The 288,358-nt window shown below is 38.1% G+C and overlaps 2 protein-coding genes across 20 annotated transcripts; both read right to left on the bottom strand.

Annotated features, from left to right (window-relative positions):
• Window positions 1-46,308: 46,308 nt before the first annotated feature.
• On the bottom strand, window positions 46,309-63,460 carry aebp2 (AE binding protein 2). Its single transcript, XM_051690798.1, has 8 exons — window positions 62,873-63,460; window positions 58,157-58,367; window positions 56,704-56,811; window positions 55,481-55,667; window positions 53,601-53,725; window positions 53,314-53,381; window positions 48,192-48,305; window positions 46,309-47,395 (listed from the first exon to the last, which is right to left on the bottom strand). Exons 1-8 carry the CDS (start codon window positions 63,310-63,312, stop codon window positions 47,383-47,385), a joined length of 1,266 nt encoding a protein of 421 aa, XP_051546758.1. The 5' UTR covers window positions 63,313-63,460; the 3' UTR covers window positions 46,309-47,382.
• Window positions 63,461-68,357: 4,897 nt separating this feature from the next.
• LOC127436504 (pleckstrin homology domain-containing family A member 5-like) lies at window positions 68,358-274,649 on the bottom strand. Of its 19 annotated transcripts, none has more exons than XM_051690708.1 (31): window positions 274,519-274,649; window positions 274,338-274,414; window positions 273,663-273,720; window positions 141,271-141,354; window positions 124,354-124,389; window positions 117,485-117,605; window positions 115,468-115,572; window positions 113,101-113,173; window positions 108,489-108,589; window positions 105,589-105,704; window positions 101,705-102,634; window positions 95,510-95,960; window positions 94,804-94,878; window positions 92,354-92,473; window positions 91,170-91,223; window positions 90,025-90,105; window positions 84,684-84,749; window positions 83,670-83,750; window positions 83,421-83,570; window positions 83,232-83,333; window positions 80,640-80,748; window positions 80,174-80,217; window positions 79,821-79,991; window positions 78,888-79,011; window positions 78,680-78,795; window positions 76,181-76,384; window positions 73,814-73,972; window positions 72,305-72,450; window positions 72,069-72,205; window positions 70,570-70,687; window positions 68,358-69,444 (listed from the first exon to the last, which is right to left on the bottom strand). In XM_051690708.1, the coding sequence occupies exons 1-30, from the start codon at window positions 274,608-274,610 to the stop codon at window positions 70,584-70,586; spliced, it is 4,287 nt and encodes a 1,428-aa protein (XP_051546668.1). In that variant the 5' UTR covers window positions 274,611-274,649; the 3' UTR covers window positions 68,358-69,444; window positions 70,570-70,583. The 19 variants fall into 19 exon arrangements, with proteins under 19 accessions (XP_051546668.1, XP_051546669.1, XP_051546671.1 ...); XM_051690709.1 differs by having other exon boundaries at window positions 84,684-84,746; XM_051690711.1 differs by lacking the exon at window positions 70,570-70,687.
• Window positions 274,650-288,358: the final 13,709 nt, after the last annotated feature.

Genomic DNA, 288,358 nt, shown 5'->3' with positions numbered 1-288,358 from the left:
GATGTTTACAACAAGGTCATAAAATATCAAAAACAGGAACAACCTTAGAGCCTGTAACTTTCAGAAACCCTAAATCTTCATGCCAGCCGGATGGATATGAAGAGGGTATGGCACATTTGTGAGGCCACATGGCTGAGCAGAAGATAAAGTCCTTCCTCAGCAGCTCTCATCAGGTCACTACCTCCCCAGGGCTCTGTTCCAGTGCCAGACACACAATGAACAGTAAACGGCTTCATTTGACACTCATGTGTATTGAAAGGGAGCATGTTCACGGCGACCCGACTATAAGGTTGATGTTATCGTTAGTGACAGGCCTGTTCCAAAATGAACCCCCCAACATTGAATTTTCCTCACTGTTCTCCAAACAAAACCTGTTTCCCTGTGGTACCAACATTAAAAGTTGGCACTCTCTCACACAAAAAAGTACCATGGTATTACCTTGTTTTTTGGACATGATACCATGGTAATGCAATAGCATTCTTTGAAAAAAATGTTTGCGTATCATGTAAGTATCATAGTATTTGAAAGTGGTAATGATTCAGTACCACGGTATACATCAAAGTACACTGGTATTACCATTGATACCATAACTGCATCATGGTACTGTCACAAGACTCTCTGCATTGGACTCTCTGTTTGGTTGAATCAAACTAAAATACTGGATGTATGGGTCACATTTCAACCCCCCCCCCCCCCCCAAAAAAATGTACATTTAAATCTTTAAAAAATACTATAAAAAATATATAAAAAATATATATATATATATACACACACACACACACACACACACACACATTTAATATAATTTTTTTTAAATTATTTTGTACCATTTATTATTTTGTTATTTAATGTATTATATAAAAATAATACAAATATTTATTTTCTTAATGCTATTTTTTTTTATTTTATTTTTTTTATTTTTTTTAGCTATTTTGATTTTGGGGTCAATTACGACCCGAACATGTTCTTAATGCTTTCATGAGATTCACCTATTTATATCTCTCTCTGTCCCTCTCTGCTACTTTTTACCCATTACTCTGTGTACGTTTTCATTAATTCTCATCGGGAGAGGAATAAGTGACAGAGAAAGAGACAAACAGAGAGAGAGAGAGAGAGAGAGAGAGAGAGAGAGAGAGAGAGAGAGAGACTAGCTTTGCACACACACAGCTACTAGCTCACAGCTACTAGCTTTGCGCGCACACACACATACACACACACACACACACACACACACACACACACACAGTAGCTCCTCACACCATTAGAGAGTGACGCAGGCAAGAAGCTGAATTAGCCAGGACTGATTGTGCTAAATGTAGTAAACACACAGTTCAAACAGGGTTATTCTCTGTGCTGCTGCCAGACGGCCTGATGAAGTGTACTATTGTGTCCTTGGGGAGCACACTAACTGTAATATTACGCCATGTGCAGATGTAAATCAAACGCAGCCCGAACAGGAAGTGTGTGTGGGGGGAAGGGTCTCAGTAATCTTGAGACTAACAAAATCTCCACCTGAGGACCACATAAACTCTCAAAAAGGTATTAGGATATGACACAAGCTGAATTTGATCTCATGTCACCTACTTGAGCACCATGTCTTTATATTCTTTATGCAAATATATATATATATATATATATATATATATATATATTTTCATTCTCTCTTGATTTTGGGGTGGATTATGACCCGAACATGGCCTTCATGTTTTCATTCACATATGTGTCTGAGCATGTAGGGAGGTTTTGAAAAGTCTGGGAACTTATTAAATAAAACATTAGCTTGGATCGTGAATAACAATCATGTAACATAACATTCACCCAGAAGTCCTACCTGTTTTGCTTAAAGATAGACATTGGTAAATAGGAACTAGCCAGAGTGTCATTGCCGCTTACGCATTTCCGATGCAACTGTTTGGCAATATATACAGGTGCATCTCAATAAATTAGAATGTCGTGGAAAAGTTCATTTATTTCAGTAATTCAACTCAAATTGTGAAACTCGTGTATTAAATAAATTCAGTGCACACAGACTGAAGTAGTTTAAGTCTTTGGTTCTTTTAATTGTGATGATTTTGGCTCACATTTAACAAAAACCCACCAATTCACTATCTCAAAAAATTAGAATACATCATAAGACCAATAAAAAAAAACATTTTTAGTGAATTGTTGGCCTTCTGGAAAGTATGTTCATTTACTGTATATGTACTCAATACTTGGTAGGGGCTCCTTTTGCTTTAATTACTGCCTCAATTTGGCGTGGCATGGAGGTGATCAGTTTGTGGCACTGCTGAGGTGGTATGGAAGCCCAGATTTCTTTGACAGTGGCCTTCAGCTCATCTGCATTTTTTGGTCTCTTGTTTCTCATTTTCCTCTTGACAATACCCCATAGATTCTCTATGGGGTTCAGGTCTGGTGAGTTTACTGGCCAGTCAAGCACACCAACACCATGGTCATTTAACCAACTTTTGGTGCTTTTGGCAGTGTGGGCAGGTGCCAAATCCTGCTGGAAAATGAAATCAGCATCTTTATAAAGCTGGTCAGCAGAAGGAAGCATGAAGTGCTCCAAAATTTCTTGGTAAACAGGTGCAGTGACTTTGGTTTTCAAAAATCACAATGGACCAACACCAGCAGATGACATTGCACCCCAAATCATCACAGACTGTGGAAACTTAACACTGGACTTCAAGCAACTTGGGCTATGAGCTTCTCCACCCTTCCTCCAGACTCTAGGACCTTGGTTTCCAAATGAAATACAAAACTTGCTCTCATCTGAAAAGAGGACTTTGGACCACTGGGCAACAGTCCAGTTCTTCTTCTCCTTAGCCCAGGTAAGACGCCTTTGACATTGTCTGTGGTTCAGGAGTGGCTTAACAAGAGGAATACGACAACTGTAGCCAAATTCCTTGACATGTCTGTGTGTGGTGGCTCTTGATGCCTTGACCCCAGCCTCAGTCCATTCCTTGTGAAGTTCACCCAAATTCTTGAATCGATTTTGCTTGACAATCATAAGGCTGCGGTTCTCTCGGTTGGTTGTGCATCTTTTTCTTCCACACTTTTTCCTTCCACTCAACTTTCTGTTAACATGCTTGGATACAGCACTCTGTGAACAGCCAGCTTCTTTGGCAATGAATGTTTGTGGCTTACCCTCCTTGTGAAGGGTGTCAATGATTGTCTTCTGGACAACTATCAGATCAGCAGTCTTCCCCATGATTGTGTAGCCTAGTGAACCAAACTGAGAGACCATTTTGAAGGCTCAGGAAACCTTTGCAGGTGTTTTGAGTTGATTAGCTGATTGGCATGTCACCATATTCTAATTTTTTGAGATAGTGAATTGGTGGGTTTTTGTTAAATGTGAGCTAAAATCATCACAATTAAAAGAACCAAAGACTTAAACTACTTCAGTCTGTGTGCATTGAATTTATTTAATACACGAGTTTCACAATTTGAGTTGAATTACTGAAATAAATGAACTTTTCCACGACATTCTAATTTATTGAGATGCACCTGTATATATATATGTATATGAAGATATTATTGACTTTTGTATGACAAATTGCTTTTTATGTTCCTCATTTGTAAGTCGCTTTGGATAAAAGCATCTGCTAAATGACTAAATGTAAATGTTTATTTGTAAAAAAACTTAATACAGGAAAACCAAAACTAAGCTAAAAAAAACTAAATAATCATAATCATTCTGCCAAAGTTATTGCAAGGGAACTCACGAGGGAATGCAAAACTTTTTGTGAGAGAACACAAACTATTGCAAGGGAACGCAAAACTTATGAGGTACCAGCAAACACAAAGATTAAAAAATGCAAGGGTTCTAAACCTTCATTCCAGCCTTCGTTCTCAGGCTCATTAAAGGCACCATAATTCAGCTTTGAGAAGGTAATCCGGAGCACTAGTCTTGTGGGAGATCCGCTCTTTCAGCATCGCGAGTACAGCTGGTTTTGCGCACTCACTTCAGTCGTCTGGCCTTGTGATCTGACACATTGGGGAGTTGGACTTCACAGCTCTGTGAAAAAGCCGCGGGCACAATGAGTGTCTAAGAGGACCTGAGTGCTATTTGCACATCTATGCCCTCAAATGAAAAATACAAAAAACCACAACATCAGAGAAGGGCAAAGTAAACAGTCACTGTGTTTGCGGTGTTCATGTTTTCCACCCAAAGGAAGCTACGATGAAGACCATAATTGCCTAAAATGTATAATTCACCCAAAAATTAAACTTATGTCTTTATTAAAGGGTTCGTTCATCCAAAAATGAAAATTCCCTCATCATTTACTCACACTCATGTGATCCCAAATGTGTAATACTTTCTTTCTTCTGCAGAACACAAATTAAGATTTTTAGAAGAATATTTCAGCTATTTTGGGTGCAAGTAAATGGGTGCCAAAATTCTGAAGCTCCATAATCCACATAAAGGCAACATAAAAGTACTCCAGATGACTCTGGTGGTTAAATCTATATCTTCTGAAGGGATATGATAGGTGTGGGTGAGAAACAGATAAATATTTAAGCCTTTCTTCCTTCACTTTCTCCTTCTGTTTTTGGTGATACGCATTCTTTGTGCATATCGCCCTCTACTGGGCAGGGAGGAGAATGTACGATAAAAAATGACTTAAATATTGAAGTTTCTCAGCCACACCTATAATATTGTGTCTGAACACATGGATTAAACCACTGGAGTCATATGGATTACTTTTATGCTCCCTTTATGTGGATTTTTAAGCTTCAAATTTTGGCACCATTCACTTGCATTGTATGGACCTACAGAGCTGAAATATTCTCCTAAAAAACTTCGTTTGTGATCATATACACATTTCCATCTTTTGTGATCACATACACAAGTCATACACATCTGGGATGCCAGGAGGGTGAGTAAATCATGAGAGAATTTTCATTTTTGGGTGAACTATCCCTTTAACTTACCCTCATGTCCTTCCAAACCCTTGTGACTTTCTTTGTTCCAAGGAACATAAAATACATTTTGAATAATTATCATGCAGCTCTTTTTATTCAATGACAATTCATAGTGACTATGTCTGTTAAGCTCCAAAAAGAACAAAAACATACCATAAGTGGTCCACACAACTTGTGTGATATATTTCAAGTCTTCTAAAGACGTCCGATTTCTTTGTGTGAGGAACAGATCAAAGTTTAAGACGTTATTTATTGAAAATCATCATCTCCACCAAAGCTCAGATGCAGACTATTGGGAATATTCTGAATGGGAAATTACATTTAAGAGCTGCAACGGATTGGACGTTTTTTCAGTTCAGTCCATTTTAATTTATTTAAATCAGTTAATTAATTAAAGACAAAGATCCATCTAAAACTTTCCTTTTTTGCGCCAAAGAGTAAATACCAGCAAACGGGGTTAGAACAACTTGAGGGTTAGTAAATAATGACCCTTTATTTTCGCTAAACTATTCCTTAGGCCATTCATATTGTTGTTGCTGTGGTTTTGTAAAAAAAAAAAAAAAAAAACTAGGGTAACCCCTTAATGAGGGTCCATATGCAAAGTCTTTGTTCTAGAAGAAGAGTAATTTTAAGAGCAGTACTCCCATTTTTACTCCCAATTTTAAGACTCATACTCCCATAGTGTTTGGCTTTGAAGTCCATGAATCTAATCTGTTTCCAGTTTCATTAACAATGTAATGTTCAAAGAAAACTCTGGTTCCCTCGGGCTCCGAGAATCAATTCAAACTTGATGCAAAGTTTATGACAGGGACAAAGGTCTCAGAGACGCGGTTCATTTGTGCTCTTTTGAGCGGCTTTAAGAGATGATTTTGTGAAACATTAGCAAGGTCACCCTCATCTCTATGAAATTACATGATTCACTAGGAATTACATAACCTTAAGTGACATCAAACGCCTCCGGAGAAATCTTGGCCTCAGCTTTTTAGAGTTTCATGGTGCCGTCCTTCACCTGAGTGATACCCAACAATCGGTCTTGTCACGAGGTCGCCTTCGAGAACAGTCCGTCCGCGGTGCTTCAGAAGTGCTGTGTCGGTATGGCATTGTGTTGAGCAATCATTCCTTTCACGGAACTGCACTCAGTACAGTCATTATCATAATCTCTGTGGTAATGTTCAATCACAAACAGTGGCAGTGTCATTGGCCTATCCCACACTGCAAACTGCAAACCCTCCGTGTGCTTTATTGCACGATTCAGGCGGTACACTCCATTGAATATTACATGAGATTAAATCTGTATATAATTTATGGTGCTGGCTAAATATAAATGCTGCATGCACGTGCAAATGAGAGACATGGGACACGCCGAGAGCTGCTGGGCAGGCTGTTAGAGTTTAACTAGTACCCCTAATCTGGATTAGAGGGAAACTGAGGGGGCGGGTAAGATTAATGACACAGACACATTTTCTAGAACTTTTCCTCTTCCATTAAACAATGACTGATAGATAATCTTACTGATTGATAATCTATTAATTAAAAGATGGCCGATAATGCCTCAAAATACCTTTTTTAATTACTCAAAGTTACCATTTAAAATAAGCAATTTGTATATCTTTAGGATCTTATGTGTAGTGCCTCTAACAAGTAAAAAATAAATACAAAATTTTTTGTCATTATTTAATTACCCTCATGTTGTTCCAAACCCACATACATTTTCCCAGAGGAACACATAAGGAAAACAGTAGCTGGGTAATTTTCACGAAACCTGCCAAATAAATAAATAAATAAATAAATAAATAAAACTTCCTTGTCCTATTTTATTAAAAAATCTAAAGAAATAATATTTTGCATATAGAAAATGAAGCCTATTTTTAGGGCAATTAGGACTTTTACATTGCAATATTATTTTCATTGCAGTTGTGCACATTTTACCCCCAAATCTCATTATTGCAGTGCAAAATAAAATAAAATGTTAATTTTTAATTTTTTTTTACTGTTACAGTAATGAGAATCATAATTTTAAAATGAAAAAATAATAATAATAATAATTTAATAGTCCTAAATATAGGCTTCATTTTCTCTACACAAAAATCAAATAAAAAATTGTATATATATATATATATATATATATATATATATATATATATATATATATATACAATTATTTATTTTTTATTTTTTGTGTGGAAAGAAAATGAAGCCTATATTTAGGACTATATATATATATATAAGAGTAAATATGACCAGGACATTTTCTTGACAGGTTTCATGAGAATAGTCTTCAAAACTTCACCTTTTGTGTGTTCTATGGAAAAAAGTAAAAAAAAAAAGGAGGGTGAATCAGTTTTCATTCATGGGTAAACTATCCCTTTAAAAGCTCTGTGCTGGAATGTGCTTTTGTATATATTTCACTTTCAAATAAATATATGCATCTATCTATCACAAGTAATTCTACGCTTGTAGCTTCACTGGCCAAGCATGAAAGCAATACCAGCGCTACCTGAAACAGCTCACAGGAAGCATAAATTCATGGAGTAATATTTAATGAGCGGGAGAAGTGCTCATATTTGCCTCAGAATAGAAACACAATCTCTCATTCAGTCAGAGAGGAAGTCTAAAAGAGATAGGGGCCATCAGTGGCACACAATACAATGCCTGAATGAATATCATACTACCATTCAACTCGTACTATTTTTGCAGTATGTATACTGTGCATAGTACACATATTTTCTGTAAGAATAACTGGTTGACCTACTACATTTTGCTAAAATGTTTGGGATACAACAGAGCACACTGTAGCATGAAATACTCTATCCTACAATGCAATGCATGCGACTTGACCGTCCATTTCTAGAGTGGCGAACGAACCTGACATTAAATCTCTTTTTCTAATCACTATTTCATCAGATAACCAAAGTTCAAACATTTTGACACAACATTGGATTTAAAATGCTAAAAGAAAAAAAAAAAGAGAAAAGAAAAAGAATTGACAGTTACAGCAATAAATTACATTCGTACAATGTTAATAAATGCACACTCTGGCACTGATTTAAACATGCAATAAAATGAGGTTATGTGACAACATATATATATATATATATATATAAAAAGAAATTGACGCTGGCAACGTTTTTGCTAAATAATATTACATGGTTCATTACATGTCTAGTGGCAGGTCCGAGGAGAAATGTCCACTGTGTGATGCTAAAAGCAAGTAAAATTTTCCCAAACAGATGAGGTTTTTAAGGTCAATGCTCTCCCGAGTTACAAAAAAAAAAAAACGACCTCCCTAAACTAAATCTTAAACCGTTTAACCGATAGTGTCATAAAAAGCAAACGTGAAATGAAAAACCCAACTGCTGAAGCAACCACGTCATTTTGTGGTGCTTCTATGACACTTTCGGGTCATGTGTCGACTCATGCTCTTCAGGACTCGTATCCCGTTCCTTTTCATCACAAGGGTAACGCTCTATCAGCATGCAATTTGATTACACTTGAACAAGCTTGTAAATGTAGTTGGTTAGGTAATGCAAATGGTAACATGTCTCACATTATAAGTCACGCTCTATAGTAAACATGTTTTTTAGAAGCATTGTATGAGGAACGGAGCGAAAAGTAAGTGTTAGTTAGTGATTTTTGTGAAAGTGATAAAACTCGTTGTAGCACCTCTAGTGTTCATTTCACCAGGAAGCTGATGCAATATGTACAACAAGCCACGTAAAAATCATTTTACAAAAATGAAGGCATAGTAACATCATTCTGTGAGATCAGGTTACTTACACAATACATATTGCATAGAATGCAATGTAATACAGTCATGCAACAACATGTGGCAACTACATTTATTGTTACATACTGCACACTTTCACATACTATTTTTTAATGTGCAAACACAGCACTAATCTGCTGGTAAGACCAAACCAAAATGTCAGCAAACATTTAATTACCTCTGTTTGGAGACAATAAGTGCATATTTATAGAATAAAACTGCCATCAAAAATATGCATAAGGCCATTTCACTGGCATTCAAAGTTCTGTCACCTTTACGCAAGATAAAGTGATGTTGTGAAACATGCTGAAAGTTTAATATGCCCGGAGAGCTTCATCACAGTTACCTGCATCAGTCAAATCTAAACGCAGCCACACGGAGGTCCACGTGTTGAAATGACATGGGAGGGATGACCTTAGCACACATTTGCAGGATTAAGGGATATTTAGAATAATTTACTGCCTTTGTCAGTTTCCTGCCTAGAGGTGAAATCATCAGTTATCAGTGTAGATCTGTGATGGGTGCCGAGCTTTATTCCAACCAATCATTTCATCATCTCTCTCTCCATTTCCTGCACTGCTGACTCAACGATTTTGACCCAGCAATTTTCTCTCTCGCTTCTGGAAGTGGAGCCTGTATTTTTACAGTGTAATTCTCTCAGTCATTATTTCAAATGGGCTAGAGGTAAAGACAGGGGAGGGACAGAGAGAGAGAGAGAGAGAGAGAGAGAGAGAGAGAGAGAGAGAAGTTATAGCTGGAAAGAAAACCTTGTGAGCAAAAAATTCACAGCATACTAGCATACTACTAGTACTCATATTACAAACAGTACTTCTTGCATTGTAGGTGGTGGTGTCACTCCTTGAACTCATTGGGTCGCTTCAGAAAGGCATACTACCACACTACTCATACTATTATTTTTGCAGTAATGTGCACAATATGCAAAGTTTCTGTATGCACAAAATGCCCGGATGATGCACAGTGCTACATTTGCTGAAAAAATCTGTATGAAAGCAGAGCACACTGCGTGGAATACTGTATCATACTGTAATACACTCAACTTGGGGGCCTGGGTAGCTCAGTGGTAAAGATGCTAGCTACCACCCCTGGAGTTCGCTAGTTCGCTAGTTCGCTAGTTCGGATCCCAGGGCGTACTGAGTGACTCCAGCCAGGTCTCCTTTGCAACCAAATTGGCCCGGTTGCTAGGAAGGGTAGAGTCACCTGGGGTAACCTCCTCGTGGTCGCTATTATGTGGTTTGTTCTCGGTGGGGCACGTGGTGAGTTGAGCGTGGTTGCCGCGGTGGATGGCGTGAAGCCTCCACACACGCTATGTCTCCGTGGCAACGCACTCAACAAGCCAACAAGCCAACAAGTGATAAGATGCACGGATTGACAGTCTCAGACGTGGAGGCAACTGGGATTCGTCCCCTGCCACCTGGACTGAGGCTAATCACTACACGACCCATGAGGACTTAAAAGCACACTGGGAATTGGGCATTCCAAATTGGGAGAAAAATCAATAAAAAAAAATAAAATAAAATAAAAAAACAATGATCAAAATGTGTGTAAAAAGACATATGCATAGCTGTGATAACAATTCTGATTGGATGAGCCACATTCAAAGTCATGTGACAATATGTGAAACCTACAATTATTGTTGTATACAGCACATTTTCACTTACAATTTAAAAAAATAGTATTCATTGCAGCAGTATTTTATTACTATATAAATATATTACTATTTTGCAGCATATTTGCAAACATTATCAACAACAATTTTTAAAGGTGAAGCATGTACTTTGTTCAATTTTAAAATACTTTCTGCCATTCCAGTTTAATATGCAAAGACCAGTGTTGGGAAAGTGACTAAAATTGTAATCCACTACAATAACTAAACTAGTACTCAGATTACTGACTTGATTGATCACTTAACTGAAAAGAAGTGGCTTTACTAATTACTTTTAAGTTGCTTTCTACAACACTTTTCACAAAATTTTGTTTTTGTTATAATATGTATTTTCTCCTTGTTCATTGTTGCATGCAGTCCACTTCGCACAATGTTTCTTCAATAAAATAACTTATTAGGGGGCGTACGCCCTTCAGCTGTTTCAGAAACGTAAACAGACATTCATAATTCATGTTTTAAATGTAATTTACATAATATTATTTTAGAAATACATGTAACCCAAGTAATGTTCTTAAAAGTACGCTAATTAACTTAATTGAAAGTAATTGTAGTCTGATTACAATAATTTAAAATGTTATGTGTTATCCTACTTTCGCACTAAATAAGTAATAAGATTACAATAACTAATTACTTTGTCATTTGATTACACCCAACACTGGCAAAGACGACTTTGCGCTCCATACAGCTGTTTTTTAGCATCTAGCGCAGGAGTGCCACGCTCTTTTGATGCCATGTCAGGTCAAAAAAAAGAACGTCAACTTTTACAAGTGCGTCTTGACACGTGCGTTCTGTTTATACATTGCACAGCATCTAGATTTTTTTAGCGCAAAAATGTTTTCATGTGAATGGCCCCTTACGTCACAGAAATATGCACTTCACCTTTAAAATTTGATCATTGTTCAAATCCCTAACTTTGGACCTACTTTATGTTAGGCATCTTTAACTACTGTGTACATAAGCATTTGATACAGTATAATTCTTATGTACATACATGTTGTTGCATTGTACTTACATTTAAAGTACCAGCATTTAATAACATCTATATTTACATTATTAACCTCACCCCTAACCTAACCCTAAACCCTAACACTACTCAACCTCAACCTCAGTAGCAGCAGATGTGAATCTTGTGAGAATTTTGCAGAACAACATGTAGTTACACAACAAATACATTGTTTTGTATGTATTTTTATGTTAATACATAGTAGATAAAGACACGTAATATAAAGTGGTACCCTAACTTTAAGAATGAGCAATAGCAATAGTGTTACTTGCCTTAGCAAACGTCACTAAATAAAATCTACTGCTACTTTCTAACAGACGCTCTAAGAAGTTGTGCGTAGTTTGCAGCATGTGCGGGAAAAACTAAAAGCCCTAAAGCTTCAATTCATAGAAACAGGTTTAATGTGGACAAACTGTTCGTAGAATGTTCCGTCTCACCCGTGTGGTCATCTTAAAACCGGCAGGTGTTCTGCTTTCAACTGGGTAACAAAAAACCCTCAACAGACCGCCAACACAAAAGTGCCTTTGTGAATAAGGGTTTTTTCTGTATTAAAGGACGCAGTTCAGCCTGTAAGCGTGTGTGTGTGTGTGTGTGCGGTTTGGGTAATTTTACTCTATCTGCCAATCCAGCAAACCTTTCTCCAAGTGCAACAGGGGGAAGAACACGTATACATCAAATAAAAATCAAATATTTGTAGTAAGAAATGAGTAACTGTGAAAATAGGAAGGCCAAGTACGGGGTAGAATGAGTGTAGGACAATACGACAGCGGCCAAGCCAGACGGGTAACAGAGAAGTCTGCAGTCTCATGAGTTCAACACTCATCTTTGGATTCGTGCCTTAGAGAGACTTTGGAAGTTATGAGAAAGTTCACAAGATTCGATTGCTTTCTCTTGCACACACAAACCCACACTTGATTTGGCAAGATCGTCCAAATTTCAGAGTGCTGCCATGAAAACATGAGGTGCCTGGCTCACAAAATCAAATTTGTAAAACACTATGGAGTCCAAGAATGGACACCACTCTACCCAGACACCTGGAGGAATAAAGCACAACCTAAATTAAGGCAATTAAGACTCAAACTCTCCCTCCTTCTTTTATAAGTGAGAATGCCTTAGCCCAATGCAAATCATTCATGGATTATTCAGTGGAAACGAAGTAATAAACATTGCACACAGGAGCGCTTTTAATGTACAAGCTGGTGGTAATGAAACCCAACACTCAATTTGGGTTATGACCCAAAATTCAAAAATACAAAGGGCTGGAACAATGTCCAATGCCCAAAAAATGCCCATCATTACAGGTTTTGCGGTAGTTCTGAGGTGAAACACACTGTGTGGTGTTAAAAGCGAGTTACATTTTCCCAAAAAGATGAGGTTTTTAAGGTTAATGCTCTATTAAGTTTTAAATCAACTAATTCAACCTCCCTACCCTTAAACCTAAACCTAACCAATAGTGTCATTAAACCGAAGCAATCACATTATTTTTGGGTGCTTCTATATCACTTTTGGCTCACTCGTTGACTCGCATGCTCTTTAGGACTTGTATCCCGATACTTTGGATCGCAAGTGCAATGCTCAATCAGTTGAGCTACCGTGCAATCTGATCACATTTGAACAAGCTTGAAATTGTAGTTGGTCATGTAATGCTAACTGTAAAATGTGTGTCATGTGCTATAATAAAAGTGTTCAGATGTCATAAGATAGCATTGTGTGAGAAATCAGAATCAGAATCAGCTTTATTGCCAAGTATGCTTACACATACAAGGAATTTGTCTTGGTGACAGAAGCTTCCAGTGTACAACAATACAAAAACAGCAGCAAGACATAGATAATAATAAAATATAAATAAATAGTTATACCCATACGTACATACACACACAGACACACACATACATACATACACATACACATATGTAGTGCAATCTAATACAAATCTGTTATCTGTTATGTACAGTGCAAATGTTTTTTTGTTTTTTTTTTCAGAGGAATGAAATGGCAGAAAAGGTTGGATAAATGTAAAAAAAGACTAAACTGTGTGTTGCACAAAGTTATTGCTCAATGGGGCAATTTAACAGTTCATGAGATGGATAGCCTGAGGGAAAAAACGGTTCCTGTGCCTGACGGTTCTGGTGCTCAGAGCTCTGAAGCGTCGGCCAGAAGGCAACCGTTCAAAAAGGTAGTGGGCAGAGAGAGTAAGTGTTTATGAGCTGATAATCCGCCGTTTTGCTCATTTTATTTGTGTGAGAGTAAATAAGTCATTGTTATTGTAGTGCCTCCAGTGTTCATTTCACCAGGAATCTGACGCAATATGAACAACGAGCCATGTAAAATCCTTTCGCAAAAATGTAGGTATAGCAACGTGATTCTATGAGGCCAGGTTGGTGAAAACCTTAAAAAAATTATTTTTAATGCAGTAATTTAATCATTCATAATCTAATAAACTTTAATAATCTCCTGCCATGACTCATTATAATTTTCTAAAGTATATGGGTAAATCTCAACCTGGTCTCATAGAGTGAATGTTACTCTAAATACATTTTTGCAAACTGACTCGTACGTGCCACTTTCAATGTTTTGCTGCAGTTTCCTGGTGAAATGAACACTAGAGGCACTACAACAACTGTGTGGTTTAATCATTGTCACACAAATCATGAGTGCAAAAACTGATTTTTTAGTCTATTACTCACCCCCCGATATGTTATGATATCAAAACACTTTTACTTTAACGCATGATTTAAAAAACATAGCATTTTACCACTTGTATTAAAGAACCACCAACATATATACACTTATTCCTATGCCATTAGCTTACTTTGTAGCTCACCTGATATAGAGCGTTGGACTTTGAGCTCAGCGATCATGGTTGAAGTCCAGCCAAAGATGCACGGAAGTATGCAGGTGAAAAAAACGCCAACCCATGCCTGAAACATTATTCGCATGTAATGTTGTAGTTTTACAAGGAATTTCTGGCAAACAGCCGGTAGTTTTATTTGTATTATTATTATTGTAAATTTAATAGTCTTTTTTTTTTTTTTTTTTTTATGCATGCATGACATCCAGATGAGGCACCCTCATTGTCGTCACTTGCTCTTTCCTGTCGACATTAATAATGCAAATAATTCACTGGTTGATGTTAAGGAGGGTGTGCATGGCCATAGATGGGAGTCGAGTGCATTGCTGTGCTGTCCGTAATGAGAGGCATATTTGGCGGTCAGTTTCCTGTGTGGTGAGAGAGCTATATACACAGCATGGCCCGGCCCCTGTGAGAGATGAAGGGGCGAATATATTAAAGACGTTTGATGGGAGTGATAGAACAGCCACTTGCAATTTGTCAATATTACCGCTGGATTCTTCACCAACTTGGCCTGCGTGAACCCGCTGCCCTGCACTGCTCAGCTTGCAAAACATTACATGTTAGGATTTTATTAGAGCAAGGTTATTCAGTACAAAACAATATTTTTAGCTGTGTTTTTATTAAAGTTACCAGCTAGCAGTAGTATTATTAGGTTGCTTGTGCATTGTATAACGTTTCCAGATTTTATCAGAATGCACACACCTTTACACTGCCTTCTAACTAGACAGGTCAACAAATTTTGGGAAATACATCACAGTGATTAAGACTTTGGTACATCTGTCCAGCCGGTATGAATCAATAATATCTTATGCATATTCAACAAAAGACAATACATAGGCTGCATTTACAGTACAATATTACCAAAATTATTAAGATATACATTTGTACTTTTACTATTTCCATTGTTTTCAATGAGCGCGTTTACATGCACCGATTACGCTTAATAAGCCGGCAACGCGTGTGGTCATGTAAACGCAATAAACCGCCATAAATGGCGTATGAATTAACCGGTCAACACGGGTAGATTTTTGCCATTACGCCGATTTCATGTGGCATGTAAACACCTTAACCGGCATTCTCACCAGCTCATCCAATGTGCGCAAGTGTTGAGCGCATGCTTCTTCACGGATTGATGTAAAAGCAGAGAATAACGCGACTATTTCAAATGTCATGTATACGCAGATTTATTGCTTTGTCAGATTTTTTAAATAAGCTGATTTTACAGAGTAATCAGCATATTGGTGTGCATATAAATGTGCTCATTGTTGATTCTCATTACCACAACACAGTAATTTTTATGTATTGCAGTACAAAAAAAAATTCTGTTGTAAATTTATTTTTAACATTAAAATCCGGAATAAACAAAGGCAGTACCAAAGAAGTACTACTATTATGTAAATACTTATTTTAATACAATTTAAATAATATATCACTTTTTCACATTGCGGAAATGAGAATATCATAATGCACATGTTTTTTCGCATCATACTAACGAGGATCGGGGTATAAAATGTGCAGAACTCTCAGGAAAATTATATCACAATGAAAAACAATCTTAATGGCTTAATTCTATGTGCAAAATATTATTTCTTATTTGTTCCCCTTATTTTTGAGTAAAATAGGACAAGGTGGGAATCTTTGTTTGTGGGAATCACCCATATTAACATTAGATCAGTTAATGAAAGATGCGGTTATGGACTGTGAAATATATACTGTAGGAACCAATACACCAATCCAAAATGGCTGAAAGCTTGTACACATGAAAACGTAGTATTTTTACAGGGAGCTTTTTGGCAGTAGCAGTAAAAACGGTGACACAAACAGTATGCATGCAGCCATTTTTACACACAGTCTTATTGTATGTGTAATTACAACACACTCGGACACACACAATATTGGCATGAGGCCTCAGGTATTACAACAGCTCTTTAAAGAGACAGCATTATTGTGTGTCGTACTCTGTCTGTGATATTTAACTCAGACGGGGGGTTTCTGCTCAGTGGTCTTCAAATGCATCACGAAGTTCAGCATGTTTGAAGAGCATAATAAAAATAAAGCAAAAGAAATTCTGTGTAATGACTGTGAGTTTCTGATGTGGCCTCTCCAAACTGGCTGCCAAACTACAAGAGGATGATGCATTTCATAATGCGGGGCCCATCTCTGGGGACCGTCTGCTCTCAGGGGACAAAAAAGCTCACGTACATCTATTCCCGCTCTGCTATATTTGAACCCAATCCGTGTCACGCCAACATTGAGATCACACACACGCGGATACACATATACACACTCGCTGCAGAGGGCACTGGCCTGTTGTCCATCACATGGCCCTGAGACAAACACAATCTGAGGTTGTGATATCATAGCAGGCCTCTGTTAGGTCACATGTCACTGATCCGCCACATGCGCTCTAATCACAGAAACATCATGGGAAAACGACCAACAGCTGTGGTGCTTGCAGAACAGTCTCCAAAGAGACTTCAATGCTTCAAATGACTATTAGTGGTGATTGCAAAGGCAACTGTAACTATTGCTTTTATTTATCATTTCTGTTTTTTAGAATCTCTAACCCTCAGTATTCAATATCTGCATGCAAAATCGACCCACACCATTTGAGCTACAGACATGAACAATACCTCATATCATGCAGAAGGTTTAGGAGAGATGTGCCACCACTTTTCAAAGTGATCAGACTAACAATTTTCACCTGGTAAACGATAAAATGGGCAGTACAATTCCATAAACTTACATTGGAGGAAGCCAAACAATATCTAGAGCATATCACAATATCACAGATCGAGACTTGCTGGTGCGCCCTGTTCATTTAGGCCTGTAAGCAACCACTTACTAACCACCCATCTTGACAAACCGTTTTGGAGATTTCAGTCTTTTCCCATTCAAATAGAGAGGAGCTGTACTTTTATGCCGCTGGCATCCATAGAAAATAGCTGCCTGGGAGCGTTTCAAAGATGACCGCCGTGTGGACTGACTTGCCTTGAAAAGGACTTTGCTTTTACACGGACAAGAACCACATTCTTTTCTTAGAAAATGTAAATAGTCTGGTCTTTGTTTGGACCTAAATGTGTTAAATATAGGCTTAATAACACAACTTGACTATATATCTAAACATTACTACATAACTGCACATTTACATGTATGATATCATTGCATGTTTGGCAGCTTCAGTAATCAGTATAATCCAGTGCAAATACCAGTTATGTCATAAGGTCAAAGGGAACCCTTGGGGACTGAAAGGGCAACAGTGCCAATGGATTTGGTGTTCTCTCAAAACTGATTGGAGGAATTTACCCGTGGGGTTTGATGCTATACTGCTGACCAGCTGTATGAAAGAGCTTGTGGTTGGTGGGATGGCTGGGTGGAACGGAGACAAAAGCAATGGAAAAATAGAGAATAAACCGTTAATGGTTTGAGTTAGTACACGTGTATGAGTCATTTGTTCTGTTATGGTAATTTGTCACATTTTGTGTGACATATGCTATTGGTTTGATCAAAAATGAGTTATTTTGCAGTTTGTGATTGGTTAGTGTTTTTAATGATTTCTGAATCAAGAGAAATAGATTGTTATAAATGTAATGGGGGAATCTTAATAAAACCTGTCAAGAACAAACCAGTCCAAAATAAAAAAAAAAAAATAAATAAAAAAAAAATATATATATATATATATATATATATATATATATATATATATATATATATATATATTTTGTTTAACCCTTGTGTTGTGTTTGTTTGTGCTAACAGATTTTGTGTTCCCCGTCAAAAATGACCAGCCCACTAAGATTATTTATAAATTTCTCATATCGCATACAGTATATTACCGCAAGATATTGCATTAGATCTTTTTATATATACACTATATTGCCAAAAGTATTCGCTCACCCATCCAAATAATTGAATTCAGGTGTTCCAATCACTTCCATGGCCACAGGTGTATAAAATGAAGCACCTAGGCATGCAGACTGCTTCTACAAACATTTGTGAAAGAATGGGCCGCTCTCAGGAGCTCAGTGAATTCCAGCGTGGTACTGTGATAGGATGCCACCTGTGCAACAAGTCCAGTCGTGAAATTTCCTCGCTACTAAATATTCCACAGTCAACTGATAGTGGTATTATAACAAAGTGGAAGCGATTGGGAACTCAGCCACGAAGTGGTAGGCCACGTAAAATGACAGAGCGGGGTCAGCGGATGCTGAGGCGCATAGTGTGCAGAGGTCGCCAACTTTCTGCAGAGTCAATCGCTACAGACCTCCAAAGTTCACGTGGCCTTCAGATTAGCTCAAGAACAGTGCGTAGAGAGCTTCATGGAATGGGTTTCCATGGCCGAGCAGCTGCATCCAAGCCATACATCACCAAGTGCAATGCAAAGCGTTGGATGCAGTGGTGTAAAGCACGCCGCCACTGGACTCTAGAGCAGTGGAGACGCGTTCTCTGGAGTGACGAATCACGCTTTTCCATCTGGCAATCTGATGGACGAGTCTGGGTTTGGTGGTTGCCAGGAGAAAGGTACTTGTCTGACTGCATTGTGCCAACTGTGAAGTTTGGTGGAGGGGGGATTATGGTGTGGGGTTGTTTTTCAGGAGCTGGGCTTGGCCCTTTAGTTCCAGTGAAAGGAACTCTGAATCCTTCGGCATACCAAGAGATTTTGGACAATTCCATGTTCCCAACTTTGTGGGAACAGTTTGGGGATGGCCCCTTCCTGTTCCAACATGACTGCGCACCAGTGCACAAAGCAAGGTCCATAAAGACATGGATGAGCGAGTTTGGTGTGGAAGAACTTGACTGGCCTGCACAGAGTCCTGACCTCAACCCGATAGAGCACCTTTGGGATGAATTAGAGCAAAGACTGCGAGCCAGGCCTTCTCGTCCAACATCAGTGTCTGACCTCACAAATGCGCTTCTGGAAGAATGGTCAAAAATTCCCATAAACACACTCCTAAGCCTTCCCAGAAGAGTTGAAGCTGTTATAGCTGCAAAGGGTGGGCCGGCGTCATATTAAACCCTATGGATTAAGAATGGGATGTCAATTAAGTTCATATGCGTCTAAAGGCAGATGAGCGAATACTTTTGGCAATATAGTATATATATATATTTTTTTTTTTTACTTTTTTTAAAAATATATATTTTTATTGACAGAAGTATTCAGTGAACTGAGCATATACTGGGCCAGTGGGGGGCACTCCCTGCAGCAAAAAATAAAAAATAAAAATACAATTATTACGTAATAAATGAATAACCACTTGCTTGATCTGAACAAAATAGGTGTCGTTTTAAAGTCTAGAATCTGGACTTTACGATGCATATAGCTGATCCTACCAATTCTAAAATAATGCTTTTTAATTTGCTGACAAAGTATAACTGTTTCGTTCACATCATTTTCAAATTTGTTATCACAACAATTATATTCAGAATTGGTAAAACCATAAACCATGAGGTGGCCAAGCCCGTTGCTGACCACCAGGAGGCGGCCAAGCCTTGCCCTCTGCCCAGCGGCTGCCACGGACCTTGACAGATCCAGACAGACCCCAATTCAGCCAGGCCAGTCAATCCGGTTTCCTGCGGTCGCCACCCAAGTGGACCCCTGCCCAGCGGCCACCACCCAGACTGACCCCTCACCAGCAGCAGCCACCTAGTCAGTCCAGCGGCCATTGGCCTACCTAGCCCTTGTCCAGTGGCCGCCCCCCAGACTGACCATTTGTCCAGCGGCTGCCGCACAGCCTGACCCCTCTCCAGCGGCCGCCGCCCTGTCAGTCCAATTCCCTGCAGCCACCACCCAAAATGTCCAGTACCCTGCGGACGCCGGACTGGTCCCGAGCCCGTGGCCATCGTACAAACTGATTCCACACTAGCGGTCACTGCTTGGTCTGACCCCACACCAGTGGCCACCGTCCGGTCTGTCCAGTCGCCAGCAGCCGCCATCCAAACTGCCCCATGTCCTGCGGCCATCATCCATTCTGACCCTACGCCCTGCCACAGACTTAGCCTCTGCCCAGCGGCCGCCATAGACCTCACCCTCTGCCCAGCAGCCACCACAGACCTTACCCTCTGCCCAGCGGCCGCCACGGACCTCACCTTCTGCCCAGTGGCCGCCAACGACTAGTCTGCCCAGTCCCCCTCTAGCCGCCAACGCCCAGTCTGTCCATCCCTCTGGGGCTCCTGCCCGGTCTATCCAGCCCTTTGGGGCCTCTGACCTGTCCTTTGCCGCTTGGACCTTGCCCTGGTCTTCGGGTCCTCAGCCCGCACCGCCCTGGACTTTTACTCCATCCTGGTCTCTGAGCTCTCCATCTGCTCTGCCCTACTCTCCTGGTCCACCATGGTCTAAAGTTCCTCCACCAGTTCCACCTTGGTCTCCTGGGTCATACTAGTCTCCAGTCTCACCCTGGCCTTTCAGTTCATCCTGCTCTCTGGGTTGTCCTCCAGGCTTGTCCTGTTCCCCTGGTCTGCCCAGTTTCACTGGTCCTCCTGTATTCCCATCTAGGCCATCCCCCTGTTCTCCCCCACCCACCCTCCCTGGTCTGTCATCTGCCTCTCAGCCTGGCCTGTTCCATTCCCCTGGGCCATGTGCTCCCCTGACCCTGCCTATTTGTTTTCCCTTGCCATGCCTCCTCTTTTAGTCCTCATTATGTTGATTGTCTTTACATGTTCCTCATGTGCCTTCCCTCTATATATTGTGCCTTCTTCCCTCTTGTGTTTGTCAGATTGGTTTGTTTGTTCATGTCATGTTCCTGTTCCCGGTCAATTCTTGTTGATATCTTTATTCAGGTTTATGTATTGTCTGTTTTCTCTCCCTGTGAGAGTTTTGTGTTGCTTGTTTGTTTTCATTTGTTTAATAAAACATTATTTCACTCATTCCTGCATTTGGGTCCTCATTCCTGAAATATCCATAACAGAATGCAATGAGCGAATTTGTTTCATTCAGAGGCCAAACTGCAGTGAATATTAGTGTATGAAATTCCCACTGACACACATAAATATACACACATCCACATATTGCGGATATTTCCAATGGCCGGTCATTTTTGACTGGGAACACAAGTGTAACAAAGTCAAATAAAACCAATAAAATATATATTTTTTTCATTTTAAAAATTTATTTTTGTGTTTTCAGATACCATATACTGTCAAGTAATTTTCTTCCAATTGGATTAAGTAAAAATAAAATAAAAAGAAAGTCGTCCGGGTCAAAATGACAAGAACATAAAATAAGGGTGAAAGAACCTTAAGCCTATCTTTAGGAACATTATTTATTTCTTTATTTTTAGTTTATTTCTTTATTTCTTTATTTTTTGTAGTTTGCGGGTGTTAAGGTCACAAATTATAATGGCCCTCTTTGGTCCTTTAAAGTAATAAAGGTGTTGAATGCAATGATTTTCTGAATAAAGGCTTTAAATGCAAAAAAAAAAAAAAAAAAAAAGGCCCAAAATTTGATAATTTTTTGGTTTTAAAAGATGTGTTTTTTTTTTTTTTTAAGTTCACACTGTACAAGACAATTACTGTGTCTTCATTGCTTGCAATTTGCCTGTTTCATTCATCTTTTCTTTCTTTTTAGTGCTGTCTCATAGAAAAGACAAATGTAATTTGAATTTCTTTTCATCACTGATGTATCTGTAAAATGACATGACTACATCAGCTGGCTAGTAATAAGAAAATAGGCAAAATTTTTTACTGCCCTTAAGTTGTCCCTCGTGTTTTTTTCCCCTCACAGTAGAATCTTAACACAATCTTTTTTTTCAAAATCCTAAAGCTGCTATTTTCCATACAAAAACATTTCATATTGACCATAAGGTCCAAAGAGGAAAAAAAAAAAGAAAGAAAATTATATATATATAATTTTTAAAATACCATAAAAGTAGTTCATACAACACAAAGCTGTTCCATGGCCCCAGAAAGCTTGGAATATAGAGCACAATTCTACTGTTATGATGTCTTTATACTGAACCTTTAATAACGCTTATGGTATTTGTCCTTTTTGAAGCTTGACCGCTCCTGCTCACTATAAACTGTTATTCTGTGGAATAGAGCTGCTTAATGATATCTATTTTTATGTTTCAAGAAAAAGTAACAGCATATGGGTTTTGAACAACATAAGGGCGAGTAAATGAGTGAGTAAAAGTACATTTTCCATTTTTAAGTGAACCACTCCTTTAAATGGTGGCTCATTTTTTAGCAAAGACCTGAAAAGGACATACTCAAAATAAAATGGTCTCCTAAAGATGACTTAGGAGATGCTGTTCAAAATTCAGAATTAATTAAAGGCATTAAGAAATTATTTAGAAAATCTTTTGCATTAAAAATATTTGACACTTTCCTATCCACAACCTAAAAACTCAAGGCACAATCCAGGTCTTACCATGTTCTAGTTCTAATCTGATGGTGATAACGCTCTAGTTTTTGTGTTACAGATCATTTTTTTAAGGCAATGTCAAGTGAATTTTCTAAAAAGCCACTTCAAAAGCTTGCCAGATAACCACATTTATTCAATTCCTTTACCATATTCACACATTCTCTCTGTCTTAATCGTGATACGCTGAGAACTACTTTGTTAATGTTTTCACGTTCAAAATTATGAATGACACTGTACATACTGTACGTGACATATTTTCAATTCAAAACAGCAAATTTCACCAAATGGTGAATAGTTTGCACCCTTGTAAATTACTTTTGGTCGGTACAACATTTCTGTCATAAAGTAGTGGTCAAATATAGCATGTTAAGTTAGATACTTACATCTAACATGACGCTAACACTCTTTACCTGGGCTGCGTTTCCTATCTGACTCCATTATGTTCCCACTTAGCTTCTTAAACTTGAATCCCACCTTCATCCATTTGATTGGCTGTCTTAAATGACACTGACAAGTAGTGTTAGACTATAAAGCACGCTAAAAATTAAACTTGTTGAAACCATTATACTATTCCTGCAACAACAATGGACTGCAGCAGAACAGCAACAAGAATATCAATATTGGGGGGGACAATCTGGCCATATCTGATTATTTGGGGTGGGGGGAATATTGTGGTTATGGCCCTGGATGAACACCTTTTAGTCTTTGTAGCCATGCAGTGCTTCAGGGAAGGAGATATGCCAGGAACAGACATTTAAAACTGTGCCGCTCACACATGTTTTCCATTAACAGGAAAACTCAACACCTTCTAGTGTCAAAGTTCAATCTATGACCCCGTCCTGGTGCGGTTTAGGCTGAATGAAAGCAGTGAACCCCAGGAGAGTCAGTGATGTACAGGACAGCATGGTGGGGGCCCTCACGGCACAATGAGCCAATTGTATTATGGTTAAATTTGCCATCTACAGTTTAGCAGTTTATGCACTACATACAGTAGTAGTGACATCTAAGTGCCATTTATATAGTATACAGTGTGTTTACACAGACTATTAAATGTCCCACAGAGTCAGCATAAATGTATTTACACAAAATCACCAGAACTCCTTGATAACACCCCTCAATAAGAAAGTTTGTGCATGACATCTCAACTTGTGGGACAAGATTTGTGGTACACCACCAAGGATTGTGCTTTCACAGTGACATGTATTTGAATGTATTTATCTGACGAGAGCATTAATATAATCAATCTGTTGTCACCGTGGATCCTGACCAGCGTTCCACCAGAATTCAAACACTTCACACATTCCTCGGATTGCAGCAGTAATGTTTCTCAGACCAAAGAACTATGGAATAACTGCCTTGATAACTGTGGCCAATCGGCACCTAAGCCCCCACAGTTACAGCATTAATAAATCAATAAAAAGCCTTTAGAAGCCTCTTTCTGAGGACACATAAAACACAGCACTGATTTCAGGGAGTCTGGATAAATGAAGGACTTTGATGAGCACTTGCTGTGCTCCTGAAGCACACTGAGTATGAATTACATCCACTCATTTTCTCCAACTTCATCGATGACTAATTACATTTTTTTTTTTTTTGTTTTGGTTTCTTGCATCAATTTGAAGTTGCAAATCACAAAAACAACAACTTTGATCCAAATGACCTCAGCACTAAGTTATGTGTATCAAAAAATGTAAAAGTAGTGCTTGCTCATGCATCCCAAACTGCCCTCTTCTGCACTATTCTACGTCATTTTGTCATATACGCAGTGCGAGTAGTATTTGAACACTGAAATGCAACAAAAAGAAGTGTACTACGAGTATCCAGATGATGCACTTCTTCAACCGTTAAAACAGAGGGTGAAATGTTGGACACTTCATGCACTTAGCGCTCGCTACTTGCCTTACATAGCGGAAGGGGTGGAGTTACCTGGCCATGATGTTGGCCTGACAAAACAATTGTAATTAATGGAGAATGTAGCAACAAGCAAAACTTCTCTGAAGACAGCACCTTACAAATGTAAGTTAAATGCTTTACCGTCACCCCACGCTGTGTGAATATGGATGTTGTTTAAGATAGAAGTGTTGAACTGAAGTTGGCTAACGCGCTAAAGCTAGGGTAACCATACGTCCTCTTTTTCCCAGACATGTCCTCTTTTTCAGACCTTAAAAAAGCGTCCGGCCGGGATTTCTAAATTTGTGAAAATGTCCGGGATTCGGCTTTAGTTGCCTTATGATGTGCATCTGGTCTAATACTTCATTGTGTGTGCACGCATATTTGCATTGCTTTAACCCCTCTTTGTAAGTCCCGCCTTCTCGCACACCAATTGGTCAATTATAAGAGGCTTGCAGCAACTATTGGCCAAATTCCTGCCTGTTAATCTCTCCACGAACACGCGAAGCGCTGTTCTGTTCGGCATCAAACAGTTGCTTGACAGTAGCAGCAAATGACAGCTGAGTGGAAACAATGCCCAAACAAAAGTGCAAATTTACAGAAGACTTGCACAAAAAATTCCCATGCATTCATCCAGGTCGAGATCCGTGGGAAGCTGAATGTATGACATGTAAAGCTGGCACTTATGTATCAGTTGCTAATAAAGGTACAAGTGATTTAGAAGCACACATTAGCTCTGCAAAGCATAAAGGGTCAGCAAAAGGTGAAAGTTCATCAGGTAAATTAACGGTCTACTTTTTGTGACCAGGTAAAATTGTTATCACATTGCTTCATTTTCCATGGCCATTCAAAATAATAGTAATAGTAAATGAAGGTACACGCATGGCATCAATATTTTACTGTAGTACATGGACATTCAAAAGAATGTTGGAAATTTTTATTTATTTATATACATTTATGTTATGCTAATAGAGTGTCTTTTTCACTGTATTAAAGTTTGCATTCATAGTAACACTGTTTTGAACTCTATTATTCCACCCCACCCCAACCACCACCCCCCCCGGTGAAAAAAAAAAAGGTGTCCTTTTTTTGGGAAAACCAGAATATGGTCACCCTAGCTAAAGCTATCACATGCATTCGAAACGTCACTTCCATTAGTTGTTAAACGGCGAATGCTTCAATGCAGTAAAAACAACAAAAATATTAAGTGTTCCATTTGGGACAATGCTACACTTTCAAACACATGGCTGAGTGCCTTGGCTAAATATGCTAAATTATTCCCTACAGTACGTGTATATATACTAGCAAATGGCAGAATACAAATACTGTACATTTTCATATTGGTACATCCACAAACCGAGCTATATGCTCGGGAAGCAGTGTGGCTTTTGATGCAGAGAGAGTCCTTTATTTTTATTAGAAAAATAATTTTAAGACAGAGGGTTTGATAATGCAATATCATGGCTGTTCTTTGCTTTAGTTTAGGCACATACCTCTAAAGACAGCCAGCTTTTCTGAGAACTCTAAAATGTGTAGGACGCTAAGAACAAGACATTTCCATCATCCAACCTAAGATAGATCGACTCATTGTTTCCACCTCTCCACACATGAATCCCATCCACGGCACTTGAAATATGCACAACCCAATATTCTCATTTGACCAAGACTATTTGCTTGGCGTTACAGGGTTCACAGGGCACTCAAAAAGCTTTGAATTTCAACTCAAATCCTTTCAAAACCTGTTTCTTGTTTGGACTAAATGGAACTAAGCCACATTCTCCATGTGCTTTGGAACAGGTTAACATTACTGTTTAATATTTTTGTCAGTTCTCGCCGTAGCCAAAAGTTCTGCAGTTTTCTGCAGTTGACTTGTAGCTTGTGCTCAAATATATACGAAGTCATAATGGATTAGATAAAATGCCAAAACATCAGACCGTTTATCGGAATAGTTTAAAAATACAAAAAAGGAGGAGCCACCTTAAAGTAGCAGAGCTTTACAGGGGTCATGACATGAGGAATCAAATTTTCCTTGATCTTTTGACATATAAGAGGTCATTTTACTATAAAAACATACTCTAAGTTTCAGAACTGAAAACATCCTCAATAGAAAAAGAGCATTTATATAAAACCAACCTCTAGAAACGGCTTGTTTGGAATTTCTGGAACTTGTGATGTCATAAGGACGAAAATACATCTGCATATGACTGCCTCTTCAGCAAGACATCAACGCCTATTTTTCGTCATTGCTCTCTTAGCCCAGCCCACTGGTGCTCAATCAGTCACAGGTGAAGTGGAGAAAGGGCCTGTCATGGGAGATACATCTACACTTTTAAGGGGACTTATACAGGACACTTTCATGTGCTTATCTGGATTTAAATGTTTTACTACATAAACATGCACTAGACGAACAGCTTTGATCGTTATCATGCATCTCGCTCTGCTTTTAAAACACGCAATGTCAAGTTATAACTCTAAAATAGAGACCTCCATTCTGTTTCATTCAACTGCACTGTTTCTTGCAGTTGTGCTGTTTTGAAGGTGTGCAGTACCGTTTTTGCATCCATCTGTGCTATTTATAATTGTTAGTCTTTTGTAAACATGCACTAGATGGATGTCTTTGATCGTTTCGATGCATTTCTGGCAATGTGCACCACATTTTAAGAGCGGTACAAGCGCAACTTTTTAAAACGCAGCTCATTCTGCTGATGCCACTGACTGAGAGAAACACATGCCATTCAGTGTGTAAACAAACATGGAAGATGTCAGATGTGAAGACCAGCATCTCTGCTTTGGCCAGTTGAAGCATCCGTGAACATCACCATGGATTGTATTACATTTGTGTATTACATTTCAGCGTGGATTGTATGTTTTCGCCTCAGATCAGCATGGATTCCTTGTGAACCATTCAATACACGATTCAAGCTTTGTAAAGGAACTGTTATTGAATGAGCATTATTAAAGATGGGGCAGTTAAAAACTACATTGGACCCGACGCAAAACTGTAAACAGTTTCATCCACAAATATTTAAATGTCATGACTGTTTTATAGTTAAGGTGCCACTGTGCTTAATGTATTTGGATGCAATGTATTGGGTGTACGCTGTGTGTAAACCCTGAAATTCTGTTTTATAATGTTGTGGAGCATGTTGCTCATTTTCTTATGATTGAGTTTCAACTATGGCTGTTTTGGAGGGGCTGCATGATGTTAGCCAATCATAACAGTGGGCATTTACACTGAAGTCTTAAAGGGCCAGAGAGCTTAAAACCAAACATTTCTGACAGAGGGCCAGAGACAGGGTGGAAAATTATTATATATTACTAAATTATGACTGTTTTGGTGCAAAACAAACAAATAAAAAAAAAAAAAACTTTGCTAACATTATAAGTGGACCTCAGGGAAAATAATAAAATTATTTAAAAAAAGGAGTATGTCATGACCCTTTAAGGTGACAAGTTATTACAGAACATTCATAATGCTGAGACAACATTTAGACATAATTCCTGAGATATTGTAGAGGTTAATGTAAACATGACCCCGGGATCATTGCATACCCTGTGAAATCCCAACACAGATGGCTTCTAACATACGGGAATGTTGTGAAGGAGATAAAACGCAGGGTTTAACATTTATAGCTTAACACCAGAAGGCTGACTGACACTTCTAAACAGCGATAAAAGTGAGATGCTTGTATCAACATAAAATAATTCTTTTAGGCTTGTTTCGGTGCCAAGTTAGAATTACTATTTATATCTAGTTACATTTAAATCTGTCCTAACTAACACAAATATATACACTATGGCGTTAGGGCCAAGTCTCTTATATTGGACGTAGTAGGGGAGAGTTTGGATTGTGTTCGCATAAAGGGTCTGAAAACATTTTGTCGAGACATGGAAAACAAACTGACAGGAACAGAAATGGATACAAAATTCTCTCACATTCAGTTATTTGACTCATTGCCCGATACGAAGTCCAGCGTTTTTACTCAGAGGAAAACTCTGTTTCACGTTTGTCTGTCCCGCTAGTGATTTTGCGAGAAGAGCAATGTAAACAGTGTGTCTGAAAACATGTCTTGCTGCATCCCAAGAGAAGCTGTGAAGCTATTTTAAATGTGTCGGAGGGTGATAAAAATCACTTACCAACCTAATCAGCAAAGTTATTTCCAATATTACAACTTTGTTGCCATGACGACAACAACACTGGTAAACCCTGTAAGGGATTTTTTCCACACTAAAATCATGTTAACAGATGTTATTTTTTGCATATTTTGGCTATACTTTTGAAACAGTGAGTATTTTGACATTTATGGATTGGCTCCATTCACTTCTATTGTAAGCGCCTTACTGTAACCGTGATTGATTTTTTTTATTTTTTTATTTGACGTTTTTACAAGGGGACAAGGGACAACTCCAAATGATTTTCTCTGGAAATCAACATTATGCTACAAATGCTGTCGACTGAGTTTAACTTGTATTGAACCCAGAACATTCCTTAAAAAAAAAAAAGGAAAAACAAATGACTAAAATCTAATAAGAATTATTATTGAGAAGTATTTGAATTAATAACTATATAACATGTAATTAAAATGTCAAGACACATTACGTTATGGGAAATTGTGGTGAAACGTGCTTAATTGTCATTCAAATCGTATAGATAGCACATAGGTTTTTTTTTCTTTATGCAAAATACTATTTCTTTCTTTTTTTTTTTTCTTTTTTTGGGGGGGTGAAATGTGCTTTTGTGAGGTCCACTCTTTCAGTGAGTACGTGGGCTGTTTTATATAAGCAGGCACACATGGAAATTAGCTGATTAAAAGAAAAGTGATTTGCTGAACAACTGTTCATGTATTAGCTTTTGTTGTGTAGCTGGCATGTTTTGTGAACATGCTTAATCGGGTACGACAACAGCAGCACAAATATTAATGAGTCACCACACCACTGCAGCGTGAATTAATCTGCCAAGTATACTGCATTCAGAACACGAGCATTTGTCAAGAGCGCATTTGCAGCATTTGTTCTGGATGAGTAGCTGCTAGCGTAAGGCAGACCTCTACCCCCTGACCCCAAACACTGTAACATGACAGTGTGCATTAGTGACACAATGAAACATGCCATCTGACCATGACAGCTATGATGATTCACTTGGGCTTTTAAAAGTTTGTCTTTTTTGCCCTCTTTGACAGGTCAGATGTAATTAAGCTGTAAATAGCTCAGAGTAGAAAATACATTGTCTTCCTCTCTGGGATGAAAACGCCCTCTGAAGAAGCATGCTTTAGACAGATGTTCAGCATGAATGAATGAATGTTACATTTATACAGCACTTTTCTGACACTACACTCAAAGCACTTTACACAGTGAACAGGGGACTCTCCTCAACCACCACCAGTGTGCAGCATCCACCTGGATGATGCGACAGCAGCCATGGTGCACCAGTACGCTCAACACACCAGCTCTTGGTGGAGAGGATAGGGTAGAGTTATAGAGCCAATTAATGGATGGGGATTATTAGGGAGGCCATGATTGAGAAGGGCCAATGGGGGGAATTTGGCCAGGACACCAGGGTTACACCCCTACTCTTTTCAAGAAGTGTCCTTTTTGGGATTTTTAATGACCACAGAGAGCCAGGAACTCAGTTTGAAGTCTCATCTGAAGGACGGTGCCTTTTTACAGTATAGTGTGTCCATCACTATACTGGGGCATTAGGACCCACACAGACCACAGGGTGAGCACCCCCTGCTGGCCTCCCTAATAACACTTCCAGCAGCAACCTTAGTTTTCCCCAGGAGGTTTCCCATCCAGGTACTGACCAGGCTCAACCCTGCTTAGCTTCAGTGGGCAACCCGTCTTGAGCTACAGGGTGATATGGCTGTATGAGTGCATGAGTGAAGGCCGGTTACTGAAAATTTTGTCATTATTTACTCATCTTCATGTTGTACCAAACCCCAATGACTTTCTTTCTTCTGTAGAACACAAAAGGAAAATTCACTTTCATTGTATGAAAAAGTAATAGCGACGGAGGGGGTCATTCTCTCTTTGTGTTCTACATAAGGAAAAAATCATACATGTTTGGAATTGCATGCAGGGGCGAGTTTACAATTTCTGAGGCCCCAAGCAACCGACCAACCCGGGGCCCAATTTAGAAAATGTTTGCTTAAAAAAATGACAAAAAATTCTGTTGTAGAATCTGTTCATTCTATCTTCTGTTGTAGCCAAATACATTCAAAATGTTTAATAAAATACAAACCTAGTTAAAGATGATTAGTGCAAGTTTTCCAGTTTTTCCACAATACAGTGACAAAAAAAAAGCAATGTTTACCTACACATATGTTTACAAAACAATTTTTTTATGAACAGGGTGTGCAAAACCTACTACTTCACTTGAGGAAATGGCCTCCCGTCATCACCCGAGCCTCGAGGAACCGAGTCGGAGTTAAAGGACAGATGAACACACATTCGTCTGCGTCCTCATATGATTCAAGTAAGAGGTTTACATCTGGGCAGAGACAGAATATTATAGTGTGTTATTCTTGTGTATCAAGGTTATTGCTTGTACAGTTTACGGACCGCCGAGTCCACTCATTGCTGCTAATAATACTCAAGGTATTACTGTAATGTACTGTTATCACGAATGAGATCTGCTGTGTTGTAGTCCAACCACATTGGACTGTTGTGTATTTCCGCCATCGCGGGTGAGACCGGCACACTGAGTTTATCCATTAAAGGACCAAAGACCGCGGGACGGTTTACGAGCCGTCCACCGCGTCTCTGAGTGATAAACTAACAGCTGCTTTCTCTCCCACGATTGAGAAACCGGCTTTGGTGCCGTCACTTAATTCTCTCTCTCTCTCTCGTACTAACCACACACACACACACACGACACCTCACAAACACTCTCGCACACACTTTTGGCTAGTAGATTACTTCGTGATAAAGACCCTAAGTTATCGTTCAAGCCATTAACCGGCTTCTCTCCGCCCACATTCGCAGCCATATTCTCTGGCCGGAAATCTCACAAGACGTACTCTCCACGAGAGTCACGTCCGCCATTCTGTGCAAGTCACACCTCACACACACACACACACACACACACACACACACCTTCCTCTCATGTGTTATAGGATTATTTTGATTTCCATATCTAATCATATCACTGTTTAGTTTGTAGTTGTAAGTCGGAAGTTTATTGATTGCATTGTATTGATTATTAATTGATATTACTGCATAAATAAACTTTGTTATACTTCAAAGAAGTGTTTTGGTTTGTTTTGCATACACCTGTGTCACATGCTGACGGGATGTCAGTGCTCAGATTCAAACCTTCATTGTTTCCTTTTGAATGTCGATTTTCTTAAGAGAACAATCTAATATTGAGACTGTTATACTGTCTGGTTATTAGTCCCTGATTCCAGGGTGGTGCCCTGGCGATATTAATCCTTATTAATATTCTATTGATTTCGATAATTGATAATTATCTTTGATGATTGTTGAATTTGAAGGATCAATAAGCTAGTGTTAATTCTAATCAATGTTCCATTGATTTTAATAATTAATGATTATCTTTGATAATAATTAATATTCTATTGAATTTGATGGTTATCTTTGATTGTTGATTTGAAGGATTAAAAGAGCTAACATTGATTCAAATCAATGTTCTATTGATTTTAATAATTGACAATTATCTTTGATAATTATTAATTATTGCTAATAACCAAACCCGCTCCTGAGCGTAGCGCACTACATTTACTGGTGCCGCGTATGAGACTTTAATGAGTTAGATTCTATTATTTAATTTAAATATTAATTCATAACTAAAGAAATAATTATTAATTATTTCTGATAGTAACACTTATCTAAACAACCAGTAGAACCTACATTCACCATGTTGCACAAGGCCGTATTTTATGTAAGCATCATAGGCAACATTCATAACAGTAACAGTAAACATACAAGGTACGGCATCCCCTCAGCACATTAGAGCAGAAGAAAAAAAAACATTGCCGTTTATCAAGCGCTGAAACTTTGCTTGGTGCAGAACAATCTGGAATAATGTTTAACATTGTAACAGTCACCTCTTTGCAACCTGAAATTGTTCAGAACGTTAAATATTAATATATATTGACACCTGCGCTAAAAACAATCTAGACGCATACGTCCAGCGCATGTTTACATAGGAAAACAATGGAAAAACAGAGCAGACGCACGCAAAACATGTTTCTCATTTGTTCGCGCCTATCTGTGAGTGAGAGCACATGGGCGAAACAAGTTCGGAAGGCCTGTATATTTTTTCATAAATTACATACCGAACTCCTGCTTGAAAAACTGACCCGAACCCGGCAGACCTATAACGTGAACCACTCTGAGAGCGCTGACAACAGCGTATTCGTGCATGTACCCAGAACAACATGTTAGCCCTCAAGCGTTTTTTGTGGAGCCTTCCTACCGGGTGTGGTGGTTAAAACTGCTACTGATTGGGGGGCCTGGGTAGCTCAGCTGAGTGACTCCAGTCAGGCTTCCTAAGCAACCAATTAGCCCGGTTGCTAGGGTGGGTAGTCACGTTGGGTTAACCTCCTCGTGGTCGCTATAATGTGGTTCTCGCTCTTGGTGGGGTACGTGGTGAGTTGTGAGTGGATGCCACGGAGAATAGCGCGAAGCCTCCACACGCGCTAGGTCTCCGCGATAACGCGCTCAACAAACCACGTGATAAGATGCACGGATTGACGGTCTCAGACGCGGAGGCAACTGAGATTCATCCTCCCCCACCCGGATTGAGGCACTTAGAGTCACTACGCCACCACGAGGACTTAGAGCGCATTGGGAATTGGGCATGCCAAATAAAAAAAATAAAAATAAAAAACATTAAAAATGCTACTGATTGCATGAGGGTAAGTAAATGTCAAAATTTTTATTTTTGGGTGAAATCTTTAAGATCTCTCTAATAATATCAAGTCTCTACTTGTGTCTCAAATTATGTACTATGCACTGTGTACTTTCAATATACACTATGTACTTGGCCATTTAGTGCTTGCATTTTTGAATGATATTATTTTTTTACTACAGTGTAAAGAAGCATTCACCATTTTTCAGTCAAGGGAAACTGAAATCCCATCTCTCGTTTGGAATTGCCACTAGCTTTTGCATGCTAGCTAATCTGAGTTCAGTTTCAATAAGAATGCCCAAAAACAACTGCAATGCCTTAAATGCTGCCTACTTAGTTAGCTCACTAGGTTTTGGAATGTTCGTAGCCAGTATGTTTTAAAAGTCCAAATCAGATTTCACAGCATATATAAAATCATTCAAGTCTTCTATTTTGACAGCAAAGACAAAAATCATACATCTTACCGCATGCCAATAACAACTAAGATCCAGATTTGTGTCAGTTTGGCAAGCGTAGCCTTCCCACAAGCCATTGATGTAATTGCAGGTCTCATTATCAGCACATCTCAGCTTCTCAGAGGTTTGGGGCTTGGTGCAGTTAGTTTGCGCTAATGGATGTGAAAAATCTGCTCTTTCTGAGGGACCATGTGAGAAACATTTAGCCACATGACGTGAGAAGCTGCAATTCTCAGCCAACTCTGGTTCACTATCAATCTGTAGTCACTTCCAAGTGTGAATTATTACACAATAGGCTTTAATTCATAACAGCACTCCAGCAACAAAAATGAGTGGGAATATACAGAAAGAAAATCTAGGGCCACACAGAGAGCTGTATTGTGTGGAACGTGTTGGTCTCCACCAGCAATGTCCACTGCTCGCTGAAGCCTGAATCTTCTGAGGTTTTTTCTGACCTAAATTTCAAACGTGCAAAACATTCCCTCGCTGCTGGATGCGGTTTGTGTTGCAGACAGATTTGTAAGTAGCAATTATAAAGCACCGCAAGAAAAATAGTTATGGAGAAGTGTCAGTCAAACGCATGTTTTCTGACCAAAGAGAACAAATTGCATGAGCCATATCTCTAATATGAACTATGAGGAGAGAAAAAATACAATCTTGCAAGCCTAATATGTAAAGACAACTATAGGTAAGTTCTTAGAAGGTTGATTTACCCAACAATCCTATCAAGATATTGGTATAGAGGTCGATCGATACTGGATGACGTTGATGATCGATAACTAAGGTGGTGGAAAATGCTAAGGCTTATAACTGATAAATCGGCCGATAGTTTTTAAAATCGATTTACTGAATGTACAAATTTAAATAATTAGTATTAACAATTGTGCATTCCTTAAACAGTGCCGGTGATGGAGCCTCTGTTGCAATGTTCTATATGCAAGTATTCACGAAATAAAGCTTTTTATAGCCTCTATTTTCATTACGTAATTCTTTACAAATATTTTTTTATTATTATTATATTACAGTGCGAATTTGGGAGACAGCATGTGCTGACATTTCCATATAGTCAAATTTTTTCTTTGCTTGTGCACGCTTGAACATTTGATTATTGAATAAAAATAACAAAATATACATTGAATTTATTACTCTGTTTCTTTGAGCATTACGGCTAGCCCAACACAGCAACATTGGGTCAATGTGAGGCATAAGTTTAGGTTCGTGATTTAGGTCTGTGATTACATTTTTTTTTTTTTTATTCATATATTAAACAAAGAACAGCAAAACATACACAAACAGAATCAATACTTAACCCTCACTAATTTACTCTTTGTTTAAATGATCATAGTTTTAAACATGTAATAATGTGAATGTTTTCAAATGGATTTTCATAGTTTAATCTTGAAAGTCTGGCTCAAGGCCATAAAATCTATGGTTTGTGCATAGGAGGAGTGCATAATGCATATCTTCTAGTGTGTTTTATTAGTTTCGTTTGCAACAGAAATCATTTTAGAGTTTTCTTTAAAACTTGATTATCCTTGACTGCAAGAACTTGGCATAGTAATTAAAAATTCGCAATAAATCTCCTCAATCTTTGGTGAGTTGCCATACACTCTAAATAAACACTTAATGTGAATCTGCAACTCAATCTTTACAGCTCAATGATCTGAGCACAAACTCTGAGTACAGAGCCGCATGTGGGATTTGTGGGAAAAGCGTGATGTCATCACGGCCGTAGCGGTCCTCCAGAGAGTCAGCCTCTCTTGTTCTAATTAGGGGAAGATGGCTATAATTTACCCGGTCCAAAAATGAGGCTGCCACAGGGTGTTTCAGCAGCCTACAACTGCTGTACAATGACGCACATGCCCCCCTTTGCAAATCTCAAAATGGTGCTCGGCTATCACGCTGCATGTCAACTTTAAAAGACAAAGAACCGCTGTCAACATCCCATTCTTGGCCAATACAATACGCTGTTGTTAAAAAAATGACAATTCTGTTCTTTACTCACCATAATGTCATTCAAATCCCATATAACTTTCTGTCTTCCATTAAACACAAAAAGAAGAAACTTTACAGAAGGTGCTGGCCGCTCTTTTCCATGCAACAATTACGAATGGAGACTGAGGCTTTCAATCTTTAAAAAGGTTGCAAAAGCACCATAAAAAATGGTCCATACAACTTGTGCTCGTTATTCCAAGTCTTATGAAGCCATATTAATAGCGTTGTGTGTGGAACAGTCAAAAATGTCAGTTGTTATTCTCTGATAATCTTCTGCTCCAGTGAGCTGTCAACTCGAGAACCGTTGTGATCTGTGAATGAGTTATTCACGTTTTGTGAACTGGATAAAATCAGACTTAAAGAAAGATTTGCAATTCTTTAATCATACATTGCTTTTTCTCTCACGAATGCATGAATCAGAACTAGGATGAATGTCAAGATTTTCAGGTAATAATGACTCATTTTGGTCTGTTCCTCACACAAAGCTTGCATATGACTTCAGAATACTTAGCAAATGATTCACATGAACCACATTTTATGATAATATGCTCTTTTATGGAATGAGCAATCAGTATATTTATTGAATATATTTCCACGTGGCTTTGTTTTTGTTCCATATACAGAGATGGAAGAGCAAAAGCTTTCATGTTTATTTACACTTGAACTTGAAAAATGTTCAGCAGCTCACAGTGAAACAGAGCAAAACAAGCCATGTTTGTGTTTCATAAAAGTCTTGGACAGGCTCGTGGACAGGCAGGCACAGGAACAGGTTTTTTCCCCCTCAGATTGTCCATCTCATGAACAGTTAAAACTGCCCCATTGAGCAATAATTATGTGCAATTCACAGCTTAGTATATATTTATCCAACACATCCTACCTCTTCTGCCATTACATTCCCTTTCACTATCTGTATATAACAGATTTGTATTTGTACATATGTATATACACCGATCAGCCACAACATTTAAACCACCTGCCTAATATTGTGTAGGTCCCCCTCGTGCCGCCAAAACAGCGCCAACACACATCTCAGAATATCTTTCTGAGATGATATTCTTCTCACCACAATTGTACAGAGTGGTTATCTGAGTTACCGTAGACTTTGTCAGTTCAAACCAGTCTGGCCATTCTCTGTTGACCTCTCTCATCAACAAGACATTTCTGTCCACAGAACTGCCGCTCACTGGATGTTTTTTGTTTTTGGCACTATTCAGAGTAAATTCTAGAGACTGTTGTGTGTGAAAATCCCAGGAGATCAGCAGTTACAGAAATACTCAAACCAGCCCATCTGGCACCATCAGTCAACCATGTGTTTATCTAATCAGCCAATCGTGTGGCAGCAGTGCAGTGCATAAAATCATGCAGATATGGGTCAGGAGCTTCAGTTAATGTTCACATCAACCATCAGAAAGGAGAAAAAATTTGATCTCAATGATTTGGACTGTGGCATGATTGTTGGTAACTCAGATAACCGCTCTGTACAATTGTGGTGAGAAGAATAAAATCTCAGAATGCTATTATGAGATGCAGGTTGGTGCTGTTTTGGCGACACGAGGGGGACCTACACAATATTAGGCAGGTGGTTTTATTGTTGTGGCTGATTGGTGTATATATATTTGTTTTGTCTTGTGTATTTCTATATATACTTATATTTTCTATTCGCTTTTTATTTTTATTTTATTTTTTTATTATCTCTGTTGTTGTATTGTTTGTACACTGGAAGCTTCTGTCACCAAGACAAATTCCTTGTACGTGTAAGCATACTTGGCAATAAAGCTGATTCTGATTCTGATCTGATTCAGACAGTGAAACCAAACAACGATGACACTCACACAAAGATTAGAAACGCATCCAAAACAATAAGTCACTGCAGCATTGAATGATCAGATTCAATCCACTTGATAAGATGCAGGGCTGTATCTCCATCTGACGAGCAGAGAGAGCTTCATAAATCGTGGCGATGACGTGATCAGGGACAGAGGGAGGGAAAACACAAGCAAATCCCAGGCTGCATTTACACTGTCACACAATAAAACAAACAGTCTTGGTGCCGTGTGTCTGGCAAAGAAACCAAGCTATACTCAGCCACTAAAAATAGAAGTGGACTAGAGCGATGTCCATGTATTGGTCAAGCAGTCTGACTGGCCTCATCTGTTTAAACTCCTTGTGGATGTTACATTCTTGAAAATGGAATTCTGATGTTTTAATCTGTACAAACAGTTAAGAATAATAAAAACATAAATTTCACCCATCAAAGAGCCTTTTCAAGGCCAGAAACATACTGTGCACATATTCCACACTTCACTAGACTTCTACGTAAAAGCTTGTACAATGTATGGAAGTGTGTGGTGCCGTTGTGCAGACTTGTATATACACTCACCGGCCACTTTATTACATTTATTTACATTTACATTCATTCATTTGGCAGACGCTTTTATTCAAAGCGACTTACAAAAGAGGAATCCATTATACGCGAATCATCTTAAGGAGACAGTGGTACGAAAAGTGCCGTATTACAAGTTATTTTCATTTTATTTTTGTGACTGGTTAAGTGCTCATGGAATAGATGTGTTTTTAGCTGTTTTTTGAAGACAGAAAGTGAGTCAGCTTCACGGATGGTGTTGGAAAGGTAATTCCACCAACATGGTACGATGAAGCCGAAAGTTCGGGAAAGTGTTTTAATGCCTCTTTGTGTTGGTACAACAAGGCGACGTTCCTTAGCTGACTGCAGGCTTCTAGTGGATGCGTAGCAGAAATGATTTTAGGTGTGCTGGAGCAGACCCAGTGACTATTCTGTATGCCAGCATCAGAGCCTTGAATTTGATACGTGCATCAACTGGCAGCCAGTGAAGAGAGACAAGGAGTGATGTAACATGCGCTCTCTTTGGTCGATTAAAGACCAGACGTGCTGCTGCATTCTGGATCATTTCAAGGGGTCTAATTACACATGCAGGGAGGCCTGCAATGAAAGCGTTACAGTAATCCAGTCTAGTTATGACAAGTGACAAGGAGCTTCAGTTAATGTTCACATCAACCATCAGAATGGGGAAAAAATGTGAGCTCAGTGATTTGGACTGTGGCATGATTGTTGGTGCCAGATGGGCTGGTTTGAGTATTTCTGTAACTGCTGATCTCCTGGGATTTTCACACAACAGTCTATGCAAAGAGCGCAACAGTGTCCACCCACTTTTTCAGTCATCTGGGTTCCGGAAGTATTTTTCACATTATTTTTTTGCATAGGCATTTCATAATATTCTCCATAAAAGAGTTGTAATCCATAAATCAAAGCAACCAGCTCCAGGGGAAGTCACAACATCACAAACTTTATTTCGAGGCAAAACATTTTTTTTTTTTTTTTTTAAATCAGACAAAAAACAAAGGTACAAGACTGTGTACTAACCATCTTTTATTAGGGCATGAACTACAATCCTATGAAGACTTGCAAATGATGTAATTAAATACAAAACTATGAGAATATATAAAACTATTGATTTTAGGTTGTTGATTATAAGTATACAAACAATATATGTTACATCTATTGCAAAATATTCTGATACAGATGTACAAATACAGTATAAGTAGTAGTTTAAGCGAACCAGGAGACCGACTCGGTCATTGGAGTGGGCGTCTCTCCGAGGCACGTTTCGCTGGCTTTGTTGACCGCGGTTCTCTGATTGGTGAAGCTTTCTCTGCTGGACCATGGGTAATGTAGTTGTTCACCAGTAACTCTGCTATCAAACATGATTTTTAAACAATAAAGTTGAAATAGCACAGACTGATGCTTCAATGGAAGCATATACCATGATGAACAACCTCGGAGCTCATGGTAGATCTGCCTTCAAAGGTTTATAAGTTATTGTTGAAAATCAATTAGTTTATGGAAAAAATGAATGGGATATTTACTTCTGGAACCAGACTGTTGCACCCACTTATTCAGCCCTCTGGGTTCCGGAAGTATTTTTCCCTTTCATTTTTTTCCATAGGCTTTTCATAAAATCCTCCATAAAAGAGTTCCAAGCCATAAACCAAACCAACCAGCTCTGATATGAATCACAACATCACAAACTGTTTTGAGGCAAAAAAGTATTTGAAAATCGGACAAAAAGACAAACAGCCCATTTCTTAATGAATCAGTTGTTGAATCAATGATTCAATGACTCATCACACATTACACATATTTGTCGCCAACTGCTGGTGTAAAAGAAGAAATCTACATTGTTGGTTACCGCACGCATCAGTGAACGATTCAAAAGACTCGAATCAGTGGAATGAATCAAACTTCTGTTATCCCTGTGATTCTTGTTACTTACTGCTTTAGAAGGTAGCTGCCCTTGAAGACAGTGAAAGCAAGGCAGCTCACTAGGTTCTCAAACTATGGTAAATAAATAAAGCCTGTGGTACTACAAGAGGCTTGTATTGCGGTCTTTCTCTCTCTGTGTCCATTAGATATTGGATATGATACTTCTCTTTTCATCCCTCCCTGTGGTTTAAATAAGACCCACATAAACCCATCAGTGATGCGAAACTTGTGGGCGGGTCGTTGGGGGAGCGCGTCTGTGGGAATGGATGTAAATAGACCCAAAACTACACTGCAGAATCAGGAGTTTGAGTGAAATATACTCTTGGTTTTGGTACAAACAGATTTAGGTCACATACTTACCTTCTCTTCAAAGGCCTGGAGAGAGAGCATTACCACGATAATGGCAAAATGCAGCGAAAACAGATGAGCCAGACACTTCAAAACCGGCAAGATGTTGCATCTGAAACTATGAATACACCAATTAGCCACAACATTAAAACCACCTGCCTAATATCGTTTAGGTCCCCCTCGTGCTACCAGAACAGCTCTGACTCATCGAGGCATGGACTCCACAAGACCTCTGAAGGTGTCCTGTGGTATCTGGCACCAGCAGATCCTTTAAGCTTTGTAAGTTGCAAGGTGGGGCCTCCACTGATCGGACTTTTTGGTCCAGGACATCCCATAGATGCTTAATTGGATTGAGATCTGGGGAATTTGGAGGCCAAGTCAACACCTTCAACTCTTTATCATGTTCCTCAAACCATTCCTGAACAATTTTTGCAGTGTGGCATGGCACATTATCTTGATAGAGGCCACTGCTATCAGGGAATACAGTTGCCATGAAGGGGTGTACATGGTCTGCAACAATCTTTAGGTAGGAGGTACGTATCAAAGTAACATGAATGCCAGGACCATGGTTACCCAGCAGAACATTGCCCAGAGCATCACACTGCCTCCGCTAGCCAATCTTCTTCCAATAGTGCATCCTGCTGCCATCTCTTCCCCAGGTAAACGACTCACACGCACCCTGCCGTCCACCTGATCTAAAAGAAAATGTGAATCATCAGACCAGGCCACCTTCTTCCATTGCTCCATGGTCCAGTTCTGATGCTCACGTGCCCATTGTAGGCGCTTTCGGAGGTGGACAGGGGTCAGCATTGGCACTCTGACCGGTCTGCAGCTACGCAGCCCCATACGCAGTAAGCTGCGATGCAAGTCAAGTTATTGTTATTTGTCTAGCGCTTTTCACAACACACATCGTTTCAAAGCAGCTTTACAGAAAATCATGCTTTAAGAGAAAATTAAATTGTAATATCTATAAAGTCTTACAGCCATCATTGTGTAATTGTAAATTGTGTATAAAAATAAATAATTAAATAGTTAAATCATAATTGTATTTAGAACTCCAGTGAGCAAGCCGAAGGCGACCATGGCAAGGAACACAAAACTCCATAAGATGCACTGTGTGTTCTGAACCTACCTAAACCATGAGATCACATTTTTTCCCCATTCTGATGGTTGATGTGAACATTACCTGAAGCTCCTGACCCATATCTGCCTGATTTTATGCACTGCTGCCACGTGATTGGCTGATTAGATAATCACATGGATGATTGTTGGTGCCAGACGGGCTGGTTTGAGTATTTCTGTAACTGCTGATCTCCTGGGATTTTCACACACAACAGTCTCTAGAATTTACTCCGAATAGTGCCAAAAACAAAAAACATCCAGTGAGCGGCAGTTCTGTGGATGGAAATGTCTTGTTGATGAGAGAGGTCAACAGAGAATGGCCAGACTGGTTCGAAATGACAGAGTCTACGGTAACTCAGATAACCACTCTGTACAATTGTGGTGAGAAGAATATCATCTCAGAAAGATATTCTGAGATGTAGTGTTGGCGCTGTTTTGGTGGCACGAGGGGGACCTACACAATATTAGGCAAGCAGTTTTAATGTTGTAGCTGATCGGTGTATATAGTACACCTTACTGTAACCATAATATTTGCTTACAAAAAAAATTTAATCATTCAGGACAATTTTAAATAATTTTCTATAGTTATTGTCGTTATGCTACAAATGCTATGAACAGAGCTTAATTTGTATTGATCCAAAACATTTGTTTAACTCCAATATTCCCAGTGTTCATATTAAAACCATTTGTAATGCAGAGAGGCAACCATTCCAGGAGAGTTTTTGAATTGTATGAGACTGCTTTAGTTCTTGATGTAACTTCCTGAGACCCCCACGTGACTGCTGTGTCCATTTTACATTTCCCTTTTTGATTTGTAACTAGTAAGAATAAATAAACAAAACAAAACAAACATTTTCATCAAATAGTTTATTATGTGTTCAGTAGTATTTGTTATTCATGTTTTTGGGATATTATAGACATTACAGCTGATTTTCTATAAAGCTGAATAAATAATTCAGATTCAAAGTAATGGGCAGCATCATCCAATCATTGCCAACCATGTTAAAATAAAATTTTGCATAACTTAACCTCCAGTGAGCTGTCCGTCTGCACTGGTCTCAGAACAGTTCTAAATACACCTTATTTTCATCCTAACTCCATATAAAGCCTCTGAAATGAATATATTGAATATATTTATTCTCAATGTGAAAATGCAATAAATGTATAGGAATGCATTTACTAATGTTAATGAATAGAACCGTACTGTACAGTGATAACAACATAAAATCTAACCAAATTTATATTAAAATGAAGCGAAATGCCCCTCATATGTGTTGTAGTTGATTCAAAATAACAAACACCTTATTCACACTAGCGCCATCTTTGATTTTTAATAGGAACGACAACAAGGCTGTGCAGGATAGACTAACAGTCACTTCAATGCGCTGTACTGCAGTTTAAAAAGTTTTTGGATCATTTTGCGGCCTAACATTGAAAAATATCTGTCTAAGAACATTATGTACTCAAAGAACTACAGACAACATCTAGGAGCTTTATACAGTTTGTGCCATTGAAGAGACTGTACAGTCCCTCACAGCCTCATTGTCATTACCATTAAGAATCAAAGATGGCGCTAGCGTGAATAAGGTCTATATGGTCAAATTTTCCACATATGTGGACTTCAAACGAAACTAGAGATGCTACTCTTTACAACCAAACAGATTTCAATCAAAAAACTTAAGAGGTTTCTTACCAGAGGCACTTTTTTTGGTGCTGCGCCCGTAGAAGCGCTTCAAGGAAATTGACGTCATGCTGTTGTGTCACATGACGCGGTGCGCCATTAGTTTAACGCTTAAATGACAGTGTGGAGTCTTGTGTACAGTATTCAGCCGGTTTTAATGTATTTAAATTATGCTTTGCGTATAGTGAAGCCAAAACACAATGTCCACACATGTGGACGCGGGGTCGCACGAGGGTAAGACTGAAGTTCTTCATTTCGGCAGTGCTATACAACACCAACTGGAAGTTTCCTTTACAGCATTTGCATTTTCTCCCATCTGGACTATTCAGTCTGAGGGGTTCAAGAGAGATTCCCACAAAACTCAAATTTAAAACCATAACCATCATCACCATAACATGAAAGCAAAAGGTTTGGTTTACTCTTGTTTTTTTGGTTTTGTCCTCCCCAGTCAATTGCAATAAAACATGACACCAAAATTGGTAAAAGTGGCGTATACAATTTGAAATATGAAAATAACTTAAATTTTTTTTCCTCCCCTTTTCTCCCCAATTTGGAATTCCCAATGCACTCTAAGTCCTCGTGGTGGCGTAGTGACTCGCCTCAATCTGGGTGGTGGAGGACGAATCTCAGTTGCCTCTGCGTCTGAGACCGTCAATCCACGCATCTTATCACGTGGCTTGTTGAGCCGCGGAGACCTAGCGCGTGTGGAGGCTTCACGCTATTCTCCACGGCATCCACGCACAACTTACCACGTGCCCCACCGAGAGCGAACCACGTTATAGCGACCACGAGGTGGTTAAACCAACGTGACTCTACCCACCCTAGCAACCGGGCCAATTGGTTGCTTTGGGAGCCTGACTGGAGTCACTCAGCAAGCTCTGGATTTGAACTTGCAACTCCAGGTGTGGTAGTCAGCGTCTTTACTTGCCGAGCTACCCAGGCCCAAAAGTAATTTAAAGTAATTTATAGTTACACTGTCACTAAAATACCAGGGAAATTAGATCTGATTATATAGTTTCTTTAGGACAAACAGCTCCATTGTACCGTTCCAGAAGACAGCAGCTGTTGTGTGTTAATTGTAATTAGGACTTGCTTGTTACTCATTGGTACGTTTGGCTATAAAAACTCATTTGGGAAGTAAAACACTGACCCAAATGTACACTACAAATTTGATCCATATTCAGTTTGATACTTTGACGGTACATTAGTAGCTATGATACATACATGTACACCATAATGTTATGCAGTATAAGTGTACTAGACTATGTATGTAGGACATTATAGCTCTTGAAATATAGGCTCTACTTGAAAATTAATTCCAATGACATTCATAAATTTGGCATGTAGTTTCTGTACAATTAGGCTAAATGTACACACTCAAGTGTGAAGCAGTCAGGTGTCCATGACAGAGTCCTAAAACAGCGGCCGTACTCAGAGGGCATGTGTGCTTGACAGTGCATCTGACGGTAAGTGCCTGGCAGACGGCCCCCATGCCATGCACCTCCAAGCCAACACTTGCAAGTCTGCCCCCATAAAATGACTCCCAGATGCCCCTGGCCTCCTCATTCCTAATAAACAAGAGTCCTGTGTGAGAAACAGGCTGTTTATAAAGCGCACCAGTGACTGCCCACTTTTTCAGTAGCCTTGTATCCAGAAGTATTTTTAAACATTCATTTTATCTACGGAAATAAAAAAAATAAACAACAGCATTATAAACTATAATTTGAAGCAAAAAAAAAAAAAAAGATATATATATATATACATACAAATCATTTCTAATATAATTATATGAAACTCACATGGTCTAGACATAGCTAAAGTTACAAGACTGTATACTAAAGGGAATGAATTACTCATTCCATAAAACACTGTGACTAAGGTAACTGAATTAAAAACAAGGGTACTGACTTAGTCAATGTTTATGAATATAAAAGACTATATTTAAAGTTAATTGGAAAATATTCTAACATATACAAATATTTAATTAGTTTGCGAATGTAGGGAGACTTCATTCGGTGTTATTCACAATTAGGGTTGCCAACTTTATGCCACGCAAATTTGGGCCCCTTGAGCAACACAGGACTTTTCGCTGCCCAACTGGGGGAGGGGTTCGCCTTGAGTGTTTTGCCGATTAAAGGAATATTCTGGATTCAATAGAAGTTAAGCTCAATCAGCAGCATTTATGGTATAATGTTGATTACTACATAAAATTATTATGATGCGTCCCTCTTTCATAAAAATCTAGATTACAGTGAGGCACTTACAATGGAAGTGAATGGGGCCAATTTTTGAAGGGTTTAAAGGCAGCATTGTGAAGCTTATAATTTTATAAAAGCACTTATATTAATTCAGTTACACTTGTAGCTTTTAGTGAAGAATACCATCATTTATAGGAATAGTTCACCCAAAAATGAAAATTCTCTCATCATTTACTCATCCTCAAGCCATCCCAGATGTGTGTGACTCTCTTTCTTCTGCAGAACACAAACACACATTTTTATAAGAACATTTCAGCTTTGTAGGTCCATACAATGCAAATGAATGGGTGCAAACATTTTGAAGCTCCAAAAAACATCAGTCAGCATAAAAGTAATCCAAAAGACTCAAGTGGTTAAATCCATGTGTTCAGAAGCAATATGACAGGTGTGGGTGAGAAACAGATCAATATTTAAGTCCCTTTTTACTCTAAATCCCCACTTTAACTGTCACTTTCAGATGTAAAAGTGAAAGTGGAGATTTAAAAAAAAAAAAAAGACTTACATTTTGACCTGTTTCTCACCCACACCTATTATATCACTTTTGAAGACATGGATTTAACCACTGGAGTCATATGGATTACTTCTTAGTTTCCTTTATGTGATTTTTGGAGCTACAAAGGTCTGATCACCATTCACTTGCATTGTATGAACCTACAGAGCTGAGATATTCTTCTAAAAATCTTCATTTGTGTCATAAACATCTGGGATGGCATGAGGGTGAGTAAATGATGAGAGGATTTTCATTTTTGGGTGAATGATTCCTTTAACAAGCTCATAGCTCATGGTAGGTCTGCCCTGAAAGGTTTATGTTATCATTAAAAATCTATTTTAACATTAGAGAAGGGATTTTTACTTCAGGATCCCGACTGTTGCACTCAATACAGGCTGGAACCAGTGTCAGCGGCAAACCTGCTAGCAACAAGCTAAATCTACAGCCTCAGCGCTCTGACTCAAACAAAACAACAACATTATTCAGAATTTTTATCTTTACTGCAAAGACAGAAGTATGATCTATGGGGAACAGGGTTTTATTACATGTTCTAAGAAGCACCATCAGTATTGATCTAATATGTTTCCTATGTGCATTAGCCTACATGCTAGTGTTAGCTTTAGCACCATCACATTGAGATGTCTATATACTCCTTGGCTTGTGTATAGCTCAAACAGAGATCACGCAGAAATGGCGCACACAGTGGGGTGATAATGTTGGATCCTCATCATCAGTGGGCCGAGCAGCAGTTACAAGAGTGTGTGTGTGATCGGGGGAAAATCACTCCATTTTTTTCTGTCATCCTAAATAAAAAAAAGAAAAACACGCAAAAAACAAACCAAGAAACGTCTATGGAAGCCTTTACATCATCCGAAACTATTCAGCTATCACATTCTGTACAATTACCTTTTTTTTTTTTTTTTGTGAGCTTGTGGAAGTTTACATCCATCTACAGTACAATAAAATTTTGCAGTACAAAAATATATTACAAATCTCCTGGAATATTTACATGGGCACTTTCTTGACAAAGAAATATGATAATCAGAACTTCTAAGAGCTTGTCAGATGCAGGGTGGGAAATTACATTTCAACCGTGGTAGACAAGACATTTGCAAAGTCTTCCTTGATAGTTAAAAGTCCAACATCAGCAGAGTTCACAATGTTGTGCCTTTTTTCCCTCTTCAAGGGATAACGACACATTAAAAATTCACTGCATGCTTTAGCAGACTTTGAGCATTAAAAAGAAGAAGAAAAAAAAAAGAAAGGGGGGAAAAGAAAAGGGAAAAAGAAGTCTTTCTCCTGTCTCAAAAGATCTGCCGCATCCACTTCGGTTTGGGTACGTCAGCAGGCGCTGACAGAAGCCGCCCTCCCCACCCCGTCTTCTAGAAAAACATCCTAAAAACAAGCAAAGCCCGCTTTAGTACGGCATACACACATACACAAACACACGACTCCAGAAACGTCATTTCCAATTGCATTTTTGTACCAAACTGATGCATAAACACTGAGGACACGTTCTTCAGAGCAAAAAAAATGAAGGATGAAAATGAAGGGCATCTGTCTGCACCCCCGTTTTGTTTTTTTTTTAACGTGGTGCATTGTGGGTTGTGTGGGGGAGCTCCATGCTGTCATTAACATGCATGAATACATGCGCTTTCGCCCACGAGAATGTTGTCTTGACCACATGCTCAGAATGCATCACATTCCACACCATTGGATGGTCATATCACAAGCCTGGGTAAATAAACTCCTACATGAGTGAAATAAACAAAAAATATGTAAAACGATAGATTAATAGCTGCTATAACACGGAACGGCATCCTGGAAAAGTCATTTAAGCCTGTGGGAGAAGGTCAAAGGTGAGTTTAGAATATCGGTGACACATGCGGATGATATCGTCAGCTTTTGTTTAATTAACGTCGTCTGTTGGATCAAAGGTTATTGATTTCCCAACCACAGCTTCTCCAAGTTCTCCCAGCATGTCATTTGTTTAGGTTTGGAAAGGTCAGTGTTATTTGCTACGACACTGGCGCCATCTGATGGAGAACATCAGAATTTTTAGGAAACCATTAATCCCGTTGAAAACACAAGCTCTTGGCGATCTCAAAGTCAGATGTAGTGGACAGGTCTTTTGTTCTTAACTTTATTGGTAAAATTTACAGCGAGTTGATAATGTGGATCGGGGCATCACCTGTAGATGTTCGGGTCCAGTAGTACCGCTGTGTCCTGAGGAAGCTGGGAAAGATGGACCACTTTGGTCTTCATCTGAGGACGGTCGCTCTCGCTGACCCAAGCATCTGGAAGTCTGTGGAGATCAGAGATAAAAAGATTACATAAAAAGTTTACATGTTTTTTTTTTTTTTGTTTGTTTGTTTTTCACCTTGAATGACATACTAATGAAATAATGAAAGTATTAATAATTAAAAAAAAAAAAAAAAAAATCATATATATATATATATATCATTTTGGTCACATTTTAGCTTTTTAAAAAAGGTACAAATTCCATGTATTCCATCAATAAATATGATGTCTTGAAATGATATATGTTTATTGTTGACATGCATACATTGTACTATTTACAAGTATTTGCATTGACTTGTAGAACCTGTGCTAAAACTACATTTTTTTAAAAATAGCAGCAGTTCATCGAAAGTCTCAAGTGTTTTAGTTGTGCACAAATTAATGAGTGTGTAGTCTTAACTGCATCCGTGCAATGTGTGATTAGAATTTAATGTTTCTTTTTTTTGTTATTTTTTTATCAACAACAGACTGTAAAGAACAGAACGTATATTAAAAACAGATATTTTTCAAAGACAACAAATTACACCCAACGCATCAAACCAAACTTTTGAAAGGATCTCGCTGCTGAACTTCTTCACCACAACACTACTCAATCACTGGCAGTTCTAAGAAATGGAAGTGGTAGGGCTGTCACGATTATGAAACTTGGCTGACGATTAATTGTCAAAGAAATAATTGCAATTATGCAGATTAATTGTCTCTTTTTGGGTTTTCACGATTAACTGTCATATAAATTGTCATCTTTCTTAAGGTACGTATTTGCTTCATATACCTTAAGAAGTCATTTTGACATATTTAACTTCAAATATATAAATCAAATCATAGAAGAAGCTAATATGATTTCCTTTTAAGGCTTTAAAAACTTATGAATGACATGAAATATCAATATCAAAATATTTTAAAACACTTTTAAATCAACTTTAGTTTTGGTCAATTTGACATTTACGCTGTTGTTTTTAGAACTCGTAATATATATTATAAAAAATATTAAATCTATATTTTTATTAAATTATATTATGCAATAGTAAAATATTTCTGTCCTAATTTCTTCACTTTCACACATTATTTTACTGCTCTTTGATTAAACCCCCAAGCCCTTATTTCTCATGAAGCAAAACCTTTGAGATTGTTTCATCAGTTTATCACAGCACAACAGAAACATTTGCCATTCCATGATCGTTAAATTAAAGTGCAACCGGATCGCTTGGCGTTTACTATTAAAGTTTATATTTGTTTGTTTGTTTTTCCGCGGGAGTTTGGCACGAGCCTCTACTGATGGTGCGCGCATCAGAGCGCTTGAGAAGCATTTCATGTCCAGTCAGGAGCTGCTCTGGCTGGCGTCCACGGTGTGACGTGCCTTTGATGACATTTATATATTTGCTTAAAATTCCCTTATTTGGGCATGAACATGTGATTGGAATTTGAAGTGCACAATAATCGCAATCAGATGATTATTTAATAACCGCGGCAGACCTGGCCAGTGGCAAATCACAGACATTTTTAATTGCATATCGTGTATTTAGGTCGCATATGAGACCGATTTGCTTGCATTGAAGAGGGTTGTGCAAAGAGTATAAGATCGATCTTGGGATTTTAAGATTCAATATTGTGGTCATTCAAATAAAGATCGCCGAGTCCTAATGCATACTGTATATACTGCACAGTATTCCATTCCAAACAAAGCCTGCCCATATCCTCTCCCATCTCCTCCAACACACATTCCACAACCAGTTGATTATAAGTGTGTTGATTTTTCTTTTTTTCCTGACGTTATTCCTTGGAGAAGTCTTCTCAAGGGAACACAGCTTCTTCAATGTTATCACTGAGCTCACACAGATGCCTGACCGGAGCGTCACACGCACACAGTCCCGTGCAAAGGTTTGCATGCCAGTACAGGTATGCAAGTGTATTCATTATCACAACACGGACCATTTTACCTGGCTACAGAGAACACTTACACGAAAAACTGCAGTACTAATGTAAATTCTAAAGATTCAACTACGATAAGCAGCAGGGCTCATTTACCACATTCGACCATGTAAGCAATTTTCAATGTTAATGTCAATTTATCGTCAGTTTAAATTGCACATCAAGATGAAAAAGAACACATTTAAATCCAACACTGTACCAAACAGTGCCACTTTCACAATTCACAGCACTTAATCCAAAGAGCGCACGTAAAATTACAGTGTGAATCCAAAGTGCAATCTGAGGCCACATCCACACGAATACATTTTAGTTTGAAAACACATTCATTTTGCTACATTTTGATCTTCCATTCACACATCTTTGCGTTGAAGTGTGCACAGGGAACATGGAGATATTCGAAAACGATGACGTATTTTTTGTCAGGTCAATAATATCAAGATGAAAGCCCATGTTGTAGCAGTGTTGTTGTACCTGCTATCTGCTGCTTTCTATATGTTGATTTGTACAACTTTCATATTGCATTCCTTCGAAGGCGATGGGAAGTTTACTCGGAAGGAAAATTGCGTTTCAGACCGTGCATGGAAATGACGAAGTGCCACTCGCACTTTTTCACGTGCAGTAAGGGGATTTAAGCGTTTTCAGACACTTCAGTGTGGACAAGCAACTTTTAGAAAATGTTTGAAAACAGCACTGTGGATGAAGAGCACTTCGAAAACAAAAATGCATTTTTCAAAATTTTCCGGATTAATGTGGACATAGCCTGAGAACACGTTCAAAGGTCTTCTTGTCTTTTCTTTGGAAATGTTGAAAGAGAGAGTATTTGGGAAATGCTTAGTGTTGGACAAGCATCAAGGCAACATTTCAGGCAGTTAGTCCATGAGAGATTAAGTGAAAAATAAAATGGGCGGACAAACCACGTATGCTCAGAATAGCATGCAAAATACTATTTTTGAAAGCCAGTAGTTTTCTGTATGCATTGAATATTATATGATTACCTACTACATATAATACTGAAAAAGACTATTAAACTACAGCACACTGTGTGGAATGCTGTACACCAAAATGCAATACGTCCGATTTGAACTTCTATTTACAATCCCACCAATTGATATCAAATGTGAATTTTTTTTTATCCCCTTTTCTCCCAATTTGGAATGCCCCATTCCCACTACTTAGTAGGTCCCTGTGGTGGTGCGGTTACTCACCTCAATCCGGGTTGCGGAGGACAAGTCTCAGTTGCCTCCGCTTCTGAGACCGTCAATCCGCGCATCTTATCACGTGGCTCGCTGTGCATGACATCGCAGAGACTCGCAGCATGTGGAGACTCATGCTACTCTCCGCGATCCACACACAACTCACCACACGCCCCATTGAGAGCGAGAACTACTAATTGTGACCACGAGGAGGTTACCCCATGTGACTCTACCCTCCCTAGCAACCGGGCCAATTTGGTTGCTTAGGAGACCTGGCTGGAGTCACTCAGCACACCCTGGATTCGAACTCGCGACTCCAGGGGTGGTAGACAGCGTCAATACTCACTGAGCTACCCAGGCCCCCTCTCAACTGTGATTTTTAACATCTTATTCTTAAATCATTATTTGAGTAGACTGCCAAAAGTTAAGCCACATTTACACAAAACTGGCTTAAAAAGACAACATAACCAGATATTAATAACGAGATGATAACTGGCCATCGCTCGGCAAATTAAACTTGCAACATGAAGTTATGTGACAACAATGTAGTTTACTACCGTTTGAAATGTTAAACATTATATACTCAATACAGTTTGACAATCTTATTAGAAAAAAATGTAGTCAGTCAGCAGTTGGGGTGTAATGATTCACTCCACGATTCTTTAGGGTGTTTTCACACTTGTTTCGTTTCAGGGGTCTGAACGCGGTTTGCTGGATTTTTGACCCATATGCGAACACACCAAACGATCTCAGACCCTTTTAAAGTGAACCGAGCCGAGACCATCTCGGGAGGTGGTCTGAGTACGTTCACTTGCAGCCTTTAGTTCGGTTCGCTAATAACGTGCATTGTGAACAATAAAGCACTCTGGGCTCACTTGATTTTCCCATTTGCGTAATGCCAAACATGTTTGGCCCTGACAGGTTCCCGTACGCAGGAAATAACAATGAGCAAGGGAGAAACGCAACGAGCCCCTTGCTTTGTTTCTATGGAGATGACAGCATGAGAAGCATATTAAAACTACTTTAAACTGCTCACGAAACAAACTCAAAGGTCTTTTAGTGTTCTGTGCAAATGAAGATTTGAGGGTTTAACTTAAACGGAGACCTTCAAAAGCCGCATTAAAGTTAAGAAATTGTTTTCCATTAATGGAAGTAACCCGAGGCTGTAATAGATTAAACATTAACTGTGAGTAATCTTATTGTTTGTCATTAATAAGACTAATCTACCATGACTGAATGTTGAATTTTGCCTTTAAATTTACAATGCATTCAGTTCTGTTGCATTGCTTTTCTCTTTTAGAGTATAAAAACATATGTAATAATACAGAATTACATAATATTGATGTCAAAGTTCAATAAAAGACATTTTATTGAACATAAACAGCCGTTCTTTTAAAAACATTAAGCATGTTGATATGATATAATATGTAGAGCTATTTGTACTCTTAACATTAAATATAGCCCTAATCATAATAAATACTATATATTTTTAAGTGGGATCAGTCCCACAAATGACACAGTGTGTGAATGCAAAAAGGACCGAGACCCCGTAACTGGTCAAGTGGACCAAAAAGAGATCTGAAATCAGAGTGTTTCGAAAACGCTCTACATTAGCTCATACTTTGGTAATCTTTGAATCTGAAAAATCGACATGCTAGAGAGAGGAATGCTAAATGTCTCAGCTGAGATTAATAAAATCGATAAGCTGCAGCTCAGTCTAGTGTGTTTGGCCGTTAACAGAACTGTGAATCGGTGAAGTATGTCAGGTCATGCGCGGGTGTTTCGAAGCTTCAACGACTAAGCTCACCCTCAGGTTGCCTCGGACTCATATAAACGACTGACATTATGCGCAGGGCTCTGAGGTGAGCAGAGTCCCGTTCATTTACTCACATGTCCTCTGGCATCCAATGAAGCAGCACCTTCACCTTCCCAGAATCCTCCTTCCGCCTGGCGATCACCTGCAACAAGAAATAATTGAGAACTCCTGTTTGAGGACCACCTTAAAACTTTCAAACAGTAGCGACGACACATTCGCATACTGCAGATAAAGTACGAGTAGCATGAGTAGTATGCCACTTCAAGCATTGCCTTAGTCGTTTTTGATGTACACAAAGAAGCTCTTTCCATCATGTGTGCACTGCCCTCTGCTGTGAGGGAGGTGCATTGCAGGTACTCACCGTACTGTGAAAGACCACACTGTGACCTTTGCCCTGACTCTCAATATGGGTTGCTAGATTGAGGCAGATGGCGCGATGGCGGATCGCATCCATCGTTTGAGCGTCGAAAAAATCATGAGGCCGTGCTGGGAGAGGAAACAAATGGGAGTTTTAAAATGAGACTTTGTTTTCACATTTCATTATTTCGCAGTCTGAGAGTGCTGTTTGTTAGAATTTCATCTTATATATGAGAAATATATTATTGTTGTTGTTATGAGACATAATAAGAAGAATACACAAGAATTCATATTATAAGTAATATAATGTAGTAACTGACCAGGTTCCAAAAAACAATAGTGTGAAAGGAAAGTAGACTGAAAATATATTAGCATACAGAAGATTAAGGTAGAAATGTCTTTATTGATATTTTGTAATTATTTAATGCCATTTTGATCATTTACTACTACAGTGTATTAGGCCTATTACTACTACTACATTTTAATTTGTATAAATATTCATCACAAGATAAATCATGGTGCTGCAACACCCTCATCATTTTCTTGACAGGGCATTTGCCCTAACATCACATAATAATTTCCTCAGATTGATCACAATTAATCGCATATCAACATTTGTTAAGAAAGGCCCCCAAGGGGGCCTGGGTAGCTCAGTGAGTATTGACGTTGACTACCACCCCTGGAGTCGCGAGTTTGAATCCCAGGGCGTGCTGAGTGACTCCAGCCAGGTCTCCTAAGCAACCAAATTGGCCCAGTTGCTAAGGAGGGTAGAGTCACATGTGGTTAACCTCCTCGTGGTCGCTATAATGTGGTTCTTGCTCTCGGTGGGCTGCATGGTGAGTTGTGCGTGGATGCCGCGGAGAATAGCGTGAAGCCTCCACACGTGCTACGTCTCCGTGGTAACACACTCAACAAGCCACGTGATAAGATGCACGGACTGACGGTCTCAGACTCGGAGGCAACTGAGATTCATCCTCCACCACCCGGACTGAGGCAAGTCACTACACCACCACGAGGACTGGGGAGAAAAAAAAAAAAAAGAAAAAAAAAAGAAGGTCCCCGAATAAAGATATTTATAATTTAAATAAATATAAATGTAATATTAAATAAACACAAGTTCTATGTAAAGCCCAAGCTAAGGCTGCCCCCTGTTGACTGTGGATCGCAAAAATCAAGGCTTTTTACAGAACATAGGGGGGCATATTTAATTGCGTTATATTTTTAAATGCCTTACTTTTCATATAATTAATAGCACTTAATTAACACGTTAAATCGATAGCCCTAATCATTTTATTAACATATTAATTGTAATGGTTTAAGAATAGGCCAATGGTAATATTATGCCTAACCCTAATCCATATCCAATGACAACTAATCTAAACAGCCTGTTAGAGGAACACGTCCCATTATAGTTTCCCTGAATCTCAGAAATGTGCTGAATCCAGTGTCTGTAACAAAGACAGCCAGTGTTTAATTACAAATTGAGCAACTAGATGCACTTTACATACTAGATAGACTTTACAGGGGAAACATTAATATCTCACATTTTGGTTGATCATATCAGTTTCTTCAGCTCTCTTTTATCTGTGCAGACTGTATGCGTCACCAGCGCATAAAGAACGAACATTTATGCGACCCTGACAACGCATCCTGAAGACATCAGGCACATTGTGCACGTTCTTTGTTGCAACGCTTCCTCCAGGCGGACACTTGCTGCACACGTGAGAATGGTTTTAAGATTTGTCGTCGCACATTTCTTCGTTTTAAAATCGCAAATGCAACCAAAACTGTCACATTGTACAGCCCTGTTGAGATTGATTCTTTTAAAGGGGACTCTGACCAGGGACCAGTCTGAAGAAGCATCCTGATTGCATTGATACGTACGCAATGACCGCCTTCGTTTGCACTTGAGTTTCCTCCGTTTGTTGATGCCCGCTTTGGACGGTGACTCTTCCTTCACCTTGCTTTGGCTGGATAGTTTAGAGGAATTCTGCGAGCTGAAGTGGGTTGGCACATGGCGCGCTAGCCCCCCCTGGGAGGCGAAGGTGGCATTGCAACCGCCCACCACACACTGAACAGAAATAGACAGACTGGTCAGAGTAATTACAGTAAATAAAAACAGCTCATATTAACTCTTTGCAACGTGACAAAGTTCCCTCGATAGCGTGAAATGTATGCACAATTTTACTTATATGAACTGCATGAAATTGTAAGTGAATCACACGAAACCTGTCAAGAACAGGTTCGGGGCATATTTCAAACCAAAATAAAAAAAGAAATAAGCAATTATGTATATATATATTGCATAATGAAAATTAAGCCAATGTTAGGACCATTATGATTTATGACATTATTTTACTAGTACGTGTACATCATACTAGTATTGGTTGTGTTGCTTTTTTTTTTCCCCTTTTTCTCCCAATTTGGAATGCCCAATTCCCAATGCGCTCTAAGTCCTCGTGGTGGCGTAGTGATTCGCCTCAGTCCGGATGGCGGAGGACGAATCCCAGTTGCCTCCGCATCTGAGACAGTCAACCCGTGCATCTTATCACGTGGCCTGTTGAGCGCGTTGCCACGGAGACATAGCGCATGTGGAGGCTTCACGCCATCCACCGCGGCAACCACGCTCAATTCACCATGCGCCCCACCGAGAACAAACCACATTATAGCGACCACGAGGAGGTTACCCCATGTGACTCTACCCTCCCTAGCAACCGGGCCAATTTGGTTGCTTAGGAGACCTGGCTGGAGTCACTCAGCACGCCCTGAGATTTGAACTAGCGAACTCCAGGGGTGGTAGCCAGCGTATTTTACCACTGAGCTACCCAGGCCCCCGGTTGTGTTGCTTTTGAGAGTTTAGGGGGGGCAATGTGCTTAACTGACATGAAAATAATATCATAATGCAAAGAATAAACAAAAAAACCTTGAAGGGTCCTAAAATATGCTTCATTTTCTTTACATAAAATATTTCATGTTTTTTTTTCCTTTTTGATTTTTTTTGGTAAAATGTGACCTGGACATGTTTTCATGAGATTCACAGAGTAAAACACAATTAGTCCTTGTCCAAAACACATTTAAGGGCATCCCCCCTCCACCCTCCCTCCAACCTTGAATGGTTTGTCTCCGCTGTGAGACAGCATATGTCTCTGTAGCCAGCTCTGACTGGTGGACGGGGTGTTATAAACCTTACATCCTTTCCAGAGACACACAAACACCTGCAGGGAGAAAATACGCAAACAGTATGTAAGAAATGAACACTATACAGTGGACACAAAAACTTTTTTCGGACACTTCAATTCAAACTTAAAAATGTCTGAATGTCTTTGCATTTAATAAAATATCAAACCATCTACGCTCAAATACTGCCAGAGCGTTTCTCAGAAATAACTAATTATTTCCCTTAAAGGGATAGTTCACCCAAAAATGAAAATTCTCTCATCATTTACTCTCATGATATCCCAGGTGTGTACGACTTTCTTTCTTCACCAGAACACATTTGAAGAAAAACAGAAAAATACCTTATCTCAGTTGGTCCTTAAAATGCAAGTGAATGGAGATTTCTCTTTTGAAGCTCCAAAAATCACAGATAGTCAGCATAAACATCATCCATACAACTCCAGCGTTTAAATGAATGTCTTCTAAAGCGACACGATCACTTTTGGTGCGAAAAAGATCAATATTTAAGTACTTTTTAACTATAATCCAACACTTCAGGAGAGGGTGGAGTCCAAGCGGTCTCTCGTGTGACATATTCGCGTTGCCATGATACCGACGTAATCTAACGTTCTCCACTTGGTTGAGACATCCAGGATGAGCAAACAAATGCACGATTGTGAGTAAAGAAAAAGATAAACACAGATCTAAACCAAAATCAAACAAGCTACTGTGCAGTGTTCCTCCATCTCACTTGTAAACAGCACTGCTCTTCCAGCTGTGACGCACGTGCGTCAGTTCTCGCATGTTTTAAATGCCAATGCGATTACATCACATGCGCGTACCGCTGCAGAAAGGAAGCATGATTTAGAGTTAAAAAAGTACTTAAATACTGATCTCTGAAGAAGATGTCTGTGATTTTTGGAGCTTCAAAAGAGAAATCTCCATTCACTTGCATTATAAGGACCTACTGAGCTGAGACATTTTTCTATTTTTCTTCAAACATGTTCTGGTGAAGAAATAAAGTCATACACACCTGGGATATCATGAGGGTGAGTTTTCATTTTTGGGTGAACTATCCCTTTAATGGCTTTTAATCAACTGTTGTGGCAGTGATTTTTAGTGCACGGATCAAATCAGTTCCCCTCAAGTTCACACATTTCCATTAACGTTTGGCAATCAGAAAACGTCAGAATTTTGAACAGTATATCTATTATTTTAGCATTTAAAACCAAACAAACCAATAGTTGTGAAAGGATCTGCTTGACATGTGTGCTTGTGCTAGATTTCTTTAAAATACCGTAAATGCCACTTGCTTTAATATTCTGTTTTTCAATGCAATGACATTCAGACATTAAGAGTCCCAATCCTTTTTGGGTTACTGTACATGCAAACACACACACTGACCCCTCCGCGCTGGCCGTCCACATGCACTCCGCGGATGTGTTCAGCCAGGTCTGGGCTGGTGTTGAAGAGCATGTGGCACTGGTCCCAGCAGCAGGGGTAAGATGAGCCCTTAGCAGAGGACGAAGACGCCCCGCCAAGCCCATTCATCATAGCTGGAGTAGAACGGCCACTGGACGCGATGCTCTCCATATCCATCAGAGTACTACTGATACTGAGACACACACACACAAACATGATTATTTTAAAGAGGTCTAGTCCAAACATGTATCAGAATTTAACTTTTCCATTGTGGAGCAACGGAAAAGTTTAGGGACACTTTTACCTTTGTAAAGGATTTTGTTTTATTTACAGAAAAATATACAGTGCGTCATCCTGTGTCAAATACTTAATTAACATGAATTCTTCATATTAAATAAATAATATTAAAACCTTGTTTATGTTAAATATTATTATAATATTAATGACAATTTTTAAAATTATTTTTTTCTCTTACCCATAAAATTAAATCAACATTAACTTATAATGTATGTGTGATTTATTATGTAACTAGGTGCAGAATAGAACAATAAAAACTATATTAGATTATAAAAAATAAAAATATAACCCTTTCAGTGGGATTTTTTCTCCGAGAACCCCTTATTATCGGACCCTGGTTTGCAGCTAAATACAGTTTAAACATTTTCGATTAATCTTTGCTTAATAAAGAGGTATAGAGATAAAAATGTGTATATTCTGGAAGAATTTGTTATAGGTTTTTCTATTTGGGTATTTGATTGGCTCGCATGATAAAGGTGTTACATTTTCTGTGTTATGATTTTTATTTACTGTAATTATGATGATTTTTAATGAATTCTACAGAGATCTTTTACATTACATGCCATTATTGTTACAAATTTTCTACTGATACTATATTATTTGTGTGTGCAGCACCATGGAGTCAAGATAATAAAGTATATTTCCATTTAAATTTTCCACCAAAATGATTGTTTTTAGTTTAGGAGTGAGCCACAAACTTCTCATCTTACAAACAATTTCAAAACTTGTAACGCAACAGCCACATTAACAATAATGAGTGCCAAACAGTGGCTGATAGTGAGCTTATGAGAGGACAGAGGCACAACTAATGCAGTAAATCACAGTGAACTCAACTCAACATGAGTAGCTCCTAAGAGGAGACTAGGGGGAGACACACACACACACACAAACACACACACACACACACACACACACACACATACACACATACACACATACACAGGCTCTTTTCAGGCTTGACCGCCCACAACTGACGCTAAATCCCAGGATGTGCCAGAGCACAGGATGCTGGGTAATCACAAACTACTACAGCCAGACCGACTACAGGTGAAGTGTTTAAAGTGTTCACAGCTGGAACACCTGCATAAGTAGGTCAAAGCTACCCTCTTATTGTCTTGACAAAATCAAACTAAATTTTGTACAACATTTGAGTGCCGGCAGCCCCAGTCCTCATTCAGTTACATTGTATGGCAGTGTAACGGTGTAAACAACTCCTTTAGGGTTACACAGAAGAAAGTCATACAAGTTTAGAATGACATGAGTGACAAGTTAATGACAATTTAACAAAACATCCACAGGACTTGTATGACGAACAACATCCTGTCATTCACTACTTGTGATTCTGAAGGCATAAAACATTTCAAAATAAGATTTCTTCAACCTGAGCTTCTCTACTGTCTTATCTCTGCCAGTTGTTGTCTGGCCTGGTCCACACTGTGCCAGATGTCCCACAAAGAAGTTACATTCAAACCCTCCATCTGCCTGAACAGCAGGGCTCAGGGACTCTGCTCCCATTTTAAGAGCTTGTCTCCCATCCAAAGCTCCACACAGCAGTCTGGCATAGAACAAGAATTCCCATCCACTGTGAAGTACACGTGCACGCTCACAAACTCACAAAAACACACACACACACTTTCTCTGGCATAGAAGAATCCCTTCTTCCAACCCTGGGCTGACCTGATACATTGTGTCCATTGTAAATTTGTTCCACTGTGCCTGCAAATACTCCACAGAGTTTCCTCATTTGCCGGGAATCAGGCTGTCTACTGTACACACTCAACACACAGTGAAAAACGAGGAATCAATTTTCTAAGTCTAGTGCCTATAGACTAAAATACAAGAGCCATGCCCACTCTATGATGAAGGGAAAGCAAATGCTTTGACACAAGAGAAAAGCGCAATTATGACCGTGTCATAAAACCAGTTACCCTGGTGATGTGGAACGATGGCAAAAAGGTTTCATGGGTCTGAGTGCACTGGATGATGTAAAAACTATTCCAAGCAGGGTATTTGATTCGTAAGGAAGTCAGGCAAATAAACAGGCAAACATGAATGGAGGCAACAAGGACCAATGACTGCTGTGGTTTTTGTGCAGTGTGGACAGTGAATTTGCTTTGTTACAATATATATATTATATAAACAATGTATATAATCCAAAATAACATAATCCAAAAAATTCAGCTGATACCACAATCGCTTGTGGATATGCTGCAGTCTGAGCTAATGAATTAATGTTACAATGTCTCAAAGCGCTTCTTGTTGCTGTCAACACTGTAACATTGTTTTATTTCTGCATGTGATCTCTGAAGTATTTCAATTGAAAACACAGCTCCCTTATGTTTTGAACACATACACTGTTTGACAAACTCAGTTCTGTTGTTGTGATGCGTTCCTGGTCGTTACATTCAACACAGTTACACTGGGAGCCGGTGTAGCTGTGTAACATGGTTGCATTGTTGAAGACTACTGTAACGCTGCTTTTCTGTAGTGTGTGATGCCTGGATTAACTCACCTCACAGCTCACATTGTTACATTGAAAGACATAAAACTGTTGTTACAATAGCCGTTTTCCTTTATCGGGCCAGTGCGAGCCAGGGCCTTAAACTGGTCAATAGCCTCTGACCACTAGCCGCAAGACCAAAATCGCTCTGCATTCCCACCATCGGGCCAAAAGCCCCGCAGCATTCCCCTAAAATCCGCCTTTGATCCACTGCCCTGGTGCAAACGTCACACCCCGCCCATTTCACAAGCCTAAACAAACACGCATGTTATCTAAAATATCAAGTTTATATTGTATGGAAAAGTTAGCTAGCTAGCAAGATAATTTAACGTTGACAAGTCACTGACTTTAACTGCCATGGTGTCCCAAGTGGTCTCTCCACAACAGCAGGACGATGTCCCAGCACACCGTCCATGATCGTAAACCATGGAAAATTTTTCCTTTGGACACCGCTTTATCCATTGTGCATCTTAACAGATTTCTGTAATGTGTCTGCAATTGTTTTCACTGAGATGCAGGTATGTGACGTCACACAAATGAACTTGGGTGTTATATTTGATACCAATCTGTAATTTGAAAGTCAAATTTCCAATGTTTGTAGAACAGCATACTTCCACCTGAGAAATAGTGCTAAGTTACGACACATGCTCTATGTTGCTGATGCCGAAAAACGAATTCATGCGTTCATGACCTCAAGATTAGATTACTGTAATGCATTACTGGGAGGATGTACTGCAAGTTCAATAAATAAACTTCAATTGGTTCAAAATGCAGCTGCCAGAGTGATGACTAGAACCAAGGAATATGATCATATTAGCCCCATTTTATCGTCGTTACATTGGCTACCTGTTAAATTTCGTTTTCATGTTAAAATTCTTTTAACAAAGCTTTGAATGGTCTAGCTCCACAGTGACCTTCTGACATGCTATATTCCATCACGTTCATTAAGATCACAAAATAATGGCCTGTTAATAGTTCCTAGAATATCAAAATCCACAAAAGGAGGTAGATCCTTTTCATACTTGGCACCTAAACTATGGAATAGTCTCCCTAACACTGTACAGGTGATTGTTACATTGTAACATTGTTTCTAAAAATCTACTGGATTGAGTTATCAATTATGGAATCGAATGTCTGTCAGTTGTTTAGCCAAATGCTGTTTGTCAACAACACTCACAGCTCGCTGTTATCTGTCTGCTTGTAACTTTGTTACATTGATTAAAAGACACCAAGCTCTTGTTACAATGTGCTCCTGGTTATCAAATTCAACACTGTAACACTGTTTCTACCGTGTATGGTCCATAGAGTAACTCAACTCACTACTGACTGTAACGTTGTTACACTCTTCAAGAACATAAAGTTGTTGTAACGGTGTGTTTTTGATTGTTACACAATTGAGTTAGCAACTATCCAATGGAATGTCTATCGATTGTTAATTTAAAAAAATGTTTGTCAACTCTGTAACATTTTTTTCTACTGTGGCTTCTTGAGTTACTCACATTGAATCACAGATCACTGCCTATTGTTTGCAACATTGTTACAAAGATATAAAGCTGTTGTTACATTGTGTTCCTGGTTGTTACACTCTTTCAACTGTGTCGATCCCTGGAGTAACTCAGCTCACTGTTGTTTGTAACACTGTTACATTCTAAAAGAACATATACTTGTAGTTGCAGTGTCTCTGATTGTTACATTGTTTCTTGGAGCTGTCAATTATAGAATCAAATGTCTGTCAACACTGTTTCACAGGCATAAAGCTGCTGTTACAATGTGTCCCTGATTGTTACACTGTAACACTGTTTCTTGAGTCTGTTGGCTTGAGTTAGCTTTTCAATTATAGCATGGAATGTATGTTAACTTGCATTGTTTGTCAACACTGTTACATTGTATCACACACGCACCTGTCCTCAGAGTCCATGCGGTTGAGTGGCTCTCCATCAGAGGATAAACTCATCTCTAAACTCGCGCGCCTCTTCATTCCTCCGCCGCCGCTACCGCTGCTGCTTTTCTCCGCCGGTGAAGACGCGTTCTCCTCCTCCTTTTGTTCTCTCTTCAGCTGCTCCACCGTCCCGTCCACGCTACCGGGGCTCTTCTGTTGCTCTTTCTCCGTTTCCGCTTCGGTTTCTCTTTCATCGTCCCCCACGTCTTCTCTCGTGGCTTCCTCCGGGCTTTGTTCCCTAGATTCTTCGCCGTTGGACTTCTCGTCCGTCTCGCCGTTCACGTCCATCTTAACGGCCGGTTCCTGGTCGGCGGCGCGCAGGCCAGATTCGCTCCCGTCGCCGTTCTGCTCGCTCGGGTTCGGCGACTCTCGCTCGGAGGCGTCAGAAGTCGTCGAAGCCATCGGGTTCGGCTCCCGTGTGCGCGGACCGAACGTGTTTAAGGGACGGGAAACGGCTGGAAACACGGAGACTTTGGCCGAACGGACGGATCGTGGAACTGCTGGAGGTTGATCGGGGACGCGCGGGGAGGAGCGAGCGTGACGTCAGCGCTTATTATGAATGCCTCCACGTGCTCGCAACACTTCACAAAGTTTTGAATAACACAATAGAAATGGGTAAAATGCATCGTGGACTACTTCTGTTTCATTTAGAGACGTTAATCATTTAAATGAATTTATCACTCATTTACAATAATTTATTTAAAAGAGGTTAGGTAAGACTTTACTTTCTATTTATTAAACACACTAAAATAATTGATGGATACAAGTATAAAATGCCAAAGTGTGATGAGTACCGTTGAGTATATACTTGATTAAAGAAAAACACGCACGTGGTTTTAACATTTAAATCTTAGAGGACATTTCACTTTTGCTTTATTTTACTTATTCTAAACAACAACAAGCCAACTTTAAAAATAAACATGATTTTAAAAACATGTATACACAGACAAAAGCAGCTGATAATTAAGGGTGTGAATTTTTATGAGTTCTGAAAAATAGGCATTAGTTACATTTATACATCGTTATTATTATTATTATGAAGTAATTATTTAAATTAATATGTCAGTGAAGCAAGACTATTTAATTGACCAATTAAGGTAAAACAAAACAGTATTTTTATTATTATTATTGAATTAAATAAATATCAGATTTTTATGGGGGAAAAGATAAAATCTTACTACTTACATGGAAAATGTAGAAAGGTTATTTTGCTTTTTTTTAATTTTTATTAAAATGTATATCTGCTTTATGCACAGGCCTACATTGCTGTATTATACTATAACAGAACATATGTGAAGTATACACCTAACTTGCAGTGTCATGTACTGTGCTTTTTTTTATTTTTTATTATTAGTAGTAATAATCTGTGTGATATGCAAAAACTGCAGTGAAAGTGCAAGTTTCAGGTTTCGTGCAGGTGGTTTAATGAAAGCACGTTTTACTGGTGTACTTTTTCTATAATTCCGGTCTGATTGTTGTGTTTGAAACTTTCAACAGAAGCTTTTCTCATATTTCATAGGTGGGGGGTTTCCAAACTCAAAACCATTGATGTTACATATGAAATGAATGTAGTTCCAAGTATACCAAAAAATGAGTCAGATTAACCTTTAAACCCTCTCAAATGTCCCTTGAGGGAAAGCACCGCTAGATGGCACATGTTTCATGTTTATAGTATAACATAGACAAGGGACTCAGAATCAATACAGAGCACAAACTTTACACGAGAAACAAAATGCAAAACGTAGAGGTTATTGTTGTGATTTGGCTATTTTTGTGCCAAATAACACACAATTAAAAAATAAAAAAATCTTTACACTAAAAGGGTGTTTTGAGAATTTAAAGAAATCATGTATGGTTTCTTTAACAATCTGACCACCAGATGGCGCAATTAATATTCTCCAGTGCAGTACTGCATTACACCAGCAGATGGTGCTAAAACACTTAAACGCAAAAAATAAAAAAATAAATAAATAAAAATAAAAATAAAAAAAGGAAAATAAACTTTTGCTTAATCACAGAGTGTTGCAGTGTATTGCTTCATTTTCCAAGTCATCTTTTTCGATCAAAGTATCACTTTGATAAAAGTGTATGCTAAATGAGTACATATAACATTAAAGGTACTGTCAGTAATTTTACAGTTCTAGAAATTAAAGGGATAGTTCACCCAAAAATGAAAATTCTCTCATCATTTACTCACCCTCATGCCATCCCAGATGTGTATGACTTTCTTTCTTCTGCTGAACACAAACATTGTTTTGAAGAATATCTCAGCTCTGTAGGTCCATACATTGCAAGTGTTTGGGTACCAAAATGTTTTGAAGTTCTATAAAGCACATAAAGGCAATCATATAAGTAAATCATACGACTCCAGTGGTTTAATCCATGTCTTCAGAAGTGATGTGGGTGAGAAACAGATCATCATTTAAGTTCTTTTTTAATATAATCTCTACTTTTACTTTCACATTCTTCTTTTGTTTTTGGTGATTTGCATTCTTCATGCTTATCGCCACCTACTGGGCTGGGAGGAGAATTTATGGTAAAAAACAAAAACAAAACACTTTTAACACTGCATACACCTTTTGCGTTAGCGGGTCAAATTTGACCCGGTGGAATTTAAGCTTATAAATCATTCATAACCCGATGGTTTTCAGCAAAAACTATATTGTAAGTCATGAATAACTTCTTAACTTTTCTTGCATGCAAAAAGATTGATATTTTTGCCATGTTAACAGCCAAATATAAAAGTTAATACTAACATGCCATTTTTTATTTTAGAAATAATAAAATTGAGAAATTATGACATTTTGAAATATACATTAAATACATCAAAACCAGTGTGCTACATATGAAGATATATTTTTTATCAACATTTCTGTGAAATTTTATTTAAATATATCATTTATATTAACATCTAATATGAGAATTACTAGTAATTTGAATGAATTTACTATTACTCTTAACTGCTCAATACAACTTGGTGGTAAAATGTAAGATACCAATATATACTTTTTCAACTAAACATCATCAAACAACTGTAAAACAAGTCAACAACATCAATACTTTACTATGTTTTATCTATTCTATTTACTCTCATGAACTGCTGAATGTTATTGTGTGAGTATGTTGCAAGCTGGTTCATCATCAGATAGCTGCAGAGTAAATTGTGGACAATTTCGCTTTCAAGCCCAATTTAGACTAATGTGTACATTAACATTTACTCTCGCCACACCCCCTTTTAGACAGCAGTATCTTTGATTTAGTTTATTTGTTATGTTTGTTACATCTGTCATGTCTGTTTTGTTCAGGTCTGTATGTGTATGTGTGTGCTATGCTTGTAAAAAAAGACGCAGTTCAGAGACAAAAAGTGTGTGAATAAAGTATTCAGATGTGATATTTCAGTTATTTCTTTTTAATACATTTGCAAAGTTATCAAAAATCTGGTTTTTGCTTTGTCATTATGGGCTATGGAGTGTAGACTGATGTGAAAAAATAAAGCATTTTAGCATAAGGCTGCAACATAACAAAATGTGAAAAAATAAAATAAATAAAAAATGAAGCGGTCTGAATACTTTCTGAATGCACTGTATGAATCTATTTCTCACCCACACCTATCGTATCGCTTCTGAAGACATGGATTTAACCACTGGAGTCGAATGGATTACTTTTATTTTGCCTTTAAGTGCTTTCTGGAGCGTCAAAATATTGGTACCCATTCAGTTGCATTGTATGAACCAACAGAGCTGAGATATTCTTCTAAAAAGCTTTGTTTGAGTTCAGCAGAAGAAAGAAAGTCATACACATCTGGGATGACATGAGAGTGAGGAAATTATAAGAATATTTGCAGTTTTGGGTGAACTACTCCTTTAACATTGTAAAAAGCAACAGTAGCAAAATAACACTGATATGATACCTTTAGTCAACTTGTTTGTGTGTGTGTGTGTGTGTGTGTGTGTTAACACCCCAAAATGCTCGTTTTTGTCATTTTGTATTTGTATTTTGTACATACTGTGTCCTATATATGAATGGAGATGATTTCGGGAGGGGCTGTTCAGTTCTCAAATAAGACAAATCAATTAGGCCTCAGTAAGGGGTGTCAGTCTTCAAAGAGCTTCTGGAATTATACAATCAATGGACACAATGTCTACAACACTGAGTGTAATTCTCATTAAGCACAAGAATCAAGTGACTAGCAGTGGACGGCTGGACAGCTGGTGTTCCAGTCTCCTGATCAGTGTGGCTGGATAATTGTGCTCTCGATGAGGCGCCAACACAAGATAGTTTGACAGTTTGTAGTGTTCATAGTTTGTTTCATACAGCTTGGTAGACTGATGACTAACGAAAGGATCAAATTAATTAGGGACACTTGATTTACTTTGAGGTTACTTAACATGATTTCAATGTGATAAAATCGCTTACTAACATTTCTGTGTAGCTATAACAATTTTACAACTTCGCCCTTACAAAAATCTAGAGTTCTTCTGGCACACTTGCCGCAATTTGCCACTCATTGTTTTTATATACAAATGTGCTTTGCGGCAAACTCATCATTGTTGCCAGAAGTTTGCCATAGAAGCGTTTGCCAGTAGTGGCAAATTGTCCATTGTTGCCAAAGGTTTGCTGCAGCTTCACCACTAAAAGTGAAGAGCTGCAAACTTCTGGCAATAATTTGCGGCCAAATTTGCACGTGAAAATAACGAGTGGCAAATTTGCGGCAAGTTTACCAAATCTCTAGACTGTTTGTAAGGGCCTTGCCTTTAAATAATTATAAACCCTGCAATACTGCAAAAACGTCATTTAAATAACTTCAAAAGAAGGGATATTCCGGGTTCAATACAAATTAAGCTCAATCGACAGCATTTATTTTTTATAAAACGAATTCCTCCTTTTCTTAAAAAAAACAAAAAAAAACGAGGTTACAGTGAGGCACAGTGGAAGTGAATTGGGCCCATTTTTGGAGGGTTTAAAGGTAGAAATGTGAAGCTTATAATTCCAGTATATAAAAACATGAATTCTTCTGTTAAAACTTGTGTATTATTTGAGCTGTACAGTTGTTTTAAAATGTTCTAGGCGAACTTATTTGTCACCGACATTAGGTCGTCATGGCAACAAAGTTGTACATTTGCATAAAACTTTATACAGAAAAGATTAGTAAGCAATTTTATCACACTAAAATCATGTTAACATGCATACTGTTTTTGTCCTGTGGCTATTATTTTAAAACAGGGAGTATTTTAACAGTTACAAATTGGCCCCCATTCACTTCCATTGTAAGTGCCTCACTGGAACCCAGATTATTGCTTTTTTTTTTTTTTTAAAGAAAAGGAGGGATGAGACCATATTAATTTAGTGTTAATCAACATTTTATTGAACCCAGAATATTCTTTTTAATGGTAACAAAGACGGACATATTTCTATAATTATATGGGGGGGGGGTACGACAACACATAAGAATGTCAACATTTATTTCACATGATATAAAACAGATGAAATATGAACATTTGCATATCGACTCTGAAACATAACCTCTTATGGTTCTCTGCTCTGCTCATTGTATGGTTTACATTATATACATCATGAACTTTACAGTTTATACATCAAAAGTTAAACACCAAAACCCTGCTTATTGCTTTTTTTTTTTTTTATTCTTTTTTTTTTTAACGTTTTATTTAAAACGGTTACTTCTGATGTGCTATTCTCCGCTAAGGTTTGATGCTCAAAATCGTTCGAGCGCTGCATACTAAAAGCAAGTCTCTGTAATACTCTTCTTAAAATGGTAATACTCTGTACTCATCTCTCTATTTAAATATATCTCAGCCATAGAAAAATAAAACGTAAGCTGGAACATTCATGAGTGTGTCGGGAAACAGTGTCGTGGGTATTGCAGACTATCCAACATACAGATCATTTACAAATCCATAAAAGTAGAATCCTGTTAGTCGGCAGCAGTACAGCGGCACCTTTTGGAAATTGTCCGTTGTACATCATTTATACACAAATCGTCTGATATCAACAGAGTAAAAAAGAAACAATGGATGTTGTACAGTGCAAAAGATGAGAGTACTAAAAATCATGTTAACCAACACTGGGTAAAACTGGGAGCGATCGATTAAAACTGATATAAAACAAGCAAACAATGAACACAACCCTTTATAATTTGAATAAAATGAGCGTGGCATGTATCAGTGTGTTTGTATATAAGCAAATGTACACCCATAGCACCTCAAAACCCCCCCATTACCCAAACACACTAAACTCAAACAGAATAAAACTCTGTGATCTAAAATATGAATCATTAAACTAAATAAGTAGCAATATAAATAATAAACACTATCAACGCATCATTTTCCCTTGGACTCCCTCGCGGTCATTGGCAAATGGGAGCGTGGTTGAACTAAGGCCTTGAAGTTGGCGTCTGTGTTGGTCAGATGATGCAGAAGTAGGCAATACTTCCTGTCTGGTTTAAGTAAGGATCTATTTGGCTCACTGATGGAACATCCCCTCAAATGCTGCTGTTTATTGAAGACAGTGGAGGAGCTGTGCGGGATAAAAAAAATAAATATTTTACACACTTCAGTTTGAACTCTCTAATAAGACTTAAATCTTTATGAAAAGGCATGCATACAGGGGTCAAATAAAAGTATTTGGACACTTAAGTCAGCATTTAAAAATGTAGAAACATAACTGCATACGATAACGACATAATTAAGTGGCATGTGCAGACAAATGAGCTTTTCTCAGAGTTTCACTTTTCCAAACCATTTTTGGCACAATGATTGGATTTTTAGTCTCCTCAATAGTTCAGCACATTAAGGAATATTCCGGGTTCAATACAAGTTAATATCAATCGATAGCATTTGTGGCATAATGTTGATTACCACAAAAAACATATTTTGACTCGTCCCTCCTTTACTTCCATTGTAAGTGCCTCGCTGTAACCTCGATTTTTATTTTTTTTAAAGAAAAGGAGGGACAAGATTAAATGAAGTTTTGTGGTAATAAATATTATTCCACAAATGCTGCCGATTGAGGTTAACTCGGAACATTGCTTTTACTATGAACATGTTCCACTAACGTTTGATAACCAGAAAGTGTCCAGATGTGGCGAGTATTTTAAACTGAGCCAGTAAAATGTACTATAATATGACATTGCCTCATGTAACAACATAATGGATCTATTGGTGTTGAGAAGAATTGCTTTTAATTACTTTGTTAATTAGGGACGGTTTATGCTTGCTGGGACTCTAGGAAGCTAATGAACCTAAAATGGGATGCTAATTACAGCTTCATTAGTGAGAATCCTTAATTTTCGTTGGAGAAGTGACAGATTACTGCATACACACACACACACACACATTTTATGATGCATTTAACACCCTGAGCATTGGTGCCAAACTGGAAAAACTTTGAATACAATTTCCAGACTGATTTTTATGAGCAATATCATGAAGAAAAATCTGTATAAGCCATTATAAACTGGGCAAAGGACTCTCATTTACCAAGATGACCATTTAAAATGCATCAGTGGCTCTGCAGTTGGACAGAGTTTCTAAAACGCAAGGTCTGCTTTTTGTCAGAAAAAATCAGCCAACATTAACAAATGCAGAGGCAGTTTATTCTGTTTCATAATGAGGCAGGTTTATTATGTGTGGAGTTTCTTACTCTTCCGTTTCCGCTCACACACACATGAAGTGTGATCCATCCGTCAGCTGTGGGGGGGAGGGCGGAGGCGGGGGAGAGGAGGAGCTTGGAGATTGGGGTGGAGTTGACAGACTGTTCACTGCAGGAGTCACAACGCATGCCCGCAAACAGACAAACAAACAGGGTTAATAACACAGACACATTCAACAAGGGACCCAAAATGAACACTTGCCTTTGGCTTGGGCGGGTAAATAAAATATTACTGAGCACTAGGTCTGCAATATGTTGGGGTGTAACTAACTAAAAGTTGCAACACTACTAACAAAACTACATTATTCAGTAGCATGATCGTAGCTCAGCTTTTTTCACAAAAGTGTATCTTTAACAGCAGCAAGCTACATTTTCCAACGAGTAACGCTGTAGCTTCACAAAACACTACTTTTGTCACATTGTCACAACGTTATCTCTAGTATAGCTCTAGAAATCCGATCATTTAAGTGAATCAGTTCTTTCATAAGGTTAATGTAAATTAACTAGTTCACATAAATGATTCACTGATTCACTTGAGCCCCGTGCAGCCTTAAAGAGACTTAGCCTTCATTTTTGAAGCAAAATATTTAGCTAAATGCTGTTGTTTAACACTATTTCAACTCGGTTACAAAAAAAAATGATATCAAATGTATATAGTAATATAACATTTAGAAGTTCAAATTAATGTCACCCTAATTGTTTTATTGTTTAAACTTGTTTAATGTCTCCCTAAATAAATATATATTTTTAACACACACACACACACACACACACACACACACACACACACACACACACACACACAAAACACACAACACACAACACACACAACACACACCTTGGTGTGGCTATCCTTATGAGGACTCTCCATACACAATGATTTTTATACTGTACAAACTATAGATTCTATCTCCTAACCCTACCCCTAAACCTAACCCTCACAAAAAACTTTCTGCATTTTTACATTTTCAAAAAAACATCGTTTAGTACGTTTTTAAGTGATTTGAATTATGGGGACATTAGAAATCTCCTGTAACCTAAAGAAATGTCCTCGTAAACCACTCAAACCCGCCCACACACACACACACACTGTATATATATATATATATATATATATATATATATATATATATATATATATATATATATATATATATATAAATAATGACATTGTCATTGGTACAAAAATCTAGTTTTCACTAGATTTTCATAGCCGAGAAAAAGTACATTTTTCTCAACTGTCTGTCATTGGCAGGTGTGGCAAAAAGTGGTTAATTTTGGAAGCTGCACTGAACACACAGATACACTGCAATGGGTTTAGTAAGATGTAAGTGGTACAAGCATCAGGTACACAGAGGATGTAGGAGAAGGTTCATAAAAACACTTTCCTTCCAATCCTAAGTGTTTGATTAGAGTTGAATGGAGTGTGATGACTCGTTCATTCAGGATTAAAGATCTGATCTCAGCTTCAATCCAGTTCATCTGCTCACCTGACATCAGTGGGTTGTGTTTGCTGTTGGTCAGCTCATAAGAGACGTCCTGCGCTTGACTAGAAGGTTTCTCATCTTCCTCATCCTCTTCTTCGTTTTCCTCTGTGCCCACACGAACCATGACAGCCGTCTGCAAGCTGAAACACACCGCAGAGCGCGGTGGGAACTTGCGTTAGAAAGCGAGAAATTAAGAAAACATTCAGGTACACACCATAAAGCATTAAGAAGAACTGTACCTGTTGTGAGTGGCCAGAGTTCTACGGTATTCCATTGGAGTCAGGCGTTTAGGGTCCATTTCCTCCTCGTTCAGAAATGGTTTAGGACTGATCCTCTTAGAAAGAGACGCTTTGATTGAGTCCGATCGAGAGACTGGCTGTTTCTCCTGTAAAGAGAAAAGAGAGGAGGTGACCGAAATTAAACCTATTAGATTTTTACACTTTCTGAAAAAAATGTGAGCAGATTTTGCCTGTGGAAATCTTGCTGCCATGATGCTAGGTTGTGGGTTAAAATGCTGTCTAGATAGACAGTTCACTGGGTTTTGGAACAGAGTTTGTTTCTATCTTTCTGTCTGTTTCACTGTAAGGTGAATCCTTCAAACTGTCATGGTCCTGTCACTCTGGGTTTTTGTGTGACAAGACCATGACATCATCGTCCTATGTCTGTCTTGTGTTTCGTTTCCTGTCTCTGTGTGAGTGCACGGTTTCGGTTATTTCCCTGCCGTGTGCTCCTCTGTTGGTCTTATGTTTCATGTTCAGAGCATGGTGTCTGGATCCTGACTTCCCTGTCTGGTTCGGTTTCGGTTGGTGTCAGGATCCGGACACTCATGCTCCATGTTCTGTCTGTTATTGATGCGAGTGCGTTGCGCCTATGTCATCTTGGCGGTGTGCACTCACGTCAATAGTTTATGTCTGTCTCTCGCGAACATGGGTGCGACTCGCGTTGCGCGCCCGGGTTGCGAGCTGTCTTCACGTTGTGCTGAGGTTCGGTCAATTCAGTCTGAGGTGAAGGGTTTGCGTGTGGCCAAACTCTCGCACAGGTGTCCTGTCTTGTTTTGTCGTCCGTTACGTGCATTGGGTGGCATTTGCCTCGCGATGTACGTTCAGGCTTTGTCTAGTGTGGGAATGCGTGACACCGCTTTGTTTGGCATTGCTACGCATACTCTCGTCTTGTCTGTCAGTTGGCATGATGCGAATATTGCCTTATTGTCTTTGGAGACGTGCGCTCAAGCCTTTCGCGTGTTTTGTGTCTTGTGAGAGCATGTGGCTTTTTTTTAATTCTGTATTGCCATGTCTCCAGTCTTGCGTCATACCCCGCCTCCTTGTTTGCCTATTATTAGTTTATTAGTCACACCTGCCCTGTCTGTTAACCTGTTTGATTTCTTTCCCTATTTTAGTCTCCTCGTTTGTGCTGTCCAGTACCAGTTCTTCTTGTTTTGCGTCTCATTTCAGTTCTGTTTCCCTTTACCTTATCTAGTCTGTCGGTTCCGGTCGGTCCTGGTCCCTATTCATCCACCCAAGCCCTACTCCATTCTGCTCTACATTGGACTTTGTGTTTTTCCACTACGGGGTAGTTTATGTTGGTTTCCCCTTATTTTTCACTCTGCGTTTGGGTCCTGAGCCTCTGTTGATTCTCTGACACAAACCTCAAGCTTTTACAACTTTTCTTAAACTTTCAGGACAGGTTTTTTCAAGCCACATTAAAGTTTGTTTTCTTTTCAAAATTTAGCTATCTAGTTTTGTTATGACCTCTTTCTCCAGGTTGTCACACCCCTGCTCCACATCTTCAGTATCTTTGCAGTTCTGTTCTGTATCAGTCAGCTTCATCATCAGCTCTCGATCCCCTGGCGACAGGTCTCTGCTGTTGTCCTTTTCGTCTGGAGAGATCACAGGGCTCTTCTTACGCGCCTAGTGGAACAAACACCAGCTGTTACAACTCTGGGCGATAGAACCAATATACCATATGGGTGTCCTTCAACTTTGGGCACGTTTAGCACTGTGGACTTCTATAAAGTAAAGTCTCATTAAAACATTTTTCACACACTCTAATTTTTTTATTTGTCAATTAACAATGTCCAACAGTGTGTGTGTACATGCATCACAGGAGAATTATATAATTTTTCTAAAAATCATGAAGATTCCCACCACAGTGTAATTTCCAGTACATCTCAAATTCTGCATTGTGTTTAATAGAATTCTGTGCTGGAAATGACGCTGATGAAAATGACTTTTTCACACTTTTTGCATAATTTGGCAAAATTACAGTTTGATTGAAAATGATGCCTAGTAAAAATATTCTGCTCACAAGTCATATTTACCTTGATTATTCTGTTTTCTTCAAACTCCACTTGTCTCATACTTCCTCTCAAACATGCTCTTCACTGATACGTTTGTTGACTTGGTGAACAAGTACACTAATGTTTGAAAAAGATTTTATAGGGCCAAAATTGTTGACAGTCATAATAAAATAAATAATTATATATATATATATATATATATAAAATTTTCATTAGGGCTGTCAATCAATGAAATATTTAATCAAATTAATTACATGGTCTGCCCGAGAATTAATTAATCACACATAAATATTTTCTGTGAAAGGCCCCCAAATAAAGATAATTTAGTATAAAATAATTCAAATAATTATAAATACAATAAATAATAAGTATAATAATGCAGATAATTCAAATACATTACATCATATCCATATACTGTGGCAGCAGACAAGCAAAGCTTTTAGACAACACAAAAAGTGGCTTTAAAAATCAAAATATTGTTTGTTTTATTTCCATATCAATGAACAACTCTATTATCCCCTACTATCCCACTGCTCTATATTTAACTGTTGGTTAAATGTTGGTGATGTTGTCATGCGTCAGACATACACTTTTGGAGCATCTTAATTTGGTTACGTTGCATCTCACCACCTTTCAGCATCTCTAGTTATAAGTGGTGTCTTTTTAGGAAACTAATATATATATATGTGGTACATCCAGCTTGAATTGCTCCGATGGTAAGAACATTCCTTATTACAGAATTTACATATGAGTTGGGGGTGATTAATAGCGTTATTTTTTTCATATAATCGCACCAAATAAACATGTCAAATCGATAACACTAACTGCCACACATTACGTACTGAAAATTCTTTGTTTAGATTATCATAGTTTTAAACATGTAATAATTTGTATTTTAATAATGGATTTTCACAGTTTAATATTGGAAGTCTGGGACGAGGCTAATCCTGTAAAATCTGTACATAAAAGCCATTTGAAAAGTACCAAAAATAACTGACGAAGGCCTGGTAAAAAGTTTCCAACTAAGTTTTAATGTGACCGTCATATAACATAACATTTAAATCAACCTCTGGGACTTAAAAGTGCCCGATGGTGAAGAAACACCCGTTTACGATGTATTTGCAATGATTTTGTAGGCAATATAAAAACAAGCAACATTTTGAATATTACAATGCTGTGCTTATTTTATGCTAGATAAAATAAACACTAAAAACTGATCAAGATGGGAAGATCGAATCATTTGTGTGGTCAGTTCTTTTGAAATGTCCATTAATTAATTTGCTATTTATTAGTTTAAATTGTTCTATCTGTATATATTCACCTTTTTCCTGAACGCAGAAGTGTTCCACGATTCGACTGTTTTCAATATCTAGTCTCCAGTATTTTAATTCGCGTTGACATACATTCATAGAGGGTAATGTTTAAGGTTTTACATTTGTAAAATTGTCAAAAAAAACATGTGTCTATATAGTGCCGATACTTCACAGTATCGAGATGACCATTTTTATATTGACAGTGCCTCAACTGACATTATATGACCTGACTTGAAGTGATGGTCTGAGGTTAGTTACAGTTATATTTTGACAGTCAAAAATAGCACAAGTTAAGCCTGAAATTAATTTTTACTCCCCAAAAAAACTTAAATGGTTGTTGATCCATGTGGGCCACGTGACTTGATCTGGATTTTCCCCTGATATTTTCAGGTTTTTAATGACCGCATTGACTGTTTCCAAACAGTTTTCCCTGAACACTCAATCCATCTTCCATTGTTCGATAAACAGATGGTCCCACCCCAAACTCACGCCGCTGATGTAAGTACCTGTAGGGTGTAGTACGGGTTGTCTTTAGTGAAGGAGAGACTGCGAGACAGCGAGCCATCCTCTCTCCTCCGCTCACGTAGCGCCCCCTGCTGGTGCCGTCTGATTCGCTCCATTTGCTCCTCGACGCTCATGCGTGTTCGACCGACCTCTATGGCACTGCTCACATGCTCCACTGCACTGCGCGGACGGTCATGCTGGTGAGACTAAACACATAATATACAATAAAACAAATATACACACTCACTGGCCTTTGGGTTGCACTGAGAGACGTTCAGTATGTTTGGAATGGCATACCACCAACTATTTAGAAAGTAAGTAGTACACATTGAAATGCGCTTGATTTGACCTTACACACTGCAAAAAAAAAAAAAAAAAAAAAATAATCATTTGAGTGTTTTTGTCTTGTTTTTCCTGGTAAAAATATCAAAGCATCCTTAAAACAAGACCAAATTACTTGAGATGCAGAATTTACAACATGGTGGTGCAAAAAAATACGGGGCCACTATGTTTGATTGCTCATATCTTAAAAATGCATAAAGATGAGGGGTCCTGGGTAGCTCAGCGAGTATTGACGCTGACTACCAACCCCTGGAGTCGCAAGTTCGAATCCAGGGTGTGCTGAGTGACTCCAGCCAGGTCTCCTATGCAACCAAATTGGCCTGGTTGCTAGGGAGGATAGAGTCACATGGGGTAACCTCCTCGTGGTCGCGATTATTGGTTCCTGCTCTCAATAGGGCGTGTGGTAAGTTGTGCTTGGATCGCGGAAAGTAGCATGAGCCTCCACATGCAGAGTCTCCCCGGTGCCATGAATAACAAGCCACGTGATAAGATGCGCAGATTGGCGGTCTCGGAAGCGGAGGCAAATGAGACTTGTCCTCCGCCACCCGGATTGAGGTAACCGCGTCACCACAAGGACCTACTAAGCAGTGGGAATTGGGCATTCCAAATTGGGAGAATTTTTTTTTTATTTTTATAAAAAATACAAAATAAATAAAAAAAATGCATAAAGATGTTGGCACGTTTAACCCCACTGAAAGTCTTTGGGATGTGCTGGACAAGACTTTACGGAGAGGTTCGACTCTCCCGTCATCAATACAAGATCTCGGCCAAAAATTAATGCAACACTGGATGGAAATAATGTTGTGACAATGCATAAGGTTGTCAAAACAATGCCACGACAAATGTGTGCCATAAAAGCTAAAGGCGTTATTGACGACATAGTCAAACTACTCCTTAAAGTCTTCTCCAGCACATCCCAAAGACTTTCAGTGGGGTTAAGGTCAGGACTCTGTGGTGGCCAATTCGTGTGAAAATGATTACTCATGCTCCCTGAACCACTTGCTCAAAATTTGAGCCCGATGAATCTTGGCATTGTCGTCCTGGAATATGCCCGTGCCATCAGGGAATTAAAAATTAATTGATGGGATAACCTGGTCATTCAGTACATTCAGCTGACTCCATTTTATTGCCACATAACATTGCTAAGCCTAGACCTGACCAACTGAAGCAACTCCAGATCATAACTATTATTTACATCCAAACAACACCTTTTTCTTTTTTTTCTTTTTTTTGGCCAGGCAGTGTATATGCAAATGCAGTAGGAAAAATAAACTTGTTTACCTTTTTAATCAAGTTTATTCTTCTTGCCCCACTGGCAAATAGTTTTCTTATAAGCAAAAGCCACACAAAATTGTGTTAATCTTTTTGAAAACGAGCTAAAATATATTAAATAATTTTATTTCTCAGATAAATGTATCTTGTTTTAAGAATGTTTAGATAGTTGTACTGGAAAAAAGAAAAAAAAAGAAAAAAATATTCAGTAAGAAAATCATTTATGCAGTGCATTTCCAGTGAAACGAATGAACCGACTGTAAAATAAACCGTGATTTTCAGCATCTTTATCTTGACTCATTTTCTGATCAGAATGCCAAAACACATTTTTACTCCACAAAAAAGTAACAAATATAGCATATTGCTGTTAGAAATGTTTATGATGGCATGATGCATACTATTTCACATACTATTAAAACAAACAAATCATGCATACTGCACGGTTTATTCTTTTTAAAAAATAGTATGTGAAACATATGCAACATTAAAGATTCCAAATAGTCTAGTATGCTAAATTTGAACATTACCTCACTATATTGCACTTTAAATTCAGAGAGTGGTGTTCAGTTATTATCTCTGATATACATATGGTTGTTCTGCATTTTTAATCCAATTTTGTGTAAAAATGTCTAATCTTTTGACAGCCTTATCAAGCATCAATCAAGAAAAAGATTGAAAGGAAGTTGATAATTATGGCTGATATCACTTACAGTTGACCACACTGGAAATGGAAGGTCAAGTCGAGTGCATTGCATTGCGAGAGACAGTCTCTCTCACACACACACTCAGTTTTCTGTTGTACACTGTACATGTCGGCAAATGTAATGTAATCCGTAGAAGAAGTATGATAGTATGCAGTTGATATACTGTAGCTATGATGAACATACTGTTCTGGGATCAGGCTTCTTGCTCTTCCTCAAGGTTACATAAGAGGCGATCGTAGACGATTCAGGCATGGGTGATTTAGTCCTCGGGTTGACCACTCCAACAGGGTAAACTATACCTAACAGTAACATTCAGAGAGAAAGAGAGATCAGATAACAGCAGGATCGGGTTCATGTCTGTGGCTTTAAGCGTTGCTGTTTGTCATGGCACCTTTGGTAAAGCTGGGGGGCTCTTTCTCTGCAGTTTGTTCAGATTTGTCCTCGCCGTTACTCTCATCGACCTCTGCTACTGTGGTAAGCTCTGGCTCACTCTTATACAGACGGTAATCTGGTCCCTAGAGAGCAGAGATTTAAACTATTTAGGCTACAAGCAGATACAGATTACTCAAACAGACTGAAATTATACTGCCAACATTATATGAAGGCTCATGATCATGGATTACATGCAAGAATGGAAATGAGAACTCAAGGAATATTCTAGGTTATTTTCAAATGCACTTACATTAATACACTCATAATGTAAATCTAGTTCACAAGTTGGCCAGTAGATTTAAAAAAAAAAAAAACAGGCAATAAAAACAAAATGTAATGGTTCAGAAGTTCCGCAGTCTCCTTTCCAAATGGTTACTGGTTAGAACCACATAAAAGAATGGTTAATAACGTTGTTTTTTAAAATCACAGTACTCGGCACTAAGGGGTGGGTGATATACCAACTGCAGTGTTGCCAGATCTCGCAAGAGAAACAAGCAAAATAAGAAATGTGTATTACAGAAAGTAAAAACAGTCAATACTGATTTCACGTTGACTTGAACTACCATGAGTAGAAAATATCCCAGAATATTCATTTTAAAGAAAAGGGAAAGGTACAAGCCTACGCACTGCTTTTTCTATCTGCTGTCTATGCAAAATGTTTTTTTTTTTCTATTGAATGTTTATCAGGAAGTCATCAAGGACATGGAGGACAAGAAACTGCACAACGGAAATGAGAATGAAATGAAAATCAAGAGGGCAAAATGCATCAAGAATCCACACAAACTAATAACTTAACCTAAAAGCAAACTTTAAAACTAATAAACCAATGACGATGCGTTCAATGAAAATGGCTGAAGGCGGATGGATGGGGCGGATCACAGCTGCCTCTTACGCTGTGGGCACCGTTGCGCTGGGCGGCCTTGCGATCTTCGGGCCTGTGTGGGGTGGTACGGGGCGCATGAGGCTGACCAGTGCCGGGGGAGGGCAGGGGGGGCATCAGCGGGCGCTCGCCCCCCTCATAAGAGTATGGGAGAGGAGGGCGTGGAGGCACTGAATCTGACTCCTAGAGATCGCACAGAACGGCAAAGTGAAGGCAACTGTTGCCAGGGGCAACAATCAAACCCAAAGCAGCATAAAACATGAACCCCGAAAACAGTTAAATGCTTGCTTTGATGATCTGTGTGCTGAATGTGCTGGTTATAAAACAAGTATGTTTAATTATCTATGTCAGAAATGTTCACTTACTTCACTTTTATGTAGATTTGATAGGGGGTTTGCACCAGGAAAACCTACAAGTGACGGGGTAGTTAGATTTAGACTGATAGTACTGTAGCACAAAGACGTCCTTTAAAATAAATAAATAAATAAATAATGATAATAATAGGGCTGCAACAACTAATCACTTCAAATCTGTGAAAAGTAGATGACAATTGATCAGTATGTCTTTGTCAGTGACAGCAATTTAGGATTATTTATTCAAACAATCAATTAATCAAAGATATAACTGGCAGGTTAATCATTTATCCACAAAAGATGTTAGTTCTGGCTCTATAATATATTTTCATTTTTCACTGCATTGATATTAAAACAACTGCTAACATGAACACTGGCATTCGTGCAAGATCAGAAGTGATATAGAGCTCTTGGCAATGACGGACACTTTTTATTATAATTTGAGTTTAATATATTTTAGAAGTTTGTGTGTTCTCACTGGGTTCTGCAGTTCTCTTGGGTTTGTTCTTGCTCAGCGCCTCCATCACATCCTGAATTCTCCACAGTTCCTTCTGGATCTGAACATGCTTTTGACTGGGAGGCTCTGTCTGCAGACACACACAAACACTTTCATAAACACCTCCGTTCTAAGTATGTGGAATTATCTCGACTTTGTGTATTTGGAGAATAGCACACTACCACACTACTCATACTTATGGATATTAAGATTTTAACTGAAAATGGATTTAAATTACAGGTTGCTTCTCACCATCATATGACTTCGGAAGACTTGTAATATAACGCACATGTTGCATGGACTAATTTTATGATTCTTTTGGGTCTTTTTTAAGCTTTAAAGTGAGTCTTTATCACCTGACATTTTATTGAAAAGACGGACTGGAATATTCAATAAAACTACTTGAAAAAACTATTTTTGTGTACCGCATAGAACAAAAGTCATACAGGTTTGGAATGACATGATGATGTTTGATCTGACATCCAAATCTTTTTTTATTTCTTCCCCCTTTTCTCCCCAATTTGGAATGCCCAATTCCCAATGCGCTCTAAGTCCTTGTGGTGGTGTAGTGAGTAGCCTCAATCCGGGTGGCGGAGGACGAATCTCAGTTGCCTCCGCCTCTGAGACCGTCGATCCGCGCATCTTATTACGTGGCTTGTTGAGCGCGTTACCGCGGAGACCTAGCATGCATGGAGGCTTCACGCTATTCTCCACGGCATCCATGCACAACTCACCACGCGCCCCACCGAGAGCGAGAACCACATTATAGCGACCATGAGGAGGTTAACCCAATGTGACTCTACCCACCGTAGCAACCGGGCCAATTGGTTGCTTAGGTAGCCTGACTGGAGTCACTCAGCATGCCCTGGATTCGAACTTGTGACTCCAGGTGTGGTAGTCAGCACCTTTACTTGCTGAGCTACCCAGGCCCCCCTGACTTCCAAATCTTGAAGGAAAGTTCCGGGTTCAGTACAAGTTAAGCTCAATCAACAGCATTTAAAGGGATATTTCACCCAAAAATGAAAATTCAGTCATCGTTTACTCACCCCTGTGTTGTTATAACCCCATATGACTCTCTTCTTTTTCTAACTCAAAGGGAGAAATTGTGAAAAAATGTTGTGCTCAGTGATGTCATACAATGGCAGTTTATGGTGACCACCTCTTCAAGCTTCAAAAGGATGCAATAGTATAATTCAGAAGTCTAATAAATTAGACTCATGATTGCAATGAAAGCATTCGATGATGTATGGTGAGAAACAAACTGAAATCTAATGTATTATTTAGTGAAACCGTTGACTGACCGCTGCTCTCCTCTGTGCGTTCATGAGAACAACAGTTACCGCTGCACCCGCTCACGAGATGGGGCATTCTAGGTGTAAAATTCTCTGCCAAAAGCAAGTAGTTTTTACCCGACTAGTGAGATGCTGGCTTCAATAAATTGATGAGAAACTTTTTGGACTGGTGCCAGTTCACAGCGGATGGCACGATGCCTAAAATAGAAACATAATGATTGACAGAATGTCCCGTTGCTCGTCGCAGCTGGTATGGACAAAAACTCTGATTTACATAGAAAAGATACTTTTTATTGCATGTTGTTTGCCGTCAGGTTAGGACACGTGTGACTGTAGCTGCCTTCAGCGTCCTCTGTCTATCTCTCTCAATTTGATTGAGAACTCCGTTTCAAATAAATAAATGCATCTATTCTCCGACTACAAACTCATCAAACATGCTTAGTAAGTGCAGTTCTCTGGTTTGTGTTCAGCTGTGTTGTGTGATGTTGTTTCTATTGCTGTGGTGGACCTTTTTTAGTCAACAAAACGCTTGAATGCCCCATGTTACGAGGGAGCTGTGTGAACTATTGCTCTCATGCAGTCTCATGAACATGCTCAGAACAGCAGCTGTCAGTCAACAGTTTCACTAAATAATACATTAGATTTTGGTTAGTTTCTCACCAAGCCCCATCGTATGCTTTCATAACAATCATGAGTCTCATGGAATAATTTATTACACTTCAATATGACATCACTAAGCACATTGTTTCACAATTTCTCCCTTTGTGTTAAGAAAAAAAAAAGTCATATGGGGTTATAACAACTGTAAAAAATGACTGAATTTAAATTTTTGGGTGAACTATCCCTTTAAGGCACAATATTGGTTTTAACAAAAAATAATTTACAAAAAAAAGCAGTTCCAGTGGGGCATTTACAATGCAAGTGAATGGGGCCAGTTTCTAAACTCTAAAATACACATCGTTTCAAAAGTTTAGCTACAAGGTGTAAATGTTATACATGATTATAGTGGGATAAAATCCATTTTTTACCTTATTTGTGAAAAGTTATATTCAATAATGCAAAATAACTTGTTTGCCACTCAGTAAATTATACATGAAATGTAGTGAGGTCATGTGTAAATGTAGCATACTACAGCTTGAAATGCTTATTGTTGCAAACTTCATACATACTATTTAAACAAGTGTATGCAATATACAGTACATGCACTGCATGTAGCACATATGTCTGAACATAGCCTGAAATATATATATATATATATATATATATATATATATGATGAAACCTGTGGGCTCCCGAGGGCTTCTAGCTGTTCAAGCAGGTTAGTCTTGGCCAGTGTGACGTCAGCTTCCAGCCGCTCATACTCTCTCCAGCTGCGCTCCAGTTCCTGTGAGCAACACAGCATTATGAGCGAGTCGTTATGAGTGTATTACATCAATCTAAACCTCAAACACAGGCTGTGTGTGACACATACAGCGTTGACGCGTGACACCTCTCTACAGGTGCTGAGGAGGCCGCTCTGAAGCACATCTCTCTGTTGTATGATGCTCTGAACCGCCGAGGGATTCTCAGAGCTCATCTCGATCTCCTGACTTGCTGACAGCAATGCCGTCTCCAGTGTGTGCTGTGAACAAACACATGCAGAAATACATTGGTGACTGAGGTGTTCCAACTCTAAATCAAACACACACACTGCATGTTCAGTTTAGAGGGGTTTCAGTACCTTTTCTCTGTGGAGCTGCTGTAATTTCTCTTCTTGAGTTCTCACCACTTTGTCTTGTTCACAAAGTCGACTTAACTTCACCTGAAACGGTAGCAAAACTTTCAACCTTTAGCCATGATGACTATATTAACAACCTCCTGACTCCCCCGTTTGAGTCTGGTTAAACATCTAATAGCTTTTTTAATTGTTACAGTCACCTTTGGCTTGTTTACTGGGGGCTTTAAGTCATTAAGGCATGTTTGTTTTGTAAAGCTGCTTTGAAACAATATGTATTGTGAAAATAAAACTTGTCTTGACTTGACAATATAGCATGGTCTCAATTTCCTTCAATCAAACATCACGACTCAAAGATAAAGCCAATAATTATGACCAAATTATGGGTAACTGAAAACTCTTGAAAATGCTTTAAATGGGGGGCCTGGGTAGCTCAGTGGTAGAAGACGCTGGCTATCACCCCTGGAGTTCGCTAGTTCGAATTCCAGGGTGTGCTGAGTGACTCCAGGCAGGTCTCCTAAGCAACCAAATTGGCCCGGTTGCTAGGGAGGGTAGAGTCACATGGGGTAACCTCCTCGTGGTCACTATAATGTGGTTCGTTCTCGGTGGGGCGTGTGGTGATTTGAATGTGGTTGCCTCGGTGGATGGCGTGACGCGCTATGTCTCCGTGGCAACGCGCTCAACAAGCCACGTGATAAGATGCGCGTGTTGACTGTTGCAGACGCGGAGGCAACTGGGATTCATCCTCCGCCACCCGGATTGAGACGAATCACTATGCGACCACGAGGACTTAAAAAGCGCACTGGGAATTGGGCATTCCAAATTGGGAGAAAAAAAAAAAAAAAAAAGAAAATGCTTTAAATGATCTCAGAGCAGCATTTATTCTTAATTTGCACTCAGATTGATGCATAATATAATTTTTGTATTAACAAAAGTATCTGCTCATTATTTGTGTGTGGATGGCAGCACAGATTAGAGTAATGAACAAAATAAAACTGTTTATAGTTTAAAGATACTTACATCAATATCTAGTTCCTCTGGTCTGTACATGTATGTGTTGTCTCTGTACTCCACCGGACTCAACTGCTGAAATTAGAGGAAATTAGATGTATAGATACTATATACTCTTCATATCACAGGTTATATAGGGGTGACTGTAACGAAACCTGTTAAGAAAATGTCCTGGTCATATTTAACCCCAAAATCAATACTAAAAAAACTATTATGACAATAATGCCTACATTTAGGACCATTAAGAATTTTTACATTATTTGCATGACCTTTAAGTTACATTTTAATTTGTTGTTTATAAATATGTTTAAATTAATTAAATTGTTATTATTAATAATAATACCTAAAACTTGAGTGATTGATTACTGCTTGATTACTTGCATTTATGATTGATTATTGTAGGCCAACCCCATCACTGCCATTACCAGTATTTATTTCTGTTAACAGGCCTGTTTTATTGGTAGCAAGTCAAGTAGTGTGTAATAGAACCAAGACTACATTCGGTATGTCTAACAACGTTCAACAATTGACAACGCTTATCAAAACTACATTTAAATACAGGCGTCATTTATGGGCGTCACTTTTTTCTTTGGCCAATTTTGTCTCCACCACTTCCTGAAATAGCTTTCATCAGGTTAGTGTCTAATGCAAGTTTCAAACTATGTTTGACTTGACAGTGTCCTAAAACTCTGTTTCATATGAGACACAACCACAGAGAGATGCTACAAAAGCATTCATCTGAAGCATGCTCATAGATACATTTTTAAAAAGCCCTTGTAGTATGTCTATCTCAGACAGACTGACGAATTGATTTGCAAAATGGATTGTTGTGAACTGTAGGCCAATGACAGGCTTACTCAATGACATGGAAATAAACAATATACAGTATCTGCATATGCTGTAATTTATTTTTTTAAATAATCGATTTATAGCCCACCTTATAATTTGTTTCTTTCAATTTGAGTAAAATAGGACCAGGATGTTTTGTTGACTGGTTTCTTGAGAACAACCCATAGAGCTACAGTTAAAGCAGGTCTAGATTATGCTTTGACTTAAACCATGTTCTGTGTTTAAATCAATAAAACAAGCGAACATGGATCAAGCCATTTGAAAAGGCTGTATAGAGATGAAATAGTTTTATAAATTATACATACATTGTCATTAGGGGTGGGTAAAAATATTGATTTTCCAATGCATCGTGATCTTCATTTGAACCATCTTGATATCGATTCTTAAATCCCAAAATCGATCATTTACTCTGTGCAACCCCCCCACTACAATGACAGGAAATCACTCGCATTTGCAACAAAATTTTGCACTATATATTTGGCAACTGGCTGGTAAATGTTCATATTTCACTCACCAGTAATTGTGAAGTATAGTGGTAGAGTGATCAGCAGCGAGATTCTTTCACAGCGTGTTGAGAGTAAAAGTTGTTCTGTGTAATGCGTGTCCAAAGACGAGACTCATGCAACCCATTTGTCAATGAATAAAGTTTTTATATAATACCCTTTCTGTTCTTTACAGTCAGTTGTTGAAAATGTTTTTATTTTTATTTTAATCACACAGAGCACATCTGAGATAAAACCGTTCAAGTCTCTCTCGTTAACATGCGCACATTTATAGACGCTCTTTACAGAAATGCCGGTTTTCTTAAAGAGACAGTACCGGTTTTAGCACGTGTTCAACAAATCAATGTAAATACTTGTAAATAGCACAAATCATGCAATCAAACATTAAAAATGTAACAAAAAATAACATAAAATAATGTTAATTACTAATTGTTAAAAAGCCATAATATGATCAAAATGATGAAAATCTAATCAAATATAATTAGTAAAACTATTATTTTTGTAATGTACCTAGTTAGAAGGTCTCATGTATAACTAACAGCGTTAGCTGGAAAATAATTTCTTTCATATGTAAGCAAAAGGGACATTATAAATGAAAAATACCCATATGAATCGATACTGATTCGAATCAGAATCGAAAGCTTGTGAATCGGAATCAAATAAAAATAAAAAAAAAGAAATCGGTATCAATACCCAGCCCTAACTGTCATCAAATTTTGGTGGTATTTCTGCCAAATGAAGGTAAAAGATTTTCACAGTGCATCAACAGATTAAATGACCTTAAAATGACTACATAGAAAATCTGCAAATTGCATGCTTGTTTTGTAAACAAAACAATGTAGTATAGATAATGTATGTTTTGCAGTTTGTATAATATAAAAGTGAACCATGGAGCAACAGAGAGAGCTTTATATACAGTTACACTGTATGCAAATTCACTGGGACTGACACCAAACAATCAAAAATAAACATGCACACTCCATTCAAACCATTTTTAGGAAGCAAATGGTAAAGTTTGATGGGAATCATGGGTGTTTTTTTCTATCAAGCACACACACATGTATCTACACATACACTCTTTCACATGCTTCCTAATCCTGATGAGTTTATGGAGCTGAAAATCATCCCATAACAAAAGAAAAACTTCAACACCATCTGCTGTAGATAAAGTAGGAAGAATCACACAACTTTTAAGATTCGTACATGCCCACAACATCTGCTACAGGACACCAGAGGGACATACACACCAGAGATAGAGTTTGGCGCAAATATACAGGAAATGTGCAAGGAATTCAAAACACATATTTTTTTACATCTGGATGAATAAATTAAAGGCCTGTTTTGTTGAATTTCGTTTAAAACACTAATCACGTTTCGGACAAACAGACATAAGGACAAACTTCAAAACGAAACGGCATTTGCTATCCATTTTACTTCTGTAATGTGACATGGAATGTGTTTTAAGAAAGTAAGTAACGTCCATTTTTATGTGATGTTGAATGTCAAGGTGAAGTGTGTCATTTCTGTACAACTAGCGGCACCAAACTGGATTGCATGAATAATGATTGTCACTACTGCATATCAAACTGGGATAGAAGAAGAAAGTAATTTAACATTAAAAACATACCACACTTCGCCTTAAAACTTATCAGTGGCTGACAAGACAAAAGTGACCTCAGTTCCAGACACTGCTCTCTAACAGGTCCTGTAACTCTGCAGAAGCTGAAGAGATGATCCCTACAGGCTTTCTGAGAGAGAGGATGGTGCTCGCCGGTCAGCCATGCACTGCGGTAATTATCGCCCCCCTCGGTCGAGTCTGTCAGCGGTTGATTTAGCGTGACTAATTAAAATGCTAGGAAAAAGCCAAAACTATGTTGGAGAGTCCTCAAACACTCAACTACAGGCCAGCAGGGAGACTGGAACTAGAGTGAATGAGCAAAAGAGCGAGACAGAGCCAAGGACTCAAACTCCAGACACCTCGCTTGAGTAAAAAGAAAGAGGGATTCTTAGATTGGGTCTCTCTGGCTTCTCAAGAAACTCTGAATGGACTTAAGGATTTTTTAAGTTTTTACACCACAGTGAAAAGAAGCCAAGTAAAAAAGTTGGACTGACTGATCTTAAAAACAGAAAAAAATCTAAGCTGAAGTTGACTTACAAGGACAAATGAGGTTTTGAAGAAAGCGGAATCAACAACAAATTAAAGGCCGTTTCAAATTAGCCACATCAACATTCCTGAATGCGTTTTTGCATCCGTCTGCGCTGTTTATCTTTTCAAAAAATGCGCTAGACAGACGTCTTTGACCATTGTGCCATGTTTCACTATTTTTTCAGCATCTCACGTAGGATTGCAGCTTTTTTAAACGTTGTGTCAAATTTAAAAGAGCTTCAACTTTTAAGACACGACTTGAGACTTGCATTCTGTTCTATTCGTTGTGTTAACTTTTCTTGTAAATATGTGCTTGACAGATATTTTTTATCGTTTTTGCCATGTCTCGCTGTTTTTTTAGCATATCATCCAGAAGTTGTTTTTTTATGCATGTCAAGTTAAAAAGAACACCTTTAAAAAAATGTGTTTTGAGAAAACTGTATTATATTCTATTTGTTACTTTTAGATTGTTTCTTTCTTGTTACACGTGCTAGATGGACGTCTTTGACCAATGTGCTGTCTCTCGCTATATTTTTTGCATCTAACAAAGGAGTGTCACATTCTTTAGACGCCATGTCAAGTTCAGAAGAACTTCAACCGTTGAAACGCGTCTCAAGACACCTGCATTCTGTTCTATTTGTTGTGCGGCCTAAATGCCTATCTGCCTTTCTTGTAAACGCGCTACACAGACGTCTTTGAACATTGCGCCATGTTTCTTTAGCATCTTGCACAGGAGTGCCACAGTTATTTCTTTTTTGACAGTGTCAAGTTTAATAGAAAAACCTTTTGCCTTGAAACCCCTGTGTTTTGTTCTCTTCGTTGTGCTTTCTGGCTTTTTTTCCCACAAAAATGTGCTAGACAGACGTCTTTGTCTGCTGTGCTATGTCTTGCGATTGTTTCAGTGACTCACGCAGGAATGACACATTTTTTATACTCTATATCAAGTTTAAAAGAACATTAACTTTTAAAAGTGCATCTCAAGACACATGCGTTCTGTTTAATCGTTGACCTGTCTAGCTTTTTTTTTCTCTCTTGTAAACTTGTGCTAGATGGACATCTTTTACCACTGTATCACGCTATATATTCAGCATCTCACGCAGGAGTGCTGCATTTATTAGACGTTGTGTCAATCTGAATAGAACTTCAACTTTAAAAAACATCTTGAGGCCCGTTTTATTCGTTGGGCTGGTTTAAGCTTTTTTTTTTTTTTACTCTTGTTAACGTGCTAGACGGACATCTTTGATTGCTACGTCGTGGTTAGCTATTTTTTCAGTGTCTCACAGTGTCTTATACCTGAGCTAAGGTTAAAAGAACTTCAATTTGTTCAAACACATCTCAAGACACCTGCAGTTTGTTCTACTTGCATCTAAAAACACGTTTAGCTTTTTTTAGCAAAAGAACGTGTTCAGTCTGAATGTCCCCTTAAAAGTGCATTCAAGTCCTGATGTGAGTAATGCAAAAGGGCCTTCACACAGAGTACACCCAAAAACATTAACATCATGTTTTGAAAGGCTTTGTAAAACACACTGGTCTCCACACACTCTGAAAACTGTGCTAACACATGAAAGCTGGCATGATGGATGAAGCCATTGCTAATGAATGCCACATTAGCACCAGTGGTTGGTTGGGTAGCTATGATTCGCACAGCTGTGCGGTGTACGAAACGTTTAAGCCATGCTAATACCAGTTCAACTTCCAACAAGAAAACAACAACGAAAACCAATGGGATGTGCAGGAACGAAACCGACACAGGATGGGGCAGTGAGGGGGTGGAGCTTCCGGGTGGAGGAACAAAGAGGTGGGCCCATGAGACGAGAGGGGAGGAGCATAACCGTGTGTTCCAAGACCTTACTTGCTGGTACAGTTGTGGCCTTGGCGCTGAGTTCTCGATCATAGTGTGAATCATGAAGATTATTGGCTCATTCTCCTTCATCTAGTACGGCGAGGAGGAGGAGTAACAGCCGTTATCACAACACAGCAACATATATGCTGCGTTTTTACAGTTGCAGACCATTACAAACATCACACATGACTGATTTCCTCATCTTTTGTGAATGTTTATGTTCCAGAATAAGGAGCGTGAATAGTCTAGTATTAAAATAAAATAGAAAAATACAATAAATTATTTCTTTATGAGAGAATATTTGCTGGAAAATTGCTTTAAAACATTACACAGTTGAACTTTTTCAAGAAGAAAAGAGCAGAACCCTTTCCTGAACGCAAGACCCAATCAATACATTCAAATGTCCACCAAGATAAGGTCTGTTTGACATATAAAATTGAAAATATTACTGTAGTCTGGTAACACAATCAGAATAACAGGGAATCTCTGATTAGTATAGACCTCAACAGTAAGGATCCAAAACCAGCTAAGTGGAGGCTAGCTAGGTAAATCTACATAGCAAGTACAAATGTGCAGGATGGTCCAACAACCAGTCAACTTGTTTCTTAATTTGATCAAAGCATACAACTCTTAGAACTAGATCAAATCTTATAACTAGAGACGCTATAGTTATATCATAAGAAATCAAAGTTTCCTTGATCTTCTGAGATAAAAAGAGCTTGATGTGCTGTAACTTTCAGAAATCAAAATTTCCACCTGAGTCCTAAAAATACCAATTTTTTAAACTAAGCTGCAAAAACTAACAAATGATACTTTGGACTGATTATATTTTAAAACAAAGTCTGCAAAGAACTGCTATTTTTAAGTAAGACTCTGATCTGAAACTTTTGCAGAACTTTAAAGGGTTCAATACAAGTTAAGCTCAATTGATTAACCAACATTATGCCACAAATGCTGTCAAACTTAAATTGTGCCTGGAATGGTCCTTTAACAGATGCACTTGAGTTGAGCCACTAATCAAATCCTGAAAGATAAACATTTTACTGTTGTGTGGGTCAGAATAATCAGAGAAAGGCTGAGTTTCTGATCTGTGGAGGAGTTCAATAGGCAAAGAAATTAGAAAACAGGAAGTGAGAAACAGAAAAGGCCCTCACCTGGCTGTCCAAGTACATGAGATTCCTCTGAAGGTGATGAGAAAGGATTTCACTCTAGAGAAGCGAAGAGAGAGAATATGAGAAAGCAGTGAGAGAACGAGAGACGTGGGAAATATGGGTTTCAGAGCAGGGGAGAAGCAACAGTAACAGTGCAAAACACAGCTAAAGAAGCCATTCAGTGCAGTCAAAATCAACATCTGCTAAACCTTTCAGCAAAGCTCCTGTGAAACCCAAATTCATCATGCACTATTATAGGGCTGGGTATAAGGGATTGGTCATGATAGTAAAGATAAAGGGGGCTGCCACATGACTCATGTCGGGGGTCAACACACCGTTCCACAGCAGTGGCAAGCACCACTTTGATCTTCACATGAACAGCGCTGCAATGTCTTGATTGGAATTTAGCGCTGGCACTGCCCATGTAATGATTCATAATCTGAATTGTCCGATTAGCATTGGCTTTGAAAGACTTTGAAAGTTCAGTGGCAATGGGGTCAAAGCAGAAATTGTTTAAACTTTTGAGAGTCTTTTTAACTCAACATTTTCGGCAATGCTGAATTGTGGAAGCCCCATAAGAACTGACTATCTGACTGGTGAGAACTACTAATTATAAAAAAAAAAAAATCCCACATATACTGAAAAAAACAAAGCATATTAAGATTGATCATGTGACTCTAATTGGCTCGTTCAAATGAAAATCGTGATTAGCTGATATTTTTACCCAGCCCTATACCTCTACAGGCTAAAAGAAGCAAGACAAATAGTGAATCAGAAATAAAGTTCTTGCATATAACTAGTCATCCACAAAAAACAAACATCTAAAAAATCTAGCTATCAATGAAGATAGCCAATAAATGAGCTGACACTACAAAACATCTGCTAATCATGTTCCGCAAACTGCGTCACTTCATGCTGTAGACGCACAAAACATGATCCAAACCTAGAGGGTTGAAGGGAATTTCAATTGTTAGTAGACAGAAGGGTATATTTATAAGCTACATGTACATTAAATCTTACACTGAAACTTAACACAACTGCATGCGACAGCAATGAACATCACCAAACTAGGAAAATAAAAAAGGGCAGGGTTGAGGAGTGGGCGGGGCATGGTGGGGTGACTGCAAACTAAGAAGCCCTTTCATAGGGGATGCACAGGCTAGCATACGCGATCCGCTCAAGCTGACCTTTGGGTTGGCGGCATCAAGGTTTAGCTGCATTAGCTGCGCGAGCGTGTGCTCACGGAGGCTGTTTAGCTCCGCCTGTTGCCGCCGTAGTTTGATGAGCAGCAGGGTCAGTTCCTCTGGCTGCAGCAGGGGACAGGAGCAGCTGTTAGTGTGGATTGTTGACGGGCAGCTAAAGTGGGTTACAGGAGGGTTGGCTGTTGTGATGATATAGAGGAAGTTTCTTTTGGTGTAGGTTTGGATATGGCCTACTTGGTGTTACTCCCTGCTGAGTAATACAGCTAAAACCAGCCTAAGCTATTTTGGCTGGTCTTAGCTGGACAGCCTGGGAGATCAACTTAAACAAGTTTACACCAGCTTTATCTTCAAGAATAGTAAGACTGCCAGTGTTTGAAAACTGATAAGTTAAGGCCAAAGTATACTTGGCGCGTCCGCGTTGCGGAATGCTTAGTGCACAGTATGCGTGATGTAAATTTCGTCATAATCCAGTCCGCACGCCGGCCAGATTTCTTGACTCGCGGATGCAGTCATCGTCTGTGCCCATTGTCGCTGCATGCGCCGGTCAGTGACTCTACTAAAAGAGTATCACAAAGAAGTAATGGGCATGCATCAAACGCGTTCATACTCGCTCGCGGTCAGAAGAGTATATTAACAAAGGCAACGCGGTCGACCAAGTATATCTGGGCCTTTACTCTGATAGCATCACTGCTGGATAAAACCATGTTGTATCAGTCTAGGGCGGTCTAGCAAGTCAAATAGTTTGAGCTAGAGTATGGCTACCCAGCTCCACAATGTTCCAGCCAGCTTACCAATGTGGTCCACCAGCCCTTACCAGGTTGACCTCGGCCCCACCAGCTGGTACACTGCAAAAACCCATGTCTAATATTCCAACAAAAATATCAAAATATTCTTAAAACAAGAAAAAATTACTTAAAAAGCAGAATGGCATTAGATATTGAGTCTGGTTTTCAGGGAAATCTAACAAAATTTGGTGGGGTTTATGCTTATAATATGAAAAAGATATCTGCCAATCAGGTTAGAAAAATAAACTTGTTTTCCCTTTGAATCAAGTTTTTTGTTCTTACCCTAATTCACTTTTTACTTGTTCTGCGCAAAACACTTTACTATATTTTGTTAAGTTTATATGAAAACAAGGCAAAATATCATATGTCAGTTTGTTTCTTAAGTTAATGTGTCTTGTCTTAAGAATGTTAATGTATTTTTTTACTGGAAAGCAAAACAAAAATACCCAGTTTGAAAATATATATTTTTTTGCAGTGTAGTTCAGTTCATCAACTACCTAAACCAGCTTGGACAAGCTAATAAATCTAATACAAGCATAAATGCCCACATTTCCACTAGCTAGAAACCATGTAAAACTAGGTACAGAAGCTGGTTTTGGCTGGTTTTCCAGCATGGATAGCTAGATAAAGCCTGCCTTGAAGAACGCCTCCGGGTTTATGTAACATCATACCGAAACTAGTTCAGCTAACCTAGTAAGCCATGCTCAAACAATGGGACCCTGGCTTTCGATTGTCTTGGAGGTCTTGTTTGTCATTTCATTTTGGTTTATAATAATCCAAATAAAGAAGCAATACAATGACAAATAAACAGCATATTTGCAAGAGCGTAGAAGAAGCTCTGCGCTATAACATAAGGTTTAATTTGCCAAATTGAAATCCATTTCCATGCACTGTAACAAAAAACAGTTTTATAAGAGGTACCTTGTAATTTCCTGTAAATGCACATGGAAGAGTTTAATATTTCTTCAAGTGACCAGAGGCATTTTCATTAAAATGCTCTTTCCATGTTAAGGACTGAAGTACTTAAAAAAAAAAATAAATAAAAAAAAAATAAAAAAAATAAAAATCAAGAGTGCAATAGAACAAAAGCTTAAGGTTTATATAATAATTGCAGTTTTTTGAACAGCTTTTCACATTAACACTTGAGCTTCGTACTGCTCTCACGACACACAAACACACACACACACTGATTTTTTTTGTAAGTAGCTGCATGACGCATTTAATTCAAGAGAGGACCACAGACATAAAGCTTGAATAACAATTTGTTCTTAAATGAAATAACCTGACAGATAAGTCCATACAAGGCTACAAAAATCATTGGTTGAAACTAATTTGTATGACAGTATTAGAATGTATTGGAACATATTTGTACATCTGCTAACTTTTAAAGTTAACCCATTTACTTCTGTAATGGCACAAATATCTGTGTGAAATTTCTCTATGTACATTTCTGAGAATTCTTATTGAGAAAAAAAATGGACTATTTTATTTCACCTGGAATTGATTCGATGGTGATAAGTGGCCATTTAATACTTCAGTGGCATGAAATTTAAAGTGTTCAGAGTTTGAAAGGTAAGATCTGGATCTATTAGTTATAAACTTTTTGAACACAAGAGGAAGTGTTGGGTGGAGATAAGAGTGAAAGCGTACCGTTTTTCCTTGTAGAGACTGTGCAGTGATGTTCTGTGATGGAGGCACGGTTCTGCGTTCAGGAGGGTACGGATACTGATAGAGAGAGACAGGAAAGCAAGTGAGAACCGCAGAACAATAATGACCACTGGAACTAAGCATTCTGCTTAAGTTAAAACTTTAAAGCACATAGCACAATACTATTTTGTAACAGTCATTTGTAATTAGTGGATTTTAAACAATAAAGAAATGTATATTCTAGAAAAATTTATAGAATTAAAAAAAGAACATTTGTATTTAACTAGATCATATATCGATATGTTAGCCAAGCTGTTAAATTAGCCGATATTTGGGCTTTTTAAGATTATGGTCATTGGTTGATAACTCTAACCTCTTTTTCACAAGTTACCAATTACTTTCCACAGAAATGTATGTATCGTGATGTACTTCGTTATTGCTAAAAAATGTCAAGAATATCGCAATTTAAATTTGAGCTTATATTGTCCACCCCTAATATAAGCCATTAAAAATCCATATCGGTCAACCACAAATACTAAAATTCTACATAGTTTATATACTATATATACTACAGAAATTGATATTCACTATACAAATTACTGTGACTTTTCCAGGCCTGGAAATTACAATTTTAAAATTCTCTTCTATTCTCAGCTTTTCCATAACTGTGGGAACCCTATATGTGACATATACGTCAACCTTGCCCTACCTTAGAGAGGTGTGGTCGGTGCCGACGTTCTATAGTCACGTCCCCATGAAACACCGGTGACGAAACCTCAGAGCGGGAGTCTGGATTAAGGGGTTGATTAGGAGAGAAGGTGTGGTAGCCAGACAGGGATCCATGAGATGGGGAGGTGGGGAAGGACTCTGCGATCTGTCCCATGGTTTTGGGGCTGGGCAGCGTCCCATACCCAAGCCGGCTGTGCGCTTGCCTCTGCTGCCATTCGTATAGTTGCCACATAGTGTCGTCACGTATGGAGCGCCTCTTCTCTGCTGTTGTAGGCTGTAGTGCCCGGTCGTACACTGATCCTGCAACACTGCAGATGCTGTCCGGCCGCAGCATGTTGCGCGGGAGCGTGCGGTAACCCTCGGGATAGCGTGGCACGATCTGTGCCCGGTGGCTGGGCATGTTTCTGGGCAACGTTTGGTAGGAAGTGATGCTGAAACACACATAGTAACTGGCATCACAAAATTGCATCAAATCTTTGAAAGATAATATTTTAGAGCCAAGAAATGTATATTTTAGAAAAATGTATAGAATTAAAAATGAAGAAAATATGGTAACACTTTAAAATAAGGTTCCATTTGTTAACAATATTAGATAAAATGAACTAACAATGAACACTACTTTTACAGCATTTATTAATTGAACTTTTTAACTTATGTAAATAGCAAATGTGTTATGCATGAAATTATAACAATTTTGCCCTAAATTTCAAAAGTATGTTTTATTTTTTAACTATTTTTCAAGATTTAAAAATTTCAATTTCGTAACAAATTTCATTAATTTGAACTGTGTAAAGTTTAACAAAATTAAATTAAGATTTTAAGATTCAAAGCAAATCAATTTGATGGAATTTTGTTATGAAATTAAAATAAGTAAATCTTAACTTTTTTTTAAGTGTATTGTTATTGTCTACTTGTAACTTCTTTTTTTTTTTTTTTAGCAGCCGGGAGTTAAAAGCATGTAAACAACACATGGGTTTTATAATACAATTATGCTAATAAGGCCTGACTTTGACTTTGTGATGATTTCCTGTTATGCAGCAGAAGTATATGTATTTGTATATGATAAAAGAGTTGTGTGCTCATTCTCAACACTACTGTTGCCTACACAAAAGCCTTCACCTCTCCCTCCATTATAGAGAGCGGCTGATCATTAACTGCCTCTAATCGTTAATTGCTTGTTGTCTGCAGGGCATCTCAGAGACAATTAAAGACTGCATGCATCAAAGTGCCTAAATGTAGGAAAACACAGTCAATCATGAAAAAGAATGCATTTTAATCATTTAATTGCAAGACACAGTCGAGAAGGCAGAGACCTCTGAGGTGGGACAGACAAAAGGTACAAACATATGTTTTAAATGATCTTCTTTTCATGTTATGTTAATCAGAAGTTGCATAATAGTTTATCTAACATATCTAATTGTTCTCACAACAAACAAGCCAAAAAAAAAACAAAAAAACATTAGGTTTGTGCCTAAAAGCAATTTGCTTTCATAAATTAGTGGGGTGTCAAAGTGTACCCTATTTATGTAAAATGCATGTTGTAATTGGTCCATTAGAAATTAAGGCCCTTTGCCCAAGGACACTATTTTATTTCAGGACACAGAAAGCTGTGGTTTTAGTTGTAGCGTGTTGGGTGATGGATTGCAAGGGAAGACTATCTAGGCCAGAGTGAGTCAGTACAGATTCTGGAGATCGTACCGTGGCAGAGTTATGAGTTCACTGCTTTTTCAGGAGCTGGTGAGCTCACCTCGCACCCTTGGCACATTTACAGTCATCATTAAAAGATTTGGCGCACACAGCCTTGTAGCAACAGAGTAGAAATCAATAAAGAGCTTCAAGAGTCATGTCTCTATTTGCTGAAAACAAGAGACTCCAAATAGGGCTGGCCAGATGCAGAAGACTAGCCCAATGACCTTCCATGATACCAAATTTATAACTGATTTGTGGTGTTCGGATGGGCAGAATTTAAACTATAAAGCTAATATAGTTTTCCAATATCATGTTGTGAGTCTACATTTATAATAAAAATAAAATATTTAGGTCAAGTCATCTTCAAACTTGTAATTTGTCACACCACATGCAAATGTGGAAGTGAATCTCTTCATGGGATTGAGGTTCATGTTAACTGAGAAAATCTGCATTTTATACACAATCTACCTGTGTTCTTATCACTCACGAAAACTATAATAAAATCTAAATATATATATATATATATATTTTAATTAAATAACTAACAATGGAAAAACCCCAAACACGTTTTCACTATTTAAAATAAAACTGGTAACACTTTCAAATAAGGTTCTATCAGTTAACATTAGTAAAGGCATCATGAACTAACAATGAACAATATATTATTACAGCATTTATTAATCTTGATTTAGAAAAATGTATTGTTAATGTTAGTTCGTAATGCATTCACTAATGATATCATAGTGTCTACAACTTTTCATTTTTAGAATGTATTAGAATGTATGTTTATGCTGACAGTAACATTAACTAATATTATTAAGTGCTAAAAAAAGTATTGTTCATTGTTAGTTTATGTTAACTATTGTTTACGAATACAACCTCATTGAATTCAAATTAATTTTGGTTGTTGATTCACAGCATATTATAACATTTTTAACTTTAAAATTCCTTTAAAAACCTTTACAAAATCTTAAAATCATAAACTAAAATGAAATTAGTAAACTAGTAAAAACTAAAACTAACACTCAATGAGTGAAAAGCAACAAATATTCTATTTATAATAAAAAAATCTAATTATGATAACCCTGCTGTCTACAGCATAATAATAACAACAAAAAGTCGGTTTGATGACTGAAGAAAAACATTATAATGAAAAAATAAAGAGCACAGATCTCAGCATGAGGTTACACAATCTGCTGATCATTTCTAAAGTTTGCAATAGGTCAGGATGTGCATATGCAAGAACGACTAACAAAAACAGCGCCAAGCAGCAGGAATATTCCACTGCCTAAGCAAGCAAAGTGAGACGTGCACAAATATAGAAATTTTTTGAAAGAGAACGCAGGAAGCACGGAGACATGCTCCACCGATGCCGTTGGATAATTAGCATGAATCAGCATGAAAGCGCTGCTGTTTTCCCTCCTGCACTGACAGCAACTATGATCCACTCCGAGACAAATTATCATGATGTTTTGAGCACACAATTGCATGATTTATTCATGTGTGGAGAGCAGGATGGGACAAGTAAAGCAAACACATCCTCCTACTCTCCAACTACATCCTCCTACTCTCCAACTACACGGCTAAATGGGCGATGGCACCTGACAGCGATACGAGGCAACTACATAATGAATTTGCTTCTCTCTGCCTAGTCTGGACCAGCAGAGGTACTGAAACTGAGCAGAGATAAAAATATCTCTAAGGTTGTGTGATAAAAGACTCATGGAGGAATATCGCCTGCAGATGTTAGAGAGAAAGAGAGAGACACTGGAGTTTGTTCTAGAGAGGATGTGTCAGGGGACTAAAAGAGTGGGAGAGAACAAGCTGGATTCTGCCTGAGCTTTGGCACTGATGACAGACAGAGCGAGAGAGAGAGAGAGAGAGAGAGAGAGAGAGAGAGAGAGAGAGAGAGGGAGACAGAGAGAGGGAGAAGGATAGGGCAGATGTATGAATCTTGTGTGCAGTCCAGTTTGTAGTTTGCAAAGTGCGCATTGTGTAGTTTGTAATGCATGTACTTTTCAAAGTGAATCCTGCGTAGATTGCAATGTATTTTGTTTGTAAAGTGTATACTGCATTGTTTAATATTGTGTACTGCATAGTAGTGTGTGTAGTTTGTAAAGTTTATTCTAGGGCTGCAACGGTACATGTATCCGCACCAAACCGAACGGGTACAGGGCCGTCGGTTGATTACATGCCTTAGCATGCGTGAAACCATTTTTAAAACAACATATAAATGTACAACAAAAAAACGCGTAGAACTAAAATGATAAAAGATTGCGGAGCAACACGGGACCACACAGAACCAAATCTTAGCAAAACAGAGCGCCACATAGTTCACTAGACTTTCACTTTGTCTCCGTGTTTATATCCGTGTCTTCCGCTGAACGCGCTTGGATGCAATATACAATGTGGAAAAGCCTCTCTGTGTCCCCTGTGACTTCATATTTCTTTTTCTTTTGTAAGATACCATAATATTGGACAGCTTGTTATAGCCTGTAGCACTGAATGTCTAATAGCAAGTAACAATGAAATCAGAGTAATACATTGCAAGAACGCATTTCAGCAATTCTGTAGTGCCCACTCCACTGTATTTAAACTAGCACGCGCTGTAGTTTTCCAGCAGGGGACATTGTCAGTGCTAACAGATCCGCCCTCGCCTCTGATAATGTCGATTTTCTGATTTCCCTGAAGAAATAAACTTGAAAATTGAGTGATAAGTACAAGTGGTGAGCTGAAAGACAAAAGACACAGAAATCTGCACTGCTAATGTCTTAATTTAGTCACAATTATTATAATTGCAATTTTCTTTCTTTTTAGTATTATGTTTGTATACAATGTGCATATAAGAGGCTCGTAAGTTTTGTGTTGTAATTTCGTTGAAGAAATAGTGCAGTCATGTATAAATGAGCCTTCACAACAAGAATTGTTGCACATCATCCACTGTGTTTTCAAAATAAATAATTTAAAGAAAGAATCTTTGTTTTCGCTGCTGTACCGAACCGTGACCCCAAAACCCGAGGTACGTACCGAACCAGCCCTAGCTTATACTATGTAGTTTGTATTGTATGTGCTCAGTGTATAATGTGTACTTTGCAGTGGCGGCCCATGCACTTTAAGTCTAGGCCTTCAGTGCGATTCGTGCCATTAAGAAAACACTGTTTCACAATGATTAAGACACTTTATGACATCACACATTACGTCACAGCCAACTAATAATACCAATTGGCATTTTAAAAACAAATCCTTGAACGAAAGCCAAAAATTGAAAGGACACTGAATGCTCAAGGTAGCCTAATCTTAACTGCAGCATGACTGTTTTGTGAAATAAATTATTAAATAAAGAGTTAGATGTCTCTTGAACGGATATTCAAAAATCATAATTGTACATATGAATCTCCAAGGAGGTCTACCTGGAAAAAGCTATCTGATAATATTTGCGATTTAAAATGTTGCTTGCAATAAAGTTCACTGAATGCTCAAGACATCTTAATTTACACTTGGAAAACTCCTGATGTTGTTATAACAATGCAAAAAGCACTTACCAATTTAATTGAAGTCAAAATCAGCCCTCCTTTCCTGTTTAATAAATTAAGCAATCACACAGTCATGCAGAACGTCGCGGGTTTATAAATCCATAAGGATCTGTTTCTCAGTGGCAATAAAGGCAGTGAGTGATGACAGCCATCTCTCTTGATCTCACCTCTCGCACTCTTCGCTTTCGAATTACGTACATTACTTAAAGCGTGATTGCGTCACTCAAGGCAAGCTAGAAGGCCTTGACTGGGACATATCTAAAAAAACTACACCGACCAAGAACAAATAAATCAATGTGATTGGCTGATGAATCTGACAATCTGAAATTAGATGCCTATTCATTTGCACTGTTGAGGGATTCAGTGGAAATTCTAAAGGGCTAACGGGGTGGAGCTCAGGCTCACACGCTGCTTCGGCTAACAAGCTCGGCTTCGGCATGTGATGTGAAACTTGCGCCACACTTGTAAGCACAGAGGAATAAATTCTGATTAGATAAACTTTTCGTTTTTCCCTATACGTTTGTAAATAAATTAATTGTGGAAAGTGATCAAAAATACAAAGGCAAAAGGTGAATGAGAATGACAGGATGAAACAATTATTATTTATTAGGCATGTTAGGCCAGCAGAGAAGGCTTTGCTGGCCCTGAGAATTCACTACTGGTATTTTGCAATGTGTGTAGTTTGTGAAGCGCATCCTGTGTAGTTTGTAATCTAAGTAGTTTGTAAAGTAAGTGTTGGGTATGTAAAGCATGCACTGTGTAGTTTGTAAAGTGTATGCTGCATCATTTGAAATAGTATATTGTGTTCATTTTTTAAAAAGCCGTCTCACATAAGCAGTAGTCAAATTTTTTAATTTTTTTTCCCTAAATCAATAAGGCAATAAATTCTAGAGTATTAGTCTGAGATTAAACATTTTAGGTTTATTGTCGAGTTACCAAACATGCATTCTCACCTTCTGGTGTCATCATCCGGGGCCTGTGTGCGGTGCGTCCGAACCCACTGCTCCAGCTGTTGCATAGAGTTTGTTCTGCTCAGGGTTCTCTCGGGTTCTACTTGCGGGGGTGGAACCGTCGTCCTCCGAGGTAATGTATTGCTGATGTCCCCAGGACTCCTCTCTCCTCCACGCTCACCAGAGCCATTGACCTGGGCAGGCATGTACTGACTCGACCCGCTCTGGAGCTGTCTGGACGAGGAGCCCACTGCAGCGATGGCAGCTGCTTGAGCTGGCTGGAGTTTGATGCTGTTGATCTTTGTGAGGGGCCGCTCCACGACGCCCTCTTTCTGGAAGCCGTATTTCTCACCCTCTCGCGATGATGGAGCGGTATTTTCTGGTTCTTTTGGCTGAGGGTGCTTCTCTCCATCCCGTTGAAGAGTGTGAGGGTACATTCCATCCTTTTGCAAGATCTTCTCGGTATCTTTTGGTTGAGCGTTTTTGTCATCACTCTGTAATGTGTACTTATCTCCGTCCTTGTGCAGCGTGTACTTGTGCCCGTCTTTTTTCAGTAAATACTTCTCTGCATCTTTGTGGATGGCATATTTCTCCCCATCTTTCTGAAGGACGTATTTTTCCACATCTTTTTGCAGCATGTACCTGTCACCGTCCTTCTGCAGTGCGATTCGCTGCGTGTCTTTATGGAGAGCATAGTTGTCGTTGTCTCTTTGGAGGGTGTATCGCTCGCCGTCTTTCTGCATGCTGCCCCTGCTCTCTTTGTCTTTCTGGATGCAAGGCTGTTTCTCCAGGGGCATTTGTTTCTTCTCCTCCTGCCATTGTGTCTCACGGTTTCTTTCGTTGTTTTGGATCTCCGGTCGGGTCAGGACCCTGTGATTCAACATGTTGTTCATCTCCTGAGGAGTGCGTGGGTCGACCTTTACCTTCTCAAGTCTGTGGAAGAGAGAGAGGGAACAGTAAAAACAAAATCAAAATGTTAAAGGAATAGTTCACCTACATGTTGTTCCAGACCTGTATCACCTTTTTTTTTTTTTTTTTGGAGAACAGAAAAAAAATATTTCAGATGTAAGCAAAATGTACATTATAACAGTATACCCAAATGAATCAGAATCACATTAAATCGTATCAAAATCGGAAACAGATTGAGAGCTTGAGAACCAAATCAAATGAGGAAATCTGTATTGCTAAAGTTTTTTAGTGAATATTATACTTTTGTGGTCTAATTTTTGGTCATTTTCATTGTACAAAAAAATTACCTAAATCATTCTGTAAAATATCTTCTTGTATGTTTCAAGAAAGAAAGCTTTGTGGGTTTTCAATTACATTTACATTTTTGGGTGAATTATTTCTTTAAAACAATACATGGCACAGAACATTGGAGGGTGTGCGATTTTTCATAATACATACATACACTGCCTGGCCAAAAAAAAGTTGCATACACTAATATTTTGTTGGACCGCCTTTAGCTTTGATTACGCTGTGCATTCGTTTTGGCATTGTTTCGACAACCTTATGCAACACTTATTTCCATCCAGAGTTGCATAAATCTTTGGCCGAGATCTTGTATTGATGACGGGAGAGCCGAACCACTCCGTAAGTCTTCTAGGGGCACATCCTAAAGACTTCCAATGGGGTTAAGGTCAGGACTCTGTGGTGGCCAATTCATGTGTGAAAATGATTCCTCATGCTCCCTGAACCACTCTTTCACAATTTGAGCCCTACAAATCTTGGCACTGTCGTCCTGGAATATGCCTGTACCGTCAGGGAAGAAAAAATCTACTGATGGGATAACCTGATCATTCAGTACATTCAGGTAGTCAGCTGACTTCATTTTATTGCCGCATAATGATGCTGAGCCTAGACCTGACCAATTGAAGCAACCCCAGATCATAACACTGCCTGCAGTGGCTTGTACAGTGGGCACTATGCATGACGTGCGTATCGCTTCATGCGCTTCCCTTCTTACCCTGATGCACCCATCGCTTTGAAATAGAGTAAATCTGGACATGACCTTTTTCCATTGCTCCCCAGTCCTAACTTTATGCTCCCTAGTAAATTGAAGTTGTTTTTTTTCCGATTAGTCTCACTAACAATTGTGCGTGTGGAAATCTTCTAACTTTCAATATTAAACATGTTCTACTATCGATTTTTTACAATGTGACTAAGCGTTTTAGTGATTTCTAGATTTTTTTCTAACCACATTTCTTCCACGAAGCTGATGGTTCACCACTAACCTTCCAGGTTTTAATAATGCGTTGGACAGTTCTTAACCCAATTCCAGTGATTTCAGCAATCTCCTTAGTTGTATTCTTTGCTTGATGCAGGCCAATAATTTCTGACATCTTTTCCACGACCACGGGATACGTCTTCTGACATGGTTGTTTAAGAAATGAGAAGCTACACACCGCATCAGTTAGGGTGAAAATAATTGTTGCCAGCTGAAACATATTAATCACAGCAATAATGATCCAATCCTAGGTTCTTAAGTATCTGCATATTTAAATCCAAACGGTGACTTTTTTTTTTTTTTTTTTGGCCAGAAAGTGTATAACAGATTTGTAAAAAGCATTTGTCCAAAGCTATAATATTCTTGTTTAGACAGACATTTCAAGCCATTCAGCTGTTGCTGTTTGCTATCAAAATTACACTTAACGAGAACAGATAACCAATTGAAACACTACTAAGCGAAAAGTTCTGGTGAATCTAACCCGCATTTAAAATGTTTGACTTTAATCTTTACTTAAGAAATTCTTTCTACCAAAAAATGGCCCTCTGATTTTTTTGAGAATGGACACCCAGTGCCCATCACACACAAACATGTTTTTATTAAAATGACTGCAGTCGGGAGGGAAACAAACACTAAGCAATGTGACACTGTCTGAATGATGCTGTAATGACAAATAAAGATGCCAAAAATGCTTTCTCCACTTATAACAGTCTTTGATACTACGAAAAGAGCTTTTTTTTGTGTCTTTTATTCACTTTCATATACAGCTGCGGTCTTGTGTTTGTCAATAGTAATTTTGAAGATTTCTTTGGCATCTGTGATTGCGCTAGAAGCTGCAAACACGCACACACAAACATCGCATGCACGAAGGCTCAAAAACTTCTCTGCACTTAAAAAGCTGTGAAAACTACATGCCTCTGAGATTTTCGGGGGAGAGAACAAGCTCTAGACTAGAAAGTCTGTAGCTTTCCTCAAAATAACAACAACAAAAGTGCTGCATTATAAAGAGTGTTAAGAGTAGAGAGGAAATGCTGAAGTGACTCAGTTTCCTCTGAGGCATGTTAATAAAGAGAAGTTAACAACAGTATAAATAGCTTCAAGATAAATGTAAAAAAAATAAATAAAATAAAATAAAATAATAATAATAATAATAATAATAATAATAATAATATGCAAACACCCTAGCGCAACATGAGACAACAAAGTCTCCAAGGTTTACTTCCTTGATATAAGCTCCTGGTCTTATAATGAATAAATTGTCATTGCACGTTATTTCAAAGAAGAAACAAATTTGTCTTGGTAATCTTTCATCAAAATAATTTGCTCCGCCTCTGAAACGACTTTCCTTTTTGGATGATGTCATCAAGCCCTTCAACCTCTTGCCTCCAACCACCTGGCTCTATTCTGGTATGTAACGCCCACTTTTGAATCCAATCAACTTCTGATAAATAAAATGAACCCCACCTTACACTTCTTTTCCTCATTGAATAGCCTGTTTCAATCGAAATCCATCAGATTACGGAAGTAAAATTGGTTGTGAACAGCATTTCATGTTGACTGTAATGGGTGATTTCCTACCTTCTGATTGGACTCAGTGTGAACCAATGGGTGTTTTCTTAATTTGTGATAGGTTAATTCAGGACACACAGGCATTCCTTACCTTCTGATTGGCTCAGAGTGGACCAACGCTGCATCTGTCATAACCTTCATCCAGGACTCCATATCTTTGGCTGTGTCGGTGCTAAAATAGTACGTCCGCATGTTTGGATGTGTCGCCTACATGTGAGAAATGAACAGAGCAACCTGGAAAAAGAAAGAAACTACAGTGATCGTCAAAACTTTTACTAATATTTGCTGGCAGAGGAGCATAATGCCATATAATGCTATAATGCTTGAGCAGTGTTTCGGATGCGAGTAGATCTCTGTCAGGAGAGTTTGGATTTGACAGACCCTCATCAATGAGCTCCCCTCAGGAGTGAGTTTAACTGCTTGACTCTGATAGCTTAGTCTGGATTTTTTAACACTGCCACAAACTGTTCTTTCACAAAGCCTTGTACTCAATGATCATAGCTTGTGCACTTTTTAAGAGTTGATTTAAATATAGAAAAATATCTATTTCGATATTTAAACCTTAATACATACAACTGAATATATATATATATATATATATATATATATATATATATATATATATATATATTATTTAAATGTTTTCTATCAAAAAACATAGGCAGTTCAAAACAACATTAGAAACTGCAAAACTGGTGTGAGCCACAACCAAATTAAAATATTTTAGGAATATTACTTATCATTAATAGTCATACCACCCATTTTCAACTGGAGATCCATAGAGGAACAATAACCTTTTTTCTTTTGTCAATTTTGTAAAGAGAACCCTCAAGGACGTGTATAAGCCTACACATAGTTTGGAAAGGGCGAAGCAAATCTTTACATCTATTGCATATTTAAGTACAAAATATTTGCATACTTATGCCAGTGTTGAAAAACTGAGATGAACTGAAAATCTGTTTGTAATCAAATCATGACTCCCTGCAAAATCAAACTGAATCGTGATTCAGTAGCCAAAGTGAGAGATTTGCTAGTTGTATCATGGAAAACAGTTTTGAAATAACAGAGTTCAATGAACTTTTCTAACATTCACAATATGAAGCTCCGTCTACCAAAAGTGTATAAAATGGCTCCTTTAAAGCACATCAGCATGCTTATGTGGAATCGTGCATAGTCAGAACTTACCATATTAGTGGAGCTCCATCCAGTAAACATGTTGATGTTCCAGTTTATGTAACCTCATGGAAAACAGTAAGAACCATTGTGGGATGAAGAATAAGAAGATAGAGACATGGAATGAGTCAACATAACTTGTGTTCATTAAAATTGAGAAAAGAAACTCCAGAATTCTGTCACAACAATGCAACAAACTAGTGCAGTCCATCATGTCTATGCCAAGAAGCTGTACAAACTAAAGTTTTAATTCTTTAACTACAGCCAAATCGGTGACCTTGAGCAGGATGCCAGGGGTGCAGTCCATCACTACTGTTTGGCAGAACTCTGAACACAAGACTAGATTAAATTCATAGACAAACTGTCCCCATGAGCTTGCCTGCCACGCTAACACAATCTCTGCCCCCGAAAGACCTTTTGAAAACACTCTCAGGAGGTGAAAACTCCATTGCTAAAGAACTTAGAGAACTTCTTTCCAAATATTGTAAATGGCATGGCATTTTAATATTGATCTGGGTCTTAGGGGGTCTAGCCTCAGTCTGGGTCTTCAGTGGTCTGGCACTGGTTTGGTTCAAGTCTTACAGTAAGAGTTCTGGTTCAGGTCTGATTCCGGGTCTCAGGGGTTCTATCTTGGTCTGGGTCCAACGGGGTCTAATCTTGGTCTTAATGGTCTGGTATAGGTCTGGTTCTGTGTCTTAGGGGTTCTAGTCTTGGTCTGGGTCTTAAGGGGTTTGATACTGGTCTGGTTTTGGGTTCAAGACTTGGTCTTGTTCTGAGCCTTATGGGGTCTGGTATTGGTATTAGGGGGTTTTGTCTCGGTCTGAGTCTTAAAAAGGTCTGGTATTAGTCTGGTTTTGTGTATCAAGTGTTCAAGTCTTGGTCTGGGTCTTCAGAGGTCTGGTATAGGTCTGATTTTGGGTCTTAGAGGGCCTAGTGTTGGTCTGGGTCTTAAGGGGTCTAGCATTGGTCAGGGTCTGGGTCTTAGGAGTTCTAGTGTTGGTCTGAATCTTCAGGGGTCTGTTACTGGTCTGGTTCTGGGTCTAAGTGTTTCTAGTCTAGTTCTGAATCTTCAGGGGTCTATTATTGGTCTGGCTCTGGGTCTAAGGGGGACTGGTTTTGGTCTGGATGATCAGGGGTTTGGTATTGGTCTGGTTCTGGGTCTATTCTTGGTCTAGGTCTAAAGGGGTCTGGTATTGGACTTTTTCTGGGTTTTAGGGGGTCTAATCTTGGTCAGGGATTTTAGGGGTCTGGTATTGGACACATTCTGGATCTTAAGGGGTCTAGTTTAGATCTGGATTTGGGTGTTACAGGGTCTAGTTTTGGTCTGGATATTCAGGGGTCTGGTATTGGTCTGGTTCTGGGTCTTAAGGGGTCTAGTCCAAATCTGGAATGTCAATGGTCAGATATTGGTCTGGATCTGGGTCTTAAGGGTTATAGTCTTGGCCTGGATCTTCGGGGATCTAGTATTGGTTTGGTTAGGGGATCTAGGTTTGGTCTGCATCTTCAAGAGTCTAGTGCTGGTCTGGTACTTTGTCTTATGGGTCAAGGCTCCGTCTGGGTATTCAAGGGTCTGGTATTACTCTAGTTATAGGTTTTGGGGAGTCTGGTCTTGACTCCCAATTCTGGTATAAAAAAAGAAATTGACATTGTGACTCCGCTATTATAGTCATCAGCTTCAATGGAGTCTATCACTTAAGCGATCAAAAAGCCCTCTCCTTTCATCAATTCATCCACTCATCTGAGTTTTTCTCTTTGAAATCAGAACATTTGCATAGAAATTGTGGCCCCATTTGATGGATTTTGCGTTCAGGCTCTGACCTTGAAGGCATATTTCCGGCTTATATGGTCATCCACGGACAGCATGGAGATGTGGAAACTGGGTAGGAGAATACTTCCCAGAATTCCCTCTTCTTTATCATCTGAAGACAGAGAGAAAGCAACAAACATTAGATCAGTGGTTCTCAAACTGGTTTTGCTTTAGGACAGAGATTCAATATTGGGCAACAAGTGGCAGACCCCAAAAAAATAAAAAATAAAAATGTGTTTATCATACCAAAGTAAGCAAAAATGTCCTTAAAATCAAACTTCATATCATATTCATATCACTATGAACTGCACAGGCCCACAATATGTCTAATTATTAACATAACATGACTAAATACCATAAATTACCTCTCTGATAAATAATTGATAAATGATTCTCTTCCTTTTCAGGATGGAAACTTCAAAGACTCTGTCATTAATCTTTCAGTTCATACAAAATCCTTTAGTTTAAACACTGGCCACCAACATCTACTCAGTTTACTCATTTAAATCTTGATTTTTACTACACATAGATAACTAATATTGGCATTACATTCATGCTGTTTAGCCAGAGGGGAACTGGCTCCCCCGGTGAGCCTGGCTTCCCCCAAGGTTATTTTTCTCCATTGACTACATCTTATGGAGTTTTGAGTTCCACAGTCGCCTTTGGCTTGCTCACTGGGGGTCTAAAGACAAATAATATTTTTAAGGCATAATTTACAATCACGTTATTCATCAAACCTCACAATGAAGACTTAAATACATTACAGACATGACAGCTTCATTCTCTGTAATAATTTTTTGTAAAGCTGCTTTGAGACGATGAGTGTTGTGAAAAGCACTATACAAATAAAAATGACTTGACTTCCTTTAAAAGCCGATAAACCTATTTATTTTGCTATTCTATCCCTGCATGATTATATGGTTAGTTGCATTTTATTCTTTGCATTTAACATGTTATTTTTTTCTCCTGCTGTCTGTGAACCTATCCGACCTACAAAAAAACTTTTTGGGTTGTGATCCACCAATTGAGGGCCACTGCATTAGCATATATTGGAAGACAGCCAGGATACTGGTAGAATTTGCAGCTGAAGGCATGACCGGGCATTTATTTCGGTGGGGGTTTTAGTAAACAGACGCTCTAGCAGGGCTGATGGGAAAAATGCTGGGTTGCATGCAGCAGAGCGTGGCGATAGGTTTGTGTCTGCTCTGGACTGTGAATGCAATCGTTTTGATTGCAGAGTGCAACGAATCACTCAAACCGGCTTGCCGACAGAGTTAATGCAGAGTGACAGCTGTGGTATCCATAACTATAACAATTGTAATGGTGAAAAAGCAAAGAGCAATTTCCTATCATCATCCGTATGCCAGAGACACATGCCCCAACTTCTTTTGGGCAATATCTAATTCATGATTTGAAACAATTGCATGTGAATTAATAATGCCCATTTGTTTGCCTTAGCAAACACCACCACTTTGTAACAAACAAGACAACAGCCACCAGTGATGCAATCTTTTAAAAGTTACAAAAGTTCTGCATCCATAACTGTGTTTGGAGACATCCCACATATTGTGTTCTGAGCTGTTCAGATCAACGAGGCAGTGTTCTGAACCCATGCTAGCAGTAGTTGCTCAAGAAAACTCGCAGGTGGTTCACAGCCCGTTGAATTACTCACAGCAGCCAGAAACAAACAAATAACAACCAACAGAGAGAGATGTGAAGGAGGAGAGAACTGATTGATAAGCCGTTGTTTCATAGCCCAGGGACAATCACAGATTTTAAATTCTCTTGTAGTCAAGAAAAAGCTCAGCATGCTGGCTTTTGGAAACTATATAACAGTTAACCCTACAAGTCAAGGCTCAGAGTTAGTTTAGTGGCAGATATCGGAAATAAGGACACTCTACTAAGCCCGCATTGAATCAATTCCAATCTCCATCATTCACAAAACTCTACACATGAAAGCAACATTAGTATTACTATTGCTCAAATCCCTAAGTATTTCATTTCAACACTTAATGTTTGTGCTATAAACCATGCATCATACCTCAAATCATGCTGTTTGTTGAGGAGAGGTATGCTATTAATTTTCTAAGTAGGGATGGGAATTGTAAGGAATTTAATGATTCCAGTTCCGATTCCTCTTAACAATGACGGTTGCTTAACGGTTCCAGTAACAATTCTTTTAGTACCTTTAAGAAAGAATTATTTGAAAATAACAGATGCAATTCTCTGCAGACTTTTGCCAAATGATGAGGTCATACAGAGCAATTCAGTAACCCCTACGACTGATATACTGTATAACTGTTTTTGATTTACTTAAAAGAGCCGGCTCATGTGAGTCATTAGTTCGGGACCTGGAATATACAGGAAGCGATGTATGTTTCGCTGTAGATCCAAAAGAGCCGGCTAATAAGAGTAATTTGTTTGGGACTCAAAACACACTAGTCACGCTGTAGAATTAGTAGGGGGCAGCTCTGCCACTGAAATACGCTGCAGAAAACACTGTCATAGTATTTTAGTATGGTGTTTCATCCACATTGGTGAAAAACTGCACATAGAGGAAACTCATGAAAATCATACAGTTCTGGTATTTAAAAAAACAAAATGGAACTCGGTACCCAACCATATTTCTAAGCGATTGGATTTGCTATTTTTGCCTGTCAGTGAAAAAATCCCATAGACTTACACTGAAGTCAATCCGTATCTGCATACTAGAATATTACAGAGACTAGGGGGAGGGCTCTTTATAACAGAACCCTAGCAACCACATAGCAACACACTAAAAAACACTCATAACATCTTAGCAAACAACCGGAACACCACTGACTTTTGCATGGATATGCACCACTCACTTTTTCTTAAAAACGTACATATTTTCTTTTGTAACACACTTTAAGCTCCTAAAAAGAGGTAACACATTTTACCATTTTTTAATTCAAAACAAAACATTTCTGTCATAACCAGAACAGAAATTGTGAAAAAAGTCCACAAGGCGTGAATATCACATACTTTATGAAGTATTTGGGATTAGTACATTTTTACATTTATCTTGCCCATAAAGAAAAAGATGGCTAATTAACTAATCAATCACATCTGCAACTATAAGTGTAAGCAGTACCTTTTCACACAGACAGGAGGCGTCAGTGATCTTGTCCACCTCTGGTCATAGCTGTAGGATGTGCAAGTTTAGAACCTCAAAATCTTTCCTTCATCATTTACAACCACTCTCATTTACAAACACAAAAAAACAGCCCTCCCAGAGCATTATTTAACCTGGCCCGCCGACAGAGACTCAACAAAACTGATGACATGAAACAGAACGAAAGAGAGATAGATAGAGAGACTTTGTACACATCTGCAGTCAAAGCACGTCTCCCTGTGTGGTAAGAATACATCTCGCTCCTCGCCGTCAGCCAATAAACAGCCTTGTCCCTTATGGGCCGGCCATGAAAGAGCCATCTGATTGCACTGGCACACTATTTAATTGCACAATTTATGGAGATATAACAGTGTCCTAAGGAGACATCAGCAGCCAGTGCCACAGGTTCAAATCTGAGCACCTGCCCAACAAGATATCTTTGGACACATTAGACATTAGAGCAGCCTGGACTATTAAATATTCTTGACTATTCAAATATTATGCAGCAACCACACATTTAAAAGATGCAGTTGCATCCAAGAGATATAATACTTTTATAGCAGTGTTTCCCAAATTGTGAAAGCTGAGTGAAATGAATTGCATTGTGAGATCCTTGAAAAATCAAAAAGTATTATTTTAGAAGCCAGTGAAATGTCTACATAGGTAAGATTTGTATAATCTATACAAATCCTATAATCTGAAAAGAAGAAAAACGTTCAGAGCAGCTGAACATAAGTCTATCATTGGCCTACAGTTCACAGCAATCCATTTTGCAATTGAATTAGTCAATCAGTCCGAGATTTATAAGGGCTTTGAAACTTAGAAAAACACGTCTTGAAATCCCTGCATTCAGATTTGCGCTACATCAAGCTGTGAATGCAAGAACGTGCTCTCATCTTGTGTCGTCTGCATTAAACAGCCCTAATTATTGTTACATTTCATTACTTTTGTTAATTTCTGAATGCTTATTTGAATACATGATACTGCCGTTAAAAACGTAAAAACTCCTCGTTTTCTTAATTTGAATCATTGTTCTATTGTTTTAATTTCTTCTATTGCTTGTAATAGTTTATCTTCTTATTTTATTACTGACTGTTTACATGTCTTGAATAATTTGAGAACTTGAAACAATGTTTACTTAAAGTTTCATTTTTTTATGCTATTGCAGACATAACTGAGTCATATTAAAGTTTCAGTACTGCTGCTTTTACAAAACCAGAGTTTGAAAATTACTGTGGCACTTGAAGTATTTTAAGGCCTGGATACTGTGATTCCACGGTGGCAACCATGTAAAACAACTAGAAAGCTGTGCAGATGGGTCACTTGATTGTATAGTGGCCCATAACTCAAAGGAGATTGTTTCAGAAGGGACAGAGAGTGAGCAATAATCTTTAGACAGCACATCAGATAAGAACATAAATCAAAACACCTATATTAAAGTTGGTGATAAAGTGAGACTTTGGTAAACAGAGAGATGCACGACTCACCTCTGTAGTAGAAGAGGCACATGTCAGACAGCACAAACCATCTCTTCTTCCACATCTTCATCCCGGTACTGTCCTGCAAGAACCCCACAACACAGCCGTCAATCAATCAAACTGTCTGACCACAGCTCAGCATGGTGTGCTGGAATCCCACCCACTACCACTGCATGTTTTGACAGACTTTACCTTAAGATCAACATGAAATCAAAATTGGCCCTATTTACATTCTTAAAACAAGTTCCTGGCCTTATTGTGCAAGATTCATCAGTGTACACTATTCCAAATAAATAAACTTTTTTTTTCCTTAATTTTTCATCAAAATGTAATCAATTGCTCCACCTCTGAAACAACTTTCCTTTTCAGCTGAAATCATCAAGCCCTTACTCAGTATTTCTGTCTTGTTTTCCAGTCAAAATATCTATAAATTACAAAGTAATAAATTAATAATTTTGTATTTATTTATTTGCATTGGAATGGCCACTTTTCATGAGCCAATCGATTCCCGATGGAATAAATCAAGTTACATTTTTTTCTAGTTGAATATATTTTCACTTGAACGAACATTCCATTTGGAATTAAAATGGGTTGTGAATGCCTTTCGTGTCAAATAAAATTTCCCCAGACAGCAACAAATATCCTGATTGATAATGTTCTTAATGCAGAACTAAACTGTCTTTCTTTTGGTTTCACATTTTGGTTTGATATTGTCATCAATGTTGCTGCAGTTCTCTAGAAGTTTCAGCAGTTTTCAGAAACTCATCTAAGTTACTTATTTAACATGAGAGATAAATCAGACTCATATTCCCCCCTTGTTCTTTGCTGTTTGTTGTGTTAATGTTTGCACCATGTAAGCACGCAAATTTGAATTTCGACAACAAAGCCTGATGATTTCACTTGTGCTGTGGGAGAAGCTTTGATGGCGGATGATTTGGGAAGGGGTGAGATCACCTCTGAAGTCGACCACCTTTTGAAGTTTTTCAAAAGAACACTGGCGCAGCGATCACACACACAAACGCAGCACAAAAGTTACTGATGTGGCCATATCACAGAGTGAAAACTTACAGTGTGTTATTTCACTCAGAAGAGAGAAGCAGTTTTGAAGAATATGATGCAAAAGCATAAACATGTACTTGTAAAGTTGTGCATATACTGCATAAAAACAAAGGCAATTTAAAGCCGGATGTAACTTTTGATTGATAAGCTGTGCCGTGCAGAGTCAAGGAAATCTGAGATAAACAAACAGCATGTAACAAAACCAACATCAAAAGAGTAAAAGCAAAACTCTAACAAAAAAGTATCAAAAAGTATTTTTTGACATGGTTTCATGGTAATACTATATTTTGGACATGCACCTCATGGTATTAGTAGAGGTACCTTGGAGTGCCATGTAAATATCATGGCATATGAATGTGGTAATCATACAGGGCCATGGCATAAATTAAAGTACCAAGCTATTACCATTTATAGCATTACTGTACCGTGGTAAGGGCTCAGTAACATTTTTTTTTTTTTACAAGGGTGGCTTTAGATTATAGGCTTTAGAGTCCCAAAAGTCATTAAAATATCTAGCTTACTTCTTTTTTCACTAACAAAACTGCTCATACTTTAGCAAAGAAATAGGCCTAATATATGTAGTTTACTGTTTGAAAAATATAATCCATCAAAAGCATATTAGCAAATTCCCTTCTTTACAGAATAAGTAACTCGTTAGAAACTTTTGTTATAGGCGCATATCAATATTTTCATTGTGACGGCTTTGTGCGCGATGGCAGCACTCGGGAACCACAGTGAGTCAGTTACTGAACACAAACTGGTATTATTCAATTTTTAGTACTTTTATATTCAGTCTTTTAGCTTTTATTTTGTAAAAAGCCAATAAAATGGTACTTCTGACATCCTAAGAGTACAACACTGATTAATCAATATTACAATTACAGTGTCACAATTATCTAACTGTGAAGTGTCAATTAAAGCAGTCCACTCCTGTTGGTCAAAATGTTCTATTTAACATGTTTTTGCAGTGATTGTGCATTGAAACCAATCACAGACATGTGTGTTGCTTGCTTGTGTATAATTTATTCAAAAGTTGAACAACAGTTTTGTTTCTTAAGCTTCTAAGAGGGTCAGTGTGAGGACAGTGACATTTTAAGGGTATAGTGGTGTATAAAACAGCAGTACAGAAACACTTATGTGAAGACTATGGCATGCAGTTCATCCACTTAAAAGGAGCATTTTATCATTCATTGTGTTAATCTGAATTCATCGCAATTAAAATATCAAGGGAAATAATCGTAAATAATAACTTTTGTCATAATCGTGCAGCCCGATTAGATTAAAGTAATAACAAGTAAGAGTGTCAGTTTCACATGCCTGTTTGTAAAGCCAGCCATTTTTGATCACTGGTGCATTTGGGTTCCTCTTGATCGAGTTCGACCTCTTCCCAAAGTTGTGGATTTTCTTTGAGGATCTAGACTGCTGTAAACAAAGTGTGAGAACAGAACGTTACAAAAAATTTAGCCTTTGAGGAACCATGCTTGACAAATATATAATTCAGCAATCAGGTTTTAAATAATTACAACTTACGAGCAAAGTCGTTTAGAAAATGTGTGAGCCATGTATTATGAATAAATAGCACTTACAAACTCACATTTTCAACAACAAAAAGATTAAAAACTGCTTTTACTGAAACCAGAAACACACTGGCAACAATCTGAGTATGTGAAATTGCTGAGCCGTGTTTATCTGTCTCTGCAAAATGTCATTCTTCTCTCTGTAATGACACACATTCACTCATACGATTCCAGTCACTTATCTCAGAGAATCAGGCTTTTTAAAGAGACAGCTTTCCAATGTACAAACACTGACAATAAATCACGGTTGATATTTTCATTCTGAGAAGCTCTTTGGTGCAAATTACATTATTAAATGGCTTCTCATGATTAAACAAACAACTTACGTTTGAATGTATATTTGTCTATGTTTTACTGATTAAATGGTAACACTTTACAATTAGGTTGCATTCGATAACATTAGTTAACTACAGAACATAACGAACTAATGATAAACTTTAAAAAAAATCTTGGTTAAAGTCAACATATTCATTTTTTTAAATGATGTTACCATTAGATAATGCATTATGAATCAACATGAACTGACAATGATCAATTGCATCTTTATAATTAAGAATTAACAAAGACTAATAAATGCAATAAAATATACAGTTCATTGTTAATATATGTTAAAATATATATATATATAACCTTAATATAAAGTGTTACCATTTTATTTTTGGGGGAATCATCAAATGTGGTCATAAACTTGTTTCTTTAACATTTTGGAGGGATTTAGGCATGTGCAAAACTACACATTTTCAAAATCAAAAATGAAGGAAACTGTAAAGGTTTGTGGTCCACAAGACCTCAATCAGACCAGTTTTGTAAGGAAAATGAAATAAAACAATATGCAGCAGACTCAAAACAGTTTTCAAAAATTCAACATTTTTACTTGAAACAAAGTCCTAAAATGCAACGCTCATGGAAAAATTGCTGTAAAACAGAGATGCACAACTTAAGTTATGTGTACACATGTGTACATAAACCAACAATAAAAACAGGGCAGACTGAATGCAAGAATGCACTTTCAGATTTAATATTTAAGTGCCGATGCTTTAAAAGATGTACATACAGAGACACAACTTCTCTGAGGGGGTTTTAGTGTGCTGAGATTCAGTTAATAATAATAAAAGTTACTGATTAACTGCTAGCATGCTAAAGGACAAAATAAAGGACATGCATTTGGAAAATTACATCTCTATGTTCACCTGATTTAAGGAAATGCTGCTAAAAAATGCTACAGTTAAATAAACATGAACAAAATCCACATAAACTAGTTTTCCTCACTAATTGACATAAGTAGTAATGTTTAGGTAGATGTTTTTGTTTCTTTACATTTAAAAGAGCTCCCCCAGTCAGTTCCACACAGTGAGGTCTAGATATTCTACACTGATTTTAAAAACAGCAACAGTAGAATAGGATGGGAATCAGCCAATACTGAGAGAGACAAAAAATTGTATCAGTGCATCCCTATTCAACACCATCCACCACATACAATGCAGGAAATGAGCATATGTGCAGTAATGAGGACAATAATTGTGTAACATGCTACTGATGCATGAGAGAACATCACAATCTGTCAGACTGGAACTAGGCCACGGTCACTTAGCCGTGCTGAGAGTGTGTGCGTGCGTGTGTATGTGACTTGCAAATGGGTTCTGTGGTAAATCTATGAATAAATGTCAGGACATGTGAATCATCCTTTACTTGACACCTGTTGAACCTTGTTTTAATGGTGGTCAATTAAATAATTAAATGTGTGTGTGTGGACTCACTCTGGATGTTGGACTGCTGGGGTGTGTTGTGTAGTCTGAGCCCCCGGTGTAGTTGGACGCTTCACTCATGGTGCTGGTGGGACGTTCCTTCTTCTCTGTCACTGGTGCTTTAGTCGCTGGTCTGAGGGATTGGGGGGGAGAACCGCATCTGATTAGGCATGTGACTGTATTCAGTTATACAGCATATCAAGGTAATTAACATGCACGATATTGTTATCGTGGGCACTTCAAAATACTGTAAATAATTCCAATTAACATTTTGGCCAAATTGTTTAGATTTTTCTGATCACACAGTAGTTTTTATCCCATCAACGAATCAAGATTCACAACACAACACATGAATGCGGAACAAATGACACATGCACACTCTGATGTAAACAAACCAGCATGGTCTAGAAGCATGGCTGAAGGAGAAACGCTGCCATCTCTTTATCCGCCTTCTAATAGGGTTAAGTCGGAAGTGTGGAAGTATTTTGGGTTCCATAAAAATGTAGAGGGATTGTTGATTAGAGATGGTTTCCCTTTTTGTAAAACATGTGGCAGAAAAGTGGCAGCGAAACACAGGAACTCCTCCAACATGTTCTAATTTGCGGGACAATTATCACGTGCAATTCAGCAAGATAAAGGTAAGTTGTGACAGTTCTGCTCATTTTTCCAAATGTTTTTGAAAACTGAGAGACAACACTTAAAGAGACACCTAGCTAAGCGACAAATAAGACGACAAAGAGAGTGAACTGTTGCTGCTATTTGCAGATAATGTGTAGCTTGGCCAAAGAGTAGTTTGCTAAAACTCTGTTAGCTACACAGTAACGTTTGCACAATGTGAAACAACTAAAATACAGTTGGAATCAGACAATACTATGTCCTGTAATTAATAATGGCAATGTGGCACAATGATGATTTCAATATTAAGTTCAAGTTGGAACACAACGCAGTCGTATGTTGCCAAGCAGTGAGAGTGAACTCGCAGTTATAAATGTGTAGCTAGCACCTAGCTACAGTATATATTAGCAACTGGCTTGCTATTCTGAAAAACATGCATACTATTGTTGTAGCCTAGTAGCTGGCTCGATTAAATTAGTATAGCCTTAATTTAACATTAGCCTCAACAAGACAAGGTCTACATTGATCTGTAATGATCAGTGGCCCTGTGGCATATTGACCATTTAAATATTAAGACATCAATTAAATGTATATTTGGTTATGTATCTATGGTGTTGATGGTAGTTTTTAAAACATTCAGTGTTCTTTTCAAAGTTATTTGTTATCTGTTAATTTAAAAGCCAGTTTTTGTAATGTAATTCAATACCGTGATAATACCGTATACCGTGATAAAAGCCTCAGCAATTATTGTGACATGAACATTTGATACCGTCACATGCCTACATCCAGGAGCGCATTAACGCACAGGCTTATACGGGCTGAAGCCCAGTGGCCTATAACTCCCATGGGGCTCAGCAGGAGGAGTGCGTTTGAACGCTTTCAGCGGGAGACGCGGTTATTGACATGTTGACAGTCCGCAAGTGTAAAGGCATCCGTGTAGTGCTTGTTAAGTGCACAGCAGTTGCGGACCAGCGAGCCCAAGGGCCCAGAGGTACCTTAAAAAACCCCTGCCTACATCTGAGGAATGCTGTCAATTAGCACAGGCAATTATTCCAATTATTTCCTCTTTCGTTACAATGGAACCTCATCCATCTAAAACTATCTTAAAGAGCATTTTGCTAATTATTGTATTATTATTATGCAAGCAGCTTTTATTTATTTTTTTCAAGACAGAGAAAGACAGAACGAGGAAGAGAGAAAATAGAGAAGACAGGCATCATGCATCAAAGCAATTACTCCCTCCACATCTCTGCTGATATACTCCCACACAATTGACAACCTTAAATGGCCTGCCAACTCTCAGACCTGACAAACTGCATTCAAAGTTTATGACCTAGTCAAGCTGAAGGGCAAAACCAAACCTGAACGCAAGACAGACAGAAAGATTAAAGGTTCTAAACTCAATGTCACACCAGACCGGTGCCGCATCTCCCTTATTTAAAGATGGAGATTGTAATTTCTGTGTCACCTACTTCAGTGCACCAAATGAAATTGTAAAAAAATGATGACTGTTTTCAAACAGGTAAAATGCAATAAATATGGTCATAAACCCGAATTTCTTTTGGTAGAGAGATGGTGAAATGAGAAGTAGATCAGAGAGACACTGTCCCACAGGGTTGGCCTATATTATGATACTACGGTGGAACGGCGACATCAAGAAAGAGAGTTGCAATCAGGAGCAAGGGAGGGAAAACCAGAGTAAAAGATAATGCTTTCAGGCTTCTGGGTCACCTCGAGAGAGAAAATTACCTCCCACTTCAAAAGGGTGAATGTACTGTAAGCACTCGTTTAACAAAGTCTGATTAATGAGTGTCATATGTCGCGAGTGACGTCTTTACATGCATTGCTGACAAACCATTCAGTCAGGAGGTTAAATATCGTTCTTGCATTCAACATAGATTGCTTGCTTGTTACTTGCTGACACAAGTATCCAGCTTTGCAATGGAAACAGACACATTGTCAGATGGTTGAAACAGTCAGTTGATCATGCTTACAACACAGACAGACTGTTTCACAGAGAAAACAAATACATTACACAACTACATTTAAATTGTCTAAAGAAAATGCAAGTGGTCCTTGCCCTTGCAAAACTCCTTGTGGTTGCTAAGGTGTTCTAAGTGGTTGCTAGGTCCACCCACTTTTTCAGCCATCTTGATTCTGGAAGTGTTTTTACCATTCTTTTTATTTTGTTTTTTTCATAGGGATTTCTTAAAATTCTTCATAAGAGTTACAGGCCATGAACCAAACCAACCAGCTCTGAGGTAAATCACAACATTACAAACTTGTAATTTTTGAATTGAAACCAAAAAAAAAAGTTTTTGAAAACCAGGCAAAAAGATGAAGATAAAAGACTCTGTACTTAACGTCTTTCATGAGGGAATGAACTACAATCCCATGAAGCATTGTGAATGCCATAATTTAATTAAAAACAATAGAAAAATCATTCTCATTCAAAATTGTTGATTGTACACTGCCTGGCCAAAAAAAAAGTTTGGATTTAAATATGCAGTTACTTAAGAACCTAGGATTGGATCATTATTGCTGTGATTAATATGTTTCAGCTGGCAACAATTATTTTCACCCTAACTGATGCGGTGTGTAGCTTCTCATTTCTTAAACAACCATGTCAGAATACGTATCCCGTGGTCGTGGAAAAGATGTTACTGTGTTTCAGAAATTATTGGCCTGCATGAAGCAAAGAAAACAACTAAGAAGATTGCTGAAATCACTGGAATTGGGTTAAGAACTGTCCAACGCATTATAAAAACCTGGAAGGTTAGTGGTGAACCATCAGCTTCTCGAAAGAAATGTGATCAGAAAAAAAATCTAGAACGATCGTGATCGGAGATCACTAAAACGCTTGAAGTCACATTGTAAAAATCATGGCTATGTTTAATAGTGAAAGTAAGAGCATTTCCACACACACAATGGAACGAGAACTAACAGGATTGGGACTAAACAACTGTGTGGCCACAAGAAAGCCACTTGTTAGTGAGGCTTATTGGAAAAAATGACTTCAATTTGCTAGGGAGCATAAAGATTGGACTTTGGAGCAATGGAAAAAGGTCATGTGGTCTGATGAGTCCACTCTCAGTTACTCTATTCCAAAGCGATGGCAGGGTAAGAAGGGAAGAGCATGAAGCGATGTACCCGTCATGCATAGTGCCCACTGTACAAGCCTCTGGAGGCAGTGTTATGATCTGGGGTTGCTTCAGTTGGTCAGGTCTAGGCTCAGCAACATTATGTGGCAATAAAATGAAGTCAGCTGACTACCTGAATGTACTGAATGATCAGGTTATCCCATCAATGGATTTTTAATTCCCTGACAGCACGGACATATTCCAGGACGACAATGCCAAAATGAAAGTCTTTGGGATGCACTGGAGATGACTTTACGGAGTGGTTCGACTCTTCTGTCATCAATACAAGATCTTGGCCAAAAATGAAAGCAACTCTGGATGGATATAAATGTTGTGACGTTGTATAAGGTTGTTGAAACTATGCTACAATGAATACGTGCCGTAATCAAACCTACAGGCGGTCCAACAAAATATTAGAGTATGCATTTTTTATTTTGGCCAGGCAGTGTAATATAGAAACAATATACAGTATTTAGAATTGTATTGCAAAATACTGAGATATATGCAAAAATATAAGTAGTTTGAGAGTGTACATAGAGCGACTCGATTGCGTCTTTCACAGTGTCATGGGAGTGGGCAGTCGCTGCAGAGCTCTTTTGCCGCACGTTGTTCAATGTGATTCTCTGATTAGTGGATTTCCCCACACAGAATCATGGGTAGTGTAGTTCTTCACCAAAAATCTGCTAATAAACATTCTGCGGATACATTTTTTTTTTTTTTTATTAAGTTGATATAACAGACTGATGGCTTCAAGAGAATCAGATACCATCGATTAACAACCTTGGAGCTCACGGTAGGTCTGTCTTTAAAAGTTTATAAGTTCTTGTTAAAAATCAATTTGCCTATGGAGAAAAGGAAGCAGACTGTTGCACTCTATTTTAAAGAGCCCATCTTCAAGCCTTTATGATAATCTGGTTCCTAAAATATGACTCGAGTCCCTCTTTCCAAGTCTATGAAATTTCTTTCACACATTTCATTGTCCGCCAGGTGAAATTAGAAGTCTGATCGCTTAGAAAAGTCTCTGCAATAAGCCACATGATTTGAGGTATCACTGTCACAGGGTGAATTACACACCAAAGTTTAATACTTAAGGTCAGTGGTTTGTTCAAATCCCTAATCCAACTTTAAGCAATATTAAAAGTGATGCTTGCCATAGTAGACACCACTAATTATCCATCAAAGAGTCATTTAGGAGAGGACAGAGCAGACTGTTGGGTCAGGGTAGTACAAGGATCCAAGTACGACCTTCCACGTCTCTGAGTTCAAATTAAATCGAGCATTCAACACGACTATTAGTGTTCATTAATTAATCTCTTCTGAAATAATGAGCTGTAGCATGCCACTCAGCAGCCACAGCAGCAGCCATCACTCAGATGACACCTGACGGCATCTTCAGCCCGACATCAGTGGGATAATGGCAGGATGTGTGAAATTATCCCCACATCATCCAGCTAAACACAGCTGAATCCCAAGATAATCGACTGCGTGTACGTTCAAAGGAGTTGGTTTTGGGATGAGTTCAAATACCAACTAGAGGTCAATGAGTTAAAAAGCGAGTCATGCGAGCCTTAAGATCTCTATGCCTTCTGCTATCTCTCTCACGGCCTTCTACTCAACCCTCTTTCATCTACGGCAACATCATTTTGGCAGTTCAATGCAGCAACCTTGAAGAACATTAAGAATTATCACAAAATGAAATGTCACAAAATATGCGTCATAAACACAGAAAGACTACGTCGGGAAAACATTCAAGGAGTTTTGTTAAGCTTGAAACATTACAAAGTTCTTGTATTAAAAGCTTCTAAACTAAAGTGAAACAGGATATTAAACAAGAAAAAAAAAAGTGGGACGGGACTGGAATTTATCCATCTGGAATTGACTGGATCATGAAAAGTGGTCTCTACTGCGGCCTTCAAGTGGAGTCGTAAATATCATAAGAGTTCCGAACACATAAATGAGAAAGTGAAGTTGTATTTACCAACGGGAATCTTGGAACTAGATGATACCTGAGCTGAACTTTGGAAGGACATGTTGACATGAAAGATGATAGAAAGTATTTAAATTTCAATTCTTTTTTTCAATAATATTAATTTGTAATGTTTGACAGTCAACTAATGTATAGTAAAACTAATGACTCATCGTGGTTTGTTTTAAGCGAAGTATTTAATAATTTAGCTGATCATATGCATTAATAAATCATATAGGTTTTGTTAAAGTGCTGCAGGTTTATTCACTTATGCGTATACAGAAAGCATATGCTTATACAGAGCTTTTGCCCTTGTAATTACGTATTTAAGCTTGACTTCTGCATTTTGTTTCCGACTTGAATGTGTGAAATGTCGTTATAAAGAATGCCTGACTCATAGGTGCACTTGAAGGCAGCATTTCTGGTTGAAGAGTAAGAGGGATTGGTCAGCCAATAAGGAAAGTTGTTTTAGAGCGGAACAAGATAATACATTTTGATAAAGGATTGCATTGACTTTTCTTTTTTTTAATCGTTCACAATAAGACCAGAAAAGTTTTATGAAGTATGTGAATAGTCAATTTTGATTTCATGTTGACTTTAATGGCTGTGCAGCTTAAAGATTTTTAAATGGTTTGAAACCGTATCACTATAACTAATCTCTAAAGGCCTCAACTGCCATCCTACTTTGTTTCCCACAGTGTGTGTGTGTGTTCAGCTGTGATTCCTGATAAATAAGTGTTTCATCTCAGTCCAACGCATGACAGGGCTGTTTGCAGACGTTGTTGCACTCCAAATGCGCAGGATTACGGAGACCCTGCTGAAATAGCGGAGGACAACATAATTCATCTTTGACGGAGACCGACCGCCCATGCCCCACCTGCAACTTCAGTGAAAGGAGACTCATGTTTCATATTCAACATGGGCAAGACAAATCGGACGGCACACATAAATCTTGCATATCTTCACATTAGCGATGCATAGCAGGATTTCAGGCAATCCAATTCAAAGAGTGCCGCGGGTTAGTGTTTGAGCAGAATTAATGAGACAGAATGGCAAAACAACCAGACATAAACAGAAGCTCCCTTTCTCAAAAGCAGCAAATGAATCTCAAAGAAGTGATGACAAAAAGACAACTGTTCGGCTCCCTGCGAAAGCATTACCTGTTTAAAACAGGATGAAGTTTCCCACAATTCAGGCTAGAAAACAGAAAAAAAGGAAAATTAACTGTAGTCAATTAGGTTTTTTGGTTAATTATGACACGCATTCAATAGAAACAACAAATCTCTCAACATGAGGAAGATTAATAACAAAGCTTTCTAGCTAGACAAAGCTGGTTTAGGTGGTTGGTCAGCTGGACTACCAGCTTATGAGGTCGAGATTGACCTGGTACACCATGTTGGTCTTACTTGGGGCTGGTAGGTCCACTTTGGCCAAGCTGGTGGGGACCTGCTTGAGCTGGTTAAACATGTCCCAAAACACATCTGTACCTGGTTGACTATCTTGACAATCTTGAGCTGGTATGAGATTGTTTTTCCAGGAAAGTTAGAAAGAATAAATAAATAATAATAATTAAAAAAAAGAGAGAGATAAGTGAAGTCGCTGCGAGAATAAATATAAAACAGACATTCCAAGTCATTTTCAAGGATGTAACCTCTAGGCCTCAAGAGATACGGAATCATGCGTAACAAAAATTACCAGCATTTGGAGGTTAAATACATCAAATCAACGTCTTCAAGCAGAAAGGAGCTTATTTCACTCCACCCCACCTTTTCTGTAGTGTTTGGCTAGAAACATCATGTCAGGGATGTGCATTCATATCAGCCACACAACAATCGGCAACTCAACTCCGTAAACAAGCTGTGAGCTAACACGATAACAGCATTGGCATTCTGATTGCGCCGTTGTCGCCCCCATGATGACCACTTCAGGAGAATCCACATGGGCGTATATTTGGAGGCCATGCTAACAGCCTCCACATTTAGATTAATACATGCACATATTTACGTGACTGTTAGTTACCTGTTTGCGCATCTGAGGGTGGGAGTTTACACCGTTGAAGTAATCAAAGACATCTTGAGTGTTTCTTAGAATGTATAAGGCCAGACGAGCGCTATTACAGCATACTCCAACCTCATATATCAGAACAGTCCAACAAAATGAGGAAATATGAGGAGAGTGATATAAACTGATGAAAGCAGTGACTGCACAAATTAATGTGGATCTACTGTGACAAGGGAAAACCAGACATTGTTGCCGTAAAGCGAAAGTGACTGGCTAGCGCTTTTAACAGGCTGTGTGCTGTCTTCGCCCAGAAGCTTAAACAAATTACAGCAATGCAATTCATGTTGGAAGTAACCAGAAACAAGAGGTGAGTGAGTGGGTACAAAAAAGAATTGTGGGGCTCCGTAACCTTGTTATCAAGAGAGCAAAGCCTCCTCCATTTGTGCAGTGGAGAGGCGACAAGAGTTCTCCCACACGTTTTCTTTTTAAAACAACAGATTTCTAAGGTGGACATGGTGACTGTGACTGTCTAGGGCATGAAGATGAGTTATGGACTTCTCCAATTTAAAGCTCCAGTGTAGAATTTTGGTGCAACGAGTGTGTAATTTTGGCGCAACTAGCATCTCCAAATGGATTTGCAAAAATAAAGACAGTTTTAAACAGGTTTCCCCTAATATTTCAACAATCTGACACTGGTCAAACAAACAGATAGTCCTGTCCCAAAATCAGTCCATTGTTTGAGAAAATGTTGCTGCGTCGGGCCTGTCAGGATGCTCAAAGAAACAGAGCAATGTTTTTATAGCACCACAGACCCACAGTGTTAACACATCACAGGAATCCACCTAAAAATGGCTCACTAAAGGTTGCATATTAAACTGGGATAGCACTTTAAAATAAAATAAATAAATAAAATAAACACTTCAGCTTTAAAAAAAAACCTTAGCTAAATCATTGTCAAATACTGCAGTGTATATAAACAATATTTTCCAAAGAATAAATTTTACAACGTATTGTGCACAAAATAAACGTGCACTTCAGGAAACTGCAGTAGGGTAAAAACATCTGTTCTTAAACTGTCTTTATCTTTTCCAAAATGAACTATGCAATTAGATAAACATCTCTATCTCACCTTAATGAGTAAATCTGTTACTTTATTGATTTCTTTTACAACATTTATGTTCTTTGTGTGAATTCCTCTAATTAATACTTGCAAAAAAACTGTCACAATTTAACAGTTCTGGGCGCTATTTTAAGAGCGATATGCCTTAGTGATGCACTATGTGATACGTTAGACGCGCAAAGTTAGTAGGCATGGCCATTACATTGTTTATTTTTGTGCAAGCATGCACTAAGTCTGGGCACATGTGGGTTGGTGAAATTGCTTGTGCAAAGCACTTATGGGCTGGGTCTCTCCCATTTTGTCTGACATCGTTCCAGTTAAATGGTGTTTAGCGGTGAAATACTACAGAGGAAGTTTGATTTTCCTCCTGCCTACGGACCGCAATGTATGGTCTCTATCTTTCTGCCTCACCTGCAGTCTTGACAGTGTTATGGGATCCTTGATGCGTTGCTGCTCTCCCACTGATCATTGTTTTTTAATGTACATTTATTATACAGTACTGTGCAAAAGTTTTAGGCACATAAGGTGTATCACAAAAACATTTGTCTTAAGATGTTTTTTTATATTTTCAGCTTTAGTGTGTCAATAGGAAATATACATTTTAGACTCCCAAACATTTATTTTGCAAAGAGAATAGAATAGAAGAACAGGGAGCCCTGCAACAGATGGCATGATCCCCACAGAGCCCCCCACTGAATATTGAGTCAGTCTGGGATTACATAAAGAGACAGAAGCAATTGAGACAGCCAAAATAGATAGAAGAACTGTGACGAATTCTCCAAGAAGCTTGGAACATCCTATCTGCCAACAACCAAGAACAACTGTGTACCTAGGAGAATTGGTGCTGTTTTGAAGGCAAAGGTGGTCACACCAAATATTGATTTAGCTTTTATTTGTTTACTGGACTTTGTATGACGTTAATTGATAAATTAAAACTATTTATGGCATTATTTTTGAAGACATCCTCACTATGCAAAATTTGTTCCAAGTGCCTAAAACTTTTGCACAGTACTGTATGTTTCTCTGTTGAATGTGTTGTTTAATTTGTGTACAGCATCCTTGAGCTTTGGAAAGGTGTTAAACAAATTAAACTTCATATTAATCATACTGATCTTCTGACACACAAATAATGGCTAGTATTAAAAGTGATCGATAGCTCCATGATATCATCTGCTGGTGGAATCCCCAAACTGCAAATGCAGGAACTGAGTTTAGACTTTGCGGCAATTACCTATTTCACAGGAAAATAGCAACTTGCACTTTGGACCACTTCATTAACATATAATACACCCACAGTTTGCGCATGTACACCAACAGATAGCGCAAACACTCGTTGTGGCATTGCGCATAGCACTGCGCTTAGCGTGGTCATGAAAATAGAGCGCTTAATCTGTGTCTAAAAAAAATAAACTTTCAGAAACACTCTTCAAAATAAAAGTTCTTAAAGGTGCTGTAAGCAATTTTCTTCATGGAAAGGTACGCAAAAAATGTTCCTACTCCCTTAAAGATATGATTAAAGTAAGTGTCCTGAGATATCTCACCGGTCTCTGTGCCAGCTGTAGACTTTGTAAACAGCAAACAAAAATGTGTCCGCGGACAATGATGCTTTTCACCTGTCAATCATATTGCTCGTTCTCATTTGAAGCGGATCACTGAGGCTATGATTCATAATCATATTGATTCATAAGGAACAAACAATGCGGCTCTTTTGCTCGGTTTTGGTCTCAAAATTATCTTTGGAGAGTGGGGTTTTGGAATGAGGGGGCGTGGCTAATTCAACGGCTCAGTCACGTGAACGCTTCAGAACGGTAAAATCGTTTATAGCACATTTAAATCAACATATATGGTTCCATGAAGAACCTTCCAAGGTACCTATCCAGAACATGTGCTCCTAATAAAAAAACAAAATCAGGAGCGCAGTTGTATTCCATTTTTTTTTTTTTTTTTTTTTTAAAGAGATGGTAACGTTAATGTGCCACAATATATCATGCACAAAAAGACATGAAAAAACTGAGCTTATCAGTTATGACAAAATTCAGGAACATAGTGAGAGTCATGACAAAGGAGTATAAATTATTATAAATAAAATGTAATATTTTCAGTTAATTTGACAGGCTGTCTGCAAAAAACAACAGCAGCTTATGTTAACCTGTTTTACCTTGTGAACAGAGTAAATATACAAAAACACAATGTTCATTCTTTGAAGTGTGGTCCTCTTAAATGCATTTAAGAACTCTAAATTGACATCTGCACTGCTGAACACAATTAATGTTCCTGTAACACAATGTACAACAATCAGATGCTGCATATTTCAGTTGGCCAGGCTTTGTAAACTTTTAACTTTTGAAGTAAAATTTGATGCTTTTCATTTCATTCAAGCTGACTAAAACATCTCACACAAGTTTTTCGTGCTTGCTCGGTTGACTAAAGGGATGAAAAGCAGCCAATCGCAGTGTGAAACATAACTATTGTGCAGTGTAGATGCACTTGGGAGCTGTAATTTTAATTTCGATTGTACTATAGACCATTTGACTGTTCGTTGGTGACGTCAAGTGACGTCACTGTTCAATGAACATTTCCTGCTTGTCAAAACAGAGACTATTTAGCAGAGACGGGCAACTTCTATTAAATTAATGGGAGAAATTGGAATGCCCAACAGCAGCCAACAGTCAACCCGCCTTAGAGGTAAAATAGCCAATCACCTTTTAGATACAGAAATCGCCTGTCAATCAACTCGAGAACACGCATGTGCATTAGCTATACAAGATGGTACAATTGCGTTTTTAGCGTAATCTGAGGTAAAGAAACAATTTATTATACCAGTTGTGACAGAACAACACGCCTTTCCCATGGATCACTGACGCCCCGCCTCACGTGATGGGGCTCGCGTGATCCCAATGAAGAGCCTCATCACTGCTGCCTTTAAACACCGAGCGTGCATCTCCTCGGGAGAACGGTCTTTAGCTGCTGGCGTCTTTACAGGTCCAGGAACAGAGTGTGGAGGGCCCGGTGCGAGTTAGATGTGTCGCCAGATCCGTACCCCGGGTCCCCAGGATGGACGCCAGCCCAGGATGCCGGGCAGCTTTTCCCCTCAAGTGCCGAGGCCCAGGGAAGACGAAACGCTTGAGTGAAGCCGCACAGTGTTGTCAGATTTTAATGCTTATTTGAAATATGCTCTTTTATCGTAATCTTGACCAGCCATTTTGGAGATTTCGGTCTTTCCCCATTCAAGCAGATAGGAGCTGCACTTTCATGCCACATATTTACACAGAAAAATAGCTGCCAAAACACCCAAGAACGTTCCAAAAATGGCCACCGAGTGGACTGACTAACCTTGAAAAAGAGACTTTGTTGAAAGGACCCGGAAATACGTCTGGACCGTTCTAATTCCTTTGTTTTTGTTCACATTCTTGAAATGGTCTATACAACACATCATGAGCTTCAATCTAGGTTCGGGAATCTTTAGGCATCTCATGATTTGATCCGATTCCAATTCTGGGAGTCTGATTAGATTTCAAAATGATTCCTGTTACATCTAAATTTTTTTCTTATTGATTATTCTGCTGTGCAAAGGCAAAACACAGTAACTTCACATTTTGACCAAAATTTTAGTTGCCCTGTGACAGACAGGTCTCATTCAACTATAACCAGTAGGGCTGCGTATTGATACAGATTTCCAGATTCAATTCGATTCCGATTCACAAGCTCTCGATTTGATTCTGATTTCAATTCGATTTAATATAGATTCATATGGATTTATTTAAGTTATAATGCCCCTTTTGCTTACAAATAAAATAAATTATCTCCCAGCTAATGCTGTTAATTATACAGGGGACCTTTTAACTAGGTACGTTAGGAAAATATTAATTTGACTTATTAAATTGTATTATTTTTTCATCATTTTGGTCACATTTTGGCTTTTAAAAATGAAAAAATAAAAGTTTTCAATCAATAAATAAGATTTTATATTTCATATATTATTTTTGTTACACGTTTATTGTTAAATTACATAATTTGTACTATTTACAAGCATTAACATTGATTTGTTGAACACGTGCTAAAACCGGTACTGTCTCTTTAAGAAAACCGGCATTTCTTCAAACAGCACCTTTAAATGAGCGCATGTTAACTAAAGAGGACTCAGACGGTTTTACCTCATCTGTGCGACGCATGATTAGAATTAAATGTTTTTTTGTAGTTGTTTTTGATCAACAACTGACTGTAAAGAACAGAAAGGGTATTAAAAATTAATTAAATTAAAAGAGACATTATTCAATGACAAATGGGTTGTGTGGATCTCATCTTGGACACACATTACACGGATCAACTTTTACTCTCAACACGCTGTGAAACGATCACACTGCAGAACACTTCACAACTAAACTACACAATTACTGGTGAGTGAACTGTAAACATTTACCAACCAGTTGCCAAATATATTCACTTTAGTCGCATAGCGTGAAATTTGGTTGTAAATGAGAGTGATTTCCTCTCAGTGTAGTAGAGGGTTGCGCATTGAGTGAACGATTAATCTTGGGATTTAAGAATCGATATCGAGATCGCCCAAAGGAAGATAGCGATTAATTTTTACCCACTACTAATAACCAGGTTTTGAGAAAATTGCAGTAACTACAAAATCCTCATTCAAATCAAGTAACTGTTTTGTTGGTGAACTGTGCAGCCTTTGTATGGCAGTATCATCAGCATAAAAAGTATAAACAACAACAACAAAAAAAAAAAAAAAAAAAAAAAAATATATATATATATATATATATATATATATATATATATATATATATATATATATATATATATATATATATATATATATAAACTCTGACCTCTTTACACAAGAAAATAAATTAAAAAAATAAATAGGCTTATTGGTTTTCAAAGCACAATACAATTAAATTAAATAATTCAACTGATTATGTTAAATATCGTTTATATGTTTAAAGCATTGTTAATCATTTTTATTTAATAGTATTACATTTTTTATTAGAATAAATCTATCCGAGGCCTTTTGATTTTTTTATTTGAACTATAACTACAGGTTGGTGCTCCCATGCTTCTGTGAGAGTGCAGATGTCAGCTTCTCCTTTCCTCACCACAGGTGATAAAGCGGCACAAATAGCGGGATAATTATTTAAAAAAATCTATCAAGCACCTAGTATGCGCTGTTCCATCTGTTTGCTCTGCGAGTAGAAGTTTCACCTACTTAAAGGAATGTTCCAGGTTCAGTACAACTCATGCATTATTTGAGCTGTAAAGTTTTTTTGGGGTTTGTTGACATTACATCGTCATGGTAACAAAGTTGTAAAATTGGCTATACCTTTACACAGAAAAGGTTTGCAAGTCATTTTATCACATTAAAATCATGTTTACATGCATATCCTTTATGTCTTGTGGCTATACTTTTGAAAAAGTGAGTATTTTAATGTTAAAAAATTGGCCACATTCACTTCCATTGTAAGTGCCTCACTGTTACCCAGAATTTTGCTTTTTTTTTTTTTTTTTTTTTTTTTTTTTAAAGAAAAGGAGAAGCGAGTCAAAATTAATTTTTGTGGTAATCAACATTACGCCACAAATTATGTCGATTGAGCTTAACTTGTACTGAACACGGAACATTCCAGAACAGTACAAATAAATTAAATTTTCTCTTAATACAGCAAGTTGCAATGTTCCTCATAAATCGTAAACAACTAAACTCAACAACACCACTTAAGTTCTTCCTTGTCTCGAGTTGTTTGGGACATGTCTTGGTCTGTATTTTCAAATAATTCTATATTTCTTTGTTGCTCTCATACGGAAATAACGTAAAGCAGTCCTAGCTACAGTACACTGTAAATCCCAACTCATCCATGACACAAAATTTTAGTGGTCAGCAATGTCAAAACGACATAAAAATTTTATGTTCACTTGACACAAAAAACATATGTTAGTTTGACATATTTTTTTAATGTTAAGTCAACAAGTTTTCATTTTTGAGTTAACTGTACTAAGATTTATAAAGCACATATAGCCTAATGTGCTCAAGTTCAATTAACAACACATACATTGTGCACTTAGCATAAAATTTAACAGTCGACTGAACACAATTTTTGTTTTTGTTTTATGTAGTCATTTTGCTACTCAATAAAATGAATACTTCGCTCACTTCACTGTTGTGTAACTTAAAATCTTTGACTTATACCAAGCAAAAGCATAACTTGCAAGACAACAAAAATAAATCAAGCAAGTGCACTTTGAAACTGACATGCAGGACCTCAGACATAATGGTAAAATTATAGGTAGTTTAGGCAGAAAGTTACTGTGAAAGTTACTCATTTACCAAAATGTAATAAAAAAAATACAAATGTTCAATGTTCATGACATTTATTGTGCATGATGTGCAATGTAAAAGTCAGATAGTGAAGGGAAATAGTTTGTTTTTAAAGGAAAGCTGCAAATTTGTCTAAATTTGAAATTTTAGGCGGCCACCAATAGGTAATCTAGGAGGTTATTAACTGACACTTTGATCGGGCCGCTGCCAGCCAATCACAGCCAGCAGGACACGATCGTATTCAGTTTGTTGGTGCCGCTGGGCTGACTCAAGCACAGTGGATTCTAGAGAGGCTCGCATTGAACCTAAAAGGTAAAGTTATAAAATTATTTTTTTTATCAATTTTTGTTGTATCGTTGTATAGCTAAAGTTAAGATGTTACATAGGTATGTGTAATATTTGACCAGAAATATCCAGACTTTGACATGCTTAGAATTGCAGCGATATTAAATCAACAACCAATTACCTGAGGAAGAACAGCGTCACTTCACCTTGCAATCTGCCTTTTGCCAGTAACTTTTGTCATGTCTAATAATGCACTTTAGTTTGTTAATACAGATTACATGCCGTCTGTCGTGAACCTGACAGTGATAGTTGTAAAGAATTTCTCAACAACATCTTTCCCTATTTTTTTTCCCAAATACCTTAAATTTATCATAGAATTGAACTAAATTTTCAATTGCAAATTGCCTTTAAATTTTATCTTTGACACTGCATGCTCCCGCGTGCACTTTGTAGTTCATATGGCTGTGTGCGCCACAGAGGTGACATGCAGTACTAAACAAAGTAACTGCAAATTAAAGATGTTTTTTTGTTGTGGTTGTTGTTGTTTATTTGATAGAAATCATGCAGTCATTTTAAATTTTTGATGCCCACAAAAACAATTTTAACCGTTTTTTCATTTTTATTTTTAATTATTTTTTTTTTTCAGATTGAAGGAAATAATTCAGTGAATTGATAGACAGAAGTGTGTAGTCACACCACATTCACAGCATATCAACTCGTAACAACTTGCGAGTGTTCACATCACAGGACAACTCAAGACTGTGATTACAGAGTTGGTAAGGATTAGAAATACTGTGCCTTGACAGTGTAACACCTTATCACTGAATCTGGGTTTAATGACTTTCCATTATGAACTCTGGCTAATGTGAGATATCTGTATTTTCTTGATTTTGCAAAACGTTAGTGGCTGTACCTGATTTCCACTCAGTTGATGCCACAGAGAAGGGGGTTTTATTTTTTGTTCAGGAGACTTGACCAGTTGTTTTCCAGGCAAAGCTACAATCTTGCAAATCTTCAAGGAAGGTCTACTCCAAGGACTGGTAAGTGTATCAGTAACATCTCTTGATTCTTTTTATTCTTGACTTCTTTTTATTCTTTGATACTATGTTGTAACAGTGTAGAACTGTTATAGAAGTTAGCAGTCATGCACGCCACAGCAAATTCTTTTTTCCATCCACATTTTTGCAGATTATGCTGACGTTTCAAAATCTGTGATTTCCAATGTCTTCTCCATCATTATCATCTTGTACATAGTCAGCATAGCAGAATCAGTCCCTTGCCGTGTTTATATGACACCTGTGTGTGCACCTTTGACTCATGTAATGCACTGAACATTCATCTTTCCATAGAATGCATTTATAGAGTATGCAGTTCATTTGTTATTATTTTATTTATCACCGTTTGTTTTTTTTTAAAAAATATTTATACTTAATTGTTTGTTTTTGTTAACAAAGAGATACACAAACTGTGAGATATTAATATTGATGTTGAGAGGGGGTGATTGAGGTGACATTGCTTTTGTCAGGTTTTTGCAGATTACCAACGCATCAGCAATCAGCAGCTGCAAGTTGAACTGTTTGCTGCACTGGATCAACAAACAGATCGTTTGCTGACTATAGCCAGAGATATGCAGGGAAAATCTGGTCGAAGTGCCCAGAAGATCTCTTCCATCTTGAAGGTATATTCTCAGGTAAATAATCTTCTAATCTTCAAAGGATTGGTTTTATGGCTGACTCTGGGCATATTTTAATGGATCAGTATTGGCTATAATAATGAAATCCTATTCTTTCTTAACTGTAATGTGTAAACTGTTGCAGTACTGCTCTCCTTTACAACATCCTACACAGTGCAGCATTTCACTGCATATGCAAGTGAAAATAAGTGTTCCTGCTTTTCACTCAGCCCAAAGTTTCCCAATTTTTCTATCGTTCTTCTGGGACACTAAACTAGTTATTTTTCCTGTCCTCTTTAAGAAAGCTACAATCCTTCACAGCTTCAATAAAATTAGTGCGGGTATATGAATGTGAAACATTATTTGGGTGTATGAGGGACTAAGTTCTGACATCACAGTTGGTAAAATGCACAGATTGTAACCTCTCTTTTTTGTAAACTGCTCTTTCATTTTAAGATTAATTTAATTTTTAAAGGGCATCAGTATCAGGATCAAGAAGTTTGTATAAAATGTGTCAAATTTAGTATCTATTTCTGTTATTCATGGTGTCCTATACATATTTATTCAACATTTAAATGAATAAAGTATTGGACTATAAATAAATGAAGATCAGAACTCTGTATGAGCATATACCTGTTGTTAAAGGACAGTCATGGTCAGAAAAAAGAAAAATCATCTCAATCCAAGACTGGCTAATGCAAGGTGGCAGTACATATGATTGGTATTTTAGCATTTTGTATTTTTTTTCCATTATGTTTTACTGCAGCAAACATGAGACATCAGCGTGGACCGGATTGCAGTTCTGCGGTGCGTACCAGCACTGCACACAGAGAGCTGTTGGGTTTTAACTGACAGATTTAAACTGATAATACAAGTTCCACATTTACCAAAAGCAAAAAAATATAAATAAATAATTCTCCATTTTTCCATAAAGAATTCAAAAAATTGATTCATGGTTTTTGGGACATTTTTCAGGAGGATGCAGAGCAAGGTCCAACCATTGAGAGATCTGCTGCCATTGTCTCTATCATAGCTGACAACGAGGAAGTAAACATGGTGCCATTGCATCCTCGTGAAGTCAAGATCATCCTTGATGATTGAGTTGTCTTGGAGGGGACTGAGTGCTGGCCTGATGCATTTATTTGTATGGCTTGCTCTTCTATTGAGAGAAACTGAAACCAAAGACACTTGCCTTAAAAAATAAGCTTTAACAGACACGTACATAAAGTCTTGCAGACTTGTTGAAAATGTTAGTTTTGCTGAAAAATGTGCCTTAAGTTTGTCTTAGTAAAAGTATTTGTTTTATGTTGAGAAAAGATTGTCAAATGCACACACAGATTTTAAGGTTAAAGTTGTTAATTTTGGGTTAAGGTTGTTTTTAGGTTGTTAAAACTTTGTCAATATTCCAAGGAAACTATAGTGTTTCATACAATACCAAGTTTGGTAATCTTGGCAAAACATCAAAAAAGATTGAACTATTAGAAGTCTTATAGATAGATAACTGAATAGTTTTCAGTATTGATGTTGAGCTGCTGGTCATGATTTTGACCTTAAAGAAATAGTTCACCCAAAAATGAAAATTTGCTGATAATTTACTCACCCTCAGGCCATCCAAGATGTATCTAAGTTTCTTTCTTCATCAAAACAGAATTTAAGACTTTTAGGATTTCATTTCAGGACTCCTCCTTTAAACTATGCAAGTGAATGTCCTCCATTTCTTGATGGTCCAAAATGCATATTTATGGTGCATCAAAGTAATCCACACGACTCCAGTCGACAAATAAAGTTCTTCTGAACACAAACGATTGATTATTTTGAGAAACAAAACAATACTTCTATACTTTTTAACTACAAATGTTCGCTTCAGTACATCTCTGTGACGTGCGCTCATGAGAGGGATGACGTAAGCTCGTTGGTAAGGTTACGCGTCACGTGGAGGAGGAGTCAGGAAGCGTGTCATTGTTTACATTGTTTTTGTTTTTTACAATTATTATTTGGAAATTATTTTTTATTTTATATTGTTTTGAAATTGTTTTGGACTGTTCTGGTTTGTGAATGGTTTCTTTTGTAAACAATGACGCGCTTCCTGACTCCTCCACGTGAAATGAAATTTTTATGTGCAGTCGTTTCCAAAAAATATTTTGAGTAAGAAATTAGAATTTAGCTAAAAAAAATAAAATAAAAAAAATAATAATGTTAATTTAACATTCAAATTAAAATATATAAATGTTGTTTGCATGTAAAATTACTAAGTTGTGACACAATTTTATTTGTGTTTAGTAAACATAAAAAAAGACTTGGTAAATTTATGTCTTGTAAAATAATATATTCCCTGTTAATATGACAGAATTCTGTGCTCTAAAAACACAGATTATTTGATTATGTGATTAAAAAAATAATGTTGAACCGTCAGAAATTTCCCATCAGATAAGGGTCACGTGACACATTTAATTTGTGTCAAGTGTACTCAAAACTTTCATGTTACTGTGCTGGACTAAACTAAAAGTTTTATGTGCAAGCCGTTTCCAAAAAAAATTTAAGTGAGCGAGTTGGGATTTACAGTGTATACTGACATGTCCTACTGTACCTGTAAAGAGAGATGTCAACAACAAACCTTCAACAAACAAACACAACTTATCCACTTGAGGTCCAAAGTCTCTTGAAGCAAGAATTGGCTGAAAAAAGATCTTTCCAAAAAGAAGCCGACAACCAGATGATTTAAACTAATCAAGACCTGCGTGAGCATTGCATCACATGCCGCGCTCTGAGATATCACGCCATGCTTGACACCGTTAATGGCACCATCTCACAAACACTTGCACACCTTTGAGTGTGACTTTCTCACATCGTCTAACAACACATGGGGTAAAAATACTTGTAAATCTCATTAACATCTTCACCGTTGTAGTAACAGAAAACTCATGATGGAGGTGATAATTGAAACGGGAACAAAAATGAGTCCCACAATTTAGACATTAAACAATCACAAACGCCTCTCATTATTTGGTCTTGCCGAATTTCAATATGCTAAAAAAATAAAAATAAATTTACATCTTGTTAAAGGGATAGTTCAACCAAAAATTTAAAATCAGACATCATTTAATCACCCTCATTTTGTTCCAAACCTTTCTGACTCTCTTTCTTTTGTGGTACACAAAAGGACATGTTGAGCAGAACCATGTAATAGCTTTATAAGAGGTACAGAGTGACATAAAATTCATTATTTGCTGAAAATCTGGACTGAAAATTTGCACTTTTGCGCATTTAAAATGAATCATCGTGATCGGTTACGACAATGAAAAGAACCAATGGCGTTTCCTCTTACTGAAGTTAAACCTGGTATGATGTGTCTTGGCATGCCATATTTAAATATATGTGGATGCATGATTATTGTTAAATAATGACTTAAATATTAGAAAACTAAATTAAAAACACTTGGAATACAGCACACTCACCATAACATTTATGGTTCTTTTTTGCCATTTCTGGAGTTTGATAGATTCACTTCCATTGTATGGATAAGAGCAATGCATTTGGAACAACATGAGGGTGAATAAATGGTGACCAAATTTGCATTTTTCTTTACATTAACCCTTTATAGTCATGACCACTATCAAAATATGGCCTCTGGCAGTATCATGTGTCTTCCTTTAAAGCACATATCTCTTGCACAAATGTTTTTCTTTCTACACCTGATCCAGTGCAATCTCTCCCCTCATCTCCACAGAGATAGAGGATTTTGAAGTTTATCTACAACGATTTAGTTGGTATTGGTGGATAGAGATGGAAGCGGGAACTACAGATATTAAAGTCGGTTTATCCTGGATAAACAGCACTAGAAAGCAGCTGCTGACTTTGCTAGAGGACATAGGAGGGGGCGAGAAGGAAGACAACAGACAGAGAAAGACAGAGAGAGAGAGAGAGAGATAAAGCCCAGAGATGTGTTTGACAGCGGTGTGACTCTTCCAGTGGTTTCAAAGTGGGCAATTATCAGGAGAGCAGCTCTTGTTGGACAGGAGAGGTGAGCTGTGACGAGGAGGAGGAGAATGATTCTCTCCCACTGAATTTTCCCAGACTAAGTCATGACTTTACTCATTGTTGGCTGCAGTCTTATCCAGAATCACCCCGGATATCCGAGCATAATCATGTTTTGTTGGCTTGTTAATTGGTTGTGGCTTTGTGTGAAAGTGTGGGAGTGTGTTGACTATTTAGTGGCTCATTATTTTTAAATGGTACACATAAATAGTAACATTTGCACCCATTAGCGGACTCACTATGAATAATAATATATACACACACATATATATATACATTTATATACATATATATATATATATATATATATACATATATATACACACACACACATATACACACACATTATATATATATATATATGTACACACACACACACACACACACAGTTGAAGTCAGAAGTTTACATACACCTTAGCCAAATACATTTAAACTCAGTTATTCACAATTCCTGACATTTATTCGTGGAAAACATTCCCTGTCTTAGGTCAGTTAGGATCACTATTTTAAGAATGTGAAATGTCAGAATAATAGTAGAGAGAATGATTTATTTCGGCTTTTATTTCTTTCATCACATTCCCTGTGGGTCAGAAGTTTATACACACTTTGTTAGTATTTGGTAGCATTGCCTTTAAATTGTTTAACTTGGGTCAAATATTTTGGGTAGCCTTCCACAAGCTTCTCACAATAAGTTGCTGGAATTTTGGCCCATTCCTCCAGACAGAACTGGTGGAACTGAGTCAGGTTTGTAGGCCTCCTTGCTCACATGCACTTTTTCAGTTCTGCCCACAAATTGAGGTCAGGGTTTTGTGATGACCACTCCAATACCTTGACTTTGTTGTCCTTGAACCATTTTGTCACAACTTTGGAGATATGCTTGGGGTCATGGTCACAAGCTTTAACTTCCTGGCTGATGTCTTGAGATGTTGCTTCAATATATCCACATAATTGTCCTTCCTCTTTATACCATCTATTTTGTAAAGTGCATCAGTCCCTCCTGCAGCAAAGCACCCCCACAACATGATGCTTCCACCCCCATGCTTCACAGTTGGGATGGTGTTCTTCAGCTTGCAAGCCTCACCCTTTTTCCTCCAAACATAACAATGGTCATTATGGCCAAACAGTTCCATTTTTGTTTCATTAGACCAGAGGACATTTCTCCAAAAAGATCTTTGTCCACATGTGCACTTGCAAACTTTAGTCTGGCTTTTTTATGGCAGTTTTGGAGCAGTGGCTTCTTCCTTGCTGAGCAGCCTTTCAGGTTATGTCGATATAGATACTTGTCTACCTGTTTCCTCCAGCATCTTCACAAGGTCCTTTGCTGTTGTTCTGGGATTGATTTTCTCTTTTCACACCAAACTATGTTCATCTCTAAGAGACAGAATGGGTCTCCATCCTGAGTGGTATGATGGCTGTGTGGTCCCATGGTGTTTATACATGCGTACTATTGTTTGTACAGATGAATGTGGTACCTTCAGGCATTTGGAAATTGCTCCCAAGGATGAACCAGATTTATGGAGGTCCACAATTTTTTTTCTGAGGTCTTGGCTGATTTCTTTTGATTTTCCCATGATGTCAAGCAAAGAGGCACTGACTTTGAAGGTAGTCGTTAAAATACATCCACAGGTACACCCCCAATTAGCCAATTAGAAGCTAATTGGCTAATTGTCTAAAGGCTTGACATCATTTTCTGGAATTGTCCGGAATTTTCCAAGCTGCTTAAAGGCACAGTTAACTTAGTGTATGTAAACTTCTGACCCACTGGAATTGTGATACAGTCAATTAAATGTGAAACAATCTGTCTGTAAACTATTGTTGGAAAAATTACAAGTGTCATGCACAAAGTAGATGTCCTAAAGGACTTGCCAAAACAATAGTTTGTTAATATGAAATCTGTGGAATGGTTAAAATTGGTAATTGGTATGCAAGACTTTATAAATGGTAATTTTTTTTAATGACTTCAACCTAAATGTATGTAAACATCTGACTTAAACTGTAATGATCATTTAAAAAAATATATATTGAATATCATCTTTATGCAAAATATTTTTAAATATTTTTTCAGTAATGAAAATAAAAAAATGTCATTACTGTAATACATAAATATTATTTAAACTATACATCATTTATACATAATGGAATTATTTATTGTTCTGCCTTCAAAAGAATTGTATTGCAATATTTCTTTACTGTGACAAAAATAAAACTGAGAACATAATGAGAATCATTATTGAGATTAATGTGAATTACACAAAAACAATCATTATATTAAAATATTTCTTAAAGAAAAAAAAAAATATATATATATACACACACACACACACACACACATATATATATACTGATATATATATAATATTTTCAATCTTAAGTCTCTTGACTTACTTTTCTCAAATCTAAATGTGCCATTTTAATAACCCTTTTCTAGTCTTTATTCCTCATAATAACTAGCATTCAATACACCCCAAAAAATACCAAAAGGTATCAAGCTCCACAGTGACATCACAGTAGTGGCGTGCGATTGCCAGCATGGATCATGACATTGAATAATTTTTTAAGCTTCAGACAAAATGCTCTGTTTCAGACTCAAAACTGCAGTAAACTGTGAAAAGTGAGCGAAGAGAGAGAAAGAAATGACTCACTGTTCGTTGACGACAAAGATGCAGTTGTCTTGCGATGGAACACCTGTGACGGGATGCTTGCAGGTCACCTTACGTTCATTGTGACTGTTGGAGAGAAACACAAAAAGAAACGTGGCTAAATTAGATATGTGTAAATTATTTTTCATTCAAAACGACTTGACACTATACTTGATAACAGGTACAGCTGTTTGACTTTCAAAACAACTGAGCATGAGCTGAGAAAATGTGATTTGAATGCTATATCAAGCTCACACTAGCTGAAAGTGCTCAAGCTGGTTTTTGGTAAATTATAGCGGTTTTGTTGCCGATCCAAGGTGGTTTATAAGTTCCAACTAGATTGACTGAGATGGTCTGGATGTTCCACCAGAATTCAGTTAAATATCTTCTTCTAACCCATATAAATTCAATAGATAGTGCAACACAAAACAAGTTCCACCATTGCTTTATCACAAAATGCCTCAGCAACATCACTCTGAACACACAAAACTACACACCTTAAAACTAAGTCGACCTCAGCTCCACCTGACAAATAACTACCTAAACCAGCTTGGACCAGTCAGAAACCATGTAAAAACAGAAGCAGAATCTGGTCTTAGCTGGATTTTTCACCAAGTGTGATCTAATACACTTAAAAACCCAAAAGATCCTGCAACATATGATAAGAGACAGTGTTGCTCTGAACATACACACACAAAACTACACACCTTGAGCGAGGGGTGGTGCTAAACTTCAACATCTCTGCCTCCCTCTGGGGTCGCCAGTGGCTCTACGCTATACTCGTCTCTCTCTCTCTTGTCCTCTCTCTACTTATGCTGTTAAACACAGATACCATGTAGTCACTGGTGCCGCCTTCCCCAGTCATACGCCCCGATCACAAGAACATGCAGACAGACAGCCAGCAGCCCACCCTCTTATGTTGCTCCTTTCCACCCTTTTTTTCTCTGCCATGAGAGACTCGACGTCTCAAACACAATTAACTGCACAGTCACACACAAAGGACAGAGCAGTTGTTCACAACAGAGAATCGCCATCTAGCACTGATAAATGCACACGACCAGCTTCTCTCTCACATGGACATTTCTCACGGCCGCTGGGTAATGTGGAAACATTGGGCGTGTTCTGGTGAATCTCAGGGAGAAATGGCCAGGTTATAAATAACTGTAAAATAAAAAATTAAACTATATTTAGTTTACATAAAATAATATGCCTATTTTTACAAACCAAGAAGTTTCACATGATTACATTATTTTAGGACAATTAAGCACATTTTTCTGTAATTTGGAGGAAAAAATGCAGTAATTTTTTTAATAATATATGTGATTAATATATAGTATAAACTAGATAGATAGATAAGATGGAGTGGATGGACACACAGATCAGCCACAACATTAAAACCACCTGCCTAATATTGTGTAGGTCCCCCTTGTGCCGCCAAAACAGCGCCAACACACATCTCAGAATATCTTTCTGAGATGATATTCTTCTCACCACAGTTGTACAGAGTGGTTATCTGAGTTACCGTAGACTTTGTCAGTTCAAACCAGTCTGGCCATTCTCTGTTGACCTCTCTCATCAACAAGACATTTCTGTCCACAGAACTGCTGCTCACTGGATGTTTTTTGTTTTTGGCACCATTCTAAATAAATTCTAGAGACTGTTGTGTGTGAAAATCCCAGGAGATCAGCAGTTACAGAAATACTCAAACCAGCCCATCTGGCACCAACAATCATCCATGTGATGATCTAATCAGCCAATCATGTGGCAGCAGTGCAGTGAATAAAATCATGCAGATACGGGTCAGGAGCTTCAGTTAATGTTCACATCAACCATCAGAATGGGGAAAAATGTGATCTCAGTGATTTGGATCTTGGCATGAAGTGATCTATATAAATTGAAGATTTTCAGAGGAGGTTCAATGCTTGTGGGCATTTGTCTTCTTTGCATTGGTGAAAACACCCTTACTTGTTTTAAACTTAAAAATGATATGGTTTTGCATATATTTTAAGATCAAACAAAGTCACCCTGTTCATCTGAAGTGTGCCAATACACCAAAATGCTGGTGAGATTTACTGACATTAAACAATGATTTGTCTGACCATGTTCTGCAAACAGAGAGAAAAGCATACAGTAAATAATAAAAAAAAAAGAGTTTAATCATTGTAAATCAATAGTCTGAGTCATTGGACCATTCATATTTTCTTAGGAAATATACAAATCTAGTTAAAAAATAAGATGCAACAACAGTTGGCAGAACAGAGGTAAATACCCACACGTGCCCACTGAGACACATGATGGATTGAAAGGCTCTTAAAGTGATTAGCATCCTTCCCGGGTGAGTGTTGCCTTGGCAATAATACATTAACAAATACACATGGCAAAGTGACCACATTCACATTGGTCCCAAAAGTATCTACATTCAAAGTTTTGTTATCAATCAGTTCAGCTAATCCGATCGCTCTTGGTGGGTTTTAAACTGATTTCAAGACAAAAAGAACAAAAGAAAAAGATGACAGAGGACCAAAGGTTTTAAAACAAATGCAGGTTTAAAAGCTTTCGAAAAGGAGATTAGTTGAAGATTTTCAATTTGTCTGTCAGTATACTACTAAGCCACTGTATATGATGAATGTATATCAGACATATTAATCCTGCTATATAACAGTTATTGCTAAGGGAAAAGCTATTTTTTTCCCAATCAGAAGAACCATAATTTCAACCAAACAGCCATTGTTGTCAAGTAGATTCAAAATGTTTAAAGCAAGGAGTAAAATACAGTACAAATGCATGTTTTGCATACTTTCTTTTTCTCTGTTTTGAATGATGGAAGATTTTTGTTTTAATTAAATACTTCAGAAGCATGAAAAATGCCATGCAGCAACTTCCGTAAGCCTTTTTGAGTGATGACACAAACTAATCATTAAATCATTGTTTTTATTCATTGATAGGCAGTATAAAATGAAATAAAAATCACAGGAATGAATCAAACTTCTCAACTCTATCAGCATTGGTTTTGTTAATTTAAAGAGATGCTATTAAAATGTGTTGTGTCTTAACGATATCATATTAGTCTTTAGGAAGATTAATGGCCAAAAATCCATTAAAATAACCACAATATTCACAATGTTGGTTAATTTTATGCTAGCAACAATATTACAGTATAATAAATATTATATTGCCCAACCCTAGTTAATATTCCAATGACACAACATTACATCACAGTACATTATGTCACGTATAGAGCGCCACAGTTACGTCTCCACACATGACTGGATCGGATAAAAATAGCTCTTTCTTCTTCATCTCGCTCTCTCTCTCTACCACTCAGAGGTGTGTTTGGGGCGAGCAAGTCACACTTCACTTGCTCCTGTCACATTGGCAGAACACCCAGGGGGCGCAGAAGAGTTGCGTCTGGTCTTAACCTCTGCCAGGCCTGCAGAGAGAGCAGGTGTTCTGGAGAAATGGGTCAACACATCCAGCTGTGGACAAAGTGTCCGGTCTCTTTCCAAGTACAGCAAGAGAGAGCAATAGCAAGGATTCTGATTCCTCAACAATTCTGTTTCATTTAAAACAATTCTGGTTCCTTTCAACGATTCTGGTTCCTCTTAACGATTAGGGTTCCCCTCAGAATTTCCGGCTCATCTCAATATTCTGGTTCTTCTCAAGAATTTTGATTTCTTTTCACAATTCTGGTTCCACTCAAAGATTCTGGTTAACCCCAGCAATTCAGGTTCATCTCAACATTCTGGTTCCTCTCAGCAATCCGGTTCCTCTTAACATTCTAGTTCTTCTTAACTATTCCGTGATCCTCTAAACATTTACGATTCCTCAGTGTTTCCGGCACCTCTCAACTATTCTGGTTTCTCTTAATGATTCTGGTTCCACTCATTGATTCCGGTTCCTCTCAACAATTCTGTGCTGCGTTTCCTAAAAGCATTGCAAGCTTCAGTTAATCATAGAGACCACTGATGGCAATTAGGGCTGAAACGATTAGTCGATGTTATCGACAATGTCGACAATAAAAAATTGTCGACAAAAATTGTCGTTGTCGAATAGTCGTTTGATCTTAACGTAACATAAGATCATATGAAACTCTAAATGATTGCACACAAGAGCAGCACTGCAGCTCGCGCCTGACTGAGGAGAGGAAGAAAACACATCTCACAGTCCAGACGCACTCTAAACTTTCCAAACAGCTTCAGGTGATGTAGATCGCAAAGTAAGAGGGAATTATAATGCAAAAATACAAAATAAGTAAATACAGAAGCACTCTTGTTGTGGAATAAGCAGAGCCGGAGCTGACGCTCAGCTTAAGCAAAACTTGCGTGTCGAGCATCTTTAAAGGAAACACCCCCGCGTTACATCTTTAATGCAGTTCTATTTAATGCGTTATAGCTTTATTAAAGTTAAAATAATAAGGAAACTAGCATTTCTCTGTGCGGTCAGCGCCTCTTCTATGAGTTGCGCGAAGTGTCCCGATCTAAGGGGGAGAGATTGAAACTGCACCCGGATGAGGTACACTCTGTTGTGGGGACGCTCGTCCCTCGAGTGCGCATGCTTAATGCAGCTAGATTATAACGTGATGGCAACTTACTGAATCATAATATATGTGTCACTGTGCATTTCTTATTGTGAAGAAAATTGGCAATACACAGCTTTATTAATAAGAGAGAGTTTGTTATTTTGTGAGTTAAAGATGGATTGAAGTGAACAGAAAGGTGAGAGAGGGTAGTCTTCGCCCCATTATACACTGCAACAAAATACATTTTTTATATGTTTTTGTTTTGGCCTCTAATATAAATATCTAAAACTCATTTAAAACAACGTACATTTACTTTAGCAGCTATACTGCTGTAAAAATACAAATATTTTAAAATATCTAAAAATCCTTTAAAAAAGATGCATTCACCTGAGAAGCAGCATATACGATATTTAGACTTGCTTTTAGAGAATAGATCTTGAATATAAGTATATTTAGTCTTTACTGCACTCGCAGAAGTATAACCAAGTGAAAAAATACACTTATATACAAAATACACTCTCTTAAAGCAAGTCTAAATATCTTATATGTTGCTTCTCAATTAAATGTATCTTGTTTTAAGGATTTTTAGATATTTTTAAATGGAAAAAAAGACAAATCCACTTGATAACAGGATTTTTTTGTAGTGAAATTTTTACTGAATTAAACATAATAAAAAGTATTTTTTCCCTTTAATTTATTGAATGTCATTTAGAGGTATTTTTAAAAGATGATTTTGTCCTCTTTATTGTTAGCAAGCACGTTTAATACAACCTTTTATGTCAGGACACAAGCTGAATAATCGGTTTAGAACTAATGATTAATCATTGCAATAATCGCCCGAATAGTCGAATAATCATTCTAATAATCATTAGGTTAGTCGATTATCAAAATAATCATTAGTTGCAGCCCTAATGCTAATTGTTTCTACAATCTCCTTAGGCTTCCGAATCTTTTGGGAAATGCTGCCCAGGTTCCTCTCAATGATTCCAGTTTCCCTTAACGATTCCAATTCCTCTCAACGATTCTGGTTTTTCTCAACTATTCTGGTTTCTCTCAATGATCCTGGAACTTATTAAATGGTTCTAGTTCCTCTGAACAATTCCAGTTCCTCTGAATTATTCTGGTTCCTTGCAGTACCATTAACAATTCTTTTAGCATTTTTGAGGAAGAAATATATGGAAATAAGAAATGCCTTTATTATTGTATTTACTGCCCTCAGCAGCCTGTTAACAAATGATGAGATAATTTCAACAAATTCTTGCAAAAGGTGTGTTTAATGCTGCACAGAGGCGGCACAAACGCAATAATCAAGCCTAACTATATATTGAATAAAATTACTGAACTAAAAAAAAAAAAAAAAAAAAAAAAACATTTTTCTAATTGACTCATTAATTTTCATGAAATTTACTTATTACAATAAACTTGTGATCTGTATCTTTGAGTATATGTTGCAGTGAATGTTAAAGTAGGCTATGTTTAAATAGTACATCAAACTCTTATTTAAGAGTAAGAAAACTCTCGTTTTCTTTGATGAGACCAGCTGAATGCAGATGAGTAGGTCTAGGGCTCGTTTTGCTTGTGTGCTCTCCAAAGGGAACTTACAGTTGCAGGGCAACATTCTTTCAAGTAATCTATTTGATTAATGGGGAAAAGTAGTAATATTAGTAATGGAGAACATGGGAAATGAGAGCATATAGGCCATTTTGTGCTGTGTCATTCTAAAAGCCTGCGGCAGGGACCGAGAAATTGCTGAAAATCACGAGTGCGTGTTTGAGCTTTTACAAAGATATGGCTTATGTGACCATTCATCTAACATAGAGCTCATGAAAGAACTCTTTTTGAGAATTTCCTGTCCTTGCCATCATCTACAAAGAAAAAAAGAAACATACTGCAATTAAGTATGTTGCGTTGTGAATGATAAAACTGGATAATTGCAAGTTTTGGAAATTATTGGTCAGGCCAACATTTTCATGTTAATTATTAATTTACTTTAAACTCAGTTGGTCTAAATACACAGTATAATGCATCAGGACCAGATCGAGGTAAATATAGAGAAGACTTTATTGAAAAAATAAGACTGGCAATAAAATCAACAAGTGCTTCCCCCTATTTTTTCACTCTGACTGCACACTGATGGGAAAACAAGCACATTACAAATCACACTAATTGGTTGTAAACACAATTTGTCAAGCACGTTCCACAGGCAAAGTGGGAAAGAGAAGCATAATGACAGGAAATGGTAATCCTTATAAAGGGGAATCAGTAGAAAAGCTTACTGGAGGGACGAATACTAAGAATCTTTCAAAATGACGGGGACAACAAGTACACAAGATGGTATGCGTCCAAATGCACTGTTTTTTAATAGTTTTCTATGTAAACACACGGCAAACTGACATATCTGACCGTTGTAATGCATTCTGCTGTTTTTTGATTTTTTCAGATTCTCAAGCTTGAGCATCAATTTAAGATGCTGTGTCACTTTAAAATAAATGCCAACAGCAGACAGCATTCTGTTCTTTTTGTTGTGCTGTGTCTAGCTTTGTATTATTAACACAAGAACATGTTCGGTCTGAACGGCTCCCTTAAACAAGCAATATTTTGATGTCAGTTGACAGCTACACTACTGCTTGAAATGTTTATCAATGCGTCCTGTTTTGCATACTATTGTTACAAAAAGAGTGCTCGATTTACAGTATGCAATATGATAGTACTCCATTCTTAACTTCGCCATATACTAATATATTGCCAGATGGCATGGGAGGTGGTCTATCCAGCTAGTATTACCATTAAATATCTATATATTCTCAAAGGACAGAATAAAAGGCGGCAATAATTGATGTGATCCAATTGCTAAATTTAGAGTTTCACATTCAAGAAATGTTCTTCTGGAAATAAATAATGTTGTCGTGTTCAGGGTTCCAGTGGGCATTCAAAGACTGAAGCAGAAAATGAACAATGAAGCATTGGCTCCCGGTAGAGCATCTGCCATTCACACACACTCTCTCGGCCCCAGCAGCGACCTTTCTGAAAGGCCAGAGTGCCTTCTTGCCCTCCTGTTACACTCTTGGTTTTCACACCAGCATTGTCTCTCTCAAACTGGCTCAATGGAAAATTTCAGGGCTTGATTATTTTTGTGTCATATAGAGCAAACAACTTTTCACTCAATACTTGATATCAATCAAAACGATAGCAAGGGAATTTTTACTCAGTGCCATTTTTATGCATTAGACTTAAAGCTGCTTCTGCCAGTTTTATACCAAATGATCCAGTTCGGAGCAGATGAATCATTTAACAGCTTGATTTATATGACTCACTGTTAAATGACACACCGAATAAATGAATCCAACATCAACTGGTCTGGACCCTCATAATTAGAAAACGGCTCAATGGAAAGAGTGAATTATCACACGTATCAGCTAGAACAGTAGCTATACTCTTTCTGGATGTTCACTGTAATGCACTCATAATGGCATTGGGTTTGAAAGCGATACCAGTTTCTTGCAAATGTCAAACTCTAGATAAAATCTTAATTTAAAAGTCTGCGAAGAATGACCAAGGAAGACTAAACTTTAAATGGCTTTCACATCTAAGAAACCTTTATAAAAAAAAAAAAAAAAAAAAAAAAATCACACGCTTTACTGCAGTTTAAAAACAAAATGTTTAAGAAAGGCCTAATCCCAGGACAGACTTCAGATCTTTTTAGGAAAAAGGCCATTAAAAGCTTAAACCTACTAAAGCTGTTTTACTGTGCAAATGGAAATGAAGACCAAATCCCCACATTTAATACTCAATCAGGGAGTTATTTCAGAATTAGTAATTGTACATTTCATAAGCCAGTTAATAAGATGGATGTGTGTGTGTGTGTGTGTTTGCGGGGGGCAACTAGTTGACTACTTTTCAGGACTAGTCGATTAGTAAAAATGTGTGAAAATCCCAGGAGATCAGCAGTTACAGAAATACTCAAACCAGCCCATCTGGCACCAACAATCATGCGATTATCTAATCAGCCAATCGTGTGGCAGTGCAGTGAATAAAATCAGCCATATACGGGTCATGAGCTTCAGTTAATGTTCGCATCAGCAATAAGAATGGGGAAAAATGTGATCTCCGTGGCATGATTATTGGTGCCAGATGGGCTGTTTTGAGTATTTCTAAGTATTAAATGCCTTGTTGATGAGAGAGGTCAACAGAGAATGGCCAGACTGGTTTGAACGGACAAAGTCTATGGCAACTCAGATAACCACTCTGTACAATTGTGGTGAGAAGAATAGCATTCTGAGATGTGTGTTGGTGCTGTTTTGGTGGCACGAGGGGGACCTACACAATATTAGGCAGGTGGTTTTAATGTTGTGGCCGATCGGTGCATATTATATATACAGTGGTGTGAAAAAGTGTTTGCCCCCTTCCTGATTTCTTATTTTTTTGCATGTTTGTCACACTTAAATGTTTCAGATCATCAAACAAGTTTAAATATTAGTCAAAGATAACACAAGTAAACACAAAATGCAGTTTTTAAATGAAGGTTGTTATTAGTAAGGGAAAACAAAATCCAAACCTACATGGCCCTGTGTGAAAAAGTGTTTGCCCCCTAAACCTAATAACTGGTTGGGCCACCATTAGCAGCAACAACTGCAATCAAGCGTTTGCGATAACTTGCAATGAGTCTTTTACAGCGCTGTGGAGGATTTTTGGCCCACTCATCTTTGCAGAATTGTTGTAATTCAGCCACATTGGAGGGTTTTCGAGCATGAACTGCCTTTTTAAGGTCATGCCACAGCATCTCAATAGGATTCAGGTCAGGACTTTGACGAGGCCACTCCAAAGTCTTCATTTTGTTTTTCTTCAGCCATTCAGAGGTGGACTTGCTGGTGTGTTTTGGATCATTGTCCTGCTGCAGAACCCAAGTTCGCTTCAGCTTGAGGTCACGAACAGATGGCCGGACATTCTCCTTCAGGATTTTTTGGTAGACAGCAGAATTCATGGTTCCATTTATCACAGCAAGTCTTCCAGGTCCTGAAGCAGCAAAACAGCCCCAGACCATCACACTACCACCACCATATTTTACTGTTGGTATGATGTTCTTTTTCTGAAATGCGGTGTTACTTTTACGCCAGATGTAATGGGAAACACACCTTCCAAAAAGTTCAACTTTTGTCTCTTCAGTCCACAGAGTATTTTCCCAAAAGTCTTGGGGATCATCAAGATGTTTTCTGGCAAAAATGAGACGAGCCTTAATGTTCTTTTTGCTCAGCAGTGGTTTTCATCTTGAAACTCTGCCATGCAGGCCATTTTTGCACAGTCTCTTTCTTATGGTGGAGTCATGAACACTGACCTTAACTGAGGCAAGTGAGACCTGCAGTTCTTTGGATGTTGTTGTGGGGTCTTTTGTGACCTCTTGGATGAGTCGTCGCTGCGCTCTTGGGGTAATTTTGGTCGGCCGGCCACTCCTGGGAAGGTTCACCACTGTTCCATGTTTTCGCCATTTGTGGATAATGGCTCTCACTGTGGTTCTCTGGAGTCCCAAAGCTTTAGAAATGGCTTTATAACCTTTTCCAGACTGATAGATCTCAATTACTTTCTTTCTCATTTGTTCCTGAATTTCTTTGGATCTCGGCATGATGTCTAGCTTTTGAAGATTGTTTGGTCTACTTCACTTTGTCAGGCAGGTCCTATTTAAGTGATTTCTTGATTGAGAACAGGTGTGGCAGTAATCAGGCCTGGGTGTGGCTAGAGAAATTGAACTCAGGTGTGATAAACCACAGTTAAGTTATGTTTTAACAGGTGGGGCAAACACTTTTTCACACAGGGCCATGTAGGTTTGGATTTTGTTTTCCCTTACTAATAACAACCTTCATTTAAAAACTGCATTTTGTGTTTACTTGTGTTATCTTTGACTAATATTTAAACTTGTTTGATGATCTGAAACATTTAAGTGTGACAAACATGCAAAAAAATAAGAAATCAGGAAGGGGGCAAACACTTTTTCACACCACTGTATATATATATATATATATATATATATATATATATATATATATATATAAATAAATATATAAAAATTAACCCTTAAAGGCCGTTCATAGAGAACGTCTTTTTGTTTCCATCTGCGCTGTTTGTGTGAAATTGTTTCTTTATGTAAACATGCTTGTTGCATCACGCCTCACTGTTTTTTTTTCTTCTTCTTCCAGGTTTTGAAAAAACATGTCTTGAGACATCTGCATTCTGTTCTATATCTGTGCGGCATCTAGCTTTTGTTAACACTTTAACGCTTTCTGTCTCAGGGCTCCAGACTAAAAAAATGACTTAACTGAAACATTAAGGAGCCAAATAGCTGTTTTTAGAAGCCAAAGCACAGATTTTCTCGATTTAGATTGCTGTTCAGAAAAAAGATAGAAAGCCAAAGGAAGTCAGCAGATAATCCATTCATCGAAGGGTTAACAGACAGTATATATAGTTAAGATAATAAGTTTGCATTCCCTTTTGTCTCATAAATGTTCACACCCCTTTCATAATTTATACAAATATAAGAGATAACATTTTTTATTTTATTTAGTACAGCTCTTCAGAATCTACATTACAGATATTTACATCAAGTATAGTATGCATATAGTAGTGTGTTGTCTTCTTGAGCATCAATGAATGTTTGCACCTTGTGTAATAGTTGTGTATGAGTCCCTCAATAGACCTAAGTGTCAAAAGCTTGATATATATATATATATATATATATATATATATATATATAAATTTTATTGTTTTATAATATTGCCTTAGTCTTTCTTTACTGTTACCAGATGGCCCAGACACAGAGACTACAAGAGTGCAAACTGAATGAAATCCCAGATGCAGTTTACTGTGCTACTCCAATCCCAATCAATAATTACCAGAAGAAAAAAAGTGGTACACAATACGGGACTTTTAATTATCAAGAAGCTCGAAACACATGGGACTCATATTTTGAAATGTCTGCACTCCCAGTTGTGAGCTCACTGACGGCTGATTCGCTGAGAAAGTGAATCTGATTCAAATTGCTAACCTGAGCGCCTGAGTTCAAACCCTCAGTACTTTTCGGGTGATTCATGAAAAAAGATCCAGTTCAAAAGAGTCATATGTTCACGACTGTCTCGTGCTGGGTTTGTTGTTGCATGTGGTGCAGCGAGCTCGTCAGAAACAGAACAGGTGAAAAGCGGCGCGAGACACACTGCTTGTGCGCGTTCTAAAAATATATTCAATAACTCACAAGATGATATCTGACGAAACCGCATATGAACTCACACAACCCGACTGTCGCCAGTAGCGACTACATTTTAAATTATTGTCGCAATCAATTATTTCTGGTTGCATTTGCAACCGTTTTAGTCGCATTCTGGATCCCTGTGTCTGAACAGCCCCCTTAAAGGAATATTTCGGTTTCATTACAAGTTTTATAGAAAGCATTTATGGCATAATGTTGCATAGTGTCATAAAATCACTTATTAACACTTACCTTCTGTGTAAAGTTCTATCCAATTTTACAACTTTGTTGTCATGACGCAGTAACAATGTAAACCCTAAAACCCTGGAAGAACTTTACAAATAGTGATTTAAACAATTTTACAGCTCAAATAATACACACATATTAAGAGACGGATATATGTAAATGCTTTTATAAAATTCTAAGCATCACATTTCTGCCTTTAAACCCTCAAAAAATGTGCCACATTAACTTCCACTGTAAGTGCCTCACTGTATCCTCGATAACCTCGAAAGATGGGACGCATTAAAATAATTTTTGTGGTAATCAACGTTATGCCGCAAATGCTGTCAACTGAACTTAACTTGTATTGAACCCGGAACATTCCTTTAAAAAGTAAATACTTATATTTTTATTTTATTTTTATTTGTTTAATTACAGCATTACTAAAAAAGCATCGATTCTCATACTCCAAAAAAATGTCCTAGTGGGCACTCTGAACTTTTGGCTTGTTGTTATTTAAAAAATGAAGGGAAAAAAAAACTGTCAAGTTGAATAATTCATCTAAGGCTGGTGCAAACTAATTTGACTAAATGTCTTGATTGCACCTGCTCTTGCAATCACCAGCACATTACATCATCAGCTTGGACAGATCCGATAATATTACTATTATTTTTTTTTAAACACTCAAATTTGCTCATGTCTGGCAGAAATGTCTCTGCGTTGGTGTTGCTAACAGTAACGGCTGCAAATGGCTGCTCCTGTCTCAGCACGTTGTGTCAGTAATGGCAGGGTTTCAATCCAGTTGCAAGCATGATGTATTTTTGCTCTTTTTTCCCCCTGTAAAAAGCATGCAAAAGAAAGTTCGCAAAAATACAAACCAAGAGGCTCATTCGGAGGCAGATGGATTGAGAGTGCAGCTCCCATCGTGATGCTTCACAAAGCATCGTTATGGTGACAGAACACACACTGTAGTGCTGGTTCCCAATTCTTGTGGCCAGATAAGACAATGCTGTATTGCTTTTAGGGGGATGCCAGATACCTCGACAGTCCCAAGTAGTCCTTCAGTTTACACTCGCCCACTCAACACTGCACACATGCTGATCATTGATACACAATCAGGCCACCTAACAAGGGTAATTTCTTGTCCGCTATGTGATCAGACTAGGGATGGGCATTTTCATGTAATTTTGTAATCGAGTACTCTAACTCACAAAAAAGGAGTTCCCAAATACTCGTTAATTAAAATGCACGTTAAAAAAAACATGTATGACACTTACGTAAATCGTATATTTTGTTTCATTCACAAATGTTAACAAGAATGGTTTCAAAATAAGTTAACTTCAACAAACTATGCTTTTCTTTTGAGAAAAAAATTAAATGAACGACATGCATTAATAAAAATGGAAAACAAAAAAAGACTTTAAAACAACAGTAAAAAACGTTTGCTCTCACCCAGAGCTTACAGTGCATCCGGAAAGTATTCACAGCGCTTCACTTTTTCCACATTTTGTTATGTTACAGCCTTATTCCAAAATGGATTAAATACATTATTTTCCTCAAAATTCTACAAACAATACCCCATAATGACAATGTGAAAGAAGTTTGTTTGAAATCTTTGCAAATTAATTACAAATAAAAAACGAAAAAAATCACATGTACGTAAGTATTCACAGCCTTTGCCATGACACTCAAAATTGAGCACAGGTGCATCCTGTTTCCACTGATCATCCTTGAGATGTTTCTACAACTTGATTGGAGTCCACCTGTGATAAATTCAGTTGATTGGACATGATTTGGAAAGGCACACACCTGTCTATATAAGGTCCCACAGTTAACAGTGCATGTCAGAGCACAAACCAAGCCATGAAGTCCAAGGAATTGTCTGTAGACCTCCGAGACAGGATTGTATCGAGGCACAGATCTGGGAAATTACAGAACAATTTCTGCAGCATTGAAGGTCCCAATGAGCACAGTGGCCTCAATCATCCGTAAATGGAAGAAGTTTGGAACCACCAGGACTCTTCCTAGAGCTGGCCGCCCGGCCAAACTGAGCGATCGGGGGAGAAGGGCCTTAGTCAGGGAGGTGACCAAGAACCCGATCGTCATTCTGACAGAGCTCCAGCGTTTCTCTGTGGAGAGAGGAGAACCTTCCACCTTAGGGGCAGTGGTAGCTCAGTGGTTAAGGCTCTGGGTTACTGGGTTACTGATCAAAAGGTCAGGGGTTCAAGCCCCAGCACCGCCAAGATGCCACTGTTGGGCCCTTGAGCAAGGCCCTTGACCCTATCTGCTCCAGGGGTGCTGTATCATGGCTGACCCTGCACTCTGACCCCAGCCTAGCTGGAATTTCACTGTATATGTGCAAATGTATAATGTGTGATAAATAAATAAAATTATAATTATTATTATTAGAAGAACAACCATCTCTACAGCACTCCACCAATCAGGCCTGTATGGTAGAGTGGCCAGACGGAAGCCACTCCTCAGTAAAAGGCACATGACAGCCCGCCTGGAGGACTCTCAGACCATGAGAAACAAAATTCTCTGGTCTGATGAAACAAAGATTGAACTCTTTGGCCTGAATGGCAAGCGTCATGTCTGGAGGACACCAGGCACTGCTCATCACCTGGCCAATACCATCCCTACAGTGAAGCATGGTGGTGGCAGCATCATGCTGTGGGGATGTTTTTCAGCGGCAGGAACTGGGAGACCAGTCAGGATCGAGGGAAAGATGAATGCAGCAATGTACAGAGACATCCTTGATGAAAACCTGCTCCAGAGCGCTCTGGACCTCAGACGGGGGCGAAGGTTCATCTTCCAACAGGACAACGACCCTAAGCACACAGCCAAGATAACAAAGGAGTGGCTACGGGACAACGCCATGTCCTTGAGTGGCCCAGCCAGAGCCCAGACTTGAACCCGATTGAACATCTCTGGAGAGATCTGAAAATGGCTGTGCACCGACGCTCCCCATCCAACCTGATGGAGCTTGAGAGGTCCTGCAAAGAAGAATGGGAGAAACTGCCCAAAAATAGGTGTGACAAGCTTGTAGCATCATACTCAAAAAGACTTGAGGCTGTAATTGGTGCCAAAGGTGCTTCAACAAAGTATTGAGCAAAGGCTGTGAATACTCATGTACATGTGATGTTTTTTTTTTTTTTTCAAGATTTCAAACAAACTTCTTTCACGTTGTCATTACGGGGTATTGTTTGTAGAATTTTGAGGAAAATAATGAATTTAATCCATTTTGGAATAAGGCTGTAACATAACAAAATGTGGAAAAAGTGAAGCGCTGTGAATACTTTCCAGATGGACTGCACATAGAAATCAATACTGGCAGCATGAGGGTAATGCACCTATATAAACTCTGATTCTACATAAAGGCAATCACATTTTTATAATTTCACATGGTGAAAGTGGTGGAAGTTGGCTTTTATAAAATGTGCTCTGCCTGTGTTAAGGCATTTCACGCTCATACACATACTGGTTTGATCAGCTTCCGAGTTCGCTTCGCAATTTTTCCACCATAAAAGCAGATCTTCGTCTGTTGGTTTGCATGTCTCCAACAAGAACTGAATACAAATAGAGTATAATTCAATAAGAACCAAAATATTCGAGTAGTGTTTTTACACGACACCACTGTCAAGTAGATTCTGCTGGTGCAGAACGAGTACTCTATTACTCAATTACTCGTGCAAATCCCTATATCAGACCACAACGTGCAACATCTTAAGACCCAAAACTTAAGCTATGCAAGTACATAAAAATAAATGCTTATAGCTACCAAGCTCATTTTCTAATTTCCATCTACCAAGCTACAGTAGTTACTTGATAGAGTGGCTTGTTTGCCAGAACAGCTCCCTCAACACCTCATATTGTCAATGTACTCATGTTAACCAAGAGCAAAGAGTGACCTGCGGTAAAGAAAAGGGCCAATTATTCTCCTAAAGTAATGTGTTTAATGGAGTGACGAGGCACAGGCTCAAGAGGGTGTTGTGCTTACAGTGCACACGTTCAAATTAAGATATGCCATTTTAGGATATCCAATGGCAGAATAAATGCCTGGCATAGAGGATTGTGAAGCAAGCAGTTAAAGAATTCACTTGACTTTATTAACCTAGACATCTGGTGGCACCATACTGGTAACTTATGACTTAAAATGACAAAAAATGGTAATACATGACATAAGAACATTAGGGAATAAGTATTGCAAGCTACTTGACTTGCATATACGACTTAAGTACAACTCGCATACTCCAGGAATTGTACCCCAGTCATTTGCAAATGCAAGTGCAACGTTCTATCAGTTGAGCTTCCGCACAATTTGATTACACTCGAACAAGCTTGTAAATGTAGTTGGTTATGTAAAGCAAACAATAAAATGTATCGCCTTACAAGACATGTACTGTTGTAAGTGTTTGTCACAAGATATCACTGTGTGAGGAACATGGCAAAAACGAAGTGTTCATGTTATAAGTCATTGTTGAAGCGCCTCTAGTGTTAATTTGTAACCAGGAAACGGCCGTGATACGTACAACACTGCATGTAAAAATCAGTTTGCCAAAATATAGGTAAAACAACGTGTTTATTTGAGACCAGGCTGGATAATGACCCAGCAGACTGTACATTATCCCTCTTATTACAAGTATACTTTTCAAGTAAATATATTTGTATGAAATATTGATGAAAAAGGCATTTCAAAAATAATTTTATTATAAGAAAAAAAAAAGAACCTTGAAACTAGCACAGCTATGTAGAAAATAATTTGCCTAAGACTAAATTCAATGATTAAACAGTTTAGCAGTCATTATACAAAAACATTTGACTGCAGAATGCCACAATTAACAAACCTAAAATATATTACTCTAAATCAAGTATTACTCTGTATATTCCAAACTATTACAGAAGGTGTCTGTGAGGCCACAAGGGGGATCATGGATGAATGAGAATGAGAATTGTCTGCATGAAAAGTAAAACAAACTTTTCAGACCGTCTGTTACAAGTGCCGTGATCTGCATCTCAGCACATCAATAAAGCAAAGAGACTCATTATCATCACGGAGAACGAATCGACTGGATGAATTCTGAGCGATGACATCAGTTGCCGTCTGGCTGGATAATGAAATCCTGATTTATGTGTGCTTGTTCGGTAGACGTTCATAAAGCAAGAAAATACATGATCATTCACTTTGGCTGATCTCATTCCAGTAGAGACTTTCAGCAATGCAAAAATGCTGCTGTTTATGTGTGACAGTTATGCAATCAGACAAAAGTAAATAAAAAGGTGATAGACGAGACTCTGCAGCATAAAAGCATTTGGGCACGTACAAAAGACGTTGCCATGGAAACCATAGTTTCCACCAAAACCCCATGATGCTACTGCAAAATAATCTTCTTCAAACAGTATTTGAAACTTTCAGTCTTTTCATCAGTTTGTTTAATGGTTATCTTATCAATGTGAAAACAGCCAACTATAACCTCGTAGGCCAGCATGCATATATTAAATGCTGAAAGATGGCATTTGTAAACCAGATACTGGCTTTGAAACCGATATTTGTTGCTAAAAACAAATTGCGGTTTATTTTACATTTACATTTATTCATTTGGCAGACGCTTTTATCCAAAGCGACTTACAAAAGAGGAAAACATAAGCAAATCATCTTAAGGAGACAGTGGTATGAAAAGTGCTGTATTACAAAGTTTCATTAGCATCAGAATAGCATTCAAAACAGATTAAAGTGCAATAAATGTTTGTTTTTTTTTTTTTTTTGTGACTGGTTAAGTGCTCATGGAAAAGATGTGTTTTTAGCCATTTTTTGAAGACAGAAAGTGAGTCAGCTTCACGGATGGAGTTGGGTGATGATGTGGTATGATGAAGCCGAAACGTCTGTGGTCATGAAATCATTTGAGAGACTGGTGTTGGCCCACCTGAAGAACATCACTGGACCCTTTCTAGATCCTCTTCAATTTGCTTATCGAGCAAACAGGTCTGTGGATGATGCATTCAACATAGGATTGCATCATATCCTGCTACATCTGGACAGACCAGGGACATATGTAAGGATCCTTTTTGTGGACTGCAGTTTGGCTTTCAACACCATCATCCCAGCTATACTCCAGAATAAATTACACCAACTCTCTGTTCCCATGTCTATCTGTCAGTGGATTACCAGCTTTCTGATGGACAGGCAGCTGTCACTTCCAGCACCTGTACAATCAGAACTGGTTCCCCCAGGGATGTGTGCTCTCCCCACTACTCTTCTCCCTCTACACCAATGACTGCACCGCCAAGGACCCCTCTGTCAAGCTCTTGAAGTTTGCAGATGACACCACTGTCATCGGCCTCATCCGAGATGATGATGAGTCTGCATACAGAAGGGAGGTTAAACAGTTGGCTGTCTGGTGCAGTCAAAACAACCTTGAGCTGAACACGCTCAAAACGGTGGAGATGATTGTGGACTTCAGGAGGAACACCCCAACACTGACCCCCCTCACCATTCTAAACAGCTTCTAGTGGATGCATAGCTCTGCAGAAATGATTTTAGGTATGCTGGAGCAGACCCAGTGACTGTTCTGTATGCCAGCATCAGAACCTTGAATTTGATACGTCCATCAACCGGCAGCCAGTGAAGAGAGACGAGGAGTGGTGTAACATGCGCTCTCTTTGGTTGATTAACCAACACTCTGTTCCCATGTCTATCTGTCAGTGGATTACCAGCTTTCTGATGGACAGGCAGCAGCTTTTGAGACAGGGGAAACTCATTTCCAGCACCTGTACAATCAGCACTGGTGCCCCCCAGGGATGTGTGCTCTCCCCACTACTCTTCTCCCTCTACACCAATGACTGCATCGCCAAGGACCCCTCTGTCAAGCTCCTGAAGTTTGCAGATGACACCACTGTCATCGGCCTCATCCGAGATGATGAGTCTGCATACAGAAGGGAGGTTAAAAAGCTGGCTGTCTGGTGCAGTCAAAACAACCTTGAGCTGAACACGCTCAAAACGGTGGAGATTATTGTGGACTTCAGGAGGAACAACCCAACACTGACCCCCCTCACCATTCTAAACAGTACTGTGGCAGCAGTGGAGTCATTCAGGTTCCTGGGCACTACTATCTCACAGGACCTGAAGTGGAAGACCCACGTTGACTCCATTGTGAAAAAGGCCCAGCAGAGGTTGTACTTCCTTCGCCAGCTGAGGAAATTCAACCTGACACAGGCGCTGCTGATACAGTTTTACTCAGCAGTCATTGAGTCTGTCTTCTGCACTTCAATAACTGTCTGGTTTGATTCATCTACGAAATCAGACATCAGAAGACAACAAAGGACAGTTCAGACTGCTGAGAGGATTATTGGTTGCCCCCTGCCCCCCCTTCAAGAACTTTACACTTCCAGAGTGAGGAAAAAGGCTGGAAAAATCACTCTGGACCCCACTCACCCTGTCCACTACCTTTTTGAACTGTTGCCTTCTGGCCGACGCTTCAGAGCTCTGAGCACCAGAACCGTCAGGCACAGGAACCGTTTTTTTCATGAACAGTTAAATTGCCCCATTGAGCAATAACTATGTGCAATACATAGTTTAGTCTTTTTTTTATATTTATCCAACACATCCAACCTCTTCTGCCATTTCATTCCTCTGGAGAAAAAAAAAAAAACATTTGCACTGTACATAACAGATTTGTATTTGCACTGTACATAACAGATTGTATTAGATTTGCACTGCCCATGTGTATGTGTGTGTGTATGTATCTGTATGTATGTGTATAATTAGTTTTTATATTTTATTATTATCTATGTCTTGCTGCTGTTTTTGTATTGTACACTGGAAGCTCCTGTCACCAAGACAAATTCCTTGTATGTGTAAGCATACTTGGCAATAAAGCTGATTCTGAAAGTTCGGGAAAGTGTTTTGGTGCCTCTTTGTGTTGGTACAACAAGGCGACATTCCTTAGCCCACCGCAGGCTTCTAGTGGACGCATAGCTCTGCATAAATGATTTTAGGTGTGCTGGAGCAGACCCAGTGATTGTTCTGTATGCCAGCATCAGAGCCTTGAATTTGATACGTGCATCAACCGGCAGCCAGTGAAGAGAGACAAGGAGTGATGTAACATGCGCTCTCTTTGGTTGATTAAAGACCAGACATGCTGCTGGGGAGGCCTGCAATGAGAGCGTTACAGTAGTCCAGTCTAGTTATGACAAGTGCCTGAACAAGAAGTTGTGTGTTATGTTCAGAGAGGAAGGGTCTTATCTTCCTGTTATTGTAGAGTGTAAATCTACATGATCTTGCGGTCTTTGAGATGTGGTCTGTGAAATTTAATTTATTTACTGGTTAATTTATTAGAGCAGGAAGTGATCAGTAATACAGGGCATCATCCGGTCAGTGATGCCACACAGATGAACCGCTGGAAAACTCTGCTATGGAAATGGATCAATGAATAAATCAATGATCCGCCACTGCATGCAAACAACTGCAGAATAATACCTGCTTGCACTCTCTAAGAAGAAAACAAATACATTTTTAATGGAAAGTCAGGTGATGCATCTGATTTCTATCTATAAGCACTAAGACACACAGTGAAACTGCAAAGTAAATAGAAACTACTTACACAATTTTTAAAATTCCCTTAATGCATTTAAAAAGCACAAGCTTTTAACTTGCATACCAATGAATCCAAGTGCATCACAGTAATAGGCTACAGCTTTTCAACGCCGTGAGATGAGTATGAGTATGTTCCGCTTTAAAGCAAACATATACAGTACCTTCTATCACAGAGTGATTTTAAATGAGCACAGTCATTGACAAGGAAACTGAGCCTCTGGTCCTGGAGTTCATGCAAAAGCACCATGCGTGCTGCAAAAACAAGATACAAATAGGCTAATCAGCTTTGCCTGCTTGAATCCCATTCATGGCTATTGTTGAGGAGGTAACACCAGATGAATCCTAAATGAGCCAGGAGAGGAGCTGCAGAGACTGCAATGGGGCAACAGACAGCAGGAGGCCGGGCAACTGGAATAGACAAGGACCATCTGCTTCCCATCAAAACAATCATTCATTTCCACTTTCAGAGCTGTGTACATCATCTTTATGCATCTGGACCACATTGGCTGTTGGAATGATTTGTCCATAAGATGAAAGTAAAAAGCACAATAAAACTGATATTATCAGGAGGAAAAAGTGATGGCTCTTAGAACGTTTCAATTTAGAGGTCTGGAGCCTCCGAGGACCCAATTTTTTAGGGAACATTGTTAACGCACTAACAGTAAGTCAAAGTCAACAAAAAAACACTGTTTGCAGCCTTTTACTTCCATAATTATACAGTGAAACACGATATTCAATGAGGAAAAAAAAGTAATTAATTGGATTGTGAAAAGCAGGCTTTGCAAACCAGAAAGTAGACAAGTGGTTGGAAAATAAAAGGGCTTGGTGACATTAGCAGAAGTCCTTTCAGAGGTGAAGCAAGTCATTACATTTTTTTTTTTTTTTTTTAATTAATAAATAACTTGTTGGTCATGCACAACAAGACCAGAAAAAAATAAAAATAAAGTTAATAGTTTTTTTAATCAAGTCTGATTTCATGCAGGCTTTGAAGAATATCATTTTGATTGTGGAAAGCAATCTTTAATAGCTTTTAAGTCCTCTGGGAGAATTGATTTAGGAACTGGCACAACTTCTTAAAACAGATGGCATCATAAGGGCATGACCAGAATAGAGCCAAACAAATGACTAACACAGTTGGACATATCAGGTTGCACAGTCAAGACCAAAAATTAGAGGGTAATGGTCATGTTTCAATGTCTTCTTTCTAGACATTTCTTATAAGTCTAACTATCCATTATAGTTGTGGACTTGTAATTCTGAACAAATCCACAACATCAAAGGCAAAGTTATAAAAGAGGAGTTTATAAATAGAGCGCTAAAGGATTTGGAACTTGAATATGGGCTGTTTTTCTAAAAGCTGATGCTATTTGAGTTATTTTACTCTTGGGTCTCTGCCTAAACATTGCCTTATGCTGCCAGGTAGTGCTAATGTGTACAAACTCACATTAAATTCTATTTATATAAAGTGCACTATATGCAGAGTGCAGCTTTTCTAATGTTATGTTTGGCCAGAGTTCAGGGATTGTTATTTTATAAACGGGTCTGGACAAACAATGGAGTTGGAGTTAAAATATTCATTAGCAAGCATCCCTAACACTATTGCTCAAACTTGGGGTTAGAGACTTAAACAAACCCAAGTATTACACTTTGGTTTGTACTACAAACATGACCTAGACAAACTTTAATGTCAGCCTGACACAGTTTGGCCTGAAAGTTTAAAAAAGTATTAAAGCTTGAGGTTTAAAGGTTTTACAGACCCAAAAAAAAGCCAGGGCCTGCAAAAAATGTTATTGACATGGACCTCCAAATAATCACTTTGCATCCACCCTGAACACCGTAGCAACCACCCATTACACTAGCATTGTGGCAACAAGCTTTGCACAAGACCAGCACCACTCACATTTCCTTCCAAAAATGTAAAAACCAAATTCTTGTATTGTCGTACTCGTTTATTTTCATTGGCTAAGCAGAGACCTGACCAATCAGGGTGTTAGTATCCTAATACATGTAATAGAATAAAAATACCTTAAGTAAAATAGAGTTTAAATATATTTGTTCAAGGAAATTATGCTTGTATCTGCCCCCTTTCAAAAAAGTGGCATGTCTGTTATTGTTGTATATGTTTCTGTAGTAAAGGAGAGAGACAGATAGGACAGCAATAAATCACAGCAGAAAATGAGAGCTCTGGAAGAGCCTGTGGGAGTCAGATTGTCTGTGATGAAGGTTATTTGTTTATAGCGGAGAGAAATGACACTGACCTGCTGCATGTTCTTTAAAGAACACAGCTGTGTTCAGCCACTGTAACTAAAGCTCGCCTGTAGCCTTTCTCCCGCGTGTGTGAGAGACACTGGTTGTCCAGGACACACACACACTAAGTCCTCTCCCATAAATGCACTACTGGGTTGGAGTTCAATCTATGTTAAATGTTTTGTAGTAGTAGCAAAAAACAAAACAAAACAAAAAAACAAGTCTCGCAATTAAACGGTTAATTCACACAAAAATAAAAATTCTGTCATCGGTTACCAACCTCATGTTCGAACCCGTATAACTTTCTTCTGTGAAACACAAAAGATGTTATTAACGTTAAATTATTTTCACTTCTGATTACTCGTGTTCAAAACTCGTGTTATACTGTACGTGTTAACATGATTTTAGTGTGATAAAATCAGTTATTTCCACTGCCGTTATGGAGATTACAGGGGTTATGTTGTCATGATAAAGTTGTAATATTTGATATAATTGTACACAGATGAGGTTAGTTAGCGATTTTATCACAAAATCATGTGTACATGTATATTGTTTACATTTTGTAGCTATACTTTAGAAACTTTTAATTTGAATTTTAATGTTTACGGACAGGCCGCATTAAATTCCATTTGTAAATCCTTTACAGGAACCACGATTTTTTCTTTTTTTTCTTTTGTTTTTAAATAAACTAAGGACAAGACGAAATTATATATTATGCCACAAATGCTTTTGAGCTTAATTTGCAATAAATCCGGAATATTCCTTTTAACGCATGTACATCATGAAATGTAATCTTGATGAAGAGATTAATAATGAATCATGTCAGGTTTATGACAACATGATTTCCATTCTTTGTGGCTTGCTTATTGAGCCATTGAAGCCGTCCTTTATGCCTCCCGTGCACGCTGTTTGTTTTGGGATGCATGCAGAATGTTAGATGCATGTTGCCAAGGTAACAGGTGAGACGGGCCTGGCAGAGTTTGATATCTACCGTAACAACTAGGACAGGGAGGAGATGACGAACCGGTGAAGTGCGGGCAGTAATGTCAGGGGGAGTCAAGCAAACACTGGAACTAAAGAGACTGGCATTTTGGCATCACCATGGAGTCACGCTGACCTGGGAGGTCAAGGAGAAAGTGGTGCACAGATCTTAACGCCCCCCACACACAGAGGCTATGTCAGGCACATTAAAAGTCATTACCGCAGACAGGCCTGCCCTTTAGAGGTATATTTAGCAGCTGGGGTTGTCTGGAATGGAAAGAAATGGACCGTTTTTGCTGAAGAAATTTCTTTGGTGAGTTAACACTGCTGAACAGAAAAAAAGCTGGTCTAGTTTGGCTAGCTGACCAGCTAAACACAAGTTTGACTAGACCAGAAGACCATTCAAACTAGCTTTAAACTGCATGTTGACTCTAAAGAACAACAACAACAAAAAAACAGCTTAAAACAGCCTAAGGAGGTCAGGCTGGTCTAGTTTGATGGTTTTAGAGGCATTCTGCGCAGTTGTCAGCTGGCTGACCAACTAAACAAGCTGAACCAGCTTGACCTGGCAGGGAGATTAGCAGGTCAGTAACCACCCTGAAATAGACCCGAAATGGACCATTTGACTAAAGAGATTTTAATGGCAAGTTGACCCTGCTAAACAAACAAACAAACAAAAAAATGCCTAAGATAGTAAGATTGGTCTATTTTTATGGTTTTAAAGGTGTTTTGAGCACTTGCCAGCTGCTCAGGGTAAGGATCTAGCTGGATGCCCTACAAAACCTGCTTAAAACCAGTTTGATCAGGCTGGGAATTCAAACAGACCAGATGAAGACCGGCGTAAAGATGACATGAAATCACTTGGGCACAGTTTCCTTTCCTTTATTGACAAATTTCCTATTGAAGGAGGAAGTTTGGAAGATGCATAACAAAGGAGTTGTCCCTTTTATTAAATAGCCAATTGCCTTTATTAACATCACAGCCACAAACCTGAGGGGAGGGACATCCTACTTCTAGAGAGCATTTGATAGGACAAAAATCTGTGTAGTGCAACATGAGTCATCAATATTTTGGTCTGTTTTCTCAGAACACAAAGACTGTAGATGATTATAGACTATAGTTGACCTAAAACCAGATTAATCTAAGATCATTTGGACTTGGAATAAAAGCCAAAAAACTCCATGGGGGTTTTAACCAGCAGGAGATGTTTGTATCCAGAAGGTAAAAGTGCTTTAAAAAAAAAATATATATATATATATAATAATTAGGTCTTTGGGCACTGAAGATGCCAATGGGTGCATGGGGGGAAAAGCAAGATGTTACTGTAAATGACTTTGGGCATCTCTCTCCAGACAAGAAAGTAGACATACTAACAAACCTGGCTGTCTAAAGCCATCTTTACACTGCCAAGGTGGCACAGAAGCTGCATTTCAACTGGCATTTAGATGCATTTACACAGACTGTTTAATGCTGCTCAGAGCAGGCATAAATGCATTTACACAGAAATTACAGCTGAATACATAATATGAGATTAATGTTATAAATATAACAATTTGAATATAGAAATATGAAATGAATTAAAATATGAAATTATACCTTAACTATTAAACTAAATACTGAAATATAAGCTCTGTCATGACAAAAAACTAAGTTTAAGGCTGCTCTGAGGTGGGTTAGAGCAGGCTGAATTTAGACTGGCTTTAATGCTGTATTGCGTCTTTACACAGAATTTTAAGCAGGCACAGAGCAGGATTAATTGTCTGTGTAAAGACTGAGTTTTCCTATCTCCCCTTTCAATTTAAATAATTAATTGGGTCTCTTGTCTACTCATTCTCTCTCAAAATAACACTGGGCAATAACAACAAAGTGACACTTTACATCAATGGACCAAACAAAATTACACATTAATATTTCATGCTGCTCTTTAAACCTTGCAAAGATCCGTTGGAATATTTTCAAAATGGGGATATCAAATTACAACAGTGCAGTTCTGAGGAATGCCATATGAACAGAAGTGAGATAGAATCCAGTTAATGGACCGTTGTGGCCTCCCTCGGGCCTAGACGAGACACCAGCCAATACAATAATCTGGAGACTTCTGCATCGTTTGGCGGTTTCTAGAAAGGAAAAGTTGCTTATACAAAAACAGGGAGAACTTGTGATGCTGAAATGCGATATGGCTTACCTACAATCCATTTAGCTTCTGTTGGAAATTCTGAGGAACTGAGACTATGCCTCATCGTCCTTGGATGGATATAAAATTACATACCAAATTGGGCTGCAACTAACAATTATTTGAACAAATATTTGACTATTCAGGTGATTATTGCAACAATTAATCATTAGCTCTTAACCGACTACTCAGCTTGTGCCTTCACTTAAAAGGTTGTATTAAATGTGTCTACTAACAATAAAAAGGACAAAGTCATCTTTTAAAAATACCTCTAAATGACATTCAATGAATTAAAGGAAAAAAAACATTTTAAGTTTAATTCAGTAAAAATTCACTGCAAAAATATTATCAAGTGTTTTGTTTATAAAAATATCTAAAAATCCTTAAAACAAGATAGACTTACTTGAGAAGCAGCATATAAGATATTTAGACTTGCTTTAAGAGAATACATCTTGAATATAAGTGTATTCTTTTACTTGTTCATACTTCTGCCAGTGCAGTAAAGTCCAAATATACTTATATTCACGATATATTCTCTGAAAGGAAGTCTAAAAAGATCTTATATGTTGCTTCTTATGTAAATGTATCTTGTTTTAAGGATCTTTAGATATTTTAATATATTTTAATATTTAATATTATATTCAACATTCTCAGATCATTTTTTTTTCTTCTGCAGTATAGCTCCTAAAGTATTTATATTAGAAAACAAGCCAAAACAACAACAAATAAAAAACATATTTTGCTGCAGTGAGTGTTTAATGGGCGAAGACTACCCTCTCTCACCTTTTTGTTTACTTCAATCCATCTTCAACTCACAAAAAAAAAAAAAAAACTCTCTTCTTAAAAGAGCTGCATATTGCTGATTTTCTTCACAATAAGATTCACACCGCAACACATATGTATTATGATTCACTACGTCGCGAGCCATCATGTTATAATCTAGCTGCAGTAAGTGCGCACGAGGGAAGAGCATCAGCCGGGATGCAGTTTCAATCTCTCCCCCATAGATTGGGTCACTTCACGCAACTCATAGAAGAGGCTCTGACAGCACACAGAAATGTCAGTTTCGGAGTTTGTACTTAACTACATGAACTGCTTCCTTATTATTTGAAGTTTAATAAAGGATGCATTAAAGATATAACACCGGGGTGTTTCCTTTAATGATGCTTGACACGCAAGTTTTGCTAAAGTGGAATGGCAGCTCTGGCTCTGCTTTATTTCACAAGAGAGTGCTTCTGTATTTACTCATTTTGTATTTTTGCATAATTTCCTGATACTCTGCAGTCTACAGCACCGTAAGCTGTTTGGAAAGTTTGGAGTGCATCTGGACTGTGAGGCGTTTTCTCTCCTCAATCAGGCGCAAGCTACAGTGCTCCTCTCGCTCACCATCATTAGTTTTATATCTGATCTCATGTTACGTTAAAATGAGATCAAACGACTATTCGACAACTAAACGTTTTGTCTACAATTTGTTATTGTCGACTTTGCCGATAACGTTGACTAATCGTTTCAGCCCTAATACCAAATTCTCATAAACCATGTTATTTTTCACCTTTTTGCACTGGAAACTTTTTCTGCAAAAGCAGCCGAGCCACAGTTTTTGCTGAAGACATTAGTTTGGCAGATTTTTGAGGGTTCTAGGGGCATTCACTTCAAAACTTTAAAGCATAATGTGTGCTTAGATATTATTTTTTTCCTACTATGCATGCAACTTTCACAACAGAGCACACTTAAGCAATAAGAAGAGGCTGTGCATTACAGAAATTTTACCATGAGTTAAGGGGGCCAAACGCAAATTACAGCACTTTTTTTAGTCACTTTAAGTCACAGGCATGACTTTGTCTACATTACAACAGCTTCAAATAAATCTCATCCAATCAGAATTTAGAGTCTGTGCTATCTATTTTATAATAAGATGAAAAGCTTCACAAGCTTGCATTAAAGTGGCTTTGTGGTGTTTTTAGTGCCTACAACTAAGGGCTGCACGATTATAAAAAAAAAAAATCGTAATTGTCAATTATCTCCCTTGACATTGTAATTAACAATTACAATTCTGATTAAATAGAATTTTCATTAAATTCCTTTATTGTGTGGGGCAAATTACAATCCATATTTTTTATGTAAGCTACACCTCCAAAAACAAGCTTAGAACTTTGTTACTTAAGTATCGCTTTTACATCATTATCGGAGCATTCTAGTTTTGTTGCACCATTACTAATAGGCTTATGTACTCTACGAACATGTCTGCGATTAGTTACAATGCTCAACCACAGTTTGCATTCAACGGGAGTATATCTAAATGCAATGCTGTAATTGACACTTTTCACGATTAGTCCATTGCAGCAGCAGTATCTGTACTCTCGATTACTTTTTCGATTAATTGTGCAGCCCTCTTACAACCTCTTTACCGTGTTAACACAGTTCTTGTGGTTTCTTGCTTTTATAAAATAACTGTTGGCTACAACAATATTATAAATGTCACTAAGCATGTTTACAAGCACACCAATATGATGATAACTACAAAAAATAACTACAAAACCTTGTTTCCATGAGACTCTGCAATGCAAAATTGGGGATAATGGGCAAAAATATTTGTGTGCAGATTACTTTTTTGCTAAAACCATTTATGTTTACCGTACCGTAACGTGTTCAGTTTTTAAATGAATATTCAAGGTTCAATACAATTAGGGATTAACTAAATAACCACCAGTATTAACCGGTAATTAACCGTTAACCGACAAGCCAGAAATCAAACAAGCCAAACAAAAAAAAAAAGTGACCAAACAGGCAAGACAAAGGCTAAACATACATTAAAGCACCTACATAAATTATTCTGTTAAAACTGTTGTATTGTTTGACTTGCGAAGTTGTTTACATTTTCGGTTTTGTCGGATTACAGGGTTAACAGCTCATGTTGTCATAGCAACAAAGATGTATACGCAGAAAAGCTTAGTAAGCGCTTTTATCACACTAAAATCGTGATAACATGCATATCGTTTATGTTTTGTGGCTATACTTTTGAAACAGTGAGTATTATAAGTTTACGTATTGGCCCAATTCACTTCCATTGTAAGTGCATTGTAAATAAAATTAAGCCATCGGCTATTTTACGATGGCTTTAAATGTGGCTCTTCCAAATAGATTTTAGATCTAAAGCATTCCGTTTTATAGTCTTTATGTACAAGCTGCTTAGTTGCAAAGGTGTTAAATCACTGTAACACTTGGTTTATGCAGCAATCTTGTACTCTTGTATTAAGTCTATTGGTGAATGTTCCTGCATGCAGTACTTAAATCCAACTCTGGACCCCTGCTGTTCTGCAGTGGAGCCTGTGGTGAATACCAGGTCTGTCTGTGGGTGGATGCCTCTCTGTGAGCGGTGTCTCCTTCCCTCTGCTCTCTCCTCTACACCCACGCTGAGCACTCATCTCTCAGGACCATACTGAGTGATTCAAGCAGTGTACTCCACTCATGTTCCACTTGTGTTACCGCAGTTGGAACAGAATTCGCAGAATATCTGCCCGCTAATGTTGGTGGTTTTTGCAGATGAGTGTGCGTGTGTGCACACGTGTGTCAGCGCAATACTGTATACAAAGGCCCCAAAATTCTTATTTTGTTTTTTTTTTATTTATTTTTTTGTGACTTTCTCCCCAATTTGGAATGCCCAATACCCAATGCGCTCTAAGTCCTCGTGGTGGCAATGACTTGCCTCAATCCGGGTGGCAGAGGACGAATCTCAGTAGGCCTCCGTGTCTGAGACCGTCAATCCACGCATCTTGTCACGTGGCTTGTTGAGCACATTACCACGGAGACGTAGCACATGTGGAGGCTACACGCACAACTCACCACGCGCCCCACCGAGAGCAAACCACATTATGGCGACCACGAGGAGGTTACCCCATGTGACTCTACCTTCCCTAGCAACCAGGCCAATTTGGTTGCTTAGGAGACCTGGCTGGAGTCACTCAGCACGCCCTGGATTCGAACTCGCGACTGCAGGGGTGGTAGTCAGCGTCTCTACACGCTGAGCTACCCAGGCCCCCAAAAAAGTATTCTTGACATTTAAGACAGTTAAAATGTATGAGTGTCTTTGCTTTATATAACAAAAAAATCAAACCAAGTGGCATTTATTTTAGAGATTGATGGCCTCAAGCAAGACATTTGAAAGGTTTCAAATTATAAAGCACATTCAGTACAAAATAAAAACAAAAATTATTTGGACACTTTGTGGTTGTCAAACATGAGTGAAACATGTTCATAGTTAATATGATGAACTCCACCTGTGCTTACTCTGCTAGGACACCTGTGTGAACTTCATACATTCACTAAATCACTGTGACACCAGCTGATTATATGCCACTGAGAAAAAAATGGCTCGGAAAAGTGAATCTAGTTCTGAGAAAAGCTTGAGCAGCATTTGAGTGCAGATACCACATAGATTGATATTTTGAACAGTCTTTAAAACACTTTTCATATATTTTATCGTTGACTTCAAATGCTGGGCATTTAATCAAATTTGATTATTTTTGGGGCCTGGGTAGCTCAGCGAGTACTGACGCTGACTACCACCCCTGGAGTCGCAAGTTCGAATCCAGGGCGTGCTGAGTGACTCCAGCCAGGTATCCAAAGCAACCAAATTGGCCCGGTTGCTAGGGAGGGTAGAGTCACATGGGGTAACCTCCTCGTGGTCGCTATAATGTGGTTCTCGCTCTTGGTGGGGCGCATGGTGAGTTGTGCGTGGATGCCGCGGAGAATAGCGTGAAGCCTCCACAGGTGCTATGTCTCCGCAGTAACGCGCTCAACAAGCAGATACGCGGATTGACGGTCTCAGACGTGGAGGCAACTGAGATTCGTCCTCCCCCACCAAGATTGAGACGAGTCACTACGCCACCATGAGGACTTAGAGTGCATTGGGAATTGGGCATTCCAAATTGGGGAGAAAGGGGGAGAAAAAATATTATTTTTATGCAAATTAATTTGTCATATGGAAGAAGCTATCCAGCCCAATTAGGCAGACTGCAAAATGATACGCTGATAACTACCAAAAATCAGGTAATTTAAAAAATCTGATAATGCAAGAAAACTGTTTATAAGAGACTTGAAACTACTGAATAATTTGTAGATTTTGAAGTCAAAATGTAAATATGCACACATTGGATAAGCTGCTATCGAGTCGAGGTGTTTACCGTATTTTCTGGAAATAAAGTCGCACCTGACTAAGCCGCACGGGGTCAAAAACGCGTTGTTGAGAGTATAAGTTGCATCTCTGTATGACCTGGGAGCTGTCGCTCTACTTCCATTGACTGGTTCAGAACTAAAATGTGCTCCGTGAATAAGATTACAACGCCTCAGAATACACACATCGTATCACAGTATTTTTTGGTCTTGTTTAAGTGGGAGTATTTGCTTCAAGTAATCGTGTGTAACAGTTTTTCATTTTCTGTTTATGTATCATGAAAGAAACGCAACAAGTAAGGCACATCTGGTTATAACATCTGTAAATCTATGCTGTGCACAAATAAACAGCTTTCAGTCTGAGTAAAATAGTGTGCCTGTTGTATTCTATTCATTCATTAATGTTAGCGACTGTGGATATTTCTGATATTTGCAACCCTCTTTACAATGTATTAATCATCTGGTTCACTGACTGACTGTTTTACTACGAGTGTGATGAAACGTCATTTTATGGGCATGTGAGGAGTTGCGTTTGACAGCGGTCTAAAGTTTGTTACAATAATGTTCTGATGGAAAAATATTTAAACTGGTTGCATAAAGTACTTAGTAAAGGCAAAATATTCTGAATTGGCTACTTTAAATGCTACCTCTGTCTCTGACTGATGTTTTCATCTGTTTTGGTGCGCCTGTGTTTGACCAGCCGACATCAGTTACGTAAAAATTATGTATTTAAGTCGCTTCATACTATAAGTCAAAGGACCTTTTAGATGATGTAAAAACTGCGACTGATCTTCTGGAAAAAATGGTACATGCATCACGAAATTGGGGTGATGTGCAAGTCTACTTGCATCGATCAGTTTTTGCTTAAACCGTTAAAGCATAATCTGTGTAAAAATGTCCATGTAAACGCGCTCAATGTGTTTAGTGCTGTGAATTATCGGTATCCTCAAAATTCACGAGACCTTTAGAAACCAAATGAGAAACCAATTAATAACTTCGTTTGAATGCATGATATTAAGGGCATTTTTGTTTACTTTATGTACGATAAACAATTTTGATACTGTGTTATGTCTTCACTTTATGTCTTGTAGCAAAACCAGTTGAGAATCACTGTAATATATTATTCAAGATGTGTATGCGTGTTGACCACCGGGGACGGTTTTCCTCTTGAGCGAGCAGATTCCGAGATTACATAAGGTGACTCTCAGAGACTCCGGCTAAGAATGTGACCTGGCATCTTTGTCCCACCTCAATCATTCATGATTTTAAAGCTGTGTATGTAGCTGTGGCATTGCCCACGATAGAGGGACTTAATCAGAAATGCATTAGCTAGCTTTACAGATGAGCTTTGCACGCATGGATTTTCTTAGGGATATCCTTTAAGTGCATAATCCACAGATGACAAACTCTATACTTTGATTAAAAAAAAAAAATATGATGCTTGGAGAAAATACAAAATTCAGTAGCATTTCTTCACATGTATTAAGTAAATGTACTGAAACACATGCAGTCTGGCAAGGCAGGTGAATGATTAACAAACGCAACATAACGATGAATGTAAATGTGCCAAAATCAAAGAGACTCGAATAATTTTATAGTAGTTAGCAGGTATACAGTATAGGAACAACCTGAAAAGTGGTGTATACACAGTAAAAAGTTTTTAATCAGCTTTTTGAATATAAATGTTGTGATGTAACGTGCTCCGTTGTATTACCTGATTTGCTGAAAAGCAGACGTTGATGACGTAACTGCTTGTCAGAGGCTTCTGGTTGGTGTTAAAAGTGTCATTTAAGCCACCGGCTTACCCTGGTTAAGCAACCCCTGGTTGTTAGCAAAACAGTCCATAACTTGCAGAAACAGATTCCAAATTCATCACAATGCAAGATAATGTTCAAATAGCACATGAAATGTAATAAAAACCTTAATGACCTAATAATAATTATGCTTTTCTGTCAACTTCGTCATCGGACCACATTCGCCCATCACAATTAACACCCGACGACTGTTTGCCAAGTTCAGGGTGTCAATCAATGTCTGTTCAATTGTTCACTAACGGATTTCATTTGCATGTTAAGAATAGAGGGATATTTCAGTAACGAGTTATTTGCACGCAGCAGACACCAATAACATATTTTAGTCTGAAAGTACAAAAGGTTCCATAAACGGTTTCAGCTCAACTGGCCACATCCATTATCATCTCCGACATTCGTGGAGACCACATTTCCATAACGAAAATTGCAATAACCATTTTGTTAGGCAATAGTCTTTTAATAACTACTGTGCTATAGTTTGTCCTGTAATAATCACTCCAGGGCTTCCACACACATTTCACTCACTGTTTATCTTGGTCTCTTGGTGGCAGTTGGACGTAATTTGGCACTTCAAAGATGCTGTAAACCGCTGTGTACATATTACCCATAATCCACCCACAAGCATGCAGACAGTCTTAAGTGTGTAGATAATCACATACACAGAGTATTGCACTAACTTGCCTAAATCATCCGACTCAACACCAGCTGTTTTCTAGCAGTGGTTAATGTTCCCCCTTCATATGTGTGTGTGTTTATTAATAAAACAGAGCATTAATCACTGCAGATTTTCCACCAAAAGCAATGGCCTAGAGGCATGAAAAAGAAAATAATCATATCTTTTGAGAGTGTCATATCTTGCACTGGTTTTACATATATATATATATATATATATATATATATATATATATATATATATATATATATATATATATATATATATATAAAATGTACATTTAATTGACAGCTTGAAGTAAATACAGTACATGAAAGCACTGCTGATCATAAGGTTCATAATATCTGTAACTACACATCAAAGGATACCAATATGACTGTAAACTACAGCCAATTAAAATCAATGGATAATAAACCATCCACACATACACTAAAGTACTAAAGAGTTACCCTTCTTTTCTGCTGTACATCATATTATAATGTGGAGCAAGTAAAATTCTAGTTTGGAGCTTTGGTGTGAGTGGTCGAGTCCAGGACATTGTTCGCCCCAAAATCAAAAGATAGAAATTATACATTACATTTTTCATTAAGAAAATGAAGTCTATTTTTAGGACCATTGAAAGGAATATTTCATTCAAAAAATGAAAATCCATAATTAATACACTGGAATTTTACCCTAATGTCATTCCAAACACAGATATCTACCAAAACGCAGAAGACAAAAGGAGAATTTTCAATTAATTTCCCAGTCTTTTCAATACAATTGCAGTAAACATAGGGACTCGCTTAAAAGCTTAAAAAGTTCACAAAAGTATCACAGAAGTAGTCCATGTGACTTGTGTGTCACATTCCAAGTCTTCTGAAGGCATACAACATATTTTGATGAGGAATAACCAAAATGTAAGTAATTTTTCAATGAAAGTCTTGTCTGTTGCCTGTTCACTTGCATTGGTTTTAGTGATAAACAGTGCAGGTTTTTGTGTGAACAAAGTCATACTGGTTTGGAACGACATGAGGGTGAGTAAATTATGCCAATTTTAATTTTTGTGTGAACTATTCTTTTAAGATTTATTCTGAACACTGAATGCATGAAAATGAATTCATTTCACAATGAAAAACAATCTTAATGATCCTAAAATAAGCTTCATTTTCTTTCATAAAAAAATAAAAATAAAAGATCTGTAATGTCTGCCATCCAGTTTTCTGGCATAAGAAAAATAATTACTGGCTATTAGTGCGCAAAACTTTCTATACCAGTGTGTCTGCTAGGGATGTGCAAGGATAGTTGACATTCAGTTCAACACACCATTATTCGAATACCAAAATCACTGTTCAGTTATTCTACACGTGCGATAGAGGTCTTCAACCCGACCCAAACTCTACATGAGTTCCAACAAACTGCTGGGTTTCTGGCAGTGTTTAGGTCAGTTTTTCAAGTATAGAGGGAGTTAGGGGCTGTTCAAACATGCTTTTGTGTACGTCTGCGCTACTTTTTCTATATACTGTTAACACGTGCTTGACGGACGTCTTTGACTGTTTTGCTGAATCTCACTGTTTTTTCTTTCAGCGCCACATTTTTGGACACCAAGTAAATTTAAAAAGAACTTTAATTTTAATAAATGCACCTCAAAACACCTGAGCTGTGTTTCATTCATTGTGCTGCATTCTGAAGAAGTTCAGGATGCAAAAAGGGACTTCATGATACTGTTACACCATTAAAAATGATTCCAGGTTGTTTATTACAGAGCAAAGTTTCAGAGCTTGATTAATGCTAAGACTGTGTTTTTTTGTTGTTGTTGTTTTGTTTACAGTATGTTCAATAATTACACGAGTTCAATGGCATTTGATTTTAAACCATTAAAAAAATCAAAACAGAAGAGGCTATTTAACAGCAGCAGTGTAACTTCAAGCACATGACAATACCCTGTCTCATGGAAATGTGAACCTGCCCGGGCAGAGCGCATATAGAGGCAGTGACAGTTTGATTATTTTTGTTTGAATTTAATGTGAGAATTTATCATTTGAAGATTTATGTATTGTACAATTTAGGCTCATAGCTCACTGTGCACTTTATTTGCTGCAATTTTCAGTAGTGTTTAAAGAAATTCCACTGCAATACATGTTCTTTATAATCATTCGCGAAACCTCGCAGTTAACCGAATGTTAAAAAACGGTAACCGTGCAAATCCCTAATGTCTACACCAGGGGTCGGCAACCTATGACACGCGGAGGGGTAATCACTGGCACGCCAGCAACGGTGAGAGAGGAGTAGACTATTTTATATATATAAATTCTGCACCTGCATTCCAATCTACATCTTGATGTAATCCTTCCTCATGATCACGCTGCGTGTTTTCATGAGCTGAATGGGAGGCTAAACATAAAGTTAAAATGTGACGAGACTGCAGTATACCAAACAAACTCGTGCAGCGCGTGCAAGCCATTCGCACATCACGAGCCGGCAGCGCTTCACTTTTGATTAATCGCATGAGTAAACACGCCTGCTTTGCTTCGGTCAGGCTGCGCAGATGTCAGCCTACATACAGTGTTTCTTTTTGCTTTGATAACAACATGTGATGTAATAAGCATCACTATTAATCCTTGAGATTTCCAACCCAACAAACAGGTACACCCTCCTTAAACCATGGTCACACTCAAAATTACATTAATGATTAAAACAGAAAACATAAACCACATTGTGTTCAAAAATCTATTCAAAATGTAAATTAAACCTGGAAATAAAGTTTTCGGATTTTTCAGGTGCGATTCCCCGGAAAAAGTTAAAGTAAATAGTTGATCAGCTTGTGATGCACGAATGGGTTAATATGCTGTATGTGTCTACTGAGTGGAGTCTACTGACAGCAACTGCATCAGTAAAGAGATGTGTAACACTGTATATTGACGGGTCTTCGTCTATTACCAAACCAACAACTCAGGACCACTGACTCCCAGTGATGAAAAGACCTTGCTCAGGGGGGCTGAAAGGGATTGTGAAAGAATGAGGCCGCTCAAAGTGAAAGAGACAGCGAGAGAGAGAGGGAGCTCATCTGTGCAGCAAGCAGGCATAATTGTGTGCTGACTGCCATGTGTTGCACTCACAGTGTCACATTGTGCTGAGCACCACGTAAAAACAGACCATTGTGTGCTGCTATACAAGACTGTCACATGGACGCAGTGGATTTGTCATGGGCTGCCACCGTTTCAGCCTGTATTCTTATGTAAGTCATTCAAATCCTGTCACCAGGGTCGTAAACAGGAAACAAGACAAAACCCGAATGCCATCCAGCTTTTCAATAAATAAATATTCTAGGTTCAATACAAGTTAAGCTTAATCGAAAGCATTTGTGGCACAATGTTGATAACCACAAAAATTAACCAACATTTATCCTTTAAAAAAAGTTCAAATCTGGGTTGCAGTGAGGCACTTACAATGGAAGTGAATGGGGCAAATCAGTAAATGTTAACATTTAATGCTGTAAACCCTGTAATCCCAGTAATTTAGTAGTTCGCCACAAAACAATGATGATTTAAATAACTTTACAGCTCAATTAAAACATAGTTTTAACAGAATCAATGTAAGTGCTTTTATAACATTATAAGCTTCACATTTCTGCCTTTAAACGCCTTAAACATTGGCCCCATTCACTTCTATTGTAAGTGCCTCACTGTAGCCTCAAATTAGCTGTTTTAAAGAAAAGAAGGGAGGAATCGAAATTATTTTCAGTGATAAACAACATTATGCCACAAATGCTGACAATTGAGCTTAACTTTTATTGAAACCAGAATATTCCTTTAGTAAAAAAGTAAAATTCAAGTCATTTACTCATCCTCATGTCCTATATGACCTTTCTCAGAAGAACACAAAACAGGATTTTCTAAAGACTATTTTGGCTACTTTTATCCATATAATAAAAGTACATAGGGAATGATGCTTTCAAGCTCCAAAAATATTTTAAAAAGCACTATAGAAGTCTTCTGAAGCCATATCATAGCTTTTTGTGAGAAACAGACATTTCTTTGACATTACTTTTTTGGTAATTTTGGAGCTTGATAGCCCAGTCCTCATTTACCTTTTTTATATGGACAAAAAAGTGGTCACAATATTCTTCAAAAATCACCCAATGTGTTTCACAGAAGAAAGTAAATCATGCAAGTTTGAAATACCATGAGGGTGAGTAATTATTGACAGAAATGTAAATTTTTAGGTGAACGATCCCTTTAAGTGTAATTAATTTGGAACAGCCTTGGTTTCCTTGCTAAAGGACCCAGAATGTAATCGTAAGCTGATTGGCTACAATTCCGCTGGACCCAGTCATGCGTGTTGGCTGCATGGATTTTCTGCCTAACCGATTGAATAGGGAAGCTATATCCTTTTTTTGACATATGAATGTGAAGCATTTTCTAATATAGTGATTTTTACACTCTTTCTTTTCCTCCCTTCAAATGACCCCCAGTCGAGTCTGGTTCCTCACAAGGTTCTCCATCTTTTTTTCCTTACCTCTACTGCCTTTGGCTAGCTCACTGGAGGGATTTGTACATCTCTATTCTCTGCAAATCTGCTTTGAAACAATATGTACATTATTGTGAAAAGCGCTGTACAAATAAGACTGGCCTGAGTTGACCTATTATCACTGTACAACAGGATTTATCCAAGTAGGACATGTTCGTGAATCAACATCCAATGTACTTCCTGGCACAACAGTCCTGCAATCAAGTATAGTCCTTACTCTACCCCATACAATCCAGTGATTGGTTAATAAAGCAGTTCCCGGCCCTAAACGCCAAACATACCAGTAAAATCAGAGGGCAATGAAGTTCTTCTAATGACTACTTATTAGTTAGTAGGAATGATATTCCATAATCAAAGTTTATCCAGAACTTTTATAAATCAACAGAACAAAACACTGGGTCGTATTTTCTTTTACCTAAGGTGGTTTCGTTCATAGTTTTTGAGGATAAAGAAATCATGCAACCTGTTTATGTTGGCATCTGTCTAATTTGGCTAGCTTCTACAAAGTTACGGATGAATTTACGCCAAAATTTGGAGGAGTTTGATCGGATGTACGTTTTCTACTCCCTTTTAAAATCTGCTAAAACCATTTCTATTGCAATTCTAACTATAAATGATTATATATCATTTAGCAGATAATAACCATATATGCATGTTTTGCCTTCCATTCACGACCCCATCAGAACAGACCTGCAACCTGTCCAGTCCAGGCGGAATCCAGTCATGAATTGGAAACTATAAAACGCAGAAATTTTCCTTTAGAACGGGAATGTACATCCATCTATGAACATATGTGTTAAAAAAAAAATGACCACGTTAAAGTGCAGGTACTAATGCTATATATAAGATATAAGTTCAGAGAAGAAAATCAAGACTGAAGAAATACATCAAGCAGGGTGTCAGGAGGAAGTGCGTGGGCTGACAGTTCACCGACCGCTCCAGCACCCAAGAGTGCTTTAGAAAAGTGCTGTTTTTTCCACACTAATTAAACACTTGAAAATCAATAGCCTGTATTTGCACTTTTGTTGCATTGTGGGAAAAGAAGGACAAGAAAATCCAAGGGGTTTTGCAGGGTAATGAGTTCATACAACTTTAGGGACACAGATTGGTAAAGGACGTCTTGTAAGAGCTCCTGATAAGATGCCTCCACTGAAGGCAAGTTGAAAGCTGCTGAGACGGAACAGCTTTGCAAAGTGGGGACAAGACTTGCGGATCGGATCTTTACATATCCTGGACCTGTGATGTGCAATATGTATGGAGTGACACGGATATCCAATGGCATCATAAACATGGCAGGCCGAGAAAAGAGGTGACAAAATCAGCACAAGCGACTTGTCAAGCTTGCATCAATCATGGCTTAAAAGTAAATGTGAATATCTGATTCACTGCATTGATCCAGTTGCCAATATGATAACAATTACGGTCTTAAAAGCCAAGCTGTTGCAAAAAAACAAACAACAACAACTAACAAAATGTTGGTAGTGATGTACCATTTATAGATTACTATATAATACATTTTTGATTGAAAATGTTGTTTTTCAAAGTATGTGGTTCTAGAGAGCTTCTTCAAAAGCTTCCATTTTTGTGGAGGTAAACGCCGTTCTAGTGGAGGTGTAAACGTAGCAAAATCAATGCGTTTTCTTTAACGAAATTGAGCTGTAAAGTTCTTTAAATAGTCATGTCTGCAGTGGACTACTATTCTAGGCAGATTAACTTCTAGTTATTTGTCAATAACTATAATTAACATTGCATATTTATACAGAAAAGGTTAGTAAGCGATTTTATCACACTGCAGTCACAACTGTATTGTTTACGTCTTGTGGCTATACTTTTAAAGCAGTATTTTAATGTTTAAAGATTGGCCCCATTCACTTCCATTGTAAGGGCCTCACTTAACCCAGATTTTTGTTTTGTTTTTAAGAAAAGGAGGGACAAGTCTAAATGATTTATTATCATAATCAACATTATGTCACAAATACTGTAGACTAAGCTTAACTTGTATTAAACCCTGAATATTAATTTGAGATTCAACTAATTAACTTTCACCTTCTTTATTAAATAACACTGTCAACTGTTAAAAGACATACCAATATTATTAAAGTCACCATTTTTTAATATTTACTTTCATCAATTTCACTATGGTTACAAGCAATATATATGGTTATCGTGCTATTCATTTATATGAACCGTATTTGAGCCACTAATGTACTTTGTTGAAAGAACTGTACGATTCAGGAGTGACTAAATATTCAGTCATAAACATTGACTATGTGAACATAGTCAAAATCCGAACAAGACATGTTGACGTTCCTACGACAAGCAAGTCTGAATGAGGTTGTTTTCTCTCTCGATGAATTTCTGTTGTTGCACCGCCAAGCAAATAAAAGCTGCTCGTGTGCAATAAGTGATTATTTAAATGGCCATCTAGATTTGTATCAGTATGCGTTTCATGAGGCTTGGCACTGTAATATCCTCACTGCTGTTATGGAAAAAAAATTATCTACAGCGCCACAATATTAATAACATGGTCCGCCAATATTAGCAATTACCTTTTGATGGATGACTGTGTTATTGCAGGAGGCGACTGTGGGACCGGTGTGCCTGCTGAACTCACATCAAGACCCAAAGTGCCAGAGATGTTGGGGAGGAAACAGAACATTTCCCTCCAGGGTACAAAATTAATTAATCAAGCGCAGTTATAAACTGGCTTTGAGGATTAAACAACCAGGTAACTTCAGTAGAACCTGCAACAAAATGCATGGTTTAAGACGAACTGTAAAAACTATACTCTGACCTCCCTTGCTAGTAGCAATAAAAGACATACAAGCTGGCTATTAAAGAAACTTCTGCTGTAACATCGTTTTTCGAATGACTTTACCTCTGAGGAAAAGTAACCATCAGTTTATCTAGGATGACTAAAGTTGTTTTTCTCCAGAACTCCATGTGGCAACACATATGGAAAACATTAAAGTCACCAAAAATAAATATAATAACAAAATCACAATGTATGTTCATGTTTTTGTGCAATTTTAGAGATGTGGAAATAAGCTTATACTGTATTTGATGCAGTAAGTGACTAAATAACCTGCATTTTTTGTCACTTCTATACAAATCAACTAAATAATTCCAATGTCATAAGGAGATATGTATAATAATTTCAATACAAAATAATGTAAAATACAGTTTTATCATCAGAAATATTTTTGGAACATAAATGTTATCAATTCACAAAAAGTTCATTTTTGGATCCTGTTTCAGTCTCTTTGCACAAATCCAGGCATACGTATGCCATCTCATTTAACAACTTAATTAGCAATCGCAATTTTAAACAGTGTCTCCGTGACGAGGCGGTAAAGATGCCTTTGTTTTTGGAGAGGGAAGCTTTGCTCTGCTTCGGGCCCGGGGAAAATACAGTATCTTAACTCTGCGTGAGTTTCGTCTCCTAGCTTTTATCATGGATAAGAGGAAAAAACAAAACACTCGTTCTAACAACAAATCAGAGGAGAATTGCACCATGAGCGCTTGCATTATGCACCCGCAGCACGCAGCCATGTACGAGCTCACCATGCCTGCTTGTCGACCCCTGCCAACCTTTCCTTCCTGTCTCAACGTCCCAAAGAGACTTTCAAACATTCTGACAAGGATGCGAATGGCTACAAACCACACCATTAAGGCGCTAAAATCCTGACAGGATGTGGAATATGCAATAGGAGAGCTGAGAAATAAAAGACAGAGACATTGAGCGGTGAGGGACTGTGAGCTTTGAAATGCCCATGTTGTGCTGAGAAGTGAGAATCACAGTTTAAAGATATGCATACTTCAAAAGTACATGCCCTAGGAGCTCTGATTCAATGAAAAGTATTTTCTGAGTCTTTATATTTTGTATGATGGAATACTAATATAATACTCTGCATGGCGCCTTAGTTTTAAATGATCATGATTTATTGGTTTTGGATGGGAAGCCCTATAATCTTGTGTACCACAGTGGAGCGGAGTCTGGAGTTGCCAATGGGTCAAATCTCCAACACATTTCAAATTCAGTTTACAGAAATGCTGCAAGGGCTAGAAAGCCATTCATGCGTAATACAACAGCCAGTGAGCACAATAAAGTTTTCTCAAAAGCAAATCGCAGCAATGGCCAATTGCTGCAGCTTGGACGAATCTTGCTCAATGACAGACAGAAAGCTAGAATGTGACTTGGGGTTGTTGAGAAAGTATTGGGTTCACATTGTGCTATTTCCATTCTACCAGGTTTTCTGCCCAGAATTTGGGACAGACAACCATCTAAAAACATCTGCTCTTCAAATTAAAAACCCCAAGACTACCTTGTATATTTGGCTTGTGGATAAAATATAGTAAATTTTTGCCATTTCCACACTGTCATTTTTTCTGCCTGCAGATTTACAGGTATATGGTCTACAATAAATATTTAAAGGTAAAACAATGCTCCTCAAATGTAAATCCAGCAGGCAAATATTGCCCCGCAATGGAAAAGTCGAATTTTTTGGACACTGGTCTTACAAAATATGAATTATTAAATGAGTCAAACCCATCTGTCGCAGGACAAATCACATTCTAAAAAAAGGATTGATTTGGACAAAATGTGTCATTACATAGTTTTGCCTTTGCAGAGCAACATGCATATTAACTGGGCCTTCATTTGAACATGTCTGGCTTTTGGGTAAGACATAAAATCTCAAAATATCTCCACTCTGCCACATTTTCTGCCCACAATTTGGGATGAGCATTATACCTCTAACAAAAACATTATTTCTGCAACATTACATTCAAGTTGACCCAGGAACATCTTGGGTAATGGGATATTAGGCAAAGCCGCAGAATTCACATGGTTACGTCTGCACACCATCATGTTTTCTGTCCAAAATTGGGTCAGGTGCCATTATATCCCCAAAAACATCCATTCCTTAATGTCCAAAACAAAAACACGGGCATAATTGTTTTTTATTTATTTTTGGCCTGATTTCCATGGAACTTTTCTTACACCAGAGCAAACAACAGTTTAGTGAGTGAGCCTTCAGAGAGACAGAATGAGCTCACCGTCTCCTCCACACCTGCATCTATCTGACAAGGTGTCTCATTAGCCGTGTCTGCTGCTGTCTCCACTCTGTTTGCAGGAGATGGACAACAGCATGCGCTAATCACATTACAAAGGAGTGGGCTGTTTCCCCAGCAATTTAGTCGACGACTGCTGACTAACACATAGCTTGTTATTTAATTCTCAATATGTGTTATATTCCTTTGTGTGCTGGGTTGATAGATGTTGTAATTACTAGTCAGATTTAGACAAACACACATGCTGGTGTTAAAGAGTTAAAGCTGACTTGTGTTTACTTTTCAATGTTAAAATTCTCGTATCCCAGATTAAAGGGATAGTTCACCCAAAATGAAAATTCAGTCATTGTTTACACACCCCTGTGTTGTTATAACCCCATATGACTCTCTTCTTTTTCTAACTCAAAGGGAGAAATTGTGAAAAATTGTTGTGCTCAGTGATGTCATACAATGGCAGTTTATGGTGACCACCTCTTCAAGCTTCAAAAGAACACAAAAGTATAATTCAGAAGTCTGATAAATTATTCCATGAGACTCATGATTGTTATGAAAGCATTCGTTAAGGTTTGGTGAGAAACAAACTGAAATCTAATGTATTATTTAGTGAACCTGTTGACTGACCGCTGCTCTCCTCTGCACATTCACGAGACTGGGTGTTCAAGCGAAAACTCATTTTGCTAATCTAAAAGCAGGTCCACCATAGCAATATTAACAACAGAACACAACATAGCTGCACACAAGCCAGAGAACATAACTCTATATGTCTGATGAGATGAGTTTGTAGTCTGAGAATAGATGCATTTCTATGCCCAGAGTTCTCAATCAAACTGAGAGAGATAGACAGAGGAGGCTGAAGGCAGCTACAGTCACACGGTGTCCTAACCTGACGGCAAACGACACGTGATAAAAGGTATATCTGCCATGTTAATTTGAGTTTTGTCCTAATCAGCCATAATGAGCGATGGTACATTCTGTCGATCGCTTAGTTTCTATTTTCGGCATTGTGTGATTCGCACCATGCAGCCCCGCCCGCTGTGAACTGGCACTGGTCCAAAAACTATCTCAGTTTAATGAAGCCAGCATCTCACTAGACGGTTAAAAGCTGCTTGATTTTGACCAAGAATGTTACACCTGAATGTTTTCACTGAGGTATCGATCTCTTCAGTCGGAGCTCTGTCACAAATGTTCACCATTCAGAATGGAGAAAAGACATTCCCGCCTCCTCTATCTCTCAGTTTGACTGAGTACTCTGTTTCAAACAAATAAGGCTGGGCATAGAAATGAATCTATTCTCCAGCTACAAACTCAGACATATTTAGTAAGTTATGTTTTCTGGTTTGTGTGCAGCTGTGTTGTGTTCTGCTGTTAATATCGCTGTGGTTTACCTGTTTTTAGATAAACAAAACAAGTTTTCGCTTTCACGTTCAGCCACGCGACAGATGCTGCTCTTGTGCAGTCTCATGAACGCGTAAAGGAGAGCAACGGTCGGTCAACAGTTTCAGAGGTTGACCGAAATATCGTTTTGCCGATTAATCAGCACCAATAAAAAGATTTCTGGAACTATCGGTTATCTGCAAAAATCCACACCGATAGTTTTTCCCCCATTGCGTCCGGTGCTGGAGCGGCTGGGAAGGGTCCGCTGTCATTATACAGTATGAGAGCAGACTCTAGAGGTGAAATAAAAACTATCACTTCACTGATGCCTTGTGGTGTTACACTCTGCATGGAGCAGAACATTTCAGATGCGGATTTAAAACATCAACAATGAAAAGGTATACAGTACATGTTTTAATGTCAAAATAAAGTAATTAATTTGTTGACTAAATGCTGCATTAGTAAAGAACAGCAGTATGTTTGCCAACAAGGCTGAGAGGACACTAACATTAAACATTTATCCTCATTGTAATACGATGACTTCAGATCGATCACAGTCTTGCGCTAAAAAAGGCAAATACAGTTTAACAGAAAGCGGATGTCAATATGCTTTTAAAGTACTTTTCAATTAGACACATCTAAAAAACAGCGCTCCTGCATGAGACGCTGAATAAACAAAAACAAAGGGAAACACAGACGTTCGTCTAGCGCACGTTCAAATAGAAAAACAAATGGATGGTTGCAAAAGCGTTCGGTGTGAACATTGCCTTACAGTTGGTGGAGGTAATTGGCCATTGCATCTTGCACTCTTATAAGCGTTTCTCAGATTTAGCAATGAGTTGTTTAAATGCTTTGTCAGGAAAGATGTTCAACTTGGAAATGTGTCTCGAGATCCTCATGTTCAGTTCCATTCTGTTGTGTTCTGTCTGTCTAAACAGTCCCTGTCCTGGGCTCATAGTCTGAGCCACTTCACCACCGATTTCAGCCGAATACCACTGCTATCTGTGAATACTGCTATTCTACATACAACTGTACTGAATAAAAAACAATGTGGTATTTCGTTGTTACTATGAAGCTTGAGTCTGGCGTAGTAGGAATCAGTGCAAGAGTAACACCATGTGAACTGTCTATTAAAGTGTTTCCCCCTTAATTTTACTTTTGACTTAACATTTGAGAATATGGACTGACTAAAATGTTTTATTTTATGCACATTAGTTGTAAATGAAATGCTCTTTTTTTTTTTTTTTTACAGCCAGGATAGGAATGTTCTATGCAATAACATAACAGTGCTGAATGGTTTATGTATTTATTGCGCCCTCTTGTGGACCAAGGAAACAACGTCAATTTAAAAATCAGCTGACTTTCAAATTCAAATATTAGTTCATATATATATTAATATTTCTATATTTAATTTTAAAAAGTACAATACTTTATGGTTCAGTCAGTACTGTTTATTTTTGTAAAAGTTCAGCACTATTTTACTTTGTGTGTTATTTTTTCATACATTATCAATTTTAAAAACTATTGGTTGATTAATCGGTTATCAGCAGGTACTGCCCAATTTAGTTATCGGTAAAATCCACTATCGGTTGACCTCTAACAGTTTCACTAAATAATACATTCGATTTCAGTTTGTTTAGCATCAAACCTCATTGTATGCTTTCATTACAATCATGAGTCTCATGGAATAATTTATCAGACTTCTGAATTATACTTTTGCATCCTTTTGAAGCTTGAAGAGGTGGTCACCATAAACTGCCATTGTATGACATCACTGAGCACAACATTTTTTCACAATTTGTCCCTCTGTGTTGATAAAAATAACAAAAGTCATATAGGGTTATAACAACAAAGGGGTGTGTAAACAATGACTGAATTTCCTTTTTTGGGTGAACTATCCCTTTAAGATGCAGAGAAAATTAAAAGTAAGCAATCTGAAGGTTGCTTTCACCAAAAAGTGTAAATACTGTGACACTATGCAAACTGCACTGCTCGTTTGAGCGGTCCATCCATTCCGACACAGCAACATTGTGTCGCGCATTGCTCTGAGTTTCGGGTGGGCGGACGGATAGGATGGGTGCACAGGATGGGTGACAAATGTATAACAAATTCATCTACACTGTGTGCGCATACACTTTGTGCTGCATATATAACACCTGCACCTTCTGGGGAGCTTGAGGAGAAGATTTGTAAGATAGGGCAAGATTTCCTCTGGGACACGAAAGAAAGATAGAGGCAGGGCCAATTCTTGATAGCCACTGTTGGATGTTACATAACATTAAACTGCAAACCTCACATCCCCACGACTCCAAGTACCTGTTCACATGCTTGTATGAGGACGTAAACAAGCATGCCAGAGCTTTAATATGCAATATTACGAGTCCCTGTACATTTTCCTGTGTTTGTGTGCATACATATTGTTCGTTCCCTCCGCTGAAATCTTACCATGAGTGACTGGTGAACAACAGAGGCAGGTAGAGTGCGTAATGGCTTTCTGTACAGTTAAGAATCAATGACCCTGAAGGGCTTTACAAACTAAATCCACTGTAGACAGATGCATGATGGAAAAGGCTCTCTTAGGTATTCTAAATATTCTTGTATGCATCTAGAAAATATGCATACTATGTATAGCATGCATACTATATATTGCAGAAATAATAAGAGTAGACAGCCAGCATCTCAGCATTCTTCTAGCGAGTTTGATGCATCTTTTTCTCTATAAATTATGTAGCATGCCAGGGTCATGTGGCATTTCATGAGCTGTACTTAAAAAGCTGTTGCAGAACTTTTGAATAAAAAAGCTGCTTTGCTCGGGTCTATCCGGGTAATCCATAAGCCTGTGAAAGTTCTACATCAAGCATGAAAGGACATCAGTGACTTTCACCCGTCAGAGTCTCAGAAAAAAAAAAAAAAAAGAGACATTTTTTATCGATGGTGATTAAAAATCGCTATCCTCTTCGCAAAAGCCTGGCTAGGCAGAAACCCAGAGTAGGATTATGCAAAATACAGCATGCAAAATATGATGGCAATGACATTTGATCGCAAAATCAAATGACACATAAATGTTTCCTTATTTGGTTATGATGAAGACGTACAGTGACATAAGTGAAAATACACACATTTTCACACACTCACACACACACACACTTACCCCAGGTGAGGGCTTTATTATCAATCCAGAAGAGATCGGCAGGATTGTGTGATTTAAACAATCGTTTACTATTCTGCACAGTATATACTGTATTCACTGGCTCTCTTCCAAGGCAAACCACCAATAGTTCTGTTCTCTGATGTCCCCTCCACGGGCAATGACAACAGAGAGAGAGAGAGAGAGAGAGAGAGAGAGAGAGAGAGAGAGAGAGAGAGAGAGAGAGAACGAGAGAGATGCTGTTTTCACACAGCTGCAGCAGCGGCTCATCTGTTTCGCTCTATACCGAGAGCTCTTACTGAGCATGCTCAGAAACACAAGGCATGATTTCATCTTCAAAACAGCAGGAACTGGACAAGCACTGTACAATCTTGCAGGGTCCAAAATTAACTTTTGCCATACCTGTCAGTATTGGGTGAATTATATATATGTATATTGTTCCAATGACAATGGAATTATTTGGCTGTATTTCCTATATTATTGTTAATATTATTATCATTATTATTATATTGTTTGCAACTGTCACAAAAACCTGAAGAATAATCATAAATATGTTCGTCATATTTTTTTATTTTTGTTACTTAATGTGAGGAATATTCCATGTAAGTGTGTGTGGCCACATGGAGTTCAGGAGAAATTTTTATATATACACATTATATATATATATATATATATATATATATATATATATATATATATATATATATATATATATATATATACACACACACACACATACACACACACACACACACACACACACACACACACACTCACACACTATATAAATATATATACAGTATATAAATAAACAAACTATATATACAGTATGTATGTATGTATGTATGTAAGTATGTATACACACACACACACACACACACACAGTAGAGATCGACCAATAGTGGATTTTACCGATACTGATAGCTAAGGTGGTGGGAAATTCCGATAACCGATTAATCGGCCGATGGTTTTTAAAATCAATTTATAATATGTCACAAAAAAATATATATATTTTTTTTTTACTCCTTACTATGGCAGGCAAAGAAAAATAGTTCAAAATTAATAAAATCCCAGATGCAGTTTTTTGTTCTCCCAATAATAAACAGAAAAAAAGATGTGATGCATAGTGCGGGACTTTTAAGCATAAACAAGCTCAAAACACACCGACTCTTATTTTTAAATTACTAAATAATGAAAAAAATATCGGCACCTATCAATTTTACAGATAACCCATAGTTCCAAAAAGCAACTATCTGCACTGATTAATCAGTAAAACCGATATATTGGTCTCTCTCTAATATACAGTGTGTGTGTGTGTGTGTGTGTATATATATATATATATATATATATATATATATATATATATATATATATATATATATATATATATAAAACAACGTTAGGCTTCCTAAGGTAGCTTCCAATGATGTGTTTAGCAGATGGCTTATATTTTCAGGTTATACTTCCTACAATTTGATTTAAAACTTGTATTATGTTGAAGTTCCTAATAAAGACCAAATGGTGAGTGAAAATGGTTATTTACTCGCCAAAGCAATTTGTTATTTGCATTTGGTGCGAACACACAGCTTTTGTATGGCTTCACAAGACTTGGAATATAGCATATACAGTTGTGCTCAAAAGTTTGCATACCCTGGCAGAAATTGTGAAATTTTGGCATTGATTTTGAAAATATGACTGATCATGCAAAAAAAACTGTCTTTTATTTAAGGATCGTGATCATATGAAGCCATTTATTATCACATAGTTGTTTGGCTCCTTTTTAAATCATAATGACAACAGAAATCACCCAAATGGCCCTGATCAAAAGTTTACATACCCTTGAATGTTTGGCCTTGTTACAGACACACAAGGTGACACACACAGGTTTAAATGGCAATTAAAGGTTAATTTCCCACACCTGTGGCTTTTTAAATTGCAATTAGTGTCTGTGTATAAATAGTCAATGAGTTTGTTAGCTCTCACGTGGATGCACTGAGCAGGCTAGATACTGAGCTATGGGGAGCAGAAAAGAACTGTCAAAAGACCTGCGTAACAAGGTGATGGAACTTTATAAAGATGGAAAAGGATATAAAAAGATATCCAAAGCCTTGAAAATGCCAGTTTAATTTGCTTTAATTTAAATGGCTTTAATTGCCATTTAAACCTGTGTGTGTCACCTTGTGTGTCTGTAACAAGGCCAAATATTCAAGGGTATGTAAACTTTTGATCAGGGCCATTTGGGTGATTTCTGTTATCATTATGATTTAAAAAGGAGCCAAACAACTATGTGATAATAAATGGCTTCATATGATCACTATCCTTAAATAAAAGACATTTTTTTTTGCATGATCAGTCATATTTTCAAAATCAATGCCAAAATTTCACAATTTCTGCCAGGGTATGCAAACTTTTGAGCACAACTGTAAGTTTTAAGGTTGTTTTAGGGTGTTACTTGTGTGGAAAAATGCTGCATAATGATTTCTGAAAAATTCTCCTTTTGTGTTACACAGAAAAAAATAACAGCATGAAGGCTTGGAACGTGACATAATAGTGAGAAACAGTGAGAGAATTTTCCTTTTGGGTTGAACTATTCCTTTAAATTTCAACTCTGTTTACATGTATATGAGCTATGCTTTATTAAGAAAATCTTACTTCGTTATTTAAATCTGTGTCTATTTGCATGTGCAAGTGTGCCAACGGGTGTGACCTGCCTTGCTCTAGTTCTGCTGTTCCTATTGCTGTGGTCCTGGGCGTGTATGAAGCCTGCAAGCTAAAGCTGAACTCCCCGAAACTAGGTCAGACCGATGATTTATCTAGTGCTGGCAATGGAATACAACACAACAGAGAGGAGAGAAAGACATATAAAGAGAATCAAGGGTGAATCCTAGAAGTGCTTTCTAAACACGCATCGTTGAGAGGTGAATTGTTGAATCGTTGATATTCAAACTCACTGTCAGTAAGCCAGACAGCTGGATTCTTTATTCAAATGTTGACCCTGTACTTCTGTGCAACAAAAAAATGTTAGGGGGACACAGTGCCCCTTTCTGTTGATCAACTGCATGACACCAACAACAACCATAATATATATTCACCCAGGCGAACGTTTTGGCAACTCTCACAGTGTCATCAAATCCATTAAACTGCAAGAGATGAAATGTTTGTTTGGTGATGTTGTTTATTTTGCAATCATCACTGTTTACTCTGTTGCTCCATATGGTGCAATGGAGGGACAGGAAAGATTTTATGCTGGTGCTTGTTTAGTAAGCAAGATTAATTATAAATGAGTGAGAGACAAAAGAGAAAGATAGAGAAATATAAAGACTGCAGAACAAGGATGAATGATAAAAAAGGCACATTGAATCGAAACGCAAAATTAAATTCTGTACACACAGAAACTGTTGTTTTAAATTAGCTTTTGGTTGAAATTGAAATGAAAAAAATAAATAAAAATAATTTACTATTCATCCTATCCTAAAGTTTTTTTTATGTTTTATAATCAAAATTGAACTATGTTTTTTTCTTTACCTATGTTAATGGTAGGGATGTAAGTAAGATGTGCACAAGTAATCGAGTTTATTACTCGTTCTGCACCAGCTAGTCAACTATTAAAAACACTACTCGAGTATTACAAACTGATTTGGGGAAATTATAAAATGTTTTACAAATGATAAAAAATTTGATTATACGTATATGTGCATTAGCAATGCTGTCAGTATTGGTTTCAAATGTAAGCTCAGAGTGAGTGCAAATGTTTTTTATTGTTAGTTTTAGGGCTGCGTATTGATACAGATTTCCCAATTCAATTCAAATCCGATTTACAAGCTCTTGATTCGATTCCGATTTCAATTCAATTCATATGGATTTATTTAAGTTATAATGTCCCTTTTGCTTACAAATAAAATAAATTATCTCCCAGCTAATGCTGTTAATTATACAGGGGACCTTTTAACTAGGAACATTAGGAAAATATTAATCTGACATTATATTTTATTACTTTTTCATAATTTTGGTCACATTTTGGCTTTTTAAAAATGAACAAATAATGTTTTCAATCAATAAATAAGATATTATATTTATATATAATTTTTGTTGCATATTTATTGTTAAATTGCATAATTTGTACTATTTACAAGTATTTACATTGATTTGTTGAACACGTGCTAAAACCGGTACTGTCTCTTTAAGAAAACCGGCATTTCTTCAAACAGCACCTTTAAATGAGCGCATGTTAACTAAAGAGGACTCAAATGGTTTTACCTCATCTGTGCGACGCATGATTAGAATTAAATGTTTTTTTGTAGTTGTTTTTGATCAACAACTGACTGTAAAGAACAGAAAGGGTATTAAAAATTAATTAAATTAAAAGAGACATTATTCAATGACAAATGGGTTGTGTGGATCTCATCTTGGACACACATTACACGGATCAACTTTTACTCTCAACACGCTGTGAAACGATCACACTGCAGAACACTTCACAACTAAACTACACAATTACTGGTGAGTGAACTGTAAACATTTACCAACCAGTTGCCAAATATATTCACTTTAGACGCATAGCGTGAAAGATCGATCTTGGGATTTAAGAATTGATATTGAGATCGTTCATATGAAGATCACGATGCATCGGAAAAACAATGTTTACCCACCCCTAGTTATTATTTAATTTTTTTAAATGCATACTGTTAATAAAACTCTCTCACAAAAACAGTTTGTTGAAGTTAGCATATTTTGAAACCTTTCTTATTAACTTCTGTGAGTAAAACAAAATATACATTTCACATAAGTACTGGTTATTTTTATATTAGACTTTAATTTACGGGTAATCAATTACTTGTTTTTTGTGGGTTGGAGTACTTGACTACAAAATGAATGAATGAATTCTGTTAACATTTCAGTCCACGATTTTACACCCGTTTTCTTTTTCATCTAAAAATAAAAATAAGCATCGTGTCATTTTTGCCTGAATTTATGGTGGCCGAAATAATGATAATTGCTGAAGGTTTTATTATTGTGGTATTGTAATACATTATAAAACTGTTTGAAAGATAAATAAACTTTATTATTGTTCTTAATGACATTGAATTGCTTTTAAGACACTAATTTTGCACTTTAAATTAAAAGATCACAAAGAAAGTAACTTTGAACATTTAAAAAACTAAATGCACAGTTAAATAAATACACAAATAAAAAATATTCATTCAATAGCATTTGTATGAAATTTTCTTTTAAGTATGTTAATGGTAGAGGATATGTTTAACAGTTTCTGTAAAAATTTTGACCTGTTTCCTTTTTCAGCCCAAAAAATTTTTTTATGTTCCTAAATTCCCCGAAATTTTGTTGCACCCAAACATAACATATTGGCAACAGAATCAGTCGATGTTTAAAGATCTGTTGCCATCTAGACGTTCAGGCCACACATTCACAAACCAACTCACTGAGCAACATCACCATTTATCAGACACAGCAAACAGCCTGTGAGCAAGGGCACTCTCCATCTCTGTAGTTCAGCCCACACATCAAGACTTTGACCTCATGATCACCTCTGAACTAACGAGAGGTATCATGATAACCTGCCTGCACTGATAAGGACAAGCATGGCCTGGAAGTCATCAACTTGGCACCAGTAAAGGATGCATTATGGATTACATTTTTTGCACTTTTGAAATACTGTAAAAGAGTTTGATGTACAACAATGTTTAAACATACACTAACACAAAGCCCACAGACCAATGAATGATACTTCAAATCATGACACTTGTTATGAAGAGATGTGCTATTACTCTTCTAAGTGATCTGACTTACAATTTCCACCTGGCAGACGATAAAACAATCAGGGAAAAAAAAGGGAACCAAGCTATATGTACAGACCAGAATATCAAGCAACAACTTAGCAAAGCCCTAGCAACCACCCAGAACAAGGTAGCAACTGCATAATGATGCCCTGGCAACCATCAACAACATCCTAGCACTGTGGTGGTGACTTCTGTAGCTAATTAACATATGAACGTCCATATTTACACACCAACCTCATTACACTGGTACACGGATATTAGCCAATCATAACAGAGGTAATTTGCATATTAAAGTCTTAAAGGTACAGTAGCAAACACAGCCTGTTTATAAAAAGTCAGGAGGTTGAAAAATGTCATTTAAAACTAAATTACTGCTTTTGCAATATATCTTCGACTATCATACAGTAAGCGGATTGTATAATCATCGGTATATGAAGCTTTTCGTTACGTCTCTTATGTACTGTCTCTAAAATCTCTGTTGTTTATACATCATAAGCAAAGCTGAAACTCGTAATCACAATGTAATACAGAAACAGTTGAAGATATTATTACCCACTGACACACACAAACACAAACACATATCAAATCCCAGACCAGTTGTACTAGCTGTCAGACTGTCAGAGCCCATAAAACCAAAGCAAATAAACAACGATAAGCACATGCGCTCTTAAACGCTTCCATTAAAAACAATCATAATGCACTAAAACTGCTGTTAAACTACATATTAAGGGGATCATTCATCTAAAAATACAATTCTGTCATAATTTACCCTAATTTTATTCCAAACCCATGTGACCCTCTTTTTTTCTGTGGTACATCTAATCAGGTGTTAGGCAGATTGTCAGTCTCAGTCACCATTCACTTTCATTGCATCTTTTTCTTTTTTTTCACAAAAATCTAAGTGAATGGTGACTGAGGGTCTCTAACATTCTGCCAACAGTTTTTCGTGTTCCACTGATGAAAGGAACAACATGGGTGTGAATAAATGATGACAGAATTTTCATGTTTGTGTGAACTATCCCCTTAATCCATTTGCCTGCTTATCTTCAATAACAAAGCCTTAAAACATTTCAGCCTTAATATAAACAGTTTCATCATGTAAACAGTGTCATCATCAGAACCGGCATGGTCAGATAAAAAAAAATCCAGAGTCTTACCTGCTCAGATGACGGTAGGATCGGGATGGACATGCAAAACAAAGACAGACAGAGAGCGTATGGTTAGTGCATGTTGCCCAAATCAGCATCAGATTCTGCAGAGAACACATCCAACTCAATACTGCCCTCATTTGGACATGGAGATGCTATGCACTTCACATTATGCAGGTTTTATATGTGCATCACTATAGCAATGTATACGTATGAACATGAATGTTTCATTTTCTCAAGAAAATGTAAGTGGTGTTTGCCCATGCAAAAGTCACTGCCATGATGCTAGCAAAAATAATCAGAATCAGAATGAGCTTTATTGCTGTGTTCTCACGTACACATGGAATTTTTTTTTTTGGTGACAGGAGAAACAAGTGCACACAGAACATTACAGTGAGACACAGAATATAAAATAAGGTAAGAGTATAAACAGACATACAAATAATAGAACATATAACAGAATGGCATATGTACATGTGCAAATGGTAGCACCAAGACACTTTCAGGTTTTGTTAATGCAGATGAAAGAACCTCAAAACATTTACTGGCAAAGAGTCTGTAAAACCCCATCTGGGTTCTATGTAAATTCCTTCCTGATGCAATATAAATAAATAAGACACTGGAGCTGGTTTACTCAGAGCTGTATTTTCTGGATGGGGAACATGTGCAATTTCCTCTGTGAAACAGGTGGAATGGGCCCCACTTAGTCACAGCGCTGTTAATTTCTCTAAAAATGAGCCAACATCCTCCTCCACACATTTAGTCAAAGGATTACAGCACTTCTGTGGACAATTTGTAAAACCCACCTCAAGTCATTTTACAAATCATAATAATTAGTTCAGTGATCGCTTGACACATTTTTTCCACTCAAAAGAAAATATTCAACAACAATCAATGAGTATTTGATATGCTTTATATGGCTTTACGTAACATGAATGAACAGACAGACAGACAGACAGACAATTGACCGATCGATAAGTAGACAAAGAGACAGAATTACAGAACGACAGACGGATGGATGGATAGAACGATAAAACAATAGACAGACAAACAACCGACCAATCGATAAGCAGACAGACAGACAGACAGACAGACAGACAGAGATAAAGTAATATTTGCCAGCCAACCAGACCGATCGAAAAGCGGACAGACAGACAGATCGGCCGATCGAAAAGCAGACAGACAGAAAACCAACCAATCGATAAACAGACAGACAGAGAGACAGAATTACAGAATGACAGACGGATGTATGGACAGAACGATAAAACAATAGACAGACAGAAAACCGACCAATCAATAAGCAGACAGACAGACAGAGTAATATTATAGACCAGCAGACAGACAGAGATAAAGTAATATTCACCAGCCAACCAGACTGACCGACCGACCGACCGACCGATCGGCCGATCGAAAAGCAGACAGACGGACAACCGGCCGATCGATAAGTGAACGGATGGACGGACGGACAGACAGATACTGTAGATAGCTAGATAGATAGATAGACAGACACAGAGATCGACCAATCGAAAAAGCAGACAGACAGACAGACAGATACTGTAGATAGATAGATAGATAGATAGACAGACAGACAGATCAAGCAATCGAAAAGCAGACAGACAGATACTGTAGACAGACAGACAAATAAGCAGACAGAATGACAGAACGACAGACGGATGTATGGATAGAACGATAAAAACAATAGACAGACAAACAACCGACCAATCGATAAGCAGACAGACAGACAGACAGAGTAATATTTATAGACCAGCAGACAGACAGACAGACAGACAAAGTAATATTTGCCAGCCAACCAGACCGACCGACGGACGGACAGATCGATGGACGGACAGACAGATACTGTAGATAGATAGATAGATGACAGTTAGACAGACAGACAGATCGACCAATCGAAAAGCAGACAGACAGGCAGACACTGTAGACAGACAGACAAAGAATGGACAGAAAGACAGACAGACAGACAGATAGATCGACCAATCGAAAAGCAGACAGACAGAGAGATAGACAGAGAGACGGACGGACAAACAGAGAGATAGATAGACACAGATATAGATAAGCAAAGACAGACAACTGACTGATCAATTAGCAGACAGACAAACAGACTATAAATGGAAAGACAGACAGACATATTGACAGATAGATAATGTTTATAGGCAAGCAGACAGACAGACCGATCAAGTAATATAGCCGGTTAACAAGACCGACGGACGGACGAACAGATAGGCCAATCGAGAAGCAGACAGACGGACAACCGGACGATCGATAAGCAGACGGAGGGATGGATAGACAGACAGACAGACAGACAGAAAAACAAAGCAGACAGATCAGGAATGTAAACGCACACACAAGATCAATCAGTGGAAGTATTGTTCAGGATTATAGATTAATTCCTGCAGTGAGAGCTGCTGCTTCCTGCATCACTGTGAAGTGACCCTGATGTCCAGAGCTGAGATCTCTCCACAGACACGCTGCCGTCACACACAAATGCTCTAACAGATCTTCCTCTTCAGATACTGATGCACACATTTCCCATCCACCCCTGCATAACAGCTACCCAAAACAATCTAAAAAGGCTAAAAAATATGACCCAACTCATCACGCTAAATGAGCTGTGTACTCACAATTAACAGCAATGCAGGGAAATCAACACTCTGGGGTTCTGGGGCAAATATATTACACAATGCTCTAGTGCTTTTTAAAGGGACCATCATTTGCACATCATCACAAAGTCCAAATATGCTCATCAAGGTTTCATGCAACAAAAACAGTTGTAATTTAATAACTATATTACATCTGAGCTCTGTTGTGACAGGTTACCCGGCCCAGCTGAAATACATCACATTACTGAACTGCACTGTTTCATATTGACATTAATAACAAAGACTGAATTATCCAATGATGCAGTGCAGCACATGATTGGCTGTCGGAAGGATGCATGTGATCAAAACGGTATCATTCTAATGAGCATCAACAAGGGCAAATCTATCTTTAGCATCACTGAATCCATACATCATGTGTTTTTGATGTAGAGGGCAGAGAAATGAGCTGAAGGGGAGAAAGGTGAACATCTCAACACCTATGCATGTATAATGACATTTAAAGCCAACTGATATATTGCATATTGAGAAACTAAGAACTGTGATCTGTGATCTTTGTTATAGCATAATTAGTAACATTTTACCTAAAGCCGTATGCAACCCTTGTTTATATAAAATCACAAAGCATTTCGGGTGTGGATCCGTTAATTGCAAAAAATGTAGTGCCCTTATTACTTTTTCTTCAATTAAACACAAAACATGCTATTCAGAATAGTTACGTCGCTCTATTCTATACAATAAAAAAGATTGGTGACAGGTCGAGCTACAAAATTTAAATTCAACTATATTTAAATAAGACGTAAGAAAATACTTTCATATTACATTTATTTTCAGTCAGTTCTTCACTCAATAGATATCAAATGTCTTCATGAGAATTGGATTTTAGTGCACAAGACACATGGACTACATTTATTATGCTTATTTTGTTGTTGTTGTTGTTTTTTAGAGGTTGACAGCCCCAGTTTCCATTTACTTTCATTGTATAAAAAGAGCAACTAGAAAAGCTAGTTGAAAAGAAAGCAAGGCATATGGGTTTGGAACAACATAAGGATGAGTACATGTACAAATGTAAAAGTAAATTTTTGAATGACGTGTCCCTTTAAGAGCTACAGTTCTGTGTTTATAGTAGATATATGAGAGTGAGAGAGAAAATAATGACTTCATACAAAATCTGGGCACTTTTCAATTACTCCATTCATGCGGCGCTGGCCATACCGAAGGCCGAGTGACCGTCTGAGACACTGGGGGGGGGGGGAGGTCAGTGTTAATAACACCTCAGAGCTCTAACTACAAATATTGACTGATTTAGTTCATTTCTTCTATTATGTACGACTCCACAAACTCTATGTCTCTTGTAACGTGGCCCAATTCCTGGAAAAAGCTCAGGAGAAAACAAGCTCACCAGCAACAATTTCATATCAAACACCACACGCTCTCCAGGGAAACTCACTTGAGTTACAAAGAATGAAACAGACACTAACAGTGGTTATTTCAAGTGTAAGCTTTCTCCATTTGATGTAATTTTATTCCTCTCTGTTTTGAGACATGACTTTACATTTCATAACGGTTTCAATCGTTTATTTGAGTGTTTCAACTGAGCGGTTATGGAAAATTGGAGCTAACTGTGGCCTTAAAGTAACAGCAGCACTGTTATTACACTAATAAAGTGGCTTAATCATAACAGCGAGTGTCATTATCAGATTACGATTGAAGTATAATCATATCTGATGTCCATCCCCATGGAAAACTAAAGCTATTAAGTTACGTAAATATGTCTAATACTACGAATCTCTTTATACAATTTAACAGATAATTGTATTCTGAATGCCTCTGATGTCACTTAAATAATATTTACAATGTGAGTCAGAGATGTGGCCTAGCAGTTAACATAAAAGCTACAAACATATTAAGCCATGTGGGAGATGCAAGTTTGAATCCGACCTGCGACATGTCTTGATTCTATTCCCCTATCTCTCTTACAAATTATTTTCTGCTACATCTCTACTCTTATAAAAACGAAGCGTAAAGGCCTTTTCACACCAAATGCCAACCTTCCCCAAAATTTCTTGCAGCGATTAACATTTTTAACAGAAACAATGGATTCCTAATGAGCCCTTCACACCTGGAATGAACTTTCACGCCTACAAACGGTGAGTGTGTCAAATTTAAGCTGTCAGGAACTGCTACAGTTCCCAAAACCATCGGAACAGGTGGCGCTAAAGCACAGAAAGCTGTTTTGAGCAATGGCACTAAACACTGAAAGAACTCGAGGAAATCCTGATTAGTGAGCATGTGTGTTTCATTTGCATCAAATGCCTTAAAAATGAAATGGGTTCTCTTAAAATGATATTGCTGCATCACTGCTTTGCATCCCCTTTACAAAACTCTCTGATCTTACATGGATTGTCTTCATAATGTATTCCATATTGCTGTATTTTTTTTTCTTTGTACTGAATCTTACATGAGTTCTCTTGTGGACTAAGGAATCAGCATCAATTTAAAAATCAGCTGACTTTCAAATTTGAATATTAGTTCATATATATTAATATTTCTATATTTATTTCATTGAAAAAAGTACAATACATTTTCATGGTTCAGTCAGTACTGTTTATTTTTGTAATAAAGTTCAGCACTATTTTACATTGAGTTATTTTTTCATTCAATATCAATTTTAAAAACAATCGGTTGATTAATCGGTTATCGGCAGATACTGCCCAACTTAGTTATCGGTGTCTGTAAAATCCACTATCGGTTGACCTCTAGTATTTATTGCATTGTACAGACTCTTTGAGGATTTAAATGTAGACATGTTTAATTAGTAACATGTTTTGAGGAAATTTATTTTTTATGAATTTACATGCAATAAGATACAATCACTAGTTCAAATTGACAACATCTGTAACAACAGTCATTATATGTGTGCATAACGCAGTGATTAATAAAAATGACTTAACATACATGTGTGGCAGTGGCATATAATCACCCTTATTTCAAATTATGTTTTAATTATTATTATTATTTTATACCATTAATATTATTTTTACAATATTAATAGTATTTTATTTAATCACCCCTCAGACTGTGTGCACATGATACATACTGCCAGTCAACTTGTCCAGCAGATGAACTGAAACAGTTTGTGAAGTGTCTCAATTGTTATCTTTCTCGTTGAGCAAATTAACAACAAACTCTTCATCACTGCTGCAGCTTGTACAGAAATCAGTTTTCTTTTTTCTATCTTCTTGTAAAGTACTACTACTTCTCATCTGTCATAGGTGGAGGGCAGACCAGCTTTACCGCAGACTGCAGACCGGTAAAACTGCTTGTCAATTAGCGGCACCTATTGTAAAGGTGTGAGTGTGATAATGGTTGTCATTCGCGTCGCTTTCTATGTGCAAGAGCCATTCGTCCTCGATTCGATTCTAATGTCGCCTTTGGTGTGAAAAGGCCTTAAAACAGTCCTAAAATTTTAAATAGGTCTTAAAAAACTAACAACCAAACACAACAGACAACAAAAAAAAAATAAAAAAAAAAAAAATAAAAAAAAACAGCAAAACACAACAAAAACAAAGAAGCAAATCAAAGCAACTAAAAAGAAAAAAAGAAACCCAACACAACAAAAACAAAGCAAAACACAAAAACAAAACTGCAAAACAAAGTAGTAGAACAAAAACAACAGCAGAAACCACTGCTTCACAAACTCTAGAGTTCATGGATAAGTGAGAAATAAATTCTCTAAAACAGAACTGCAAGTTGGTTCCCAAGGTTAATCTCTCAGGTGCCAACATGAAACCATAAGAACGTACAACATTAGTAAATGAGAAAGTAATTCCTCAAGAAACCATGTCTTTGACATTACTTGAGTCTGTGACAAACCCTCAGTGAGTTTTGATAGCATACACTGATTACTTGTGAGGGAAATCTCTCAACTGCAGTCCACCAGACTTCTTGAACCAGAAACGTACCAGAAACCCTCATTTCCTGTGTTCCTTGCAATGACAACAAACACTCTTCCAATGGTGTTCTGACTTGGGTATCCTCCAAGCCACATGTGCAATTGGAATATCAGGAAAGTTTATTACACTTCAATATAAAACACGTAAACAGTAGCTTGATGGGCAGTAATACTTCTAAAAACAGAAGAGGATAGCAGGGACCAGCAAACTTCCTTTAGTAAGATAGAGACCGCTCTCTACTGTGCTGTTTACAAAGGAATAGCTTGACAAGTGGTCTCTCTTACCTCATACATGTGAGTACGCTAGTTTATACTGTAGGTTGTAAATGTGGGTGTGGCCCGATCCAATGGCACTGGGATTACAAATTTGGTGCATGTGTTAAAGCATGGCTTGTTCTCAAGAGTGCACAAATGTGTAGAGAGTAACAGCTTTTGCCAGCTTCTTGGCAAAAGCTGAACAAATACATAAACAACAGCTGATATTTTACTAAGTAATAGTTTCACTTTATCAAAGACTCTTACAGTACATGTATTACAAGAACAATCACATTGGTGTAACAAAATAAATGAAATTAATTTAATAAAATGAATGTTCAGGTTGCTTTTTCCAATACTACAAAAGCATACCATGACCAGGGGCAGTCGAACTCCAAAAGGACCAAAAAGGCATAAAAAAGTGAAAACATAAAATAGTTCATACTTATGCACTGTATTTCAAGTCTTCTGAAGACATATATTCACCAAAATCTTAACCACATGTGCTATTAGTTCTTCTAAAGAGAGTACGAGAATATCATCATCTTTCCTCTTTCAGCCCCGTTATGTGAGACAGATTGCAAGCGCTTCCAAACATCCCTCATACAGGTGATAAACAACACAGAGATGCATTTGCGTTTAACAGACAGAAAAATTCACATTTCAGCCACCCTCAAGCATACAGCTCTCTCAAAAGCATTCTCCCTCCTTCACTGCCGTGTGTTGTCCTGCAGCCATGAGCATTAGCATTGTCAGCTCCGCTTGATTAATCATTTCTGCAGGCCGTCGTGGCAGCAGATGGCGAGACGGTTGGAAATAAGTCTATTGCATGGTTTCATATTGCTACAGAGATGCCCAATGCAATTTAAGAATCAAGACAACATCAAAACCTTAAATCAACATGAAACGCAGGTCACAACACATTTTACTGCCATAATCAGCCGTGTTTTAGTGAAAGAGGATATTTAAGGAGAAAAAAAATGTAGGACGAAACTTGACTGGATTATGAAAAGTCATGAAAAGAGTCTTTCCTGTTCTGACGTAATTCCTGTTGAAAAAGGAAATGTAGGTGGGACATATCAAAAGTCACATCCTTTTTTTTTTTTTTTTTTTTTTTTTTTTAAATAGCTAATAGCCTTTATTTACATAACATCCATGTACATTATTTGCTACTTAGCCCATGTTTCCAATAATCCATTTGATTTGTAGATGGTAGATTTGATTGAAACACCATTTTCAGTTTCCTAATGTCATCATTTTCAGAAGTATTGGAGTAATTGGAGTGTTTTCGAAAGTTTTTATTTTTCGTTGTGGAAAACCAAATGCCGTTCTAGTGTGGATGTGAGGCACAAACATAGCATATTAATGCATAAAAAAAAAAACTTAGTGAGGACATGGCCTCAGTTGCAGGTAACATTAGTGAGAGGGGCATTCTCATTCTAGAGAGCATTTGATTGGACAAAAATCTGTGCAGTGCTGAATGAGTAATGAACATTTTTGGTCTGTTTTTCCAGAAGAGATGTTTCTTATTTGGACGGCAATTAATTTACATTGGGACGTGAGGTAATTCCAGCATTTACAGGGGGTAGTCATTGTAATAAAACTGTATCACATTATATCATATAAATGATGGACATCATTTGGAATTATCTGTCAGTGTTTAAAAAGTGAAGGTGGAAATTAAACCTTTTAAATAAGACGGAAATTAACCCGGCAACTTTTCTGGGACTACTCGACCCGTATAAACGTGTAGTCATGCAAGCAAATGTATAAATGTATTTAGTAAACGTTTCTACATTATAATGTGATATATTACAATTTGAATACATTGCTGCCATAATAATGGACCATTTCAAAAGTTTACATGATCTGGCTCTCATTTTTCTTTCCCTTCTACTGATGAGTTCCTACTCACTGAGGTGGACGTAATTTTATTATTGTGAATTATTTCAAAAATGTCTGTTACACAATCCTCCAACTTTCACAACTGTCCATTACCGCCAGAGCTGTTACCACACACAGCGCAAACGTACGGCACTTTAAAAAAGGATTTCCAAAACGGCTTTTGGATTATAAACTCAGAGATGTGGATTCAGACGGTAATGAGATTACCACACGACCTTGGTGTTTGTTGAAAAACAGTAGGTAATTTGGCCTGGAATTTTCTCCGAATTGGATTGGACGGCAATAAAATCACTGACTCCCTCCTGTAAATGCTGGAATTACCTCATGTCCCCATGTAAAATAACTGCCGTCCAAATAGGGTTTGTCAACTTTTAGTCAACTAAACTATCATATATATTGCTTTTAACATAACAGACATCGACTAAAAGCCACAAAACTCATTTCATGACATTAATTTTAGATCTTATGTGTATTGAAAGTATTAAGGTACAAGGTTGTTTCATGTGGTAACAAACAAAGAAACTGAACAAGGTCTTGTAATGCAAAATACATCTGGTACAACTTGTGGACTAAGTGTTTGGTGCACAGAAAGACTCCTACAGCTCAAGAGGGGACGAGCCGGCCTGTTCATCCATGAATAAGACATGGAGACAAATGTTCACACATACAGATCTGCCAGATCAGACTCTTGCTTGCTGGGCTGGCTTCTCTTGTTCTCTCCCTAATGACTCATCTGAACGTGAAGTTATAAATTTGTCCTACTTCATGTTCTGCACTGTCTGTTCTGTATCAGACATGATGTATGGGATGGTAAGGTAGTTTCAATGGCTAAAGAAGATTCGATGGCCAATACAGTAACTGATAGTACATTTGTTGAAATAAAAGGCTAAAGGCCTTTGAACACCAAAAGTGAATTTTTGCTGTGATTTCTCGCACACGATCAACATTTTGAATTAAAGCAATGGATTCTTAATGAGCCATTGACCCCGCAGCAAACATTCGTGCCGACAAAGCAAAAAAAATTTTTTATGATGTGTCTAATTTTTTTCTTCGCTCGATGATGAAATGCCATGACTAATACAACATGAGCATTTGATCACGTGTCAGGATCGGTTGCAGTTACCAAAACCAGCACAACTGGTGGCGCTAAAGCACAGAAAGCTGTTTTGACCACTGACAGTAAACGCTGAAGTATCTCGAGGAAGAAATCCTAAATCAGCAGTGAGGATGTGTAGTTCATTTGCATCAAATGCCTTAAAAACTGAAAAAAAAAAAAAAAAAAAAAAAAAAAAAAAACTATCATATGGGTTCTCTAAACATGTAAATGATGCTGCTGCATCACTGCCTTAAACTCTATGATTTTATGCTGAATGTCTTCACAATGTATTTCATATTGCTACACTTTTTAATCTTACATGAGATCTCTTACATTTTTAATAATACATTGCAGCATATTTGCCTTTGTATCACTACATTAAACAAACAACTTTATGGATTTCACGTTAGCTTCACCAAATATTATCACCAAATAATTGCGGCCCGCCACAGTTTCACGATGAACCGAAAATATTTTTACACTTCTCATAATAACATAAAAGATCTCTAACGTTGTGTTTTGGCAAAGCACCTCTCACTCCCAGTCAGTTACCCCCCTTCCCCCCAGCTGTACACGCGCATGCTCACACACACACACACTCGAACCACCTGGCTGCATCCGAGACACCAAGGCATTTTGAGGACAACATCATTTGAGGTAACATTAAAGGTGCTATATGTAATATTTTTACTGTACTAAATCATAAAATGACCATAATATGTCATTAGAGATTTAGGAAACATGCTAAGTTGAAATACTGGCTTCTCCGATAACAATGCTACAGCCAGTATATTCTACTTTGAAGTTTCCATTCCGGGCCGGAATTTCTGTTTATGTTTTGGCCTATGTGATCCCGCCCACTGCCCACTCACCAATAGTATTTCGACACCGCCGGTTCGCCAGATTTGAACAAGTTTGCAGGCAAACAACACTGCGTGCTGCAGCCATGGAAGCCAGCAAACGAAAAAATCCACACGAGTTGGTTTATAAATTGCAAACAATAAAAACATTTCAAATGTATATATTATCTGATCAAATTACAGTGTAAAGCTCGTCGCTTGACATTTTCAGTTTCGCTCATTCCTGTTGCATGTCCTCATTCTGGCAACCAGCATGAGCTTAGAGTCTGGGGCGGGGCAGACAACTCTCCAATATTTTGAATTTGGACTGCAGTATCCATTTCAAACGCTTGTTGTCAATCTTACATATAGCACCTTTAACTAACGTTACAGTATCCACTAGTCCAAACACAATTTTATCATTATCAGTGTACGACAGATAACGTTACTGCAGAAGTTATCAGTACTAATTAACATTAGCGAAGTAAGGTGACGTTAACATTAGCTAACGACATTAGCTGTCAGTCTCCTCTCTTATGTCGACTGACATATCCGGCTGCTTGTCGTGAAAAACAATGTATAACGTATGTAATGTTATATCTAGCTAGCTAACATTAGCTAAATATCTAACGTTAGCTAAATATCTAACGATAGCGTTATTACCAGCGGCACTGACAACGCATCTATTTTCAACATCGGAGGAGGAGCAAGTTGACTCATCATGTAATCAGGGCTCGACATTAAATGTTGTCTGGGACAAGTGGATTTTTGAAGGGGCTAGTGAAAGAGAATTTTACTTGCCCAACCGGACAAGCAGACTGATTAAAAGGTCAATAACTAAAAAATAACCGGCTATATTTGTGATAGCCTAGGCCTGTGTCACTTATTAGAAAGTTCATATTCTTATTCTGCTGTTGAAAGTAATCCAGAGTGTGTAATTTTATAATTCGCTAGCGATCTAGTAACAGCTGTGCCCTGTTTGACTGACAGGCAGCATATGTGCGTGTGCTGATCATGTGAGTGTGTTCCAAAAATGCTCACGCTAATGCACACCTGAACGGTCAAATGCATTTCAAAATTACGGCAAAATGCCCGTCTTGGTGAGGTATTCATGTAAACACAGAGAGTTATGTCTAAAGTGAACGTAAACAGCGGAGAAATAATGTATTCAAATGTTGGTCTTGTAAGTATAAATGTAAGCTAATATACCTGCTGCTGTCTTGTGTGTCATTATAATAATCAAACAACCAGAACAAGAAAATGAGAAAACACTCACTGCTCTTGACTGGGTGAGTTTAGTAGCTTTAAAAAGTATTAATGTATTATAATCATACAGTGTAGGCCAGTAGTAGTTTTATGTTGCATTTCATTCTGAATGTTTACTTGATACTGCTGTTAAAAACTTTGAAAGCTGTTAAAAAAACACTGAATTTTCTTCATTTGTTCTATTATATTGAATCTATTTCTATTCATTGCTGTTTTTATTGTTATTTTATTACTGACTGTTTACTAGCCTTGAATAATTACTTAAGAACTCGAAACCATTCTTCCATAATTAACATATTAATTAGTGTTATTATTTGTTGTGGTTTTGAAGCTGGTATTGAGAATCGTCAGATTTCACTACAGACTACTGACATTTTGGTATTGTGAAAATGTACACACTTTATTGTACAATGTAGATCTTGCTGCAATAACATGATGAAAATGTAGATCTCATTCCATAGAAGTGTGAGCACTCCTGCTGTAAATGTTGATGATGGAGGCTTTCCTTTATTTGACAACCATACGTAACATAAAATAATTATCATATGACAATAGCCTCCTCCCTTAACCAGTGCAGTTTACATTTCTCTCACAGAGAATTGAGTTGATTGCATAGGTACACTATAAGGTTGGGCATCAGACCCCAGAGGGTCCAAGGTCCACCCACCACAGTCTCACATAATCCTGTGGGAAACACTGCAGGATTTTGAGAAAATGTAAAACAAAGGTAGATATAGAAATAAGATTGAATTGATAAAATTGACAACATCTGTTTTAACAGTGTATGCATTTGAGTGTTCAACATATGTGTGTGCATAGGGCAGTGTTTTTAAATACAGGTGCATCTCAATAAATTAGAATGTCGTGGAAAAGTTCATTTATTTCAGTAATTCAACTCAAATTGTGAAACTCGTGTATTAAATAAATTCAATGCACACAGACTGAAGTAGTTTATGTCTTTGGTTCTTTTAATTGTGATGATTTTGGCTCTCATTTAACAAAAACCCACCAATTCACTATCTCAAAAAATTAGAATATGGTGACATGCCAATCAGCTAATCAACTCAAAACACCTGCAAAGATTTCCTGAGCCTTCAAAATGGTCTCTCAGTTTGGTTCACTAGGCTACACAATAATGGGGAAGACTGCTGATCTGACAGTTGTCCAGAAGACAATCATTGACACCCTTCACAAGGAGGGTAAGCCACAAACATTCATTGCCAAAGAAGCTGGCTGTTCACAGAGTGCTGTATCCAAGCATGTTAACAGAAAGTTGAGTGGAAGGAAAAAGTGTGGAAGAAAAAGATGCACAACCAACCGAGAGAACCGCAGCCTTATGAGGATTGTCAAGCAAAATCGATTCAAGAATTTGGGTGAACTTCACAAGGAATGGACTGAGGCTGGGGTCAAGGCATCAAGAGCCACCACACACAGACGTGTCAAGGAATTTGGCTACAGTTGTCGTATTCCTCTTGTTAAGCCACTCCTGAACCACAGACAACGTCAGAGGCGTCTTACCTGGGCTAAGGAGAAGAAGAACTGGACTGTTGCCCAGTGGTCCAAAGTCCTCTTTTCAGATGAGAGCAAGTTTTGTATTTCATTTGGAAACCAAGGTCCTAGAGTCTAGAGGAAGGGTGGAGAAGCTCATAGCCCAAGTTGCTTGAAGTCCAGTGTTACGTTTCCACAGTCTGTGATGATTTGGGGTGCAATGTCATCTGCTGGTGTTGGTCCATTGTGTTTTTTGAAAACCAAAGTCACTGCACCCGTTTACCAAGAAATTTTGGAGCACTTCATGCTTCCTTCTGCTGACCAGCTTTTTAAAGATGCTGATTTCATTTTCCAGCAGGATTTGGCACCTGCCCACACTGCCAAAAGCACCAAAAGTTGGTTAAATGACCATGGTGTTGGTGTGCTTGACTGGCCAGCAAACTCACCAGACCTGAACCCCATAGAGAATCTATGGAGTATTGTCAAGAGGAAAATGAGAAACAAGAGACCAAAAAATGCAGATGAGCTGAAGGCCACTGTCAAAGAAACCTGGGCTTCCATACCACCTCAGCAGTGCCACAAACTGATCACCTCCATGCCATGCCGAATTGAGGCAGTAATTAAAGCAAAAGAAGCCCCTACCAAGTACTGAGTACATATACAGTAAATGAACATACTTTCCAGAAGGCCAACAATTCACTAAAAATGTTTTTTTTTATTGGTCTTATGATGTATTCTAATTTTTTGAGATAGTGAATTGGTGGGTTTTTGTTAAATGTGAGCCAAAATCATCACAATTAAAAGAACCAAAGACTTAAACTACTTCAGTCTGTGTGCATTGAATTTATTTAATACATGAGTTTCACAATTTGAGTTGAATTACTGAAATAAATGAACTTTTCCACGACATTCTAATTTATTGAGATGCACCTGTAAATGTACTTAACACAAGTATATACAGAATGCTTGGCAGTAACATAAAATCATTATTGTCCCAAATGATAACACGTTTTAACCGGTAATATTATTTTTAACACTTGATCCTTTCTAATCACCCCTCAGACTGTTTACATGATCATTTTGGTGGTTTTGAAACTTATCAAGTAGTTCTTCTTCTCATCCATGATGGGCTGAGGGCATCACCTTTGATGTGCTAAGGCATTTATAGTACTTTCTAATGCAAGCATCACTGTTACTATTGCTGATACTTTGGGTTAAGAATTCAAGCAAACTCTTAAACCTAAGTATTAAACTTATGCATGTAATGTATGTCACAGTTTGTGCCATTGACAAGAGTGATAACTCAAATTATTCGGCTTGTTGAGGAGAGTTGTGCTAATCCTTTCTAAGCAATCTGATTTTTGTAATAAAATAGGTGGGCGTTTTTTGGCAGTAAGCAACCTAATCTCCAGAACACCCTAGAAACTACATTGCAACATGTTAAAAACACTCATAACGGGGGGCCTGGGTAGCTCAGCGAGTATTGATGCTGACTACCACCCCTGGAGTCATGAGTTCGAATCCAGGGTGTGCTGAGTGACTCCAGCCAGGTCTCCTTAGCAACCAAATTGGCCCGGTTGCTAGGGAGGGTAGAGTCACATGGGGTAACCTCCTTGTGGTCGTGATTAAGTGGTTCTCGCTTTCAATGGGGCGCGTGGTAAGTTGTGCGTGGATCGCGGAGAGTAGCATGAGCCTCCACATGCGGAGTCTCCGCGGTGTCATGCACGACAAGCCACGTGATAAGATGCACGGATTGATGGTCTCAGAAGCGGAGGCAACTGAGACTTGTCTTCCGTCACCCGGATTGAGGCGAGTAACCGCACCACCACGAGGACCTACTAAGTAATGGGAACTGGGCATTCCAAAATTGGGGAGAAAAGGGGATCAAATATATTAAATTAAAAAAAAAAAAAAAATAAAACCCCACTCATAACACCTTTGTGACTGAAAAGCCACACCCTGGCAACAACCCACAAAACCCTAACATCATGACTGAGTTTTGCACAGGCATGCACCAATTACTTTTTTCTTCAGCAAATACAGAAATATAGTTTTACACAATAATTACTCAAAGTAGTACATTTTAAAACAGAAAGTGTGCATAATCTACAGGCAAAACGGTCACAAGTTGATTCATGAAGTGAGCACGGTTATCAGACAATATGGCAATAATATAGTCCAATGAATCAGCCTGACCAATATAAGCTTATTACACACAAAAACAAAAACAAAAATGGACATGGAATAAAGTGATTTGATTTGATTTTGAATAATGATTTGAGTTGAAATTATATTGTTATGTGAAAAGAACGTAACCGAAAAGATACCCAGAAAAATCCTCCATTCGAGTTTTGTCGGTGTTTAGTGAGCATATCACTGCCCATTATCCCACTTATTACAGGACTACTTGCAAAATAAATAAATGGACATGAAATATTGATTTGAGTTGAAATTCTGTTATTTTGTGAGAAGAGAGTGCGAAGTCTACAGAACCTGCTGAATTAAAGCTTCAATTTGCTTCAGAGTTCAGTATTCAGAATTGTACTCCGAATCAGAACTAAGTATTCCAGAGAGCAAGGCAATAAATAAGTCTATCAGTAATGCATGCATGAGAGCATATGTATGTGTATGCGCAACATAACACTAACAGTGAGTGTCTTCTCTTTGGGTCCATACACCTGTTGTAAACACAACAAACCTGAGGGCAAATGGAAGCTAAACAAATACAGGTGGCACGCAAGAAGAATGTACAATTCTTTGTGTAAAGATCAAGAAAAGGTCACAAAGTCTAGAGCATCACATACTCACATGTCAAATAAGAACATGTAGCCTGCATCAACCACCAGGGGGCGCCAATTCAAAATGCCATTTAACAACAATCTTGTCTACTTGTTTTAGAATGCTGATTACAAAAAATTTTCTATTTGCCCTGTGAAAAATTGTGATTCAATTAAAAAAAAAGCAACAGCTGATGCAAGAGGTGGCCATCTGAACATATGCAGCTGTCTAGAAGAAAAACAAAGACTTTGGAATGGAATAACAAGTTCTTATTGCTATGACCTATGCCTGTTACAACACCTCACTCTCGACAACATTACCATCTCTCAGATCTTCGCCACGGACTGTGGAGCAAAACCACCTCTGTCTATATTTTTTTTTTTTTTTACACACTGCAATGAGCACTCTATTGCTAGGAGGGAAAGGTAAAGAATGCAGAGCACTTTCCTAATTTAAACCTTCTATGAGTGGGATATATATAGGTGAGCATGTCTCTCCTTTCAGTTACAATCCTCAACCTACAAACGCCTGCAGGACACGTTCACATAATACTCAAAGATGTACAGTATAAACATGTCCAAACGTATTTTGAAAGCGAGCAAGTTGCGAAGGTGGCGAGCAGGTTGAACGAGTGTTGAAAACTCTCCCAAATACACTCCACCTGATGATAACACACGCTTGGGTAATGGGAAAACAGAAAACAATTCCATGCAAACAAAAGAATCAAAAGGGCAGGAATCCAAAGTGAGGGCTCCACTGTGTTCACCCCGTGATGAAAATGAATGTGTATCTATGACATAGCAATGCTGACAAATCCACTTTTGAAAAGCCACAGCAGAGAGTTCCAGAATTGCACCCCCATACACCCCTGCCTGACAGGAATGTGACAGCAGCCTGCAAAGTGTTCCCCAGCTGGAATTATGACAACAGCTTTCAAACTCCAAGCCAATCAAACCAAAGTGCCGAGGCATGCCACCCATGTGGGTGGAGAGACAGAAAGAAAGTGAGAGAGAGCAAGCTTGACAAAACAACAAACACACACACATACACAGCCATGGTAACACACACAAAAAGGCACACAGAAAATGACTGTGGAAATAGTAGTACCAAAACACACAGTTATTGAGAAATTGCATTGAGTGTTGCAAAGAAAAACCTGGAGAACAAAGTTCAAATTGATAACTTTTTCATGTCAATTAATTAGAGATGCACCAATGTATCGGCTAAACATGGGAATGTACTGTGTGTGTGTGTGTGTATATGTGTGTGTGTGTGTGTGTGTGTGTGTGTGTGTGTGTGTATATATATATATATATATATATATATATATATAGACACACACACACACACACACACACACACACAAACATACTTATATATAATAAAAGCACATGGTTCTGTCTGTAAGCAGAGGGTTATGTTGTTTAGTTGCCAATAAAGGACACATGTCCCTGTCTCTACTTGGCCCCTGAACACAGAGCAGGGCAGCTGGGATACCATAGCCAAGGGCCACAGGTTCCTAAAAGATTTGATCTATGCTCTGTAGCATTTTATGCGTGCTGCGTTGTGCCGTGTTCCCCCAAGTTTGGTCCATCTGTTGCCCTGGGGATTGTGCAATCTATGTGATCTGGTACTGCACAAAAACAAAAACTTCTATTTTTATCGCCTATATTCCTTTGAGTATTTATGTTCTTCTTTGCCGGCTTTTTCTTATAGGCAAACACACATATGTTGGCATACTAGCACGTGAAAGGACTCCAACTGCTCACAGATGTGTATGTTTTGACATGACACATTGGCAAAAGTTTAATCAAATGTGTGCATTGAATCAATTAGGGTTGCATATTTAGTCAAACTAAAATCTAAATGGCTAAATGGTGATTAGTAAAATGCACAGGGCTGCAGTATACAAACATATAGACATATATATTACATTTACATTTATGTATTTGGCAGACGCTTTTATCCAAAGCGACTTACAGTGCACTTATTACAGGGACAATCTCCCTGGACAACCTGGAGTTAAGTGCCTTGCTCAAGGACACAATGGTGGTGGCTGTGGGGATCAAACCAGTAACCTTCTGATTACCAGTTCTGTGCTTTAGCCAACTACACCACCACCACCAAATATTATAATTTATAGTATACTGTAGTATCTCTCTGGATCTGCTGAAATTTTGTGAGGTTTATTACATGTTTAAATGAGATATGCGCATATTTGCAGACAGTATATGATTTTAGTTTTATTGATATTTCCCTTTTTATCATTAGACAAGACAGATAAAAGTTATAGGGAACTGTTGAGGAGAGAGAGGGAAAATGAAACAGGTGAGCACTTTAACATTATGAGCTCAAACGCATCTGTGGCGGCTCCGATATGCGGACCATTTAAATTAGACTGTGTTGCACACTGGTCTATTATAGTAGTAACACGATGGCACGTAACAACAAAACGAACCGTGACTGGTCGTTTACATGTCTCAGTTGCTTCATATGCAAGCAGGCGATTTTTGCGCCCTCAAGAAATAAATGGGCCAAATGGTAAAATTTATCAGCCGATGCCGATAATGAAAAAAGTCAGTTTATCGGCCTCTGCGATATATCGGTCATATATATATATATACATTACTCATCTACAAAAACAATAATAATTTTTATTATTATTTGTTCAAATGCATTCAGTTTTTCATTCAGTTTGCTTTGAGTCTGAGTCTGGTTCATTTAACGTGAATAAAGTGTGAAAACCTTTAGAGCAAGGGTGTCAAACTCGGTTCCTGGAGGGCCACAGTCCAGCAGAGTTTAGCTCCAACCCTAATTAAACACAGCTGAAGCAGCTAATCAAGGTCTTCAGGAGTGTTTGAAGATTACAAGGAGGCATTTTGGAGCAGGGCTGGAACTAAACTCTGCAGGGATGCGGCCCTTCCAGGAACTGAGTTTGACACCCCTGCTTTAGAGTAACTTTTTCTGTTGATGGCAGAGCATGAACAAAACATGAAATTGACATAACTTGGAAGTTTGCAGCTTTTCACAACCGGTTTTAATATGATTTTATGTCCAGCTGACCAAACTGTGCAGCTCTAGTATATACAAATAAAAAGAAAAATGTTATATCCAAGACACCCAAAGATTTCAGTCCCCCTTCATCCCTGCATCATGGGACAGAAGACCAGAACAGCTTAATTTTGTTTTTGTAAAAACTCTTTATTTTTTGGCCAGAGTAATTTGCATTAGCTGTTGAAAGCATTAATCTCTTTTGCTTTCCAAAGCTTGATCCAGGTCCCAGCCCGTCCCAATCAGGTCCACTGATGCTGCCCATCGCTCTACTTGGAACGTGATGTGAAATCCAAAAAAAATAAAAAAATATTTTGTCTTTCACGCTCTCAGCCGGGGCCTCCGGGACACCCAAAGGGGACCGTGAGGACACCCACACACACTCAAACCGCAAACATGTCTGCAACAATCACATTTAAACAAGCTACACAAACCTGCATAAATGTCAATGAGACTTGTAAATGTCCCATTGGGGGAGACTTTGCTGAATATGGATGCTAGTCAGAACAGCGGCTGATGCACTCAATGAATTCATAAATATCATATTTCCACTCATCTGTAAAATTGAGTGACAATCTGTTGTGACAGGACACGACTATTGCAAAACATTTAGGCCTAGAAGCTACAGAATAATGTGTGGTTTTATGGAGATTAAGTGACTAAATAAGTTTTAGATATGTATTCTTAAGAAAGAAAGAAATGGGCCTAAAATGCTGCTGCCCCAAGAGATCACCACTGCAGTACACCTGCTGTGCTTGTGTGCCTTTTTTAGCATCAAAATAGAATAAGGTGTGGTTTTACTGCTTTTATTTTCAGCTTAACAAAAAATTCCACAGTCGCAGGTACAAAATCACCATTGTTGGGGAGTAACTAACTAAAGGAGCAACAATACTAAAATAACAAAGAATTTCAGTAGCATGACAGCTTAGCTACAAAACCAGCTACGAAGCCATGAAGCTAGGTAAAGTGTAGTTTTTGCAGTATTATAAGTTATTTATATACACCAAATGCTACACTGCTGGTTTTCGTAAGATTGTATTACAAACAGAGCCTCAAAACTGAGTGAAATAAGACAATAATCAGAAATAAACTTTTAGTCTAAGTTCTCTCTTTCATGTAAAATTAGGACATCAATCGCACGGATGGTTCATTTGAAATACCGGTTAAATAAAATGATTCACTTAGCTTATACTGTAGCTTGTCATGCTCGTTTTTAAGCTTGCCCAACACTAAAAATCATTTGCTTCTCTTTCTGATTTCTGCTCCACTGTGTTCTGCCTAAACGGTAAGAGGAGAAGGCTGTGGCATCAATTGCATTTACCACTTCTTTTCTAATTGGAGACAAATAAATAAAGAGTGACCCTTTATCATTTGCACCTGCCTATAGTCAGTCTGTTAGATGACTATTGCAAAGGATGTTCGAACAGAGCACATTAGAGCAAATCTCTGGTCATTCAAGCACTTGGATCAGTGCTGAGCTTAGCAAAATGGAGCGTAACGGAGATGGATAGTCCGAGCTCTTGAAAGAGACGCACCTCAGCATGGGTGAGACACGATAGACATAATCCTTCAACCTCTATTAGTCTCTTGCTGCCTCTGTTCTAGTTTAGTCTGAGCTCACTCTAAGCTAAACATATGACCTCATATTTAACTAAAATACAGCAGTGGTGTGACGATATGGCCGGGTGGTACTGGAGGCATAAAATGTAACAGTAAAAATGTGTCAACTAGAGTTTTTTGCTATACTGCTGTAGATCTGCACAGCTATTAGTAAGCAGGACATCTTTACATTATTTACATGTGAGGGCGACAAAGAAACATGGAGGAAAGCTGCAGTCTTGGAATAAATATTGCATCCTAAAGCATGCAAAATTATTTCTGACACTGCAACGGACAGGATATGATGAAGTGCTCAAGGAATTCTGGTTTCAATAAATAATAAATCAGAAATAACAAATAATATTATATTCAAAATGTTACCATCTACTTATACCATCTACTGACTTTCTTGCAACAATAAAAACACACAGCTTAGAAATATATCAGCTATTCTACAACAGCTATGACTGTCACATCAAATCAGAATTTGATTTATTGATTTGGATATTTTGATTTTAAGCATTTAATTTACTGGATTATCCCAAAATAAGTTTATTTATTATACAAACAGTTTTTCATCGATTTTCTATTTATACCATGAAATACACCGTTGTTTTGTCAAGAATCTAAACAATCTACGAAAACCATCCCGCACCTTACATAATAACAGCCTGATCTCATTACGTGACTGTGGCAACATTTTTGCAAAATGATATTAGGTGGTTCCTTAATACACATATCACAGCAGTTTTGAGCAGAAATGTCCACTGTGTGGCATGAAAAGTGTTAATGTTTTCCCAAACAGATGAGATTAAGGTTAATGCTCTATTGAGTTTTAAATCAACAAAACAGACTTCCCTATCCTAAACCTCAAACCTAACCGATAGTGTCGGAAAAAACAAATGTGAAAAGAAAATACAATTGCTGAAGCAAGCACGTCATTTTGTGGTGTTTCTATGACACTTTTGACTCGCATGCTCTTCAGGACTCGTACCCCCGGTCCTTTGCATTGCAAGTGGATCAGTTGAGCTACCACGCAATTTGATCGTACTTGCACAAGCTTGTAAATGTAGTTGGTTATGTAATGCAAACATAAAAAAATATCCTAAATAGCCTTACAAATCATGCACTACAGTAAAAGTGTTCTGATGTCATAAGAGGAATAGGGTGAAAAGTGTTTGTGAACTGATAATCTGCCGTTTTACTCGTGATTTGTGTGAAAGGGAATAAGTCCTTGTTTTAGCGCCTCTACCACAATTCATACAACAAGCCACATAAAAATCACTTTGCAAAAATGTAGGAATAGCAATGTGATTCTATAAAGACTAGGTTGAACAATAAAGTCCAATGGATCAAAGTGTCATTTTGAGCAGAATGGAGAAGGCACTTTTCTTTCAAAGTAAAGTGACAATGTTTCATTGTGCTCTTTTCAAGAGCATAACACGCTGCATTTTGCTTAGTTACACTGCAATTGCAAAAATAAACTTTGCTTTCTGAATACGCCCCCTGTCTGCCGTTGGTCAAACAAAGAGATAGCCCCGCCTCCAACTCACACCACTGGTTAAGTCAATGTTATAGCATTTGAATAGACGGGTCATGTAAAACAAACAGAGGATTTCCATAGCGCTATAGAGACACGGCGCTTACAGTTTGAGAAAATGATCCTATGAATGGCTTACTTGTAGTTGTCTCTTCATATTAAGCTGGCATAGGAGAAAGTATTTTAACACAGAAAAAGTTACATACTTAAGCTTTAAGTGTCCAACGAATTTCAGGAGGCAATGTATGGAGACCCAACCCTATGCTCTCAAAAATAATATGAAATTTCAAATTAAACAGCGCAGTAAAGGTTAAGCTCCATCCAGCTGAAACGGCATTACTTTACTACACATTCACACACACATAATAGTGCAACCGTAGGGGTCAAAGCAATTACAGTAAGTACAGGAAGAGGAGGGGCTGCCCAACCAAGCACTTGTGAGCGAGCGTGTGTACGCATGCATGTCCTCATAATTTAGTGGCTAACACCCTCGTGCCCCAGTCGCCTGGGCCGCTGCTATTCTATTAGTGTGGCCCGATAAGGAGTACAGACTCATCAATCCCGCAACTTTAATTGAGCCGATTTCTCTTGGGCAGAATAATTAAAAGACAGCCAGCAAATAACAGCAAGAAGTCCTTTACGAGACAGGATGGAGAGGGAGAGAGGAAGTGGAAGATGAAGACATAGGGGCAAAAAAAGAAAAAAACACAGTTGAAGGTGATGGATTGGCTCGGCAGAAGACAATATGCGAGGTAATAAATAAGGAGCACTGCTGTGTCGTGCTGATTAGAAAACCAGATTCCCAGACTGCATCGATCGGGAGAATTGAAAGTGGTTGTGAACTAATTCCAATACATTTATTGGCTGCATACATTCTGGCCTTTGCAGTCATTGGTGACATTGGCAAATGTTTTATTTTTTCAACAAAATTATTTAAATGAGATTACTTACATGACTGAATTGAGTATTTAGGGAATTAGGGTTGGGTGTATAAGAATATGAAATAAATTTGCTGATTAACACAATCACAATAAATAATTTAAAAAGCATAATACTTATACTATGCCAGGGGTGCTCATTACATTGATCACGACTGACCGGTTGATTGTAAGATCATGTTAACAGGCCTACACATAAACTACACATATAAAGAAACTACACATATAAAGTGACTCTTAAAGATCACATTTTATTTCCTTATTGCTGTACCTGCTCACTGTTTGATTGACTGACAGGCGGCTTATGTGTGCGTGCTTTGTGTGCAAAGCACTCACAGAAGGCAGTAATGTGGATACACGACTAAGTAATGTGGATACACTAAAACATTCCATGAAAATGCCCGTCTAGGTGAGGTATTAATGTAAACACCGTAATTTATGTTGACGGTGAACGTAAACAATGACAAAAATGGATTTGTATCAAAATATTTTATTTTAAGTGTAAATGCAGCCAAATAGACCTGCCTTAGCATGTCGTTAATATTAATCAAACAATAATAACAAGAAAAACACTCACTGATCTTGGCTGGATAACTTCGGTAAGTATAAAAGTAATTTAATGTGTTAATTCACTACTATGAATTATATAAAAAATATATAATTAATCATGTCCCCTAACCATAAATGGAATATTCCTACCATCGGCGCAATTCAAGCTTGAAGTACCACCTGTTTTCAGCAGGGGGCAGTAAGCGAAACTCCAGCTGTATAGGCAACTACAGCTGTACAGAGAACAAACCAAACTCAGGCTTGCTTGACACTAGCGACAGCAAAGTGAGCAAGTGTACTATAGTGTTCAAACACCGCTGAATGGAGTGCAATTCCAAATGCAGGAATCTCTGTAGGTTTCAAACTACATTGAACTTGACACAGCAGCCTAAATATAAAAACTGTTTACGATGCAATCAAAGTGAGATGCTCCAAAAGAGTCCGTCTTGCACATATGTACATTGAAGCGTCCATAGAAAAACACTTATGATAAATCTGTCTCAGACATACAGTATTGACGAATTCAACTGCAAAATGGATTGCAGTGGACTGTAGGCCAATGATAGGCTTATGTTCAATAATATGGAAATAAACAATATATTGACTTTTAAAGCCACTTTTTTATGGTCTTCACTATGCTTTACTCATGTGCCACAATCATGTAATGCACTTTAATTATCTGAATTATTATTTTTATAATATATATCATATTTATAATTATTTAAATAGAACTATTTATAATTAATCATTTTATTTTGAATTTGTTTTATTAGAGGGGCTTTCATATCAAATATTTATATGCGATTAATTCAATTAATTATTTGGTATATCATATAATAATTTAGATTAAAACATTTTATCGATTGACAGCCTACACATTGAAGACCAGTAATTAGTTTTAGGTTTCATTTAATTACTTTTTTCCCATTTCAAAATGTTGATTTTATTTTATTGCTTGTAAATTTTTAATTCAGTTAACTTGTCTTGACATTCGTATTGAGAATCATCAGCAAAATGGACATTATAAATGAAACACACAAATTAATCAGAATAGTATCAAATCTAATCGGGAGCTAGCAAATTGGAATCGAATCAGGACATCTGCATCGATATCCAGCCTAGGGCTGGGCAATATGGCAAAAAAAATAAAATCTCAATATTTTAATCACACTCATGGACCATTCATGATTTCCGGTTCAATTTTTTTCAACTTTTAAATGTACTCCCAACATGATTCAAATTGTATGTTCTTTATTAGAATGCAAGGCAACATGGTTAGAGAAATCCAAGTTCTTTTCATTATAGGAAACAAAGGTGTGCAAGAAAAATTTACAAATGCACCAAAGGGGTAAGTTGTCAACATAGTGTTAATGTAAAATAAATTAAAATCTAATACATTCACATGTTCAGAAATAATAGAATAAAATAAGAAAACTGCAAAAATACTTCATAGCCAGTGTAGATGTTCTTTTAATCTAAACAAATCTGTCTAGAAAGTTATCTAGAAATCTAGAAATTATCAAGTTTATCAACTCGCAAAGTTTATTAAAATACTTGCTTGCCATATGTTGGCTATAGATGCAGTACACTTGGAAACATGTCAGAGAACAAAGAAATAATTAGTGATCTATCTGAATCATCATGGCAAATGGAGCGGCGGATGTTTGATTCTCCCATATATAGCCTCTCCATGATTTGAAATGAAGCACCCGTAACTGTTACGGAACTAATAGTTTTTTATGGGTAAAAAGAAAAGAAAGGTTCATCAACATGCACACGCCGAGGTCATTCATTTGGAGTGCACCACACACGTACAGCTGATCAAATTGTGAGCAGCATTAAGTCAAGTGCTATGAATTTATTTTCTCTTCCTTATTCAAACTTTGGTGGATTTACAACGTATCTAACTATAGCGTTTGCAACGTTTTTACTGCAAAATCTCGATTTTTCAATAAAAAAAATAAAGGGTCAAAACGCAAATTCAAATTAATCAGAAAAATCTTAAAAACCGCCCAGCCCTAATTCAGCCCCAAACGGAATTGTTAAAAAAATGACTGTTTTCAAATAGGTCAGTAAATGGATAGTCCCGCCCCAGACTCACGCCATCGGTTGAACTAATGTTGCTTTATCGGGCCAGTCGGGATGCTAAATCAGAGCAATGTTTAATAACCAAGCTCAAGTTGTGTACTTATGTGCAAAGAAAAGGATCTCATGCAAAATTTCATCCAGATTCAGGTATGTACGTATAAAACTTTCTTTTGCCCTCGTTCTAATGTTGCTGAATCCATTTGATTTTAAATGAGGGAGCACTTTTTTCAAACTTTTCTAACTCCTCAGCTCCTGTGGCCTTTTGGGATAGCAAAATGTCCACTGGTTGCACACTTCAGAATCTCAGCACATCACCTACTGTTTCATGAATACTATTCATACTACAGTAAATGACGAAGGACAAACTGAAATATCTACCGGTACACATTTTGTAAAATCTGAGTTGTGCCCTAAATCCTGTCTCTTAGACTATGATCTGTCCCCTGTGACAGACAACTTAGAAAAAACAAATGAGTTTATTTTATAATCCACATTTGGTAGGAAAATCAAAAAACTTTGAAGTCATTTATCTCAGTTTCAGTGTTGGTGTTGTTAATGCGTTTTGCCTTTATGAGCACTCTTTGCCACTATGAATACTCAGACATCCTACTTATTTGACATGCTGCTTTTTGCATCCTGTGTGGCAGGAAGTTTGCATATCCAGAGTGTCTGGGGCAGAGAAGCCATTGGAAAGGAAGAACTGCGGGATCCAGTCTCCAGAATGCTTTGGGAATTTAATGACGGAGTGGAGAGACGTAACCACATGCTTGTCATTCAGCTCTGCAGAAAATCAAGACACCATCCACTGAAGCCTACACACACAGCTGAACCATATCAGAGCAGCTTCTAATGTGTACGCAAGCAGAAAAAAAGGTTATTTTGACACGAATCAGATTTCAGATGCACAGTAGGCCTACGGAAGAGCGTTTTATAATACCTAAGCCGTGCAATCCAAGGTGACGGATATCATGGCAAGATGTGCCACTGCAAACTAATGAGCAGATAAAAGTGTTGAGCAGCAAGGCAGACACCTTGAGTAAGGAGTATCTCAGTGGGGTACAGCATTTAAATTCTCCCCACCTTATCCTGCCTATTGCATTTTGTGCACTTTTGGTTATTTTGACTGCTTGAGTATTTGACAGATAAATAAAAAAAATAACAACCGTTTTCAAGGTCAAACAGATAGTCCTGCCACTTCTGCCACTTACTCCATTTGTTGAGCCAATGTTGGTTTGCTGGGCTGGTCAGGACGTGCAAACAAACAGAACAATGTTTTGAAAGCACCACAGAGTCAGTGTTGACACTTTTCAGGGAAATCTACACACAAATGGCTTACTTAAGGTTGTCTCTGCATATTAAACTTGGATAGGAGAACTAGCTCTCAAAACTAGGAAAGCACTGATATTTATAGTTTAACTAATGACCAAATAAAAATCACCAGTATATCGGTCATAAGCATAAACCACTGATATGAAAAGCTATCACAATATTATTATTTATTTTTTTGTGCAGTCCTAAATGCCTCTAGCACAGTCAGTATGGGATTACTAGGTAAAGAATCACAGCGGGGATAAGACCATAGAAAGAGACCCCAGGCACTTTTCCAAGTACAACCACATACAAACACACGCTTATCGATGTCTGTGCTCTCAGACGGGCGAGTTGTGTCCACCCCCCTTGTGTAATCCCTCAGGAAGTGGAGAACCAAAGGTGTGTACACATGCACACACTAATAAGACTGTAACAAAGTTTGTAATGGGGTTGCAAGGAGGAAGCAGGAGACGGCAAATCCAACTCGAACTGTATTTATTTTATAACACAAAATTGGCTTTTCAGCACTTCACTCAATCACGCTCTTCAGCGCACCCAGCTTAACACAGTCTCGGGGTGTGTGTGCTAGCTCTCTCTCTCTCTGCTTCACTGGCATCCGGCTCACTCTTAAATCCATCTCCAACTCTCACTGCAATGACAAACAGCTATTAGAGACAACCATTGCCAGGTGATGATCCTTACCGTTCTCATCTCCTGATCTCGCTCTCCATTCACAAGCTGGCGCTCAACCACGCCCCCACCACCACAATGACCTGAACACAGACATAAACACTCTAATAGCTCCCACAATGTGCTGACAGAGCAGCCCTCCTCACCAGATTTACAAAATTGAATAAAAGAATCACAAGAGCACTTCTCTTGGGAGCAGAGATTAGACACGACAACAAACTGAGCATACCATGGGAACTTCTAAGCTGTTACTACATGTGTATAAGAGACTGAATTTTCATGAACGCCTTGTGTGGGTTTTAATCCACGTTAGTGGACGATAAAGTATAAAGTGTTTGCATTGCGTTGCGCAGGTGATCAAGTGTACACCTCTGGGTGTCCTGCACTGCTATTCAACAGCGCCACAGCAAAAGAAATTATATTTTACCCGAGTTTGTAATCTGAATTAAATGTGATGAGATAGAGAAACTGGGTTCAGCAATAAATAAATACAAAGAGAAATATAGCTAAAAGCAGCGATGACGGGCCCAAGCACTATGGCGCCATCACCACCTGGTGGCTTTAGGAAAACAAAGCATGGTGGCCGTATGCATTTGAGAGGGTAAATATAAGAGGACTTTTTCAAAGTCAAACAAAGTGTCACACTTCCTGTTGTCAGTTGGTGGTGCTATTGCCGTGACCCATAATAGCCATATAAATGTGATCAGCCCCCATTACCAAACATACAGCTGAATTTTCATCAAAATCATACAATTCACACAGAAGATATAAGGAAATTCCTGTTTCACATTTTTACCCTTAATTTATTGCATCACCATGGCAAAACTGTTTGATATATCAAAAATCTGTTTGCAATTTAGCATCTTCAATGTCTTGGCATAATACTGCCTAAATTTGGTGACAGTCACATGATTCCCCTAGGAGGAGTATTCAAAAGTTCAGGGCCTGCAATTTAAAAAGAATTCACGTTCAATCCAAAATGGTCGACTTTCTGTTGGGTGGAGCTAATGACTGTAATTTTGAAAGCTGTCCGGCTTGATGAGAAAAATATATGTAGCAAGTTTGGTAATAGTAGAAGAAACTTACCCACATAACTTTTGTCAAAAGGTGGTGCTACAGAGCTCCCCAGCCACGCCCATGTGTTAACTTTTTCCCAGACCTAATGGCTGACAATTCTGATATGTGTGCAAAATATCATGAAAATTCAAGCATGCCAAGTTCCTCAAAAACATGTGAATAGACATAAAAAGGAATAATGACATTTAATACGTTGCCATGGCAACACTATTTAAGATATCAAGAATCCCTTCAGAATTTTAAATCTGCACTGTCTTGACATTATTCTAAACATTTTTGAAGCAATTCAGGTTAACATAATAGGGATATTTCAAAGTCTGTTAAAAGTGACACACTTCCTTCTGCCAGTTGGTGGTGCTATGGCCATGACCCACAATAGCTACATCAATGTGATCAGCCCGCAAGGACAAAACATTTGGCTCAATTTTTATGTAAAATCACACCATGCATGCAGAGGATATGAGACATTTCCTTATTCCATTTTTTGACATTATTTTATTGCTTCGCCATGGCAACACCATTCGATATATCAAAAATCTCTTCGCAATTTAGCATCGTCAATGTTTTGGCATGATGTCGCCCACATTTGGTACCTGTAACAAGAAATCCCTGGGAGGAGTATATCAAATTCCAGAGCATGCATTTTTCAAACAATCCAAAATGGCCAACTTCCTTTTGGGCAGAGCTTATGACTGTCAGCGGGAAAGTTGTCCGGCTTGATGAGATCTATATGTGTACAAAGTTTGATGACTGTAGCTCAAAAGGGATGTGCTACAGAGCACCCCAAAAATGCCCATGTTCTAGGTGGTGCTGCAGAGCCCCCCCTGCTTGACCCCCATACAACTTTGCCAAGCCCTAATGGCCAACGACTCTGATGTGTGTGCAAACTTTCAAGAGTTTTCACGCATGTTATGTACCCCAAAACTAACTGACTAGTCTACCATCCTGACCCATCCCAAGTATATGCTTTATTATGTATATTTTTTTAAACACCTGTGCCCTATACCATGAAGCCGGTTTCGGTGGCTAGCCAGGTAAGTTTCAGTTTAGTTTGCTTCAATCCTGGGTTTAAGGTACCATGAAGTTGGGTCTGCTTTTAGCCGTGTTCATAGCAATAGTAACTTAAGCTACATGGCTAACCTGCTCCATGGCATGTTTTGTTCTGGGTAACAGATTGCTAACAGATACTGAACCAATCAGCTGTGCATAAAGTGTCATCTCTGATGCAATGAAGTCACTCCCCTGTCCCTCTTAAAGCACACTTTTCAGAAAAAAATCTAAATCGACTTTTAATGATAATTTTCTTTATTTGAGAGTCTAAATATAGATATGGCCTACGGCAGTCTTTTAATTTATTTAAAAGCACTATAATTGTTCTCATTTACCTACTCACCATAAAATAAAATATCTATAAAATATAAACAAATATAATATTAGGCTTTCTATAAAAAAGCTAGTAAGATGGATTAATAAAATTACTGCCAATAATGGTTGATTTTAAAATATTACAAGTTTAATCACTTTTCAAGATGGCTATAAAAAAAGGAAGAATGCCTCCCAAATGCCACTGTTTCATGGACTAGAGATGAGCATACAGTATTTCATATATGAAACTCAATATAAACGGTAAACAAAATAGGCCTACATCTTAAAAATAGAATAAATATGTCTTAGCATTGCATACTGATAAGAGTATTCCAAGTGCTCACTTTATTCAATAGCCTACATTAATACTATTTGTGATAGTATTAAATGACATTAAAACTTTTATATTCATTTAAATTGAAAGTTTAATGTAAAGGTTTTTATGCTTTTAAAATTAATAAGCCTGTCTGTTCTTGTTGTGGACATATATGAATTCACTTACGCATCAATATCAGCTGTTTTATATTTTTTTATCACATTCAGAATTAGTTTCCAGCAGTCTTCTTGAGCTCTTGCAGCAGCTGCGGTGTTTCTTCTTGCTGTGTAAATGTCTTTAATTTCTATATAATTGTACAGGGATCCCTAGTGCTGTGTAAATCATCATGTTTTAATCCTTCATGATCTAATGGCGATCTCTTGTGCAGTGGAAATTTGTTTTACTTTTTCATATTTTTATAACAATCTCCTGCTGTGCTGATTAAATGTATTTAAATGTTTTATATTTTCATAATGATTGAATCTGAATCGTGCTCTTTCTCTCCATGTTTCACGTGATTGGCTGTTCACTGCAAACAACACTCATTCATGTGCACGAGCGCATGAACTAATCTTAAACTCAGGATCAAAGCCTGAGTTGAAAGAGAAAGTTGATGAGCAGCATCATGTTACCAGTTAAGCTTGATTGGATTGGTTGGGTTTTGTCAACTCAAAACCAATCCTGGAACCCTGAGTTTGTTCAACGAGCTTCATGGTACAGGCCACTGGGCATTAGCGTAGGTGATCAAGTGTAGAGTTACCCTCATCTGACCCAGAACTTAGACAGTGTGCTGTTTCCATCATGGAGTTCCACACCAGACTAACTGCATGTTTAATAGCTTTAATCAAAGCATCTCTTCCACCCCTGCTGTCTTCAGAGAGAGAACCAGCCCAATAACTCTTACAGTCACACACAGCATTCATTACTGCTGACGTCTCACAGCTAAAGGGCTTCGGTACACAAGGACAAATGTGCATTAAAAACAACGACCAGTGTCAGCAAAGCCACAACCACAGGTTTCACTCTATCAACTGGAGTTACAAATCCCTCAACCATGTACTGCATATAAGTGATAGGGCAAAGGATGACACTTTTACACTCAAAAAGTTATTTTAAGATTTATGCATTTCAATTTCATAACAAAATTCCATAAAATGTAATTGAATATAATTTAATAAAATAATAAAACGACATATTTTAAGTTTAATTATTTAATTTTATTAAACAATACACATTTTGATCTGATGGAATTTTGTTGACCTTGAAATATTTTATCATATTAAAATAAAATTACAATATTTTTTTTTGAGTTTGTCATTTTGACGAGGAAACGCTGCAGTATATTAACCATCTCACATTATTATTCTATCTGCATTTAAATGGAAATGCTGTGCAAAGTGATGTTTAAATTACAGAAGTGTTTCCTTGTGACCAAAAAATGAGAAAATTACCCCAACTGAGGCTTAGCAACTCTGTTGAGCCAATTCAAACCTTTTACCTAATGCCCTCTCCACTAAATCATAAACTTGGCAGCAGCAACAACTTGAGTAATATTATTTTTAAGTGGGGGCGGTTCACAGATATCTCGCTGCTCTATCACTGGGATTTATTCCACCGGTGGCCTTTTGAATCCTGCGAGTTTACACAGACGACCGCACACTCGGCATTAGCCATCTTTAACAGTTTCCAAACCATCTAATTTCTTAGTACAAACTGACTGCACATGCACCTGCTAGAGAAACTCTTTAACAAATGCTTTTGCATGCAGGTCAGAAGCACATCTTCAAATCAAAAGTTGGAGACAGAAAAGGGCTTGCATGCAACTTTAAACAATATTACAGATAAAATGTCCATAAAGCTGTCTAAAATCCATATTAAAAATCTGGGATTTAAAATGTAATTTCATGCACATTGGCGTGAGATGAAAAGAAGAGTGTTTGTATAGGTGTGTCCAAAGTCCGGCACTATCATCTAGTGGTTGCTATCAGTTGCTACGCTGAGCTGTTTGGTGGCCTAGATGTTATTCAATACAGATCCAAGCCCAAGCTTTTTTGAGGGGTTTTCAGTGTTAAGACTCGGTAAGATTAGTATATGAGTAAGCTATAGGGTTGCTCCGATACCTGAATTTTGGCTTTGGTATGATACCAGCCCTGGTACCTTGGTATCAATACTAAATTGTTTCTATAATCAACAAATAAAAAGCTTCAGATTTTTGATGAAATACACAGAAAATTACTTGATTAAAAGAACTGCATAAAGTCTTACAGATACAAATCGTGTTTTAATTTTTCGGGAATCCATGTTAAATGTTTTAATCAAATATTATGATCAAATGGCGTTTAATCAATTTGATACATATAGTTTTAATCAAGTAAAAAAAAAAAAAAAAAATATATATATATATATTTTTTTTTTTTACCAAAAAAATTATATTTTATTTTTGGTAATATAAAATGCTGCACAACAGAGCTTCACAGTATTAATTAAAACATTAAAGAAAACAAAATCTGATTACCTATGTCACAAGGCTGCTTGCGTTTGTGATATTGCTTACAGATAATAATAATAATACAACCATTTAATATTACATAATTGTTATTATGAGTATTATTGCTACTTTTTGAATATAACATTTTTATGCAGTAGTTTTATTTTTCTGTCTTCAATTTCACGCATCTATGTGAATAGAGTTTATGTTAGCGGGACGGGATACTCACGTCGCTACTCTCGAGCTGAAATCTCCAAGCTGCACCCGGAGTTCATTTTAGTGTTAACAGCCATTTATACTATAAACACACTACATGAAAATTAAGCACCAGCAGTGTGTGTGCGCATGCCCGCGTGTGTGTGTGTGCGTGCGTGTACGCGTGTGTGCGGGAGAATCATATGACAGAGCACAGTGGCACCTCTTGATCATTCTTTAGTGTGCAGCACATGTGAATGTATAATATATAAATAAATTATATCCTTCTGCTGTTTAATGATCACACATGGCCATATCCAGAGGTTTTTTTATTTTATTTTCAAACTGTCACTGATTTCATCTCAAATTTGTCGCACCTCATATCATTTTGTCAATGACAGCATACTGTAATACAGAAATTAATAACAAGATGGTATCGTACCTTTTGGTATCGTGATACTTTGTTAGTACCGGTAAACTGCGCAACCCTAGTATGCTACAATCCCACTGTGGTATTCTGTATTACTAGACAGTACTGGATGCTGTAAGCAGTGTAAACGACATGGGTTTTGATGGCCGATTCTAACAGCTAAAGGACAAGCTAGCCAATTTATTTATTTATATATACAGTTGTGCTCAAAAGTTTGCATACCCTTGGAGAATTGGTAATATATGTACCATTTTTAAAGAAAACATGAGTGTGCAGGCAAAACACATTTCTTTTATTTCTTATGGGATTCATATTCAACTGTAGTTTATAACAGAATGGCACAATCATAAAACAAAACATGGCAACAAAGAAAAAAATGAAATGACCACTGTTCAAAAGTCTGCATACCCTTAGTTCTTAATACTGTGTATTGCCCCCTTTAGCATCAATGACAGCGTGCAGTCTTTTGTAATAGTTGTCTATGAGGCCCCAAATTCTTGCAGGTGGTATAGCTGCCCATTCGTCTTGGCAAAATGCCTCCAGGTCATGCAAAGTCTTTGGTCGTCTTGCATGAACCGCACGTTTGAGATCTCCCCAGAGTGGCTCGATGATATTAAGGTCAGGAGACTGTGATGGCCACTCCAGAACCTTCACCTTTTTCTGCTGTAACCACTGGAGGGTCAACTTGGCCTTGTGCTTAGGGTCATTGTCGTGCTGGAAAGTCCAAGAGCGTCCCATGCGCAGCTTTTGTGCAGAAGAATGCAAATTGTCTGCCAGTATTTTCTGATAACATGCTGCATTCATCTTGCCATACAACCACACCGTCTTTTTCCAGAGCAGCCTGTATTACTCCTGAGGTTACCTGTGGGTTTTTCTTTGTATCCCGAACAATTCTTCTGGCAGTTGTGGCTGAAATCTTTCTTGGTCTACCTGACCTTGCCTTGGTATCAAGAGATCCCGAATTCCACCTCTTAATAAGTGATTGAACAGTACTGACTGGCATTTTCAAGGCTTTGGATATCTTTTCCATCTTTATAAAGTTCCATTACCTTGTTACGCAGGTCTTTTGACAGTTCTTTTCTGCTCCCCATAGCTCAGTATCTAGCCTGCTCAGTGCATCCACGTGAGAGCTAACAAACTTGTTGACTATTTATACACAGACACTAATTGCAATTTTAAAAGCCACAGGTGTGGGAAATTAACCTTTAATCGCCATTTAAACCTGTGTGTGTCACCTTGTGTGTCTGTAACAAGGCCAAACATTCAAGGATATGTAAACTTTTGATCAGGGCCATTTGGGTGATTTCTGTTATCATTATAATTTAAAAAGGAGCCAAACAACTATGTGATAATAAATGGCTTCATATGATCACTATCCTTAAATAAAAGACAGGTTTTTTTGCATGATCAGTCATATTTTCAAAATCAATGACAAAATTTCACAATTTCTGACAAGGTATACAAACTTTTGTGCACAACTGTGTGTGTGTGTGTGTGTGTGTATATATGTATATATATATATATATATATATATATATATATATATATATATATATATATATATATATATATATATATATATATATATATGCGGCAGTTTAATCATAGAAATATATAGTCTGCATGTGCTACACGCTTCACTGTGAATAAGTGCTCTGCTCTTTGTCCTCTACACACAGAGAGCGCATGAAGCTTATGATGCAGTGTTATCAGTGTATGTGAGTGGTCGGCTTCATACAGGTGCATCTCAATAAATTAGAATGTCGTGGAAAAGTTCATTTATTTCAGTAATTCAACTCAAATTGTGAAACTCGTGTATTAAATAAATTCAGTGCACACAGACTGAAGTAGTTTAAGTCTTTGGTTCTTTTAATTGTGATGATTTTGGCTCTCATTTAACAAAAACCCACCAATTCACTATCTCAAAAAATTAGAATATGGTGACATGCCAATCAGCTAATCAACTCAAAACACCTGCAAAGGTTTCCTGAGCCTTCAAAATGGTCTCTCAGTTTGGTTCACTAGGCTACACAATCATGGGGAAGACTGCTGATCTGACAGTTGTCCAGAAGACAATCATTGACACCCTTCACAAGCAGGGTAAGCCACAAACATTCATTGCCAAAGAAGCTGGCTGTTCACAGAGTGCTGTATCCAAGCATGTTAACAGAAAGTTGAGTGGAAGGAAAAAGTGTGGAAGAAAAAGATGCACAACCAACCGAGAGAACCGCAGCCTTATGATTGTCAAGCAAAATCGATTCAAGAATTTGGGTGAACTTCACAAGGAATGGACTGAGGCTGGGGTCAAGGCATCAAGAGCCACCACACACAGACGTGTCAAGGGATTTGGCTACAGTTGTCGTATTCCTCTTGTTAAGCCACTCCTGAACCACTGACAATGTCAGAGGCGTCTTACCTGGGCTAAGGAGAAGAAGAACTGGACTGTTGCCCAGTGGTCCAAAGTCCTCTTTTCAGATGAGAGCAAGTTTTGTATTTTATTTGGAAACCAAGGTCCTAGAGTCTGGAGGGAGGGTGGAGAAGCTCATAGCCCAAGTTGCTTGAAGTCCAGTGTTAAGTTTCCACAGTCTGTGATGATTTGGGGTGCAATGTCATCTGCTGGTGTTGGTCCATTGTGTTTTTGAAAACCAAAGTCACTGCACCCGTTTACCAAGAAATTTTGGAGCACTTCATGCTTCCTTCTGCTGACCAGCTTTTTAAAGATGCTGATTTCATTTTCCAGCAGGATTTGGCACCTGCCCACACTGCCAAAAGCACCAAAAGTTGGTTAAATGACCATGGTGTTGGTGTGCTTGACTGGCCAGCAAACTCACCAGACCTGAACCCCATAGAGAATCTATGGGGTATTGTCAAGAGGAAAATGAGAAACAAGAGACCAAAAAATGTAGATGAGCTGAAGGCCACTGTCAAAGAAACCTGGGCTTCCATACCACCTCAGCAGTGCCACAAACTGATCACCTCCATGCCACGCCGAATTAAGGCAGTAATTAAAGCAAAAGGAGCCCCTACCAAGTATTGAGTACATATACAGTAAATGAACATACTTTCCAGAAGGCCAACAATTCACTAAAAATGTTTTTTTTATTGGTCTTATGATGTATTCTAATTTTTTGAGATAGTGAATTGGTGGGTTTTTGTTAAATGTGAGCCAAAATCATCACAATTAAAAGAACCAAAGACTTAAACTACTTCAGTCTGTGTGCACTGAATTTATTTAATACATGAGTTTCACAATTTGAGTTGAAATACTGAAATAAATGAACTTTTCCACGACATTCTAATTTATTGAGATGCACCTGTACATTCACATATACACTGGCAGCCAAAATGTACAGATTTTGCTGTTTCGGAAGGAAATTGTTACTTTAATTCACCAAAGTGGCATTCAACTGATCACAAAGTATAGTCAGGACATTACTGATGTAAAAAACAGCACCATCACTATTTGAAAAAAGTTATTTTTGATCAAGTCTAGACAGGCCTCATTTCCAGCAGTCATCACTCCACCACCTTATCTTTGAATAATCATGCAAAATTGCTAATTTGGTACTAGAAAATCACTTGCTATTATATCAAACACAGCTGCAAGCTATTTGGTTCATTAAATGGTGCTTAACATTGTCTTTGTGTTTGTTTTTGAGTTGCCACAGTATGCAATAGACTGGCATGTCCTAAGGTCAATATTAGCAAAAGAAGAAACAGCTTTAAAAAACTGCCATAAAAAAGCCAGACTACAGTTTGCAAGTGCACATGGGGACAAAGATCTTACTTTTTGGAGAAATTAAACCAAAATGGAACTTTTTGACTATCGTTATGTGTGTGTATATATATATATATATATACACACACACACACACACACACACACACACACACACACACACACACACACACACACACACACACAGATCAGCCACAACATTAAAATCACCTGCCTAATATTGTGTAGGTCCCCCTCATGGCCAGACTGGTTCGAACTGACAAAGTCTACAGTAACTCAGATAACCGCTCTGTACAATTGTGGTGAGAAGAATAGCATCTCAGCGCCAACCTCAGCGGGTTGGCACTGTTCTGGCGGCAGAAGGCTAAAGTTAAAGGACAAAGAGAGATTGTGAATGAGGTGGAGGACTAGGTAAATAAAGAGCTTGTGTTTCACATGAATGAGTCAGGTCTGTGTGTACAAGCATAGAAGATTGAGTAGGGAGGTGGGGTGATGTTCTCAGGATGAGGTCATTTCCTGCCTAGACTCTCTGCTATGTGTCATTTTCACAACACTAGGAATAAAGCCAGCTAACCAGATGACTCAATTGCTCAACACAAGTCTGACAATGATAGTAGTCTTCACTGGACTTGGACTTATGGTGGGTTATAAAAATTGCAGCGTAGAGGCTGCATAATAACACGTCAATGCTTTCAGTGAGGTATAACACGACGGAGTCTGAATATTATTTTTCTTATCTGTTCTTCAACGCAACAACAGCTCTGCCTTGGAGTAAACTCGGTATACAACACACGTACAAGCTTTAATCAGGCAAAATTGTGCTCTTGTAAACAGCCTTTTAGTCACAGAGCTGCAACAGACAGCTCGCCAGTCCCCCAGAGAGAGATGGACAGAGATTTTGTCTTAGAATCAGAGAGCTTTGCAAACACTGACAAAAAACCTTGAAACATTGTGAGAGAAAATTTTGATGCAAACACCACTGCCAGCGAGACTATGAAAACAGAACATTATCATCTTGATATGAGCACTAGACAATAGTAATCCCAGTGACACAAATTAAACCAATCACCCTGCGATTCTGTATAATTTCAACAGTTTTATCATAATAAAATGTAAACTTGATGGTAAAAAGTTATATCAGACAATCCAGATCCATTAATCTCAAGCCAATCAAATTGATAGACACATTCTGTTGTCTTGATCTCCATGTAAAGAAAGTCTTTTACAATCATTCTCAGATACTGACTAAATATTGTAACCAACTTATCAATAGTTATTTTGTGCATGTGAATGTGAATGAGAGTCCATGCTTGTGATTACTTTATGATTTTTTATTTTTTTTATTTTGACTATACTCAAAAATAAGAGTGTTCCTTTGACTTTGGCCAATTTCATGTCTCAGGGGTTGATTTACAGAATTTTTTTTCTTTTCTTTTTGTTTTGTTTTATAAAGGTCTCATTGTTTATTTTTGGTACTGTTCAAATGCCTTTTATATATTTTACTGTTTTAGCTTTGTCCCAGACCCAGACTTTCAATTTTTATCTATGAAAATCCATTTAAAAATACAAATTATTACATGTTTAAATCTATGATCATCTAAGATCATCATAGACTCAGAACAAAGAGTGAAATAAATACAAACGATTTCAATATGTGTGTGAAAATTATTTATCAATTTCTCAAATTACGACTGTCTCACAGTTATCCATCTTTTCCATCACATCAAACAATTTCGCCCCTAATAAAGTTTGTTCAAATGTTAGTGTACTTGTTAACCAAGTGGACAATAGTGTCAGTGAAAAGCATGCTTGAGATGAAATATGAGACAAGTGATGTTTGAGGAAAACAGAAATACAAGGTAAATATTACTTAAAACAGAATATTTTCATTTCCAATCAAGTTATTGTAATTGTGTGAAAATACTGTGTAATTGTATTTCTTCTGGATACATAAAATGTTAGCTATGAAATTAGTCTTAGCAAGACAAAGGAGTCAACTGTTTTATTTAACAAAAAATTATAAAAATTCCATCATCATAATTTATAGCACATAATTCTATTAAACAACACAAAATTTGAGATGTGCTGGAAATGACATTGTGGTGGGAATTACCATGAGTTTCAGAAAAAAATAAACAAAATAACACAAATCTCCTGTGATGCATTTACATACTTTACCTTTTTATTTTTATTTTTTTTTTCCACCGTGCTTAAAGTGCCCTAAGTAAAAGAATCACCCATATATTGTTTAAACCTAATATTTGCATGCCTACTGTGAATTCCATTATTATGGACAAAAATATTTACAGGTAAATGCATTCCTAATGCACTAATTACATAATTTCAAAATGATTCTGGCAACAAAAAAACAAGAAAAAAAGTAGCATCGCTATTAAAAAAACAAAAAAAAACTTTTGCAGCAAAGTCAGTCAATTTGGACCACAATAATCATAAAAAGTTACTTGAGATCCTGTTGGGGCAGACTAATTTGTCACATAGTATACTGAACAATTTTTTCACATATTACAGGGACAATTCCTGTGGGATTTGAACTCACAACTTTCAACGTAATACTGTAGCACTGCATCTAAAACGGTGTGGAATGAAATGCTTAATGCGCATGCTTAATGCAGCTAGATTATAACGTGATGGCTCGCGACTTATTGAATCATAAAATATGTCACTGCGCATTTCTTATGGTGAAGAAAATTGCCAATACACAGCTTTATTAATAAGAGAGAGTTTGTTTTTTTGTGAGTTAAAGATGGATTGAAGTGAACAGAAAGCTGAGAGAGGGCAGTCTTCGCCCCATTATACACTGCAACAAAATACATTTTTGATTTGTTTTTGTTTTGGCTTGTTTTCCAATATAAATAAAATTCTTAAAACAACACACATTTACTTTAGCAGATATACTGTAGAAGAAAAAATTGTTATCTGAGAATGTTGTATATAATATTAAAAATACAAATATTTTAAAACATCTAAAAATGCTTTAAAAAAAAAGATGCATTCACCTGAGAAGCAGCATATACAATATTTAGACTTGCTTTTAGAGAATATATCTTGAATATAAGTATATTTTGTCTTTACTGCACTCGCAGAAGTATAACCAAGTGAAAAAATACACTTATATTCAAGATACATTCTCCGAAAGCAATTTTTAACATCTTATACGTTGCTTCTCAAGTAAATGTATCTTTAAGGATTTTTATAAAATTTTAAATGGAAAACAAGACAAAAACACTTGATAACAACAGGATTTTTATGCAGTGAATTTCTTTACTGAATTAAACTTAATAAAAAGCATTTTTCCCCCTTTAATTCATTGAATGTCATTTAGATGTATTTTTAAAAGATGATTTTGTCCTCTTTATTGTTAGTAAGCATGTTTAATACAACCTTTTAAGTCGGGGCACAAGCTGAATAATCAGTTAAGAGCTAATGATTAATCGTTGCAATAATCGCAGAATAGTCGAATAATCGGTAAATTAATCAATTATCAAAATAATCGTTAGTTGCAGCCCTAGTGTCCAACTAATGGTATTACCAGTATAACCAGTTTTGAACACAGATACGCACCGTATGAAAATTATGGCATCGTGGCAAGTACAGGAGCAACCACTAAAATGTAGGTATTGTTACTAACTTACTACAGTTGTTACTTTAAAAAAAAACACCTAACTTCAGATTCAACCCATTGGCGATTACTTGATTTGAGCTTGTTCTGTTATTTGTGTTTCTGACAATCAGCTGTAAGTGTTGCGTTTCACTATAATAAGCTCCCTAGAGCCGCAGTGGTCAGGTGACTTTGCGTAGCTCTAAATTTATCTCTGCTCCATTTCTGCCTGAGATATCACAATTATTTTTGTCACTACTGAAGCTAGTGAAGTCTTTTCATCTCATTGTGCCTAAATTCAGAAACTGATGTACAGACTCTTAATAGTGCTTTGATGCAATGTAATTAACGTTTCCATAGTTAGAATTTCCAACATATATAGCAAGCTTATATTTTTATATATTGCATTAGTGGGATGAAAAATACCAATACTTACCCCAACTTTGAGACTTAACATGCAGAAAATGCAACATAGCATCACTAAGCCTGAAAAAAATGACAGTTCACCACAGCAATCACTGGTTACAAGCTATCACTGACTCAATTTAATGCATCAGTAGATGCAAACTAGTTCATGCAAACAAACCGTTTTAGACACAAAACAGATATGTTCATTTGTGGTGCAGTAATGCATTTCTCTATCATGATGCAATATATTGCAAACGACACGTAAACACTGACATTTCCTTAGGTGGCTAAGTGGCAACTTGTCATATAGTAACTATAATTGTGTTAAATAGAAATGGCCTACTGGGGAAGCCCAACAGCACTTCACCAGAGACACACTGTTAAACTCAAGCCTGTAGAGAGTTAATGACTTCAGCTTGATACTGCTAACAGACTGGGCCACCAGCCACAAACTGTTCCTGGTTTCAGAGCTCGGCTGTAAAGGACCATCAGGTGGGGAGGTTCCTGGTCCAGAACCAAACCCACAGAGTTGAGCAGCTCTTGTTCTCCACTCATCCTCTTTTATCACCTCATACCAAATGGGTTTAGGTTGTTGTGTAACCTCATTAGCGTTAGGCAGTCCTGGTCTGAGCCATGCATTACCAGAGGATTATCTGGAGAAACCAAGATCTGCTGTCAAACCGCATTGCACATGCTTACTTACAAACATGCAACATTTAATTGATATGAATCTGAAACACATACACCAGCACTGATATGGGTGTCAATGTAGGTACAGTAGGCCCAGAAGCTTTATTTTTGTGTCAATTTAAGAAATAAGATGAGCAAGCCGAATTGCATCACCCCATTGACCCTAGAGTAAAACAAACTATATCTTCAGCAATCTGCCCTACTTCAAACCAGCCAGAGTCATTTTACAAATTCATACAGACATACTCTGATTAAATACCACTCTGCTTTTAAGAGCAATATTCACTTTTTTTAATATCTCTAAAAGTTCAAACTATACAGGATGATCATAAAAACCGGCAGGTACATTATAAACAGGGAAAAAGGTTTGGTGTGTTATTTTTTAACCAAGCAAGGCCTCAAAGAAAACTGCCGGAAATTTAATCCCAGCGTTTTTCTGTGTGACTGTGGAGCATTTGAACACGCAAACAAAGACATGCTGTTTCACATCACATCACAATGTGGAACGCAACTGGGCATCTTTAACACACAAATACAGTCAATACAATCTCAGAAACCACTGCATTTAAGATTACGCCTCACAGGAGATAGAGTAAAGTGGGTGTGTTGTGAATCACTGCAAACAGAACTGCAGTATATTACAGTAATGACACTATGATACATGTGCATGGTTAATTCAGAGCTTAGGCAAGTCTGGGTCAGATCACACTGTCACATTTCTTTTATTGAGTCAAAAGCAAGTCTTTGACAGCAAGATGAAAAGCAGCCTCGGCGCACCGATGGTGGCAATAACCATATCAACATCTAAGCAGAGCCAGGCTTTTGTTTGAGCAACGAGAGGGCCAGAGCTGCATGTTAGCAAAGTAACATTGCTGATGTTGCTGCGACTCTAAAAGAGGGTGAGCCGTTGTGTTAACAACTTGGGATTACATCATGCAAATTGCCTGTAAATCATTGTCACATATGCCAGGCCTTCAAAGCTGTTGGTGAATTGACGGTACAGCTCTAATATCCCTCTTTAGAGTAATCACATAAGCGCACAGATAGGGATAAAGAACCTGACAGACTGAAATCAGATTAACACAGAAACAACATGCCTCAACCATTATCGTGGCCTCTGTCCTCATTTGAAGTTTGTTGGCTGACAACACTGAAGAGAAGTGTGCTAATCCTTACCGCTTTGGTTCTGTGACACAGCGCAGTCACAAAGTGTAACGCTGTGATTCACCTTGGAGCTGGTTGGTTTGGTTTATGGCTTTGACCTCTTTTATGAAGGACTTTTTGAAATTCCTTTGGAAAAATGAATAGGAAGAATACTTCCATAACCAAGGCGGCTGAAAAAGTTTCTCTTCCACATAAAAGCAACCAATGTATCAATGTACCTGGTAAACATTACTTTGTTTCAATGGGGAGCTGGTAAAAACGTGACTTGCATTCGTTTTTGCAAATTGTTTTCCAGTGCTTTCTAGTTTTGAGTGCAATATGCATCAGGCTACATCTACATTAATCTGGATACATTTGAAAATGGTGTTTTCATTTTTGAAACGCTCTCTATCCTCACAGCCATTTTCAAGCATTTTCTAAAAGTTGCTCGTCCACATTGAAACGTATGAAAACTCTTAAATCCCCTAACTGCAGGGGCCTGGGTTGCTCAGTCAGTATTGACGCTGACTACCACCCCTGGAGTCACGAGTTCAAATCCAGGGCATACTGAGTGACTGCAGCCAGGTCTCCTAAGCAACCAAATTGGCCCGGTTGCTAGGGAGGGTAGAGTCACATGGGGTAACCTCCTCGTAGTCGCAATTAGGGGTTCTCGCTCTCAGTGGGGCCCGTGGTGAGTTGTGCGTGGATCGCGGAGAATAGCATGAGCCTCCCGTGCTGCGTGTCTCCGCGGTGTCATGCACAGCGAGCCACATGATAAGATGCGCGGACTGACAACTAAGACTTGTCCTTCGCCTCCCCTAACTACACACGCAAAAAAATCTCTGTTGCATGTACTGACTGAAACCCAATTGTCCTCGTATTCCGTTGCCGGACACCAATTCCAATTACACTTCCTGTCACTTTTGAAGGAATGTAATGTGAATGTTGTACAAAGTAACATTTATTTTTAACAACGCTATCAAAGTGAATATCAGGCACCGCCATCTTGATTGTTTTGGTTGAATGGATCAAATGACTGCATCACATGATAACAAATACATCATCGTTTTCAGATATATCCGTTTTCCCAGTCCACACTACAACGTGAAGATGGCATTTTCAAACGTATCCACTTGGGAGAGCGTTTTCAAAAACATAGAGAAAAAGATGCGTTTTCAAACTAAACTGTATTAGTTTGGACGTAGCCTCTCACTAGACTGCCAGTGAACTGACTGTGGCGGTCCGTTGATGTGCTGTCTGAGGCTGCGACTAATGTGGAAGCAGTTCTGTTCAGCAAACATTGAGTAAATGGTGTTGTTTTGTAGTCAATGCATTAGTATACAGAAGTGCTGCAGAGGTGAGACAACATTGGGTGCAGATCCGCTTTAATGAGAGCGCACGTGGTGAAATATTTAAGCAGGAGTACTTACTGGCGTTCCATACACATACTTTGATGATGTTCTCCACTAGATGTGAGGTCATTCTGTGGTGCCACGGGGAGAATGAGTCATTCTGTGGCAGAATAGAGGGATTGAGGGTGTGTGTGAGCTTTGGGCAGTTCAATAAAATTTGGGAGATCTGACAGAGCCTTGGAGTGCCTCCAGCTGAGTTATACTCACTCTACATGGGACAGTATTGAACATAATTCATCAGAATACCTTAACAGAGCGCTGCACAGCATGTCTACAGCGTAAACATGAGCCAGTGCCAATTTAGCTTCAAAGTAGTTCAAATTTCTCAATTTGAAGAGTAAATAATCTGCAAACTGCCCTAAGGTGCAACACAGCATGCTATTTATGCTAATGTATTCATCACAATTTCTATTGTTCAAACTTAAGGTTAGAGATTTGAACAATCCCCTAACCCCAAATATAAAACCTAAAAAACATAAATTAAAAAAAAGTAGTTTCTTTTGCAATCACTGAAATAAGACTGTTTTCATTTTCCAAGGGACAGTGGGATCTATCATGTGTTGATATGACCTTGAAGGCACTCGCACTCATCACAAATTTCACCAATTTGTTGTTTTACGGCAACCTGACATTAATTCATGTAGCCTAAATTTTCAAATTAAATAAAGCAAAAAGATGTTCTGAGGGTAAATGTAAAAGGGGGGCAGGAAAGACAGATGGGGGGTCCTGAAAAAAACAGTATATCACATCATCATTATAAACATCTCCACCCCAATTTGCCATCCAGCCAGTGATTAAGACAGTAATTCAACAAATCTCATTACTCCAGTTTAAAGGAGCAGCAACACTTTGCAATTCACCGTGAACACTTCATTAGCCAAGAATTGGAGCTATTGGCTACAACACGTCACACATGCCTATCATAACAGCTGCAACTGCATTTATTCAAAAATTATGGCTTTTACGAGGCCACACAAGACCACTTCACATCCTTATCCATCATTGATGTAGAGGTATTGCGATATTTAATATACTGCAATGTTTTGTCAAAAGTAACAAATTATTGTCATCTTTTACCTCACAATACTCTATGAGAGGGCTGGGCAACACGACGATAAGTGTCAATCGATAGAGATTTTGCTATATCGTGTTTATCGCGATATTTAAATATCCATGTGCACAGCGCGAGCGTATCTATCAGTGGGCACGCTTCTCGTGAGACTGAAACCAGGCTTGAGCGGGGAATGAGTTGCGGCCGGTAAAATCGCCGGTTATTTGCACGTGCCGGCTTAACGCCAGATTCACTAAAGGAATTATGCAGATCAGACAATGGTGCAAATTAGGGATCTGCACGAGTAGTTGAATACTCGAGTATTCATTTTGCAATAAGTATTCGAAAAGTAAAAATACTATTAGAATTTCGCAAAGTTTTGCTTTGCTGGCCATTTATGCAGTGAGATGCATGATAAATCCTGAACACACAAACTAAAACTCACAGTTATAACAGAACAAACTTGGTGGTGCTGTTGAGTGTGGACACAAGTTGATCACATTTGATGAGCAAACCGTTCTTGTCAGTATGTTTAGATGGACACCAAATAGCGGGTTATTGCCAGAATGTGGCTTACTGTGAGGAAGCTGGGTTCTTGTTTAAATGTACTGGATAAGCGGTGTACTCTTTACTCTCGTATATGTGCAACTCCTCAGAAAGCAGCGTCCTTGTTGCAACGTAATCCCTGCGACACTTCCGTAAACAACAAACATGGCATCCAAGAAAGACTTTACTAGCGGAGGGACATTCCATCAATTAAACTGGTGTTGTATAAATTAGTATAGTTTACTGAGCATGTGGATATGCTTGTTTTTCTCAACAAAAACATGACATGAGGTAGAATATAAACATAACTGTTATATGCCGAGTGTTTATACTCATCCTGTACGTTAATTACGTCAGTCTACTTTATTAGCGGTTTCTTTTTCTTCGCTTTGCATGAGCTTAAATGCTTTCATTCTGTAATTTTTTTTGTTTTCACGCATTGCGTGAAAAAAATCTTCATTTAAATAATAGAATATTTGAGTATTCATTTTTTATTAGCTTAAATATTCAAATACCAAATTATTGATGAATGCCCATCCCTAGTGCGAATGCGCCCACAAACTCGTTGCTGATTCTTTGCAATTCTGATTTTGTGGGCTGATTCTGAGCACTCTACAGCGGAGAACGCAGCAGTCAACCTTGATCTGATACACTTTGCCAGGACAGCGACAGCATCACTGTGATCCAGACACCTGAATCCTCTCTTTGACACGCCGAGGTGCACTTGACTACACCGCACATCTGTACTTCTCCATCATTTGATGAATTTGTGCTGATATGATCAATAGAAATTTCAAGAAAATGAACGGGAGCTTGTTATTAAAACAGATGCAACATCTGTAGTGTAGTTTCACAAAAGCTGACAAAGATTAGAAAAATGTAATCTGCAAACTGTGTCATGCGATGAAAATCACTTGTGGTAATACAAACAATCTGTTTTAACACCTTAAAATGAAGTATGCTAAAGAATATTATGAAAGCCAAAAGATGCGATCAGCATTAATTTCTCAATTTTTATAATGTAATATGTAATGTTTCACATTTATTTTCTGCAAGATGTGTTACTTTCGTTGTTTTGTTATTTTACTAAAATTATGTAATATTTTCTTCGTTACTTTGCTTTGAAAAGATCTTGAGTTTCTTGAGGAAAGTTTATAATAATATTGGTCAACAACATATTAGACTGAAATGTTGATTTAAAAAAGGTTGATTTAAAACAGTGTTTACTTTATTTTGAACTTTGACTGTTTGTCAAGTTCTAAATAAAGCGAAAATAACATATGAGGAAGTAGTTTTCATTTAAAAAGTATTTATTCACTGACTATTACGTTATTACGTTAACCGATTTTTATTTGTTTTACAGTAAAAAAATTACTATATCCCAATATATATTGTTACCATGATATAAAATTACTCGTATCGTGATATAAGATTTTGGTCATATTGCCCACCCCTACTCTATCAATATTCTAAGGTCAATAATATATATTTTTAGTAAAATTTTGGGAAAGAAGAGAATGAGCACGACTCTGAACAAGTATGTAAAATGAAGCGTACAGAGGCATTCGGTGAACAAACACTCAATTATTTCGATTCAACCAAAATGCAAACTCAAAATGAGCTAGAATTAGAAGTCTATAACTCATTTCATTTTAAGGATGTCCATACAGATCCTTTGTACAGCTAGAATGGAAGGGTTTATCATCATGAACTATGGTCTTTGCATTTCCTATAACGCTACGATAAAGCAGGAAGTTCAGCACTTGTTTCGCAAAGCACCCAAGTCCAATGAAGATGAATGAGAAATAAGTGAGTAATAAATTGCAATTTTTTTAATTGCAATTCTCTCCACATAAAGCACTGCAATATTATTGTATGTAACTCACATCAGCCACCGATATTTATTGGCTGATTATTGACCAAATTAAAACCATCGGCATATCGGTCATAAGCAAGAAAAACGGCAATATGAAAAACGTAAATGTTTGGCATTGTATAGTTTATAATCACTTTTTCTGTGAGTAATATAAAGAAATACTGACCAAAATAAATAACATTCGAAAAGGTAAAGCATGTTGAATGTTCATATGCATAGCATGCATTTGTAATGTTCTTTCCTACTATGTAAAATGTGAGTTCTATTGTTTAGAACAGCAAAAACAGAAGTGCAAAAAAACCTTTTTCCCCCCACATCAATCGTAACTTTATCAAATTGTTTATCTTTTTTTTTTATTTTTATTTTTTTCTTCTCAGTATTTAGCATTCGTTGAGCTCTCTTAAAATTTTTGCCAGTCATGTGTTAACCCCAACAGATCCAATCCATGTTCAATGGAAATTATATATTGTTGGAACAATGAAATAGCTTTTGTACCTATTTGTACATTTTTAAAAGCATAATTCCTAAGCAAAACAGTAATCTGATGACAAAATAAGGTGATTAAGTGGCAAAACTTTGGAATTGGTCTATAATTTGTTGTTAAAATCGGTATCAAACAAAAAATGTATATCAGTGCATCCTTACATTTATCGCCAGTTTCCTGCTGATTACCACCCCTACATTTAACTAACTACAACAACAAACTACTAAGAACAGCACTGCTAAGTCATGCTGTGAGTGCAATTTGTGCATGTTAATCTACTAGACAACAACGCAATTAAAACACGCTGCCATGCCAGCACACAACCTTACCAGCACATCTGCTTCATATTAGCCCAGGGGTCCCATCCACATTACTCCTGTGAATGTGATGGCAGTGCTTTGGAAACTCGCAGCGCAAGTCAACCAGAGCTGTAAGTCAGTAAATGGTGCTATCATGCCACAGTCTGCATGGGGCAAAAACAGGATTAAGCGCTGGATTATCTGCTAACAGAGATTTATAGCAGGATGGCCACATTTGTCAGGCTTAGAGGAACCGTTGTGGTGGGACATCCCTTTCTTGGGCTCGGAGTATGGGGAAAAATGCTTCCAGATAATAGGTTATAATCAAGCGCATTACTGCAAGTCTGTTCTAGGTAATAGGGCTGGGTGACACATCTAAAAAAAAAAAAAAAAAACATAATTTCTCAGTATTTTGTACATATGTGCATACATACATACATACATACATATATACAGTTGAAGTCAGAAGTTAACATACACCTTATGTATGTTAACATACAAGCCAAATACATTTAAACTCAGTTTTCACAATTCCTGACATTTAATCATCCCTGTCTTAGGTCAGTTAGGATCACTACTTTATTTTAAAAATATGAAATGTCAGAATAATAATTGAGAGAATGATTTATTTCAGCTTTTATTTCTTTCATCACATTCCCAGTGGGTCAGAAGTTTACATACACTTTGTTAGTATTTGGTAGCATTGCCTTTAAATTGTTTAACTTGGGTCAAATGTTTTGGGTAGACTTCCACAAGCTTCCACAAACTCACAATAAGCTGCTCGAATTTTGGCCCATTCCTCCAGACAGAACTGGTGTAAATGAGTCAGGTTTGTAGGACTCCTTGCTCACACACGCATTTTGAGTTCTGCCCACAAATTTTCTATCGGATTGAGGTCAGGGCTTTATGATGGCCACTCCAATACCTTGACTTTACTGTCCTTAAGCCATTTTGCCACAACTTTGGAGGTATGCTTGGGGTCATTTTCCATTTGGAAGACCCATTTGTGACCAAGCTTTAACTTCCTGGCTTATGTCTTGAGATGTTGCTTCAATATATACACATCAATTTCCTTCCTCATGATGCCATTTATTTTGTGAAGTGCACCAGTCCCTCCTGCAGTAAAGCACCCCCACAACATGATGCTGCCACCCCGATTCTTCACGGTCAGGATGGTGTTCTTCAGCTTGCCAGCCTCACCCTTTTTCCTCCAAACATAACAATGGTCATTATGACCAAACAGTTCAATTTTTGTTTCATCAGACCAGAGGACATTTCTCCAAAAAGTAAGATCTTTGTCCCCATGTGCACTTGCAAACTGTAGTCTGGCTTTTTTATGGCATTTCTGGAGCAGTGGCTTCTTCCTTGCTGAGCAGCCTTTCAGGTTATGTCAATATAGGACTTGTTTTACTGTGGATATAGATACTTGTCTACCTGTTTCCTCCAGCATCTTCACAAGGTCCTTTGCTGTTGTTCTGGAATTGATTTGCACTTTTCGCACCAAACTACGTTCATCCGTTCCGTCTCCTTCCTGAGTGGTATGATGGCTGCGTGGTCCCATGGTGTTTATACTTGCATACTATTGTTTGTACAGATGAACGTGATACCTTTAGGCATTTGGAAATTACTCCCAAGGATGAACCAGATTTGTGGAGGTCCACAATTTTTTTTCTGAGGTCTTGGCCAATTTCTTTTGATTTTCCCATGATGTCAAGCAAAGAGGCACTGACTTCGAAGGTAGTCGTTAAAATACATCCACAGGTACTCCTCCAATTGACTCCAATTAGCCTATCAGATGCTAATTGCCTAAAGGCTTTACATAATTTTCTGGAATTTTCCAAGCTGCTTAAAGGCACAGTTAACTTAGTGTATGTAAACAAATCATGCACAAAGTAGATGTCCTAAACGACTTGCCAAAACTATATATAGTATATATACACAATTTTTTTTTTTTAAAGGATGCATTATGTGGACCAAATAGCCAAATATTTTTACAAAAACATTTCAATAATTTAAAATTGTCATGCAGGGACTTCAGTGAACACTGAGTGATGACAAACGAATCGTTGAATCAGATTTGAATCGATTAAATAAAACAGACAATTTAAACTCAGTCAGGAAATCTGCTACTTAAGTTTAAATTAGACAAACTATTAAAGCATGTCACGCTCTTATACTCGTAAGTTGCGAAACAAGGACAGCTCAAGTCTAATGAGTCTTTAATGGCCAAATAATAACCACGATAAAAGAAAATGGCAATATTCTCAAGGTTACAATATTTTATGTTCATTATGTTCATATTTGCAAGACACAAGATGAGAAAGGATAGCGAAACTAGTCTAATTAATCTTTTGGAAACTTAATGGCTAAATTAGAAGCGCATAAAACAAAAAAATCACAATGTTGCATGTTGAATATTATATTGTCAGACTTAATGCTCTCATATTTGCAAGTCATGAGACAAGGAAGGACTGCAAAACTAATGACATGTTAATTGCATTTCGCCAGCAAAATCCTCACAAATAAATTTCAACTATTCAATATGTCGCCCAGCCCTACTGCCCACTGATCAGACCATTGAGTTCAAGTATTCCTGGGTTCTGTGAGAATATACTATATCAAAACCTTTCAAATGGGTTGGATTTATTGGATTAGCTGTGACTCATATTTTGTTTTTATTATTATAGTTGGATTAGAGAATCCCAACATTTGCATGCATTTGGAAATCAAAGCAAAACAACGCATGCGGTGACAGTGCTCGCTCCGGGAGAGGCTTTTCAGCATCACAGTTGCAGAGGACAATCCCATAACATTCTTGGTTTGGCTTGCAGTCAATTCACTGGCGATTGAGAGCATCATAAGACAGCTATAAAAAATTCCCACATTCAGAGCAAAAAAACACGTTATGTTGCCAGCTATTGGACTGAGTATCCATAATCCAGCAAACGTACATCATCTGATCATTCTAAACCTTGCAGTATATTCCATTAACTATTTATCCTTTATCCAAAGTTCAGCATATTAAAAAAATAAATAGGGAAGAGGAAAAACACTTATGTAACTGGACTTTTGACTCATAAGTAAAAGATGAATGTGAAATAACCTGTGCGACATCTTCACAATGTGACAACTAGCCCCAGGCTCCCCTATAATGCCATTCTCTAAACCGGCCAACTGATTTGATGGAATCTGTAGTTCTCCATTACAATTTACTGCAGCAGGAACAATAAAAACAACATTTATGAGTCACACGTGGACAAACACAAAAGTGACCTGCATCACTACTAATGGAGGTCCTCTTTTATACACATTTGAGAAGCCAAAAAAACTGTTGCAGTTGCCTTCTTCATCCATTCTCCCGTTATTGCATTCCCCTTGCACACCAATGGAAGCAGAATGCCAGAAAGGAAGTGGTGGGAATTACTAGAAGATTCTACTATTTGGAAATCTGGAATGCAGGCCAGCGATCAGGTAGGAAAGTGTTTAACAGTAAAGCTAAGCCAAAGTGGACTCGGTCTACATCAGCTGTTTTGCTGTGGTAGGCACATGACTCTACTGTGAGGTCATGTGAGAGGCCTGGCAGAGAGATTTGTTTGTTCTCTTGAAAATAACTGATTTTGATTTGAGTATCATTTGTCAGTTTCATCAGTTTCTTGGCTGTTGAAATCTTGAGTTGAAATGAAATGAGATGCTATCAGTTCTCGCAGTCCCATTAAATAGGTGCACTTGAGGGTTAACAAGGACACTCGGAAAGGGAGGTGTGCCATTTGCATGATGGCCATATAGAAGCGCTTATAAGGCAGATTAAATTTTCATTGCTGATTACATCATCAGCTTGACACAACAGTCCTGTTGTTCATGCCGTCTGCCTGAACTCACATAACTGTAATAGATTGGAGAGTAGAGGCAAAGCAGTTCTATGAAAATTTAGCTGCATTACCTCTATAAATTTACAGTAATTATATTCATTTCGATGAAGTACAATATTTAAAGTGATAGTTGACCCCAAAAAAAACAAAACAAAAAAATGATGTCATCATTTACTTCCAAAACTCATGTTGTTCCAAACCTGTATGACTTTCTTCTGTGGAACGCAAAAGATTTTTTATTTTTGAGTAAAATATCCCTTGAAGGGTTTGCTTAATTTAAGAGGTTTACTGCAACAAGACTCCTTCAGTGTACTTTAAGCACACAGTCTCTGTAGTCTGCTCACTATGTTTTGCCGTTATGAGGCCACAGATTCTGCTTTGGATTAATAACAGTTGACCCTTCAGTCCCCGCGGTAACCAGGAGGGCGTCCAATCCGTGATGAGAAAACTCAGGTCAGTGCGCATGGCCTGGTTGGGCTTCTTGAGGAGGAGAAAGTCAATTTCAGCTGCAGACAAACTAGATGCCACTCACTATGGGTGGAAGGCATTACCAAATATCTTCAATCACGGCAACGGTACGCATCACAATGTAGATATTTTTTGCTGGAAATTTATCCAGAAAATGCCCTATATATCACATAATGTAGTAATGTCAACTTTTCGTCAATGTAGTAACTTAGATACTTGATACAAATACATTTGATTTCTTTTGTTAATGGACGTTAGAAATGTAAAGTCTGGCACCAGAGTAAATCTGTTACACTTGCATTAAAAAAACAACTGTAACACATTATAAATATGACTGGATGAGGCAATTTGACGACACTGTGAAACAGCATGATCACATATCAGTTGAATTCTATATTAATGCAGCAATTTGCTACATTTGCTTGGCAAAGTAAACATCCTACAGTGCTTATGCTGCATCAGAGACAGATTAGCAGAGACTGACCACTGGCATTAAAATGAATGGGAGAGGGAGTCACGTGACGCCATGCGAGGATCGGACATGTGAACGGCGAGCTCTGCACACTTTGCTAGTTTTAACACTTTTAATGACATAAACCGGTGAGATTCAATACACTCTGTTCCCTAACTGTTCTAGAAGGACAATATGTCAAAGAATTCAAAATCCTCTGGCTCTGGAGACATTAAGATACACTTACATGCTCAAGCTGACGCCCCCGAGCAGGCCGCAAGCCTGGGAGTCGATTTAGTCGGTGAGGTGCGGGAAAAGTGGCAAGAGATGCTGAACATATCGGCAATGCTGACGAAGGTCATTGCTGACTTGGAGGATCTTGCTGTGATACGTCGATCGATCACTGCCATGGAGGCAAAGTTCACTGATGTGGTTACAAGAGCGGGGGATGTCGAGAAACAGATTGATTATCTGGAGTCATCGGAGAAGGAATCATCTGCTAATCCGCTAGTGACCATGGTGGATTTGGAGCCAGTCTGGGAGAAGTTGGAGGACATGGAGAACCGTAGCCAGCAGAATAACATCTGAATTGTCAGAGTTCCTGAGGGAGCAGAGGGACAAGATACGTTGAAGTTCCTGGATGGGGGGCCTGGGTAGCTCAGTGGTAAAATACGCTGGCTACCACCCCTGGAGTTTGCTAGTTCGCTAGTTCGAATCCAGGGTGTGCTGAGTGACTCCAGCCAGGTCTCCTAAGCAACCAAATTGGCCCGGTTGCTAGGGAGGGTAGAGTCACATGGGGTAACCTCCTCGTGGTCGCTATAATGTGGTTTGTTCTCGGTGGGGCGCATGGTGAATTGAGCATGGTTGCCGCGGTGGATGGCGTGGCAACGCGCTCAACAAGCCACGTGATAAGATGCGCGGGTTGACTGTCTCAAACGCGGAGGCAACTGGGATTCGTCCTCCACCACCCGGACTGAGGCGAATCACTATGCGACCACGAGGACTTAGAGCGCTTTGGGAATTGGGCATTCCAAATTGGGAGAAAAAGGGGAAAAATCCCCCCAAAAAAATAAATAAAAATAAAAATAAAAATAAAATAAATTGAAGTTCCTGGATGGGCTCTTTCCGAATCTGCTCGACATAGCATACCATAAACTGGAAATCGAGCGAGCTCACAGGGTTCCTGCATGGCGACCCTCGGAAGGAGACAGGCCCCGATCAACTCTGGCCAAAATTCTGATATCAACCAATAAAGATCTTGTGTTACACGAAGCGAGGAGTAAAGGAAGGCTTTCTTGGAAGAACCACAGCATTTTCTTGTTCCCAGACTTTGCGAATTCGACAAGAAACGTGAATGTTTCAAGGAATGCAAGTAATTGAGCAAGAATTTTACATCAACGGAAGGTCACTTTTGCACTGATATTCCTGGCCAAATTGAGAATAGATGCTAAGGATGGCCGTAAAACATTCACATGCCCACAGCAAGCGATGTCCTTCATAAAGTCAATGGAGTAAGTCATCTTGTTGTACTCACGTTGCAGCTGAGTAGGCCGGCACACTGAACATTCACTTGACTGTTTGCGGAATCTGCACGCTTTTTTTGTGCTGGTTCCGCCTAGCGGCTGGAGTTTATTTTGTAGAGTAACACACCTTAAGGACAATTTTATAGATTAATCTACATGCTTTTAGGGCTTATTCCTCGAGATGAGTGGGCCAGCTCACTGAACATTCGCTTGACTGTTTGCAGAATCTGCACGCTTTTTTATGCTGGTTCCGCCTAGTAGCTGGAGTTTATTTTGTAGAGTAACACACCTCAAGGACAGTTTTATAGATTAATCTACATGTTTTTAGGGCTTATTCCTCGAGCTGAGTGGGCCGGCTCACTGAACATTCGCTTGACTGTTTGCAGAATCTGTACGCTTTTTTTGTGCTGGTTCCGCCTAGTAGCTGGAGTTTATTTTGTAGAGTAACACACCTTCAGGACAGTTTTATGGATGAATCAGCACACTACTTGTGCTTATTCAGCCAATGGGCTGGAGTTTGTTTTATAGATTATCTTTTGCTGTGTAATTCTGTCTCACAAAGTTTTACTTGATCAATCCGACGGTAAAGTTGTCACTTGGCGCTTTCGTGCGCGGGGTTAATGCGCACGTTTTTCTTTTTTCTGTTTGTTTGGTTCTGGGGGATGTTCGGGTTTTGATGGTTGCATTAATGTTGGAATGTGGTCTTAATAATCTTGTTTTTGACACACTGTCTATTTTTTCCTATATGTTAAAATCTCATATGTTAATATGAGTGGACTGTCTCTCTCCACGTGGAATGTGAATGGGTTGGGGCACCCCATAAAAAGAAGGAAAGTTATTTCTCTTCTTAAGCATAAGAAATATGATATAGTGTTTCTTCGAGAAATGCATCTTTCTCCGCAGGAAGCTGAAAATTTTGGGAGGATATGGGGTGGGCATGTCTACTTTAGTGCTGGCTCAAGTAAGAGCAGGAGAGTCATTACACTGATAAGTAAACATCTACAATTCAAATGTCTCAAACAGATTAAAGATAAATTAGGAGGAGTCAATATTGTTTTACCTGAAATTCAGGGACAAAATCTTATTTTGGCTAATATTTATGCACCTAACTTTGATGATCAGGGCTTTTTTATAGATCTTGAATATTTTTTTTTTTGTTTGTTTGTTTTTTGAAGGGATGTAGCAAGCCGCTGGCACCCCTCATGATATAATATTGGGGGGAGACTTTAATCTTTTGATGGACTCAGTCCTTGATCATAGTGAAGCAAAAGTGTGCAAGCCCCCTAGAGCAAGATTGATGCTTCACAGGATGTGTAAAAATCTTGGTCTTACAGATATTTGGAGACTTTTGAACCCATCTGGGAGGGACTATAAATTTATTTCATCAGTCCATAAAATATACTCTAGAATAGGTTTTTTTAATATCCAAGTCCCTCATTTCATCAGTTGCTGATTGCTCAATTGGAAATATTTAAGTCTCAGATCACGCCCTGGTGTCTTTAGAGGTGTTGTCACATATGGAGAAGAATAAATCATATAGTTGGCGCTTTAAATGTATCCCTTTTGCAAAATCCTGAATTCCAACAGATGCTAAAGGCTGAAATCATTGTCTATGTGGAGACCAACTGGTCCTCAGTGTCCTCTGTGGGTGTGGCTTGGGAGGCACTTAAGGTGGTTCTTAGGGGTCGGATCATACAGTATGCCTCATTATATATGAGAGTGGAGTGTTGTGATCCTTTGAAAATATGGTTCAACATTTTGGGATTCCCAGGTCTTTAGGTATTTACAGCTGCGCCACCTGCTTTGTACTATTTTTGGGAGTAGCATACACACCCCTAAAGCGGCGATACTCTGGGAGAGGTGATTACTGCTTTTGGAAAAGGTTATGAGGCATCAGTGTATTACTCCCTGCTAATTCAGAGTCTGAGGGATGGAGCTTCAACTTCTCTCAAGAGATTATGGGAGAAAGATTTAAACTTGGTATTGGAGAAGGGAGTATGGGCTAGGATTCTAAAAAACATCAAGTCTACATCTAGAGATGCAAGGGTGTGCCTTAAGCAATTTAAGATTTTACATTGATTCTATTGGACCCCCTCTAGATTGTATAGGCTTGGTCTTAAAGACAAACCCACCTGCTGGTGATGCCAATCAGAAGATGGGGACACAACCCATGTTTTTTGGTGGGGTGTTCAGATCCAAGAATTTTGTTTGAGGGTTCAGAGTTTTGTGTGTGACGTATTGAGCACTCAAATTTCATTTTGCTTTGACTCTGTATTTTAGGTTATGGGGCGGTCATTAATATAGGGGATAGATAAATACATAGTTGGGTCCTAGATATTTATATGATTCTGCCTGTGCAATGGAGTGCTCATGGATAAATACCGGCATGTAGTCCCCTATTTCTCTAGGGTCAAATATCATCTCCTCCATCTTAGTCACTTAGTTTCACCCAATGCAAAACATTGTAAACTGTCAAATACACACAGCCCTTTCAGTGTCAAAATAAAAACCCCTAGGTGGCGCGCTCTTTCATGCTTCAGAGACAGCGTGTGCGACAATCATGTGAAACACCGCTGAGCTGCATGGGTGAGTCATCCCCTCATTTTCTGTTATACTGTGCTGCATTTACAGGGTTGCTGCAGAGTTTTTAAAATCAAATTTAAGACTTAAGACCTTTTTCAAGACCTGAACAAATCATATTAATACCGTATCCCAATACCAAAGCAAACCTACAAAATCACAAAATAAATCATGTATCACAGACTTAAACAGGCAGTTGCACACATTCAACATGGCCTTAACATTGCATCCCTACTGATAAGCATCGATACCATTTTTCTCTTCCGATTCCGATATTGGAAATCTCAGTATTGGCCGATACCGATCCCAAGCCGATACCAGTGTTGTTTTTTTGCATAATCAGTTTAGAATATCTTTACATTATTGTGTGGAACTAATTGGGAGTACTCTTTAATATGTAAAGAAACACAAACCTCTAACTACACATTATTTCAATATAAATGTATAGCATATTAAGAAACACTTTATTGTTAACTAGTATACTGGATAATGTAGCAGCAAAAGTAACAGTAATTCCAGTCTTCAGTAGAAAAGAAACCAGTGTTTTATTTTGCCTTTTTTTTCTTTCTTTCTTTTTTCCCCAAAGATGTTTCGACTTGCATCTGGACTTTAAAGGATTCAGATCTCTTTTTTGTTCAATTTAGTTGTAAGACATCAGTCCACTTTTCATTCACACAATTATTTTTTGGAACCCATTCAACTTAAATATTGTTATAAATTGAAGCAAATACTAATGAAGACAATAATAATAATAACTTGTTATTAATATTATTATTATTGACTTTTAATTGTAATTTTAAATACAACAGTAATACATTTAAATCGTGCACTTTTTAAAACCTCATGCTTTTATTTTGACATTCTAAACTCTCCAGGATGTCCTGTATGTGTCTGTTTGTAGGCAAGTTCACAGTAGTTTAATTCACTTCTTATTCAAATTCTGGAAAAATGCACCTCCGGTGTGGTTCTAAATGTATATTATAAGTGAACCGAACAATTGAGCATCAACATCTGAGATGCTGTTCTTGAGTAGCGCTCAAATATTGCGCACCACTGTGAAGGCTAAAAATAGCTGCGAGTGCATCTCCAGCCTGTGCGTGAGTTTGTCAGCAGAGCAGCACCATTCACTAACGCGCTGGCACTGCGCATACTATATATTTACTTATTAAACACAGCCTTCAAGTGGCTTTGAATAAAATGCACGAGTCATACAAACTGCTTTAATGGTGTTTTTATGGTTCTTTTATGTCATTTTTGGAGCTTGACAGTAACGGACATGACTAACACGCAGTATCGGATTTGGATCAGGCTCGTCAGACCGATACCCGATCCGTCTAAAAGCTTCAGTATCGGAGCCGATACCGATCCAGGTATCGGATCGGTGCATCCCTACTTATCAGTAAAACATGGTAGGCTATATACAAGTTTAAAATACTCAAGACATGTTTTCCACATATATATCACATTAAAATTGGTTTATGTACCACTATATTAATAAATGCAAATGCAAATTAGTCAACCGATATTGGATTTTGCTGATACGATAATGTGTTGAAAGAAAGGCATTTAATCTGCCAATAGTTTTTACTAACATCATCAACAGTTGATCATTAGTGATCGCTTGTCATAAATTTTCCGATATGGCCTAATGATTGCGAACTGATCAGCAACAGCTGAAAACACGTGCTTGGAGAAAATACAACACGTTTTCACTCTGAAGCATGCAGCAAATGCATTTATTTAATTAAATCATTTTCTTTTGAAGTTTGATAATCACATTAGATCATATCACGATTCCTGTCTTTCCGCTCACAAATTTAAGACCTCTTAAAATGATATTTAAGACTTTTGTTGTATCATTTAAGATATTTAAGACTTTTTATTACCTTAAATTTTGGAAAACTGGATTTAAGACATTAAGACATTTCAAGGATCCATGGGAACCCTGTTGTAGGTTTATATAATAACTTGCAAATGTTTGAACCTGCAGTACTTCGATTTCACAATGAATGTGAAATGATCCGAGAGCGCTGAAAACACGAGCCCACGAGTGTCTCGCGAGCGCACAGATCTGCGTGTCACCAGTTTATTCTGAAGTGCACAGCCCATGTTTTTCTGTCTTTAAATCACAGCCTTTTGCGGTTTAATAACCATGACAAACTCACCATTTTGATGCTAATTTGATTAATTCTGTGACACTGCAGGATCATAAAATTAGTCTACTGATGTGTTCTTTGTGAAACTTTATGGCCAAATTAAAAAGTGCATTAAAATAAATCGCAAAATTCACAATATTGCTTAATTTTATATCGTCAGCAAAATCATCATGATTATATAGTGAAAATTCGATATCTCGGCCAGCCCTACAATGGTATAGCAGAATCTCTACCGGTTTACACATATCTAGCATCAAACAATGCGGTCATAACACTCAGCCCTACCACAAGCTTTAGAAAATAAACCAAAGTGATCACTTTCATTTAACAGAGACGTTTTGACCCAGTCCTGTCCGAGACTTAATTTGTGATTTGAACTAGAATAAATAGAGGCAGAGTTTCTGTTTGGCTGTCGATTGGGTCTCTTGGATCAATGTTGTTGATCCCACAGCCGTTCATATCCGCCAATCGTACATAGGCCTATTGGTTTCAACAGATCTTTGGCTGCCATCCAAAACTGTGCTTTAGTCTTTATTGTAAAGGGGAGTAAAAATTTAATTTTCAGCCTTTTAAGAGCCAGCTGGCAGCCATTTCAATGGGCGCAAGGAAGAAATAGAGTTGAAAATACATGCAACACTAATACAGATTGTTTGAAAATACAACATCCTTTATCGTGAGAGCTCTTGCACTACACATTAGGACAGTAAACGCATTACTGCAATTCTTTTGGCATCCACCCCTACTTCCTTTGGATCAGAGGGTGGCCAACTTATCTTGGGTGTGGCGGTAAATTACAACAGACCACAACCCAAATGAGACAGCTGTTTCCATGAGGATCGTTTTTACACTTTCCAACTCAACACACACATGTAAGAACTCACACAAGAGAGAAAATACCTTCAGAAATGAAGATGAGATATAGTTTACAGGAACAGTTTACCCAAAAATGAGCATTCTGTCATCATTTGTTTTCGCGGTCATAAAATTCAAAACCCGTATGATTTTTTTTTAGTTATTAAGCAGAAAATCCTGGCTGCAGAAGCTGCCGAGCACCAAAAATAACAAGAAAGCACCATAAAATTACTATAGTAAATTTGAAACAGAGAATTTGAAACCCTAATAACAGGCTGATTGGCTGTCGCCTTATGTTCGCCTCTCATTTGCATAAAGTTGAGCATTTCTCAACTCACTAAGTGAACAAAAATCCCCACTCATCTCCACGGCAGTGAACGCATACAGTTACTCTAAGCAGAACTGTATGAAAGGTTTGAAACGTCCCAGCGATTGAGCTGTGGGACAAATGGACTGAGAGACACTACAACAACAATTGAATCTCCAGAGAGGTTAGCCAAGGTCAGCCTTCGCTCTCTAGTTCAATTTGTGAAGTATTCCTCAATTCACATGAGAAAACTGGCAATGCAACTGGGGACAAAGATTAATGATACATTTCTTTGCTTAGGCTGTGACAGAAAAGTATATTAATTTTCAATTAAATATAGTCAATTAAATTAATAATGTTGCTACTAGTTTGTTTTACCTTTTCCACACCTTTCTCTTAGAAACTGGTTATTGCTTTAAAGACAAACAAGCATGTTGATATAGACAGCTGAGGATTTGGAATGTAAATCAAGCTTGTTATTGAAAAAGCTGTTGTTCAATTGATTTGTATCACAAAGTGTCCTTGCTCACCATCTACTGCAGGCTTCTCGAAAGCTGTTTACAAATGTATAATAAAATGCCAGACGACATAATTATGTTAGTAGTACAGGGAAGTCAGGGAAATTCATTGCAACAGAAAAAAGTAATGGCTCTAATTCTGTTTGGGATGCACAGCACCATAAAAGGGCTCTATAATCTCTATGGTATTTCAGCCATTGATATGGTTTAAGTATTTCCTTCAGTGTAAGTCTACAAGATTTTATTGCCCGTTATATCATCCACCAGGCAAAAATCATAAGTCAGATTGCTTTTAAAAGTAACAGTACACATCTCAAAATGCTGCATGATTTGTGTCATTGCGTGTGTTTATGTGTACACCAATACGATGATAACTTCCCAAAATCAACGTATTAAAAAATCTGACAACCACATTTTCACAAGATTTGAAATAATCAGGTTAATCTCTGCTTTTGATGTTAAAACATAAATGGTTACGCGCACAACACTTGTGCACATTGGATACACCAGTAACTACACCGCTAAAGGTGTTTACAGGGCTGGGCGATATGGCCAAAAATATTATCACAATATTTTGTTTTTCATATCGTTTGATATTGATATTTACCATTGTTGAAAAAGGAATACCATTAATGGAAAAGGAAATGCATTACACATATTTGTTAGACCAAAAGAATGAAAACAACTTGTTTGTTTACAATTTAACTCCACAGGGTAAATTACCTTTTAATTTGAAGTTTAATAAGTATTCTCAGTTTAGGGTTTAATCTTACATAAGGAGTATGACCTCTTTTCAAATAATTTCACCAATTTCACTGTCTTCAGAGGATGTATGAATCCACTGAAAGACTTCCTGGTGATGCTCCACCCTCCAGCACAGTAGGTGGCGATAATACACCATAAACTGGATTGCCAACCGCCAATAAACATCACAAGAAGAAGAAATACTTTCTTGCCTGTGACAGCAATGATCGGCTTATTTCGGGACTGTGATTCAGTTAGATAGTTGTGTATATAACTTTTTTTGTTAAATATCGATGTTGTTTTAAATGCCCAACCCTAATCTACATGCAACACAAAATCAGTTTAATGAGCAAAAATTATTTTTTGCTTAAATTGTTTATGACCTAACCCAGATAAAGGCAAATCATTTAAGGCTTTGGTTTATTAAAGGAATATTCCAGGGTCAATACAAGTTAAGCTCATCGACAGCGTTTGTGGCATAATGTTGAATACCACAAAAATTATTTTTGACTTCACCCTACTTTTTTTTATTTATTTTTTTTAAGTAAAAATTTAGACTACAGTGAGGCACTTACAATGGAAGTGAATGGGAGTAATATTTGAACATTAAAATACTCACTTTTTCAAAAGTTTAGCCATAAGACATAAACAATATGCATGTAAACATGATTTTAGTGTGATAAAATCACTTACTAACCTTTTCTGTGCAAAGTTATAGCCAATTTTTACCATGACGATGTAATGTCAACAAACCCTAAAATGACTGTAAAAATGAGGGATGGAATGATACCATTTTTTCCTCTTCCGATCCGATTCAGATACCTGAACTATCAGTATGGGCTGATACTGATCCCAATCCGATACTAGTGTTATTTTTTTCTTAATAAGTTTAGAACATCTATAATTCACTGTACTCTTTGTACTCTTTGTGTAAAGAAACAAAAACCTCTAACAATACATTATTTCATAATAAAATAGGAAAACAAAAAACAAATACACAAGAGCATGTGCAAAACTTTATTGTTAACTAGTCTGCAGGATGCAGTAGCAGATATAACAATAATTCCAGTGAAAGTCTTCAGTAGAAAAGAAGCCAGTTCCCTTTGCACATTTTAACTTGAGTCTGGGCTTGTAAATGGTTTCATATCTCTCTCACTCTCTCTCTCTCTCTGTGTTATTTATTTATTTTATGTTAGTTTTATTAGTATATCAATCCACTTTTCAATCAAACAGTAATTTTTGGAACCCAATTTGTTTTTATTGTAATTTTTAATAATAATAATAATAATTTTACCATACACCAGTGAAAATATCAGATGTAATTTCTTAAGGCTTTTATTTTGAAAGTACGAAGCTGAGTGCTCCAGGAAGTCTATGTATGAGTGTTTGTAGGCTAATTCACCATAGTGTAATACGCTTCTCATTCAACATCTGGTAAAATGCTTGTCCGGTGCCGTTCTCAATGCATTATATAGACGGACCTAACTATTGATCATCTACATCTGAGAAGGAGTTTGTGTTGAGCGACCACATACTGCGCTGAGCAGCGCATCACGAGCCTCTGCGCATGTTTATGTGTGTGTCGGCAGAGCAGCGCTCGTTCAGTAAAGCGTGGTGCCAGAAAATACTTAGCAGTGCATGCTGACTATATATTTCTTATTAACCCTTGTGCGACCTTAGGGACATTTTTGTTAATGCCAACAGCATACATTTTGCCAAAGGTGTGTGTTTTTGGGGGAATTTTGGTATTTCAACCTCAGTTCATATAATACACTGTGTACACAAAATAGTTACACTATACATATATTAATACGATCCCAGTGCCATTAAAGCATAAAATCATGAATTCTATGATATTATGCTTTCATTCCGGAGCCCTGGCTTCAAAATGTAAATGTTTAATATTTTCCACCAGATGGCCCCATTTTTCTTATGTTTAGCCTATGGAGCAAATACATGCTTTTTTCCAATTTTCTGTTTGCTGTATTACAGAGCATTGCAGGCCAATTGAATAAATGATGCAGATAAAATTGTGTGGGTGTGTTGGTATGGATGGCAGAGTGTGTTTTGTATGTGTGTGTGTAAAAAACAACAGTGGCATTATATAAACAAACTTGCATTTAAAGGTTTAAAATCCTGAAAAGCAATGAATATTTGGTAGTTATGATCAGGACTGATGTTGGTTAAAAAAACATGAACTCATTGAAAGTGGAAAATAATATTAATATATAATATTTTTTTGGCAGACATTTTTGCCCTCTAAGGACTTCTGAGTAACTTTTTTTTATTGGCACACAAGGGTGAAACACGGCTTTTTGCAATTCACAAAGCTTTTGGATGACTGTAAGAACCTTAATAAAATGCATGAGTTATATGGACTATTTTAATGGTGATTTGAAGATTATTTATGTCATTATTTGAGCTTAACAGTAACGTCAATGACCAACATGCGGTATCGGATTTGGATCGGCTCGGACTGATACCCGATCCGGGTGAAAACATCAGTATCGGATCGGTGCCATCCCTAGTAAAAATGTCGATTTAAACAACTTAACAGCTCAAATAATATCGAAGTTTAAACAGAAGAATTAATGTGTGCTTTTATAAAATTACAAGCTTCAAATTTCTGCCTTTAAACCCTCTAACAATTGGCCCCCACTTCTATTGTAGTGCCTTACTGTAACCTCAATTTTTGCTTTTTTCAAAGAGTCAAAATTATTTTTGTCGCAATCAACATTGTGCGACAAATGCTGTCGATTGAGCTTAACTTGTATTTCACCCAGAATATTCCTTTAAGCATAATTGGTAAGATTGTGCATGCAAACAATCTAATTCATGTCAATATGGATACCATAGCCTTTTATCAATCTCCTTATAACACATTATGGTAGTAAATGTATACCATATACTAAAACTATTCAACCAAAACCATCTTGAAATTGTTCAGTACTGTGGTAGCTGTTTCAGATCTCAACCTGCCGCAGCTGCGAGTGTTCTCTTATCACACCACAGAGAAAACAATATAGGAATGTCATGACAGGCCAGCTTGTTGAGGAGAGAAGATGTGCAGAGACTAGTAAAAACTACTGGGACTCTCAAAACCCAAACGCTAGAGCCCTGCTTCATCTCAGATTCCCTGCATAGAATGAAGCTGCGCTAATCTTTAACAAAGCCATGAACACAAAGGGAGTTAATAAACGTATAACCAATGATATGGTAGCACATACTAGCAGAATGCATGTTTATTTCTATAACTAGCACAAATATCTGATGTCTATCTTGTTAGAATTTTCATCCTCAAAACTATTGCACACTTATACAAATGTTTAGACATTTGAGACAAATTCCATAACTGTAGAGTCTACTTTTGCGGTCTTGCAAAGACATCCACACAAACTCCTGGCAACATGAGTTAAACAAAATAAACAAAACCTTTGTATTTTGCATCAAGGCACTAAATATAGCCATCATTCATGAGGGCTTAATTTTAAAAGCAGAGACTGTTTGACAATGTGTATTTGCTTAAAGAGGAATTAAAAGGGGGAGAGTCTGGCAGCGTAGAGTCCAATGACATCAAAAATGACTTGAACACAAGGGTAAAGGAGTGGCAGGGAGTATGAGTCGATATTTTCAAAATCAAATAGTCCTTGGGTTACTTCAACGCCTAGTTGACTAATCACGCCAGTTTCAGGCTCACCTCAAATGTCAGGCTCAAATGTGTTTCTCTGGACTTGGAAATGTATGCGTAAGATGGGTTCTTGCATTCAAAAACTGCTACACGGAGTGCAACATAACGGATTTTGAAAAGCAGTTTCAGAAAGTTGGATAAATATTAAATTGACAATGACATGTCTTGACATGCCATATAATATATTGGACCGACCGACAGATAGATAGATAGATAGATAGACAGACAGTTTTGCCATGACAAATAAATCTATTGACTTGCTAGCCAGGACAGCAGTCTGTGAGAATAAGCTGGTCTCCTGTTGTCACCTAGAGGAGGAAGGATAAGAGCTTGGTTCTATTGAGTCACACCGCAGGAAGATTAGAGCAGGAGAGAGAGAGGAAGAGAGATAAAACAGGTTGTACTGCAGACAGCAGATGCTGAGCTAAACGTCACCTGCTCTGCAGATCAACAAACCATGCAGCCTACACGGTCAAGGTGCATTTCAACAAAGAAATATATGTACGAAGAAAAAACTCACACAGCAGACGCTAGTGGCAAAATAAGCAAGCGGAGTACAAGAGATAACTCCAAGAGACATCGACATGGGTTTGTGAGATCTGAGAGTGATGTACTTTTGCCTAATGAGGATAGAAAGAGAACGATCTCCGCTGGAGTCTTAATAAATCTCATAGAAGGTTTGGCCTGGATGTGCAGCATCACTGGTGGGCTGACCCAGAAATTGACGCTTCATGGCCAAATTCAGAGAAGCACTGATGCATTCATTAAAGACCCCATGAAATCAAAACTGGCTTTTAGCCAATGCGTGCTAGCTTTGAAGCTAGTGTACAACTAAAAGTTGACTAAAACAATTTCAAGCAGATATTTGCCCTTTTTTTTTTCCTTGAAAACAGACAAAATATTGATCACTCATTTTGAACTACACTGATCTTTGTCCATTCAAATGTAGGGATAGGAATTTTAAGGAATGTAATGATTACGGTTCCAATTCCTTTTAATGATTCCGATTCCTTCACGGTTCCATTAATGATGCTTTTTGTACTTTTGAGGAAGAAATATTTGGAAGCACTGGTCACTGATTCAGGCTGTATATTCAAAAGAGCAAGCTCATTAGAGTCGTTCATTCGGGAACCACACTGGTCACACTGGTTTTTTATTCACCAAAAAGAACCAGCTCATAAGAGTAATTTGTTTGGGAATCGGACCACACTGGTCATGCTGTATTTTTTTGATTCACTAGAAAAAAACGTCTCATTAGACCCATTAGTTCTGGAATCAGACTACACTGGAAGAGCAGTAGATTCCAAAGAGTCAGCTCATTAGAGTCACTTGTTCGAGAAATGGAGTACACTGGCAGCACTGTAGATTCAGTAGAGGGGCAGCGCTGCCACTGAATCAGGAAACACTGTCCGAGTATAGGGCTGCTCTGGCCTTAAAATGAGGCCCGACCGATTTTAAGCCCAAACCGGACCCAAAGCCAAAATCAATACCACTCTTTATAATTTCTTCTCAAAATAATAGAATGTAAGCATTGTAGACAACATTCGTAACAGTTTGGTAACCGTGAACAAACACAGGCAGTAAACATAACACTGAACTTCAGAACATCAGATTTGTGACACAAGCACTAAAAACAAGTTAGATGCAGTGCAACGAATTAAACAAAAAACAGGTGTCTCGAGATGCATTTTCAGTACTTTTTTTCAATTGAAAGTGACTTGAAATTCTAAAAAAATATGGCAGTTCTGCATGAGACTGCCATATTCATAAAGGAAAACAATTGAAAAACAGCACAGACGAGCAAAAAACATTCAGTGTAAACAGCCCCTAACGGTACGTTCACTGGAGCGGAAGAAATTCGCTCAAAGCCGCTCACAAAGCCAGCTGCCACTTTGGGACATAGTACAGCGAGTGTGAATTGATGTTTTTAGTTCAAGAGCAATAATATAATCTTAAATATGCATGATTACAGTTGGAAAGATGGCAGCATCATGTCCGAATGCTCAAAGTATAAAAAGTGTTGATTTATTACAATTTTGCTTACCCAGCCACAGTACTGCAACAATGAATGCATGCAATTCATTTTTTTGTTTCTCATCTGAATAAACTTGAGCATTTCTCAACTTTTTGATGCTCACGGCCACTCTCAACACTTGCTCCGCACCGCTGTCAATCCCCTCCTGAGTGTGGCGCTCGGCTCCCATTGGAATGAATTGAAAACACCCGCTCAGCTCTGCTTACCACACTCCAGTGACTCGCCCAGTCACGCATGTCTACGAGTATCACCCTGTCTACACCGGGCATGTCCGCTGACACGACGACTTGAGGCTGTCTACACTGGACGTGATGATACGAATGTTCTAAACTATTTATTTGTGTTGTTGGCAGTAGTAGCGCCAGCACGGGCAGCACAAAATGGAAAGGGACACTGTTTACTGTTGGCATGACGCAACACGCCTCAACGGACACATCCAGTGTAGACAGCATCATTGATTATAATGGGTTCTATTGCTTTTGATAAAATGCACCACTTGCATCCAGTGTAGACAGGGTGTAAGAGCGTGTGCACAAAATAAGCAAGGTTGACCGATTTATTGTTTCAATAGTTAAAACCTAAACCCTACCCGAGCCCGAAGTCATATTTGAAAAACTGACCCGAACCCGGCCCGAAACCAGACCAGTTTTCGGGTCCCATAGGGGTTGGGTCAGGTTGCAGACCTCTATATCAGAGTTAAAACTATGTCAGAGTATTTTAGTACAATGTTCCATCCTCATCGGTGGAAAATAACAGTCATGAAAATCAAATGGTTCTGGTATTTTTTGAAAAATATGGAATATTAATATTCCAATAATTAAATATTCTGTTACCAACCCTATCAAAATGCTCTTTAAAATGAGGATTTCCCTCCCCCTAAGTTCATGTCTGTGACATAACTAAAGTGTATTGGCTACTTAAAAAAAGAAGGATGAGCCCTTCTATTAGGGCTGTCAATTGGGCAGAGAAACTAAAATTCAAATTTTTACCTTAAAAATTTTCTAAATTCGAATTAAATTTTAAAGTCAGCTGATTTTTTAAATTGACGTTATTTCCTTAGTCCACAAGAGGGCGCATTGAATACATAACCATACAGCACCGTGCTATATTATTGCAAAGAACATTCCTGGCAGTTAAAAAAACATTCCATTTTAAACTAAAGTGTATAAAATAAAAAATAAAAAAGTTTGTCAGCTCATATTCTCAAATTTTTTTAGATGCCATGTCAAGTTAAAAAGTACTTTAAAACGTGTCTCAAGACACCTGGATTCTGTTAAACTGTATTTAGTTGCACTTCATCTAGCCTTTTTTAGCGCAAAAATGCGATCGGTCTGAAGTCATCACCAGTTCTTGGCACAAATCCAAAATTCAAATGCGCAGTTTTAGCATTCGAATGAGCGTATTTTTCTTAAATTCGACAAATATTTGTATTTCAAAATTCAGTTTGACAGCCCTACCTTCTATCCACCTTTTTCCTGAATGCCGAAGTGCTCCACGATTCAACTGTTTTCAATTTCCGGTCTCCAGTGTTTCTTTCTTAGCGGGTAATGTAATTAAGGTATTACATTTGTAAAAATTGTCAAAAAAAAAAACATGCAGATTCTTCACAGAGTCGAGATGACCTGAGTGTGTAGATGACATGAAGTGATGGTCAGAAATAAGTTACATTGATGTCATTAATTATTCTGAGTTGTTATGACAGCCAACAATGGCACAAGTTGAGCCTGAAATTCATTTTTACATGAAGTAACACTTAAATGATTGTTGTTCTTCTCTGATTCGCTCATTTTGGCAGTTTTTACTTGCTGTCTTGAGACCAAAAATACAAAACAGGCAATTAGAATCATAATGGCACTGCCCAGTGGTTGCTCTGGAACTGTGGATATGTCCGTTTTCGATAGGAAATACGTCAACACAAGACAAAAAAAAAACAAAAAAAAACAAGGGGTCTCAACAAGTCTATCCTGACCTTCTCTAAGCGACTCTCCATGCATGAATCAAGTTGTGCACAGTGGTCAATGCCAGAAGACTTGGTGTCAGCAAAATCCCTCAAGAAAGCCATCCTTCATGTCTGCGGAGAGCGTCCGGCCACTGACTATGAATTAATGAGCTCTCCATCATCTCCCAAGCCATCTTCTACCCATTTATTTAGCTGCTCAATCACATAAATCATCTAAACCCAGTATTAAATGTCTAACAGCTGAATAACATGCCCCACTGGCATCTGAACCGAAGCTGTCACTTAGCTAAATGCTAAAACCCAAGGGTATTGTTCCAAACCTACCTAAAACCCAATTCAACATTCATCCATGATGTAAGTTACCACGCAAGTTGTGTTTCACTTTAGTTCTCTTTCAGGGTAAGTGGGTTTATTTGTGAGATGACAGCAGTCAAAAAGAGCGTATTATGAATCCTAAAGTAAAGTATGTTATTTCTTACTAGGAAACAGCATTTTGGTGTAGTCAAATACTCCACAGATAGTCAGACTCAGCACTATTTTTCAATTCTTAAAGCCAAAACGAAAGTGCCTTAATACAGATGCTTCAAGCTACACAAGGTCGATTTCGGCCGTGTTCACATGTATACATTTAGGTTTGAAAGTGCATTAATTTCACTACGTTTATTTTACTATGTTGGCTTTTCCCACCTTATGCCTCACTTTTCTATTACTTATGCGGTGAAATCCCACTCAAAATAATGAGACGTTTTTTGGAAAATGGCCATGTTGGGAAACTGTAAACGAAAATGGATGTGTGGACGTGGCCTCATGCTTTGTTGTTCCAAAACGTTGTTCCAAAATGTGTCAGACAACAATTCATAATGCAAATACATGTTGCATTCTCAACGCTGCTGCAGGGGGCGCTATAGCGGTCATTAGTGTGAACTGTCTGCTTTTACGGTGTGTTTTCACTTTTAAGCCATCTACTGTCATGGTGGAGCAAAAGTTGGGAAAGAATTTTGCTGAGTAGGTAAGATTAAGTCAATATATTTATAGCAACTTACCTGAATAATAACAAGAACAGTTTAATGACTTTATCACCCCTTAAGTGCTGAGGATTGTTACCACCACAGTAACACAACAATGCATGTTTGTATGTTCAACCACAGAGAGAGTGTGAGTGAGAGTGCGAGAGAGAAAGATAGGGAGGAAAGTGGGCCCTCACATAACTCAACAGTCATTGGAAGAATTAGGAAGCGTTTCATCACAGTGGCCCCACTCCACCCATCCATCGACCCACTTAACTGTCCTAAAACCGCTGAATCTCATGTTACCCTTGCAGTGGAAACCAGGAAACGCTCACACAACGATGGCGAGTTCAGTGTAAATATGCAAGGACCATTTGAGGAAATTCATTCAGCAGCATTTGAAGGACACTTAGCCAATGTGAAAACACCTGTACTGGAGTGTTTTTATTGGATACCTATCCATGCCTTCCTTTTGTTTGCGTTTCACACCCACACACCTACTATGTACAAAACAACACATTTTTGAAAATCAACTAGTGAAATCTGAATTAACTAGCTGAATTTCCATGATTTTTCCAACATGGTCTCATAGAATTACATCACTATTCCTACATTTTTGCTAAATTATTTTTACGTGGCTCGTTGTACGTAACACGGCAGTTTCCTGCTGAAATGAACACTAGAGGCGCTACAACAACAATAACTCTATTCCAGGGGGCCTGGGTAGCTCCGTGGTAAAATACGCTGGCTACCACCCCTGGAGTTCGCTAGTTCGCTAGTTCGAATCCCAGGGCGTGCTGAGTGACTCCAGCCAGGTCTCCTAAGCAACCAAATTGGCCCGGTTGCAAGGGAGGGTAGAGTCACATGGGGTAAACTCCTCGTGGTCGCTATAATGTGGTTCGTTCTCGGTGGGGCGCGTGATGAGTTGAGCGTGGTTGCCTTGGTGGATGGCATGAAGCCTCCACACGTGCTGTGTCTCCGTGGCAATGCGCTCAAGCCATGTGATAAGATGCGCGGGTTGACGGTCTCAGACGTGGTCTCAGACCACGCCTCAGTCCTCCACCACCCGGACTGAGGTGAATCACTATGCGACCACCAGGACTTAAGCACATTGGGAATTGGGCATTCCAAACTGGATGAAAAAGGGGAAAAAAAATAACTCTGTTCCCTTTCACAAAATCATGTGTAAAACAGCAGATTATCGCCCTGTTCCTCCTTTTTAACATTTGCGTTACATAACCAACTAGCTTGTTCGAGTGCAATCAAATAGCACGGTAGATCAACTGATAGAGCGTTGCACTTGTGATGCAAAGACCAGGGTATAACCGAGTCATGACATGAGAGGAGAAAGTGTCATAAAAACATCACAAAATGATGTGGTTGCTTTAGCAACTGTTTTTTTTTTCATCTCATATTCGCATTTTCTGACACTATTGTTTAGGTTTAAAGTTCAGGGTAGGGAGGTCGGTTTTGTTGATTTAAAATTCAACAGAGCATTAACCTTAAAGAGATAGTCCACACAAAAAATGATATCCCCGGTGTGTATGACTTTCTTCAGCAGAACACATTTAAAGAAAAATAGAAAAATATCTTAGCTCAGTAGGTCCTTAAAATGCAAACAGGTACAAAAACAGATCTAAACCAAAATCAACTAAGCTTCTGTACAGCGTTCCTCCATCTCAGCTGTAAACAGCACTGCTCTTCAGGGTGTGTTGTACGTGTGTCAGTTATCACGCGTCTCGCGTGCCATAGTGATTACGTCACATGGAAGTGATGATTTAGAGTTAAAAAGTACTTACTTATTGATCTTTTTCACACCAAAAGTGACCGTATCGCTTTAGAAGACATTTATTTAACCCCTGGAGTCGTATGGATTAAATGCATTCCTACTATTTGTTCTTTTTGAAGCTTCAAAAGTCGGACCACCATCCACTTGCATTTTAAGGATCGATAGAGCTAAGATATTTTTCATACACACCTAGAAAATCATGAGGGTGAGTAAATGAGAAAATTTTCATTTTTGGGTGAACTAACCCTTTAATGCCAACTATAAACTTCATCTGTTTGGGACAAAATTTAACTCTCTTTTAGCCCCACACAGTGGAAATCGTCACCTTGGAACTGCCGCAAAACATGGAAGGAGCCACGTAACATAAGTTTGCAAACATGTTGACACAGTCACCAAGATTTCTGACCTTTGCAACTTTGCGTCTAACACAACGCTCCATTTATTATCCACTCCAGTCAGAATTGCCCCAGAAAAAATTGTCCCAAAAAAATTGCATCTCTAAAAACAAGTACACTTAAATAACATAGGTAATAACAAAAGGTTATTCCATTCAGTCGCAATCTACTCAGAAGATGCACTCTCTGTCTAAGTGACCTCTGATGCTCTTTGGATGCATGACTTGAGTGTATTATTTCACTGCATTCCCCCTTAATATGCAACACAAGACATGAACAAGACGAGAGGAGGGGACTCAATCTCCGCCTCTTGACATGTTGTCCAATCTGAAGACTTTTATACAGTAGGCGGAAACTATTGACCAATATAAGCTGCTGCATGAGCTGTTTATTCTGCAGTGTTTCCAAGATGCTGTAACAGCTGCCAAGCAAAGCTAAAACGGAAAAGAGGTATTAGGCAAGCCATGCAACAAGCACAGCCTTTTAACTGCTGTGATGGCCAGCGCAACCTTTGATCTTTAACCTTTGACCTTTTCCCCACCTCAAAAGAATCTATGCTAAGCCCCGCCTCAACAATGTTACTGACCTTTAGGTATTAACAGCACAGCCATAGAAGAGGAATCTGTACGTATGGAGGGCAAGCTCAGTACGGTATTCCACAGAGGGAATGAGAGTGAGTGAGTGAGTGAGTGAAATTGTAATTTAACACCATGCCAGCTTCTTATGGCTATGTTCATGGTGAAAAACAAGTTAAAATACATTTCTGTGTACAATATTAAAAACCTATATAAGGTTTGTAAAATGTATTTTTGATAAAAATTCTAAAACTGATTCAGGGTTGATTTTGTTAAAAAAATCTCTTCAAAAGTGTTTGCTGTGTAAAATAATTTCCTAAAAGAAATAAAACCAGCACAATCGAATAAAACATGCTTCAGAGACAGTGGACTTTGGCATGAGGTGCATAATGGTGGATCTTCGTCTGATATTAAAAACGTATGTGCGAGTCTGAAATGTCCTATTCAGCAACGGGTGTAAATGATCTGGTCCCAGCGATTGCTCAGGTAAAATATCTGTCTTTTTCCCACTACAGGGTTGATTTCATGTAGTGTGTTTGTTGTGCATTGATCCCATTCAGTTTGCCATTTGTTGATGATGTAAGAGACTATGGTTGGTTTGAGGTCTGAAGGTGGTATGGAGTATTTTTTATGATCTGTCGAGAGTGCTTCTTTAGCAGCAAAGTCTGCTTGTTCATTTCCTGGGATTCCACAATGGCCAAGTACCTAACAAAGTATATTTTAAAATTCTGAGCCTCCAGAGCTGACTGTTTGATTCAAATCTTTATAAGAGGGGCCTGGGTAGCTCAGCGAGTACTGACGCTGACTACCACCCCAGGAGTTGCGAGTTTTAATCTAGGGTGTGCTGAGTGACTCCAGCCAGGTCTCCTATGCAACCAAATTGGCCCGGTTGCTATGGAGGGTACAGTCACATAGGTTAACCTCCTCGTGGTCACGATTAGTGGTTCTCGCTCTCAGTGGGGCGCGTGGTAAATTGTCCGTGGTTCGCAGAGAATAGCATGAGCCTCCACATGCGGAGTCTCCGCGGTGTCATGCACAGCGAGCCATGTGATAATATGCACGGATTGACGGTCTCAGAAGCGGAGGCAACTGAGACTTGTCCTCCACCACCCGTATTGAGGTGAGTAACCGCGCCACCACGAGGACCTACTAAGTAGTGGCAATTAAGCATTCCAAATTGGGAGAAAAGGGGATAAAACAAATTTATAAATCTTTATAAGAGCTGGATGGTCATTTTTTAGTGGTGTGAGAGCTTGAATACATGATTTTGAATCTGTTATTATTAAGAAATGCCTCTGTTGTGTGGTCTTAATGTAATCCAGAGCTAAGTTGATAGCATTGGCCTCTGCTGTAAAAATTTAGCTTTGACTGGGGATCCTTATTCCAGTTTTTTGGCAACTGATCGCAAAAGCAACCAACACATGATCAGAGGGTATGAGAAAAAAGGGAGAATTCAAGCAAAAGACGATGCACATAACCCAGTCCTTGGATTTGTCTGACACTGAGGTTGGCGTTAGGTCACTGGATGGTATCGCGAGATGGGCTGGCGTGTCCCAGGCATGTTAGTCTGAGTAAAACAGACAGTGATGCCTCAGTGGTGCTCCACGGGCCTTGGGTTACAGCTACTGAGGTCTACGACTGTCGTTCCTTAATCCAGAGAATGAAAGGGAGGCATAAAAGGGAGGCATTGCAGAAAGAGTTGCGCTGTCAGTGGAGCTATAGAGTAACATGATATTACTTGAAGAGATGCTATGTTCAACAACATCAGTTACAGTCATTCCTCAAATGTGAATTTTGAGAAACAGTGTTTTTTGTTGCTAAATATGGACTACAACTAAAGACCAAAGCATGCATGAGTTTAAAAAAAAACACTGAGTGCACATTTAACTGAATAAAACTGCACTTTTTCTAAGTGAAGTTGCTAAGATATCATCAATACCCTTGCTACACAGAATTCTGGCACTGACGACCGTCATCTGTGACCAAAACATTTGCTTGCTAGAACACTGATAATATGAAGTAAAAGTCATTATCTCACATCTAGGTGGTGGCTTGTGTATTTTTCTAGAACACAGCATGCAGACTTCCTGAAAAGCTCATTTTGACATTGTTCTGGCCTACACACCTTATATATCCTCCTTTTGGACTCTTTAAGAGATGTGCTAAATCTCTTAAATACAGAATTTTAAATAGCAGTGCCAGTTTGCTCACAGTCATACATCTACATTCATTACAGTTCAGCTCACTTGATACAACAGAATTCCTTAGTCACCAAAGAGGACAAAACAAGTGAGAAAACATGCTTTGCTGCAAGATCTCACATTCTTCTATCAAATGCAACTCAAAGCTTTCAGCTACAGATTCATACAAGTCATGGATTCAAGAACACAAATCTGCCCATTGAGATACTCACAGGATTCTCACATTTTTCACAAAAGAGATGGCAATAAATCAAACAAATTGCAAATGACTGAAATACTGCAATATTAATACTGTGTGGTGTCATTGTTAAAGGAATATTCCGGGTTCAAAAAGAGGTTCAGCTCAATCGACAGCATTTGTGGCATGTTTTTTACCACAAAAAATCTTTTCAACTCATCCCTCCTTTTCTTTAAAAAAGCAAAAATCGAGGTTCCAGTGAGGCACTTACAATGGAAGTGAATGGGGCCAATTTCTGGAGGGTTTAAAGGCAGAAATGTGAAGCTTATAATTTTATGAAGCACTTACATTCATTCTTCTGTTAAAACCCGTGTTTTGTGAGCGTTTTAGGGTTTACGCCATTACGTTGCCATAAATTGGCTTTAACTTTACACAGAAAAGGTTAGTAAGTGATTTTATCACACTGATATCATGTAACACGTCGCATATTGTTTAGGTTTGTGGCTATATCTTCGAAACAGTGAGTATTTTAACGTTTACGGATTGGCCCCATTCACGTCCATTGTAAGTGCCTCAACTGTAACCCAGATTTTTGCTTTTATTTATATAAAAAAAATAAATAAATAAATAAATAAAAACATTATGCCACAAATGCTGTCGATTGAGCTAAACTTGTATTGAACCCGGAATAACCTATTCCGTTAAACCACCAAAGACAATATGGTTCTCAGCCAATGCCAATCAGCTCAAAATGTCCACAAATTAGCTGACTAATTGGCCTGGTCAATGTATTAGTACATTACTACATTTTTAACACATTCCCTTATTCAAAAGAGAAAGCAAATGTGTTGTTCTACATAAGAATTGTCAAAAACTATGATCACAATCAACTTCCCTCCAACTAGCAACCAAAACTATTCACTCAAACTAACCAAAACTGTGAAAACATATATCAGCAGATGAAAACCACATGAAGGGCAGGGCAGATTTGCTCATCCAGACACTCCCACACAACGAAGTCAAACATGCAGTGGACTGGAGCTGTGCAAATAGGGGGTTAATATGATTCACTTGGAGGAAACCAACTAGAAGAGCCTGTTCAGCCAACAGAGCTTCAAATCACAGGGACCTGTCAAGCTCTCCGTCACCCTAACGGTAATTACTTTGTTTCACACAGGGGAGGAAAGAGCTTGAGTTGTGTATGCATTCAGCATGCCAGCAGAAGCATTTCTGGAAATGTAACAGCATGAGTGTGTGTGTGTGTGCGTGGCCACTGCTGCTGTCAAACAAGAAATATCCTCCTTGTACCGAAAGCCAACGTCAAACTCACTTGATGAAGCAACGGGCTCCTTCAAACGTATATCCTTCTTCCCAACCGGTTGGTAAATCTGAAAAGGAGGCATAAGGAAAATGAGTTTTGCATGCAAAAGCACCTTTCGAGACTGCTTATGGCAGGTGGCTGCAGTGGGCAGCACATCATGCCCGTGATCTGCAGTGTTGCCCACAAGTGCTGTTGTGTTCACATGCTTGCATCTTTGCACTGCAGATCAACATGTAAATCTGGACTACTCACCTCATTTCAATTCTTAAGGGTGGGAAAGGCATGGACATTGCTTTCATAACTCGAATAAAATCCTTAAATACATAAGATATTAAAGTTCAAGGATTGCAATGCTTATAAACCTAGTTATTAACCTAGTGTGGCTTATACACTGCATGACATGCATTAATGCATATTTCCTTGCCCGCTGTCAAACCTGAGAGTGCAGTTTAAATGACAGCTGTCAAAGCGACACAGAAATGGTCAAGCGACGCGTCTAAAATGCAACTTTGTGTCCTTGTATCCAGGTGTGCGGTACGCATGTAACGCAACGCAAACCCATTGACACTTCGTCCGTTGCGTTGCGTCACAGATGCGGTTCCGCGGCTGCACTGATTGCATTTCTTCGCGCATTTTCCATACAACGGTTTTCCAAATCATAAAAGCAGATAAATCCATTTTCACCTGGAGTTTTTCTGTGTCCCGTAATGACGGCTTCTCCCGTGACTGGATGGAGCCAGGCTGTGCTCTTTGCTTCTTCACTGTTGGGTGAGAGAAAAACAGGGGAGAAATGTGAAAAAAACACACGCGAAGAGAGCTATTCGAGTTGTAGGAAGCCCCAACTTTCCATCCCGCTGATATTTACTTGATAAAGAACACGCGTCCGTCCCGTGTCACGCCGTAACTCCATGAGGAAGGCAGGCAAGATAGCCAGTCCGCGTTCAGCTCCGCCGCCATGACTGAGCAGCAGCGCTCCAGCTGCGCGCCTCCGAACTGCTTGCGCGTACACGGTATTCCTTAGCAACGGTGTCCAAGGCGCAGGCGAGGCGGGAGAAGCGCGAGAGCCTCTGGAGGGCGGGCGCACGCTCTGGCAAGTGACGTTTTGTTATTTATTATTTTTATTTTTTTAATTATTATTATTATTTATTATTATTATTAAAATGACTACAGTCCACGTCCACATATTTTATTTCTGTTTTTTTCCGTTTTCATTGCTAGAATAACAAATTTAGTACATACTAGTACAGAAATGATGACGCATTGTAGCATAAAGCAAAACAAAATAAAACATACTTTATTTTTACCAAAGTCTTTAGAGCAAGTCAGTCCACTGTCGGCCATCTTTGAAACGCTTTCGGGAGGCTATTTCCAATCATGCCAGTGCAGCTCCTGTCTACTTGAATGGGGAAAGACCGCGATCTAAAAAACGGTTGGTCAAGATTACGATCAAAGAACATATTTCAAAACAGCAATACAATCTGATAATATTGAAATTATAAATTGTGCTTCTTTACCTCAGATTACGTTAAAACACGCAATTTTCCTGGCTTGTATAGCTAATGCGCATGCGCGTTCTCGAGATGATTGACATGCGATGTCTGTATCCAAAAGGTGATTGGCTCTTTTATCTGTAAGGCGGGACTTCCTTTCTACATCCGTTGACCGCTTCTTGGTTGAGCGTTCCAATTTCTCTCATTCATTTTAATAGAAGTGGCCCGTCTCTGCTAAACGCTCTCTGATTTTTACCTTATACCTTTTTTTTATTTTTTTTTATTTTATTTAAATAACTCTGGAAGATTGAAAAAAAATTTCAAATTCTAAAAGTGCAATTTTTTGCTTATGAATAAAAGAAACAAGAGAACAAAAGAAAGATTGTTTAAATAAATTCAACACTGATGTCTTTGTTTTCATAAAATAAAATAATAGTGTAAAAGTATAATGTATAACATTTAAAAGTAAAAGTTCCAGATTTCACTGTGCTACAAACATGATTAGCAACAGATGACATAAATAAAAAAGATGGGGAAATATTAAAATAAACAGACTAGATACATAATAAATCGATTAAAAACTTAAGAAGCATTAAGAATATATATATATATATATATATATATATATATATATATATATATATATATATATATATATATATATATATATATATTAAGTTTAACCATTTTTACGTTTCCTGTTGATTTGTGTTCTGTCATTACTGAGGCAAAAAATAATCTGTTAACCTACTTTTAAGATTTATGCATATTATTTTCACAACAAAAATTCCATCAAATTGAATTGTGTAATGTTTGATAAAATTAAATTAATCAAAATGAAAATCTTTCGTTTTTTTTATTTTTATTTTATTTTATAAAAATTACTTAGTTCAATTTGATGGAATTTTGTTTTTAAATTGAAAAGTCTTTTTTGTGTATATTTTTTTAGGTTGTGAAAATAACTTTGAGAATTTGCACATAATATTGTGTAACAATAACAACTAAATATCTGTATCTTAATAAGATAAATCAAATTACATCACAATGTTACATTTATGGGTATAGAAGCCAATATTTTTGTGTGTGTGTTTACATTTGGTGTCACATTATGACGTAGTAGCTCAAGAGCATCATTATAACTCATGCCTCTTAAAGATCATAACATGGATGTTTAAATGTGTGTGTGTGTGTGTGTGTGTGTGTGTGAGTGTGTGTGTGTGTGTGTGTGTGTGTGTGTGTGTGTGTGTGTGTGTGTGTGTGTGTGTGTGTGTGTGAGACCTCTGTTGAGAATATCCTTGTCTTAAGGATCTCCACAGATGGTTTTCAAAAAATAGAATTTAATGCATGGATTGTGCATTTATTCAGTACATTTACATTTATTACTTTATCAGGCGCTTTTATTCAAAGCTACTTATAAATGAGGAAGAATACAAGCACTTTATTCTAAAGGCGTAAACAGCACTAGCAGTGCCACAATACAGAATTTCAATAGTAAACCAGAATAGTACGCATCATTGAACGATTGGTTGTTTATCAGTACTATTTATTTGGTTATTTGGTAGTCAGTTATCTACATATTTTACTTATTCATTGTCTGTATCATCTGATTAATTTTAGATACAAAAACTAAATTGCCACTCAGGGATTAATAAAGTTGTGGCATTAAAATGTTTCTGCACAATGAGTGCTAAAAGATTGTTGTCCCTGGCAACCAATTTTCCACATAGCTGTGCTAGTTTCATGTCTTTCAGGTCACTCTGTGGCCTCTTTCTTCAAACATAATTGAGTAATTTTAACTCAACAAGGTCTGTTAACTGATTCATCATGCATTAAGTGCCATGAAGCCGGTTAAGTGCAGTCAGCCAGTTACAGGTATTTGCATTGGGGTCCAGATAGGGTTTATATTAGGAGAATGACCGATTGACTCCACATTATCCCATACTTAAGTGGCACACTCCATTTTATACAGTACCATTCACATCAAGCTCTTGAATAAACTCTTGCTTTCAAATATATTTGATGGCGGTTACAATAGATCTTATTTCTAAACTGTTTGTTTGCAATTATTCAACACACTGTAGTTTCAAATATTCACACATTCACAGGTTTAAATAATGTGCTAAACTCACACATGCAGTGTGTGGAGGCATGGGCGTGGTCGAGCGTTTGTCTGGGGAGAGTGGAAGCAGTAAGGGTTTTCACCTGTGATGGTAATAGCTGTTTCTGTATTCGCAGTAAGAGACGGGGGAAATAAAAAGGGACCAGACCTCAGAGTACTAGAGAGATCCCAGCTGACAAGTAGTGTGTGTTGGCCGCTGCCATTCCCAGAGCGTTTGAGTTTTTCTATGTGGATCTTTATCGTTACGCTGTTAAGTGCATGTATGTTGTGTTATTAATAAATTTACCTTTGAGTTGGATTCGCCGTCTCCTGCTTCCTTATTCCACGAATCTGTTACTCCGGTTCCTGCATTCTCCTTTCCCAAACTGTTACGCTGGTGCCGAAACCTGGGACTGGAGGAAGAAGGATACACTGTCATGGAGTCGTCGCCACTGAAGAAAGTCTTCCAGTCCCTTGCCAGCATCCATCAGGGCTAACACCAGGCCCTCATGGAGCTTCGGAGAAAGCAGCAACAGCACTCTGAGGTGTTACTTCGGGCCCAGGAGGAGGACCGGCAGGTGCTGCAGAGCTTAGTACCCCAGGAGGGGGCAGCCATCCCATCCCCGGCAGCAGTGCACTCCCATGTGTTGCTCACCAAGATGGGGCCTCAAGATGATCCAGAGGCCTACCTTGAGCTCTTTCAGCACACCGCTCTGAAATGGCCACCGGAACAGTGGGCGGTCCATCTTCTGCCGCTGCTGACTGGGGAAGCCCAGATCGCGGCACAACAGCTTCTGGTCACCAACCTCCTGGACTACTTGGTGCTGAAGAAGTCCATCCTGCAACAGGTCAGCTGCAGCCCAGAAGAACACCGCCAGCGTTTCCGCTCCTTAACGCTGAGCGAGATCGGCTGCCCATTTGCCTTTGCCCAGCAGCTTGGACGCCTGCCGGCGGTGGGTGCTGGCCAAGGAGGACAGCGACACCGAGGATGTCATCAACCTGGTGATGCTGGAGTAGTTCGTCTCCCAGTTGCCGAAGGGGACGGCCAAGTGGGTCCAATGCCATCGACCGGTGTCGCTGGACTATGTGATCCAGCTGGCGGAAGACCATCTTGCAGTGCACCTCATGCCCTTCCCCCCTCTAATGTTTCCTCCCCTCTTCTCTCCACCCTCTACCCCCCCTTCCTTTCGTCCTCTTCCGTTTCCCCAGAAATGGGGGAACATTCTCCCAAGACTGGCTCCCCAGTCATGGGGCTTCTCTCCTTCCACAAACCCCATCTCTCCCCTCTCTTCATCCCAGATGAAGGAGTCCACTGCCACGAGTGTGGGCGGGAGGCTTGGGCCAGCCTGCTGGAGTTGCGGGGAGCCAGGTCATGTTCGAGAGCAGTGCCCGGTAATGGAGGTAGGGGCCTCTATCTGGATCCCCAACACCCCACAGACCGCCCCTGAGTGAGCAGGGATGTACCAAATACCCGTGAGTATTAAGGGGGGTACATACCAAGCCTTGGTGGATTCAGGATGTAATCAAACCTCCATTCATCAATGCTTAATTCAAAACGGGGCATTGGAGGCAAATAATTGAGTGAAGGTGAGGTGTGTGCATGAGGATATTCATGATTATCCTAAAGTGACCATCACGGTAATATTCTGTGGACAAAAGCATAATGTTGAGGCGGTGGTTAGTCCTCGCCTCACCCATCCGCTAATTTTGGGAACTAATTGGCCGGCTTTTCGATCATTATTGAAGGGGTTGTGTGTGGATGGGTCCTGTGAGAAAATAAATCGGTGTGGGATGTGCGAAGCGCTGGCTGGGGTGGCGTGGCCTGGGCCATCTCCACATCAGGCTGATCCTGGGGAAGGTGAGGTGTCATCCTCCACTGCCCTTAGGGAATTCCCAGTAGGGGATTTCCCGCTAGAGCAGTTGCAATGAAACCCTGTAGCATGCGTCTGACCAAGTGAAAGAGATGGATGGTCAATGTCTCCAGACGAGCATCGCACTCACATATCCATATTTTTAAATGATAAAAGATCGGTTGTATAGAGTGACACAGGACTCTCGGACAAATGAAAATACAACCCAGATGTTGATACCAAAGAGCCATCGGGAAATGTTATTCCAGGTGGCTCATCATAATCTGATTGGCAGGTCACTTGGGACAGGGGAAAACACTAAGCCGTCTCATGGCTTCTGTTTCTATTGGCCCGGCATTCATGGGGATGTTCGCCAGTGGTGTGCGGCATGCCGTGAATGTCAGCTGGTGAATCTGCCGGCCACTCAAAAAGTGCCATTGCGCCCCCTTACGTTGATCGAGGTTCCTTTCGAAAGAATTAGAATGGACCTCGTTGGGCCATTAGAATGGGCAGCACGTGGGCATCGCTTTGCGTTAGTCCTGGTGGATTACGCAATCCGATATCCGGAAGCAGCGCCACTGTGTAACATCTCAGCACGTAGTGTTGCGGAGGCACTCTTTAAAAATATCTCCCGAGTGGGGATTCCAAAATAAATCCTCACTGATCAGGGCACAGCTTTTATGTCACGTACACTACGCAAGCTGTATGAATTATTGGGTATTAAATTGATTCGGACAAGTGTGTACCATCCCCAAACGGACGGCTTGGTCGAACGATTTAATAATATTAAAGTATGTTCGTTCAAGCACGAAGATGTTCGGAACTGGGATAAGTGGCTCGAACCCCTGTTATTTGCAGTGTGAGAGGTCCCGCAAGCCTCCACGTTTGAATTGTCGTATGGGTGTAAACCCCATGACATGTTAGACATCATGAAGGAAAATTGGGAGGAGGGATCTTCACAGAGCAAAAATGAAATTCAATATGTTCTTGACCTGAGAGCAAAACTCCACACACTGGGGCGACTATCACAGGAGAATTTTCTACAGGCACAAGAACATCAGTCCCGGCTGTATAACAGGGGAGCTCGGCTACGGGAGTTTGCACAGGAAGATAAAATACTTGTATTACTGCCCACATCGAGCTCAGAATTACTCGCAAAGTGGCACATCAGATTTACCATCTCAAACTACTAAAACCATGGAGAGAGACGGTACCCGTATCCTTGGCGACGGTAGTTCCGGAGAGGGAGGAGCTTGAACCGGAGGTGAATCTTTAAGCCAATGACTTCTCCCCGGTCCCTTGTGGAGACCACCTCTTGCCATCACAACGGACGGAGGTTGCCTGGTTGCAAAATAATTTATCTGACCTGTTCTCGCCTCTCCCCGGCTGCACTAATCTCATAAAACACCACTTCGAGACAACCCCAGGGGTAGTGGTACGTAGTTGTCCATAACATTTACCTGAACACAAGAAACAGGTAGTATGGGAAGAATTAAAGGCCATGATCAATATGGGGGTAATAGCAGAATCCCACAGTGATTGGGCCAACCCGGTGATTCTGGTACCTAAGAGCGATTGCTCGGTCCAGTTCTGTGTGGATTATATAAAAGTTAACGCGATGTTGAAATTTGATGCTTATCCAATGCCTCGTGTTGACGAACTGCTCAATCAGTTGGGCACGGCTCACTTTTATTTGACATTGGATTTAACAAAGGGACATTGGTAGATCCCTTTAACGCCGATGTCCTGTGAAAAATATGGACAGAGTCCTCAGACCACATGCTGTTATTTATAGTAATGATTGGCAGCGGAACATGCAGCATCTGGGGGCCGTTCTGAGGTCACTGCGACGAGAGGGGCTCACAGCAAACCCGAAGAAGTGCGCAATTGGGCGGGTGGAGGTACAGTATCTTGGGTTCCACTTGGGTCATGGTCAGGTGCGGCCCCAAATTGATAAAACCACAGTGATTGCGACCTGCCAGAGACCAAAAAGGAGGTGAGACAGTTCCTGGGGCTGGCTGGCTATTATCAAAGGTTTGTGCCTAATTATTCATATGTCACCAGCCCGCTGACTGATCTCACTAAAAATGGAGCTCCAGACCTGGTCCAGTAAACGGAGCCGTGCCAACAAGCATTCATGCAGTTCTCCTGACTTCTCTCTCCCTTTTGTTTTGCAGACGGACACATTGGACAGGGGGCTGGGTGCTGTACTGTCCCAAGTGGTGGAGGGGGAGGAGCGCCTGGTGCTGTACATTAGTCAGAAGCTCTCTATGAGAGAAGTACAGCACCACAGAGAAGGAGTTCTTGGCCATCAAGTGGGCAGTTCTCACGCTCCGCTACTATTTGTTGGGACGAGCATTCACCCTCTGTTCGGACCATGCCCCGCTCCAATGGCTCCACCGCATGAAGGATATCAACGCCCGGATCACCCGTTGGTATCTGACATTCCGGCCATTTAAGTTCGAGGTGGTCCACAGGCCGGGGGCACAGATGGCTGATGCGGACTTCCTCTCCAGAAGGGGGGGGGTGGGCAGTCCGGACAGTTCTCCCGGCCTGAGTCGGGCGGTGGGGGTATGTGGAGGCGAGGGCATGATTGAGGGTTTGTCTGGGGAGAGAGGATGCGGTAAGGGTTTTCACCTGAGATGAATTGCTGGTAATTGCTGTTTCTATGTATGCAGTGAGAGATGGGGGATATAAAAAGGGGCCAGACCTCAGAGTGTGAGAGAGAACACAGCTGACAAGTCGTGTGGGTTGGCTGCTGCTATTCCCAGAGCGTTTGAGTGTTTCTATGTGGCGCTTTACAGTTCCGCTGTTAAGCAAACATGTTTTGTGTTATTAATAAATTTACCTTTGAGTTGGATTCGCCGTCTCTCGCTTCCTCATTCCTCGAACCTGTTACACAGTGCTAAGTGTGCCAACCAAAACTGCAGGAATGTATGTTTTCTTACCATTCAATGTGTCACTTTCAGGTCAGTCTTCAATTATGAGAGTCATTTGATGTCAAAATACAATTCTATAGCTCGTAGCTCATTAGCGAGTAGTTATCCACTCACCCAGATACAGTAGTCGTTGACCCTTAATTTCTCTTGGAATAAAGTCTTTATACTTAAATGTGTTCCAGACACTGATGACCTTATAGTAGTGCCCCCGTCTCTCTAAATCAGTTACAAATCTGCCCAATTAGTAATCCAGTCTGTCTGAGGGGCTTAAATTGGATTAGCATTGATGTCTAGGAGACTAGTGATTGGATACCCTCTGCTGTTTTATTTTATTGTACATATTTAACACATTATCTTGTGTCATTAACTTACTTTACAGTTTGCAATGGGAATTATATTTTTTATGTTTTCTTCTGAAAATGTGAGTGATGTTTGTATATACAAAACTTGCTGTTACAATGCTAGGATTTTGTGGGTGATATCCAAGGCATTGCTAGGTGGTTGCTAGGGTGTTCTCTGTGGATGCCAGGTGGATTCTTATTTGACCAAGTTAAAAGAGCACACTTGCCAGTCTTAATGATATTCTGGTCTCTAAATATGGCTTGAATATCTCCTTCAATGTCAGTCCACTGGATTTTTTTTACATGCCGAAGTTTAAGATTAGAGGTTTACTCAAATCCCTAACCCCAAATATGAGTAAGAACAATGGTAATAGTGATGCTTGCTTGAACAAGCACCTCTAATAAGTAAAATATATGTGGGGGTGTAGTAATAGAACTAGATCTTGCGCTAATCCTGAAAGTTTTCTAAAAAGTTCAACGGAACCTACAAATTTCATGTGATACCTTTAGCTCAAATGTACTCTGTGGCATAATTGTGTCACTTGTCCATCATTTTCTTTAAAAAACAAAAGCAAAAATCTGGGTTACAGTGAGGCATTTACAACAGTTGATGTGAATGGGACAAATCTGTAAAAGTTAAAATACTCATTTTAGTATAGCCACAAGACCTACTTAAAATGCATGTTAACATGAGTTTAGTGTGATAAAATCGCTCAATATCCTTTTCTGTTTAAAGTTATATCCAATTTGTTGCCACTACGACGTAACACCGTAAACCCTAAAACCTTAAAAAGACCCATAGAAATGGCAATCTAAACAACTTTACAGCTCAAATAATGCACAGGTTTCCACAGAAGAATTAATGTAAGTGACTGTATTGTAGAAGTATAGAAAAGTTTGGGATCTCCTGCTCTATTCCATGTGAGTGTGTGCCACAAACTTAATTAGTCACAGCTTGCTAGACACACGGTGAGAAGTCATGGACCATTGCTGTCACCCAGCCTGAAGTGTATTCTTTAACGGAGCACTGTAAGCCAACAGCATCCTCCCCGGCCTGTCAAAACGACTTAAGATGTTCATCAAACTTCCTAATGTTCCTCGAGTTTTCTTTTCCCACAGTTATTAAATGGGCGTCGAGTTCTTCTCATAATAAATATTGATGAGGCTTTATTACCACTGAAGCCTGTTTGAGATGAGCTTGAGTCTCACCGTTCACATCTTTGTCTAAATCTTAATTACAAGTTGAAAACAGTTGTGATGTCAAAATGATGACATAAAATGAACCAATTGGGCAGCAGCCTTAACAGTTAAAGGAATGTTCTGAGTTCACGATAAGTTAGGCTCAATCGACAGCATTTGTGGTATAATATTGACTACGACAAAAACTGATTGGCCCCATTCACTTCCATTGTAAGTGCCTCACTGTAACCCAGATTTTATTTTTTATTTTTTATTTTTTTTTAAAGAAAAGGAGGGACAAGTCGAAATTCTTTATGGCAATCAACATTATGCCACAAATACTGTCGACTGAGCTTAACTTGTATTGAACCCGGAATATTCCTTTAACTGTTGAGGCTGCTGCCACATTGGTTCATTCTACATGATGTCACTCACAAAAGTTTAAAATTTGTAATTATAATTTAGACAAAGATGTAAAAGTTTTTTCAAGCCGAAACTGTGTAATTACGGTAATTTGTACATGACGTGAATGCACCATTAGGCAAGCATCACTATTATTATTGCTCATTTGTAGATTTGAACAAAGCTCTAAGTAGGCACTTTAAACTTCAGCGTATAACACGTCCTGTAACGTTTGTGCTACAGATATGAATGATACCTCAAATTGTGTGGCTCAACTTTTCTGGAGTCATTTATATTCATGAGGACAGCGATACCTGATTGGATGATTCAGAAATATTAATGAGGATCTAACTGATTAGTTGAAAAAGCTACAGTATAACCCTAGCCACCCCTGCCCCTAAACCCAACCCTAACAATCAGGTTGCGCTTTACTAATAAATATGAATGACACACACCCTACCCACATAAAAATGTCCAACAACCACTCAAAATACCCTAGCAACCACAAAGCAACACCCTGATGGCTAACATCATGGCGGCGAGTTTTGCACGTTTCAAGCACCACTCACAGTTTTTAAGAAAATGTACAAGACTATTTCTAAATGCAAAACACTTTTCAGATCCAATTCCTTCCTGTCTCAAAAGTGTCAACAGCTCTAGATGCATTACGTTGAGACTCCAGTGTTGGATTTAGGCATGGGCGACATGGGCAGCTGCCTGGGGCGGCATCTTGCCTAAGGCGGCACAGGGCGCTTGCCGGGGGCAGAACGGACCCCCCCCCACCTGTCTGATCGCGGTTATTTGAGACAACTGCGATTATTGGGCATTCAAATTCCAGTCACATTTTAATGCCCAAATAAGGGAATTTTAAGCTGATATACTGTATAAATGCCATGCACTGCGTGTTTGTGTGTCATTCAGTTGAACTCCAAGTCCGAGTCCGAGTCATCTGTGGAGTGATGAAATTATGAAATGAAATCTCAAAGGTTTTGCGTTATGACAGATAAGGGTGCATTGTGTTCAGAGCATTAAAATATTGTGTAAAAGTGAAGAAATTAGGAAAGAAATATTTTACTATTGCATAATAAAAATAGAAATATAATAATATACCTGTATGTGTATATATATATATAATATATATATATATATATATATATATATATATATATATATATATATATATATATATATATATATAAATAACAATTTTATTTAAAAAAAAAAATATATATATATATATATATGAGTTCAAAAAACAAGTGTAAATGTAAAATTGGTCAAAACTAAAGTTGACCAAAAAGAGAGACATATTTTCATTATTTATAAATATTTTTATATTTATTTTATTTTTCATGTCATTCCTAAATTTTTAAAGCCTTAAAAGGAAATCATAGTTTATCAATATTTTATTATTTGATTTATATATTTGAAGTTAAATATGTAAAAATGACTTCTTAAGGCGTATGAAGCACACATGCAGAAAAAAGCACACCTTAAAAATGTATGACAATTAATTGTGAAAGCCCTTAAACAGACAATTAATCATCATAATCACAATTATTTGTTTGACATTTATCGTCAGCCAAATTTCATAATGGTGACAGCCCTATGCATGACTGTTTTTGGATCCCTGCTGGTATTTTCACTGTGATCTAGACTAGTTAGATTTATCTCAAAGACTGGCTCTCTGAAAGCTACATAATGGATGGCCGTTTATAACTGATGGGCAGTTTGTCACAGAAATGGTGTTTATTTCTAAAGCTGTGCACGTCTGAGCTTTGCCAGCTTTTGCTGTCTCACAAATACATGTTAACTTAGGCCTCATGTTTATATACTAAACTTAATAACTGATGTAATACTTAATGTTGTGGTTTGTGATACCTTTCTATCTCTATAGATAGTCAACCATGTAATGGAACATTTTAAAGAAAAAGTCTGTTATAAAAAGCAATTATTAAATCTAATTGCATTATAGGTTAAAGGAATATACCGGGTTCAATGCAAGTGAAATTCAATTAACATTATTAAAATTAAATAATAAGCCAAAAATCTGGATTACAGTGAAGCACTTCCAATGGAAGTGAATGGAGCCAGTTCATAAACATTAAAATACACACTGTTTCAAAAGTATAGCCACAAGACGCAAACATTATGCGTGTTAACAAGATTTCAGTGTAATAATCCCTTACAAACCTTATTTGTGTAAAGTTATAGCCAATATTACAACTTCGTTGTCTTGACAATGTAACGCTGGCAAACCCGTAATGGTAAACGGCGGTATATCCCTGATTTTATCACACTAAAATCATGTTAACACAAATAATGTTTACGTCTTGTGGCTATATACTTTTGAAATGGTGTAATTTAATGTTTATGGACTGACCCCATTCACTTCCATTCTAACTGCCACATTTTTGCTTTATTTTTTAAATAAACAAGTTGAGTTTATCAAGTTAAGTTTGTTTCAAAACCAAGATATTTTACCTACCCTCAGGTCCAGCTGGAATCTGCAGCACTTTTATCAGCAATTTCAGTGCAGATTTTGAAGGAAAATTGGCAGATTTCTGTTGAATGAATTTAAGCTTTATACAATGTGTCAAACAGGATTAATATTACTACACTATTATTAGTAGCTTAAAGCATTACAAAATAAGCCAAAATATTAAATAATATATTCTCTGAATATTTAATGAATGATAGGTGTTCCATATAGATGAGTGCCATATAAAGGTTATTGCAGGTTTCTAGTCCAGAGTTTAGCCTATCAGCAGGGCCGCCTGTAAGGGGGGAAAAGGGGACAGCTTTCAGGGGCCCAGCCACTGAGGGGGGCCCAAGAGAGATGTCCGGAGATCGCCCGCCAGAGATCGCGTGCATGCATTTCCTGTGACAAATACAAGCACTACAACATATACCGGCACGAGCATCAACATCCAATGTGTTAGATGTGTTACATTTGAATTTTGAAGCTGCACTACGTAATTTTGTGCCCTCTAGTTACATCTGTGGTTGAAATGTAAAATTGCAAGCAATTAGCGGAAGAATACATTATGTCAGTCGTGTTCTGGCACTGCTCTTCTGGTGGATGAATCTCTCAGTCTGAGCTTTCCCTGACATCGCCTGTGTGTGATCATGACTGGAGATATTCAGAGCTGGAGTCATAACGTGCTATTTTCATGTTGATATTATGTAATACGATTAAACATTTGAAATGGAAATATTACTTGCTTTGATGAGGATAAACAACAATCTTATTTACATATTTAAATTAATTTTACACTTAAATCGCATTTCTAACACTACTCAAAGCACTTTTAAAAAGAGAACAAGGGACTCTCCTCAGCCACCACCAGTAGATCTTAATATGATTATTCAAGTGTTTTATTCTCTATTAATGTTTGAATTGTATTACAATTTTCAATTTAAGAGGTTCAACTTGTGATATGGCTGATATGAGTTCAATAGAAGACTTTATTATTTTTATACTATATTGTCCAGCCTCAGTTACTACAATAGCATGTCTATGCAATGCACACAATAACACTGTATACTAATATTTTCAGTAATTCAGTAATAAGGGGGATAAAATATACTTTATTAAACATAAAAATAATATGCTTAAATAGGCAATATAACAATTACAAGATGTCAATTTCAGAAGTCATCAATATTAAACATGTCACAGTAACTTTACCAGAAAACGTAGATACAGCGTGATCGGTTAACACATGAGTAATGATTGATTCATAAAAGCATGACATGCAATATAAGCTTCAACAACCCTAGCAGAAAACATATCCAAGCATTATAGCGGGTAAACAACTTCACCAAACAGATAACAGATAAACATCCATCTAGACTGCAACGATGCTGTCCTGAACTGTGTGAGTGTTACTGAACAGCGTAATTAGTTTCTCCAGTCCGAGCATGAGACAGCCGGCACTACTTTACTGTGTGTGCGGACATGACGTAATGATGCAAGGATGAACGACATAAGCCATCGATTTCGTGCCAAATCGAATCCGGCAGCTCAAAATACAAATTTTTATAGGCTTACTGTAGTGAATCGGGGTAAGGTAAGGACATTGTTTTGAACACTGATTGTTAATGTACTCAATCAATAATGGCAATTTGTTCATTTTTAACCAAAATATCTTATGCAGTGCAGCTTTAAAATGGATGCAGCTTATTATTATAATAAACTAAAGACATTTCTCACACTTTTAAATTCAATCAGGGTTCCCAGTCATTTCGAGGCACAATTTTCCAGCACATTTCCAGGCAGTGGTGATTCTAGAGGGGGGGCCAGGCTTCTGGCCTCCCCCCCCATGTGCCCCCACACTCACAGGAAATATTCTGCTCAAAAGGGATGATTTATTTTACATTTGATTTCTTTTGTATCAATTTAT

This window comes from Myxocyprinus asiaticus, chromosome 47, assembly GCF_019703515.2.
Source record: "Myxocyprinus asiaticus isolate MX2 ecotype Aquarium Trade chromosome 47, UBuf_Myxa_2, whole genome shotgun sequence".
NCBI lineage: Eukaryota > Metazoa > Chordata > Actinopteri > Cypriniformes > Catostomidae > Myxocyprinus > Myxocyprinus asiaticus.
This window is presented reverse-complemented; position numbering and strand designations above follow the sequence as displayed.

Coding starts and splice junctions, on each gene's coding strand:
- aebp2 (XM_051690798.1), bottom strand. CDS start 63,312: ATGGCTTCGACGACTTCTGACGCCTCCGAGCGAGAGTCGCCGAACCCG. Junction 55,668..56,703: donor GCGGAGACAAACCATTCAAG/GTTGGAGGGAGG, acceptor ATTTCTGTTCAG/TGTGTGGTGGGCGGTTGCAA. Junction 53,382..53,600: donor GTGTGGTCTTTCACAGTACG/GTGAGTACCTGC, acceptor TTCTTGTTGCAG/GTGATCGCCAGGCGGAAGGA.
- LOC127436504 (XM_051690708.1), bottom strand. CDS start 274,610: ATGGCGGCGGAGCTGAACGCGGACTGGCTATCTTGCCTGCCTTCCTCA. Junction 141,355..273,662: donor GGAGCCCGTTGCTTCATCAA/GTGAGTTTGACG, acceptor TCTCTCCAACAG/TCACAATGAACGTAAGGTGA. Junction 83,334..83,420: donor AGGTGTCACGCGTCAACGCT/GTATGTGTCACA, acceptor TGTTGCTCACAG/GAACTGGAGCGCAGCTGGAG.